The sequence below is a fragment of the Chamaea fasciata genome, unplaced genomic scaffold (assembly GCF_029207755.1).
Source record: "Chamaea fasciata isolate MVZ Bird 193981 ecotype frontalis unplaced genomic scaffold, bChaFas1.0.hap1 SCAF_7, whole genome shotgun sequence".
Classification (NCBI taxonomy): domain Eukaryota; kingdom Metazoa; phylum Chordata; class Aves; order Passeriformes; family Sylviidae; genus Chamaea; species Chamaea fasciata.
Genome location: NW_027094092.1, coordinates 40,347,746 through 40,636,103, shown reverse-complemented (window position 1 = coordinate 40,636,103; position 288,358 = coordinate 40,347,746). Strand labels below are relative to the sequence as shown.

General features: G+C 42.3%; 2 protein-coding genes across 8 annotated transcripts; both read right to left on the bottom strand.

Annotated features, from left to right (window-relative positions):
- Positions 1-69,829: 69,829 nt before the first annotated feature.
- Positions 69,830-196,674, bottom strand: ESRRB (estrogen related receptor beta). Of its 2 annotated transcripts, none has more exons than XM_066188548.1 (7): positions 196,481-196,674; positions 110,847-111,256; positions 101,779-101,895; positions 87,278-87,388; positions 86,484-86,645; positions 80,385-80,654; positions 69,830-74,255 (listed from the first exon to the last, which is right to left on the bottom strand). In XM_066188548.1, coding segments are annotated over exons 1-7 (1,317 nt in total). In that variant the 5' UTR covers positions 196,483-196,674; the 3' UTR covers positions 69,830-74,010. The 2 variants fall into 2 exon arrangements, with proteins under 2 accessions (XP_066044645.1, XP_066044643.1); XM_066188546.1 differs by lacking the exon at positions 196,481-196,674 and adding an exon at positions 152,955-153,012.
- A 45,313-nt stretch (positions 196,675-241,987) lies between these two features.
- Positions 241,988-281,951, bottom strand: GPATCH2L (G-patch domain containing 2 like). Of its 6 annotated transcripts, none has more exons than XM_066188538.1 (10): positions 281,894-281,951; positions 280,311-280,981; positions 274,057-274,121; positions 270,541-270,717; positions 270,097-270,176; positions 267,991-268,058; positions 267,127-267,166; positions 264,935-265,020; positions 255,412-255,503; positions 241,988-250,435 (listed from the first exon to the last, which is right to left on the bottom strand). In XM_066188538.1, exons 2-10 carry the CDS (start codon positions 280,967-280,969, stop codon positions 250,263-250,265), a joined length of 1,440 nt encoding a protein of 479 aa, XP_066044635.1. In that variant the 5' UTR covers positions 280,970-280,981; positions 281,894-281,951; the 3' UTR covers positions 241,988-250,262. The 6 variants fall into 6 exon arrangements, with proteins under 6 accessions (XP_066044635.1, XP_066044636.1, XP_066044637.1 ...); XM_066188539.1 differs by having other exon boundaries at positions 280,311-280,978; positions 281,894-281,920; XM_066188540.1 differs by lacking the exon at positions 281,894-281,951 and adding an exon at positions 281,091-281,329.
- Between the last annotated feature and the right edge of the window lie 6,407 nt (positions 281,952-288,358).

Here is a 288,358-nt window from a genome sequence, read left to right as displayed (position 1 = left end):
GGTCCTCCAACCAGGCAAACTCTGTACCATCCAACCCTATGGAAGCTAACTGCAAGCTAAAAGACTTTATGATTGTATTGTTATCTATATTTTATTCCACTATGAAAGGGATTAAAATATTACTTTAACACATCTGATCCTCTGAAATACTACCAGGCATTTGAACATCATTCTTTGTGCATGTAGAATATTTTTCTCACATGAATCTTGCTGATTTTCCCTCATTCTTGAATCTCTCTGCTGTTTGTCACATATCATTTAAAGAGCTAGCCCCATCTCTGACTGCAGCTATTCGTTATCAGCCCTTTTGCCTTTACCACTTCCATTTGTAATTTAAACACCCTAATTTAATAGGTTTGTCTCATTATTTTGATTAATCATATTAACTCATATTAATTAAGAGATGGATTTAGGTAATGACAGAGGTTAATGGAGTCAGTTTTCACTTTCCCCTGGTTTTTCAGGGAAGGGGGGACTTGGGTAGGAAGGGAAAATAGAAAGAGAGACTAGAAAGAGTGAAAAAAGAGAAACTGTTGGGGGGGGAAATCTCAGTTAGCAATCAGAAATTCCCTGCTAATTGAATGTCTGATTTTATTAATGATGAAATTTATAAAGGTCCTTAAGAAAAGAAAAGAATTTAGCCAGTTCAGCAGTTAAGTGTGAATATTAACTAACTCCAAGATAAAAGTTAAAATATCCATTTTCTTTTCTTTTCTCTAGTTCTTTAAATAAAAAGCTCTCTTTGACACTTCATCCCATTAGAGCTTTAACTTCCTTTGCCATCCGTTGCGAAATGTCTGGAGACTATGCAGAGAATGTAATGTCCTGTATGATGTAAGAAATGCTGACCCTGGAGGGGAGGAAGTTAATACACGGATCACCTTAGTGCTTATTTTCCTTGATGCTTGCTCTCTGATGAGGTTTTGGTAAGTGGAAGAAGGTTTCCAGCTCTGCCCTACACTCTGTCTCTACTCTGTCACACTTGTTTCCCTGAGGCTTGTGAAAACACAAACCACAAGCAGAGTGTCAGATCCTGACTGAACTTTTGTTGGTGCTGTGGGCTGTATTTCCATCTTCACAGAGGCATGGGGAATCCTTTGCTTATCCAAGACCTCCATGACAAGGTCTCATGGTTTTTATGCCCAGGCATGCCCCGACTGCTCCTAATTTTTCTCTTTCCTATTTGCACCAATACTGTATAGGCACAGAATTCCATTTGGGGAACAGAACTCTTTATAGCCCTACTGCCATTATGCAAATGACAGCATGAGGGCAAATCAATGGAAGGTCTTTCATCCTGTTCTCCATGACACTTCAACTGACCTGCTTCAGTAAATGTTTGAACAGAAAGTAATTTTGGAGCTGAAGTCAGTTAGTAGTGAAGTGTGGGGTAGCCATGCAATATGCCAGAGCAAGCAGTTAGCCTTTTTCCTTACCAGAAAAGACATTTCCATGACAAAAGTAACACTCCAATAGTAATATTTTTTGTGAGAATAGCAACAAGTTATACAAAATTTAGAGAGAAAATCTGTTATCCAAACCCTAAATTAAGAAACACAAGTAAGCACTTTGTACGATTTGTCAGCAATCTAACTCAAAATGAATTAGAAGAAAAAAGTTGTTTCATAAACCAGCTGTCACCAAGGATATTTTAATAAAGTTGATATCTTTTTATAGACTCCTCCAGCAAATCTTACTGTGGAAACGTGGTGACTTGTGACAGGTAGCCAGTAAAATTTGCAAGATAAGGTTCTAGTTTTAAGTGTAGTGCACTATCAGCCCAAAGATTATAGGGCAATGAATTACAAAGCAAAACACTGGGAACATGGTAACTGTTGACTGTAAAGTGTTTGGGGAAATACCCGTTCAGTGTGACCAATTGTAGTCATTGTGTTTATGCTAAATTAGTAGAATATACTGTCTGTGGAAGAACACACAGTACCTCTTTGAGTATCCAGATTGTGAATCTCTGGGACAGTCCCTTGCTGCCACCTACTTTAAAGTTTGCAACATAGACAATCTCATGTGAGTTTTTAATTTCATCCAGCTGAAGTGCTAATACCTAATCTGACTGCCACTCAAAAAAAAAAAATTCAAGAAGTTGATTATTTTCTCTCAGTAAAATTGCAGAAATCTAAAGTGGAATTTTTCCATGATTAGTGTTTCAGAGTGGATGAATGAGGCACGTTTTTGTTCAAAAGGCACTAGAGAAGTTGAAATATGATAGACTAAAGACTGACTGACCTTTTTTGTGGCTTTGATGAGAGCATCAAAAATCAATTTTGCTTTATGTATGATGTTCAAAACCAGGTAAAAAATATACTACATTTCAAGATTGTTGGCACCTCAGAAATGTTGACAGCCTGTTTCTATGAAGGTAGAAAACACTATAAATTTAACATTCAATTTGTTGTTATTTTGTTTAATCTTTATTTAATATAAGCATAATTCAACTAAGGAATGATTTCTGTGCAGAATGGCATGTGTCCTGAACAGTGGAGAACCATGAGTTTGAAAGATCCAGTTGGTATTCCCAGTTCAGTATCTTTTGGCTTGCACATAGAAATATAAGCCTGTAGGACTTGTATTTAAAAAGCACAAGGTTCAGAAGAGAGAGAATGCTGGGTATATAACATGAAGGGACTTCAGAAATAGATGACTGGAAGCATCTGAATGCAGCCTGACATTATGAAATGACCCAGCAAAATTTCACTAAATTGGGAATTAGAACAATATAACTGGCAGCATGTTTTTGTTCAGAGAGCTAAGGTCTTGTTCAAGCAGGGAAAGCCTCTCAGGCAGACTTTGTCTCTGTGGAGTCTTCCTTTGTGGTTACTGACCCATCACAGCTTCCTCTCTACCTGGGAGTATTTCTAAAACTTCAGTCTCTGAAATTCTGCTTTCCCTTGAAGAATTCTTATTTTATTAAAGCCCGCAAAGCTTTTATCTCTTCAGAAAAGCTTGAAACAGTAGACTATTAGAATATTAATGGCTTAGAAAATGTAAAAGCTTGACAGAAAATACATGTATATGCATGTATGTATGTATATATATATATATATATATATATATATATATATATATATATATATATATATAAAACATTCAACAGTACCTCGTAGTGTTTTAAGACATTTAGAAGATTATTTTTGAAACCAACTCACACTTGAAGTCTTTCATTTAGCAAAACATTCAATGATCCCACTGAACGTTCAGATGGACAGGACGTCAGGTACACCATTTTCGTTGTGGTATTGGGAGGACTGAAATACTCCTTTTTGAGACTCCTAATGGATACAGTTTGAATTAATAAGTGTCTAAAGGGCAAGTTTGAAAAAAACCCTTGACTTTAAAGGTTAGGATTTTTTTTTTTTCACACTCCGTCATTATAGTTTGAGGTAGAGATTTTTTTTTTTTTTTCTTAACAGTAGACATACAACCAGAGATTTGCATACTGAGAAAAAGTACTAAATAGGCAAAAGCAGATTGTCTTACTGGACTCTGACTACAAATAAAGATTAAAAAAAAAAAAAAAGAACACAGAAGAAATGTGTATATAGTATTTTTTTACCTAAATAAAACCCTGTAGTAGTTTAATCTTGATTTTTCTTGTGTTGAACTTACACCAGATGAAAGTCAGTAGAGTTGCTGCACAGTGTACAGTAGCACAAGGTTAGAACCAAGTACTGTATCATAAAGTATTACATATAAGTGTATACATGCTTCTTTGTGGGTGCACTGTATCTCTTTGTCTATGCATATTCAAGTGTATATATTTCACAGCTGCTGTCTGCATAATTCACTTCCAAACCCAGCGTGCGTTCATTTTCATAACTTTTTGTTCTATTACAATATTAATGGGACTATCAGTGGGAAAGGACAAGAGAAGCATTTTTAATGTTTATCTGACAGTTGCAAATTTCACTTGAGGTTGTTTACTGGGATCTGATTGTTGGGAAAGAGGAGTAGGAAAGGCAGCAAGATGAATGGTATCACAGGAAGAAGAGATGTATTTATGGGTCCTCTTAGCACCATCTAAGAGTAATAAAAAGTCCTTTTTTACCCCTCCTTTACCCAGTCTTCAGTTTAAAACACACACACACACACAAAAAAAGAGGGATTGTTTTAATTAACTTCTATTTAATCCAGGTGGCCTGTTCAAAGTGAAACACATTGCATTTAAATATGTGCAAAATAGGTGTATATGTATATTCTCATCCAGTATCTTTTCCCTAGTGGGAAAAATGCCTGCAAATAATAGAGAGTTTGTGGACTTGTGGATGAATCTGCAATGTGATGTCAAACTGTGTACCAAATTACTGTCAGAGCTTGTCTTTTTTGACCTTCAGTTCTTGGACTATCCTAAGTGAGACTTATTTTGTTATGGGAGGGCTAAACATTTTCCCAATTTTGCTTTGCAGTTTTACGAACCTGGGCGTTGCCCATCCAAATTTTCTGCTCTGCAAAAAACATTACCTCAGACATTAAAAAAAGGGGGAAAAAGCACCCCCAAAACAATAAAACCAACAAATAACCTTGGAATTCTGTTTGTATTTTAGTTTATATTTTTATGTTTATATTTTAGTTTCTATTTTATAGTTTATGTTTAAGTATGAGTTTTTAAGCTAGAAATTTAGAGCGCCTGAACTTTCATGAACACATCAACTTTTCCATGAACCAATGTTTAAGAGCAGATTCAAAAATTTATAGACTGTAGGTAGGACAAAGATGGTAGGGTGGTAGCCTAAGAGTATTATGTTCTGCTCTGGTCACCTCTGTCACAGACTACTGCAGAAACAGAAGAATTTCAGAGCTAGGAAGCAGGCTGAGTTGCTTGGAAAAACAGGCTGGTTTTTTTATCTGTAGTGGTAGTGTGAGAGAGGAGTTGAATTTTTCGTGGAAAATGAAATAAATTTTAACTAGTTATGTAGATCTGAACTGCTAAATTCTCCTTCCTAGGAATTACAGCTCATGTGCTTCTCTGTCTGTTCTTCTCATTAGGCTGTGTTTTTTTGGTGGACTCTGTTTCCTTTGATACACCTTGACTGCTCCACTAAGAAGCTTTTGTAAGGACTTATGTCACCACAATGGAACATTGTGGCAGATCTTTTTTTTTTCAAATAAAATATGTGAAGTTTCTACAGGAAGCAGAAATTTTCCCCAAAACTGTAATTATGTCAAAGGTAATTAAGTTGGAGGAAAGCTTCCAATAACTTTTGTTTGTCAGTGTATAAAATAATAATAGTCATAGTACATAGTTAATGAATTCTTACTGTGTTTTAGCAGTGGGGAAAAATAAATTTGGAAAGAGACAGATACAAAACCCTTGGGGGGGAAATTGAAGAGCTGTACAAAATGGGGTAGTGGATGGCTTCTACCATTTGCTGTCTTTTGGCGAAGCAGTTCTCAGGCAGAGTTAGATTGCTTTGTCCTGCACTGAAAGTGCTGTGGTAGAAATGGATGTATCACAAGTAGTACATGGGAAAGACAGCTTGGATGGGTAGTGAGGGAATTTGACCCATGAACCAGTTCAACCAAAACAGTTACCTCTCTAAGATGCTTTTGTGAGTCTGATCTGTGAGCATTTGGGCTGGATTGTTTTGGTAGGGACTTCTTTTCTGGCCTGCAGTCCTGCCTTTCCTGGATCCCTGTCTTTCCCATTCTGTGAGCTGGGGAGAGCCATGGAGGCAGGCAGTGTATAATCACGCACACAGTTCGGCTGCTTCGAAAACTCATGTGGGAAAAAGGGGGGAGGTGAGAAAATACTTCACTGCTGCTTGTGACAGGGATCCCAGAGAGACACAGAGACATCAGTGAAGTCTACACACCACTGCCCGTTAGCTTCACTCACTGTTCATCAACTACCAGCACTAATTTCTGTTCAGTGTTATGTTTGGGTTAATTACAGTTAGATTCTTTTCAGTAGTTAGGTTAATTACAGTTGTGTATTCCCTGTTGTCACTGCCCCCAAAAGAAGGTTTAATCCTGGTTTGGTTTTCCTGCCTGCAAAGTCCAAATTCAAACTGGGACTAAGGTGGTCTGGGGCAGTGCTTTGTTAAAAAGCCAATGGAGCATCAGCCATGTTGCAGGTGTCTTTACCAAAGGCTACCCCAGCACTTTAAAATCAATCTAGATTTAGTGTGCCCCTGTTTAGAGATCCTTCCATGCACTGTACACAACAGGCAGTACAGGCTTAGCTGTTCACTTACCCCTGGGATCCATGTGCAGATCTACCTACCGTGCCACTGGTCCCTGCCTACCCTGAGAGCCGAAGACTCCGTATTTGGGAGGTCTGCAAGAAAAGAGTCCTACCCTTTAGTTTAATAGTGAAATTGTTGTTGTAGTATGCAAATATATATTAACTGGGTGTCAGGGCCTAACCCACTGTCATTTCTCCCCAGTTTGCCACAAACTGGCCTTTGGATTCCAGTTCTTTGTAGTGAGATGGCCTCAGCAATCTACCACCATGAAGGTGGCATCAGCAGTGCCTTTATCTCTGGCATGCAAATTGTCTACCTCTTCAGTCTCAATCACTGAGTCTTTCTAACCTCATTCTTCTGGTTGGAAACTAGGTTTTTGGTCATAGACACAGCCCTCTGCCCAGGGGACAGTCTCATCTATTGGTCTAACCATTAAACTGAAAGCCTCTGTCTAAAGACACAAATCCCTCTTCAGTGCAGTCAAGTCACTTGACTTCACTGTCCCAGTTTTTCCTTTGGTGAAAGGAATTCAGCTCCTTCTTGCAGGGCAAGAGCTGAGGAGTACCGCTGACAGACTGGCAAGTGAGCCTACTGGAATGGAGTAGGCTCATTTCTTTCTCTTGGCTGTATCTGATTCTATATTTGGGTAAAAAATTCTATGGTAAAAAGTACAATCCAAGGGCAGACACCTCTCACAGCAAAGGTGGAAATATTTGGTAGCCTCTGGAAAAAGCTCTGCAGAAGTGCTTTCAAAATGTGCCTTTATGAAAGAAGATAATACACAGGGAAAATGGAGAACAGTTACATGCTGAATTCTGCTCTACTAGAATGAGGCAGAGCTCCACAATGCTGACAGAAGGTTTATTTAAAGCAGATGGACTTCTGTGCTTGGCTGCTGGAGGCTGTGGGCACCTGAGAGCACTAGGATATTCATGGAGGGACTAAGCAAATTTGTGGATGACAATTAAGTGGATGCCAAAGAGAACTTGGGGAGGTACTGCTGAATGTTACAGCTCGGACGGAAGAAAGGAGCTGCCAAAGGTGGACTTAGAAGAGATGGTACGTGGCTCTGCTTAGCTTGCTTTGTTTTGGAGTGTTGTGTATGACAGAAAACTGGTGTGGCAGGACTAAGTGTGAGGTGACCTGTGGACAGAATTACCAGAAGAGCTTGTGATCCCAGTGGCCTACACAGGCTTTATGTGAAAGTAAATACCTCTGCTGGCTCTGAGGTGGGTGTAGCACTCAGTGAGTTTTTTCCTCAGGGTGATATTGACTGGCATTATTTATGTGCTGTAATTTTCCTTAACATATCCCAGGTTGGCTGGTGGATGAAACTGGATGCACACCAACAGCATAAGCCCTTGAAAAAATATCTTCAGCAGTGTTATGTGTGCACCAGGGCTGGAGCTTGTTCTGTGGCTTGGGATGTTGGGGACTGAGTGTGTGCTTTCTGCCTCTCCTTATTCTTCAGAAGCCACATCAGCAATGAGCATTGAGTGCAGTAGGCTCTGCTGAGCATGCTGGCAGCAATGATTCTCAACTGAGTGACATGATCAGAGGTGGTACCTGTTCATGCTTATCCTAGAAGTTTGTTTCACAGGATCATCCCAAAATGTTGAGAACAACTATGTTGTTAATGTAGAAATACTATTACAGTGCCTTCAAAGCTATTTGTGATGCTGAAATTCATGTACCATCTGCTTATATGAAGCTCTGCTCTAAGACAACTTGATTCCATTTCCAGGTCATATCCTGAAATAGTAAAGGAGTTTGCTGTATTTATTCTCTCTTTCCAAGGGAATGTCTTGCAGCTGTACACAGCTCTTCTCAGAATAACCTTTCATAGGACATAATGGGGAAATTTGGGAGTTCTGTTTAATATATTTATGGTTACCTTTATTTATATTCATAAAATGCTTTGCAGGCATTTACAGTGCATTTTCAGATCCTGCTCCTAAAATAAGAAAGCATTATGTCTAACTTGAAGGAAGGAGAGTAAAGGTAAAAGAAGGCAAAGGCTTTTGCTCAGGTCTGCAGATAGAGTCACTAGGAATTGATGCTTTTCTTTGTAGCTCAATATCTGGCTACACTGCTGTTGGGCTGGGGAATCACTAAATAATAACTTTGATATGCTTGCTAGTAATAAAAGTACTCTCATCTGTACTTATTGGGAGAATGGCACTGGAGTGTACATGACGGGAAGGTTGTACAGACTAGTGAATAAGTCTCTAGGTTTCACTGGGTGCTGGGTATGTGAAGATGAGAAGAAGGAAGCACTCTGAAGTATCAAGTTGAATTTAGCAGTGGAATTTATTCTCAGTAGATGTTGTAGGCGACCAAGAATAAATGATATTAAGTATTCAAGTCCATTGATGGGTAATAAATAGAATGGTTTTAATGCAGCCTTTGGCTTTATTAACTCCCTAAAGGACTGGATACTAGAAGAGTAGGTGGACACTTTCCCAAGCCCCTTGCACCAGCTGTTGGTGAGGTGTGATGGACCTTTAGTCTGTCTGCTCTTATGAACTTCACAATGCACATTTTGCTATGACAGTCAATGTAAGTTGTTATCTTGAGAATGATGGATAGTTAGTAATAGTAACAGATATGACAAGGTCCTGCAGCAACTCTTCCACTTCAATATTCCTTGCTCTGTCCTTGCAGCACTCTGTGCGAAAGCCCAGTTCCCTGCACTCTAAGAAGTTGACAAGTATCAGGTAGCACAGGTCCTGTTATCAGTGCTAGTGGTAAGGACTTGCTCAGCCTGTGGTTATGGAAGTCATACTGATCTACTATGCTGGGCTCGTGAGATTGCAGGGTTTCAGAAGCAGTTCAAGTCTGAGGTCCTTTTGTGCTGATACACAAGCTGATGTTAAATGTCGTTGTTCTAGACTTTGACAAATATGTTAATTATATTCTGTGTTCTCTAAGTGCTGTTACTGCAATACTGTTCACTTTCTGTCCTGACTTTTGCTGCCTGTGTTGTGAAGTAGCCTGACATATATTTGGTTTACAGGTGTCAGTGTTTTCAAGCAAGGTAAAATGATTCCAATATATGAATTCCAAGGTCTTTTTGAAATGAACCAATACACATGCCTTGGAGTAGTACATAATAAGCCTTCTTTCAAATGCCAGTTGAGCAGCAAAGCTGCTGCCATCTCAGTGTTTTGTATACTTTTGAGATGTCAAATGGCCAGTATTAAGAAAAGCATGTATCCTGTATCAAAAGTGTGAGGCACAAATGAAACAACTGAGGACAAAGCTTCCTCAGACCCCTTCCTTATTTTCAAAAATCTTAAATAAGTTTAAATTTCAAATTTCATTCATGGGCTAGGCTTGTATCATTCAGATTTGTTTCTGTGACTTACATGGCTGAGAAAGGAAGAAATTTTGCAGCATAGTGAAGTTTTTTCAGAAATCACAGACCACTGTGTCTGCTCAGGAAGAATGTAAATGTGGCTGTGTTTCCTCGTGATTGTCCAGAAGATAGCCTCTTCAGCATTCCACCGGATGGCCACCTGTCTGCCTGTAATAAATGATGGCTATAAAGGGAAGTGATTGCAGCTATGATACAGCCAGAGGCATTTGTTTATATTCTTATAATATGTATCAGATTGAATAGAAATTATCACTTACAATTGACAAATGGAGAGTGGAGATAGTTGGTGGGTATGAGGAAGCTCAGTAAGAGCTGGGCCAGCTGCAAACTTTCTCCAGTGAAGGCTGTCACCAGAAGGCAGGTGTCAAGCCAGCTAGTGATGAATGGTGAAGCTGTAGGCTTGCTTGTGTTAATGATCCACATGTCTTTGTATAGGAGCTCACAGTCAGTACTTTTGTGCTACTCAGAACGTCTCCTGGTGGGTAAAGGCTGTCATTTTGGGCATGGAGTCTGTAATTCAGTAAATGGGGAACAAAGCAGAGGAATATTCTTGAGCATTTCTCCAGAAGACTAGTACTGACATGTAGTGTTTCCCCTCACAGTTTAAGCGTTGGCAAGACCAAATGGCTGAAACCAAGCAGAATACACCAGGCTGGATGCAGAAATGTTATTATATGTTACTATGACAATACTCTTGTGTGAACAGGGGAAAGGGATACTCCTCAGAACATTTTCAGATCAACAGACTGCATTACACGACTGCTTTCCTGAATGGCTGCTACTGTTTCTCCTTCTTGTCTCTGTGTAGATATAACACTTCTTTCTCCAGATCAAGAAACTCAGTATGTCCAAATGAGAAGTCTAAGAACTGATTAGTGGGCTGGAGAGAGAAAGTGCATCCAATCTGAAAACAGGCTGAATGTTTTAATCTCCCACTAGCATCTGATCTTTTTTGTCAAGTCTTGGGAGGGATACTTGAACTAAAGAAATTTCTTGGACCAGAGATGGAAATATGTCATGGCTTAACCCCAGCTGGCAATGAAACACCACCCATCTGCCCCCTCATTCCCCATTACAGGATGAAGGGAGAAGGGATGAGAATCAGAAGAGTAAAATAGTGAGAAAACTCATGGGTTGTTATAAGGACAGTTTAATAGGTAAAGAAAAAGGCGTGTACACAAGGAAAGTAAAACAAAGAATTCATTCACCACTTCCCATGATCAGGCAGGTGTTCAGTCATCTCCAGGAAAGCAGAGCTCCTTCATGTGTGATTACTTTGGAAGACAAATACCGTAACTCTGAACATCCCCCCTTCCTCCTTATCCCTCCCCCCTTATAGGCTGAACATAATGCATATGGTATGTGATATTCCTTTGATCAGCTGAGGTCAGCTGTCCTGGCTGTGTCTACTCCCAACTCCTTCTGCATGCCCAGACTCCTCACTGGTAGTGTGAGTAGAAACTATCTGAACCAAAACCAACAAAAGAAACAATTTCTCAAGACAAGTAATACCATCCGTGGTGCTTAAATATAAATGAAGAGTGGACAAATCTCTACAAAATATGCAGCTGGTAGAAGCACTGAACTCTATGCCCTCTATGATTTGCAGGAGAGCTTTTGGATTCTACATGTGAAGATATATTCCTGCAGATACCTGTAGTGATGTGCCATGTTCTTGTTTCCTGAATGAAGCTATTTGGAGGTGGGGTTGTTGAAAGAGATGAAGTAGCTGCGGAAGCAAAGTGCAGGTGAGAGTGCTGCAGTACAGGTGAGTTCCATTCTTTGTGCTTTTCTCCCATTTTTTTTATGAAGGAATAAAAACAGCATGACCGTCTATATTATATTGTGTAGAGAGAAACTCTATGGAACATGCAACAAGATGTAGAAGAAGTTAATATCTTCTCACCCTTCTGTTGGTCTCTGAAAATGATCCATATATAAGGCCAAGTATATTTGTGAGTCTGTGGGACACAGAGATGACTTGACTGAAAGCTTCTCAAGAGAGAGGCTCATCACATAGCTACTGTCAGGAGTAGGAATAGACTGGGTTATAAGGTGCCTTGTGCTCTTCGTTCTGTTTACTTAAGTACTGCCTTGTGGCTGGTAAGGGAGGCTACCCTCTAATTCTTGGAGTCTTGCCCTAAAGCTATCTTTTCAGTTTGGTAGAAAACATGTGTCCCAAATCTCTGAGAACTCATTACTCCTGCTGGATGATAAGTTCAGGGAGTGCTGCCAGTCAACCCTGTGCAAGGACTTTCAACCTGAAAAGAAATGTTCTCTCTCTTAATTTTATGTCCAGATACTGAAGACTGCTAGGGAAAGGATTATACATGAATTGGGTGATTGAAAACAACATTACAGAAAAGTGGAACATTTGAAAGAAACTCTAGTTTCTTCCTCATGCATTAGCTCTGCTGACGGCTGCTACTTTAGGTTTCCCCAACAACACAGGAAGCTATTGGATACAAATAAACTCTCCTTTCTTTTTTAATGCTGCTTACAGTTGGAAGATGAATGGTTATTTGTCTGGCTTCAAATGGAACAGCAAACTGTTCTGACTGCAGACCCATTGGCTTTGGCTTGCTTCCCTGTATTAAATTTTTTTTCACACTTCATGTTTGTGCAGTGAGAAGGCTTCTCTCCAGGGACCTGGCTTAGGGTTCACTGCTCTACACACTGCTGTCTGGTCTTGCTAGGACAGAATGTTCCTTGCATAAATTCATAAATCACAGAATACGTGGTGTGATCAATACATCCCTTCCATACTGAAACTTTGCTAATCAGCTTCTCCAAGAAAGTAGGAGCCCAAACTTGGTACATATACACTTTAAATCCTGTTATGTCAGTCAACATGCTGTTTTGGGGGATTTTGTCACAGATGTTGGCACTGTAAAGTCTCTAAAGCAGTAATTATGATGTGTTTCTGCTTATGAACCATTGTTCAACAGTCGGACATTATTTTTATCCCCATGTTTAGAATTATGTGTTTATTTTAAGTTTAATGTCATAGCTGTGGGCTTGTATTCTTAGTTCTGCCACCAACTCCTGTGCCCTTGAGAATTCACTATTAGTCTCTGTCCTGTACTTTTGATGGGACGCAATACTTCTGAAACCACTCCAAAGTCTTTAGGCAAGATGAACCACCCAAGAAATGTTTTGTGAATAAACTGCTTGGCTGAAAGGTAAAGCAGAAACTAAAAAATTCCTTTGCTGATTTCTTAATATTTTATTGTTTGGAAAAAAAAATCAACTATCCATCTTATAAAGCTTTCAACAGAATAATTTTGACACTGGTTTTAAACCTGAAAATCCTTACAATAGGAAAAAACCTGTTTATCGCCTTTACTATACTTTTTTTTTTGTGAGTATTACATTGATAAATTCTTGTCGTCTTTTTATTGGAAGAAGAAGCACAGAGAAGCACACAGTGGTGTTTTAAGAGTGAATCTAAGACAATCTGAATTTATCCACTCAGATCTGGTACTGAGAAGAGGTAGTAATAAAGTACTTACAACTTTGCTTAGATAAGTGCCACTTAGTTGTGACATCAGAAATAAGGTCTGTGGAGTTTTAGCGACTAAATTAGCTACTGGCAGCAATTAGGTGTTGTCTCCTAAATACATTTGTTGGCAGGTGTGGACACATACCTAGACTTGTGATATGTGATTGGGTGAAAGATATGTCTTTAAAAAACCCCAAAGCATTGAAAACCAAAATCACGTAGCAAAATCAACTCCTCCTCACCTTTGGAGGTTCACTTTCTGATGTCTGATGGAACATTATAGATCTAAAGGGCAAGTGCTGTTGCATTCATCTGACTGACACTTTAGTAATAACTTAATTTGCTGCAGCTTCAGCATAGCTGTGCTTACCCACTTTAGAATTTAACTGAGTATTATCTTTCATGTTCTTACTCCACTGTCTTCTTGTAGCTGAAGTTGAAAGTGTCTACTGCCATATTCTTTTGGGAACACTGACTTTCATTCAGAGATACATTTGAGCTACAGAAACATTTGAAATTAAATGTAAAGAGATAACAGGCAGGCAGTGACAGGATATCTTACCAGTTTAGTGCTAAATTAATTAAACACTGTGAACTCATTAGTAAAGTTATGGAAGATACAAGAGGCCATAATATATATTGATTACATAGCTGCCACCTGGATATTTTCATAGCTTCAAAGACTTTTCCCCTAACACAAATTGCTCTGGGTTGGGTGTGGGTTTTCTTTTTCCAGCCAGGACTTTTGTACATAGAATAATGGCCTTTACTCCAGTCTGGGAAGTCCTCTCTGTTTTATCAGCACAGATGTATGAAAAAAAACCAAAAACAGTGGAGAATGAGAGGAACTGAAAAGGATCAAATTAGTCTGTAGAGGATAATGTCAGTGGAGGTAAAAATGAGTGTGAGCTGATAAAAGCTCTTGTAGTGCTAATGAGAAGCAATGGGCTGAGCATGGCTGCTCAGTGTGCTTCCTAGAGAAGACTGTCTTAACTCTGCTTTTGGTAGGGCTACTTTGCATCTTTGTCCTCTCTATTCACATTGACAAAATCCATGGGAACTTTGGCACTATGAAGCAGCTGTAAATATTTCAACAAGAATTCATGTAGCTTGGTATCCTGTTTGATGATGGCAGTATTGCATACTTTGAGAAGAGCAGTAACATTAGGTAATCCAGCAGTTTAGGGGCTTCCTGAACCAAAAGTTTCCTATTAACTGCTGTGATGAACTACATTTAGCAAAGCAAGAGGGGGAACTGTGTAACTTAGATCTTTGATACCTGAAGTATACTCAGAAGTGAAACCAAAATATCTTTAGTCAACTATAGAGGTGGCAGCAGTGCCCTGGCTGTTTTGATGTACTCAAAAGACCAAAGTTCATCTTTAAAAGAGGTGGGAAGGAGTTAAATGAAACCCCGTGACCTGGAAGAAGGTAGGACTGGAAAACACAATGTGTATGGAGCATCGTTTCAGTCCAGAAGAGGTCTTGTTTGTTTGGTGTAGGATTTGAATCACAAGAGGAGCTAGTTCTCATTCCATAAATTTGTGACTAATTTGTTTTGTTCTGGAGAGAAAACAAATCCTTGTTAATATGGTTGCAAAGAGGCCTGCCACTGTGTAAAATAGAAGTTTAATTATACCAGGGTTCCTTCAACACTTAAGAGTTTTCTCAGAGCACTCACAGTTTGTGTATGAAACAGAACTGATTATAGCTGCCTTCATGTGAGACTAGAAAGTTAATGGTTAATGGCTCAAACAATCAACCATTTGCAAAAGCAGTGGTGATTTGCTGATGACGTGCAAGGTTGCAGCCCAGGTGCAGAGCAGTTCAACACCCACCACAGGATGCCACTACCTCAGGTTTGAGCCAGATAAGGGAAGAGGCCAATAAGACGCACATCCTGTGAGCTGGGATTTTAGCATGTGTGCTTTTTGTCATGGCAATATCCTTGTACAAGTGGCTCAGGTATGAAAACTCCCTGAAAAGTATTGACATTCACATGTAGACCTCCAGGAATTTGTCCCTTCTGATGAGCCATAGTTGGCTCAACTACTGATGTAAGAAGCAGCTGTAACATCTTAAAAGTTGTCATAAATCATCAAAGACTCTGAGAGTGCTGTGTGATCCCCTGCGTGTTACATCAGACAGTGTAAACCTCCCCACCCCAGGGGAGGTACCTGGACACTCACACCTGGAACCTGAGCATATATTAACCCATTGAACTTCGTGTTTTGTGGGCTTCCCCACCCCTGGATTAAAACTGTAACCATCTCTTCGACCAGTGGACATTGAAAATGCAACAATCAAGTCTCATCACTGAATCCAAGGGTGGTGACTATGTACCTTTCTACTCTTATTCTTTCTGTCTCTTTCTTTCCTTTCCACTATACAGTCTCTCAGGTGTTATTTTTATGTTTTTAGATTGTTGCTTTTCTAACCAAAATGGCTACAAGTACCTTGTTTTACCTTAATGTTCTAAAGTTTGCAAGTGAAAGTGTGTCACTGAACCTCCTGAGAATTTTGTTGTTTCTCTGTTCATTGCGCAGAGTAAGTCAAACAACTTTCCCCTAAACCAACCCAGCAGACAAGGGCATAACACTTCCTTCCTTGGAACTGGACCATGAGGATTGAAATAGGAGGAACATTCATGTGTGAGTAGCTGGGAAGAAGATATATGCTGGAGAAGGAACAATGATGCAATACAGGAGCCTGCATTCTTCTTGGTTGTGCATGTTATTGGCCCAAAAAGGAATAGGCTGTGAACAGTCCAACCAACTCAGTCTCAGCCATAGATTCCTGACAAGTAGATGCTATTTAGGACTGACATCTATTTTGAAGAAACATAAATCAGGGAGCTATTACTTGTGAGACAAAGTGATAAAAACATAATGTGTGGGATTTCCTCTTTCTAAGAAGTTTACTGCTTGTTCGTTCTCCCCACCTTTTAAGGAGTATCGGGGATTTGAGTAACTTGTTGGGTTTTGCATGTGTGTTATTTTCTTCTTATTATTTTTTCCTGACCTACTGGTTTCTCTCTTCTCTGTATCTGGGATTTCCAGGCTGGCATGTATGTGTATGTGTAGCATGAATGTGAAGTTATGCAGCTCTAGTACAAGTACATCCCCTTTCCCTTCTTCACCCCCATACATATGTGCCAATGCATTAAGAATCAGTCAAGAGGACTCCTACAAAAAAAATAATAGCACTGAGTTATCTCTGCTCCTATCACCCTAGGGCTCCTTGTACAGTATTTAAGCATTATTGTTAGCAGGATGGTGATCCAACTTCCCTTTGGGGTTCATGAAAACCCTAAGTGGATTAGGCTTTTATCTCACTCTTGAGGGTTTCTTACACACACACACACAGACACACAGACACACAGACATACAGTCTCAGCTGTGCACTTATTCTCAAATTTCAATCTAGATGATGACCTCTGCATTTTGTTCTGTTGCAGTAGGTGGGACACAAGGGGACTCTGTTCTTTCTCCTTTCTTTTCCCATACATCCTGTATGTAGTGAGTATTCTACCCATACAGAACTGATGACACTTCCCTCTCGAGTAAATCAGTGCTGCCCCTACCTGGGCTGCTGGATAGGAACAGGAGGTATAACATTTCTGGTCCTCCATTTGTAACAGTTTTGCCCCGTGTGATGGGCGTGTCCCATGGCAGTATATCTCTGCATACCCTTAGTGTATAATTTGCTCTGGAACTGAGTTTTAACAGCGATAATTACCTTCCCTGTAGTTTTCCAATACGGAACCACCACATGCTTTACATGGGTTAATGACTTAAGTACCCCATGTGACATCAGTCTCTCCTATTATGTTTGTTCCAGGGGAATGAAGGAAACTAAACACGATGATGGGAATTGACAACAACCTGTAGCCTCATGCAGACCACCCAGCTCTTTCCACTAAATGAAAGGGCACATTCACTCTGAACTGGATAGCTTTTGGGTCCTGACTCACAGCCACTGGCTCATGACACTAGGCAATCCTTCCTCTTCTCCTTGTCTCTTTCTTTTTCACTTTGGCCCTTCCATCTGCTCACCTGAACAAAATCCAAGAGAAGAGAGCTAACAACAAATAACATGGGGTGGGAATCTTTCCACTGCACCCCCTCCCCACCCCCCTTCCTGTCCATACAAGATTGATAATGAAACCGATACCTTTCACCAGCGTAATTTTCATATTTAATGAGCGTGACTCAGAAACTATTACATTAATTAGTCAAATCCCACAAACCGTTAATGGTGCACGCGGTAATTAATATTGTATTCAATTAAAAGCTGACCTGTTTCAGGTGCCTTCCCCTGGTTTGGGGCGCTCTTTGCAGACAGCGTATGTTCCAGTGCCTGAGGCCAAGCCTTTATTTTGTTCCAGTGGTGGGCAAGGGAGGTATTTCTTTTCCTGTTTAGATTTTATGGGCTTTTTTCCTCCATGAACATATGCTGGTCTCTCCCCCCAGCCCCCCGCCCCTCCATCTCCAAACGCTCTGCTCTCACTGTACAGACAACCTGCTTGCTGTGATTTATGGGTTAGCACAGCGCGGGGCTCACAGACTGGAAAATTTCCAGTTTACACAAGAATTCCCTGAAAAATGAGCTTGGTTAATTTATTTCTTTCATTAACGAGTTTGAACTGTGAGATAATCTTTCTGAAACCTGCTATCCTCGCCTTCACAAGTCCTGAGAAGCAAATAGGGTCCCCATTCTGCTTCCACAGGGCTCAGAATCACACCTTAACTAGCTGTGGACAAAAATGTGTGGTCAAAACTTGTTTTTTGAAGCTTATTTAAAGACGAGAGTTTGGGGGTTTTTTTTCTCACCTGAAGGTAAGGGGTGGAGGTCCTAAGTCCTAATGTTAATGGTGCAGTTCTGCTCATCTGAGTTAGCTCACTGCTATATCCTGCTGAGGCCTGTGGAGTTGCTGCTCACTGGTTCTGTGGGAGGAGGGTGCGGGCTTTAAGATAAGCCCCCTCCTGTTCAGGTGTGGTTCACTGGTTGCCTAATATCCACAGACTATATTCAGTAGTTTCCCGTGCTGTTCCCTTCTGTTCAGTATGAGGTGAGGAGTTGTGGATACGCCCAGTCCTGATGCTTCTGTCTGCTGATGTCATCTGAGGACCACTGGTTACAGTTGGGGTTGTTGCTTCAAATCAGTTTGGGCCATTCCATCAGAATCATCAACAACAGCATTGACTGATAGTGGTATACTGCTGCTGCTACTACTACTACTACTACTACTACTACTGCTGCTGCTGCTGCTGCTGCTGCTACTACTATTATTATTATTTCATTTATTTACTTATTTATTTATTTTTGTAGTGTGTGTCTGGCTTTGGGGTGGTTTTTTTTTTACCTTTTTCATTTTTCCTCTGTTTTCCTGGTCACAGTTATGGTATGTTTCCATAATACCTCTACTCAATGCTGAATGGCTTGGAGTGTGCTAGCTAATCCCTTTCCCTTCAGCATGTTCAGAGATCTTGCCTGAGCTCTCTATGATTTTCCTGTGTTCTGACATAAGAAGGATGTGGACCTGTTGGAGCAAGTCCAGAGGAGGGCCATGAAGTTGATAAGAGGACTGGTGCCTATGAAGACAGGCCAAGAAATGTAGGGCTGTTCAGCCTGGAGAAGAGTAGGTTATGTGAAGACCTCACAGCAACCTTCCAGTTTCTGAAGGGAGCCTACAGGGAAGCCAGAGAGGGACTCTTCATCAGGAACTGAAGTGATAGACCATGGGTACAGATTGAAAGAGGGAGGGTTAGATATAAGGAGGAAATTCTTTACTGTGAGGGCAGTGAGACACTGGAAGAGGCTGCCCTGAGGGGTTGTAGATGGCCCAGTCACAGCAGTGTTTGAGGCCAGGCTGGATAAGGACTTGAGCAGCCTGGTCCAGTGATGTCCCTGGCCATGGCAGGGAGTGTTTGGGACTAGATGTTCTTTAGGTTCCATTCAAACCCCTTAACATTCTGTGATTTTGTGACATGCAAGAGGGCAATATTCAATACTGCTTTAAACCTTCTCACTAAATTTGAATTACAAGGAGCCATTGTCACCCATGTGTCTCACATATGTTGTGTATGCAGATAAATATTAAAACCTCATTTGTAATAAAATCACCCTGCTTGCTGCTTAACAATTTGGTATCTGCTTTGGCCAAAGACTTTTCCCCCGAATCACTGCTCTCTAAACAAATCTCTTGGTTTTTGTTCCCTTTTAATTCCTTGAAGAAAAAATGTTGTTATTTTTACCAAGTTTCTGCAGAACAGAAGGGAAAAATATGCTCATCTTGAAAATATGCTATTATTCGAAAGACTTTGAATGAGAAACACATGAAATATCACTGATTTCTTTCTAAATAAGTTAGTTATCTTTTAAGAAAATTTTAAAAACCCCACTTTGAAAGAAAATAATACAGATGCTTTGTAAACATCTATTATTATCAGTGCTCCATGAATATGTGGGCTCTTTTATACTGACACTGAGCCTCTTGACTATGGGTTTCATTCCTGTGGAAGTCTTTTGTGATTCTTTTGTGAATATTTTTAGAAATCCAGGTGCTCTGCAGCATAGCCTGAGAACTTAGTGTGGAGGATGCAGGCATGCCAATATTTGATTTCAATGCCTTGTAGGGCAGGGAGAATGTTGCCTTTTGCTCCTTGACAGGAATTATTATTTACTTTATTAAATACCTCAAAAGTACCAGCTGACTAAAGTATCACAAATTCTTTTAAGCTGCATATGCTTCCTTTGGAGGGGCAGGTTAGATAGTGACCATTTTGTCCATATAGTTTTCAATGCTGTGTGTTGAAGAGAAAGACAGATCTTTGACTTTGAAGTTTAGCTTACATTTCTTCCTTACATTACTGTGCTAGACCTTATGGTTAGAGGAAAACAAGTGAATTTTCTGTTATTTTCAAGGGCTAGAGTTTTCCACTGAGCAACTGATGATATTGACTAAGAAAAGTGGGGGCAGGGCAAAGTTGAGCACATAGTGAAGCTGAGTTTCTGTCTTTCCTCTAGAGGCTGAAGTTAATGGGGTAGCATGTGAAATCCCCTCGGTGCAGAATGAGAGTCACTGAATGTCTGCCAGTTGTTTTCCTCCCATCATTAGGAAGTTTATTGTGCCTAAATGAAGGAAAGTCTAATTTATTTTTTTTTGGGGGGGTGGGGGGGGAGTGACATATAAATGTGCATACATCATAACAGGAAAATAAGAAATCTCTAAGTTTTGCAGACAGTGCTTTAGTCTCAGTCTAAGGGTAAGCTCTAAGATAGGCGGGCAAAAAAATTCTTTGATCATGTATTAAAGTGTGGAAAGTAACACAGCTAAACTGAGGAGAAACCGTGTGATGGGTATTGCTTGATAAACTCAGGATGAAAGAGCCTTTTGGGTTTCTTATCCTTCTGACTTCAAAGAAAATCAAAATGTGAGTAGGAACATATTTTTTCTGCCTCCGATTCCTAGGACAGTCCCACTCCTTTAGTGTAATTTGCAGATGAGAACAAATTCAAGTAAAACTAATTGACAATCTCTAAAAAGAATCAGAGAAAGAAAATGCAATTCAGCTCTTCTTCTTGAGAAGAAGACACTTCTAGATCAAGTTACATTAGAACAGTAGAAATCTGCTCTTTTTTCTCTTTTTCCTTGTAGAAGTACCTTCATTTGATTTCCAAAAATATTGCCACGAAGAACTGAGCATATTACTTGCTAAGTAACTAATATGGAGGATAGATGAAAGCAAATAACTTGGACGTACCTACATTTTATTGTTTAGATTTTTCATCAGTTAGTGAACCACAAGTGATGGGACTCAATATAGTTATAAAAATGGAATGTCATCCTAGAACATGGTTCCACACCGAAGCAGTTGTCTGCTTTACCTGCTTGCAAACATGATGCTGTGTTTTTAGCAGCTCTATCACAGATGCCTTGCAGAGGGTCTTTGTAGGGCCCATGCACAGTTCTCAGCCTTCTGCTGTTGTAATTTGGAAAGGCAACAGGGTTTTAAAAATTATTTATATCTGAGTTTTATCCTTCTTAAATCTCTTTGTCTTGACATTTCTTTTTACTTCATACTGATTTTCTCTTGTAAATGGCTGTTGCTTCCTATATCCATTGAGGTCTAGCTGGCCTGGGGCTGCCAATTTGCACCTTTCTCATTCAACAGGTTCTTTAAGGACCTCACAGGTTCCCTCTGTAGGGAAAAGGGCATTTTTCACTGCCACTATAATATGCTGAACCTGCTGTAGTTGAGCTTCTGGAGGAGTTTCATTGGCATAATCAGTTCTGCAAACCTGCTATAATACATCCAAAGTGACAGGCATGTAAATGTAGATATGACTGCCAAAGTCTGGTAATGCACAACTGTAAGGATGCTCTAAGAGCATGTTTCTGTTACTAGTTAGCTACTTTCTGTGGAGCAAATCTGCAGCTGAAGAACACAGTTGAAGAACAAGCTGGGTAAGTCCTTTACCTTATCTTTTCTGTTCCAGCTCCAGCTGTTTGTTCCCTGGATGCTGCTAATACAGCACAGCTCATTTAATCATTGGCTTCTTCATAATTTCTGTGGCTCACAGTCCTTTGTCTGATACCTACTAAATCTTCTAGCCTTGAGCCTGGAGATTTCTCATTCATGTGTTTCGTTTTGTTTTTCTTTTTCTTTTTTGTTTTGTTTTGGTTTGGTTTGGTTTTTGTTTTTGTTTGTTTGTTTTTTTTTTTCCTAGAGACAGAATGAGTAAGTCCTTGGCTGATGCCCAGTTTGTAGCTACTTGGAAATCTCCTGGTTTGGGAGTACTTGCTTTTTTTTACATATTTACATATCTTATTTCAAATGTAGTATAGGCAAGGGCACCATCTTGGCTTTTACCAAGAGTTCTGCAGGCCAAGTTGTGGCCTAATGGAAGATGCATGAATGTGCCCTACCTGTGAACATTTATGCACACCATCATGACAGGTTTCACTTGTTAGGACAGTTACCCTTTCTTTCTGTGCCAGCTGAGGCTCCTCTCCCTTCATCATCTCTATTGCTGTGCTTCTTTCATTATGTGCTTCTCTCTGACATTGCCTGTCCATTCCGCTTGGAATGGAAGTCACCAAGGTCTTGTCCCTGGATGGATCTGCACCAAAATTGTCAAGACAGTAGCTGTGTCTAGTAGTAGCTGTGGTTCAAAGCATGATTCTCCTAGTTCAAAGGAAAAGATGTCTGGGAACATGCTGTATATTGATTTTCTTTTTCTTGTTTACAAAGAAGGTACACAAAGGATAAACAATTTTTTTTTTTTTATTTTGTACTGGTATTACGGGATAAATCCCAGCCCAGGTGAAAGTTGTCTCTCACCTTCCTCCTGAAGTTATCTCTCTTTGCTTCCATGTTTACCTTCATCTGCTACTATAAACATGTCTACCCATATAGGTGGTTGCTGTTACATTTCATTTCTCCTGGCAATCTAAGCAAGAAGTAACTCAGATTCAAAATATTATCCTTTGTAGCCACTGATCTTGCATGGAACATCTAAGTGAGGCAAATGTAGTGACATGCAGGAATAGGCTTGGAGTTTGCAAGGAACCTCAAGTACAACATAAAATGATCTGAAGCTTTCTAAGAATGATTTTGAAAGCTTAAAGATGAGAATCTTCACATTACTCCTACTTGCTTAATGGTAGCTGGGTTAGAGGGCATAAGATTTGGCTTGCTGGACATGGATACCTTTGCTGAATCACAATGCTGAGAGCTGCTTGTGAGGATGGCAATACCCACGCATGAGGAAAGCAGTTGTGAACTCTGTGCATCTCTGTCTCTGTGTATATCTTGTGTGTGTGTCTCCATTTCCAGCACAAGAGAGAATCCAACAATATTTCACCCAAATGAGAAATGTTATTCTGCAGATTAAAGCCACGCAGTGCCTGGTTTTGTCTTTATTTATGCCTTTCTATTTCCTTCTCTGCTGACATGGGTGCAGATGCCGGGAAGCACTGAAGGACATAATTGGCGTTGTGAAAAATTATTGGGAAGCCAGGACGTTCCCTTGCAGTGATCCCCCCCTTCTCTTTCCCATCTGTCACCATCTAATGTGACAAAGTTTTTATCGGGCATTGAGGCAGAGGAGATTAAAAGTAAATACTGCAATCAGGAAGCAGCTGGGGGGAAAATGTAACACATTTCACACTAAGCTGAACAGCTCATCAACTTAGCCTTGTATATCTACAGCGGATGAGAGGGAGGGAGGGCTGCAGGGGGATGGTGTGGTTCAACATGCTTCTCCACATTGGGAGTCTGAAGAGGATCCTGTACAAACAGGACTTGTGCTTTCTGGCACTTGCTTGCTTTGGGAAGGAGGAAGCCTCAGGAGCCTTGTAGTTCTCCATTTGCTTTCGCTACAAACTCCTATATAACACTGTTTTCTCAGTCCTCAGTTCATATATTTTTGGACTCCTTTCCTGCTTTAGTGATGATCTGGGTGCAACCACATCCTATTCATCTAGGAGGGCTTTACCAGACGTCTGTCTCTGGCTGTTTTGGGCATCCAGATGCCATGCCAGTTCTGGGGAGCTGCAGGATGAAAAGTTTGTTTGCTACAGGCAGATACAATAATGTTTCAGGCTCATGAAACTGGACACCGAGATATTTAGTATGCACTGTGCTGGGCACTGTTATATTCTGTCCAAACTGATCTGCCTGCAAAGGCCACGAAACTGAAGACTTTGTATCATGTTGCTTTATTCTTATTTGTGCATATGAAACTTTAGGTTGTTGAGCACTACCAATCGTATTTTCTTCTTGCAAAGCTTTTGGAAGTATTTGTTTTCATTCCCAAAAATGTTGCCTACTTCGTCATTTTTTGCTGAGCTCATGTGGTGATATCTCATGATATCACACGAACTCAGTGCTATTGAACATGAATAGGCTGGAGCATGTGGAGGACTGTGAGAATCTTCTCCTTATCCCTAGGATAAGCAAAGCTTTGGAAAGTGATGCAGGCTCCCCTAGCATCGTGCCCCTGTGAATGTGTCACCTGCTATGGAAGGTTAGGATCTTCCTGCTTCAGGAGAATCTCAGTCTCCAGCATTTGTCTGGTCCTTGGCTTTATAGCTGAGTGCCAATAAAATCTAATCTCTGTCATTTTGGCTGTCATTTCCTGTAAGGCATTTTTTCTTCAGTTTTGCTGGGAAATCCCTGTTTCTTTAATTAATTTTATGTGATTTCCTTAATTTACAATTACTTTGTCGTTTTCATGTCACTTACTCGTCAGTGTTGATGAGATGTCCTGTCGCTGTTAACAAGTTTTCTAAGGATAAAAAAATCCTAAAATCTTTACAGCTACTTTCTGAATAGTTAGATTGAACGGTGTCTCCTAATGTGGAGGTCCTTTTGCTGTGCTTGGTAATCTTTCAGGATTCCTAAAACTATAGACAGCCTTGGCTCTGAGGTAAGTTATTGTGGCTCTTGTAGTCTGTTTATTTGTGGTTTTTTAGGGGTGGTCTTCAGTTTCCAAACACTCCTGGCGCAGCTATGGTGGGTGGGGAGCCACCTGGTTTGGCCTTATGTTGCCTTCTGGTGCCCAGCTCTGGTGTTGTCACTCAGGGGCCATCCAGCTAGAAAAACTTGGTCAGGTTGTAGAACATATGCCAGCAGTATGTATTTTATCTGTATAGTAACACTTTCATCATTGGCTAAGGAACAATTTTTTTCTCTGTAGTGTGAAAGTAATGAGGTAAGGATGTCAAGCTGGGAAGCTTGATATGATCTAGCAACATGTTCTTGCAGCCCAGAAAGCCAAACATCTCCTGGGCTGCATCAAAGGCAGCGTGCCCAGTACTCTTCTACTCTGCTCTCCTGGGACCCCAGTGGGAGTACTGCATCCAGGTCTGGGGTCCTCAGCACAAGAAAGATGCAGACCAGTGAGGGAGAGCCTAGTTGAGAAAGATGGAGCACCTCTCCAATGAAGATGGGTTGAGAGAGTTGGGGTTGTTCGGTCTCAAAAAGAGAAAGCTTTGGGGAGACCTTAGAGCAGCCTTCAAGTACCTAAAGGGGGCTACAGGAAAGCTCAAGAGGGGCTTTTTGCAAGGGGATGTACTGCTAGAACAAGGCAGAAGGGCTTTAAAGTGAAAGAGGGTAGGTTTAGATTGGATATTAGAAAGAAAATCTCTACTGTGAGGGTGGTGAGGCACTGAAACATGTTGTCCAGAGAAATTGTGGATAGCACATCCCTGGCAGTGTTCATAGTCAGGTTGGATGGGGCTCTGAGCAAGCTGGTCTAGGGGAAGGTGTCCCTGCCCTGGCAGGGGGTTGAAACTAGATGATCTTTAAAATGCCTTCTGACCCAAACCATTCCATGATTCTATGATTTACAGTAAGGCAAAGGGCCATTATTACACTTTCTGCAGTGTCCCTGCATTATGAAAAGTAGGTAACTTACTGAGATTTTTTTTCCCGTAGCTCATATGAGAACAATAACTACTTGCTAGTGTTTGGCAGCTAAATTCTCATAGTGCTATCTGTAACAAGCAAGTACCAGCCCTCATTATGGACTACTTGTATGCTCTTCTATTGATGCAATTATATGCTTTATCTTAGGTCAGTGGGCCTTGATCTGGTCTTCTTTGTCATTGTTTCTCCAAACATCTGAAGGGCACTGTCATCTTACAGACCAGAACTGGAAGCCTTGCTCTTATAGTCTTTCCTCTCATACTGGCATCAGAGCCAGAAGGAGAAAAAGGAGCCACTGTCATGCGGAACATAAGATACGGAGAAAATAAAATGAGGAGGGAGGAGCTTGGGAAAAATGCTGGATGCGCAGAGGAAGGTGTGTAGGAAAGATCAGACTGTACCATGAAACCCTCTAAGGATGGAAGGTTTCTGTACCTACAGCCTTCCTAAAACCTCATTTGATATCCAGAAGATTTTACATCTTTTGGTATTGTGTAAGGTATTGAGCAAGCTGCTAGAGCTGACCAAAATAGAGATGGGACACACATAACTTTGGGACTGACGGCAGCTGCATTGGCCTTAACCATGTTTTCCACCTGCCCCAGGAACGCATGTTACGTGTGACCTTTCAGGCTGATGGGACCTTCTGTCAATCCTCTAGAAGGATTTTTTTGCCCTGTCTTAACCTGTGCTGTATTTCTTTTTAGCTCTGGCATTAATAAAGAATATGGCAAATGGTCCACAATAATGGTAATAATGGTAATAAATGGCAATAAAGGAGGGCATTTTTTTTCCTCTTTTTATTTTTGACTGTACTTATTGCTACAATATGTCAGGATGCTAATTCTGATAGGCCAAGAAAAAAAAGACAGCGGTCAACACCTGGAAGTTTTATGTAATTCTTGCACTAGATTATTACCTTTTACATTCAAATATCTATGAGCTATTTCTTTTTGGGTTCCAAGAGAACAAATTTTGGTAAAAATCCCTGAGGAAGTGGGTCTCTCACCCACATTGGGTAATTTGGCATGACTTGGTCTTCAGTCAGATTAGAACCAGCATTTGTACTGCAGCCATTTCAGAAGTGATACGGTAGAGAAAAGATATGTACTCACCCTACACCATGGCAAAAGCCATGTCTGGTAAGAACTACTGTCGGCATCTCATTTTCACAGGCACCAAAGTTATTAAAGAATCTCTGCTTGTTGTTGTTTTTTTTTTTTCTTTTTTTAATGCACCTCACTTAATTCTCTGACAAAGTCATGGAGGCAGAGATGGTGTTGCTCCTTTAAAGCTTTTAGATTGGGTGGGGAAAATATTTGAATACCTATCATCTCATTCATTAATTCCTTGCTTCACTCTGTATCCCTTACATTTGGAAATGTAAAGGCTAGATCCCAGATCTGGGATACCCTTTTGATGGGGAACAACAGCAGTTGATCAACCCAGGCATGTACCTGGTGCATTTATTTTCCCACTCCAGGTTAAACAGAGGAGAAGGGAACTGGATGATTTGCTTCAAAACATTAGTGCAGAGCATCGTACTGTGGCTAAATATTTGCTCAAAATTCTTGCCAGGAAATTTGCCTGAGCATTCCTCCTGTTTAATTTTTTTGCAACCCTTAAGATGCACAAGCAACCTATATTGATGGCCACTGATGTTTCATTGCTGGTAGTTTTCTGTTTAATAGTGGCTTTTTTTTTAAGAGAAGGAACTGATGGTTTTTAGGAGCTACTGCCTGAGGGTGCAGTCATGTGAGCAGGCAGACTCAGTTCTGGGTTGTGTCCTCTCCAAGGAATGTTTCACTGCAGGAAGCCTTATTAGAAGTAATGCAGAAAGTAGTACTTTTCTAGGGTTAGGTGAATGCTCTCCTGCTGATGATTCTGCTTTTTGGATAAGACATAGAACTGAAGTTCAGAACTCTTTCATATTTTTATAAGTGTTCCCTGACTCTCTGCTGGGTGTATTGCTTGTGCTTTGTTTGGGCAATACCAAGTACTGTGATGAAGTGCAAGTAACTCAATGGGATTTATACGAGCTTATGAAGCGGAGAATAAACCCCATAGTTTGCACAGTAAATCAATTTGTAAAGTGCTTTGGGATCTTTCTGGATGAAAGGCCCTATATAAATGTAAGCCATGACCATTCATCATTATTGAATATGAAATAGAGATATACACTCTATCAAGCTAGAAGCAATAGGCTTGGGCTCATGATTGCTCACAGGACCCAATCAGTCATCAGATCATGACACAATGCAGCTAGAATAAAAAAAGAAAACCCACAGCAAATCATTTCAAGCAATGCAATTAATGGGCATCCAGTATAAACAGTGATCTCGGTCAGGAAGACTGGGCTTTTCCTGAGCAGTAGAGTTGATGTCAGAGTGTTAGCAGGGGAAGGAAAGATTCCTTGCCAGCAGTGCACCATATAAACCTACAGCCAGATAAGAAAACATTGTATTTATGCTTTTCAAGACTGTATTTCCATGAAACAGAAAATGGTTTTGTAAAGGAAGTGTTAGCTTTTATTCTACAATAAGCCACAGAGGTGTTCATTTTTTGCATCAAGTTGTAGTCCAGGCACCTAGTGTTGTCACCTAAACTTGGTTGTCAGATGTAGCATCCATGGCTCTTGCAATGCAACATACACATGCATAGCAGGGTATATAATCTGTTTCTGCTACTTGTCCTTGAAGAGACCAACTGCTGTCATGTGCTCTGTTTTGTGACAATTAAGTCAAAACGTAGATTGCTCCAGTCCTCTGCTTCAAGAGCCAAGCAAACTCAGGGCTTTCTTCACTTGTGCTGGAGTTCTTTCTGTCTGTATATTTGCCTTCTGAGGCAAGGCTGTACTTTGTATGAACTTCCCCTCCTCCTTTCTGTTGTGGTGATGTGTCTGTCTCAGACTGCTGTGATGCCATGGATATATTATACTCTCATTTGCTGTTTTTTTTGTTACGTAAGACAGATTAAGCTTTTATAAAATATAAAGGAAGGAGGTGAAAACTGAAATAAAAAAGTGAAATAAGAAATATGAAGGATCCCATTTCATAAAATATGTCTTACCACAGATCATTTATGAAGCCTGGGAAATTCCCATCAGCTCTTCCACTGCCATGACCACCAAGCTGCAGCCTCAGATTGTATATAGTCTATAGTCCCGTATATTGTCACCTGCAGCTATCTTCATCTCTAGTACAGGCTTACAGCCTGACATGTTCTGAAATCACTAGATGGAGCAGATACAGTGTTTTGGACTACCCTTCTGTGCCAGAGGTGCTGCTAACACAATTCAGTATCCCATCAGAAGTATGACTGTAGGGAAGACAGGTGGAAAAGGCCTTCTTGTCGTCACTGCTCCATATTGTGGTGTCTGCTTTGGAGAGCTAGACTGTTTTCTGTTGCTTTCTTGACAAGATAAGCCATCTTTCTTCCCCTTCTCTCTCTGCTTATTTAAATTCATGGTGAGAACTCCTGACCTTTCCTCCACCCCCCACTCCCCAGCCTTGTCTTTGAACTAGATACTGTGAACCAAAGACCTTTCTTTTGCCCACAGGGTAGAGATTATGGTGCAAGGATGTGTCCCTTTGGCTTCTTTTGACTCTGGTAACAAATATTTGGACCTTATTTCCTCTCCCCAGTGGAGCACAGATGATCAGGCTGTCCTGCTGCATCTGGTCCATGAGGCCTCAGAGAAGGCAAAAGTTGTGGCATCTGACACAAACATTTAAGGGTCAGATACTGCATTAGGAAAAAAGTAAAGTAGGAGGTGGGGGAATACAATTTGTAAATTATTCCTCAATATGCTTTAAATTGTCAGTTGCAAACAAATTCAGCTGCCCTCCCATCTGTTTTCTGTTCTGCACATGAGATGTATTTACTACCCTTGAATTACAAATCACAGGTTGATTTTATGGTGTTGCTAAGGCATAGCAAAAAGTGCATGCAATTTTTGCAAGGAGTGTGAGTTAGAATCCATGTGGTTAGAGAGCAGCTCTGCAGTAAAGGACCTGGGGGTTCAGGTACACAGGCTGAAGATCAATCAGCAGTGTGACTTTGAGGTAGTGAAAGCTGAGCCCATACTAGGTTGCATTAATGGGATTTTATCTAGCAACTCAAGGAGTGATTATTCCCCCCTATTCAGCAATCACAGGACTGTACCTGAAGTCCTGTCTTAATTTTTGGGCATCTTAGTATAGGTGAGATGTTGACAAAACAGAGCAAGTCCAGCCAACAATGACAAAAGTGGTTAGAAGACTGGAGCACATGAGACAACATGAGACACTGGAAGACCTGAGTTTATTCAGCTAGGAAGAAAAAAACCTAAAAAACGTCTAATTGTAGTCTTCAACTGCCTAATGGATAGTTAAAGAAAAGACAGAGAGAGTCCCAGAAAAAGAATGAGAGGCAATGAATATAACCTGCAACAGGGGAATTATGATAGCTCTAAGGAAAAAGTTCCTCATAATGGGAGTGGTTACAGAGAGGCTGTGTCTTCAGAAGAGACTCACAATTTGCCCTGAGCAGTCTGGTTTAAATCTGAAGCTGAGCCTGCTTTGACATCAGAAGACCTCTAGGGTTCCTTTCCAATCCTTATTCTGTGATTCTAAGTGTGATTTATAAGACAGTTACATTAAATTATGCAGTGAGCTAATCTGGAACACGGCGGAGAAGACTAAAACTAGTTCTTTGCTTTAGCCAGACAAAGAGCTGAATGATGTACATGAGTTTTGGTTCTTTAGCCTTCTCTTGAAATGAATCAGAAGAAAAGCCTGAAGAAAAGGCTCCCTGAAGTCAAGACATGCTTTATTTGGTATTATACAATGGGTTTTTCTTGATGAATGGTTGCATGTCTATGAGCTGCCCTCATACACCTAGCCAATGATGAGTTTCAATGGCATTAATTAGAACTAGAGGGGACAAGTGTGCCCCTGTGAGTTTATTTGTGTTTGAAAACTACCTTAAAGAACTGAGTAGCATAAATTAGGAGTCATAATCAGAGACTGAAATCCCTGCTGTGTAAAACACCCTGCTGACCAGAGAATGCCATGGAAGTCAGGCTTGCAGTCAGACATTGTTTAATGTCTTCTTGATTGTTTTTGTGCTGCTTTATTCTGTCAGAGGGAGTACAGAGTACCATAATCTTTCTTCAACTCTGCTAACTGAGAGAGCTTTTGAAAACAGAAATCCTGAAAGCGTTCCTGTAGTTAGTGCTAAGTTTCAGGTAGTAAGACAAATGCATTTCTACCCTCTCTTTGTGAGTCTGTTTCCAAATGTTTGCTTATTTTTATTCATTTTTTGCTTACCATTTTTAAAATAGTCTAGGTAGGACTTGGTCTTCTGCAAGCTGTGGCCAGAAGTACATCCTGTATCCTGGGATATTCAAAGGCATAGGGAAAACTTTCCTAGGGGACCTGTGCTGCAGTGAAAAACATTACCCATAGATACGATGGAAGTTCAATCCTTGGAAGTTTCCAAGACTCAGCTAGACAAAGGCACCACTGACAAGTTCTAGTGATGGTAGATGTCCCACTTCATGACTGGACTAAGATGTCCACTAAGCTTCCCTCCAAATGATTTGACGAGGTCACTGCAATCTTGATAATGCCTCCTCTTTCAAGACCCCTGTTCTCACAGGAAGAACAGACATGTTTATAGGATAACCAGGTGTCTCATATCAAACAATGCTGCAAGAACGGCTTGAGCTGAGACAGGTGGCCTGTGCTGCACCTTGGGGCTGGCCTGGGTTTGCTGGAGAAGGTTGTGTGAAGGTGCTTTAGGTGCTGTATCTCTTTTCTTCTGGGAAACTTCTGGCTTGCTGCATCTGCACATCAGCTTGCCTCCATGTCCTCACTCTGTGTATCAGAGGCATGGAGCCAGCAGCAGCCTTGGGAATTGCTAGAGGAGTCAGTGCGTGTTTCTCATAACCTTACAGAGCTCAGCCCTTTCTTGCACTTCACTCTGGAGTTTTTGGCCTCAAGCTAAGAACCACCCTACGAAGATCAAACTGTAGTAGGGAGCACTAACCCATTCTCTCCTGAAAATCAAGAAGAATATGAAGGATCCATGGTTCATCCAGCCTAACAGACAATTGATGACACTTGCAGCACTAGTGCCTAGCCTCTTCAGTCTAGCCCTCTGCGCTGAAGATTTAATGGGAAGACTAAGGCTTGCCTGTTGGAGACAACTAATTAAGCTGATAGATGACCTCTAAGTCTGCTTAGCGAAATCAATGTTGGTTCCACTACAACATCCTTGTTTGAGTGTGAGGGCAGCTCCTTACATTTTGGCTGGTGAAGGTAGAGAATTGGTTTAAAATGAGATTTTGGTTGAACTGGCAAACCCTTTTCATGTATACAAGTATTTGGGTATTGTTTTCAAGACGTCACTGCTAGGTTTATATGGATGAAAATGTTTCACAAGTTTTTGCCTGGATTGTCAAAAATTAATTGTTAGGATGAGCTTCACTGCAGAGGTGTTTTACCAAGGCTACAAATAGAAATGTTCTGCTCTTCTTGGCTTTGATAGACAAAACCATGGAGACTGGCTGACCTCATGTTGCTGGACCAACAGTGAATATGAAACCAGATACTGTGTCACAGACCAATTCCATTGTTTTGCTTTTGTACATTTCCATGTTGTTACATTACACAGCTGCCCCTTGGGTAGGATATGCCAACCCTTTCCAGGAGGAAGCATGATGGATCTGCAAGGACACACACTCACATGCAGTAGCTGTGCACTTGCTGGCTGAGTGCTTACCCAGGTTTCACACTAAGATCTCTGGAGGAACAGCCCAGAGTTCTCTGTGTTGCACTAACTTGAAAACATCTTTTTAGAAATTGGTTTCCACTGCACCATGCAGGAACTTCCCAGATCCTCCTGAGGCTGTGTGAACAAGTGCTCTCTGTGTGTCTGTGTACCAAGTGAGTCCAAGTGTGCTCCCCCTTCAGCCCGTCTCTGCCTATGACTGAGCTATGGGACAGCACACGTGCAAGTGCTCTTCTGCTTGTGACTGCATTGCTTATTGCAAGAATATTCAAAGGAAGGTGATGAAAATGTGATAGAGTGATTTAACTGAACAGTGCAGTGAGCACTGAAAGTTTGTCAGGCTTGAGGTCTTCCTCTTTTTAGAAAATGAATAAATTCAAGCATTGGTGAGCCACAGCAAAAAAAAAAACCAAACCCAAACTTGTGCAAATATTGACAGGATTATGTTTCAGGAAACACAGACCTTGAGACTTAGAGGCAGCAAAACAGTCAGCCCTCAAAATTGTGCTGTGCATGGAGACTATGGGGATGTAAAATGCTGACATGAACAGGGGCCTCTTTAACATTATGACCACAGGATTTGGCTCAGGTTGGTTGGGGTGATCCTGTTGTGCTATGGAACTATGTGTGTGCTGGCATGGCAGACTGATGAAGAGATCAGTTTGTGCTGAAATACATTATATGCTCACTAAATCAGTAACTGCAACTTCAAGTAATCAGTTCAAAATAGTCTGGAATAAATCACTCCTTGTATGTATACATTTCACCCTCACCCCTCTGCTGGAAACCGTCTTGTATCACATTTGAAGGGAAAAAGCATGACTTAGCATGCTTTCTACAGAATCCCAAGCTATTCTGTGGCACATCATAAAGTTGTTATCTATTGTTAAGAAGTTATTGATCAGAACTCAGGACTTGTTCCATTTATACCACAGCTTTCTCAACATTGAAACAGAGACAAGTTTTAGGCCCAATTTTTATCCCTTGGGCATGCCCTGATTGATCCTTAATACGGAGTCACAGGACACACCACACCCTAATGGACTGTGTGGCCTGTTCCAGGACTTCCTCTGACCCTGGGCTTTGGGAACTTCTCTGATATCTTCCTACCTTTTTTCAGAAACTCACCATGAGTGATGGTAAGGCCTGTTCTTGGTATGGTGTGAGGTTTGAGCCTCTTTACCTGTAGAAGAGGTACCTGACCTGTTAACTTCTGCTCTGTCCCTGTGAGATCATATCTGTTGCAGGTATGTCCAACTGAAAATTGTAATTATGATTATACATAGGAGAGCCAAATGTATTGCAGTATGGGTCTACATGGGCATCTCAGAACATCCTACGTTAAGCCAGTTTCCAGGGACCCTTTGCAGCTGTCAAACTTTTTAAAAATTTGTGTTTCCATTATCAAATTCATCTGACTTTTAAAATAACTGAATTTTCCTGTAATGTTGTCACAAGAGGGCAGAATCGGGGTTTGTACATGCAGTAACATTTAGCACAACTGAACGAATTGCTGTGTATCAGCTGAGCTGTGGTAACAGCTGTGTGCATTACTAGCCTGCAGCAGACATGGGGTAATTCCACTTAACGCTGTCTTCTCCTAGGTTAAGTCAAATGACCTTGCATTTATCACATGCCAGAAGCATGCACATGCTCAATTATGAAGCTAGGATTATATGCCACAACTTCTTAAGGCTCAGTAACTTAATCATCTATTTGAGCCCTAAAGGCTGTCTGTGTACCTTGAATGGGTATCTTCCCTATTTTTATAAAGCCAGATTGCACTGGCAGTCAGAGTAGCATCGTCTGCTCTTTGAAATGCTCTGAAGAATCTGCACCTCATTTCCTTACAGAAAGCTGGTTTTTCAATTCTGGGACTGTGTGAGTAGCCCTGTCCCAAGCAAAGTTACCTTCACCTAGTGGTAGTTTCCCAGCATGAGCTACTTCCATACCCATGGCTGAGTTATTTCTACTGTTGCAACAATCTCAATTTACTAACAACTGACTGAAATTGTTGACTTCAATCTCTTTGGCAACTACAATAACCACACAGATCACTTTGAATTAATTCATTGGGAAATACATAATTCAAAATAATTGCTGGGATTTCCCTTCTCATTGTTAATGGACTTTGAAACTGCCTTTCATTTATAAAGAAACCACTCACAACTTTGGAATTAATAAAGCACTCAGTGAGAAGTGCCTTTTGAACCAATCTGCAGCTATCTGACCAGTTTCTAAGACATTGAATGGATACACATTTGCCTGTACAGAGACAAGTCTTCAGATATGTTGGGGTTAATTCTAAAGTTAGTTCAAAAAAGTGCACAGCCCTCTAAGAAAATAAAGGTTTTTCAGCTTTTGACTCTCTTAAATAATCATTAGTGACAGCACAGAATTGCACGTCCTCTGCTTTCTAGGTGAGAACCATGAGGCTGTAGTCCAAAAAGGACCTAAAAACGTGTCCTTTATAATGGCTAAGTCTTTGCTAGCAGGTGGCACAACTATAGGAGGTGCTGCATGTAGTGTTTTCCTGTTGATCTGCTTGAAACTACAAATGAAAGGAAAAACAAATAAAAAAGAGACTAAGTTCACAAACAGACTTCACCCCTGAGCCATCCAGGTTCCTGAATGAACCACATCATAACTGATCAAATTAGCATATCTTCTAGTTTGTTAAGCAGAACCTGTAAGACTCTAATGTTAGTGCCTTCTACAGTGCTACACACATCTACATCTGCAATCACCCTTACTCAAGAAGCATCTCTAAGGAGATTACATTGCATGGTCCCACCGTGCAATGGAGAGGCGCCTCAAATAGAGGTGACTTCTTGGTGGGATTTGTAGTCTCCGGGAACAGTGCCATTGGACAGAAGAGGACTGTGTGAAGGATTTTACTCTCCTGTAGTAAATGAGGAGCTTGTCTTGAGAGCAAGTTGCTCTCATACAGGCCAAGTTTAGGTGACCTCAGTCTGCATCATGGATATTGTTCCTCCTGTTTTCCCTTTTTCCCAGCTGCTGCTGAACACTTTAGATAGCACTGGCTTGTTATCTGCTCCTCGCTGTGGATACAGAGGAACCTGTGCTCTGTGTGTGAGCATGCATGTGTGTGTCTGGCTGCCTGTCATTACAGCACTAATGGAAATACTGCACGGATCACAACTCTCAATTAGCTCCTCGGGAGATTGCTGTGACAGCCAGTTACTGAACAGCAAGGCCTGAAGGAATGAATTAATTTGTAGTACACGGCAGTTAGAGTCACAGTGTTAGCAATGGAATAAGACAGCAATAGACTCTGATTAGACTTCAGCTGCACGGTGTGAAAGACGGTTACCTGGGGGACTGTTACCTGTTACCTTTCCCTTTTGTCTATCATTCCTCCTGGCGTTAGAAAAGATCTTGGACCATGAATGAATGAGTTTAGAGCTCTTAGTTCGGTTCTTGGAATCACTTTCTCTCTGCCTGAGGCTGTTTGGCAGCAGGCAATGGGCTTTCATTCAACACAGACAAGGGCATGCTGCTCTCCTCCTGGCCTGGAGCCAGGCCACAGCCAATAAGTGAGTGGTATTCAGGGGAGGTAACCCGATCTTTCTGTCCTCTTCAAACAACAGCTCTCTTCCTTATTAGTTCAGATAATCGTGCATCACAGAGCGCGTCCTAAGGCTGCTGCACCAGGGGATGCTGGTGTCTTGCCTTTGCAATGATACATTTATACACAGACATAGTGGAGTAAAATGTGCTTGATAAGGCAGTCTTGGGGATCTTTATAGACATGTGAAGTTTCCAGGGCTTCTGCCCACAAACAACCACATGTTCCCTGTAGCCTGGTACCACACTGTTCTAAGATTTGCACTATCTTATTCTGTCATTCACAAAGATAAGTATTGGCTTTTATCAATTATGCAATCACTTCTTCTTTAAACTTGTTTTTAATGTATTCTATAGAGATGGCTTATTTCTGTGCAGAAAGGGTTCTCACCTTTCTGTGCAGAAAGGATTTGTCACAGTGGAACACCATCCTTTCTTTACACTTGATCAAGCACCCACTGAAGAGCCATGTGAAGCCAAGGTAGTTTTGCACGTGGTAATTGTTTTAGCTGGGTCAGATCTGACCCTCTGAACTGTGTGACGTGCATTGCTGGAAAGGAGTAAGGTGAAAATAAAGGAATGTTCACAGAGCAGTCCTTGTGGAAGGTAAGAAACATTAAAAGAAAGTTTCTTATGAAGCTGTGTTGCTCTGGTAGGCTAAGTTCTTCATGTTCTGGAAAGAAAGGTTTCTGAGTGGAGAGTGAAAGAGAAGTAATTAACTGACAGTGCAATTCTTAAAGGCGGTTGTCCTCTGTTTATCTGTAAAAGGACATGGAAGCAGCACCAGCCAAGTCTTTTTATGCCATCCTGGTTTTTAGGCACAAGAGGAATCTTCTGTTTTGACCTGATTCCCAAAAATCATTCAGTCTGTGGTCCCTGCACTGTCAACCAACAAATGGAGCAGTTAACATTGCCTTTGTTAATAAAAGGCAGGAAATCAAGCCCAAGCTCCTCTCAGCACTGGTGTCCTTGTAACTTGCAAGTCAGCAAAGTGGTTGTAAATGTGTTTGCAGCTTTGGCAGCGCTCCTCCCATGGGCAGTATTGCATGGGTGTGCTTTTATTTTCCTTCATTTTGAGTGCAAACAGAAGTCCAAACAGTCGATCTTTTCCTCTTTGCAGCCTGTGGCGCTTCTTTGATCTTTGTGTCTGCTGTTGGTATGAAGCGTGTCCCTTGCTGCGCATTCTGGCCAGTAAGTGGTGCTCCCCCCTTCCTTCCTGCAGCTCCATTCTTTGTGCAGAGCTGAGAGTGCTGTCATGCATTGCTGGTGCTTTCAGGTGTGTCTCGCCCAGACAGTACGTCATGCTTTGATGTGGTGTATTGATACAATAATGGTATTTCTTAATGGGAGTCCTAATGGTATGTTTTTAATGACACTTCTTGGCATTATCCCGTTGTCCATACATACTGCTGCAGAGGTCCTTGAATAGTTCCTCTGATGCAGATCACTCAGTGAGACGCATCTCAGCTGCGTTTATGTGTGTAATGTTGAATGAAGAGAACATTTATGTGGCTGGCATGGCTATAAGCAGACTAGAAATACTGGGAGAATGAGACCTTGTGATTTGGTGGTTTTTTGGATCCACGCATCCCAGTACTGTATTCTTGCCAGTTGAAGAACATGCTTCTTTTCAAGGCTATTTTATTTGGCTGGTATATGGGATGTGCCTTCTCCACTGGCCCTTTAAAGGTAGGATCTTTTCAGTAGCATTATTCCACAATGAATCTGGATTAACTCAGTTGTGATTTTTCCACCCTTGATCACTATTGTCCTGGGTTTTTTGCCTGGATATAAAATTCTAACAGGCTCACCTGGTGCCTGTGTTGAGTTTGTTCTTCTATGTAAAAAACATGACACCAGGACCAAGGCAGAAGTAGTTTTTCCTAAAGTGGTGGTGCAGTTTTTCAAAGTAGCAAATAGCTACCCAAATAGTTATGTTTCAGAGACAGGGAGTAAGACATATCTGAAGAACAGGGAAAAAGAAATGGACTAAAAGAGAGAAGCAAAGAAGATGGGAGTAAAGAAAGAGAGGAAAATTGATAAATAAAAAAAAAAAAAAAGAGAAGTGACTAAAGCAAGAGAAGAGAGAGGGAGATTCTCTCTTGATTAGAATTCATGAACTCCATTCTTACATTAAGTCTATATATGACACCTGGCCTTTAATGTGAAGCTGCCTACGAGCATTAAAAATTAAAAGCAGAAGGTAGGATCCATCCATCTCGGGCAGCGCTGCTCCCCTCCTATCTGAGCTCTGCACAAAGCTATTACACATTGATAAATTATTTTGGGTAATAGCTGAGATATTACATTGTTTCTGAGTGAAGGTAAAATCTCTCCATGACATGGGCATTTATCAGGAGCGCATTTCATCCTATTTATTATGGCCGAGACGAGATCACAGGCTGCGGGCAGAGCTGGCACGTCGTGCTGATCACCTCCCCCATCGCCTCCCTTCCCTCTGTCACTTAGATGATGGGATATTGATGGAGCTCATGACAAGTTAATTATTAACTAAAGATATGCCGTTCACCTTTGCCAGGGGAGGGGGCATAGGAGAGAGCAACGATAGTTCTTAAAAAAATAAATATATCCATTGTATCTTAGGATTCCTTTCTCCACCTTCCTCTCCCTTCTACCTGTGGTATTTTACAGCCCCCAAAATAAATCAGATACATTATATGAATATCAGTATGGTCTAGAAGGCAACAGAAATGGAAGAAGCTCTAAGAACCTTTAGTTTTCTTCAAAAAAAGTTTACACAAAACTTTTTATCCATTGACTTGGCACTTGAAATAACTAGGGAGAAATTCTTGTTGTCCACTGAGCAATGGTGATTTCTCTCACTCTTGAGATGGCCAGAAAGCAGAGGCATGGATTTTTGAGTCTGTCCAATAAATGGACATTCTTTCTTTATAAGGAAGAGATGTCTTGACACCATCTGAATATTTCAGCTGCTCCTGTCCACTGGGTGCTGGATGTTCCCCTGAAGGCTGGCTGGTTGTGCAGGAAGGCGATGGCTGCAAAGATAATGCCTGCTTGCATGTTCATCTGAGCTCCCAGGCTAAGCAGGATGAGTTTGCCAGCACATGAGGGAGAGTTGTTTAGTTGATTGGTTCTGATCCTGCCGTTTGTTGACTAGGTTGGAGCCAAGGCCGTGAAAGGCAGTCAGGTGCCAGAGGTAACTAGTACACCATTTTACACTCAGCTGCTTCTGGTTTGTCCATAGAGTATCTTAATATTATGTTCAGGTAGTTCTAGAAGAAAGGAGGCATGGCTGTAAACCACTATGACAGTGGTCATTTAGAAAATAATCACAAGGCAAAATAAAACATTTTATCAAAGGAATCATTCCCTCCATATGGTCACTTAGCAAGACCTGCCAAGTAAGTTTTCACCACTAAAGATCCTTCAGGAGAAAATGAATGTCTGTTTGTTTTTCAAAACCCAATGTGCTCTTGATGGTAGTCTAAACTACAGGCATGCTAAATTTCATCCAGGTTGGATTTGAACCATATAGCTCATTTAGGACCCATATAATTCCCTTCCTTAAAGAAAGCATAAGATCATTGCTTCTGCATTGGAAAAAAAGAAGAAGGTTATTTTTCTAGTTGTCTTCTTATGAGCTATGGTAGAGGATGCAAGATCACTTGCCTTTGTGTCTGCAACAAATTGGTCTCCCCAGAGTAAAACTGTACATGCTTTATTCATACTGTTCTACTTGAAGTATTCAAAAATTTGTGAAAGCTGCTGTGTGGTCTGTATTCTTTTGGTGTAAAACATATGTGCCTGTGAAGCAGAACTGATCAGGGTAAGGGAAAGCCTGTACCATTCTTTGAAGTCTACCAGTTCTGTGCACTTGGATTAGTGCCTTATACAGAAATTTCAGGAGCAGACATTTTGTTTTACTGATTTTTGACTCCTCCTATGAAATCTGAAGTTTTGGTTCTGGCCTAATCCTGAAAGTTCCTTTAAAGAAATAAATTATTTAAATAAGCATCATTTCCCATTCTACAGTGGTGATAACTCTCTCTTTGAAAATACAGATTTCTAATTATTTGCCTCAAAATGGGAAATTTTAAGTATATTTAAGCAGTTCGATTTGGATTCTCAAATGTAACTCTTCCTCAGTGAGACTATGCTAGATACACATGCATTGAAATTGTCATGTATAAAAACAAAACTTTCAGAGCCTTCATAATTTGCTCCCTAGAGTTTGGCTTTTTGAAATCTCTGAAAATCTAAGCTGCTTGCTATCAAAGGCATGAGAAAGAGAGATGGGATTGGGCTCCCATGTACAGATAAAAAGTAAGTGCTGTCTGAAACATGGTGGGTAGATTAGCTGTCTGGTTTCCAAGTAAGAAACTGCCCATCACTGCAGTAAGGCTAATCTCCCTGTCCTTGTCTGGTCATAGTGATCAGTTTGTCCTCTACTTAATATAATAAGATATATAATAAAAATGTATTAACAACTGTGAACCACCCTCATTCCCCTTCCAAAACCCCCTGGGATCCTCCAAGGTTAGAGGATGTGCAGTATACTCACCTCAAACTAAATTCACGGTCATTATCTTCACCTTTTATTGCACACCTTGTCCTTGTCTGTTGCCTCTCTTGCAGCTGCTTTTTACTCTGGGCCTTGGTCAGTAGTCCCTGCCTGTGCAATGTAGCTGTGTGACATCACTGGCAAAATACTAATGGTGTAATACCTGGTGGTCCCATTTATCTTCCAAAAATACCTTTCTGGTGAGCTTTGCGAGAACCACATCAGGCTGTGAACTTGTAAATATGTGTTCAGGGGGTCTGGGCTCATATGCTGTCTGTAACTCCTCCAAGGCAGAGGCTCCATCACTGTTACCCAGCAATGTGCTCACCTGCTGGTTTTGGTAATGACAAGGCTTATAGCATTTTCCCTAGTTTTTTAACTTTACCTAGACTTTCCTCCTTGACATCTCATAACTCAAGTTGTAATTTCTTATTCAAAGAATGCCTCTCAAACTAATATAGGTAATAGCAGAAGTTTAGTGTTCCCATGTTGTTCATTAACATACAGTTCTGTACTGGTGTGAATAAGGAGGTGATGGAGAAGGGAAATCAAAGCATTCAAAACCTATATGAGGAAGCCTTGTGTTGGGAGACAATGTATTGATACATTTTTGTTGAGGTCCAAAAGTACCTATCCATAATGTTAGTCTTTTCTGGCAAAAAGATGGTGATATGTGGTTATATTACCTTCTGGCTCTTGAAATAGAAGAGAAATCTGAATTAAGTTTATGCAAGCTTTGCTGGACTTAGCTCAGTTTTGAATATAACTCAGTGCGATTTAGCTGATCTCTACCTAGGAGAGTGTGTTTGGCCTGGCAGTATGGGAAATGTCACAGGACAGAGAGTAGCAGCAAATCAGACAGACCAACACTCATCAGAACAGGGTTCCTTCACAAGAGCTAGGACTGAATGTGCAGTTTAATCAGTGTTGTGTCCTGTTGTATGTGCTAGACTCTTCCCTGAGTATGAGCTGTCAGGCAGGCAGCCTCCTTGTTCCACAAGGCTTTGTGGCTGTGCTGCCCGAGATGGGAGGTCACGTCCTGCTGTGGTGTGCCGGATCTGGTATCCTTTGCTAACCTGGTTCCTTGTCTTTTGTTGTGACTGATGCAAAATCAGTTGAGAAGGTGCAAGGACTCCAGGCAGGTGGAAAGTTAAGGAACAGCTGGACTGTACAGTCACATTTACTGAGACTGTATATGTAGAAATTGTGTGGGGGCTCAGCTATGGGTCACCACACCAACATAGGTCTAGATCTATCCTTGGACCTGCCTTACATTTTTCAATTGTGCCATACTCCTGGCATTAATAGCAACTGAAGTGAAGATTGCACAAGTTATTTGTGTTTGGAAGTATTACTTTGTCATATTTTCATTGCAGTAAATATCCCCTTCTTGCTTTTATACTCTAGTTTAGACTAATGGAAATAACAACCCAACTCTTAGCTTTTATTTTCCTGTTCATTATTCCTCAATACCCTCAGCAATTTGCACTTCATGTTTCTTACTTGTAAGGGAAGATAGCAGAAACCTACCTGATCTGTCTTCTGTGGAGTCCTTTGTACTTTTTCTTCTCTATTCCCTGAAATGACTGGCAAAGTCTCTTCATCATTCAAATCTTTTCTTCTGATCCACTTCAGTATTTTGATGCTTTTAGCAAAATAACTGGTTCTGATGTTAGTAAGAAACTTGATATTTATTAGTATTTATTTGTCTTACAGTTTTATATTAAAAGCATATTTTAATTTTTTTTTCCTAAAGTCATCTACTCTTGCTTCTGGCAAGTCTGTCACTGTATGCCACCTTCTTTCTGCCACTTGTTTCAGTCTGGCATGTTGTGCCTCAGCTGAGTCTTCACATGGATTTAAGCGGTAAACTGAACAGTGAGACCTTCTGCCTGAGGGAGGTGTGGTGGCTTGGAGTGGTACCATAAAATAAATCATTCCTACTGATGATGTGCTCTAGGCCAGACCTGGTGCTGTCTTCCAAACATGGCAAGCACACGATGTACCACCGTGCTCATTCCGTACACCTGCAAGTGTTGGGCACCCCATGCCCCCCACCTTCTCCCTTCCGTAGCATAAATGGAGGATCATGTTCCGTATGCTCCCAGGTCAACCCTCAGAAACAGTTTAAGCAGCTTGGAGAAACACACAACAACTTAAAGAGTTAACCCTACAGTAATTGAGAGGGAGAGGGGGGAAATAGTGTAATGGAGGGGTGAAGAGTTTCCATAAACCCATTCCCTCAGCTCAGAGAACCTGCTAAGGGGCAGTGGTCAGAGAGAAACAGAAGGAGAGAGAGAGATATCAAGTGTAGTAATCAGAATGAAAAATGGAGCTCCGGTTACTTTAAACAAGAGCTAATTTATCACGGGAACGAGTGGATAAGTAGCTGAGTTTCAGGCGTTCAGTAAGTTCCCCGTTCTGCTCCAAAAATTATTCCACCCCTGTCTCCATGCTCCCATAAATCATCCCCTTCTTCACTTCTGCTCCGATTACCAATTACTCCTGCCTACGACACGCTTTCCCCTGCCCGACACAATCTGATGGGCCCCTGCCTTTTAATTTTACAAATGCTTTTTCCTTCTCGCTTCTCAGCTCCCTGTCTCTACTCCTCCCCTCCCCAGTTTCCCTCTGTATCTTTGTTTCCCCTTTCCCTTCTCATCTACCTTTTTTTTTTTTTTTTTAATTTGAAGAAAGGGAGTGCAGTAATGTTTTCTGGCACCTCCCCCCATGAGGTTGACTGAGCTGAAGGAGAGGAAAAAAATTAATTATTTTCGCAAACCTGAACTCTCTTTGGGTTTGTGAGTGTCTTCTCCCTAAACACATGATGAATTCTAGACCCAGTACAGCTGTATCAAAGGTGAAAGTCTTGTTCTTGAAAGGATATGTTGCTTTTTGTTGAGTCTTTGAAGGAAAATATAGGGTTTATTCCTTTTTTTCCCTTTTCTTTATTGTACAGAGAACTTTTTGCAGAACAGAGATATTTTGTGAGCTGCACAGCTGCAGGCAGAAGAATTTTAATTTATATTATATTGTGCAATTTTTCTGTGTATGCTTCACCACTGCTAATATTGACACTGGAGTACTTCTAGTTAGCTGTCATACAAATGCAGAAGGACTGATGTGTTCCAAAACCTTGATAATTTAGAAGAGACTCACACAATAAACTTTTGTTGGCTTCAATGACTCCATACATGAAGTCAACTTAAACCAAGGTTGTACCAATTAGCAAATATCTACTTTAGGAGCATGTGTTGAATTTATTGATATAGCTGCACCTTTCTAATATAAAATCCTTTGACGCTACTAATGAATGGTAATCTCGTGTATCATAAGTCTGCTGCATTATTGAGATGCTGCATACATATGTACTTGGATTGCATATATAAAAATTGTAGAAAAAGATTTCAAACATCAAAGAACTGGCATACAATAATGTATTGTTTTGCTTTTATACATTTTCTTTTCACAACATGAATTATTTCTGAATGTTTGCCCAGGCTACAGTTAGAGGGTTTGAAATCACTGTACATCATGTTTATGAGTTCAGCATAGATTCAACACTTCTGTTTGATTGTAGCAAAATAGTTTCTGGATGCTTCATTAATTGAGACTTAAATAGTCTGTGTTCCGGAGGGCTAACTTGCATGAATCTAGTAGATGCTGGCAGCTGCTAAGTTGGAAGAGACATCCCAACTCAAAGGAAATGTTTCTGCAGGTCATCAGTCTAGCCTAATGTGCACAGAGCTGTTATTTCCACCTGTAAGACATTCAATGAAATTGCCATAAGACTTACTGAATCTGAAAAGAGAAAATTCCCTTGCCCTGCTGAGAACAGGGTAGGCAAAGTGACAGCTCTGCCTGCTCTGCTGCAGTGAAAGCGGCTGTCCAGAGCTGATTTCTGTGCAGGATAATGGATGGAGGAGATGGATTACCAAGTGATAAATCACACAAAGGAATTGGCTGGTGCCAGAACCCATGAGCAAGAAAATAGCTGGCATGCTCTGCAGTGGGTATTACCATCTCCATCTAAGGAGCCACAGCCTTTATGCATAAACAGTAAGACAAAACAGGAGTTAATTATAGTGCAGCTTCTTGACATAAAGCTTGTACAGCAAAACAAGAATGGTGAAGGGAATACTTCGGTTCATGTTTATTGGACAGTTTATCTTTTTCTCTTCAGGGAAAGAGTTGAGGAAATCCTCTCTGTTCTCATTTCCCCCTTTTATTCTCATTTTGTCTTTATTCACATTCTTTAAAGCTGTAAATGTTATTTTCTGACCAAGGAGTATTGCAGGAATCTTTCAATAAAGAAATAGAGGAGCTAACTGAGCATGACTCAAGTCATTCCTATCCCACATGATACATATGTAGTCCCTCTGTCCTGTCAGGGAAAGAATGGTTGCTGGCATTCACTATGTAACTCAGTAATCAATAATATGATGCTCCACATCACCCTAAAGACCAGTGATACTCTGAGCTCAGTATACTCTGGGCTGGGAAATCCATGCCTAGAAAGAAATTACTTGGAGATGGAAATTTGCCTTCATCCTACAGCATCTTCCTGTGATCCAAAAGACAATATTAGGTTGCGTACTTTAAGTACACCCTAAAAATGTGCAGAGGTGCACTTTCCATGTGAAATCTTTTTCCTTTAAGAATTACAAGGTAATTCTTAATTCTTCTACTGACTGTGCACATGAAAACAGAGCCAAAAAGAGCACCATGCTTCTGACGTGCAGGGAAAGTTTCTGGCTCAAGGTCAAGACTTGTCAAGATGAAGTGTGTTCTGTTTACCTGTCTTTAATAACAATACTTTATTATCATTAAAAACATAATGGAGAAAGAAGTTGTTGATATTGTTATCTAAAAAGCTGTCTTTGCTGAAGAGAGAAGAATCACAGAATCACAGGCTGGTAAGGTTGGAAGAGACCACTGGGGGTCATATGGTCCAACCTCCCTGCTTCAAACAGGGTCATCCTAGGGCACATGGCACAGGATTGTATCCAGACATTTCTTTACTGTCTCTTGTGAGAGAGATTCCACAATTCTCTATGGACCACCTGTTCCAGTGCATAGTCACCCATACAGAAAAGAAATTCTTCGCGTTTTCAAGTTGAATTTCCTGGGCATCAGTTTCTGCCTGTTTCCTCTTGTCCTGTTCCTTGGTGCCACCAAGAAAAGCCTGGCTCCATCCTCTTGGCACCCTCCCTTCAGATACTTAGAGACACTGATGAGACCTCCTTTCAGTTTGTTCTTCTCAAGGCCTTAACAGGTCCAGCTACCTTAACCTTTCCTTGCAAGAGAGAAACTTCTCTCTCTTAACCATCTTTCTTGCCCTCCCCTGGACCTGCTCCATGTCTCTCTTGTACTGGGGACCCCAGAACGGGGCACAGCACTCCAGCTGTGGCTTCACAAGGGCTGAGTAGAGGGGCAGGATCACCTCCCTTGACCTGCTGGCAATGCTCTTCCTAATGCACCCCAGGATATTTTCAGTGGCGTCACAGTGGAAACTATACTAAAGTAAATTGAATTATACCTGACTTGGGAGTATCCTAGTGTGCATGGCTTGTGTAAGCATGAAGATGACAATGGTGATCCTCTTTTGATAGAATGGTAGCTGAAAGTTGTCGGCAAAGAATCAGAAGGGGAAGCTACACAAATGGCACCTGTGCAAGGTTATTCCAACATGTCAAATTTCCTGAAATGTGCAGCAAAAGTGGAGCTTAAGCAGCTCTCTAGGAGGCGCTAGAAGTCACCAAAGAGTTAATGAGAGTAGGTCTTTGAACTCATCTTTTCAGGATAATAGTCCTTCAAACTAATCGTTTCAGGACAGTAGTCCATGGACATGAAAACTTAAAAGTTTTGGATATAATATCTAAAGCCTTGGTGACTTGGTACTTTTTTTAGTAATTGTAGCCTGACACTGTTGTTTTTAATAATGTAAAACATTTGACCGAATCTTGACAAAGTCATCCATTACGCATGGAATTAGCCCACAGGTTGTTTCATGACTTGTAGAACAAGCGAGATTCACTCTACTCAGACATATGGGCACTGGGTTAACATCTGACACACCAGCAGGCCCGCACCAGCATGTGTCGCTGGCTATCTCTTTTAGACAAAGATCCTTGAAGCTTTACCTATGTATTTTGAGCGTAATTTTAAAAGGAAGCTTGATAGTAGATTAATCTTCCAGCTGGCTCCTCCCAAGGACCTGGCATGTACTGAACGCTGACATGACAGATCCACTACCTTGCTCTGCTCATTGTTGAAAACTCTGTGTGTGATTTAATGTCCAGAGTTTTCCCCAGAAATCCTTACTGTTTCACAGCAGTCTCATCCTAGAGAAAAAGAGAGTGACCTTAGTTTGCCTTGAATCAAGAATTCTTAAACTTATATTTATTAGATGCTCTGACAGGTACGCTGTTTTATGGCCCTATGAAATTTGCCATGGAAAGAACTTTTTAAAGGGTTCTTTTGTTGTTGTTATAAAGATTTGGCTGCTAGAAATCTCTGTTTCCTTCCTGCAGCTTGTGTTTTTCTGGGACAACGCTGTCACAATATCAAGGCAGTAAATATGCAGGCTTTGTGTCTGAGCAGAGACAGACAGTTGTGTTGCATAGTCTGAAACCTGGTAGAGCTACCTAACACTGCAAAAAGAGATAGCTGGGCTTGCTTGGGCTGCCTCCCACCTCATCTCACCTTCCTTTGGATCTGATAGGGAGCTTTCCCAGGGTCCCCATACACAAGAAGCAAGGGTACTGCATTCTTTCTATCAACTCTCAACCCTCCTTTTGTCTGACACCAGCTGTCCACTCCCCACTTCAAAATGTACTGACTCAGCTGGTTGGGAGCAAGAGCAAATCTGAGAGTTTCAATGGCAGAATACCATTGAATTTGAGGTTGAATATCATTGAATTTGAGGTGGAATAATTGTTTTGAAACCTGGATTTGATGTGGGGTCATATATGTGCTGAGGCTTTCTCTGCAGAGCAACTGTAGCGGAAGCAAGCCATTACACTTCTCCCGTCTTCTTGTTCTCAGTACTGTCACCTTCCAGTGAGAATACTTTGCTCAAAATCCTAGACAGAAGATTTGTCCCTCCCACCTCAGCTGGGTGAGTGTTTATGTATCAAGAAGGGGGCTGAGAACTTCCTATTTGTTCCACAGGTGACTGAATGTTTATGATACCATCACTGTGAGAATGGGCCCTTCCCATATCGAGAGATCTTCAGGCTAACACAACCTGCCGCATCCATTTTTTCTTGAAAACAAATCTCACTGAGGAAGGTTATCATGGAGGTCTTTAACCGATCCCCTCATATGTCCATCACAAGAAAGAAAAAAACAATTAAGCTTTACTGCCTGCTTGCCTAACCATCACTTAGAAAAGAAAGGAGCTGACAGGATTAGGGATACACTGGGATAGAGGTAAATGGCTCTATTTCAGAGTTCTTACATAGAAAAAGTACCCCTTTTAGTTCTTTTGGTTTTCATGACAGTAACACTATAAAGGGACAGGATTTAGCGCTTGATCTGCCTAAAGCATAGTTTGAATGGCTCATCTAATGCATTCCGTCTCTTCCTATACCAGCACTTATCTGCCATTTTCTAATTATCTGACATTGAAATTTCCAAATAATGCTGTATACTTATTAATTTTCTGCAATGAATTTAGTTAAAGAAGCCCATTTTATTGCCCCAGAGGAGGAAGCAGAGTTTATGTGTGCTATGTGGAGAGAAACAGAGTTTCTTCAAGCATACAGCAGGATTCCTCCTTGCAAAAACTTTAGCCAGAAGGACAGCAAGGTACGGAGAGAAGTGGATTTCGGAAGTAATACACCATGAAAATTTTTCACTTACCATTTTCTGGAAGTTGACTCTGGTATTTCTTATGATGACTGCAAGTGTAACACTGACCTGTCTATAGTCCTATAGCAGCAGATTTTAGCTCTGTTGTGAACAGTGTTAACACTCAAGTCTTCATTAACAGAGAGTACTGGGATACCACAGCTGCAGATAAAAGGGAAAATGGAAAACACATTTCTGAAATCTATCTTTGAGTGTGTTACCTTCTTGTTAGCAGTTCTGTAGAGTTAATCTCACTGACTTTGGAATCAAAAAGAAGCCTTTGTGATGTTTTACACTGCAGTTTGATCAAGTCAGGAGGAAAGGATGCAGGTTTCTCTTCCTCACTTACCAATTGAATCTGTGACTTCCCAGAACAGACGGGGAGGGAGGCAGGGGAACAGTTGCATTGTGCCCGTAGCTTTAGTCAGGGCCAGACACATTTATGCAGTAGAGCATTACTTACTGACAAGGCACAAGGAATCGGAATGCAGCATGATTTTGCGAGACTTGATCGAGTTTACTCATGACAAGTAATGATAGCTTTATGAAAACAAGCACATCATTTTTGAAGTCATTAGGCTTCAAGTACTCACACCTTCCCATATGGGTCTAACAACCATTTCATTTATAGAAGTAGAGGAGAGATAAATAGCTATGTGTATACATTGTAGCATGCACTGATGGCCAGAAATTTTCAACAGAAACCAGTCATGTGGTGCACCAGAGCCCAGCTATGGCTGTATGACCTTAGAGGTTCTACAGGGCTCATCCATTTCTTCTGGAAGAAAAGCCTCCAGGGTTTTTGGCCATAGGCTTTCAACTTAATGATTAGGAAAGATTTTGAGTGTGTGCAGCTTTCAGTGAAGTAGCTGGTGCTTCCAGGTGCTCAATGCTATTCTGATTTGGAGCTTAGCTAGATTTTGGCGTAGCCTGGCTCTTTTTATTTATGTGCTTATTAATGAGGATGTTCTGGGTGGAGGTTTTTTATTCATTTCTATGAACATGCCTGGATTTTTATAATAAGACGTGTCCTATAAATTAACAGATCAATGTTTCTTGTGGTCACTTCAAATATTTCCCATGGTTCACAGTACAGAAATGTGATGCTTTGTTAACCAACAGCCTGTCTATTTCAGTTTGCTTTCTCAAGTCTCTCCTGCTGTGGGAGGGCATTTCTCAGGGCACCTACAAAGCTGTGTTTTTATTGTTGTTAAATGCATTCATCCCTAAGTGCTAGAAATCTATCTCCTTTAATTCCAGACACTAGTATCTCTGGAGAAACTCTTTTTTATATTAAGTCAAAACAAGAAGACACTAGATTTAAAAAAATGGAGAAGTATGAAGAGTCTGGTTATGTAACTGAGCCCTCAAGAGTGTGTAAAAAAAATAATATTATGGTAGAGACCACTGCACATCACCATTGCTCACACCAAAAAGGGGACAGAATTACCTAATATTGTGCTATAAACCATATACCATTAGCTACCAATAGAGATTTTTCTCTAGCTTATACAGTAGTTTTGTACCCTTAAAGGAAAAGGACCTGCACAAGAGCAAAACAGAAGATGGGATAAAAAGCAAAGAGATAGCTAGCTTTGATAAGATAACTGGCTAGAGCTTGTTTATCATGAGTTCAGAAAATCTTTAGATAAGGTGGCATGAGGTGATTAGTGGAAGAATCATAAGGGTAACAGAGTGGGGGGACAGCAACAGGTGCTGCTGAAAGTCGAAATATGTTGAAAGGAACTTTTCTCAGAACTGATCTTCTCTTCACCATTGGCCTTGGACAAATGATCAACAGGGTGGTCCTGATGAAAAGGTCCAAAACCAAGAGGCATTTTCAGCCTAGAGATGCTTCCAGTAGAGAAATGGAATTATTGCACAATAGTCCAAAAGCCTGTTATGACCGTTCCTGAAGCAGGACATGCAATTCCAGTCACCACCGTCCCAGAGGAATTGGTACAAAGGGAACTGAGCACAGAAAGGTACTAGAATGACCAGTGATATGGGGAATGTGTTTTGCAGGATAATAAGTAAATTGCTAGTTCAGCCAGCTAAAATGAAGAAAGAGGCAATATGATTTCTATAAATACATCAAATTGAAAAACCCTCAAGAGAGAGAACAGCTATTTAAGCTTAAGGAAATGTTGGCACAAGAAAAAAAGGGTATAAACTGGCTGAGAATAAATTAGTCTGGAAATTAAACAAAGGTTTCTAGCCATCAGAAAGGGAAGAGAGATTCTTTAATTGACTTCCAAGGAAAAAGAAACTGAATAAATTTTAAGATGGAACTTGATCTTTAATGAAAGGTCTTCTGTAATGGAAAAGAGTAAACAACATGACCAAGGAGTCTCTTCCAATCTGTACTCCCACTCCCACTCCACTCCCCTTTCCTCACCCTATACTGTGCCACTTCTCTTCCTTGGTACCCTGAGCTCCACCTGCTCCTGCTCTGAAGGCACCATGGATCCCTTATCAGAATTCTGCACTGCAATAGGTTGTTTTTAATCCTCCCCATATCTCCCTATTTTTTTTCCTTGCCAAGCTTGCTGGGCTGTAATGTTTCCCTTCGTGTAATCCATCACAGACACAATGTCGCTTGTGCAAATTAAAATGCACCTTGGAATAATAAAAAAGGGTGGGTTTTTTTTTTTTTTCTTCCTTCCCAGCAGCAGTTCCTCAACACAAACCATTTGTCTCTGGAAAGAACTTCAAGTATGTTAACCCTGTGTATGCTCTATGGGGTACACAACATCTCCAGTTAAGAGCAACACTTAAAGGAGACCTTGCAGCTGTGGACCTTGCAGATAGCTGGAACTGCAACCCACTACTTTTCTGGTGAAAACATTGGTGATAGGGTCCAGTGTAACAAATGAAAGATACTCCATGTCAGGATAAAGGGATACAATCCTAAATCCAAAATTTAGGATTTGCCAAATCCACATAGAAAACCTTGTGGTGCTCCACCGAACTCAAACTAGACATTGGACATTGGGACCTCTAGAAGGAACCACCAGAAACTATTTAAGTGACAGAAGAGTCACCAGGCTATCCTAAACTGATGTATAGTTCCGAAGGCTATAATTGGCTCATGGATCAGGCACTGGTCACTTGTGATATAGAAATAAACTTGAACTGTTGCTGAATGAATTCTATCCTTGATGAGATGCTGCATGTAAAAGGTTATGTCAAGGACAGGATTTTATATTTCTTCCTTCTTTCATTTCGGGGAAGGGTGGAATTTCTCCTCAGAGGCATATAAATTCCATTAAGTTAAAGGTGCATTTTAAAAATCCATTTTATGTGGTAAGAAAGGTCCAGAGTTGGATTGAGAGGTAGGCGCTAGATGATTTCAGTGCTTGGCCATAGAGGTGGTGTGGCAATGCACAGCCATCTAGGCTGCAATGACATGGGAATAGTAGTGTAGACAGTAGACCAAGATGAACTACATTCCCTGTGGAAAAGCACTGGTACTTTGATCTTCACAAAATCATCATTGAGAGATAGGACATCTTTATTGTTTGTGGCATAGGCTTTTGGCTTATGGCATCAACTTTTGTGCAGCCTAGATTTTGCTCAGACACAGATGGATGATTTTTCTTACTTCTCCCAAAAACTATTTCACTCCAGACTTTGACTCCCATCACAGATGTTGTTTTATTTACTATCATAGTAAAAGGGCCAGTGGGTCACCTCATACTCCCACAGAATCAGTATTCTTTACTCTCCAGTTCCTATCTTTCTTGCTGTTTTCCAAATCAGAAGCTTACTAAGCTCTTCAGTGTGTGATCTTGTTGGGAACTTATGATGATGTTAGTACAGAAACACTTATATGGCTTTCCATGTCAGGCATTGGGCTAGAATCATCCACTTCAACATGGGGAGAAAGTATATCCCCCAAACAGGAGCTAGACTAAGCCATGCAGGATGCAGAAAAGGCAGCTGGTGTGTGAGAGGAAAAGAGGGCCAAGCTTGGCAGGCAAAAAACAACTCAAATCTTCAGATCTCCAAGAGAGGGGATATCTTCATTGTTCTTCATCCATACTTAGAATAACAAGACCAGTGGTGGTTAGACAAATGGGCATGTGTTCAACAGTTCAAAATGCACAAGCATACTGAACATCATTAGCTAGGCTTCCAGAGGAAGCTCTTCTCTCTTTGTGGGATGGTCTGATTTTGCCCTCACTAATTCGAGGTTTGGAGCGGGTTTTTTTTTCTGTTTTGTAGAGGCTGAGTAGGTAGCTGGAATTCACTCTGTAGAGTAGCAAATTCTATTTCTATATTGTGTTTTGTCTCAGTAGCAAGGCTGTTCTATTTTTAATTTTCTTTAGGGGTCCCAAACAAATGACATAAAATCCTGGGGGATTGTTGCTTTTGAATTTATTTTTCCTCCAGTTCTTCCTACTGTGAGTCTTGCTGTTTCCAAGCTTCATCATTATAATCTGAAAATAATTCCAAGTTCAGTCTCTTAAAATTTTTGTTGCAAAATAAATAATGCTGTTTTCTTACAGTGTGATTGTCTTCCTTAAGCTCCCTCTTATAATGCAAATTTCATAATTTAAAGGACCACCAATTTTCTGGTGAACTTTCTATCTCCAGTGGATACAGAGAAGATTTAAATTCCCCTAAAACCCAACTTCCAAAGGAAACAGGGGTTAAGAGGTCACACTGTATGTCCGTGACAGTCTTTATCTGTCTATTTCACTCATTCCTCACAATAAATTTTGAATTGAACCTCACACCCAGAAATAAATATACCTGAATGAGATGCAGGGAACTTAAAAATGCTAGATCCCATCAATTTCCCTGGACAGAGATGAGAGTTTCTCAGTACCAGCTCTGAGTGAAAGATGCCTAATCTCACCACTTGCTTGAGAGACAAAGGGGATGCATGAACATCTTAGTTGTGGGGAGAACTCTGCCTGGAGCTTACCTGTTTTGATATGCAGCATAGTAAATTCAGCACAAGACACAAATCTCTAGGAAGCCAGGATTCATTCATCCCCCTCCTCACAAAGCTACTTGTAGTGGGTTCAGTAGGTGCTTTCAGGATTCCCTAGACATGCTCAGTTGTGTTCTGCCTGCTATGTGAATTTGTATGTTTCTTTCTATTGCTTTCTTCTAAACTGAACTTGCCTTTTCCACTCACACTTTTCCCATTTTTCTTGTACTCTTAATCATAGGGTGTCTTTAGCAGTGCATTCTAAGTGTCTGTGTCCATGGTCACCCCTCACAGCAGGAAGGGAAGTAGCCAGCAGTCCTCAGATCCTAAAGAAAACAAGTCCAAGCTGGTGGGGAAGAGCCTTCCTTCTTGATGGGGCTTTACAGAGTTGTCTGCAGTGAGATGAGGGTGTCTATCTGGTCCATGGACTGTTAAATATGTGGGTTGCTGTGCTGGTTTGGGCTGGAGTAGAGCTAATTTTCTTCACAGAAAATGGGTATGAGGCTGTGTTTTGAATTTGTGTTGAATGCAGGATTGATAATATAGAGATGTTTTTGTTATTTCTGAGCAGGGCTTACATAGAGCTGAGGCCTTTTCTGCCTTTTGTACTGCCATACTGGTGAGGAAGTTGGGAGGAGACTCAGCCAGGACAGATGGCACCAACTGACCAAAGCGTTATTCCAGACCATGTGAGATCATGCTCAGTATTTGAAATAGAGGGAAGAAAGAGGAAAGGGGAATGTACAGAGTGATGGTGTTTGTCTTCCCTAGCCACTGTTACATGTGATGGGGCCCTGCTCTCTTGGAGATGTCTGCACACCTGCCTGCCATGGGAAGCAGTGAATTACTTCCTTGTTTGCTTTGCTTGCATGTGTGGCTTTTGCTTTTCCTATTAAACTGTTTTTATCTCAACCCATGAATTATCTCACTTCTACTCTTCTGATTTTCTCCCTGATCACACTTGGGGGTTGAGTGAGTGGCTGCTTGAAGTTTGGTTGCTGGCTGGGGTTAAATCACGACAGCTGCTAAAAGTTTTAGATCAGCTTGAGAGAGAGCATTTTTTAAAGAAGGAGATTACAAAGGGTATGGAGAGTAGGGGGTTGAGAAGGCCTGTATATGAATCCTTGCTGTGTTTGGCCTTGGAAGCTCCCTTCCCTTGCAGAGTCTCAGTTTCCCCAGATGCAGACTAAGAACAGTAACAGCTATCTGTGTCTCTTGCCATTGTGGAGTAAAATGAGATGTGCTTTCCAGTGGAAGAATCACCAAGTATTGTTCCTGTTCTGTTAAAGAGAATTGGGACTTTAGCAGGATATACTTTCACTGGAGTTTAGCAGGAATTACTTTCCAGTGGCACCTTATATTGAGAGGAATGATCTGTCAGAACAGTAGTGCTTGGAAGTCCTTCCTGGCTCAGGCACACAGGTTCACTGGGTGTCATGTTTTCTGTTAGATTCAGTGTGGGATCAGGGCCAATTTGGGTCATAGAAGGAGACAATAGGGAGCTGGTAAAGGCAAAACCTTTAAGGTAAAGGCAAAAAAGGTAAAGGCGTGATACCCCATCCCATTCTTAATTCTGTGCTGACCAGTAACCTTTTCCTCACTACCAAGCCTTGTAGTACAAAGGGCAGCTGCACTGAGCAGAACACTCGTTCATCAAACCTGGTCCACAGGAAGCCTGACAGAGGTGGTTGCTTTAGAAGCCTTGCCTTCACTAGTTACTGCCCTTTCCCTGGTGACCTCCCCCTGTCAGGATGAGGTAAGCCCCAGGAAGGGATTTTTATGCTCTTCTGCAGGAAGGCAAAGCTTCATGTGGAGTCTGGATCTGTGGGAGCACTGAATGGTATTGTACATTGTGATACTCATCTTCTGTAGTACTTTTCCCAATCTGTCTTATAGAGTGTCTTATAGTACACTTTGATAATTACTAGGGCACTGTGACAAAGTACATGATCCTCTAGAGCTCTGTGATCCACATCCTCTTACAGGTCTTCTGCACTGGCATCCAGTGCTGTCCTGACCCTGTCTATTGAATTCAATGCTCTGTGGAGCAGCTGAAGTTCTTAGCTAACTGAAGAGAAATTATTGCCTCTTTCTCCCCTGCCCTTTTCTGCAGGAACCTAGGGAAGATGAATTGTTCTGTTGATTCAGAGCAGAAGTAACTTGATCGTTGTGTGCTTCTCTGGAAAACGACCACACTGCCCTGTGCCCATGTCTTGGTGTTTCCTGGTTTCACTGCTCTGACAGCATGAAAGATGTTTGGTTTTGTTCCTAATGTTGTTATCATTTATCATCCTCTTGTAAAGCCAGAACCTGCTGCTCACCCATCCTCCCTCTATGTTAGGTTTTCTGCTCCCCCTCCACTCCTGTCCTGGTAGGGAAAGTGCTTATATGCCAGAAACAAACTGTTTGTCCACTGGGTACTAGAAAAGACACAGGATCCTTTTTGCTCCCTGAAATCACTGTTGTGATCAATGGTGATGATTTGACTGGGTTTCAGCTCTTGGGTTTTGGAGGAGCAGCTCCAATCACGGAGTGGAGAGCTGATGGTGACCTTATCTCATAAAGATGGTAGGTCCTGAATCCAGGACTTTCTTATATAGCTGGTGCCTGAGGAAGGACATAATCATTCAAATGCTAGAAGGGGATGGGTTGTGTAAAATCCCTATCCTTCAGCTGAGTAAGTATCTCAAAGCTTGGGCTATAGCATGCATGCGTCTGAGCTGTGGAATATGTGGGGCTAGCACGTAACTGAAAGAGCATCCTGCCATCTTCTGTCTTGTATGCATGTCCTCACATAATCCATAGTCAGCCCTCTAACTGCAGATCAATGGTGCATCAATTTCTGTGGATAAGCTGAAATAATTCAGAGGGAAGCAGAAATATGTGATAGGACTTGGAGATGACAAGGTGAAGGAAGGTGACTTATCATTCATCCCTTCCTTCTCTCTGGCAATATTTTCATATGGCAACAGCCTGAAACCTACAAAAATATAGTTTGGGGCTAGAGATATGCAGCACACTGCTATTGTTTAGGGTGTTAATATGGACTGTGCTGAAGGATTTGTTTCTCCTCCATTCCCTATCTCACTCCTGGTTCAGCAGTAATGATAAGTCTCATCTCTAGAAGCCTACAAAAATCGTACTCTCTTTCCAGAAATATTGTGTACACCCTGTATGGGATTCCTCACCCACCTTGGAGAGCCAGGCTGTGATGTAAGACTGCTCGCAGAAGGACCAGCTCTGTGAGGTTTTTAATGATGGAAGCTCCTGTTGTGAGAGGATGGGGTCTGGTGTCCTCCTAGTGGTTTAGAGGGGCATGCATCACAATTCTGCATCTGGAATGGTGGCACCTTCTCTGTTGCCAAGCTCTTTGTGGACCAGGGTGGCCCTATGCTTTCTATGTTTTCTAGGAAAGCAGAAGTTGCTTTTCACTGTCTGGTATCCCTGGACATTACTTCTTTTGTGAATTCTTTGTAATTCTGTATTGCTTGGCAGCCAGACGTGCACTTGTGGGAATTGTTGCATCAATTTGGCTTCCTAACACTAGCACTAGCTTTGCTCTTTCTAGACAGAGAAGGATTTTGATAGGTGTTGGACCTCATGCAGAAGCCCTTTTTGATATAAAATCTTCCCGTAAGCAGAATGATTTCATTCCATGGGCAGGCCATCATCTTTTCCCTATACATCTGCCAGAGGTGCCAGCATTAGATTCTTACTATCCTTATTTATAGAGCAATATAAAGTTCTGAGCATTTTACAGATACATAAAAGAGAAGATTCTCTCTCTTCAAGATGCTGACAGTATCTCATATATATTGGAGAGATGGGACAATAACTCATGTTCTGAGGAGGGCCAACATGGTGCAAGAAGAGAGCTCAGAGCAGAAGTCTGAGACAGGAGGATGTGAGAAGAGGGAAGATATTGGCAACAATTTGGTGCAGGAAGCAGGTGTGGGTGATGCGCTCAAAGCGATGATGACAGAAGCTGGGAGAAGGTGGCAAGGTAGAAGTCTTAGGACCTGACTAGTAAGAGAAGGGGAACTAGGGGGCAGTAAAACTGCTATTGATGAATGGATTAAAACCAGCCTAGCAAGCAGTGCTCCATTCCTTTTCTGCTCTCAGCCCTGAGAAGATTGAGAACTTCTGCAACCCTCCCCACTCTCCTTGTATTGCTCTGGTTGCTGAGAAAGAGAGGGAATGATGTTAATGACTATCATTAGCAGTACTTGCAGTTTGTCTACCAGAATGGAACAAGGGCTGAAGTTCACTTGTATTTGGTACAATGAGAGCTGTGGGGTTTTTTCCCTAGTGACTGTTGGGGTCTGTGTACAACATGTTTTACAATGTGTTTCAGTCCTCTTTCATGACATGCTAAACAAATCCTTCATTGTTTCTATGCAACTCTAGTTTCTCGTGTCAGCTTATGGGTCCCTAGGCTGGATGCAGGCCCCTGTTTTGGGTCCATGTAAGTTTAACAGCAGTGGAGTTGCACTTTTTTACCTCTCCTTTACAGAATCATGTTCCCCTGTGACTACAACCCTCAAGTCAGCAATGTCATCTGGTCGAGTCAGTGCATGTGGTCTGCACTGCCCTTCCTCCACAAGTAGGATAATGATTGTGGGAGAAGGCTGCAAGTTTTGCTTTTTTGTGTGTCTGTGGTAATGGGCAACAGCTGCTAGACTGAAAGACACCCTTGTCCTCCCCCCTCACCTCCCTCCCTGACTTTGTGCCCAGCTAGGGCTAAGTACTCCTGCTGCCTTTTATTAATCTTCTCCTGGGACAGCACTATCAGTGGCCCATCAGCGTTCAACATGCCCTCAGTCACTAGCGCTAACTCGATTAGGGCACTGAGGAGTGACTTACAGGGGAAGCTCTTCTCCACAGGCTGTATTTGCATACAGTGATTGATGCTGGTACCTCCTCTAAACACATCCACATTTTGCATTTTAAACAAAGCAATTGCTGCAGAGCTGCTCTCTGTCACTCTGTGGGATTCCCAGTACCAGCACAGGAAGTACCTACCCTTTCTTGAAATGGCCTCTCCTTCTCAGAGGACACTGCAGTGGGATGAGGAGGAGGTCACTGACCTCACCTTATGTTTGAGGGCATGACACTAAAACCTATTGTGTGTCTTGTCTTGTGAAGTGGCTTGTGGACAGTTCTGTGCTGTGTGATTAGTATCTCACAGCTGGTAGGCTTTCACCAAGATGGTCAAGCTCACGTGGGGTACATAGCCTGAAACCTCCTGAGTTTCTTTCCATCTTTCCTTGTCAGATTTCAGGCTCAAAGTAGGCTCCCACCATATTCACCACTGTCTCTGTCTTGGGAATACATGAGCTGACTGCACCACGGAGCACTGAATATATGTGTGTATTATCCACAAGCATTTTTCATATTATATGTATGGATTATAAGTATATATTATACATGTACATCCCTCCCCCCATATATATATATATATGTATGTAAAAAAAATCCGTATTGCAAATTGTCCAAAGAAGCAAAAGGTGCCATACTTTATTACAGCTTCTACTGTGGACTTTTTAGTGGGATGTGTCCAAGTGAAATTCTGATTTGGAGGAGGGTGTCCTAAGCCATGTCTCTGAAGAGGAAAGTGTACAAGGGATTAAATGAGTGTGTTTAACTTCTGTTTGAAGGAAGGACAAAAATAACAAAAATATATCTGTGGTGATACTGCTGGTGTCACAGATTGCTTTGCAAAGTGGCGGTTGTTTTATCTTCTTTATTATATCCTAAGTGTTTTCTTTCTTTCAAAACAAAAGGAAATTTGCCCAGAAAGTAAACCTCCTTGAACAGCAGCAAGGATTTATCTGTAGTTGAGACTGTGAGTCTCTTGGAGCAGGCACTCAGTCCTCCCCTTTGTCCCTGGGGTGCAGGGATCACTATGGAGGCTAAATAAACAAATATCACTAACATCCACTGTCTAGTGGTCCCGGGAAGACTGGCTCTAGAGGCTGCCAGTGCTCTTTGCCTTGCGGATTGCCTGCTGCACTGTGAGGGTTTAACACCTTCAACAAGGGTGGCACAGTGTTCCAGTGAGGCCCAGAAGAGTTTTGATGAGGTTTAGTAGGAAATATCTGTTTTCACTCGTTCCTGTCATTACTTTCTCATCTTTGTGCTTATCTTAAAGGACTTGCCATGTATTGCTAGTTGCCCATTTCATGTCTGAAAACTTTATGGTTGTGCAAAACCAGGCACTTCACTGTTGGGCTCATGCTGTCTGGCTCTGTAGATGTGGGATCTCCACAGTGAAGATGGGCCTTTTATCTCCTGCCACACCATATTAATTTTGCAAATGTGACAAGCTCAGCTTTGCAAAAATAACATATTGCCCATGTCTTGTTCTATTTAATATTGTTTTCAAATGGTCCAAGTGCTCAGCAACATGGGGTGGAGGAACAGCTCTGCAGATTTCTTTGTCACTTCAGTGGCAGCTGGCTTCCAAGAGTAATTACAGCTGTTCAGTGCCGTGGTACATCAAACCTCCTGAGGATTAGTGAGGCATCAGGTGTGTGGTGATTGAGAGGTAAGAACAGAGACGGTCCTGTTCCCAAGCCATAAAGATCATAATCTTGAGAAATCCTAATATCCACTTAGACTTCGGACTTCAGTGAAATGGAAGCATTGCAGTGACCTTGCAGACAGCATTCTAATTTTCCAGAAATCCAGAGAAATTTAGATCTTAGGAGTTTGAAAGTGAATTGCATTGCCATCATGTGGATGCATGGAAGCTAACGTCTAGTCAGAAAAATTATGGAGCCCTTGTTTATTAGTTAGAAATAAAAACAAGTCACGATAGTTATGGAAGTTGTTAAGTCAGAATGCTTATCAAAATGTAGAATAAAATTATAATAACAATTTAACTACAGTACCATCCGAGTAAACACTGAAGTTAGTTTGACCCAAGTAATATGGGTTTTTAGTATGAATTAGAGTCTAACATGTTCATTAATATCACTACTTAGTGACATTTGGAGCTTACAGAATTAGGTGTTAGAAACATTAAGGAATTAGAAAATTAATATGCAAAATAGCTGAAGTGCTATGGGATCAACATGATTCTTTTATGTCTTCTTCAGGGTGGTGTTTCCAGACACAAAACTGCATGAAGAGGTGTTAGGGAAAATCCTATCTGCTCTGCTTCAACAAATAAAGCTGTTAAAACTGGTAACTTCTTTCATTTCTACTTAAGTAAATGTGATTTTAAAAAGCAATTGCAGTACCAGAAGCAAACCAGCCAAATTAATGAGTGTTCATTAGGCTCTATGTAATATTAAATTAATCTAAGTCAACAATGGCTACTCAAGATAGGGTAGGTTTGAAAATACTCATGGTGCAAAATGAGATCTAAACAGAAGATATGAAACTGTAATAGTGCCTGTCTGTGCTCTTTTAGGGCATGTTAGCTGCAGGCTGGGTGCCTGTGTGCCTCCAGCCTAGGTTTTTGCAGGACATATACCTGAGCTCTTGAGTTTTCTGATTGGGATTTTCTACTACTCTGCCTCTAGCCTCTGATGTTTCCCCATGGGTAAGAAGCTGGCATATTGCCTGGCTGTCCCAAAAGAAACCCACGCTGGTTTTTGTCTTCTGCTTCAAGCTCCCCTGCTCCCAATTCCTCAAGTGGAGCATCCTCTGTATCTATCACGTGCACTGCTCCTGACTCGTCACCTCCTGGCTGTGCCCTCAACAACCTGGCCATAACTTGCCCAGCATCTTTCATAGGTAATTGCTACCTCCCATGACATGTTCAGAACAAGGTATTGTGCTGCAATATAAAAGCAACTCCTGAGTCAGGCACAGAACTGAGACACCTGCTGGATCATTCTATTCAGTGTATCTTACCAAGGAAACTGAAGAGGTGATCTGGCCTTTCATTTCATCCTAAGACTCCATCTGGATCAGGAATCATATAAGGGAAAACTATTTGCTAAAATGTTCTTACAGGTGGTTGCATGGCCTTAACATGGTAAAGCACAGTTTGAACTGGTTTAAGCAGTTGTCCTCTTAGAATACATAGTTCTTGTCTGTTAAGACTGGGACAAGTGAGAGACTGATGGTGGATCACTGGGACATCGCGTAGGATTTCTGATATTGCCACTTTTCTCTGTAGTACGCACAATAGCAATAGAGCTGTGACATGAATAAATACAAATATTTCCTAATACAGTTTTCCCCAGGACAGAATTAGGTGGAAAGAAGGAAGATGAAAAGATTTTTTTTTCTGCAGAACATAGGTAAATGCACAAAAAGTAAAGAGAAATAAGCAGGCGACTTCAGAAGAATCAACAGGACTTTTAAAGTAGTGAGAAGCAGTGGAAAGAGGGCAAGGACACTGGAGCAAAACTAAATGAATTCTCTGATAGTCCTTCCCTGTGATTCTAATTTTACTTGATAATTCAACCAATTTACCTGATTCAGGGTAAAGTTCATTGGTCTGTGACTTTCCAGATCATCCCAAATGCCTTTTTTAGAACAACTTACTGCATTTGCTACCCTTCATTGCTCCAGGATAACAGCTGACTTTAATGAGAGGATTCATGTCTTCAGCAGCTCAGCCACTTCCATTCAAAACTCCTACAGATCTCTTGGGTGTACATGATACACTATGCTGGTGATTTATCTGTTATTTAGCAGGTTGTTCCAACATCTTCTCTCCTGACACTTTGGACTCAAAAGGTGTCTCATCTTCATTACTTGGAAAGGGTAATTCTAGGAGAGTTGTCTCTCCAGTGGGTCTCTCTCTGGTGCAGTCCGGAACAGAGAAGCACCATCTTTTGATATCTGGGCAAGTACTTGTCTTTATGGCCTGCTTCTCTTTCTTTTGTGCTGCAGAGACACAACCATCTCTTCTCCACAAAGAAAAGCACCAGGAACCACATGAATGTGGGAGCAGGAGAAACCCTGTGTCCCACACAAATGTGTACAGGTTGAGCTGTATTTCAGCAGCTGCAATTTTTGCTGCTGGGAAGCAGTCTCAGAACTTCTAACACTCCTCACTCCATGTTTTTTGGATTCTTTGCTCCTGGCTATCAAAACACAGATTTGGGATAATAGGTTGACTTCTGCTTTTTAGATGAAGACATGATTAGATATTTGGAAGATTAGATATTAAGAAGAAATTCTTTACTGTGAGAGTGATGAAGCATTGGACCAAGTTGCCCAGAGAATCTCTGGCTGCCACATCCCTGGAATTGTTCATGACCAGGCTAGATGGGGCTTTAGGCAACCTGGTCTGGTAGAAGGTGTCCCTGCACATGGCAGAGGGGTTTGAACTAGATGACCTTCACAGTCCCCATCCAATTCAAACCATTCTATGATTCTATGATCCAACAGAAAATAATATTGTGCCCATGTCTCCCTATTCCCATAAAGAAGTGGAGGTTGGGGACTGTGAAGGAGAGAACAGAAGAGGGATTATTTATTTATTTAACCTGCTTAGCAGCAGTAGCTGTGAAGCATAAAGCTATCTGCAAAGGGTGATTGATTCCTCAGCAAAGTCTGAAGCACAGAGATGCTGTGGTATTGCTTAATGTTCCCTTTGTGTTATTATTATATTTTTTCTTGTTTCCTGTTTGTTTCAGAGGTTCTATGTGATCCTGTCTTGCTGGGTAGCTAGTTACCTGATGAGTGCTCATGGAAGAAATGATTATTTCATTTCTCCATCATGGCTGGGAGGTCACATGGATACTTTTGTGAAGGTCGTTCAGTCAGCTATGCTCACCTTGTGAAGCATTGTCCCAGTGCAGATTAGTTGCTCTCCCTTGGCATCTAACAGGTGAATGCAATTCATAGACAGAGCCCAGACAGTTTCTGTTGCAGTTTCTGTTCTTTGACTCTTTTGAGTCTGCCAGATGAACAATCTGTGCTGTGGAGGGTTCAGAGCCAGACTTAGTGAAAGGGGCATTTGCTGCGATGACCTGTGTGAGAATTAACGTAACCAGCAGAGTATGGGACCTGCTACCAAGGAAGTGACAGCATGTCCTGGTTTAGGGGACATTTGGGAGGAAACCTCCAAATGGGATTCCTCTGGAGAGAAAACCCTAACAGCCCCTCCCCCCAGCTGGTCCGGGAAAAGAACTTCCTAGGAGAAAAGTGGAAAAAACTATTTATTTGACAAACAAAATGCCCACAAGCATAAGGAATGAATAATATGAAACAATAAAACCTCTCACCGCTCCGAAGAGAGATGGCAAAACTGAGAGAAGTCCTTGCCAGCAGTAAGCTTGGCTTTCTCAGTCTCTTATCAGTCCCAGTCCCTTCGGCGCTGGAAAATGCCCAGGTCCAGGCCCGGTGGGCCATGGGCGCATGATCCCTGTGCTCCACTGGGTTTCTCAGTCCAGAGCAGATTTAAACAGTCCCAAGAAAAAACAAAAAAAAACAAAAAAAAAAAACAAAAAACAAAAAAAAACAAAACAAAAAAAACAAAACAAAAACAAAAAACAAAAAAAAAAAAACCACAAAAAAACCCAAAAAAACCCCCAACAAAACAGTCCAGGAAGCTTCTTTGCCTCAGCTAGCTAAACTAACGAAAAGCAAAAAAATGGAAGAACCTCTCTCTGGCTGCTGTCCGTGCATCCAACGAACACACACAGTCCCGAGGAAGAAGAAGAAAATGCAGAGGAGTGAAAACTGTTTTTCAAAACAAACTGCGCGCTTCTTCTTTCCCTGCTTCACTCTCAGAACCAGTCTTAAAGGTACAGAACACAACATACAACACACAGAAAACAGACGACTGGGGATACAAGCATCATAGTCACCCTAGGACACAGCATCAGTCCTTAGCATGATGTCACTGACAACATGAGGGTAAGTTATTTATTCCTTGTATTGGAACAGATAGCACACACAGCAGGAAGCTGTAGGTAGCCTTCTTGTGGAGATACATTTGCTTGTGAGAATGTCCAGAGGATTGACAGGGGAAGCTTAGCAACATGTTCTAGGACACACAGCAATCATGAGCTCCAGAATGAGTCATTGATGCACGCTTTTGTGAGTGTGTTCCACGTGAAAAGCAAAACCCAAAGACAATTGTCAAGTTCCAGTCCAAGCTAATTCAGCCAACACAGTGATTAGGTCTCCCAGAATTTGAGAGGTCCCAGGCATCTTTTATATTAGGTTTTCAGTAGTTTTTTCCTTATTTGCAAGCCCCATTCCCTTGGGAAGAAGAGGTGAGCCAGGGGCCTGCTGTGTGTGCAGTGAGCAGCCATGGAATGAAAAGGAGGACGATACCCAAAATGCTTGCAATAGGCAATGGATGGCAGAAGGAAGTGCTGAACTCTAATGGCTCAGTGTGCTGGGCAGAGGTGTTATCCAGCTGCAAGCTCTCTTACAGAGTTCAGAATACACTCAGGGTGTATTCCTCTCACACAGTTTTACTCTGCTTGAAGCACAGGCTGGTGGGCTCAGAGGTGATCTCCAAAATGGTGTCCCATTTGCTTATCTATCAATTAAAATTTTACGTAGTATTTTTATAGTTATGATAATAACATTATCGCTTTGGTAAACTATAAACATTTTATTTGCCCATCCAAGGAGGTTTTGTTTATCCCTTGCTCATGTTCAGATGCCGGTATCCAGTCCTAAGGTAGTCCAGGTATTTTCTTTTTCCTTTAAAAAGGCAGGGTGTTCTCTTGATTCAAGCAAATTGAGAAACAGAGCCTAAAGTATGTCCAGGCAGGTTTTGTTCTTTTTTACTGGTTGTTTCTCTCATGTTTACATTTCTAGGCACTTTTAGAAGGTGTCTATGATTTATTTATAAAAGATTTTTATTTTCTGTGATCATTTAGTGTGAATTTCATAGTGTTTCTGTAATTGCTATAACTCAGTTTGGACTAATAGCTATTTGCAAAGCAAATTCAGCATCATGGGAATGCAACTGTTCTAGTTAAAGCACTGGCAACACCACATGTGGCTGTGTGCTGTCCTGCTGCATGGCCTCACTGGCTTATGCTGGCAGGATTTTGAGGTTCTCTCGAGTTGTGGAGCTTGAGGTGAACGTGGTATTTCTCTGATTTGGCTTAGTTTGTCCAATTAATTATGGCTGCTGCAGCAGCTGCTGTGATCTAATCTGGCTGTGGACATAAGTTTGAGAATGACAGGAAAGGATAACCTGACCTAAAGGGCATCAACGGTGTAATTTTACAAATATCCTCCTGTAGCCCTTCCTTTGGTTTGGAGAATGTCGTTTAGGTGACATTGCATTTCTTGCAGCACTGGAAAGCCACGACATCTGAGCAAAACTTCAGCAATGGGGAACAATAAACATTGTTAGCTGGGGTGACTCTCCTTCCACGTGGAGGGTGTCCAGAACAGTGAGCTGGCTGCCAGCCACAGGGGCCTTGTTTTTAAGGAAGCCGGAACAGTCTATCCCACCGGGGTTCTGGAGAAGTTCAGTGTGATTGGCTGCCGCAGGGGTTGGGATATTCATTTGTGGCCTCCTCACCCACATGTTTCTGGCAGTGTGCCAGAAACAGGACAGGAGGAGAGAGCCAGGAGAAAAAGAGACTGTCTAGTAGTGTAAAAACCAAAAATATATCCAAGCTAGCCAGGGAAACATGCTGGATCAGAGCAGGAACCTTGTGAGGAGAAATCATAGAGCTGTGATGAAAAGAAGAAATGTGCAAAAGGAGCAATTTAGGGTTTTCTGCAGCTAGAAAAAGTGAGTCTGATCTAGAAGAGCTCAGGACAGCAGAAGAGCTGGGGATAGCACCCCTAAAATCTGGTGTCTGTGCCAATGCTGGAAGCATCACTCTCTTAGGACACTGCTGAATTTTTGTGGTGTAATGACAAAACCAATGGATGATGTAAATGATTACCCGAGTCTTGGTTACAAGGGTTCATTAGATCGAAAAATATCTGATGAAACCATACTTCCTAAGACTGACTCAGAGGATCCTTGATTTGTAGTAGCATTAACTACTGACAAAAATATAAGAGTTTGGTTGATGTGTTTGAGTTTAATAATGTAAATAGTAATAGAAAATTATTTGCAGCATTGACTGCTTTCAGTGTCGCGATGGAAAAGAATTTGCAATGCTGGAAATGCAATTATTGAAGGTGATTATAATTTTGGCTTCAGTTAAATAATTTTCATTCCAAGTATTACACTCTCCACTCCAATGAGATTATTTATAACTTATGTATTGCACTTGAATTAATTGGCATATGGTGCAAATTAACCCCTCTCAAAAACATGATTTATGTGCTTTGTTCTAACTGATCTATTAAATGCAACTTTGTTTTATGTTGATTCTTGCCAATTTAGGCAAAGTGATTTGAGTTTACACTGCCCTGGCTTCTCTTTATTTGATCACTGTCCTGCTTTTTATCATTTAACAACTGCAGTTACGTCAGGGATATATGATAAAGCTTATTGAAAATGTAATGGCCGTTTGTTAAAATCAGAGAAAAAAAGTATAATAATTTCATTCATAAGAATAATGAACTTGTTTCTGAGCCTTTTTATAGAATGGCCAATGTGCTGACTTTAAGCACTTAAAGAAGTAAGAGGTTGGTATTTACAAATTAAGAAAGCTGGGACTACTAACAGAAATCAACTTCATACTGTGCAATAGGAAGAAATACATTAAAAATTCCCTTTGTTCAATATGTCAAGGAATGCCTTAAAATATCCAGGATTAAAACATTAATTTGTATTATAATAAAAAGATTACATCAGAAAAGGTGCCTTATTAGTTTCCTCTGTTTTTCAGGTGCATGAAAAAGAGAAAAAAGATTGAGGAAAAGACTGCGTCCATACAAAGGAGGAATAATTCCAACCTGTTATTGTTATTATTACTAGGAAAACATGATTTAAATAGGCTAATCTTGTTTCTAAGTTACTTTGAAGGCAATTGTGAGCTCCAGTAGTGCTGTGAATGAAAACATAACTAAATAATGCAATGGGTGTGTACATTTGTGTGCTGCTAGCTACAGCAAGAGGGGTCTCTGTATGTCTGTGTATCTCAGACAGGGATTAGATTTTTGTACTTGTCTTTAAAGCATCAAGTGATGGAAGACAGCCATTTGGCTTTTTCATTGTCACATTTTCCTAACTTAATTGGTGCTGCGTGTACCCAGGGAAGGGGTAAGGCTGGCAGTCATACTTCCTCCCTGAAAAGAAATGACTGTGGGTGAAATCAAGAGACCTAGAAGACTGTGAATGGTAAGGAAAAATGAGCAGGATCTTTGATCCTTAAATTTAAGGGCCTTTGATCCTTGAATTGCTGGGAGACTTAATTATACCTCTTTGCCATGTTTTTACATTCTTCTCTGGTCATCTGCTGCTGGCCATGTTAGTAGAGATGAGTAGTGGGCTAAATGGCTCTGTGGTCTGAACCAGAACCTGAACACAGATATTTCTGCATGTGCTGTGTCTGCTGCCAAGAGATGGTTGAAGTTGGCATGTGACTCATTATATTTATGAAGGACTCAGTGAAGCACTGAAGTCTTTAGCAAATCTGTGATATATCATTGGTAGCTGTTTTCTTCTGATTTTCTTGCAAAAAATGCTTTGAGCCTCTAGCCAGTTCTGATCTTTCCTGTGACTTCACTTATAATTATTTGGATGCTGCTGCTCTCAGCACACTGCTAGGTTAGTCTTCCTGCTCCCCAGGTGCAGGTGTTTCACCTCTCCCATGGTGTCATTTCAAAAATGCGGGAATGGGAGAAAATGTCTTTCTAAAGAAAGCCAGGCACACAATGCAAGCTCTCCAGCTTTCCATTACCAGAAGTTGAACACTAAAGTTTTCTGTACCTCAACCAACGTTTGCTTTGATTTCCTGTGTAACACCTTGGCCTCAAAGAGAAAAATCATAGAATCATAGAATGGCCTCAGTTGGAAGGGACACTTCTCTTGCTGGTTTTCCTTTTGTGTATAGGTAGCCACAAAAAACTACTGCACTCATGTTTTAACATTTGAAATTTAAGAACATATCCCAGTAGTTAAGCATGCCCTTAACTTTGGTGAGAGAAATGTGTTTAGAGAACTCAACATTGATTAGTAAAGAAACCAGTTTCCCTCTCCAGCTAATCAGAGAAATTAGAGTATTTTCCTAGTGTTTCCTGTGAAGCTCATCTGTAAGAGGAAATAGCAGGGTTGTCCTCAGTTTCTCTCAAGGCTACATGGGCTTACTATGAAGACAATCCCTCTTTTTTTCTTTAATTCCAGTGTGTGTGTGAACACCAGTAAGCAAAGTCAGGAAAGCCTCAAACAAACCTAGACAAAGAAGGACGCCCAGGAAATGCCAGTAGGGCAGCCACAACTTTAAAGTAAGGGACCAAGGAAAGCTAACAGCCCTTAAAAGGTGTTTGAAGAGTGGGGCTCAAGCTCTCTATAGTTCACCAGCTATCCTTACCAATCTCTTGACACCATCAGCTCCAGCGCCACATGAACTTTTAAGAACCCCAAAAGCCAAAAATTGACATCCCTTTGCTATATTTAATCTGAAGTAGGGTCCATTTTAAACTCCTACTGAGGTGGCCAAATCCAAACCTTCTGTGAATGGATACAACATTCAGAGGACTTATGCACACAACGTAGGGTGGGCTGTGTGTGACTGTGAGGTCCGTATGTGAACTTGGAAGGGGACTGTGTTGGTTCTAAGACTGCATCCGTCACAGTCAGGGTGCTGCTGGCTGTGGGGCTGGGGGGTAGCTGCTTCCAATGTACAAAAATCTTGTCACACTTCATGTCCCACTACAGCTCTGTGCTCATTTTGTTTTTTCATTCAGGCTCATTTTTAGCCCGTGGCCTTTCCCACTGGCCACCACTAATTCAGCCATCATCGTCTCTTCAGAGGGCAGGCTGAGCGGCCTTTTGATTGACTGGTTTGATGCATCATCCCAGTGAGTGCCACTGCCCAAAAGAAGGACATTAGCAGTGTTGACTGAAGTGTGTTGGAGATGGAGGTGCTTAAACAGGGTGGGATGTTGTCTGGTACCTCTGACAGAATCAGAGGTAGAACAAAAACCTGGGCTCCTTGTTTCTTACATCTCTGCCTGAATTAGCAGACTGCACTTACTTCTGCTTTCTCAAGCAGCTATGAGCATTCCCTCTTGCACTGCCTGACCACCAGATCATTGCAAATGCCACAACTTTAGCACTTGCATCCACTTCATAAGCACTGGGTGGCTGTTGTAATGCTTGCAACACTCATGATGTCACTTCTGGGTTTAAGCCAGTGGTCTATTTTATGATTAGAGGGGTTTTTTTCCACTGGAACAACTTCAAGATTTTTTCATCACTAGCTCCTGTTTATTCCTTGCACCGCTTCAGTGTAGAATATGGAAAGAAAAGGAGTGAGGGGGAGAAATAGACTGGGCTGTGGCAGAGACTTGCAACAGTGCCTGTCGTAGAAATCCTCAGCGAAGCTCATCTCACAAAAACTCAGAAAATTGCTAAGAATTTTTTATATGGGAAAACATGAAATGAGTATTTCTAAGTGAGAGGGCTGGGGGTTTCCTGCTCTTCGCAGCCAGTACAGACAGATCATGCCTTCCCCCCCACCGGCCCTTTCAGTGGAGCCACGTGCATCCCGAGGGACAGAACAGAGCAGCTCCTAAACACAAGAAACATTACTCTGTCTACATTAGTTTTTACATTTCTTTGTTTTATTTCTTGTTTTGTTTGAAATGACCTGTACCACAGGAATACAATTTATTTAACAGGTTGTTATTTTTTTAGGAGCAGATAATAGTTAAGTAGATACTGTTTATTTCACTGACTGTCTATGACTCCCTGCATCATTCTCACAGCCTCTGTCTCTGGCTTCTCCATGTAACCCAGCCACAAGAACAACAGAGCAGCCTTTGGCTATATGATTGATTATAGTTTGTGGATACAAAGTGGAAGCTCTGTTTACTTAGCTCCAATTGGTAATAGAAGCTCAACATGTTACATTCTAGGGTCTTTCTCAATTACTTGCCCCTCTAATAGCTGCTTACATGTTTCTGGTGAAGCATGTTTTATTTCATATATTTATAATAGTTAAAAAAAAAAAGATGATATAGCTTACAAAGAGAAAAATAATGCCCCCTTAGCATGAGCAATACTGCAAGGTTCTGATTGTTGTGGGGACGTTTCTTGTAGCTTCACAGTTTTGCTGCGAGGTGTAATGCCCAAGTTTCCCCAGAAACCTAAATTCAGAGTGGTAATTTACCTTTTAATTGATCCCCATGAAATTTGTTTTGCGTTACAGGTCAGACACTGCTGTTCCCAGGGAAGAATGTGCCCAAAACAGAAGAGTTGGTCACTTGGGAAGAACTGCCTTTTGTAGTAGCTGACACGTACATGGTTTCTGTTATCCACACATGCAAATCAGGGGCTGGAGCTACTTTCACCATACTTGCTGGTGTGGGTTTATTCACTGCCACTGATACACTTACCTCTACTCCTTCTCTTTTCTTTAAGTCATTGAGCCCATCTGAGTCCCAAGGCTCAAGCTCCATCATCTTTTGCCCCATGAAGGACAGTTGTATGACACTGACTCTGTGAATCCTATATTACAAATGAGCAGCATAAAAAGCACTGACCCAAAACCCATTTCCTAGTTCATGTCTCACCTTCCACATCCCCAGACCTGTTTGTAAGAGACTGTGAGCATTCAAAGACCTAAGCAGTTGCTGAAACTTCATTTCCTACTTCAAAGTGCATTGGGTGGGGGGGACTACACTATGTTACACTCCTCTGCAATCCCAGTTTAGCTGAAAATGCTCCTCAGCTGTGTCAGTATGATAGTACTAGTGATGCACAGGAGATCAGAGTAACTGGGAAGCGATGATTGTGATTCCTGCACTTGTTTGAAGGGCTCAAGAGACCTGACCTGCTTCCCAATTTAGGATGGTACAAGCCTTTTAAGGGTTAAATCTAGACAGGTGTTTGTGTCCCAGGTCCTGGGGAAGAGTTTGCATTCCTTGGTTAGAGAGTTTAATATATCCTAAGTACTGTCTGGTTCACTTCCCATCCTATTTCAGAAGAAATGCAAACATTTCCCTGCATATTATCTTCAAGCAATGGAGAATTTTTGGATGGACTACAATGTTATGCAGCTTTAATGGAGAAAGAAGTTCCTGGGAAAAAAGGTATTTGGTATCTTCATGTTGCTGTGCCAAGGCAGGAGTTGCCCCTACCCCATAGCCCTAATCTAAATAGCCAGCAGTCTCTGTGAGCTAGAAGCTAACTCAGCAGCTCTCCACAATCATGTTTTGTAGATAGTTTCCTGTTATGGAGAGCAGGCCTGAGTTCAAATACAACAAACCTAGAAGAGCCTTTTGGGGTTGTTTTTGGGTAGTTTTGGGTTCTTTTGGCAGGGGGGATTGGGCGGGTGTATTGGTGTGTGAGTAAGTGACTTTTCCGGCAGGGCCCAACAGAGCAAGAATTGCTTCTTAGGATCTTTTCAACTCATTTTGGGACAGCTGCCTTTGCACAGCAGGCTGGGACACAATGTGCTGGGGCTGAGCTGGGTGGGACTTGGCACCATTGCAGCAGTGGTCATGTGAGTCAAACTTACAGGTGATAATGCAGCCCAGCACATCTGCGAGAGCAATTGTACCACAGCCAGGAGTTGCCAGAGTGCAGCACATGGCAAGCTGGCTCTGTAACAGCGCCATGCATTTCACTTTGGTCCCTCAGTCACAGATGGGTACAGGGATCATGAGTGCCACCAAAAGCCTCTCATTTTCTCCCCAGCTGCCTCTGGGAGGGAGTGGGAGAAGAAGAAAAAGTATCCGCTCAAAGCACAAGACCACTGTGTAATTGCTACTGCTGTGAGCACAGGAGTCCCAGTTCCCACGTGCCTTCTGACCCTTAGGTCTCTGGCACACTAATATGCCTGAAGCAAGACAATTCCTTTATCAAGTGAATACAAAATGAGTGACTGTGTAGCATAGGAAGAACTCAAAGGAGATGGAACAGAACTAACTTAAGGACAAGACGTGGGCCAGCTATGAGAGCTGAGAGGTCACCATGCCAGCCCCCCTGTGTCTGAGCCTGCCAGGCCAGGGTTCTGCAGTACCAACAGCCCTGCTGGGACACATTCTGCTCCGGCAGAAAACAAGCAACCAGTGTCTTTGATCACACACCTCAACCCTGTTTGGAAGACTTCCTCCTGAGGGCAAGATAGTCCTCTGACACACACCACCTTTCTCCTGGGGAAGCCAGGAAGGGGTGGAAGCTTAAGGAGAACAGAGGCAATAGAGTTAGTGGTGTCTCAAATGTAGATCAGAGGTTTTTTTCATCTCTAGTGCATGCTGCTGACCACAAAAAAAGACAATACACTCAGGTTTTGTCAGCAGGATGGCTTAAAACTAAGTGACCTAGAAAATAAAGTTTCAGAGAACACCAACAGTTTTGTCAGTCACCTACATTCCCCTCTGGCTACTGGGAATGCAGCAGTTATGGCTTAGGAAGCAGAACTAAACCAGGTCTTGGAGACAGCAGGAACCTGGTTACATAAGAGGAGTAAATAAACATTCCCCATGTTCTTCTCCCATCACCTCAAGGTCAGGTATTTGCTTTCTGATCAGCAAGAGAACCTCTTACCAGCTCCAGGTATAATCTATGCTAGCTCTTTTCCTGCTGTTGAGGATAATGGGATGAGGCAGGGAAAGACAGTAGTTGAAGTAGCGGGGGTTTCATGCCATCCTCTATTTTATTTCCCTAGGCTGTCACAAGAAAGCAATCTCTCAGGCTCTAGAGCTGCCTCCTCTGAAAAGCATTGCCCTTGATTCCTAACTAGAATTTGGCAATAAGCCTAAAGTCTCTGTGGAGCCAAAGAGCTCTAATAAAGTCTAGGAAAGATCTGGTTTGGGGTGTATTTATACTTGGGCAGTAACCATGCAGACAAAGACTTGTGTTCTCTGCCACAAGGAACAGGTGGGGAATGGCACTCAGCTGAGCTGAAGAGGCAGGTGTGATACACTATGGGGTGAAAAGTGTGGAAGAACTGTAGTTAGCACCACATAGGAGAGGATGCAGAGATTATCAAGTCAACTCAGCACTGAAGCATAACACCAGGCTCTTTTCCCTTGCCATTTGGGAAAGACTTGCATTTTCTTAGGGACATACATCCTACCTCTTCAGGGGCCTGCAGGGATTGTACATGGGAGGGACTAGCCAGGTGTAATGACACACTGTACAAGGTCGCAGAATATCTTACACAGTTAGGAGCATCTTTCCCAGTAAGAAGTGGGGCCTGTATGTACAAGTGTTAGAGGAGTCTGGGACACAGCCTTTTTGTTCAGGAAAGGTCCAGCAGCATTGTTCTCCAAAGGAGCATCTACTCTATGGTAAGAGGCAGAAAGGTGACAAAAAGAAGGACCGTGGCTGCTTTCCTTTCTAACTGACCCCTCATAACACCAGCAGATCAAGTTTATATTGACTATTCCTCCTCTCTTCCTGCTTCTGTCCCCACTTCCCCTCCAGAACTGGCAGAGGGAGCTTGGGAGCAGGCAGCCTGGACAGCGCTGAGAGCATCACTGATCAGAGGGGCTGAGCCCCGATGATGCCTCAACAAGTGCAAGAGCATAATCTGGTATTTCCCACAGAGAAAACAACAAAAAAAAGAGAAACAGGTGACTGATTAAAAGTTTCCCCCCTCCTGTACACAAGATTCTGCAGTCACGCCGACAGATAGACATTAAATAATTCTTCCATAATAAATGATTGGAGATAAAAGCCGGCGGTGACTGCTGCTGCTGTTTGGATTGCTCCGTTGTCTGCATCTTTGTTTCTAGTTTGTTCCCCGGCCACTGTCGGCTGGTGCTGGGGCTGTCAGACCTTTGCCTCTAGCATTTCTAGGAAGAGTTTATGCATGGGAACCTTGCCCTGCAGTTTGATGCTGTAGAAGTGCTGCACAGCTTTAGCAGCCGTCTGCCGCAGGAGAGGCAAGGTCAGGAGCAGCTTGCCTGCTCGCCGGGGCTCCTCATTGCGCTGACTCAGCTCGTAGTCCTGCAGGGCTTCGTGGAGAAGGTCCTGGAGTTTCTGCACTGCATCCATGTCCTCTATGTGCATGGAGTCTGGGTTGAGGGAGAAAAGACAGCGAACAGACAAGTCAGACATGAGAAAAGAAATCCTTTATGGTTCTGAAGCTAATGATGTTTTCTTTCCCTCTTATTAGTTCTTGTGGTTGTTTTTTGGGTTGTTTTTGTTCCCCCCTGCCATCCAGAGCAGGGGGTGAGGGGCGTTGTTTGGTTTGTTTCTTAAGCAGAAAAAACCAGCTTGCTGACAAGTGTGGTGCTCCTGCATGAAGTTTGGCAGCAGCCCAGCGTGTTGGCCCTAGCAGTGCAGGGACAGTAAGGTTACCAGGGGTAGGCGGGTGACACACGCTGCCCATTTTGCCAGCCACCCCAATGCAATGCAGGGGTCAGGCAGGGGCCTTTGTGATTTGCACTTTCACTTGCCCTCCATGCTCCTTATGGGGAGAGTCACCCTGCAAGGGGCAGCAGCTGCTGCGCTGCCGCTTGGGAGAAATCTCATTAAGAATAATTAACGCTGCTATAGCGCTTCATCTGTCTAAACTGCCTAATTGCTGTGCAGCTGCTAAGGGTGTCAGCAAGACAGAAAAGCCTCGGTAGGTCACAACCAGTGTGCCCAGGGGTGTTGCCACACCCACCTTTGTGCATATGCCCCTGTTTTCAGAGACTGCCCGCAGCTGCTTAAGGAGCTTCCTGCTGAAATAAAGGAAACCCATGCCTCTTGCAAGGCCTCTTCCCTTAGGCTGCCAGTTAGATTTCTATGAGGTGTTGGAGGGGCTAGCAGGGTTTGCAAGGCTCCTCGGTGTGTCTTTGAAATGAAGGTAGCTAGCTGGCAAGGACCCAGTCCAGGATTGAGATCAGGAACCGTATTGAACACAGACTGCTAAACTTGTGGGTAAGTCGTGGTTTCAGAGGGCAGCACTGAAGAGCAGAGAGGCAGGGCATCACCAAAGGTTTTCTCCTTTTTCATCTTGCTGATACGTGCTTCTTTCTTACAACCATGAGAGAGCTGGAGACACTGATGCCTCGTCTTCTTTGCTCAGAGACTTTTAATCAATACTGAACCTATTGATAAAGATTCCTGCCACGAGGCAAGAAATCCAGAAGCAATGGCAGAGAGACAGTATGGCAAGCACACATACACACATGTAGCTGCACCGCCTGCCATCACAGCCTGGGCTTTGCACTGTGGCAGTGCTCTGGCTCAGCCCACACACAAACACAAATGTGAGGACATGGGCTCCCCAGAGTGATAGCAGTGAAGGGGAGGAAAGCTGACTGCAGTGCCAAAATCTCTCTAGAAACATGTGTCATCTTTATGGAGAGCACAACACAAATTAGAGACTGTGAATTTTGTAAGATACATTTATGGTAAAAATGCTATTTATGATGAATGATTTATAAAGTATTACAACAGTTGGGAAAATATTTTGTCTAGCAAGAAAGCTGTTTAAGAAGCTGTTTAGAAGGAATGCACTAATTAATAAGGTGTTAAATGGAAGTATTCCCAAGAAGCCTACTGAAGAATGATTCTTGAAACATTTACACTTTTTATCCAAGAGACCAGGCAAAGAAGCTCAGGAGAGGGCTGCTAGGTCATCACAGTGACCTGAGCTAGAGACAGAGGTTGATTCTGAAAAGAAGGGAGGAGGAAGCATGTTGCCAAGTCAGTCTGGCGACTTCTCCCAGCCAGGTAGCACCTCTGAACAATTTTCATACACAATCCAAGAGAACTGAGTGGGATCTATTTCCTGCCAAGTTGCAGAGGTAATTCTGAAGACTGGAAGTATCAAAGGCTGGAATGTCCTCTGTCCTTTCTGTTTAATGTTCTTCTGGCTAGGGGCACAAAGGGGAGAAGTAATCACAGCCTGTCAGAGTTTGCAGATCCCAGCGGGTGCTAGAATTACCATGCAATGAGCCGTGCTTCAGGGCAAAGTGGGTGCTCTGCTTTTGGGTACTGATGCTGCTGTACACTAGACAGAATCTCAAAACTGCCCTTCTGCCAGCTGGCTTCTGTAAGGGGACAAGAATTAACAGCACTAAATAACTAAGTGTATACAGTGAGAGAAACTGGGGAAATAAAGATCAAAGCCTGCCCCACCCCCACCACACTGCTGAAAGAAGCTCAAAATTGGCAGCTGACTGCAAAAAATAAAACAACATTGCAGGATTAATTTCCTTGCAATCCATCAGTGAACTGGTGTCGATGGCATTGATAAACTGTTAATTACGAAATCAATAGCTATGAATTTTTACAACTATCAGAGCACTGAGGTGGGGGCAAGCTGCCTGACCATGTGTCTGAGGGTCAGCTAGCCTAGAAGCTGGTCTTCTTACCAGGAGCCTTTCTTCAGCACTGCTGGCATGGGGTATATACAGGGCAGGTGTGAGAATGGATGAGGTCCACTGCTTCCTCACCTAACTCTGTTCTTGCAGCTTCTGACAGGAACAGGAACCTCACAGGATCCATTAGTACAAAATTTGCTATGCATCCCTTTGTCAGACCCAGACATTGCTCACTCCATCTTAGTATTAAAATGCATTGCAGAAAAAAAAAAAAAAGGGAAATAAATTTCATCCACTCTGGGATATCCTAAAATGAACGTGTGCTATATGCTAACCTAGCAGGCTCTCCAATACATGGGTTGATAAATTTTTATTTTTAAGGAAAGAGGATTTGGGAATGCTAAAAAATGGACTGCTGATACTGAAGGGTAACAAATCATGTCTACAGCACCTCTATTCTGTCAAAAAATGGGTGATCGTATTGTTTGGGACTTTGCTGCTCTGGGAATTAAGAATTCATCCTTTGGCTCTCTAAAATATACTTACTAAAGACAGAGATCTCTTGAATTATCTTTGCCAATCCCAGCAGGTGTGTTGGTGGTGTTTCACACCAAGGACTCAGAGATCAGCCTACTATCAGCTTCTCTAGTAAAGAGTGAGTGAGCTCCCACTTCTATTTTCATTTGTTTGAATTCCTAGAGCCAAAGGGTCAGTATATACACGGCTGCATAAGTCCCTAGAACTTGGGTTGCATAAGCAATTACACCCAGAATTTATCTATATAGGAGGGAAGGCAGAAAGCAGGTTTAGGCAGCACAGGTGCTAATCCAGGTGTTCATGTTTAAGCCCTATCTCTGATCAAGGGAGCTGCAGCCTGGCCCAAACTGCTTTCCTCCCATTTTAGGAATCGGCTGTTTGCATGCAAGCACACACATGCAGGCTCTTTAAGGTTATCCCTGTCAGAAATATACTAAGAAAAATAACAGGAATTAAAAGAATGTGAAGGTTCAATGTTAATTTACAACAGAAAAATACACCTGCCCTATTCCAGCTTCCTTATCTGTGTGTCATGGGAAGCTTTAATTATGTGAAAAACAAAATCCCATGCTTTACTTTCATATGTTTCAATACAAATAACAAAGCAGGACTTTTGTGGAGTATGCTCCTACATAGCTACACTTCTAGCTGCACTAGGGGAGACCAGTGAAGTCAGAGTGACTTTTTCCATCCAGCTGAGAACAGGCTTTGGCCTGTGCCTCCTGACCCTTACCTTGGTATCTTTACTCCACAGCACTGGAAATTAAACCCCAAGGCATCTGATGAATGTTGGCTGTTCTGCTCTGTCTTTATTCAGTGTTACTCCACTCCTGTGGACTGTCTCATAAGGTTTACTCTGGGCATAGTCCTGAAAGCACAGTGAGCAACAACAGCAGAGAGTGCTTCTGTTGCACTGTGAAGAATTTGACAGTAGTGTCCACAGCAGGGGCCAGGTAAATGTCCCAGTGTGGCACTTCTGTCACAACTGCTACCTTAGCACTTCAGCCTCTCTGAGGAGCCCTTCTCCCTGTTTAATCCTGTGACCCTCCTGGTAGACAGGTTCTTTAACAAGTTGATTAGATCACCCATAGCCACCACTGCACAGAGAAAGGCGAGCCTTGGCCATCTGCCCATCCTGGTTCAGTGACAAAGTGAAGGCAGCAATTAAAACTAAAAAAGCAATATATGAGGAATTGTAAAATAGAACAAAGTTATGAAGCGCAGAGAAATGATAAGGGAAATGAAGGACATAGGAAGAAAAGCCATGGCTAGAAGGGCTAAGGACAGTAAAGAAGTTTTATAAATATTTAAGGAATAGAAGAAAAATGATCATTTGTAGGGGGGCTCTTTTCATCTGGAGATGATTAACCTATTAATAGCAGTGCAGAGTAGATAGAAGTCCTCTGCAAGTACTTCTGTCCTATTTAGAAAAGAGAAGCTTTATATACCTGTGTTATATGAAGATGATGAAGACTGCATGATCTGTTGTTTATGCAAGAAGATATTAGAACTATTAGGACAAACGTCACAAAAAATCAGCAGAGCTGGATAACTTGGCTTTAAGAGTTCTAAAATTGCCAGCTGAGGGTCATCTAGGGTTGATTAATGGTTAATAAGTCATGGTATTTTTAAGAAATTCAAGATGACTGGGAATGTTCTAATGATGCACATATTTTCCCAGGTCTTATATGACAATTTCTATGCTAGCCTGATGTGAATCAGGGCAAAAATAAAGGAAAAAACTGAGGTTACATTCAATTAAGTCTAATAAAATGGCATTTATAAGACATGTAAATGTGGCACTTAGGGACATGGTTTTGTGTTGGACTTGGCAGTGCTGGGTTAACAGTTGGAAGTGGTGATCTTAAAGGTTTTTTCCATCATAAATGATTCTGTGATTTTACTGCCAGTCAACATGATACTTGGGAAGAGAGGTCTTGTCAAACAAACTTCATTTCATTCTCTGATGAGATTACAAGTTTGGTTGATAAAGTTAACTGCATAGATATAATAGACTTAGGTTTTTATAAGGCACTTGGCTTAGGACCACAGGACATTCTCATTAAAAAATTAGCACTATGCAATATCAATAAAGTACACTTTCAATTGATTAGTAACTGGCTAGATGACAGATCTCACAGTAGCTACCAGTGGTGAATCATCCCTGAAGAAGGAGTTTTCTCAGGGAAAACCACAGGGATCAGTAAAAAAACCAGCTGCTACTCAACATTTTTATCAATGAGCTGCAAGGAATTTTTTTTTCCCTTTTAAATTACTACTGCTAAGGAGTGGATGGATGGCAAACAGGGACAGAATGGTGTAAAATGGTGAGGCAGCCTCACAGAATCCTGAACCACATCCTTACACTTAAAGTAAAATGTCCATAACCAAGGAGCACAACTGTGGAACAGGAAGTTTATCATCTCAAGCTGTCAGGTATGAAAACACCTGGAGTCATAGGACCTCACTCAACAAAGATCATTCTTTTGAGGCTGAACTCAGGCAAACAGACATGAAGATATGGGGCCTTTTTTTTTTTTAACTCAGAGAATGATTACTTATTAAGAGTCAGCTGTCAAGCAAGACGCAGATTCCCCCTCTTTTAATCCTTCCAGCTTTACACTGGGTGTTCTTCTATAAAGTGGCTTTAGCCAAACACAGATACTGGTGTTAGGGCTGGGCTGAAGGGTGAATTCTGTGACCTGCATGATGCTTATTTGGCAAAGAGGTGTGATGTGAGACAATGAGACTCAGGGGATGTAGAGGGAGCCCTTGTCCCACAGTAGCTTTAGCAGTTTCTCTTTCAGATGAGACTACTGAGCAAATCTGCGTCTGGCTGGCTTTAATACAGTGCAGCCTGCTGGACTGAGGGCTGCAGTCTACATCCACAGTCTCCCAGTTAAAGCGGGATTCAGCGTCTCTGGTACCTCAACATCTCCAGGACAGGGCCAGGCAGCCCCAACCCCACAGCTTTTTTGAATTGGGACGAGAGTTTCCCTGTTTGCTGTATCTGACCAACACTACTGAGGTGGACGCAAGTTTGGCTCACATCCTTTTTCTGAGCTCATGGCACTGGAGTCAGCTTGCTAGTGGAAAAGGCTTCCACAGACCCTTCTACTGGCTGGAACCAGCAACCAGTCCACCCCTGTCTGTTCCACTCCCTACTACAGGGTCAGAGCACAGCTGGGGCTCTAGCAGCAGTAAGCCTCATTTCTCCCTGCTTTCCAGCTTAGAGCAGAGCTTTGAGAATGTTGCAGGACACAGGCAGAGATTCTTAGGCAGCAGGCTCTACTCTCCTCCCAGGTCAAATAACAGCATGAGCCTTGACTGGCTGGGCCAGGGCTGTACCTGAGTTGGCAAGGGCCAGAGCTTTGAGCGTGACAAACTCCTCCTTTTCCACCTTGAGCTTCTTATAGCGGCGCACCAGTTGTAGGATGGCCAGGTAGAGCTCCAGCAGCCCTGTCAGACGAGAGTGCTCTTCATCCATTATGTAGTCCTCAGCATAGACCAGCTTGTCCTCGTATGGCAGGGAGCGGTATACAATGCCCAGGATGAGAATTTCCATCCAGGCACTCTGCAGAAGGCTCATCTGGTCTCCAAGGGAGAGGTTGGAGAACCCTAACAGGGCAAAAGACAAGCAGGGTCAAATGGGTGTGCAGCAAAGCCTCTAGGAGACTAGGGTCCTTAGTTTCCCTGAGATTCAAACCATGCACTCTTCCCTACTGACCTGCTGCTTTAAAAAACAAAAAACACAAACAACTCATTAAAGTGACCCCGTCTCTGTAGCAATCAGCGCACATGGACCTTCCCCTCCTCTTTGCTCCTATGCCCACCCATAGCATCAATCTCATGCTCTGATTGCATTTATGGGAGCCCAAGGTTGGTGACAACCTCTTTCCAATGACTACTGCTTCTAACATAGCAGCAACTCTTTTGTACCACATTGCCTTCCCTCTCTTCCTCTGTAAGTCTGTATTGCAGTCCATTTAGTCTGTCCCAGCTGAAAAATGAGCAGAGAAGAGCTCCAGATGGCAGAAAAGAGGGCTTCTGATGGGATAGGAGGGAATGACACAGGCCTGAATTACAAGTATACTACAGTCTCATATTTTGGCAAAGATAAGAAAATGTCCTGCCACAACAAAGCACCAAAATGTGTTCAAAAAGGAATACATTTGTGAACAGAATCCTCTTCTATTCCTCATCACACTCCGATCTTCATACCAACAGCTCTGCCTACAACCCTACCCAGAGATAAAAATACCTTTGTGGTGCCATACAAGTACCTAAATCATAGCCAAACCTGGTAGCAATGGAACCAGACCCCGCAGTGAACCAAATATTCTCGCCAAATACAGAAAGAGGAAAGATAGACCCTGACAGCCCCAGAGTCCACTTGAGAAAGTGCAGAAGACAAGAAACAGAGGCAATGTCCACCTCAAGGTGGAGAAAAAAGCGCACAGGAAGGAAAACTGTGTGTTATTCCCTCCATACCTGGTACTCTTAAAGGCCAGACCATGAAAGATCCTGGGAGATGGGGAACTCTAACAGTCATTACAAACAGAAATGTCAAGCACAGTGTGTTGGTCCTTTCTAGGCAGCTTTTGCCCACATGGACTGGCAGAAACTGCACTTTTTTGGCAGCCCCTTGCTTCTAAAGGTTCCTAGGGCTGTGAAAGAATGGGACACCCAGGCATGTCTCAGCTGGGAGGGTGATGCTCCACCAGCCTCCCCAGGCAGTCTTCTCTCTAGATGCATATGAAGCCTTGGGGATCACCAAGAGACCCGTGAACTCATGAGCCTCTTTGCAGAAGCCTCCAAGCCTGGCTGCATGCAAGGCTCAGCTGGACTTCTTTATCCCACACTCCACCCTGCTCACAGCTCTTGGCCCCACATCGGGCTTATGTAGACAGTCACCATGAGGATCATTTGATTTCTCTTGTTATCAAGTTGGCAATTAACAAAAGAGCTGATGATTGCTATATTGACTGACTGTGGGATCTCTTTTTCTATCTGCACTATCTCAGCTGGGGAAGGGAAGGCAGAAGGGTGGGTTAGTGGTATTTATTTATCTCTACGCCATGTTTTGTGTTTGTGTTGCCAGGGGAAGCAAAGGGTGATAATGGCCTGGCAGCCCTTGGACATCCAATTTCCCTTATCAGGCCACTGAATAGAAAAGAGGCCCCAGGCCACATTAATTAACAGATACCAATCAGCTGTCACGTGCTGTGTGTGCAAGGTCTGAGGGGAGCAGTGGGTGGGAGGGAAGAATCAATAAACCATTGGGGAGGAGTGCCAGAGGGAACAACTAAAGAGGAGTCCAGGCTACTGGGGAGAAGAGCTGCAAATCCAGCTCCATGACTGTGAGACTGATTCCTGTACAGCACAGCCTGTGCTCCGCACAGCCCTGATGAATCCTGCCTCTTGCTCAGGTTGGGAGGTGGGTACCTTGTCCTTTACCTCACCCTCCTGCCCTGCACTCACTATGCTGCTCTGGAATGCAGCCCTCCTAGCTCAGTCCAAGTTAAGGATGCTGCAGCTCCCATGCTTGGAATCCTGTCTCCAGAGCTCTGCCTGCTGCACAGGGAACTGATGAGATTAGCCCTGAGATCAGAGTAAAGGTGCACAGCCACTCTTTAGAACCTGAGATCTTTCCAAGCTCTGACCATGGAGATAAGTCCAGCATTTAGGCTGCTGCCTTAAGTCCATTTTCTGGACCAGTCACGTGGCCTTTCTGCATCTTCATTTCCCATCTGGATGACAAAAGGTGTTAGGCCATTGCCCCACTGCAGTATGCCAACATTTCTTAAAGACTGAGAAACAGTCACGTAGGAGAGTGAGAGGATCCAGGACAGGCATGGCTCATACTTTTCTGCTCCAGAATAAAGCAGAAAAGTTGATTTAACTCTAGCAGCAGCCTGTACACACAGCATCTCTGTTAACTGCCCTTTCCCAGAGGCTGTTGTGGCAGGTGAGAACACGAGATACCATATTTTACCCTTTGCCAAGAAGAACAGAAGAGTCAGCTGCAATTGCCCCACCCACCTGGGAAAGCCCCTGGCCAGAAGCACTCCCCGGTAGCCAGCAACTCCAGCTCAGGCAGGTGAGTGGGAAGAGGGAGCACTATGGTGTCAAGCCTGCACTTGAAATGTCTGACAGAATTGGGACCCTTTTCCTCCAGTGTTCACACGTGGAGTGCAAGGGCTAAAGGACTGTCCCTGAATCACTGCAGCAAAGAGGAAATCTTATAACTCTCTCACACTATAAGAGCTGAGATCAGGAAAACTAAATGTCAATTTTACCTGGCCAAAATCACAGGCTTGCTATTTATTATAGGATTATAACACTGGGGAACCGCTAGTTGTGAAATTTTCTGTCATCTTACGGCATTGCTAGAATACAACTGTTTTGCACTCTTGAGCTGTTCACGGCCCAACATCCAGAAGATGCCCTTAGTGGTCTGTTTCTTGCTGCTTTTCTCAAGTCTGACCCTGAAAGGTGCCTAATCCACCACTGCCCCAAAAGAGAAGCCCCTGGCTCTAGCGCAGAGCTGCATGCATGCTTTCCTCCTTCCCATGTGCACCTTGAGAAAAGCTGCTTTATTTGTAATAGCTGATGTGACATTCAGGTTGGGGTTTTAAATTTTTTTTTTTAAATTATTATTATTTCAGTGGTTTGGCAGTGGGAGCTTCAAGAATAAAAAAAAAAAAAGTCACATAATTTGTGGCAAGTGGAGTTCATAATCTGTTAATTTATTATCATTTCTGTCATCCTGGAGGGCCATTAGCAGAGGTAATAAAAGGAGATGTAATTATAGGATCTGAGGCCACTCCAGACACAGCTGCTGTCACTCCACTTGCCATATTTCATTCCGTGCTAGTACTAATGTCTTCCTGGTGAGAACAGCACAACAGCTACCCTGGGAGAACCTTCATTGTCACCCCTCAAAAGTGGTCTTGTCACCCTGCATCAAAGCAAGAAGAAAAGGTGGATGTTGTTCCAAGACAATTTCGATGGGGGGAGAGTGAGTACTGGGAAGGGGGCTTCATACAGAAGGGAACAACCCCACATTGGCTAAGGGTGGCTTTTGAGTGCATGGCTAATAAGGCTATTGAGCTAATAACATTTGCTAAACACAATTAAATCATGTTTTATTGTTATCATAGGAAAGTGTGTTTAAGTTTTACTGATTTTATTTGCTAATACTGTGGGGTAAAAGTTTGTGTTGACACCTTGTACCCTTCAGGGTTGGTAGGACTTTAATGTCTTATCTTTCTTTACTAATTCCAGCGTGAATACAAGGCAGGAATATGTGACTTTTTCTCCCTTCTCCATCCTTCTCTGACCAAGAGTTTATGCACACAGAAAGAAATGTCACGTTTTCCTCAAAATCCCTGGAAGGCAGAAATACAGGGCATAGATAATTTAGACACCTGGCAGGCTCCTGGCCCTGCCCTGCTCTGCCCCCTTGCTGCATAACTCAGTATGTTTCATACTTGTTGCAGAACTACAGAGTTTTTGTTCCATTATTATGAACTATCTTTTATTATCTTTTTTTCTCAATACTGCTCTCTTACGTAACAATTCTTGAGCTCCTGCCTATGCACAGTCCTGTTATAAAATACTTCTGCTGGTCTGAACTGTGCCAGGCTGATTACTGTGACTGTTACTGTGTTGTAGGGCCTTTGATAGGAGAGGAAAATACACACAGAAATTTGAAACTATGGCAGGTATGTCCTGATTTCAGAAAGGAGACGAAGAAACACAGTGCAGAAACAATCTCTACTATACACCTGGTCTGGGATAGTATTGCCAGGATGGAAAACTCTGTAGGAACTTGACTCATCCCACAGTCACAACGTAGGGAACTACAGCAGGGCACTCTGTGTGAACAGAAATAGCCAAGGTTAGAGGGGTGTACACCAGCACCTCACTGGACAGCCATAACAGCTAATTGTATTGCATTAAAACCATTCCTGTTAACACCCCAAGTATTGGGTTAGTAGAGCAATCCAGGCTGAGTTCTCTAATCACCACTGTAACCCCACTTGTGATGAATCAGCCCCAGATGGATTCCAGCACTAGTGATGGGTATAATCCCTGCAGATATGGCAGATCTCATGTAAGAAGGGCACCACCAAGATTAACCTCTTCTCAGAAATACTGTCCTGAATAAGTTTCTTCAGACTTCATAGTCCCATCTCATAACAATCCATATTCCATATAGCCCAGAAAACCATTAACTCTTGGGTCCCAGGAGAAACACTCTACAGAAAAAGAGAAGCAGCTACCAAAAAGCCAAAAGAGAAGCAACAGAAAGAAACAAAATACATGGGAAAATTAAACTGTCTGATCACTCATGTTAAGATGTTTCATTAAAAAAATGAAGAACTTAAAGCCAAGAAGCAAAGCAAAAAACACAGACCCATGCAGTGGAAGACATAGTGTGCAGTAAATCCTGTGATCCTGTATCAGAGCATCATATATTCTCCTGACAAAAGGAAGGGGGACTGAAGGCAGGAGACAGCTGAAGTGAGCTGTTCACAGTGAATGTCTGAAGCAGTCTTTGGAAAGCAGCCTTGTAAATCCCAAGGATATTCTCCTAAGTTCCCTGCCTTGGCTTCCCCACACAGGGATCCAACCTGTTTCTGGTGAGGTTGGAGAGAGATTAGAGAGAGGGGAGCATTTTCCCACTCCCAATCCAAATCTGGGAAGAACCCAGAACTAAAAAATGAGGGCCATATCTGCTCCTTCAGCCTCAGTCCACCCTACCTGCAGGTGCTGGGCACTTGTTATGTCACTCAATCACACAGACACACACTGCATATAGTCAGTGAGCATTCCAAGGCTGGTCACACTGCCAATAAATTGTCCTCATTATTTGTCACCAAAGAAGCCTTGAGATTCAGTGGCAATAGCACGTCGTCTATCACAATGGGATTTGTTCTGTGACAAATCCATTATGACAAGCTTTCCTGAGTCTGGACAAGAATGCCCACTGCTGAGAGGGTGTGTCTCTGCCTTGCTCTTAGCAATAAAATTCAGCCACTGTCATAATATGTATTCATCTATAAACACAACAGACCTAGGTCATGTTGATGTAGTGCAAAACCATGAAAGTCCACCATATCATCCCTAAGGCTGTTTCCCAAGTGCTTTCACTGGGCCACTCCATGCTAGATATGACAGAGAACTTTACTGTATCATATCAAAGCCTTCTGTGTAATCCCAGGGCACACACATGTACAGTGATCAATTTATGCACCTCCATCACAGGCTGCATTCGAGTTTGTAACCAATGAGAGCCCATCACTAGCAGTTTTTTGTTACAGTACTTTCCACCCATCGCTATAGGAAAAAGTCCTGGTTGAGGCCACAACCGATAAGCAGAGAGATAAATAATAGCTCCCTTTGCTCTTCATGCTTACACCCTCGTAATTCCCCCTTTACCTGGGATGTGCTTTGCCCAGCCAATGATCACCACCAGTTCCCTGTCTGCCAGGTCACAGAGGGTTGTCAGGGCTTTGATGTCACTCTCCGGCATGGTTGGATCAGGCATGGCATAAATCTTCTCTGGTTCAGCCACCAGCAAGTGGGAGACGATCTTAGTCACTGCACATTTCAAAGGAGAAGTTGTTGTATCTCTTGTGACATAAGGTGAACCCCTCCTGGGAAAAGACATGACTATAGAGCCCCTAGGACCTCAGCAATGGTTTTGGTCACAACAGAGAACCGCATTGCAGCTACACAGGCTGCAGTGATCTGCCTATGACAAACCAGCTCTGCACACGGATGACAAAAGCAGGAAGCCGCTATAATGTTGTCAGTCATTGTCTCAGGTAGGTCCAGCGAGGGGAGAAGGAGGTATAAGCAAAAAAATTGGTGGAATGTGGAAAAGTTTAAAGGACTATGGGTAGTATTGAAGGGAGAAATCAGCATGGGACTGGTTTTGTTAACATAGTTTGGGTAAAGGAAAAGATAAGATGATCACTAAATGGATTTACATAATCTCCTAGGAAAGGTCTGGTATTAAACCCTAGGTACAGTACAGTACCTGAATACAGTACCTGAGCTGTACCTAGGCCTGTCTAATTACCTCTACACTATGACCATAAGAAAAAATTCCAGTGCTGTTGACTGATACAGGAATCACAAATGACAACTGCTATACTGTACTTTTGGGAGAGCAGTGAAAAGAACTATAGTGGCAGCTCAGAGGACCACAACTCAAGACCAATACATACATGGCTTTTTAGCTGGGGGAGGGATCTGTAAGCTCAGGTAAGTGCTGCTCTCAGAATCCAGTCTCCTTTTGTATTTCTGACGGCCTCCACGGACTCGATCCAGACGAACACCTGCAGGTAAAACCACAAAAGTCTTCATAATTCCTTAGTGCCTTACAGAACCTTGACATGCAAATACTAAAATTTGCTAAGTAAGATGTTCCCAACGCTCCAGGGAGCTTCCCTCTCCCAAACACTTGAGATCTCAGCTCAAGAACCATCAATTGAACCCATCAATTTCAATACCAGCTAGACGGCCTCCAGCTCTAAGCATGCTGCTCTGAGCTTTACTTTTATTCAAAACATTAATGAAGACAGAAATGAACCCATTCAAAGTCTTGAATCACTATAAATCTGATGGGAAAATGAAAAGCTTCAGACCTCAATGCCCTCTACATGATCCTGCTTTTAAAAAGAAAGACTTTAAATGTCAATCAAACTTGCAGTTATAAAAACAAGCTAGTTAGATTGTTCTTAAAAATGAGAAGTTAAATGTTCTGTGACCTCTCATTGTTTGTATTTGAAAAAAAGTGACCTATAGCAACAGATGATGAACTATGAATTCAACAAAGATGTTTCAGCCTTGATTAAGTAAGGGAACTGTAATAAATGTAGAATCCAAATAAATACTACAGTAAAGCAATGACAAAGATGAAGTAGGGAGACACTGAAGAATCTCTGGCAGCTCTTTCAAAGCACAGTGAACCAAACCGGAAACTGCACTCTGAAAAAAATTTCCAGTGACTGGGAAGTACAGTGATTTGTCACCATGCTAAAAACCATAGTGTCATCAATAGATCAGGAACAGCAACTAAGTTGTCCTATTAGTACAAAATACGATGTTAAAAAGAAACTGAAAAAACCCCTACAGATATCTGTGCATTTGTCTGTTATTTCTGAGCAGCCATATGGGCTTTTATAATCAGCCTGTGAAACTAGGGTAACTCAGTCTTCCTGGAAGAAACAGCTTTGGGAAAAAAAAAATCATTCAAGGTAAATATAGGAGCATTTGATTAGAATAAAATTTTGAATTTACACTATACAAGTACTTCCTTAGAAACACACAGGAGTTTATCTAGTCTGATCATGGGAACCAGTTATGTGATACGCTTACTAATCACATTAAGTCATTAATATTTTGCAATCATACCACTACATAAACACAAACAACTAAAAGCAAACACTCCACATCAGTTTTGAAGTGACACTTTTTGAATAACCTTTACACCTGAAAAAATCTGCAGCTGGCTGGCAAATATTCTACCCTAGAAGGAGGCACGTCTGTCACACTGCATTTCAATGTGATGTTTGCTTACTCTGTCAGGGAAAAGAGAAAGCTTTTACTGTAATGCTCACACCAGCCACACCGCCCCACCTGAAACCACTACTTGCAACATCGAGATCCCTATACTCTTCATGGCTAGAGCACCAAAACAGTTTGACTACCAACTGCCTCCTAAGCAAGAAGAATACCAGGCCAACAGCACTCAGTCTGGCAGCAGTATCTCCCACTGAGCAGGAGAAGCAGGAATGAGCAGGCGTGGAACTGCAGACCAAGGGAACTGCTACTGCCAGTGGCTGCTATGAGAGGGCAGCAGATGTTGAAGATGGAGAGAAAGGTATGAAGCTGATATAGGTGAACTCAGGTCACACTGAGTAATTTCTTTCCCCTGCCCCATTTTCCATTTCTTACCCTGTATGGAGAATTCACTGATATCCCTAAGTACCACCTTTCTCTTCCATTACATTGTATTGTTTCTGAAAATTATGCCTATTGCTTCCTTTACTTTCATTTCCAGTGGCAGGTAGACTCTGGGCAAGACTCCTTCCTGGGAGCACAAACATGCTTCAGAGAGCAATTTCAGAAAGGAGAGACAGGGAATACCAAACCTGAGGATATCTAGGGAGATCCCAGAGGAACAGCAGTAATAAAATCCTGGATGAAGCAGGAAATTTTCATTTCCATCCATGATTTCTTTCCCTCTATAAATGTGCCCTGGTTTCTTAAGAAATAAGACTCTATTCCATGCTTTGCTGAATGAATGACACCTACTTATAAGCCAGAGAGAATGGAGGGACACAAATTTCTGGAACTGCCAGTAAACCAAACAACCAGACATGAAAATTAAAAGGGTCAGGAATACACTGTTGGAGGATTATAGAGGAATCCAGAACAGGCTGCCAAGACTTAAGGACTGAATCGCATCTTCCCAGGACCCTCCCAGATAAGGATCACAGGTGGGTGCATTCCCTCACACCAGTGGTCAGGGGGAGGGAAAGAGGAAGATGCCATTTTCCAGAAACCAACAGACAGCCCTCCAGGATGCTTTTGCTGTGCAGTTTACTAAGCAGTGGGGAGGGGGAAATAGGAGGAGTAGGGAGGAAGTGGGGGAAGGAGCCTGTTTCCTCCTCCCAAGGAGAATGCCATCCTCCAGTGCTTGGCAGAGGGATGGCTGCACAGGTTGCAGCAGTATTAGGGACCCTCAATCAGATTATAAGGACACAAGGGACTTAAGTGCATTAAAAAAAGATAAGAAAGACGCAGAGAGATTTACCCTCCATCCCTCCTTCCCCCACTGAGCAGATAGAGGTCTGTTTGCCCAAGGACTTCAGCTTGTTAATTTTGAACAACTGTTTGTCCTCCTCTTGTTCCCCTTCCTGTGCGACACTCCTTGAGGCAAACGTTTTCAATCAGCACTTGCAGAGCCACAATTCTACCCTGTCATCATCGCTCCAGCTGCAGAGCTGGTGAACAGGCTGAGCCCCACACAGCATATCCCAGCTCCAGCTGCTGAGTGCAGTGACCCACAGGTACTACAGTAAACAAAAGCATTTCATCCCTCTGAGTCCCTTACTGTGACACTCCAGACATAAGCATCATGGTAAAATCCTTTTTCTAAAGCTCTGACAGCCTAATGGGTCATATCTAGATGGAATGAAAGGGCATGGCCAAAAATCAGTACCTGCGGTATCCAGGTACTCAGGTTAATGCTTGCTGCTCTGCTTGATTTCCTCTGTAGCTGATTTTAAGACAGGCAGGCTGGTGACAGTGCAGCTCTGAGAGGGACACTAAAGGACAGACATTAAAATGGAGCGAGGAGGTGTGGTGGGTGAGCTCAGAGAAGCAGCATAAAGGAAAACAGTGAGCAGAAAAGAAATGGAGGGGGATGTAAACTGGGATATGAATGGAAGTAAGGGAGTGTAAGGAAAAGGGAGATGAAAGAGAGAGGGCTGGAGCAAAGCTGAGGGGCACATACGCTGTAATCACAAGGGCAGGTTTCACACCACATGTGCAGCCACCTGAGCATTAACTGCAAGGTGCAGCAGCCACGCATGAGATGCAGCTGTCCATACTGAAGAATGACACAGGATTTTGTACTGCAGCCTCACAACAAGACAGCAGCAAAGTAAAGCTCCTGCACAAGCCCTGTTATCACATGAATCACAACTGGTCAGTTCAAAGGAGAGAAGACACTCATCCTACAAAAATATCACCATTACAGACACTCCTGGACCCCCCTTTGTGTCAGCAAGGAGTTGAGATCAAGAGTATAGGGCAAAATTTGGAAAGCACCACCCCTTGGTAACCTATCTTGCTGGCAGTTCCTTCAAATAAGGCTATTTATTCTGGAAACATGCCCTCTCCTCCATTCCCCTGTATGGCGAGGAAATGCTGCTGTTCATTCAGTTTTGTTACCTTTTGAGAGACCCTGCATAAAAGTCCTCCTCATCTGACCTAGCTACGGAGCTGACCCTGGTGTACACCACAGGGACTGAGTTCCAGCTCCGTGGCAGCTTGTCCTCAGCTCCCCTGCATGCTCAAGCCCCTCTGACCTTGCAGGAAGGAGGGCAGGGCCAGGACTTGTGCAGGACTTCTCAGCTCAGCATCCTGCCTGGGGCAGGGATGTCAGTTTTCTAAGTGTCCTGTGGGTGCCACTCGTGTTCCAAGCACTCTTGCAGAGAGGTCTGTGCCAGCACCAAGCCTCTGCAGTGGGGGAGCTGATCTGCTGATCACTCAAGCTCCCTGCATTTCTCTGACATGCCCCTTGGAGAGACGTCTGCCCGACAACTTTGGGATCAGATGTCCCCTTACCGACTTGATAACATCAGGCCTTGGGGTTTTTTTCTTAATGGAAGTAAAATAATTCCATCTTTTTTTAAAAGCTGGACCCAGGCCGAGACTGTCGGAAGTAAAAATAGCCGAGTATGCAGAGGCGACAGCACACAGAGTCAGGTTTAGTTTCTCTTTTATTTTCTGGGGACTAAAAATACTCTTAAAAGCTCTGTGAAGCTAAGCCCTGGCCAGTGGGAAATGCAGTCAAGGCCCAATATCAGCTGTCGTGTCAAATTACCAGCCTCACCTCACTTTCCATCGAGTCCTATCACATGGCCATGGATTGATAGGAACAGAAAGATCTATCTTGCCAAAAGAGCTAACGGAGGAGCCAAGCTACAGGCTCTGCATGGTACAATATGTGTCTAGACCAAGAAGGACACAACCAAAGGGAACACAGGGCAAGTGCTGGCCAAGAAGCAAAAGGGCTGCTTTTGCTGAGCTTCTCTGATACACTAGCCAGGTTCTGTGTCTACTGCCCACCTAATCCTTGAGCTGCAGTTTCCACATTGCTTGCTCTCCCAGGGTCTGAGCTGGGGGGGTGGTGGTCTGTAGCTAGCAGAGCACCTGTCTCTGGGAGCTGCAGTCTGAAGTACATGGATTGGTACTGGTCAAGGAAACTGGAGCGCATCGGCTAAGAGCAGAGAAGAAAGGAAGGGAGAAGGGTTGTATCCAAAGTGTCTCCTACAAAATTTCCCTCTTCCTTTCTGCTCTGAACTTCAGGAAAGACAACAGCATGTGGTAATAGGATGAGTGAGCCAGGAGGAAGCCTATCAAGGAAACAGAAAAAAGAGATGACCATTAAAAGTCAGGCCTGCCAAGATGGAAAAAGAAATAGACTATAGGGGAAAGCATCTCCGCCTAACAGGAACGGAGAGGCTGCAAACTGACTAGGGTCTCTTCTGTTACTCAGATTCCAACTTGGGAATGAGAAAAGATCTCTTTATACCATTAGGCTCTAACGCTGTGGCAAAAAGAGTCCAGTCCCTAGAGAGTCTTCTGGTAGGTGACTGGTGCAATTACCCAACTCATGTGAAGTACGGGAAAACAACTTGAGGGTCACAAATCAGCACAGCTAGAAGAACCCAGTGACTAGGCTGGTGCAGGTGAACAAGCCTGGAAATTACACTGAAAGAGAGGGTGGAGAACTATCCTGGGGATGAGGGGAAGTGGAGATCCATCTCCTGTGTTACAAGAGCCTACAGAGAAATTAGATCAGTTCAAGTAGGATGCTGCAGCCTCTTCCACCTCTGATGCTTTCAGGGTTATGTTAGTCAGGTAGGAAAGTTTCTTCGCTGTTGGGCTGACTGAAGAGTCCCTGGACTCAGAGAGACAGGCTAGCCCTGTGATACCTGATTATACCTGGTCCCAGAGGCTCTCACATGCCTTGGAGCAGTGATACAAGGTGTCAGCTCCTCACATACAGAAACAAGCAGCATGTCCCAACCGGACAGTCAAAAGCATGCAGAGTCAGGTGAAACCCACACAGCTTGCAAATCATTCCTTCTCTTCTGCCAATGCCAGCTGCATGGCTGCCAGCTCTGCAAGGCTGTCTGCAGTGCTAGCCACTGCTGTCTCTCAAATGTGCATCTTCTTCCCATGCTGAGCCCCTCTCACTTTGCTCCCTCCACTTTGCTCCCTCTGGTAACTCAGAAATTAACAAGGCTTCAAGAGCAAATGGGAATAAAGAATACCTTAGTACCTTGTTCTTTGCAACAACTCTCTTTAGTAAGCCCCACACCCACATATTCACCCTGTGTCCATGGTACATGCAAACGTTCTCTTTTGATTGCTTCCCCTCCCAGACCTCCAAACAGTCTGAACCAGGTCAGCAGCTCTATTGGTTATGTCACCCATGGCCACCATGCCTGCATGGCAGCGGGCTGAGGGGCACTGTGGAAAAGGAACAGATGCAGGCACATGCCTGCTAGGAAAAGACCAAGGTCGCCTTTCACAACAGGACCTAAAAGATGACAAAGCCTTAGCCCCACTGACTTTCCAAGAGGTAGAACTCAGAAATAAAGCCCCAAAGTGGTGTTTGCTGCCTGGAGGAATCTGCAGCCCTAGATGTGATTTAACTCACCTTACTTTAGACTTTGATATCTCCCTTCTGTGCATCTGGGCTCCCTTGACGGGCAACAGAGAAAAAGGCGCCTCCACAATCAGTTCACTGGCCAGACACATACTTGAGGAGACATGACAGATACTTCTCTTCACTGACTACCAAGAGAAACCCTGTGGGGTAAAACCAGTGCTATCTCTAGTCCAGTTTTCTGTCTCAAGTGTATTTCAGTGAAGCAGCTTTTGGAACAGGTAGAGGAGCACAAGCATGGATCAAGAACAACAATTTTTGATAAGCGACACAATGGAGAGGCCCCCACCACTACATGGAAAGAGGTCTGCTTGTGATGGAGATCCATAGAGGCGAGGGAGTTAGACCCACCAACACAGCATACTCTGCTTTGGCCTTCCTCTTACAGCAACTCTGCCTTGGAGCATCTCCTCAAGTCCTCACCTCAGCAGTGGCTTTTCTAATACTAAGAACTATTGTCCATTTCTTATTGAATTCTTAAATTGGAACAGCTGTGCCAGGAAGTTCTGAATAAAGACCCTCTCAGGATACCCCGCAGGTCAAGGGCTGGCAGCCTTCAAAGGTGAGTCAGGGAAAGGGATTGAGAATCTCGGCAGAGCTGAGTCACTGGTGCACACAGGTTATCAGCGCCACATGCCTAAAGTTACTAGAGAGCACTGGGGGCACATATTCAGTCCCATCCCATTCTTGCTTACCTTGAAGAATCTTACCTGCTGTGTTTTCAAAACTGCCTAAAAGCTTCTAGGACAACAGCTGGGTTCTAAAAATCCCAGGATGCTTGTTGCAGTTTTTAGCTGCTTCCTCTTTACTGTATGTTTTGTAAGAGCCTTAAGCATAATTTTGGTGACACAATACACAAAGTATTTATTATAAACCTATGTAGAGGTGATGCCTCTCTGAACCCATATAGATGTATATTGATGGAACCTGGACTTCAATGTTTGAAAGAATGGAAATCTAGTTACGTGTGGTAAGACTCACAAAATTCAAAATGAATGAGAGGAACCAAATTAAGCAGATTCATAATCCATTAGATAAGGGAGAAGGTGTAAGGATGGTACTGGAGGTGCCATTCTTATGTCCACAAAACAGATACCAATGTGCAGTTTGTGAAGAGTCCATCTGCTGGAAGCCTTCTCTTTGGAGAATTACCATCAACCTGCCAAAGGCAGCACATGCTCTCTGTCACAACTCAGCTCCAGCCACACCGCAAATGCTCAATTTATGCCTTGGAAAATAGTTGGGTGTGGAAGATAGAGTCATCAAGATGCCACTCACTGCTCCTAGAGATCCTGTTTCAAAGGACAGGGGGTTGCCTGTCTGTTTTTGAACACAAGGATATTTTAGAGAAAGAAAAATCATTTTTTCATTCTCTTTTTTCATTTGGATACCTCCAATAGTGATATTTCTGGCAGCGGCTGGAGGCAGAATACTCTATAAATACAAAACCATTAAATTGCACACAGCAGCAACCTGATCGGGGCTACCTTTTAATTTCCTGACATGAGCTGGCCACTAACCCAATTACCCAGGGTCCCTGGAGGAGCCCTCATCCTTCTCAGGAAGCACAAAGCAAGAACCCAAGCATATTGCAGGGATGTCAGCTGAGCTTTCACTGAAATCAAATATCTTTTTGAGAACACATGGTCTGGAAGCAGGAATGGGGGCAGGAGGGAGAGGCTGCTGGAAGCACTTTGCTCCATTGAGAGATTCTTTCAATTGAAAACAGAAATTAAACACCCTCCATGTGGTTACGTTGCTGAAAAGGAGCTCTGCTGTTGCTTCAGTTATCTGGATTTTAGCAGAAGATGAAAGCAAAGTTTTAAGTGGAAGTGATTTGAAATCACCAATGCTTGGAATCCCTTGCTCAGATACTAGATGACTGCATCAAATTTACAACATCACACAGCCAAGTCTGTCCAGGATGACAGATTTGATTCCTTGTGAAAAAATTATGACATCAGCAGCCACTAAGGGAAACCGAAGAGTCAGGAATAAACACTAGGGCAATTCCACTGAGTATAGGGTTTTCTAATCAGCCAGGGTCTTGAAGAGGAAATGGATTTAAAAGATAGCTGCTTCTGAATTTTGGAGATTACAGTCTCACCATCTCAGAAGTGGGGATCACCTCCAGCATTCATAGAGATGAAGGCACTTAGGTAACACAAGGGTTACCAGGTTATTTTAAGTTTCTGGGGGGCAGGGAATTCCCAAAGACACTGGGAAGAGAAAGGAAAGGGGAACAATTAACAGGAAGATGAGCTGAATGAACTTTGTAGTTGTCTTCTGTAGACTTCTCTTTCCTGTTTCACTGCCTAGTGCTGCAGTGTCAGTATCCACACATTTTAGCAAATTTTACATCAGAAATAATATTAGACAGGTAGGATTCCAAGAGCTTGGGAGATTTGTAGCAAAGAATTTGGGTTCCCTGTTGAATTTTAATATATTCTCTAACATGTCTTATCTAAATGCGTTAGGAGCAAAGGAACAAAGCCTGGGAAAGGAATGGTTGTACCTGGGGTTACTACAGCATAACAGTTTTGGGAAGAAAGAGAGTCATGCAGATAAAATAAATCACATGTCTTTACTGGACAGTTGCCTAACTTCTCTCTTGCTCTTAGGAAGCCTCCCTTTTCTGCATCCAGATCAAGACTATATATTCTTCTACCTTCCTTCCTTTTATTTGTAGACTTCACCCTCACCACACAAGAGTGATTCTTGAGAGCCAGGAGGCTAGGCCTGAGGACAAATTACCTTCAAGGACATTTAGAGTGGGGTAAAACACCCTACACAGGACAGGTTTCCTATCCCAGGAATCTCCACTCCTGCTTTTGGCACATACAGTGCATGTACTCCTGCAAACTCCTTTTTTTTTACTTTCAGAAATAAGGTATACCTGGTCTATCACGGGACACATCCCCAGGGTCCTTTTAATCTTTGCCCTCTTTCTTGGAAGCCAACCAGTGATGCCTGCAAGAAACTGGGCAGAAGCCACCCATACATCCCAGAAAGTTGCACTTAGGACTCAGTCATGAGCAGGACTGAGCAGACAAGTCTCAGCACTGGCAGGGAGCAGAGGACAACTTCAGCAACATTCTATACAGTACTCATATTAAGAAAGAAAACAAGACTCAAAGGCTGGGGGAATAATCAATGGCATTTCAATGCCTGGATTTTTTTTACAGACATTTTCTTTGCTGTGTGGCTTTTTGCTGTGATGTGACACAATTGCATGTGCATGCGCTTCACAAAAAGCATTTTGTGACCCAGCTTTTCTTCCTTTTCAGAACTGTTTCTGCTCCATTTGGGTCTCTGCAGATGTGGCAGCACAGAACAAGGAACACAGCTTTAGAAACTATACAGCCCTTTGAAGAAAAAGTTCTGCAGGCCTTCAACAAGAGAAAGGACCAAATACCCAAACAGCCAGTCTGTTCTCTTTGGTGTGGTATGGTTTGATATGTCCGATACTGCTCCTCCTCCGCTTGCCTGTCTGTCATTTCCAGCCAAAGACGAGTTCTGTAATGAGAGGCCTTGATGTTTCATTGCAATTCACCTGTTATCCCCATCCCTCTTCTGATGATCACAGAACATTTCCCTTTCATGGGCAGTACTGCATTGATGTGACAAGGTTTCGGTAGCAGGAGACTGAAAGGGTGGTTTCTGTGAGAAGACACCAGAAACTGCCCCCATGTCCACTTCAGACAGCTCCAAAATGGACCCACCACTGCCTAAAGCTCAGAAATGCTGATGGTGCCTCTAGGATAACACATTCAAGAAAAGGTAAAAGAAACTGAGAGAAAGGCATGAGAAAATACAGAAAAAATAGCCCTACTGATACCGAGGTCAGAGAAGAGAAGGTGCCCCAGGTTCTGGAGGACCTGGGGTGCCCCAGGATCAGAGAGGCAGCAGAGGTGTGCAGGGCAAAGTTGTGAGGTCATGTTTAACCAGTCAACCAATGTCCAAAATGAAACCTCTGAGCCCACATACACAAGCCTCGTGTCATCTGAAATTACATCCACCTCTTGAATACAAACAAATTGCTGAAGAACAGAAAGGTTATGGGTGGCTAGAGCATAAATGGTAAGGGTATATTCTTCCTAAAACTGACAAGGTATACTGAGTTTTTAAAAGAGTTTTGAGCAGCCAACCTGATGAAATTTCTCTGTCTATCATCCCAGAAATCCAGGAAGATCTAGATCTACTCTGTAGAGCCCAGAGTTAAAGAACTACCCTTAGTCATTGTAGGCACAAGACAGACAGCGATGGGAGCAAAGAGAGGCAATGGGGTGGACAAACCCTGGGATTCCCAGCTCTGAATAATGCCTCTCCACTGCATGTTACAGGGCACTCTTTTCCTGCACTGGCCATCCCCTCATGCCAGACATATCATCTCCATTTGGGGTGAGCAGTATCACCAGTTGCTCAGGTTTCCCTGATTTTTGCAGACCAGGGGGGCATGCAATTCTACTGGACAAAGCTGTGAAGATGCCCATCTCCACTGCCTTCAGGCTGGTGGTTCAACAAGGCAAAGAGCAGCAGAGCACAGATTTTCTGGGGACAGTGTGTCCCTACATGAACACTGGGACTGGAGTCTGCTGAATGCTGGACTTCAAATTCAGCAGGTTCCTATACAAGCCTGCTAGGGCTAATTAATGATCCCTTGGGGCACACTCCAGATGGAAGTGGAAAGTGAGAGACAGGCAGCCAGACAGGCCAACACTTCAGACATCTGAGCCAGTTGGGCTCTGTGGGCAGAGCTTTCTGCTTGCCACTTTCCCCAGTGAGTCTTGCCTGCTCTGCAGCATCACGCCAGGAGAACCTGAGACAGCAAAGCTCTGGTGTCCATGCAGTTCCCTTGTTGCAATACATTGATCAGAGCTCTCTTAAAGAAAGTGGCCTGGATATCTGAGACACCTATTGATTGCTCCATTGGCTCTCTTCCTGCCCTGATCCTCATTCACTCGGCATTGCCTGAATAACCTGCATGTCGATGTTAAGGCCAGTCTCCCCGGATCTTAAAGGGCTACATTCGCAGCTTTTTGCCTAGCTGCAGGCCATGTAGGGAGATGTCTGGTGACCTTTATATGAAGTCCCCAAAGGGAGGATCCAAGTCTCTCCTGCAGCATCAAGGTGAGCATTTCAAGTGTAAAGCAGACCCTGAAGTCATGGTTATTTGTTTTTGTGTTTTTGTCATCTTTGAGTACTGATGCCTTCTGCTCGAAGAACAAGGTAACGCCACATGCCCAGCAGGCAGGAGGTAGCATGTACATCATGTATGGCAACAATAATCAGGAAAATGAGGAGAAATCATGAAGCCCTTAACTGGTTACTAATGGAGTATCATATTCTTTTGGACCAAAATTATAGTCTCTTTACACAGAAACATCCCCACTAAGTTACAAGCCCACTGGCTTGCCCAAGGACATCAAGGAGAAAACTGTGTAGAGAAGAACTGATTTCTAGATCTTGCTTTTAACCAAAGGACTGCTTTTCTCCAAACTTTTGATAATCAAGCAGGACAAAGAACATGACTTAGCAACCTTCTGGTGCGCATGAACCCAGGGATGATGAGAAAAGTACACCAAAGCAAAGTAGGAAGGGGAGCTGTTAAAAGGAAAAAATAATCATAGCCCAAATATCAAGAGACATCTTGTCCTAATGAGAGTTTAGAAACTGCAGAATAGGCCCTCTGGGAAAACCAAAACATTAGGGATTTTTAAAAACAGTTAAACTACTAGAATGGTACAGTTGGGAACACTCGTGCCTTGGCAGAGAAAGGGGATGGATGAGCTAATAGGATGACAGATCAGAGATGGAAAAGACCAATGAACCTTTTCTAATCTGAAATCCCTTGTCAATTCTGCGTTTTGAGCAATTCAAACAATTATGGATTTGTTCTTTCTAGAAACTCTAGGCTCTATGGAGACCAAACAGTGTAACACCATTTTTCTCCCTTCTTGGATTTGGCTTTTAAAGATGTGTATTGATTGAATTCTGTATACTAATACTTTATGCTTCCACCAAGCATCACACAAAGTTAACTAATTGGTCCTCAAAATTCTTTTGCAAAGCAAAGCAGTATGACCCTTATTTCTCAGCTTGGGATACTGAGCAAAAGAAAGGAAAAAAGATGCCTGCCCAAAAGAACACTTGTCCACTCTCTGTTAGGACGCAGGACCCCTATTTGCAGATTGCTAGGATAGTCTTCTCTGCTCTTCTTGGTATTATCATGTGCTCTTGTATCCCATTGCTATCAATAAATCTTTATGCTGTATTTTCCACAGCTCCAAATATTATGGGCAGGATCACAGATACACTAATATCAATAGCAAACCACCCTTCCCCAGTGACTTTAATGATGCCTGATCAATCCCTATATGAATAACTAAATACACTTCAGCACAAAAGCAGCCATAGAGTCAAATTTCAGTTTGCCATGAGTAGTATCCCACAGGGTTCGGGAGTTCAGTCACTGCATGGTGTGAGTGAATTTACACTGCTTTCCAGACTAACTCTGGTCTGGAAGGAGTTAACTATTTTCACAGAACTTGGAGGCTAAGACATAAAACCCTTCACAGGACCCTGCTCTGAACAGTGCTGAACTCCCAGAACTGGAAGCAGAGAAGCCCTTACCACACAGTCAGCACACCAGCACTGGCTCCTGTGACTGCTCCCTCAGCTGCCAGCTCCAAGAGGCTCAACTGCTCAGAAGCAGGACAGCACAGACACTGGCAGCCAGCAAGCCTGGACCTGTGCTCCTGCTCTGCAGAATGACTGGAGCCACTATAGGCATTTAAAGTTCTTTTATGGGATTGATATGAATAGGCTACAATGCATTAATAACCTGCACTCCTACTAAAGCCAGTGTCACCAGTGTATATTTGCTTTAGTGGGTAAGGGGATACATCCCCTCCCTGAACTACCACATGAAGAGAAGCAGGTTTCCAGTGGTCTCCAACTGCAAAGTAGGTGCCTCCCTCCCAGTAGGAGACCAAGATCCTCTAACACCTCTACACCTAGGTCAGGAAGGGCCAAACTACAGAAGCTGGCATCTCCTCCCCTTGGTAACTGGTATGCTCTAGAAGGAAGATATTTAACCACAGAAACGACACATCCATCAAAGAACAAAACGGGTTTAATGTCTAATCTGCATTCTTAACAACACTGGCTGTCATCAACCTGCCTCTCAAGAAATGAGAGAGGTCTAGTGAGAAGCAATACACACTCAACTGACACTGTACAATTTATTATCAGCTGCTGTGATGTTATGACCTGGAATAAAGTTGCATGCTGGCATCTTGGCTCCAGCATATAGGACTCGTGCATAACCCCAGCCAGCGCCTGTTTCTTGAGGTTAAGCTGAGAGGACCTTGCTCTGCTGGTTTACCGATGCAGAGGCTTATGTGCAGTGCTTCTCCTTCCTTCCCCTCCTCCCTTCACTGCCTTTCCCAGAGGGACCCAAGGGAAACAAAACTTTAAAGTCAATCCATAAGAATGTGTTTAATTGCCACTGAATTCCCTGTGGTTCCTCTTGAATGGACAAGGATTGAAAAGGGGGGCGTAGGAGGAAAAACAGCACAGGAGAGAAGCTGAACACTGCTCAAAGAGCACTGAACAGATCAATAGGCTGAGCAAAACACAGGCTGAGTATGCAGGGCAGGGGACCCACAGCTCCCAGACAAACCTATGCTACCAACCATCTTCAGAAAGTCTCCTGAGTGGTAATACAGGCAGACCTTCAATGCACACTGTGCCACAGCTCTGCATTAACTCCATCCTTCCCTTATGAAGAGCTGCCAACCCAGTCATGATCACGAAAGAGCCTCTTCTCCTCAACACTGAAAAATTACTAGGGTGTTGTGTCTTGCGTGACCCCTCTCTGGGAAGGCAGCAGCATCTCGGGTCGGACCAACAGACCCCGGCAGGCAGCCAACAGGGTGCAAGAAGAGAAACACCCTCCAGCCCAGGGCTCCTTTGGGAAAGGAAAGAGTCTGGTACTACCAGTTTCCAGTTATTTATCGAATTTGCAAGTACTAGAAATAATATCCAAGCATGAGAGCACTGACTAGAACCACTCTCCTCTCTGGGCTGCTCTCTTGGTCACTGCCCTTCCTGACTCTCTTACAAAGCCTGTAGAAAGATACATTCGGAAACACAAAGAGGGCAAGCATGTAGTTAGCCTAGGAGATTCTGCAAGGTCTGGAATCTCAGGCACTGTCAGGACAGAGAAAAATTCTCATTCTGACTCTCTCTTACCTTCTTTTAGCATCCCCACTTTGAGGCATTTCATGAAGCGACAGGCCTGACAGGACTTGCGCCTCCGTTTCGTGATCTCACACTCATTGGTGGCCGGGCAGCTGTATTCAATATTCCCTGTAATCAAACACAGAGATGGTCACCCAGGAATCATGTTCTCCCCATGGATCCAGGGACAGGCTGCAGTGCCCAGATACTCCCACTACGATCAGTCTGTAAATGTGCATGTTTGCTCATTCGCTTACACACTGAGACTTCACCTCGCTGACCTAGCCAAGGAGATGACTGCAGTGCTCGGCTTTCAGGCATGTGTCCTCCAGGCATGTTGTCATCCCTTGTGCTGCACCTCTGGTAACCTGGCCTGTTCCCTGAAGTCCAGGGATGAGTGTGGGAGCAGTTCAGACATTACTAGAATTTGCTTTGCTGCCAGTCTTGCTCCATGTCTGTGGGATGGATGTCATCTGCCCTTTCTTGTCCTGCCTGGGGAACCAGGGAGCTCAGAGACAGCATTTCCTCCTTTGCTTCCTCCTGCCAGCTGGCATACCACAGGTAGCAGGGAAGCAATAGGTCTCCACTGAGAAAGGTGAGTAAGACAACCTGTAAAATGAACAGGGGCTCTCTGTGCTAATCTTTACGTTTTTACTTTATTAAGTGCACCTGCTCTCATCCTCTGCACAGAGCATTATCTTTTCTTTACTCATCCCCTTTTATTTATGATCATCCCTCAATACTCCCTGTAAGACAGAAAGAGAAAGAAGCATCCCAGCTTTATTTCTACCCACATCACATTTTATTATAAGCCAAGAATATATCCAAAACATGGATGCAAGGGTCTGATAAGATGATACAGGTGGAATTATGCTGGATCACGGTGTAAGGCAACAATTATTTAGTACTAGAAGACAACAAACAGAAATGGCCATCTTCATCCTGCCATTCACTTTGAGCTGATGTTTCTGAGGAGGGCTATTCAATGTTTGCTGTGGACCGGGACTGGAAATCTAAACTTGGCACTGATGCATTGACAATGACAATACATTTAAGGCAGTCTAGTTACTGGTAAATCAGGCAGCACTGGAAAAGGTACCTAAGCTCTACAGTCAATGGAACAATGGAAAAGTTGGTTTAATGGTTTAGAGTAGGAAACTGAGATTTGAGAGTTCAATCAGAGCTGAGAGAACACACAGAATGGACTTTGTATAGCATCAGATTAGAAGTGGAGTTTACAGTTTAGTAATACTGTGACAGGACTCTATTTTTACTCCTACTTTTGTAATGGATTTTTGTGTTTTGTGCAAGACCATTCCCTCCTCTAAATAAAGATCAACAATCTGATACATATCAATCTCTGGGGGTGGGAACTAGACCTTGGGGTTTGTTAAACTATTGGAAAGCTCACTGGATTTCTGAGTGGAAAAACAGAGCACAGAATCAAAAGAAAGGATGCACCATTTGATTTATGTCATTATTCTTGTCCCATGCTGAGTGAAACCCCAGGAGCACCCCCAAAACCTAAAGATGGTCAGCCCACTAGCTATAAACGTTCTGCCTCTTGCTTCTTGTTTTGTCACAAAACTTGCAACTTTCTCCTAAGCTTCAGCCCAGCCACCCCATTCCTCTCACCACTGCTCATCTGCCCCCAAATGCAGTTTGTCAGCAAGAGCAGAGTGTGCTGCACAAGTTGCTTCCATTCAGGCTGTATTTCGTCATTGTGCAGCATCTGAATTTCAATAGCCAGCCATGTATCAACATTCTCAGAGAGCTGGAAATTGAGATTCATGCTAGATCTCAAGGTAATAAACAAGTTCCTGTTCTAGACGCAGAGCTCCAGCATATTACAGACCCATGGGCACAGTGGCCCTGATCTCATGGTCAGATACTTGCTGTGCCCCACAAAGTAAGGAACAAAACAGGAGTAAATCTGGGAAAAAATTCAGACACAGTCTCACTTTGGGAGGTTTTGCCTTTGTTTCAATGCCAACCTTTCTCTCTAAAGTCAGGATCAGAGCTCTGGAGAGATGCAAGATTTCATGTTTTGTGGTCCAAAAGCCAAAAATTTGCCCCCTAACACAGAGACACTACAGTAAGGGCAGGGAGCTTTCATAGCAGTGGGAGACAGTGACAGCTCTCATCTGGAAGCTCAAGGGCTCTCCACAGTGTGAAGCAGATCCTCAAGCTTCCCCATACCTCTCTTCCCTGGATCCTTTGACAAGCACAGTATTGGAAAGAGTCTACAAAACCTACATGACAACTGAATGGGAGAATGTCAGAGTATGTGAAGGTACTGGTTACCACACACACACTCTCTGTGCAGCTCAAATAAGCAGTTCCCAGAGACATGTCTGTACCGGGATCATGACTGCTAAAGGAGCCTCAGAGGAGGCTAAGCACTGGGAGTTTCGTATCAGCCATGCTGTGCACTTCAGAGACTGAGAGCCACACCTGGGGACAGTGCCTGCCATTACTGCAGGAAGAAGGGACATCACCAGGGAAGGCACAATCACCATTACCCAAATTATCCAAGCAGAACTCGACCAGAAAAAAATGTTGTTTCCAGAAGTTTACCAGAGTTCTCGGATTTTTTTTTCTTTTTCTCTACCTTTTTTTTTTTTTTTGTCTCAATTTCTTTTATGGGTCCTGGGGCTGGCTGCCAGCACAGTGAGTTGCTCACAGCTCCCTGTAATTTCTGTAAGTGCCCTGTGATAAAGTGATGAGATTAACTCATCAAAATTCCAACAGCCTCCCAGTGGCTGGCAGTCACACCACCAGCCCAGCTGCCAGCACAGGGGCCTCAGAGAGAGCTTCCCTTCACTGCAGCAGCTGGGGATGCTGCAAAGTCCTGCAGAAGAGTGTCAGCACACAAAGGTGCACACAGACATGAACATCTCTGTCTGCAACAGAATGTGAGTCAAGTCTCTGTGTATCATGAATAGTAGATTATGTGCCCCAGAAGGAAGGGGCAAAAAAAAGGAATAATTCAACAGACAAGGCTTTGCTTTGAGCTGTTGCTTGTTAGAGAGTTTTCCTTTCCTCAGAAAATATTTACATTTGATCTGAAAAAATGGTAGAACCTCACTGATGCCATGGCACAAGATTTACCAAAAAATGGCTTTAAAAATCAAATGGTAGGCAAACAGATCAGAGTTTGGACTTCTTCTTAGCCTTCATATATCACATTGGAGGGCAAATCACTTCCTCTCTACGTCCTAGTTTGCTCATCTGAAAAATGAAATGAACATCAAACCTACCTTTTGGAGAGGTTGCGAGTCTTTATTCATTAAGGTGTAACTGTACTTTAAAGCCTTTAGATGAGAGATGCTACAAAACAGCAGAGGACTATTGAAGTGATGGATTATGGTCTTTTATGCTGGAGAACTGCAAAACTACACTATTTTTCTGCAAAATTAGACCTCTGGCTATTAAACAATTTGGAACATAACTCCTAGTGTATAATAGAAGCACCTGAAAATTGCACACCAAAACTTGGTCATTCAAGAGACCATATATTCACCCTACCTGTTTGGAACAGGATGGACTGGGAAGATAAGAATGCCTCCCTGAGTTTGGGGGGCACAGTAAAGTCCCACCCATCTCCTGCTTAAATTAGGGACAGGGTCCTCAGGGGAACTGAGCTTGAAATCAGTACAGCACTGAGGACACAAGTTTCTCCTTGCTTACTTATTCTACCTTTCTAGAAAGCCTTTCTGCAAGGAAACACAGGAAAGACTAGACAAAAATAGCCAAGAAAGTTCTTAAATAATTTTCAGCTTCTGATTGCTAAAAAGCCCATCTTGCTTTTTCTTGTTTCTTCTTCATGGCTACTCACTTCAATTAGTCTTTCTAACTGAGGGATCATAGCTCAAGTCCTGGTGTGAGAAGAGGTACTTAGTGAAAATCTGAGGAAAATCTCTCTGTGATCTGCATGAGGTAAGAAGAGTTATTTTTTTAAGCCTCAGCTTTCAAAGAAAAGGATTCAAATAATGCTAGGAGAAAAACGGGATACATTTGGGTGTAACACCAGCACTGCTTCCTCAGGGTGGCACACCCGGCTCCTGTTCACAAAAGAGGACATGGACATTTCACAAAGTCTCGCTCAAATCAGCCTCCTGCTTGCACAAGCATGCAGGATAGGGGTTCTAGGGCTCCCCATTGGCAGCAACTTTGTCTACAGGGTTTCGGACACAGAAATACTTCACAGAACTTCCACAGAAAAGATTCTTCTGCACAGAGCTCGCTATACAGATATACTGAGGCAAACAGAAAACACTAGACTAATAGCGCTGAAGTTGCACTGAAGACTTTTTTTAAGTTCAACTGATAGATCTGTGAATAGTAAGCAGCAGTCAAGCACTAGATCATGAAACACTCCACCTTCCCTGGGTAAGATTTACAAGTTTTTGGAAAGCTGTGAACTCCCACCTGAAAAGTAGCAGGCACATTTCTGAGAAGGACAGAACGACAGGACAGTGCCCAGCTGATGTGGCTGCTACTGAAGGGACAAAAAACCTCCTTTGTGCATGTGGATTGTAATGCTCTTCTGCTCAGGAAAAACTCTGTCAACTGCTCCTCTTCCTGGGAGCCACTCTAAGCACCACCACAACAACAACCAGAAAGCCCTAGAAGAATTTATTACAAGCCTGTTATAAATCCCTACAAGTCTTCTGAGCTGCATTATCCACCTTTTAAGTCCCTTATCGGTGTAAAGGTATCCCAACACAACAGTTCTGTTGCTACACTCCCTGAGTTTGAAGCTTGCAAGACTCAAGCCGGAAATCCACAGATGCAGGCATTTTGCCTAACACACAACTTTCCTAACCAGAAATGTATCTCTTTCCTCTGAACCTCCAATGTTTCTCTGAGCTTTAAGCTTTTAATTTATAATAATGGATCATTTTAGAAATAGCCTTTGTTTGCAACATTTGAAGATGAAAAATAGATGCAAGGTAGTCACAGTCATGATTATATTGATTAATAAAGGACTCATATTGTTACACAGCACTGTTATTAGTTAATATTCAAAGTGAGCAAAACTACCTACTAGTTGTAACAATTAATGAAAAGAGAATGACAATATATTTGCCTGACACATAATGCTCTACCTACTGAGCAAACTATTAAGAGAAGGAATAGACTTTGCTTGAGAATTTCTATCCTGTAAAAAATCCAGTATTTGCCTTTGTCTAAATTTGGATGAAAGGATTAGTTAGGATTTCCATGGAACAAAAATTTAAAAAGCTTTTATTTATAAATATCCCAAACTATCTTTTATGTAACAGACCCATTCCTTTACATTCAGCTAATTTGAAATCTTTTGTTTCAAATCAGACCTCTATTGAGCACCAATAGCGGCACATTTAAACATGTCTGAAATTCAGATTCTCTCCTATCTGCACTAGATTGCACATTCCACAATATTTACAGTCAGGTGAGGTAAATGCAAACTGCCACTAGAATATAATCCCATGAAACAGTACAATGAGAGAGAAACAGGATTAAAATTTTGCCAGACAGCCTAGCTGACTGGAAATGCTTCAGGTCAGTTTAGAATTTCTGACTGCCTCAAAGCATGGGAAGTCCAGTCCTAGGGTTCAAAATATCATGTTCAGCAAGAAAGACCTGCAGCCCAGGGGTGTGTTCTCTCATCTCACCTCAGGTTTTCACTTTTCTGTCTCAAGCATTGCCAATGCTGCAACATGAAAATGACACACAGGTTTCCAGGCCTTGATCCTTGGGCTATGTAACACAACGTAAGAAAGGACAGAGGTGTGACACTCCCCCATAATCTGTGGGACAGGTTAAGGTGTGTTGGGTGATCCTGTCTTCCTGTCCTAGTTCAGGAAAACCAAACACTCCATTTCAGCTAGAATAGAATCAACTGTTTGGATTTTCCTGGATTTGTTTTTCTCCTATCATCAAAATTTTTCTTGGGGAAATCTGACTTGGTAAAAATTCCACTTTTCTTTGGAAAAATCCTACTGACAGAAAACTCCCACACAGCAATATTAGTGACCTCAGAGATAACCAGCCATGTCCATGCTGGCTCTCGGTCTATCTTCTCCCCATCATTTGAAAAGCAGCAGCCCTTGTGTTGTCCATGACAGCCTGGCCTCACCTGGCCAAGTGAGAAAGTGAGCTGCAAAAAAGCTGTCATGCTTAAAGAAGGTCTGCAGCTTGGAAGTCCATTCTTCCTGCTGCTGCTACAGCGGCAGAGGGAGTCAAAAGGCTATTGCAAGCTACTGCTGCCTCAAGATATGCAGGTTTTATGTGAGTAAATGCAGCTAAAAAAACCCTAATAGGCATGGGATAATTTGCGGGGGGAAGGGGGTGGTGGGGAAGGGGCTAGTTGGAAGGGGGACTTCATGAAGCTCTGCTTCATCATCAGGGGTATCTAGACAGGGCTGCAGTAGTTTAGTTACTCAGCACAGATTTAGACTCATTTGATGGCAGCACACACCTGTAAGGCCAGCAGAGTAAGTACAGTCATAGTATTCATTAGTTTTTCACCTGTCAACACTCAAGCACAGAGAAGTGAAGTGGCTTGTCCAAGACCACGGAAGCCTGATGATGAATTAACCTATTTCACCTCTTGAGCATCTGGGAAATCCTGGGGTCATTGCTCCATCTCGGTGTTCAAACCACTGAGTCAATGCTGCTCCCACTTACATGTCCCACACATCCCAAATCATGGCAAGATTTTGGTACAAGGATATTGGGAAAGCAGTTATATAACATACACATCTGCATGCTTTCTGCAAAGCCTACATTGATGTTAGGCAGCCTGGACGAAGATGTTTTCACTTGGACTGTTAGATGCTTAAAACAGATACTGAATATAATAGAGTTGCAGGATAAACACCTTTTGGAAATGCTCTTACCAGCCGCCTTCTCTTTTATGTGATCCTTAAATCCTTTTCCCCTGCACACTCAGGGCTATACTTGGATATCATGCCTACAGCAGCAGAGCCCTGGGAAGAGTGCGTTTTCTTGACTCAACCAAACTGTGCAGACTGATTGGTTGCCTGCTTCCCTGGGCTCAGCCTTCAGCTGCATAGCTGAAATTGCACACCCTCAGGCACAGCACACTTGACTCTCACACTCATAGGAATAAAAGCATTTTGGAACCTCAGTTGCCAGCCCAAGCTGATGACAGAGTGAAATTTCCACTTACTCCTTTCCCCCCGTCTGTTACATTTTAACAGGCAATCAATTAGGGAACCACAGGGAGAAAGAATATGGCTGTGCTAGGGAAAGAAGATGGAGGGAAGCACTCTCTCCTCTTTGGATTCAGACAGCTGGCACATCACCTGGCTGATACAGCTTCCATGTACTGCTACTATGTATCATTTTCTTTTCATTCTCTCTGAAAAATCTTCAAAAGTTCCCATGTCTTTTTCCCCTTCTCGAGGTCTCTTCTGCTCTGCCACAGAGGTCCTCCAGTATCATTCCCATGATGGGTTAATTATCTGGTCTCTTCCTGTATTAGAAGACCCCAGGACTTCGCTTCAGAGTGCTACCCTGTCCCTGCTTTAGCACCTGAATGTGCCTAAAAGAAAAACTAAGGAAGGCTCCAAGGGCTGGGAAGGGATGGAGTCAGTGCTGACAGAAATGTAAGTAAAAGTTCACATTCAACCACAGAGATTCAGCAATGACAAATCAAAGAAACCCTGCCAGGGAACAGGCCAAAGCCCTGGAGATTGCCATGGCATAATAAAGAAGGAAGTATGAGTGGGGCAGGGTTATTATTTCCACAGCTGGATTTCCACATTAAGGAAAAATATCTAAAATCTATGAAAACAAAATAGATATAGTGACTTTTGCGGAGACCTGGGATCAGCTGCACCCTGTACCGTTCATGAGTTGAACATCCCCAGCAACAGAGTGTAACCAGATCCATTCAATTAACAAAGTGAGTGGTCTCTCCACATGTGCATTTCTTTCATCTCACAGGAGGCAAGGAAGTCTTGATGTGGTGGACTAATCCCACCCAACAGTCAAGTACATGCACAGCTGCCTGCTCACTGTAGACCTGCCCTCAGTCAGCACACTGCACTTGGGCAAACCCAATACACTTCCCACTGGAAGATGAATGATCCTGTCCCTTTTCCAGTTAGTGGAGGAAATAACGGGAGTACCTGTACGTCCAGGCATGTTTGCTCACATGGGGCATGTGTATACAAGTATACGCAAGCATCCACGGATATTGGAGGTTGTTGGGATACACTCCTGCTTTTGATTATATTGTAGCTGCACATGTGCACATCTTCAGGCACACTTTTGGCAGTCAGGACACAGCCATACTCCTCATACATGAATTGTTCCTCAAGAAGCAACACACTGCAGTTCATCTACGCATGCATGCGTTGAGATTTTCAAAATTGCCTGAGGAATTGCTCATCCTTAGTGAGACTGACAAAAACTTCATCTTCAGTGCCTAGTTTTTTAATCTTCAAAAAATCTGCATCTTAATCAAAAAGGTTGGTGAAACTGGAAAGGAGAAAAAGACTGACTCTCACAAAAGTTCTCTGTCCAGATTTGTGCTGAGGTTTGTATGGAATTAATGGCTACACATCAGGACTAGCAGGACAAAGAATTTCTCTACTCTTGTAATGCTGCAGCTTTCACCTCAGGGTGCAGATATGTCTACATAAATTCCATCTCTTGGCAGAGGCACCTACTCTTCAAATGGGCCTTAAAACACCATTAGAAGGCAACACATTTCCTTTCCAGGCCTTACTTCACTAGCTGCCACATTCTCACAGTATCAGTGCCACTAGCAGAGGCAGGAAGACCCACTAGTCCAGATACCCAGATCTGGTAGCAAGTCAGGCAAGGAACTTGGTAAAGGTTCCTACCATCACATAGCCTAACTCCATGTCCATGTTGATTTGGAAGGACCAGAACTGAGCAGGAGGAGAGAGGAAGCATACAAAAGGATGCAGAGTTAGGTGCATTACATTAATTTTCCCTTTCCCCTTTTTATATGACACTGCAGTCTCAGCCATGTCTGGGGCCACGTCCCTTTGTTTCTATGGAGTGAATGCCTCAGTTTCCATTCCTTCCCACCATACCTTGAATAGTCCTCTTGAAGAAGGCTTTACATGCCTCACAGGAAGCCACGCCGTAGTGGTACCCCGAAGCAATGTCCCCACACACCAGGCACAGCCGCTTGGGGATTGCATTGAGCATGTACTCGCACTTGGTGGGGGAGTCCTCCATGATGGCGCTGGCGCAGTCGTCGTAGCGCTTACGGCAGGACCCGCCGCCAATCCCCGCGCCATTGAACATGGGTGGCGAGTCTAGGCCATTGGGGTGGCCACCCATGGCCATGCCGTAGCCACCGCTGGCATCGGAGGAGCCGCTCGGGCTGTGGTGGCTGATGGCATCAATGCCAGAAGATGGGCTGGAGGGCTCGGTCTTGATGAAGGACCCACAGCTGGAGGAGAGGTGCCGCTCCTCTGTGGCCATTCTGCCGAGCAGCCTGCAGGGAGAGAGCAAAGGCACTCAGCAACCACCTGGCCAAACCCAATTCCAGGTTTAGTCGAAAGAGCCCTCCTTCTGCCACCTCAGTCCAACTCCAGCTGGCTCAGGCAGTTCAACCCCAAGCAGATTCTTCTTGAGAAGAACTGGTACAATTGACTAAGACCAGCCCACCTGCTCCCCGCTAGAGTAAAGACAAAGCTCTTTGTATAGATCATAATTTCAAGGTGCTCACAGGCTGCAGTGCTGGGAAGGGGAGTGAGTGTTGATGAAGCACAATCTACCCAGAACAACATCTACCCCAAGACAGCAGAAAGAAACCAGCTTGACAGTGGCAGACCAGGTGAAAAAGACGTTTGGTCAATACAGAATGTGCTGCCTTGGCTTTATGCAAAAAGGTTCAGTAGCAGACCCTGCAGAAAGGACCTACTCAGACTGGATTTTCATTTTTTCATTTGTAATACAGAAGTCTTTGATTAATTTTCTAATTTCCAAGTTTGACTCCTTCTCCCACCGCACCTTACCCTTTACCCCAACCTGTTGCACTATCGTCACTAAAAGAGGAGCTTAGAAACGGAAGGAAAATCATCTGATGAAGAGTTTCTTCTGTCTCAATCTTAAATCTTAATCTTTCTTCTATTTACTAGTATTGAACTTTTGCATGGACACACAGTTTCCCACTTCCTAAAAAGAGGTTACACTCTTAAGTTTATGGAAAGAACTCTACTAGATTTTCAAGCTCTTCATATTATTTTAGTCACAGATGGTATTATTCCTTATAAAAATGTTCAGACTTTTCTTGGAAGACTGCTAAATCTTATGATATTTACAGCTATGAGTTTCAGGGATTACTTGTGCCGTGTATGAACAAACAAATCCCACTTTTATTTGCCCATAATGTGTTTGCAGCCTGCCAGACTCCCTGAACATCTCCTGACTCTCCTTCTCAGGACACACAGTTTTGCCATGTTCTCCTAATTCAGCTTTTCATTATCTATATGATTGCTCTTCATGCAGAAGTTTTTGCAGATCTCTTATCTGCTTCATCATCCATCTCAGAACTTCCTCTAGTCTGGCTATTTCTGTTCAGTCCAGCACAGAGTTCAATGAGCCAGCTCCTCAGCAGCACGAAACTGGCATTGCTCCATCACTTGTCCAGCTGAAGGTCTGGACAGAAGTCAAGACAAAGGCACGCCATTACCCAGTGATGTTACAATATTTTCAATGTTATTTCCGGTCTACATATTATGTAATTCCTTGCACTGTTTGCTATTTTTCTCCTCTTTAAACTAAAATCTAAATTGTTACCATTTCTTCAACAAATAGTATTGGGAAGTTACTGCAACACTCGATCTTATTCCTGAGTTGCTACAGTGAATTTAGAATCCATTATGATTTATGAAAAATCAAATTAATCCTTCTGGTGTGCAATGTTTGCAATAGTCAACAGTGTATTGCATCTGCCACTATGCTGTGCAGTCCAGACACCCAGCTTTATTAGGATCCTCTGGAGCTCTTCAGTCTTCCTTGGTAATTTGATTTCAGCTGCAGTCTCACTGTTCACCCACTTCCCAGATCATTAACACATGGATCAAACACCACAATACTGATCTTTGTGGGTGATGCATGTTAACCTTTATCATAGTGAAAATTGACTTTCTTTTCTGAGTAGGGTATGTCTAGCCCTTCTTTCTGTCTCTGACACCTTTTAATTGATAATAATATTAACCTGAGAGGTTCAATTTTTCCTTCAGCAAGACAATTTGTCAAAGGCTTTAAGAAAAACTAAACATGTATTTTCTTGATGACATGGCCAAAGAATTCTGACTGACTGACTGGAGATGCTTTTCTTCTCGGAAGCTCTGCTTGTTTAAAGTTACCACACCATGGTCATGTGAGTAATTTCTATTTCAGTTTCAGCCTATTTACCTGGTATTTGTGGCAACTCCTTCTGCCAAGGGGTCAAATCCGTCAGGGGACAGGACAAAACATTCTGTGAATCAGCAAGACTGGAGTGCACACTTTTGTATATCACATCTGTGCGTCTGTTGATAGGAATATAGATGCTTGATATGCAGCAAATTCACAGACCTGCATCCTTATGATCTCATTTGACCTAAGTATCTCCTAATTTTCCCTTCTCTGTTTCATCCTCAAAGTTTGACCTCATCTCCTATCTCTGGGATCGATCAGCCAAGTTTGTTTTTTGGCAAGACTGTTGACCTTGAGAATATGGGCAGGCATCTCACGTTCCTCAGCTGCTTTGCCTGGCGTTACTTGAGAGGAATCCAGGGTTTGGGCCCTCTCAGAGACAGTATGATGAGTTGATAAATGCTCATGCTTTGCCCAGAGGGCCATAATGAACTAGAGGTCATGGAGCAGTTACAGAAATTGCTGCAGGTGCATTCATCTCTATTCCCACAGGGCACCTAGATGTATTGCAGATCTTCTGGTGTAATGACAGCTGACTGTGTGAAGGAAGATGAAACTTTGCTAGCTGAGACTAGATCTTAGCATCTCAGAGCAAAGCTGAAACCTGCAGTGCAAGTTCTGGAACCTCTTCCTACCTGCGAAGTGCATATGTGGTAAAGAAATTAAGATCACTGAGCACAGCAAATGAGATTAAAGTTAAAATGGAAGGCAAAACAACCATAAAACACTGTTCTGTGCTATGGAATTATGGAGTTGAAATTTTCAAGGCAGACAGAGGAAAACACTATGAAACAGGAATGACAGAGAGATGAGATGTACTGGCAGATTCCACCAGTGGAGCCTAAATCCCAACTTCTGTTTCTTAAATAGTCCAACATTCACAGATAACTTCAACAGGGCTTACCAAGGTTTTTTCCTTCAGTGGAGAGGAAACAAAAAATAAAAACAAACAAACAAACAAACAAACAAACAAACAAACAAACAAACAAAAAAAGGGGAAAAAACCTGGCGATGCAGTTTCTTCTCCAAGGCATGCAAGCAGTGAGTGTTTGATGGTGAATCAGGAAACAAGCCCCCTACATCCTTACAGCTGAGGACCCTCCTACATAGCGAGGACTCGCTACATAGCAAATTCTGGTTCAATGTGAATGCATGCTTGAGAGCAAAAACCCTTAACACCAAGATAGATCAAAGATTACAGCTAAGGTGACTCCAGCCACTCCAGAGCATGTGCTTTTCTTTTCTGGCCTCTGACTTTCTGCAAGTCTCATAGAAATCCCGTGCTGATTTTTAAACAGTCAGAGTGTCCCCTGGCAATGAGATACAACATCTTGAACTTCAAGAAGAACCGCTAAATGTTTTTTGCAAAGAGTTCAAAGTGATGAACAGCCATTTTGCTTGGCTCTAGTTACCTTAATAGGAATGTAAAAGGAGAGAGACTTGATCCAACTCTCCTCCGTGCTGGCACAGGAAACTCCGTTACTATTTCTGTGCCCATGTAACAGGCTTAGAGGTTCTAAACATTTCGTTCTTTTCACCTTTCCTCATCATAGGTCATTCCTTCTAATCCCTTTAGCATCTTTGTGGTCCTTCTCTGGATTTGTTCCAACTTCCCTGGGTCTCTCTTGCAGCAAGGTGCCCTGAGCTGCACAGTGCAATGCTGCAGCACTACAGGGGAGAGTCACTCTGGAAAGCAGACAGCCAGGAAGACATATGGACCAACCGAGCAGTTGCTTTGCCAGACATCAGGTTGCACATCAGCTCACACAATTTGATAGCCTGTCTCATTGGGACCTCTCTGAACACAAGCTGCTTTTGCCACCGTGCTCTGCACAACAAGAAATTTGGATTCTCCTTGTTCCAAAGTAGATCCAGGATCATCTTTGAACTACATAGTGCTAATTATCACTTGTTTTACCAAAGCCTGTTCACAATGCTCATTTTTTCAGCCTAGCTCTTTGTTTTTTTACGCCGATTTTTTTTCAGTATCTTTTGGTTCTGTCAACTGTAAATTTGGGAGTGATCACTTTTACATTTCTTGCAGGTCACTAATGAGTATTTACAGTCAAAGCACTGTCCTTTTGGACACCATCTCTGCATAAGGATAAAGAATATCTCTAACCCTTCTGTTGACACTCTGTCATTTAATCCATGATTCATTTCACAGGATTTGTATCAAAACCAATTTGATCTAATTTCCCTAATAAGATTTTGCACAGCTTTGTGTCAGAAGCCCATGCATGGCCCAGAGTCAGTCTATTCACTGCATTCCTTTTGCCCACTAATTATCTAATTGCATCAAGAAAGGTTATTGTCTGCTGTACTCCTGTTTCATAAACCCACTGCTGTTTATCACTAACAGTGTTGTTAGCCTTTATATGCTTGTAATTGCCCTCAGACAAGCATGCTCTGACCTCAGTGATTCTGGATGTAAATACACAGGTTTAGACCAAGTCAGGACTGTGCTTTAGGCTTTTATCCATTAGTGTTCTCTCCTTAGGGCAGCAATGTTGGTTCATGTTACAAGTTGCCTCAATTCTTCTCCAGCCTTTCATTTCTTGCTATTTCTCTGCAATGGCTGGTATTTAGCCATTAAAGGCTTATGAGTTTAATGATCTTTTGAGAACAACAGCAATAAGGGAAGGAAGGATTGCTACATGGGAAGGAACAGAAAGGGACAGAAGACTAGAGTTATAAAACTAAGGCAGTAGTGCCCCCGATTTTCATTCTTTTAAACATCAAGGATTACAAGTTTGGGATTGATGCAGGTAAGGCTATTTTATTGCACATCCTTCGGGGTTATTTTTGCCTGAAATACTAATTCGTAGCTACATTCACCTCTTTACCCCACTTCTGCATTTGGAAATTACAATAATTCAATAGTCTTTATGTATAAGTGAGAAAAAAATGTCCACCACTCACACCTGCTTAGCAGGACAGCCAGAACACCCAGCTTTGTAACAGAAGGTAACTTCTCTCCCCAAGAGGAACTTTTTATCAGCTAAAGGTATACACAATTCAGTAATTTAATACCATCTGAGCACTGAAGTGCTCAAGCAAATCTAATTATTTGACCTTCTAAGTAGCACTCACTATTCCAAAACTGTATCAAAAAAAGTTTAGTGACAACACTGCTGAGCTTCCTTAGTGGCTGAAACCTCATCTTCAACAAGAAATGCAAGGATAGAGCAGTTTCCTGAAGAAAGTAAGGAATGGGTATACATTCTGCCATGCAGTCCAGTCCCTTCACCAGTATTTTCGGGTTTAGTCATAAAATCACCAAGTCAGCATGTTGGAGATTTCTAACAGCAGGACTGAAATTATCATTGAAATGGGTACTGAAATACAGCTGTAGAACTAATATCAGCTGATGTAGGAGGAAAAAAGAGAAGACACCCAGCCCCTCCTCAGGAAAAATCTTCCCTATTCTGGGCACAAGGAGAAACGTAAAGGTTGGAAATGGGCTTTTTTTGGGTGGCTCTCACATTGGATGTGGATTCCAGACAGAATGAAATCTTGAAAACCCTGCAGGTAAGATGCCTGTACAGCTTGTAACTTCTAGGAGCCATATGGCTGTACTTGTGGAACTGCACTTCAGTTCTGAAGTCCTCACAGTAGATTTAAGTTATACTGACAAAACCTGAGAAGTCTGCCAGTATAAAGCTGCTCACTTCAGGCACCAGCTTGTGACAAAGGAATACTTTGGATTGCACAGAAATTTTTAAACCAGTCATGGAAGATGAAAGTAGTTTTAATCTGCAGAAACACCAATGATAAGAGAGATGAAAACATTCATTCTCTTCTGTGGTATGGACCTATTTCTGTTTTCAGTACTTGTCAGTTCAGATGACAAACTTGCACTACATGTGTAAATGGGATGTGCACATCATGGGCAACATAGATGCTGTGTCTTTTGTGGGCCATATGAGAGAGCTTTGCAATCCACAGTGGACTGACAAACAAAGTAAGTCAGCTTCTCAAATACTGGCTCCAACTCCAACAAGCCAAATTTTGTCAGGTGTTTTTTTTAGATACAGAAGACAGAAATAAATAATGCTTTCCAAGTGTCAGGCTAGATGTGACAGCTGCAATAACAGCCAGTGTAATTTTAGGTCACTTATGCAAAGAGTTAATGTCACAGAGCTGAGCCACACCTGTTGGCCGACCTGCTTTTACTACGGACAGCTCACAAACACACTCCCATCCCTGCCTCACCAAGAACACCCACCAAAGTGCTAGGGAGGAAAGGGATCAGCACCCACACTGGCTTCTCACGCTCTTTTACTCCATACGGACTTCAAATGAGAGAGCCATCATTTAGAGACTTTATTTGTACTGACAGCTTTTCTCCATTCAACAGTCCAAGAATAATGGGATCTGCCAATGTGCCACTTTACTCCTGTAAAGTGGATAACTGTGGGTAACACAGTCATATCAGGAATCTTTTCTGGGATTATTCTACCATACAGGAACATTCTGTTCCCAGGACAAACTTAATTTCTCTCCGAGAACAGACAAGAGCTTGGGTAGTACCAGCATGATGGGAATAATCATAAACATAAACACACAAGTTTATGGCTTTAGAGATTTTTTGTTTCAATCACAGTATTTGCATTGCTATAATGGACAAGAGTCAGAACTCAGCTCGATTTAACTATTTTTTCTGGAGTGCAGATCTGATTTCTAAGAGTTTTGCCATGTTTCCTAGTGATGACTCCCTTTGGCTTGCATGGGTTATGCTCCTATTCTGTAGAGTGTGGCAAACCCCAGACAGCCAGTTTTCAAGGCATTTGTCCATAATATGCCCCCCTCCATGCTACATACTTGTCTTTGGATAAGCTAGTGCTCACATTCTGGCTCTTACACAAACAGTACTTGCTTGTCTAATGCCCAATAGATATTTTATCCCTTTGACCCATTGCATAACCAGAGCCCAGTTACATATCAGAAGATCTTCTCTAGCCCAAGTTAGCTCATGCTGAAAAAAGCTGTCACAGCAAACTGTCTGGAGGCTGCTTAATAAATAGAAAAGGCTCTCATGGGCAGAAGACATTATGGATTTTCTACTAGCCTTCATCCCTCTCCCTCATTACTGTAATTTCTCTTCACCCTTACGACAACGGTCTTGTTAGTAAATGGTAAGAAGTATTACACAGATGAAGTGACAATTAATCTGGAGGTGTGACACATATTATCAGTTTCACTCTCTTATTAACACACTGCCTTTTGAAGGTATCTTGCCCTCTGGTGTACTAAATGGCACTTCCTCCAGAGTGAATTGTTTTAGCACTTGAGCTAATGCCTCTAGCTCACTGTTGCTACCACAGCAAGACAAGGACAGGGTTGAGTTGCTGTTCACTATTTATCCAAGTTCTACCACCACCCTTTCTCCCCAGTGTTATCATTCTGTGTTTCACATTTCCACTTACCCCACTATTTCTACATTCACAGCAGTTCAACAGTTTTGCCTGCAGACAGCAAAGCTGCAATTCAATCCCTGTTGAAATGCTCAGCTAGACCTTCATTTCTTCTTGAATGTCTTTCTTTATACGCTACCTATCTAGAGCACTTATGATCTATATATCTCTAAGCACCTTCAGTGTCCTTTGGACACTTGTGAATGAGACCCATACACAGGAGGCTCAGTAGAGCACATTTCAAACACTTATACATCAGAATTTTGCTTCCACCTTCTCAGGTGAGCAAGGAAAGGAGAATTTCTGGCACTGCCATTCATATCACACTTTTGCATCACAGCCTGATCCAACATCTCATGTCTCAGAGACCTTTGACTCAGTATCCTCTCAGCATTTCCGAGAGAAAACTGCCACCAGTACAAATACTTCAGACTGCACCTCCTTACATTTCAAGATATTCATTGAAGACATCCCCCTTCAACCTTGCCTACAATTCGTGGGGAATAGTGGCATGAAAAAATAGAGACCCAGAGGTATTGCTTGATTTTTCTAAGTGTTTGAGGAAGGAGTTAGGATGGGAGATACACACCAAAGACATCACCCTAGAAACAAATGTGCAAAGAGACTTAGTAATTGACATTTCTTTAGGAATACTAACTTACTGAAAAAGAGGACTTTGGGTTTATAGAGACAAAATATGGGCTTGAATATTATTCAACTTGGATGCATTTACAAATTCTCTGGGTTTGAGCTGGTAATAACTTTTTGGGAAGGTTTCTGTTTCTTACATTTCAACAACACAATTGCAATGGGATTCTGCCTCCTTCTCCCACCCTGACCAAGACAATCCAGACAGATTAGGTGGGCTTTGCTTAGATTCCACCTGTAGCTCTCAGAGAAATCTATAACTACATGTTTCATCATTAGAACATTGCTCAAAACCTGACAGATCTTGAAAAACTAACTGAAATTAGTTCCACATAAATTACAGCATGGGAAGCAACAGGAGCAATTAGTACTTTTTAATTTGAATTTTTTTTTTAACCCTGACTCTCCAGAAAGGTTTTCTAAGATGATACAGTGGCAAAGCAAGGTGACTGTGAGCAACTGCAGACCTTTTCTGCTAATGAATACCACAGATGTAAGGAGAATAGGTCACATATGGAACAGTGGTTTCCTTCTGCACACTCTACATGGCTGTAACATACAGGATTATCTTCAGCTACCTATTTCAAATAACCTTAAGGTTCAGTTTTGCTGAGTCTCTAAACTCCCACCTTTGATAAGTATTTAGCAGATCGCTTAGCACACACTGCATATATTAAGTAGGCAGCTGTATCTGACCCAAATTCCAGCTTCTAACCACAATAACTTACTGTAAATCCATTTCATTCATCCATCTTGCTGACTGCCCCCATTTCCTTTGACTGACAAAGCAGCTTCCTGTCCACTCAAGTCTGACCCTACCTGAGGCCCCACAGTGTCCTGCATTCTTCCTTGCCTGAACCAAAGATGAGCTCAACAAACTGCTCATTAGACAGAAACTGTATAGCAGAATAAACACAATTTTCCTGGATACTCTACAAAACTTGCATGTTCCTTTCTCTAGATTTAAAAAAAAAAAAAAACCCAACCAAACAAAACTCCCCTAAAAATCTCACGTCAGCCAAAACAAATTCTGAAGCAAAATACTTTTAAAATACTTCAATTTTCCTCACAAATTGGCATCACTGTAGGAAAATGTAACTAAATGTGATTACAAAATCCCCACAAAAATAATCCTTTTGTCATCATGCATCAATTATTTTCTCATCCCAGTGAGTTTTCACTTTTCTCTGTTACTGTTTCTGGATATGAAAGAAAGGAACGCAAGCTTGCAAGCTTTTTAACCTCAGTTTCTCTTCCTCTTCCTTTCTTTAGTACCCCTGCTAATGGCTAAGCAGAAGCTAACACGCAGACATAGCAAAGCAAACAGACAGGCAGTCAGACACCAGGAAAGAAGCTATACAGCTGCTTCTACACTTTCATATAGTACCTTTCTGAAATAGCTTTAAATGTTACATAGCTTCATTCTGTATGGTATCTGTATATAGCAGGCATGCATGAAGTTATTGTGCAAATACAAAAAAACCCCTTCTGTCACACCTCTCCTTTCCTCATCACGTGCATGCACCTAGATACCATTCCAGGAGATTTGCTATAGGAGCCAAACTATGACTTCATACTTCCTGATCATCACTGTGAGTGGTCAGATCTTTATAGCAAACATGCTATAATGCAGTAAAGCGAAAACAATCAAAAAGCATTGCCTAACTGAGCCATATCATCTGCAGTCCACACCTTGAGGCACACTCCTGTGTCTATCACAACTTGCGAAGAAGACGACCTCACATGGTTTTACATATGTCCGCAATCTGCCCTATCTCATATTTAAGAACAGCTTGTTCTCCCTCCAGAGATCTGGAACCCTTTGCTGATGCAGCTAGGAGGGGGCCCGCCCTCTTCAAAGTAGGGACCCAAAAAGAAGCAAATTTCAGCAACTGACGGCCTGGTGTGACCCAACTGAAACCAGCCCACCCTGACGGCATGTCCTCCCCGCTGTGCTTGTTCCCTTTGCCCTTGGAATGCTATCACTTGTTATCACGCTGACTTCTCCAGATGGGGCATTTTGGCTATTGATCTGATAAATAAACAGCCTGCTCGCTCGATCAAAATGTTATTTTGCATTTCAATTACTGTTCGCTAATGCAACCTTCATCCCGCCAAGAGTGCTGCTGGCAATGACACTCGACCTGGCACAGGCGTTTGCAAGCAAATTCGGCAGCACCCGCTGCAAGCACCTAACGGGATTACCAACCTCCATTAGATGCACAGAGAGAGAAGACGATGGACAGACAGTAGTGGGCTGAAGGGGAACAGACACACGCAGAACAGAAGGTGTGAGCAACCTGGACAAGGGGTAGAGAGAGGCAACAAGACAGCTTTACCAGATATTTTGACAGTGAAAGATCTTGAAAGCTAAAGATTTTCCCTCCAGTGAACAACCCCAACAGCTCATAGCAGATAGACTGAGCTCTCTGTGTGCGAGCCATGCAGGAGTTCAGAGCAATGGGAAACAGAAATCAATGTCTGCTGACAAGCCAGCAGTGAGCACTGCAACCCATCAGGGCAAATAGGGTCAATTCTAAAGCAAGTTCTGAAGCCTAGCTCCACCGGGACTCAGCAGATCCTAGAGATAGACACGGCATTTTATACCTGAACTTGCAGGGAGGAAACCCTCTTATTCCTTGTTCCATTCCTCTGGGAAATATGACTGCCTCTGGAGAATCTGGTGGTGATACAGGAAGAAAGGGGGCATCCAGAGGTGTTACTAAAATCTCTGGTAGGTGTTGATCTCTATTAATTCAGCACTCTGTTTACATCAGGGAATCCTGTGCCAAATGCACAGACTGGTTTTGCTCATACCCTGCCTACAATAAGAAATAAAACACAAATACTAAGTCAGTGAGCAGCCACCAGCAGTGAGGTCAGGCACGACCACGTGGTTATGAGATAGCTCCTAGTCCCAAACCCCTCTAGTCACATGACATACTTCACCAGGTGGCTGGTTTTGCACTAGACTCCTGCAGGATGCAGAATGTACCTTATCCCTCATTCTTTTTCCTACCTAAACTCCTAAAGGAAACGTAACAAAGTGACACAAGCATTTACCATTGCAAGCAAATTGTGGTCAGCGCTTTCACCACCCCACACACATATTGCCTGTCTGGATTTTGCTCCCAGCTGAGAAGATAATGTAAGTCAAGTAAAGGCATTTTTCTCAATTTCCCGAAAGCCTTTGTCAAAGACCTTTTGCCAGGCCTGGACAAATTTCTCCTTTTTATAAACAGACAACATTCCGACTGAAACTGCCAGTCATCCAGGAGTTAAAAATAAACAAACTCCTATAACACCCTGAGATTATATAAACAAAATGCTAAGTATAACACACTGAATGAGATCAATGTGATGCATAAAGACAGGATCTATAACTCCACACACTAACACTTCATCTGCTCTGTGTTCCCAGCCTCCCAGTTCCCTCTGCCCTTGGCAAACTAAGTCAGTGTCCCAGACCCATCTCTCAATAACCAGTCCATACTGTAGACCTTACCCTCCCAGATCTGCCTCTCTGCCCAACCTTTCCCTGTGCCTACTCTCAGGAGCAGAGTTTTGGGAACCATTCCACATGTCAATCACCACTAGGTAATCGTGCCCCAACCACAGCCAAGCACCCACATACATGTTTTGACTCATGTTGTGACTAGTCACTGGCTCTGTGTTTACGACGTGGGGCAGTGAAGTACAGTGTACTCACCCCTTAAAAGGCAGCCAAAATGTCTCAAAGTCTAATTCCAGCCTCAACGCTGATATTCTTATAGACTTCACCAAGTCACTGCTGCTCCCCAGGACACTGCTTCCCCCAGCTGACACGGTCTTGAAGGACCTACCTCTCAGGAACACCCTGAGAGTCAAACAGCGACCGTGACTGAAAGAATGGAGCATGCAGATGAGTGTCGTAACCAGAACACTGGACAGACAAACTCTATGCTCACATGATGTCCACATTATCAGCAGAAATTGAACTTCTTTCCGCAGTACCACAGCTCTTCAGTTTGCCTGTGTAAGTAGTGTGAGTACCTTGTGTATTCCTGCATGCAAGCTAGTCAGAGGAAGAACACACTGGCTTTGCAAATCTGTTTCTATAATACACACCAATTCTGACCTCCTCCTACACCTCACTGTACCTTAATCCCAGGTCCCTGTGACCCAGTCTACACAATAACCTAATCTCTAATACTGCCTAATCCCATCTCCATCTCCCCACATGCTATTTCACACACCAGCTGCCTACTGATCATACCTCCATACAACCCATTTTTCCATTCTCCTTTGCAATTATACTTCAAGTTTTTCATCAAAAATTCATTTTTGTTTAAAAATGCTATTCTGCTTCATTACAGAACTAAGTCAATTTTGGCAATGTTTTTACTGTAGAATTTCCAAAATAACTGTAAAAAAATGAGATGCTTAACTTTGCTCCGTTCCTAGCACTTTGTTTAGCCTGTCATGTGTTGCCTTGTGTTGTTTGATGAACTAATCACATACTGTTTCAAGAACAAAATAAAACAAAATATTGGAGCGTTCTTCAAAATAAATTTTATTGGAATTTCTACTTTGCCTAAAATTTCAGGTTGCAGTCAGATTCATGAAAAAATAACACTGTCAAACAACAAATATTCTGTGAATCAAGATTCCAATTTCCATGCAGCTCCCTTCCCTGTGTTTTTCACACAGTCCTGCTTTTGCTTCACTTAGTACATCTCCTTTCTCTACTTACATGCATTCAGAAATATCTATGTTCTAATGTACACAGAAATGTTTTAACACTTCACGCTATCTTCTTTAGCCAGGCAACATAGAGAGATTGAGACTAGGAAATAAATTGCATCTAAATCATCTGAAAAGGTGGAATCCTACCTGAAGTTCTGGAAATTCAAGAGTACCACAGAATCTGTGCCATCAACTAATATAAAATGGTTATCCTGTATTACTCAGAGATTAACCATGTGTCAAGGAGCATCATGCAGCCAAAAATCAATCCCTCTGATTTGAAAGCTGAGTGCTGTTGGAGAAACACAGTTTCACTTTTCCATCTGGTGCCATTTAAACTTTACCCCATTCCTTCTGTATCACAATGAAATCAGTGCTGGCATGTGATCAGAAGCTCTGAAACCCTGGCTGCCGATCAGTTTACAAAAATTGACCTGGACATTCTATCCACTTTGATGAGAGCCTGAATGAAACTTCTTTCTCATTCACTCATGGTAAGGAGTGCTACTTCTTAGCATCTCTGTGACTCACAAAAAATGCTTTATTTTACAGCTCGCTGAGGAAAAAATGTTGGAATTGAGCATCTTACCTGACACTGAAACCTTACCCAGAATTTTCTAGCTACAGGGGAAATAAATCAGAAGTAGTTGTTACAGTGTCCTGGCTCTTCATTTAAGCCTTGATCCAACTCCTACTGAAATCGAATTGTGATTCCTATTGATCCAAACACAAACTGGACCTCAGGATCTGAAAAGTCATCTGAATGTCAAACATTGCAGCTATCCCATGACCTTTACTGGATTTCTGGAGACTTGTTTTCTAGTGTTTAACTACTCCTTCTCCAAACGTGCTTTCATTTCAAATGTTCCTGGGAAGGAAAGGAAGGCATACTTTTCCTAATAGAGGACTTTCTTAGAAATTCCTACTTACATTAACACTCTTCTCCTGCCAGTCACACTGCACAGCTTGATGGCCCTGTGCACACACTACAAATCACAGGGTACAGTGCATCCATTCACACATCTCCATCTCCAGGTGACATTCACTGGCCTGAGCATCTCTTGGAAGTTATGTGCTGCCAGCTCTAACAGACTTCTCCACTCTGTTCAGTTCACTCCAGAGAGGAAATTAAACAACAACAGGCTTCTTAAAAACATCTAATACGGATTCATTTATTACCTTGGATTCATCCTAAGCAGATAAATCAAAACTCCAAATGCCTCTGACAACTTTCCTGTTTGCAAAGAGGAGGCAAATTCTGTTCATGTTAAAGCAATCCTTTCACTTCTCACTTTCCCAACCTGAAAATAGCATTATTCTCAAAGCAGAATGAATTCAAGGAACCCAAGATGCAAATAAAAACAGCTACAAGTAGCTAAACTCCCATGATGTACCAACCATCCTCACAGAGAGATTGCCAGTCCAGAGGGTTAATAGCAATTACTCTGCAGGAAAATCACTGCCCTTCCTAGCTACACCTGAGCTGCCTGCTCTGACTTTCTGAGGTACTGGCTGCAGTGCTGTTCACCCCTTGGCATTCACAGCATATGGTACAAAACAGGCTGAATCAGCAAGGGAGTGACAGCGACTGGATTGCAGTGCTAGGAGAGGTTGTTCCTGACTGTGCACTAAGCTGGTGAAAACATGAACTACAATGTTAGTCTTCCTATTTTTTTGTGCATAATTTAGCTGAGGTGTTTAAGTTCTTGACAAATCTGCAAACACTTTAAAGTTCTTCTGTCCCTGCAGAACTGCTGGATAGGGTTTCAGGCCATGAGTTGTTGAGAGAGTGCCTTGTAATATGCTCCTTCCAAACAAAACAAAACAAAACAACAAACTGTCAAATTTGGTACAGCAAAAACCTCACTCAACTACAAGGTGAGATCCCTCCAAAGAGACTCAAGGCCTGAAACCCTCCTGGAGGTATACACATCCAGCCAGATAACAGACCAGATCATTTGTAGGAAGCACATCTCCTGCAAACCTATAGCCTTTGATCAGTTTGGAAGACTAAAAGAAAAATAGGAGTTGTTTTGTCCAGCTTCAACATCAAACAGGGGAAAACATGTTTAGCAAAAGCACTGGCTTACAAATCAGAGCCATTATTAAAGGCCTGTAGTCTTCCACCAATTCACATAAATTAATTTTGGTCACACCTAGTTAAAAAACAGCAAGAAGGCACATTTTAAAATGCCAGTTTGCATTACAATCCCCTGCTTCACATTGTGCCTGGAGAAGCCTGAGCTAAAGTAGCAGTAAAATAGGAAGAGGAGTTATGGATTCTGGTGTATCCCATCAGAGCAGTGTTTATTCTAATCAATCAACTGAAGAAAATAGTAGCTGAGAGTAATTATTAATAATCAAGTAAAATTGGATTATTTCTCTGCACTGCAGTGTCATCTGGATGAGAAGGCTGGTATAGAAATAAAGTTCATCAGAGCAAGCTACTGAAAGAAAATTGCTGACCTCAGCAGTTCATCAAAGAAGGTGGAAAAAGGAATCTCAACTATGCATATGGTAGACTATCTACAGAGCATGAAGACTAACTAAAATAATTACTTGAATTTGGCCCACTGGCTGAGCTCAGGCATCGAATCAATCCAGTTGGGTATCCAAATAAGAGCAGTAAGACCTACTGCCAAAGTCTTCCATTTCTGAGGTATCTGGTTTTGTGATTCCTCATTCCTGACAGCTCAGTCAGCTCCCTCTCCAAAAATGCACTTCTTGAGAGGAAGGGTCTCAAACTGTCTCTGAATATGTTGTGTCCTCTGTGCAGCTGTGGTGGAGGCTGATTTTATACTCAAGGAATGCAACTGAAACATGTATCATAAAGGACCTCTCTACTGAACATTTTGCAATATACTGAAGTCAGGAGATCTGGTGTTACTCTGCCTCAACCAGCCTTACACATGTCATTGCACAGAGAGGGTTACAAACAGAGATACTGAATTGTAACTACAAAACATGCACTTTTACTGCAAAACCAATGGCTCAGTCAACTTCACTCACACATAGGTGCAATTACATTAGTCACTGGTGTCCAGGAATGCCTTGCCTATGCAATCAAATGGACATCTTGTAAATACTTTGCAAACACAATTTAAGAGCCTCCACTGAAAATATAAGGCAGACATATCAGTGGCCAGACTGGGTGTAAACCAGTGAAGCACCCTTGCAATAAATGGCATTGTACCAGTTAAAAAATTTAAGGCAGCAACTCCTAGAACACTATACTCGTGGCAAGAAATAGTACCCAGCTGCAGAGGAAATACAATCAATACTGCTACTGAAGGAGGCAGAACTTGGAGTTTTCTGACATCTGTGTGTGCAAGACTCAGCCATAAAACTGAATTAACACAGCAAACATTTTGTGTTTAACAGCTTACTAATTACATTTTCAAATTAAATATTTACTCCAATCTCAAGTATTCCTATAGCATCCAACAGAATCTAAGACGAGTTACTCCTCCATTCATTTTAACATGGTCTTAAACATATTTTAACAATTTCTTAAATTAAAATAACTCATTATTTTAAAAAGGTCATGGAGAATCTGGAGAGTTTCTTCCTCTCCCTATCCCCCCTCCAAACGGTTGCTCCACAACCCCCACTACATATCATACAGGAATATGGGATCTGAAGAATGAAGGTTAGATATAAAACTGTAAGTGAATGTACATATCTACTCCACTAACAATCCCCAGGGCGGCTTTTACAGATCACCTGGAGCAAAACATTGCTTTCACTGTCCCACTGTAAAGATCAGCCGTGCTGGTCTTGTTATTTCTTTCTAACCTTTTTTTCCCCCCCTATGGGAGGGAGGGAGGGAGGGAGGGAGGGAGGGAGGGAGGGAGGGAGGGAGGGAGGGAGGGAGGGAGGGAGGGAGGGAGGGAGGGAGGGAGGGAAGGAAGGAAGGAAGGAAGGAAGGAAGGAAGGAAGGAAGGAAGGAAGGAAGGAAGGAAGGAAGGAAGGAAGGAAGGAAGGAAGGAAGGAAGGAAGGAAGGAAGGAAGGAAGGAAGGAAGGAAGGAAGGAAGGAAGGAAGGAAGGAAGGAAGGAAGGAAGGAAGGAAGGAAGGAAGGAAGGAAGGAAGGAAGGAAGGAAGGAAGGAAGGAAGGAAGGAAGGAAGGAAGGAAGGAAGGAAGGAAGGAAGGAAGGAAGGAAGGAAGGAAGGAAGGAAGGAAGGAAGGAAGGAAGGAAGGAAGGAAGGAAGGAAGGAAGGAAGGAAGGAAGGAAGGAAGGAAGGAAGGAAGGAAGGAAGGAAGGAAGGAAGGAAGGAAGGAAGGAAGGAAGGAAGGAAGGAAGGAAGGAAGGAAGGAAGGAAGGAAGGAAGGAAGGAAGGAAGGAAGGAAGGAAGGAAGGAAGGAAGGAAGGAAGGAAGGAAGGAAGGAAGGAAGGAAGGAAGGAAGGAAGGAAGGAAGGAAGGAAGGAAGGAAGGAAGGAAGGAAGGAAGGAAGGAAGGAAGGAAGAAGATACATGTGGCTTCATATTTTACTTCAAGCTGGATCAGTCCTGAAAAGTTTTGATAGTGTGGATCACCTCCCAGAGCAAAAGCATACTATTGCTTCTGCAATGTTAAGTGTCTGTTTTAAGCAGCAGCCCACAGAGAAGGATGAAGGAATGAGAAGAGGGAAAGACAGTTTTGGATAAAGAACTTGTCAAGTTCTACCTGTTTGCATGGGAAGAAGGGGTTAAGCCCGCTTTGAGGTTAACTTTGTTCTCCATGGTTTGTGCAAGGCCATCAATCAATCCATCTTCTCTCTTTCCTCCTTTTTTTTTTTTTTCCCTGGGACCCACACTGCAGGAGTATCATGCCCAGGATCTTGTTTAAATCCACGATTCCTCTCTGTCAAGCCAATTCTTACAATCCTTCCCCCAAAGCCCCCCTCAAGACACCCCCTCCTCCTCTCCCCGAAAAGGGGCCTTCTGAGCTCGTTTTGCTAATGTATTCTCAAACCAAATTAGGGGCTCTGACTCTCGGTGAAGTTCGTGAGTTAGTTGCTGCGATGCACTGAATTAAAGATACCATCTCGGACTCAAATCAGATTAGAGCCCACACACACACATGCAAAAGCCCACTTTCTAATCAATTTTATAAAGGGCCTTCAGCAGAGATACACTAATGGTATTGAGCTAAGATCTTTAAACTAAGTCTGCAAGAAGTCTGTGGAGATAAAACACATACTGTATTAAAGAGAAAGCTCTCCACTGTGCCCTTCCCAGCAAGAACCCTGAGCAGATTGGAAGAGCACCTCAAAATACAAAACAGCTTTCCCAAACCTGAGATGTTCCCTCACATCCTCCTCTCCTCTTCCTACTTCAGACCTTTAAATCCGTTCTTCCATTCACTTCCCGTCAAATGGCTGCAGAAGGTCCCTACACAGAGGGCAAAGGAGACAGGGGAGCTACAGAGCCACGATCCGTGTTAAGAAATAGACTTCATGAACGCTTTAGGTCTGAAAGAAGTGGGCAAGGTGAAAAATCAGCTGACCAGCTTCAAGGAGAGTTCCTGCTTCAACACAGGTGCCCTGCAGTTACACACAAGATGCTAGGCACTAACCTGCTGCTGAGCACATACAACAGAGATACCACAAAAGCCACATCCTGAGAAAGATGTGACCACGTGTACACTAAAGGACTCCTTGTAGAGAGCAACTGCTCTGCATGCCCAGCATCTTCACATCCTTCTGTCCTTTCTGTCTAGCAGTGGAAGTTCTCATCTATGGCAGACGATGAAAGGGAGACAAAAGGATTTATAAAAGAAGCTGCAATTAAATATTTGATAGATCAGCTATTGCTCAGTCACCACTAACCAGAGAATAAGGCGTTCTCTGAATATGCCAGGTTTTCTGTGTCAGATCATGAAATAATCTGCTTTGTTTTAATATCTTCAATAAAAATACCTCAAAACATTTCAAACAAATTAGAAAGCCAAATGTCAAGACCCCAACATTAGTCTTGCTTTCTAGGATTCCGTTTCTAACAAAACGACAAGAGGACGCTTGCTAAGGTAACAGAAATTCTGTATTTCCAAAAAAAATCACTGCAAAAATTGAAATTCACCAGCTTTCTCTAAGCAAGTACAGGGACCTCAGCAAGAGAACTGTGACAGACAGGGGTCTGACTGCTCTGCATAGGAGTCTAGCTGAGAAAATTTTCTCAGGGCTCAGAGGGGCTTCCCTGAGACAGCTTCAAGAACCACACCACTGTGGAATTCTACAATGATCATGTGCTGAGGATGACGCCAGTTTTCAAATGAAATTAACCTTTCCAGCCTAATGAAATGGGCCTATTGGCTGCAGTGGTAGCAAGGAGCCCCTTGACTCTGGCAGGCTCCTTAGGACAGGTTATCGAGGTTGCAGAGTGTTACTGCTCCACTTCTATTTGCAGGCTGCAGCTAATGGATGCCAGACCTGAAAGGAGTAGGCAATGCCAGCCCCAGTGTTGTACTCCAACATCATATTGATCCTTGGGAGCAGGGACTTGGGTCTCTGCCCATTGATCTGCTGTGTCACAGGCAGTGTTCTTCCAGGAACGCACCCTGGGCAGCAGAAGCACACAACTGGGAGAAAGACGAAAGTTGCTCAGATGGGAGAGCATGTAGACCACCCTAGGGCTGGTGTTACCTTGTGACTTAGAAAGAAGCAGTTCTGGGATGGAGCCTCAAGCTTTTGTGCTGTTTTTCTCCTCGAGCTGGGAAAAGACAGGTGTAACAGCCCTCCCAAGGGTGGGTGACAACTGCTGTACCCTAAAGGCTGATACTTTGGAGTCCCTTCCTTCCTTTCTTGCTGTTGAACTTTGACAAGGGGTAAGGGGAGAAAAGGGGTGGGATGCAAATCTGGTATTTTGGGGTACAGCCACAAACACACACTGCATGTGGAGGAAGGGAGGGAGAAATGGGTACCTTTGAGTCCTACATCAAGCCATCCTGCCAACACAGCCCACGGACATTTCAGTCTTGGAGTTCCAGAGAACTAAATCAGACCCACATTTACATATGACTTTAAGAGTGTCTATTGAGATTTACCCTGCAGTGCTTAGTCCACCATACTTCATTAATTTCATACCTGCCACAGGGGTGTCACCAAACTTAAGCACTCAAAATATGAGAATCTAAATTATACCCTTAAAATTATTAAAATGGCATTACACCAAGAAAATAATGCAAATTAAAAATAATTTTTGTCTCCTGTGTCTGTTTCATGCTCTCAAGCTGTGATACCAAACTTCCTTCTAATGCTGAGGGAAAAAATTTGCATTAAGAAACAAAACAATAATTATTTTCACACACCTTCCTCAATGTCCTTTACAAGTTGTTGCTGTAATTTTTTCCAAACACCCAGTGTATTTTTCAGTGTTCCAGTGTGATAAATATACATCAAGGATATATCCAGGACTTGGCTTCATGTCCTACATGAAACTCCAGTTCCATTTTGCACACTCACTCACTGGAAAATAAAGAAAGGAAAGAAGAGCTGCCAACCAGCTGGCCTTAGTAGCTTTGAGATGTTCTGTCCATGTGCACCTTACATGGGAAGGCTTTCTTGCTTTGCGTGTAGACCTCATGGAACAGCACAAACCTCCCACAGTACCTCAACATTCAAAGGCAGAGGAAACAGTGCCGGAGGCAGAACACACATAAGGAAATACATTTTGAAAAAAATTAATTATTGTTAACATCTTTAACAATGTAAGGCTATACACAATCTGTGTGACATCCAGTAAGATCTGCTTCACCTGGAGGTCAGTCTGGAGTCTACTATTACACAAGATGACAATCTTTGGATAGAAATCATTGATTATCTTTTTTGAATTTCTGGCTACAGGAAATACAAGTTGAGGAAACCTAGACTTCTGCACAAGAAGGGACAACAAGAATTCTGGTATTTGACATGTTCAGTGATGTCTCAGTTCTTGAAGAGCAATTTCCTTCCCTGTCATTACAGAAACAGTTTGTCACATTTTAGCTCCAGTGAGTATTTCAGGATAGCTAGAACTGAATCCAACACAGAGAAAAGGATCTCCTACAATCCCAAACAAGCATCATACTCTCATTGCTGCACTTCAGGGTCAATGATGTGCAGTCCCATTTTCCTGGGAAATTGAGGGTAGGCTGCTGAATAGCACCCTGTCACAAAAAGGTAACTGCTGCCGAGGCAGCAGTCTCCAGACAGGTGAAGATGCAATGTAAGTGTTTAAATCGCAGCCATTAGGCGGGGGAGGAAGGAACAAGGAAGTCACATTTCTGTTGTGGAGACCATAACGTTTTGCTTGGGTCTGAACTGAGCCTTATGGTTGCAGGGCACATCAAGAAAATAGATGGTGAATAGAGATTTGCTTAAGCCTCACAGCACAGAAACTTCCAGTGTCAGCTGTCCACCTCCTCTGGTGCTGGTAGCAAGGAAAGTTTCCTTATTAGAACTTCCTTTTAAAAGAGCCCTTGGCTATGGGGGTCCTAAATTTGACAAGTAAAGGATGATACTGCAGAACTGGCCAGGAGATAAACCTAAATAGTAGCTTTGCCATCCTTAGTGACCTGGGAAGTAATTAAACCATCAATTTTGGCTTCTTCAAGTTACAAAGCTTCCCAGAATAGCAGAGCCATATATCATTCACACTGGTAGAATTCAAACACTTTAACTCATCCAGTCTGGGGCAAAGCAACGCTGCAGATTAGGGGGAGGCCTGGCTGAGGTGAGAGGAGAAATGAACCTTGAGTGGGTCTAAGAGGAACGTGATGCAACCTTGGGAAGCCAGTTTCACTAGTGAGATAGAGACGAGAAGATGGGAACCATTGGGAGGGTGGGGGGGGGCAAAGGCGATGCTAAAGAGAAATTAACTCTGAAAATTCTAAAATCTGTCAGAAACAGGAAAATAAGTTCCAATAACTTTAAGTCAAAGGCAATCTGGATCAGATTGAAGAAGATATACCTCAAAAGGAGAAAGCCAACAGGTAAGCAGGAGAAGCAAGAAAAACATTTTGTCATTTATGACTTTGGCACAGAGTATGAATAGACAGGACACAGACAGTGTGATACAGATGCTGCCAAGATTAAAAGGTCTCTGAAATTAGTGCTTACGCACACACTGCAACACACAGAGATCTTACCAAGGAGGGTGTTTTTGCAGACCAATAAAATGGGCTTATCTCCAGTATCTGTGTGTGCAAATCAGGACTGGCATGTGCAATGTAACTTTATACATACACATATAGTAATACGCTTGGAAAGAGGCAGAGTATTGTTTGCTGAAAAATCTGTGTCAAGGCAGCATTGATGCATTTGCACAGTACATAAGCTTTCATCCTTACTACAGAAATTCAAGCTAAACTGCTCAGCACAAGGCACCCACTTCCAGGAACTTCTTTCCCACCGAAGCAAAACTGGAAAAAAACCTAATTTGTGGGATGATGACTGGGACAGGACAAGTCGAATTATTAAAGGCATTATTCTCATTATGAAAGCACTTCATATTGAACCAAAGTGTGAGGCAGCATACTATGTATTAAATATCTGTTTTGGTCCATAAGAACTTGCATTCCAGAGACAAAATAAAAGATAGAGAATGTTTTGATTCAAAATTTACAGATGGGGAGAGAAGCAGAGACTCAAAGTGTTGGCTCAGTTCACCTAGGGAAGTTATAGAAAATCTGGGAACTGGGCTTCAATCCTTATTCCAGCTTTAGAGCATCCAGCCTCCCTAAGAAACAAAAAGTGGGAAAGCTGCTTAATCACAGGAGTTAATTTGTGACCTTCCAAGAGCGATGCATGTACTTCATTTATTGGTAGGGACATAATACCTCAGGAAAAAAAAATCTCTTTTTAACAAAAACAACAAAAAAATTTGCAAAAGCGTTTTGATTTGCTCCAAAACTTCCATAACAAATATATTTGAAGAGTTTTCATGATTTCTTTTTCATTATTTCTTTTCCTTAATGATGTATGTTTGCTTTTGCTTCAATTATTTTAAGATAAAGATAATTTTCACTCAGAAATGACAACAGTGAGAAGACATAGTTTCGCTTCAGTATAGCCAGGAAAAAAAAATCAATATCAATTTTCTCAGGCTAAAATTTTAGCACTGCCTTAGGAAGTTGGAAAAAAAACCCAAAACGCTGTAGAGACAATGTCCACTCACTGAGAACACGAACCAGACAGCAGAAGGAAGTCCTGACCAGGAGAAATGTTCACTTGAGTGTCTGCAAGAAAAGAAGGAAGGAAGGAAACAGGGAAAAGTTCCTTCTGCCAGGCCAGAAAGCATTAACTCCACATTCAGTGAGCACTGCAGGATTTGGGGAGCATGTGCTGCCATCTTCAGGGATGCTCTCACCTTTCCGTGACCCAAAATCACAAATGAAGGAAAACAAAAAGGGGGGGAAATTTCCACAAAAAATAAGGAAGAGAAAAATGAGATATCAACTCTGCCCTTTTACCTCTGGGATTGCTGGTTGCCTGGTCTTGACTAGCTCACAGAGAAACACAGAAATTAAAATTGGCAAAGCCAAATAAATCCTGCCTAGACCACATGCATCCCCAGGCTGCACTAAAGCTAACTAATCATTGCTGTTTTGCCCTGTCTGATTTCTCTCTCGTCTTCTAATGCAGAGTGGGATTATTCACTGAGCCTCGATGGCAGATGCTCAGTCGAAGCTAACTAACCATCTCTCCTATAAAGCAATTTCAAAGAGGCAGAGTGAGAGACCCCGACCCCTTCCCACAAGGGCTGAATTAAAATGAGTTAATTGTGTGCCCACAGGCTTCTCTAAGTCCTGTTTTCCAAGAACAAACCACAGGTATTCCAAAAACGCACGTATCTGTTACTCTTCCTCAGACAAAACCTTGAGATTTGAGATGTTGTGGTGATATGTACTGCGTAACAACAATGTTACATTGAAGAGGACAAACCTGATTCTCATTGTTTCTGACCCAGTGGACATGTGCATATCTGAATCTTTTTAAAGTGCTTTCTGATATGTGCAATTCTCCCTTTTTTTTTTCCTGCTACAACCCATTCCACACTGTTGTAAATTCTTTGCCTCTTCTCTTACTCTTACCTTGTTACACATTCCTTACATTTTTCAAATTGCTTTACAGGCTTCCAGTCACAGGGCCCTCATGGATTAAATATAACACAACAAAAACCAATCCACTAATATTGCATTTTGAAGCTGAAGATCATGTTTTTCCCTGCTTACAATGCTAGGATAGGACTTTTTTTGCCGGTCAAAATACTGACTGAATGAGTACTGCATTCTCCAGATCTCTCTCGTCCGCTGGCCTCACTATCCCCACACCCTCAGCAAATATGACTGCTTCATCTTCTCAACTCACTAAATGTAAAATAAAAAACAACATTTTTATTCAAATTAATCACCAAGTATTTGCTCCTACTTAGGTCAGGATAATTGCTGAAGGTTACAGTATAAAACAGTACTATTGTATCTTATTAACATTAACAATCCATTTTTGTATAAAACTTTTGGCTTTGTACTTTCTTTTACCTAGGTTACAGTTATTACTTCACAAAATGGAAGAGTTCCTTTTCTATCGACTCAGGTCACCGTAAAAAAATACATTAGAAATTATGATTTACAGTGAATAAGAAGTAACATGCAGTATGTTTCACCCACAAGGCTACTCAAAATTGTATGCACATTAGGAGACCATTTCACTCATCCCATCTCTAAAGTCAAGCGCAGCAGCTCTTCTGCTGTGTACAGCCAGAGCTTCTGAAACAAAAAAGAGAATTGCTTGTCCCATTAAAACTATAATGGAAAATGAGAAAAAATGGAAACTTCTGAGCTGAAATTTAATCAGAACATTGGAATCCACCAAATAATCAATACTGCAGTGCCAAGATGGGCGCCAGGGATACAGGACAACCCTGATCCCAGGTTGAGGTGCCAGCTCCCAGAGCAAAGAATTTTTGGTCAGCAACACCAACTCTTGCCCTGCCTTCCACTTGCTTGCCTGGCTCCTGCTCAGCTTTGCTAACCTGCAAAAACACCTGCAGGATCACAATTTAGCGTAAGTGTGAATGAAAGAGGATGGAAAAGGGAAATGGTTTGCCCCTAACTGTAGAGACTCTTACTACAAAAGTTGACTGAACAAAAAATTGTCCTTTCACTGACAGCTTATTTTAGTAATTCCACAAAATTTAATAGACAGTCATGTCTCATGATGTCCTGGTCCTTTCTCTGATCCATTGCATGCACTCAGCCTTGTCTGCTTCGCTCGTCTCTCAAACACGCACCTGCCTTCCCCCACGCTGTCCCGCACCTCGACCAACCGCCTGGCGTTGTCCTGCAGACAGTGCCTGCCAGGCCTCCCTCTGCAAGACCTGCACCTACTGAAAACACTGGCAGAAAGCAACTCGCTCATGATGGGTGAGATGCGCAATGAAGGATCCACGGTTTGTCTTTCTGAAATCTGTACAAAACATAAATGCACTCAGTCTATAAAATTGGACGGATTGTTTTTATTTTCCCGAGTGCAGGCCTGCTGCTGGTCTGAGGGAAAGAACAGAGCTGTCAAATCCTTCATCTTTTGAGCTTATTGACTCCTGCCTCAGCGCCTTATCTGCCGATCCCCTTCCTTTCCCTATTCACACCACACTTCCCAGGGCAGTACCGTGTTTCACCACACCCCTACTACTGGGAGTGCACTACAGTCTGGGCCCTGGGAAGAGGCATCCCCCCACTGTCCTGGAGTGAACCTGCAGATCTGCTGCTCTGTGCCTCTGAACCCCTGTGACTGCTCCCACAAGGAGGTGCGGAGGCACAGGGGAGGTGTGTGTCACGCTGGATGCATGGATGCTGCTGCAAAGGAGGGTATGAAAGGCAAACTCTGTAGGAAATAGCAGTGGCTGCTGCAGGCCACCACAGGGGAGCATGAACAGAGCCAGCAGGAGACAGCTTATCCATGCTGTGCTTTGGTCTATGCAGTAATCCCAGCCTCTCACTTTCATAAGTGCTAAATTCACACAAAAATGTTTTTTTTAAAACCCACCACAGGCGATTAAGCTGTGATCTAGATTAATTAGCTGCCATATTTCATTTTTAAAATCAGAACTGGCCTGTGCTGACACCAGGGAAACATTATAATATTTTCACTCCTACCTAACTGCCTCTGATTTTTCACGCTGCCTAGAACTGAGCGGCTGCTCCCAGCCTCACCCATCCATGCCAGGCAAGTGCATGCACCTACTGTAGACACCCATCAAGGGGGCTGGGGTGAGGGTGGAGGACCAAGGATCTCCTAATGAAAGTGCTGACCCTGGTGTAACCTGTGTGCCCCAAGTAGCATTGCTTCAGTGTTGAAAACAAAAGATCGATGAATTGTATAATGTACTTTTACTGCTGTTAATTTTTCTGAGTGCTGCTGTTGTGTGTCTTCTGGAGGCTAACAGGACCCTTTGGCCACAAAGCAATATTTACTCTATCCTGGCAGCTGGGCTGCTGGAGGCAAAAGATGCATCCTTGCTCCTCAAGTGATAAGGAAATGTCAGAATGCACATCATGAAAAGGACATATCTGACAGAGGCTCAGCCCTACCTCCTACTCCTGTGAAGTTCTTCCACTTTGCTCCTTTAAATCCTTCCAGGAAGCAGAAGGTAGGCAACAATACTGTTTAAACAAGATCTTACAACTGACTTTTTTAAAGCTAATTTTTCAGGGGGTAGACTCCCTTATCCAGCACTATATTGCTCCCATCCATTAAAACTGTAGCTCCTCAGAACAAATGCTGTTCAACCAACCTCCACAAAGTACCTTTAATCCTGGTGTTGGCTCAAAAAGCCCAGTCCCAAATCTCCTACTGGAATTCTCTCACGGATTTAATACATTCACACTCCTGTTGTTCTTTGTACTACCTTTACAGAAGACATCCTTACAGCACCTTCCTTAAGCCAAGGAGATGCTCTGAGACTCTGTTCAGCAAGAAGTGTCTCCTGCAATAGAGACAGAGCTTCATGGAAAATATCCTTGTTTGCTTTAGCACAGCTGGAGACACACAAGAGGTGTGCAAAGGGTGCATGCATAAGGCACATAAGCAAGGTAGCAAATTAATTTACACCAAGAAGAAGACGACAGACACCATGTTACTCTCCATATGTTGACTGGCATATGAAGTATTTATATGAATAACAATGAAAAGTATTCCTCAAAACCAGGTAAAACACAGACCCTTCCTTTCCTTCCCCATCTCTGTGTACAATTGCTAGAGCAAGCACTGCACAACTGTAAAGGGCTGCCAGAACTGAGCTTTTTCTCTGGGCGATATCCTGTAGGATCTTTATCCCCATGAAAAACATCAGTTAAGATTTTCCTTCTTCCACGCCAAATCAGTGTTCCTCTAGTTTGCCCCATCCGATGTGCAGAGCTCCACTCCCATCCCACCTCCCAGTAATGTGTCATTCCTGCTTTCTCCACTGGAACAGAAGTGCAGCAGAGGCCTGCTACCAGCTGCTAATGTGTATCTTTCTTCTCTAGTTGCAGGGGTGCCAAACACATTGCAATAAATCTCCTCATCCCAAGGGAACAGTTCTCTTTCTTCAGAACCCATGACATTAGACACAGCAGCTCTTTCCAATGTCAGAAGCTCCATTTCAGTGCTCCTCTTCCCTCTGAAAGATCCTGCTGCTTTATGTCTTACCTCAGGGCAATTTGCTCCCATCACCACCCAGCTTTCAGATTCCCCACCACGAGGGCAGGCTGTGCTTTCAGCCAGTGACAGGGTCGTGACAGGGCCATCAGGCAGAAGGGACCTGTGTGCTTGTGTGGGCAAGCTTTTCATGTCTACTTCTTCCTCACCTCACAAGGATCATTACTTTCATCTTGCAGCAGAAAGACAAAAGAAGACAGTCTGCAAATGTGAAAGGAAAGTCCATTTCCAGTGCAACAGCCACATGGTGCATACTGAATTAGGAAGCTGGGAGAGAAACAAAGCAGTAGTTTTGCAAGGTTTGACCCCAATTTTTAAGCCAATTCTCATTCAATTTTAGCAACAGAAACCTGTGCATGTGCTAGAAGAATCTTTCTTCCTCCTCTGTGATCTCTCTTTCTCCTAAAGCTGTTGTATTCAGATTTCATATTTTTGCAGGAAGTAATGGCTGTGTGTTTTCAGAGGATCTTCAGTAAAATTAAATGCAAAGATGATGTGGGAAACAGGCGTCTTCTACTATACCTCAGACAAAAACCTTAGTCACAAGTCAAAATGCTGTCACAGTGACTGGACCTTCCTGTTGGCTTTTCAGCCACCATTTCTCTGTCCCAGTCTGACCTCGAGCTCCATGACACAGGTTCTACCTGTGTTTGTCCTTCCCCCAGCACACCATCTCCAATCAAACAGCTCCAACAGTGTTCAGTGCAAGTATACTGTTTACAATCCAAAATGCTCAAGATCCTTCTGAATCAACAACTCTCCTTCAGATCTCATGTAGAGCAACAGAATATTGTCTAACATTGAGTCTTGCATTTCCTTGCAGCATCAGAGTTCTCAGGATACCATGGAATCAGATGTTACTAAACTTAAGACTTCTACCCACAGGGAGGTTTTGCTTAAGGCACAATTTGTTGCATTTGCCGCCTTCTTCATCTTGATTTCATCTATTGCTATAAAAATGCAATTGCTACTCAGCTTGATGGCATTTTATATATATATATATATATACCTTAGAAGAAGCTTAAAACCAGAGCGGGGTCTCCTCTTCCCAGCTATCCTATTGTAGTCTTCTTTCTCCTTTGCACAGGAGATGGGTTTCATCCATATTCCATGGGTTTCATCCTCATAAATCTGGCAAAGGGCATTCTCCTCTGGAGATCTCTGGAATTCTCCACATGCTGGAATGCTTCTTTGGAGTCCTGCTTTACTCACCTCTAGTGTGTTTTTATCCGGATAATATTCTTTGCAACTTCAGCGAGTTCACACTTCACCTGCTCTCACACCTCATTTGGCATTTTGTCCTCTGTGCATTTTAGCAATGCATCAAACTGCTCCCCAATTACCACTATGCAGCCTTCTCCAACATACTCCAAATTATTCCCAAAGGGGTGAAAGAATCATTTCATGCATTAGAAGCATGAAACCTCAACTCTGAAAGAATCAGCCAGTGATCTGAGGCACTAACAGCACCTGGCAGAGTTTTATGGAAAGAAAATCACTAGTTTCTGCCACTCCCATACAAAGCTTTAGTTGATTCCTGCCCCCTCATTTCAATATGATTTTTATATGGCTTATGCATATTTCTTCTTCTACTGTGAATGGCCTAATTTTAATCTTCCACCAATTTTACACTGGTGTAACCAATCTGATTTTCTGCGTTCCTTGTCATTTACAGTAGCAAAAATGACAACAGATTCATATTCAAAGCACCTTGGAAGACAGTTTTAAAAAGAAAGTTCCCAAGCATGCTCAAAGGCTGTAGATGGCGGCTTCATCTTGTGGTTTCAGCTTATCTAGTTTCCCATATAAATTCTCAACACCAGCCTCTTTCTTCAACAGCAGTGACAGCATTTCATGGTTGTTAGCTGCTCTCAGAAGATGAAGTAACCTGTATAAATTACCTATTGCTGCGAGTGCAACAGAACCTGTTAGTCACTTCTAGAAGGCTGCAAGTACTGACTACATTATTACAGGCAGAAGGTTTTCTATCATGGTAGAAGTCATTTTAATATGGCATTCTCTCCAAAGATTTTTCTCTATGGCTCTTCAAGGTTTTTTTTCCCTGGTTCAGCAGTCCACATCATGAATAGCAGACTACATTTGTGTCCTAACTGTCACATAGGTGATGTACAAAACCTACAATGAGACCACTCAGATGGCATTCTTCCAGAAGAAACCAGAGACAACAAGGACTGAAAACAGCAGTCAAAGTAATGGGCAACCACCAAATGAATGGCCTGTTCCTGGTTAAATCTGCACTTAATTGTTGCTCATTGCTATTCATTTACCCTGCTAAGACAAGACCAGGTAGCTGATAAACAAGATGATAAACCAGCTACTGAGTGAAAAAAAGAGAGAGGATATTTAAAACAAACACGTCTACATATTCATCATATTGTGATGTGGATAAGCTATACTCCATAGATAAGAAGTTCCTGTATATCCTCATGAGACATAACAGGTGCTTTTGGTGAACCAATTGTAATTTTAAGACAACATACCTGTCATTCTTAGCTCAGGTTGCCAGAGATCAACAATTCAGGTCTCAGTGATCTCAATGACAGTTACACTCCCAAGGAACCAGGTAGGGAATACTTCTCTTCCACATACATCCAGCCTAAATGAATCTAAAATTTCTGTGTGTCACTTTATTAGGAAGTGACTAACAAACTAGAAAGAGATTTGAAACCCCATAAAATGATCTGGGCAAACTCAAGTAGGAGATAAAAACCCTCAAAGGACACATGAGGCCATGAACTGAAATATAGTAGGGTCTTTCTGAAAAGCCAACACTTTTTCACTGCTGTAGGTGACCAAGCACTTGCACAAGGTTGCTCAGAGAGGCTGTGGTGTCCCCTATCTTGGAGATATTCAAGAGCACTCTGAACCTGGTCGTGAGCAACCAGCCCTAGATGGTCCTGCTTGGGCAAGGGGTTGGACTAGATGACCTCCAAAGGTCCCTTCCAACCTCAGCAGTTCTGTGAGAAAGCAAGAGATAGCTCCACTTTGGAAAGAGTGTATCTGAACACAAATGATGCAGTCATGAAGATTAATGTATTTCTCAAAGACTGTGTGAAACTCAAATGCAAAACACTAAGGTTTCTCTTTCCCCATCAAGCTTCCTTACCATGAGATCTTCACAGACTGTGGAATTGCCCTTCAGGCACCCAAACTTACACCAGTAAGATGTTGAAGGGGGTGCACAGCAGGGATGACAGAGAGTCTCCCTGGAGACTCCATCAGGTCCATGAACACGGAAATGCTATCTTAATGCAGTAATGAAAGCCCTGCCAACATGCCCAGGAGAAACCCGCGTGCACTTTTAGAGGAGGACAAAGCAATTTGAACGTTTTCAAAGAGCTGGCCTGTGAAAACAAAGGTGTGCCGGCTGCTGTCCAGGCCGGCCCGCAGCCCCCCGCGCAGGCGGCGCACTGTCAGCGGAGCCCTGCAGATGGCTGCAGAGCTCTTCCAGCTCCCACCCGTGCTACCGCCATGGGCACTGGGAGGCAAGGACACTGGCCAGTCCCGCACTGAAGGAAGCAAAATTGTTCTCCTTTCAAAAGATGGACATCTCTCTATGCTGCCTTTATTTCTACCCAAATGTAACAGCCAGTCGCCTGCAGGCTGAATATCACTGCGTTTAACCTCACAAAGATCCTCTGTTTACAAGTTTTCCCACGACGACATCTGAAAGACAGAGATGCTGTGGCTCTTGAATGTGACAGTGAACTACCCATACACAAGAACAATTTGTCGCTCAAGATGCTTTTCTTAATAAGGGTCTGTAGTCCTAAGAAGGTCTTATAGAGCAGATACTTGAAAAGACGCATCCATTCCTGTCTTGCCCACAGCAGCCACATCCTTTTTTTCCCTTCCCCAGACTTCCACCTAACTGAGCTGAAGGGTTCGCAGCCTTCTTCTTATGCCTCATGTCAGGCTCAAGCGCTGTTCATAGAACAAGCCACCTTCATCCACAGTCTTTCACTTGAACTCTACCTTTAGCAATGAATCCTTAAAAAAAAAAATTAAATTTGAGATCTCTGTCACTTTGGATGCCCGCCCTACTCTGAAGACACATTTCCTACTTCCTTCTCCCCTCTCCAGTGTTACACAGCAGATCTGTGTAGGGACAGGGGGTTTTGCATCACAAAATTTTGTGTGCAAATCCTTCCTCTATCTCAAGGGATTCATGAGCTTTTCTGTGTCCACCTGGTATCAGTTACATGCTTTGAGCAAAGGGCAGCCTGATGGCTGTGCATGTCTCTCAACAATTATGGACAGCTCCCCACCACAGGCACACTGACACACAGTGGAATTCAGTGCCCAAGTCAGATCACTCTGCTTGAAAATTCCAGCTGCAGTATTATAGCAGGAACCACTTCTTTGTAGTTTATATTTACCTGGTCCCTTTCCAATCTACCCATCTGAATCAAGTAATTGTCTTCTAAGAGGGAGTCAAGAACATATAATAAAACACCAGCTGCCCATTCTCTTTTAACCCATCCAATATTAGACTTGTTAGTCATCAGGATAACAATCCTATTTGCAAATCATCTACCTTTATCAGATAACAGTGAGACCCTAGTACAATATCTATTAGTCCCACAATATCACAACCAAGATATATAACTGCTTCTGCACAAAAACCTTTCTTCTAATCCTTCTTAAACTCAACAAGACTGATTGGCTTTTATTATTCGTGAATTAATTTTTAACTCTTGGTCCAGCAGGGGAATTGAATCTATAACATTTTGCAGAGACCAAAGCAAAGAACCAGTATCCTGAGAAAGTAAACCAGCCAAAAGCAAGTATTTTTTTTTCTTTCAATGAACAATTAAGAGGACTGAATCTGTTTTTCCCTAAACACCCAAGGGAAAATTCTAAGGAAAATTAGCACATTAAAACATGTATAGATAGCACATCACTGTACTGTGAGAGCTTTTGTTTTTGTTTCATAATTATGTTATTTAAAAAAGGCCGTGGAATTAAATTTGTTAGTATTTTAAGAAACAAGCCCAAGTTAGACTAGGAAATCAAGAAGGGAAATTTCAACAGAGACAGTCCATATTATTAGAGAAGTAATGATCATGGGCAGTGATTAGGGCTCATAGTTGCTCTGTAATGACAGTCCCCTAACTTAATTGCTAGGAAAAAAGAAACTGCTCTGTAGGAAAATAAAAAACACTTTAAAAAAGAATAAAAAAGACTATTCTCAGATACACTGTAGGTGATGAAATTGAAACAAAACCCCAAAATATTTCATAATCAAATAACCTTTTAAGTTATTCCACAAAGGGAAGCACATTATAATTTGTGGCTTACTAAACTAAGATTGCATTAAACAAAAAAAAAAAAAAAAAAAAAAAAAAAAAAAAAAAAAAAAGAGAAAATTTCCAAAACTACAAAAATTAAAGGAACAGATAAAAGAAATTCCAAATTGCTGACTTTCATGGCTGTGGCACTCAAGCCCATCTTCATCTTGACAATGTTAGAGCTGGATCTGTGTTCTGCATACTGTTTTTCAAATTACTCTGCGATATTCCATTTTAAAAAAATCTTCACTCCTCTTTAAAAAATACCAGTTCATTGATTTATAAACAGAAAATCTAACTGCAGTTATTCAGTTGCATGTAATCTTATATAATCCATAATAATATATATTCCCAGAGAAACAACCCATTTTTTCAGCGCAGATGTTGAGTATGGTGGATTTGTACAGCATTTTACACTTGCAAAACATCTTCTACGTAATGCCATTAACAGATTTACAAGCTTGAATTAATAAAGAGTGGGAACAATCCTGTGATGAAGACAGACCTACCCTTATTTCCTTCTATACATTTATACACTAATACACACAGAAATACGTAACCGCATGCAGAAAGTCTTGTGTATGCATCCAAAAAAGATTGGATGGAGAAGCGAAACAGTTCACTATGCAACATCAAATGAACACTTGATTATATATAAAATTATATAGTTTATATCCATGTGTGTTCTGTTAAATTATAGCATGTGCACAATTATATAAAATTAAGTGTGTACACACACCCCTGACAGACATCCATCCATGCAGATCTCTCACAGATCTCTGTATGCAAGAAAACTCTTTTCTGTGCTACTCCGGGACATCCTAGTCCTTCACAGCATGCTCGGTGCCCCTACACAATTTGGAGATGCATCTGGCATCATCAATGTCAAATAATACCTATGAATTCAAGATACACTTAAACATCATTTTCATGAAGTCCTATTTGCTACAACCTATTAAGGCAAAGAGAACCCACAGAAGGTAAAGTCATCATCCTTCACAATGCCCAAGCACAAAAATGCAAGTTCGGATGTCGGGATTTCCTTGGCTTTGAAGGCGAGTTTCGACTGTACAAGACAGCTGTGGCCTCCTCCCTATTGCAGGCCCTGGTTAGGCTGCACATCATTGCTCAAAGTCGCTGTTTAGCACAGGTGTGTGGACAGCCCTCATCCAGCCAGATACCTTTGCTCTACTGATGAATCTGATAACAAAAATTGCCTATATAGAATGTCAGGAAATAGGCACCGATGCTTTTAGAATTTTTTCCGTGTCTCCCTGTACCATTACCCCCTTAACCTACAAAAATGACCAAAAAAAAAAAAAAAAGCCCTCATCAGCAGAAATACAAAAACAATGAAGAAACTGAATTAAACTCTTAAGGTTAAAAGTAGAAGCAACATCATATATGTCTGAAAAGGAACTGAAGCAGGACTGAATTTATGTGTTCTAAAGAATTAAATCACTCTCCCTCTACAGCACTTTCTGAACTGTAAAGACTAGATGGCAATCACATGCCATACGTGGTCCAGAAACAAAGAAAAATAAAACAACGGCAAGTCCTTAAAATAATTGTGCAAGCCATAAATTGTTTTTAAAGTTATAAGCAAAGCATGCAGAAAACGCACCCACTGAAAATGTGTACCCATTAATTCTGGTTATGTGCAGTAAAAATAAATTTTACACCAAACCCACGAAATCAGTAATATCCTATGTTCTTCACTCCTATATTGCCACATCTTTGAAAAACTCATCTAAATAAGTGTAATTTCTTAAATCATAAAACAAATATGTTTGAGAAAGAGAAACTTGTCAGTTTGACAGAAAAAAACCGAAAACAACATAGAAGACTTCAGAAAAATAAAATCTTTTGAAGAATAATTCTTTAATGTCCTTCAGCTCTTTAATTTTTTAATATGTAAAATGATGTAAATCTCAATGAGAAATTTGGTTTGTAATTCATTTTAAAAAAAGTACTTGTGGAAACTGACGGAAAATTGTATTTCTATTTTATTTTTACCCAAGTGCTTATACATTCTTAAAATTATCTTCATATGCAAAGTCATAATGGGAGAATTGAACATTTTTTTAAGCTGTTCTTTTGACCTTTGTCTTGAGTGAAAGGACAGGGAGACAATACACTCACCAGCATTGTTCACAGTGACGGCTCCATCACCGGAGATTGAGGGCCATTACTACAAAAGGGAACTTTAAAGTGACATGAGAAAAAGGGGGAAAAACCTAGAAATAACACTTCTTAATATGCCGTATGCATAAACAGCCTTTTAGACCAGCAGACATACAGCAAGAAAAAATCTTCTTGTAAAAAAATCTGCAGTAAAACACAGATAATCAATTCAAAACAAAAGGCGCTGTAGGAAATTTTCTCCTGTTACGCAGGATACTCTAAGCTGGAGGTCCCACTTCCATCAGCCACATTATACGCTATGCTAATTTAAGAAAAATATATGACTCTTACAATACACGGTAAATCAAATACAATATCCAGGAATGAAGAAGGAAAATTTGGCCAGAAAGAAGGGGTCCTCATCAAACGCTCTTATTCTACCAAGAAGAAACTAGAATGGATTCCCTCTCCCTTCCCAGCCTTCAACAGCACGCAATATTTGCAACATGTATTTACTGTCATGACAAAAAATGTATAAAAACAGCCACTCCTCTCTACGTTTAACTGATTTCCTTTCATGAATACAAAAATGCCAGAATAAACAGAACTCTGTCCAAAACAAAAACAATCCTATCACAAATTCTACTGCAATTTATGTCTTATCTTGAAAACAAAAAAAGAAAAAAGAGACTATTCCTATGAAAAAGTGAAGGAGTCGCTTTTGCACACATAAGTTTGTGACTATATGAACTGATTCTGTGTTGTTCACTAAATCCATATGGATCAGGAGTATCTTCTGTAGGACAAAAATGTCATCCTAAGGGTGACTAGACTCAGATTCGCCAGGATTCCACAAAACGAATAGGATTCGTTAGGTATTTATTCCTCCCCCATTCAGACAGGGAGTGCAAGAAAATTCCAGCTCAGCAGGGACAGAGAGCCATCGCAGGTTGTGTGATAACAGCTTGCCACCTGCTTTTCGCAAGTTGTCTCTGCGAAGTGCAAGGGGCACTGAGTAGTAACGTTGCCTGTGGTGATAGGAATGCACTGAACAGCTCAGTATGCAAAAGCACTTACTGGTACACACTGCTCTTCACAAAGGGCATTGCAGAATGCTTTCCAGGCTGTGTCAGAAGTGCTAGGAAAGGAAATATTAGTGCATGTGTCACAGGAGGAACATAAGCACTTGCTATCACAATAAAAGAAGGTATAAGCAAATACAGGTACACTGCTGCTCATAGCCAAAAAAAAAAAAAAAAAAAAGGCGGGGGGAGGGGGGCCAGGGAGAGGGAGAAGACTTAGAGCAGTCACATTAGAAGGAGCATTTCTCTACAAGAACAGCAAGGGTTAACAGTGACATATAAGCTCCGGTCCAGTCAAGATAGTGTCAAATGATGTGCAGTGAAAGTTTCTAGTCCTCAATCCCCCAGAGCTTGTTTGCTAATTACATTTGCAATTACAAACATGACAAATATATTATTATACAGTGTGTTCCACCTTGAGCAGACATGTTTCTCCTCACGGACAGTCATTGCCAGCAGCCAGACTCTCAAGCACTGGAAGACTCAAAGTGCACTGTGCTCCAGCTGCAAGCATCATTTTTTTGTGGGCATCTCTAGTGCTCTGAAGAGACAGGGCAAAGCTTTAGAGAGAGGCAGCATAACAATGATGGAAACAAATGCAAAGAATAAGTTATTACAATTTAAATCCTAAGAAGTAAAACTTGCCAAGTCAATAGCTGTTACTAAAAAGTAATACTAAATTGTGTTCTGTTCCCAATGACAGGCACAAAGCACTTTACACATGCAAGCTACATAGAAATGACTACATTCAAAACTCCAGTGCAGCTAATACCGCAAAGACAGAAAGAAACCAAGTGTTTCCTTTGTTTTTTGGCAAGGTCACCATAACCATGTACTGCTAACATCTTCTTTATTAAGTTCCTTCACTAAAAAACCTACCATTCTGGTCCATAGTTCATCATGGAAACTCTGATCTTTCCCCCTTTTCACCCCAGTTTCTACAGCAGCATTGCCTAAGAAGCTCACTGCTGGGTTCTGGACAGATGCTATATTTACTTGCTCACACTGCGCAGACTAAAAATTCTGTTGTGCTCCCTGGCTGTAATGTTACCGCCAGTAGCTCCACAGAATAAAGAACAGGTCTGACTGGGAAGAATTTCCTAGTCTCTGCAGTCTACACGGGAATTGCTGATGTGCAGCTCTATGACCCCCAACTCTTAAACCAAGGAGCACAAGTTAGAATAAGAAGATGGGGGAAGGATTTTTGCTTTTTTATTCAATATTTTTCACCACTTTTTTCTTCTTTCACTATTTCTTTCCTTAATTAAATCTCTCTTAGACATTTTACACTCTTTGGAGAAATTCTACTTTGCTCCTCACAGAACCCGTAAATTTCATCTACACTCAGGTATAAACCCTTTACCTTCTCCCTGTTTCTGTTCCCTAAGAGAATTTGTATCCTTCAAGCCATGGAAAATTTTGTAAAGAGAGCCACAGACACAATGCACAAAACTTCTTATTGAACTGAAATAATTGAAGAATACAGGTAATTTCAAACAACATGAAATTCAGAGCTGTAGTGACAGTGCAGAAACAGGGCTGGGAAATAACAGCAGAAAGGGCACAGAGAGTAGAGCAACGTTTTCTTGGAGAGGAAGAAAACGGGATATGAAACCTCTATCACAGCAACTTTCTCTGATGCAATCTCTCCAAAGTCTTTCCCCTCTCAGGCTAAATGCAATATTCATTGATTACTTCAAATCGATACAATGAAAAAATCCTATTTTTTAAATATATTGATCTTTCCATATTTCTCAATAATTGATAATGATTAGATCATGTTTACTTTTACAAGTGGAATTAGAAGAGGAGGGAAAAGTTAATACAAATACTCTAAAAGTACTGATTTCCTCATCAGCCCTGCACTCACTAAGCTTAGCGTACTAAGACCCCATTTTATGATGGCAAGCTTGTCAGAAACCCAGAAACTACACCAATTTCTTATAGAGGTTTTTCAATTTATTCTGTCAACGAAACAAACAACTCCATCCTATTCTCTCCAATTAACAACTCCTCCCAATCCCAGCCTCTGAGATATATTCAGAGCAGACAGTTGCATTCAGATTCTCTGACTCAGATTTCCTCCCATTCACAGAATATAGAGATTTCCAGTAACCTCTGAAATCAAGTCACATTACTTCAATCTATGCATTAAGGTCAGTGACAGTAACTTTGTTAATTCTCTGCCACAGGGTCTGGAATTTGCCCCTTCATTGCCTTAAAATTTCAACATTACACTATTCCATCTCTCTATCAAACATGTAGTTTATTCCTTTCAACTTTTTCCTTTTCTTCATAAAATAATTTTAATTTTTATTTCATCAGTGACTCACATGTTTTTCTTGTACCTCAGAGGAAACAGTGTAAGAGACATAGCATCTGGCAGGATGCTCTCATTTGTCAGTGATTTTTCTTTTACCTTCATAATGGCTCCTTGGTCACTTTCTGTCTGTCACGTAGAATATTAATAAGAAACAGAAATGGCAATTTTGTAGTTCTGTCAACGTTTCTAGTGGCAACTATAATGAGGCAGAAACCAAAATTCTCTGAGATTCAGAAGTTAATGCGGGAAAGTAAAAATGCTGTATTCTACTCTCTTCTGAAACAGCCTTAGGTTCGCATGAGGGAGATGCAACACCAATACTCCACAAGACCATACGTATGCATGTGTGTATACCTACACACAAATACTTACAGATGCACACATGTGTTTGTGTGTGACTAAAATGACACATTTTATACGTGTCATTTGTGGTGTCTGCAGCATTCCCCTTCTGCCGTACCGCAGACAGGCGCTGTCAGTACAGTTTAACTAATGTATTCTCACCATATGCCCTCACCTGAGAGACAAACTGCAGGTACAAATCACTGCCTTTGTTAATTTCCCAATTTGAAAATGCTTTAAAACAAATTCCAATTCATACAAAAGCTTCTTTCTTGGAGCTGCACCATCCACCCCAGGAACAATTCTCCCAGAGGTCAGTACCAAAATGTAGTAAGCGGTTGCAAAAGAGTAGATTTCTGTGTAAGAAAATAAAACATACATGGCCTTAGAATACATCCATAGAGGGTCAAAATTAGGAAGAAGCATTTTCTTACTCTCCCTAAAAGATTTTGCACCGAGAGAAACCACACACCTGCTAACCAGAACTTCCACAGGTTCCTGGTGCAATTGCTTAGATCAGCACACACACAGGCAAATGGAAAGGGAATTTTCACTGCTTGAGGAAGATAAATACAAAACCTGAAGAATGAATTAGAGGCAAGGAATTCCTTTGCTTAGGTTTTGTTCAGACTCCTTTTGGGTCTGACTGTTACAAAAATTAGGATCTCGTCAAACTCCAAGGTGAAAGGAGTCACCTCTCCTTTGCCTTGCTCATTTGCTCTCAGTTTCAATAATTATGAGGTGAAATACAGTTTCCAGGGAACTGTATGGATCATATATTGAGTGCCCACATCCACTTCTCTTCTAACATTTTAGTCTTCCTCATATTTTTCCTATAGCTTAACAAACAACTAAACAAGAAGAAGCAGTTTGCAATATTTTTAAATTCATTCCTAATTTAAGGTTTAATGTGACAAAAAATGCCATCCACAGAATTAAAAGTGGTATTGAAAAAAAACGGGGAAGGGGGGGAGAAAATTAACTTTAAATCATTTCAATAGCTGACAGTCAAAAGAATACATCAGTACAGTAAGAATAATATGCTCACACAGCTAGTTAGGGATGCAGGCACAAATACACCTGTATTTACTTTGTATGTTTACAGGGTAATTGTGTTACAGTGGGAGAAAAAGACGGTTAAACAGATATAGACGGGGCCAACTCATCCTCAGCTACGGGAATAATATAATGTGAAATCTGGCCTTAATAAAACCAGAATGTAAATCAAATCAGTACCTGACACACTGCACATATACCTTTATATATACTGTATTTTTAAAGCTGCTTATATCTTACTTCTCTCAGTAACTTTTTTCTGACTTTCCTGCACTGTTGCACTCTTTTAAATTAAAAAATAGTAAAAATTGAGGTTGAAATATTTTAAATTATATTTCTCTATTCGACCAAACCTCAAACAATGTTAAAGAGAAGGTCAGTTGGCATACAGAACTAAGCACCTCTTTAAACAAAGAGCTCTTCAACAGTTTCTCATCTCAAAAAGCAGCACTCTCTGTCTGCTGTAAAGCCATAGGGGCTCAGTGGCACTTCCCCCAGGGCCACCTTCATCTGTCTACTCAGCAGCCAAGGAGTTGTGCATATGGGTAAGGTGCACTTGACATTTTTAAGAGCTGACTGAAAGCCCATGAAAAAGTAAAAAGGGTGAACGGCAATACAACATGCAGATCACTTCTTACTATTTTCATGTTGTTTGAGTTCCTTTTTCTCAATTCCAGAAGTACAAAAAATAAAAGGAAAAAGTTAAGAGACAATACAGCAAGTGATGAAGATCTAGCTTTTCATTGTGGCATTTTGGTCTTCCCTTTTTTTATTAAGGTAAATGATTCTTCTGTTTTTGCCTCAATACTACGACTCCCAGCAGCACAGAGAATACATTTCCCTTAACAAACTGTTTGTTTATTTTTAATTCAAAGTGCAGCAGCCACAAGTGTAGCACCAGTGGGGAAAAGAAAATCACATGGGTTAGATTATTAATTTCTATTAACAATACAAAGTCTCATTTTAATGAAACTGCTGGAAGCTGGGGATTAAAGGAAAGAGAAATGAGTGTAAAGACAGAATGAATATCAGAAAACAAGGTACAGAAAGACAAATAAAAGCTGAAATGAGGAAAGAGGGGTATTTGTGGATGATCTGTTTGGTTTTAATTATTTTAATTATTTTAATTTTACTAAATACAATGTATTCTTAAGACCAAAGCAATGAAACAGGAAAAATTATTTAATTCCCACCTCTGATGACACAAAACCTGCATAGGTGACACACGGATTAACATGCAAACACACAAAAGAGGACTCTGCTCAGGGTGAGATTTATCAGAGAAATGCATTTAAAATTAATTGTTCCAGTTAGCTGGACGTAAACGCTGAAAAGGTTTTGCCTTGTCTCCTAACTTCCCCAACAGGATCAACCCAAACTTAACACGCTAAAGTGATTTTAAACACAGCATTACCAGGCACAGCCCACTTCGGAATACAAAGAGCAATAGCAGGTGCTAAGGTATCAGCCACCAGTCCCAGCTTGGGATGTCTGTTTGCCAGCCCTCCGACTCACTCCACTCTTTCCCCGGGCAGGCTATCCAAAACAGTAGTCTGTGGGAAACTGAATTTCCATAGCGCATTTCAGAAGAGACACAGATTTTTAAAATAAAAGACGGTGCTTTAATAGATCTGCTTCGTATGATTTTATATGCACATCTCTTTATAGGCACCTAGTAATTCATCTAATAAAAATCCTAGCACAGATGGAAAGTAAAACTGCGCAGAAAGGACTGTCAGTGCTCACTCTTAGCTGCCTGTTCCTAGGAGATGAAGCATTAGAGGGAGAAGTTACACGGCAAGAAAGAAACACACCAGCACGCCTACCCCCCCAAGTGCTGCTCCGCGGACTCCGCCGCACCTGCCGGCGCGGAGGTGCGCCCTGCGCTGCGCTGCCCTGCCCGCGGCCGGCCGCTCCGAGACACCCGGCACACGCCGTGCCCCGCGGGGGTGGGCGGCGGCGGCTCTGCGGCACGGAGGCAGCGGGACTGCGGGGTCGCTGCCCCATCCCGCCCGCACCGGGACGCAAGGCCGGTCCCAGCCCGCCCCCGGCCCGCCCGGCCCCGGCCCGGCACACTCACTGATTGTGGTAGCCGAGCGGGTCGGAGATGCACAGCTCGGAAATGTCCATCAGTCCAGTTTGAGCATTCCCGGTTGGAGGAGAAAAAAAAAAATAAAAAAAGAAGAAGAAAGAAAGAAAAAAAAAAACACAAGATAACAACTAAACTGCGGCGGGCTGGGAAGGTGGGGAGCGCCGGGAAGAGGAGCCGGCCCGAGCCCGGCGGCGGGGCAAGGGCGGCGGGGCGGGCGACGGGAGGCAGCGCCGCTCCGCTCCGCTCCCGCACCCGCGTGCGGACACACTGACGGCGGCAGAAGGCGGGCGGCGCGCAGGACACGGCCACGGGGGATTTCGCCGCCCCGAGCCCCGCTGTAGCTTTAACGCCGGGAGACGGATGGAGACGGCAGGGCGGCTATTGGCTCCCGCGCAGGGGCTGGGCTTGGACGGCGGCTGGGGGAGGCATGGCCGGGGGGGCCGCCGGACCCGGCACCGCAGCGCGGCCGGCGGCACCGCGCAGTCCCGGCCCGGCACCGCTGCGCCGGGACGGGCAGGGGAGTCCCGGGCCGGGGCCGGAGGAGTCGGGGCGCAGTGCGGGCCGGCAGCCGGGCCGGTAGCCCGGGTGACACGGGACAGCAGCGCCGGCTCGGTCCCGCCGCGGGAGCGGTGGCAGCGGCAGCGCACGCACCCCTTCCCTCACCCAGCGTTCTGTCTCTCGGGGACAGCGGCTGTAGAGTTCAGGGTTATGCAAAAACTTGAGGCAAAGGGTGCCCCGTGGCTATGTACACGGGCGTGCCGGCGGGCGGGCTGTGCGCCCACACAGCACCCCACATGCTCAGCACAAGGCACCAGCGTGCCGCTGGAACACGCGTGTCCCAGGCGCTCTTACATGCAAACACAGCTCCACAAACACACGCTTCGCGCACATGCAGACCCGCGTCTCAGCGCGGCACAGTCTAATCGCTACACTCGGAAGTCTCTTTTCCCATACCTATATCCATTGCCACAAACGTGTGCAGAGGAGCGCCCGAATCCCGTTTCAAAACAGTGTAATTCAGGTGTCACTTCAGTGCAGTTTATGAAACTACACTGGAATAAGTCGCGGTACGTGAGATCAGAATCAGGCATTCAGGGTAACAGCACACATTCCCAGGCACAAAAACCATATCTACAAACCCTGAGAAGTCTTCACAAACATCAAAACTGGCACATACAACTAATTTCACGAAGGACCTATTTTCAAAGCTCTGCATATGTACCGACTGCTGCTAGAATCTGTGTGCTTTTACAGTTCCCACACGCGTTTTCACACTCAAAATTGCACTGCATATTTACAGCAACACACCAACACCTATCTAAAGGTCCCTCTCCACAAAAGCACGCGTACCTCTTGGGCATATGCCTACCTGAATGCCTGACTCACACGGAGCTGCACTAAAGGTTCTGTTTTGCCCCTTGCTACCTACTCTCTACCTTTCAAACTGCACTCACAAACCTCACTTGCATCTCTTCTATGCTTCTAGTTCATGTTTAGATGTTTGCTGCTCAAATACATAAAAATATCCTTAAGAGGTAAACAAAAAACTTTCTAAAACAAAAATACATACAAATATACCTGGATAGATATATATTCATGCTCTTATGCCATGCAAACAAAAATTTTAAAGAAAGTAGAAGTTAAGAGAGTATTTCTAAATATAAAACCCAGAATCTAATTTGAGGCAAAGATGCACAACAACAGGAGAAGCAAAGGTCAGACTAGAGCATTTTGGATGAAGGGGGTAATACGGAATAAAAGAAAATGCAATATGGCTCAGCTATAAGCAATAAACACAGGATAAATCAGGCTACAACTTTTCATACAATCAGTATTTGTAGAAACTTGAGAATATTCAGAAAAGAGGAATGTCCAAATTCAAAGCCAGTGTAACTACCTCCTCTACCAGAGATCTTAACAAATGCATATAAACTAATGATGTGCCCTAACATGTCCCCCGGCCATGTGAGGACACGTTATGTGATTCTGATCACCTGTCTTTAAAGGTGTCAAGACAGAAGTCTTTTACAGTAAAAGGTACACATGAAGACAGCACAGAAAACAGGTTAGTTTTAAAAATTGAGACAGAGAGAAGACATAGCTGGTTTTAAGAGTTCAGCAGAATTGGATTACCAGAATGTTGCAGGTGGCACAATTCAGATTATACATTTTTCCTTGACCAGAATACAAATGAAACATATGTACATATACCTTTGTACACTTAAGTGATACATCATCACAGTAGAAACTCTAAGACACTTTAAATGTTGAAGAGACAAGAGAAAAGCTTTAGCAAGGCATTAGTAGGGCCCAAGGTTGTAAGGAATCTCACTAATCACATCAGAGAACACCTGATCAAGTAGAGGCAAGGACAAGCCAGCACCTTTGTGTTTCCAACAGAAAGCTGAGGCCAGAGAGGGACTGACTGGTGACTTAGTTGCCCCATAAAGAAGATTCCTGTTGCACAGTAGCAGGAGAGGCAGGAGGATGCACACAGGGTCAGAGTTTAGGCAGACTACAGTTCAAAAGCAGTCAGGGTGTTTGCAGTGAGCTGATTTTGACAGAAAACAATTTTCTTCAGAAAGGTGCACCCTGGCTGGATCTTGACTGTGCAGAGATTAACTCTGGTGTAGGCTCTCAGTGAATGGGAGACCAGAGTGGAAATGGCTTGGCAGGCAGGTCCTGCTCTCCCAATAGCTGATGTTTTAATTTTGCACTTTAACTTTTATCCAGGCTGAGGTGATGCAAGCAGGGAGCCATGAGATTGCCTGGCACAAGGTCCACAGGGCTGAAATAACTGATATAAACAGTACAATAGTGGGTTTGTACTCTGAAAATGGGCTGCTGCTGACAGAGGACTACCTGGGTGAGGTGGGCATTTGCAGAGTGGTGCAGAAATGTAGTATTAATCTCTTCTGACCCAGTGCAAATGGACAAATTGAGCTTCCCTGCCTTGAGAGTAACCTGTGCAGAGGTCTGACCCTTCCTTCTGAGAAGGATAGAAAGGAATAGTCTCTGCTGACTAGGCTTGATCTGCCAACCCAAATTCCCTAAGAGAGAATGAGAGTCCTGCAAGCTGATTTTGGAACTTCAGAAAGCTTCATCCTTTGCAAACCTCCACACATAGCTGAGCTCTTCTCACAGCTTTAGCCAATTTCTCTTCCCCCAAAGAATAAAGAAGGAAACACAAATAAAGAAGGATCCCAACATGGCTATCCTTCAGATATGTTTGGGTTTTAAAACAGTTCCAGGACAAAGTCAGAAAAGACTGTAAGATTAAGCTGGTAGATCTGGGAGCAAAAGAGCTCATTTAGGGTAAATCCAAGGCAGAACTCCACACACAACAGAGCAGCAGGCTTGGTTTGTGAACACAGCCTTTGTTTGCTGCCCTGATCGAATCCTCCCCCAGAATTGCTGCTCTCCCTGCAGGAGGGGCAGGGAACCATCCCAGCCAGCTCAAAGTCTGTGGCCTCGGAACAGAGCCTACCCAGAGGTACTCTGGTAAGTGCCACCCTTTGGGATGACTTTCATAAGGCATCCTCTGGCTTTTGAGGTCACTTGTTCTCCTCACATGTTATCCCAAGGCAGAGCAACAATGTTCCATCAATATTTGCCTTGGACAGATCACAATTAGAGCACTACAGGCTGATGGAGTGATAGGCGGTATCAGTTCTTTGTGACATGAGAAGAAGAAAAAAGAAAAGAGAGAAAAGAGAGAAAAGAGAGAAAAGAGAGAAAAGAGAGAAAAGAGAGAAAAGAGAGAAAAGAGAGAAAAGAGAGAAAAGAGAGAAAAGAGAGAAAAGAGAGAAAAGAATTGTGATATATATCTCAATTTTTTCTGGCTCTTCCAAGATTTAATGGATAGAGACTTCCCTTGAAGACTTTTCTCCAGCCTTTGATGACCAGTCTGGTTTTGATAAATTAATGTTTTACTTTTTTAAAAAAAAATTTATCATGGAATAACAATCAACTTTCCAGCAAGTTGACTGATTGATTGACAGAAATTTCATTTGGTCTAATATAGCAGTAACCTGGAAATCATGCCAAACAAACTTGATTTCACTTGTTGATATGGTGCCTGTTTTTTCTTTTTCTTTTTTCTTTTTCGACTAAGGAAAATGCAGAAGAGGAAGAGGCCTAGTTACTTTCAGGGTTTGCGATGGTTTTGTCCCTTTTATGAAGGCTCTATTATTGTATTTTCACAAGGAAGTGAGTGAAATGCTGTCTGTACAGAGCAAAAAAAGATAATAATTAGGAGATCTAAACTGGGCTGAGCAGTTTTGTGTATACACTTTTTTATCTTGTCTGCTGGGGAAAGAGGAGATTGATGACAAGAAATCTTTCCCAGCCTCTGTCTCATTAAAGTTACAGAGGGGTCATTGGGTTGAATTCAGAAGACAAGCCTTTCACACCTTTGAGGCCAATAGAACTGCCTGACTTCACACAAGTCACTGTGTTACATGCCCTGATCCCTCTGCTTTGCAGGGCTAGTAGCCCTAAAGAAAAACTTAGTACTCTGAACACAGGTCCCTGATGCCTGGTAGGCTCTAACAGACCAGCCTTCTTTATTTAGGGCTCTATTCTATTTTCTCTTAAACAAAACAGTTCTCCCCACCAAAAGCAATCTCTTCTACCAGACTCCAGTAGATTTTTTTTTCTGTAAAAAATCAAATTTGCCTTGCAAACAATATGCTTCCATCTAAACGTCTCATGATGAAGGTCAACATCTATTTAAACAGAAAATAGTTTTCATATTGTGATTTTTAAAGAATGAACACCCACCTGAACATCCTTAGATGTGCTTCGAACATTACCTAGTCTTTATAACGTGTTATAATTCGCAACTTACAGACTGCCAAATCCTACTACAAAGAGGTAGTGGGGCTTGCCCCCAATCAGTCTAAGCAGTTCTGTAGCACAAGAGTCTGAATATAAGTGTCTTAACCCTTACTGTCCTGCTTTAATTGAGAATTCTCTGTCCCAAAACTGTGACCTTAAATTCTATGCTTAGATACAACAGTGTTAGGAGCCCTGAGTTAAGACAAACATTGTCTCTACATTGCAAATGAAAAGTCAAGGGTTTATTTTAATAACCATTTATAACTTTTCTGTTTTGTGTGGTTGTCTTTGCAGCATTAATAGCAGGACTCAGTTCTACAGCAGAACATGTTCCTGCTGACATCTTAAATGAAAGTTCACTGCAGAGACACATATGCACAAAGACAAACTAGGCAAAGAAAATCTGACTTTTGTAAAATTGAAACAGAGCATCAGAGTAAGAGGCAGAGTATTTTACCAAATGGAAAAGAATAAAGACAATCAGAAAAGAGACATTTCTTTCCGGATTATGGAAGAATTTGTAATAAGAACCATAGAGGGAGGCAGCAAAGGAATTGATATAGCTGTGATCACACCTTCTGCTCTTCCTTGCATCATCAGTTAGCTGGGGTATTTGATAAGAACTTCTATCCTACTTGCCCAGAAATACTGCAGTGTATCATTTTTCATGTTTTGGCAACCTACTCCTTAGTCAGTCTCTGCCTAACTGTTGTTTAACTAAGTGGACAGAAACCTTCCTCAGAAAAGACAAGTAATTAGAGAGGTGGGTTGATCCTGTAGGCTTGGAAGACTTCAATGGAGAGCTGTGATCCAGCTCCAAATTTGGACCTGTTGGTGATCTTTTTTCCATGATATATTACACTAATCCTCAGCTGGGTTACTGTGGCCAGGCAGAACATGGCCAGGACCTTGACTGGAAAGTGATTTTTATTCACACTCACAGCTACACTCAATTTATTAGCACAGTAACTGCTATTTCCTATACTCTTTAAATTCTAGCAAATCAGAGTAGCTAACAGAGTTGTTTTAGAATGTGAGGTAGGCCATTATAAAGAAGAAAAGTGGTGAAAGGACTTTTCTTCCCAGGGTGTAAGAGATGAAGAAAGCAAGGATTAAAGACCTTCCTTGCCCTGCAGGAACCTCCATCTGGCCTCATCTGAGCACAGTTGATAGAAGACTATTGACTTTACCAGGTCAGTCAGGCCAAATACAGAGGAGCTCACCAACAGTGGATCTACACTAAAGTATTTTAACAGTGAGATGAACCTGCAAGTCCTGAGTGACATTAGCAAACTTGATATAATTTCTGTCTGGAAAAAGCAGAGATATCAGATGATTAGGACTGCTCTTCTGGTCACCATCCCCAGCCTCAGAATACCCCAGTTTCTAATAGTAATGGACTACAGGTTTTGGCTATAACCACACATGTCAGGCCAGCTTCATTCTGATATGCTGTATCAGCAGCACAACCACCTCAACTCTCCCCTGCTCTCAATCTCCAAACAGCTCAGTTAAGTACATGACCTTTTTTAAGATTTGTTCTGTACTAACTTGAGTGTTTGAAGAACAATGCAGATTTTTTACACAGCTCCCTCTTGAGTTTATTTATTACTTGAATAACACTTATTTCACTTGTTGGACAAGAGCAAATTGCTGTGGCAGATTATTTGATTAGACAGCTTTGCCAACAAACCCCATCCCAAGCTTCTTAACATACCATCATGAGATACATGTCTTCATCCCATTCAGACACCTTAAAGGAAAATGCATTAGGAAACCACTGTTCTGTCTACAAGTCATTAACATTCAAACACTAGGCGTACACACCATGAATGATCAAGTTTTTGCAGTACATTTTCAAAAAATAAAGTGATAAAATAACAAGAAAAATAATCCTTGCTTATACCACAAAGCATCACTTAGAAGTGTCAGGGCAACAGTGGACCATATAAACATGCCTGCTTTAGCCACACAATATATGAACATACAGTGTCAAGAGAGTAGCCAGTCACGAAGAGACAGATGCTTGTTACCAGAAAAAAAAGCTCTTCCATGCAAAGGAAAGAAGAAGTTTCACCAGCTCAGTTTTAATTTTGTTGTGCTGCTCTGTGTATTCCAAAAGACAGTGATCTCTTTCATGTGTGGAACTACATTCCCCTGGACGTCTTTGAAAAGTTCTTGTTGAATGAGTTACAAGTCTTAAAATTTCTCAGAGATCCCAGTACAGAGGCAGTTGTGGGCAGCATTAAAGTCTTCTCCTGACAAACCTAAACATGTGTCACTGGGTTTCAGCAAAAATACCTTCATCCTTCAGAGTCATGTGCTGCCAGCTTCCCCGTTCCTATGGCAGCAGTAGAAAGGATTACTTTTCAGTATCATTGTTAAGGTAAACTCAAATCTCAGTCCCATGTGGTTGGAGGGTGACTTTGGTGCTGCAGCCTCCTAGCAACAGGTCCCCTTTGTCTACACATTGCTTACAAAAAAAATCCAGTACTGGTCTTTTGCTAATCTCTTGAACACCTTTATTTCAGTGGTGATCAACTCCTACCAATGCCTCCCCTCTCTGTTCCTCTGTTGAACCCAGCAATCTCCTATTAAACATTTCCAGTCGGCTGAATTCAGTAGTACTCAACTCATCTTTTAGACCTTGCCCCTCAACATTTGGCAGTATTTCATAACTATTGCAGTCAGCAATGCAGTAAAGGGTAGGCTTTTGTGACATAACTTCCAGAAGCTGTTGCTACTGTGTTTGTCCTGGGAACCATACAGTCTGGGGACAGCACTTCTCCTTGTTAAACCCATTGCTTTTCCAGAGTACCAAGAAGTTAGACAGAAACAGAACAGGAAGAAGACAGTGGGAAAGACTGTCACTGCTTCAGGTGCAGAGGTCCACTTAACTACCAATGATGTAGCACCCAGCAGGCCCTGCCTTGCTAATGAGATAGAAGGTTACAGGCAGCAATACCACCTTGAGATGCTACTTTGTTTCTAGAGGGTCATTTCATAAGGATGCTCATTAAAGTGATTGGCCAAGGGGCATGATTAACACCACCAAAAAATATAAGTCATTAGCCATCAACCATTTGGTCTGAATCAACCCATTTGGCATTGTTACCATAGGCAGGGCAGCTGCATTCCCCCCCGACAGACTAGTGCCTCTTCCAAAGGCACTGTGGGGATGAGTCGTCAGCCTGCGACACGACACGAGGCTGTGCTAGTACACATCCCACAGGATACCTGCCAGCACTGTGAGGATGTTCAGAACATGCCTTGCATGTCCTTCTGCCAGGCAGGTAGGGTCTGCTGCTGGAGGTAGTGCTAATACTTCTTTATAGACAAACCTGGATGACACCTGTCAGAGGAGCAATAAATATCTCCAAGGGTTGCAACAGGATACAAACCAAGAACATTTAGATTTTACTATCCACTTGCTATTTAAGGAGCACTTATTTTTGATCTACTACAGTTCATACAGACAACATACAAAAGCAACAATATAAGGTCTAAATATTTGTCAAGCTGTCAAATGCCCGTTAATGAGATCCTGTAAATCAGCTGAACTGAAAAGTGAGAGCCTACACTCCTAACTTATGTTCTCAGACTTTTACCTACACATTGTGGGGCAAAGGATAAGCACTCAAATGTCTCAGTGATTAGCTCTCCCAACAGTAAAACACATCCCAAAAAATATAGTGCCTGAAGCGTGGTGTAAGAGTTATCAAATGTTTGTGGGATGTCCTTGAGCATCACATATGTCCAGTGCTCTCAAGCAAGGGTCAATGCTATCTGCAATACCCTCAGAGGTGTCCTGTAGAGATTTGTCAAAATAAGGTATGGGCAACCTGAGAGAAGCTGAGAACTGGCTTTGCTGGCACTGCTATGCTCTTCACCCAGCCAAAACTCTTGACATAACATAAATACCCCCCAAACCCATCTCTCTGAAAGAAGAAATTTTTCCTCTAAAACTAGGATGAGAAGCTGGGTCATCAGATGAGGGCAAAATTGGTTTAAAAGCCATTAAGAAGAAAGCAACCTAGGCATTCAGGAGCAATCACAGCTGTTTGGGCTGATCAGCAGAGACAGAGGGAATTATTTATTTATGGACTTCCTGCTCTCCCTGAGCGGATCTCTCCACTGGGGAAGCTTTAAGAGGAGTGGGAAGCAGAAGGCAGGTGCTGCTTGGAATCCTCCAGAGATTTTCCTGGTCTGGGCCTCAGGAGAGTTAAACACAGTTCATGCTCAAAGCATCCTGGAGCCATCAACTTATCTTTCTCAGAGCAGGAAAGGCAAGCAAGAGCATCACACAGATCTCTGCTGGGATGAAGCACATGGAGAGCCCCAGTCACCCAGACCGCCATGCAAGCTTTGCACAGCTTTCAGCAAGATCCCTTTAGAGCAATAGTGCTTGAGTACACAGCCATTTCTCTCTTCTTGTGGTACAGCTGCTTCCCTTTAAACACAGATCAAGTGTCTCTAGGGACCCAGCAAGCATTTAACAGACCTGCCTGATGGAAGGACCTCCAATGAGAAAACCAAGACCTGAAACTCCCAATAGACATCCTCAATTCAATCCACATCTGAGAAAGCAACCCTGGAGTTTCATGCAACCAGATTCTAACTGCACAGAAAGCATGTCAGTCTAGTCTGTATCCAAAGCTCACCTAAACATTTTAAACTTAAGGGGAAGGAAAGACTAGCAGGGTAAACATGAAGAAATATGCAAATTGAAAAAGGTCAATAGAAATACAGAATTATTGATATGGTATCAAGAATTTCTTTTCAGGATGCAGTACTGTCTTTCTCAATGCAATTTCTTACTGTTTCCCAAAACTGGAGGATAAGGAGGAGTTATTCCCTAAAATCACAGTTCATAGTCTTCTAGCCACTGTTGCCTAAAAGAACCCCCCTCAGTATTCAGAGATGACCCTTCATAACAAAATTTAAAAAGCTGTAGAGACAGACAGATCTCCCCATTCAGCCAGATCAGGTAACTATCTTCTTGTTCTGCCTTTGGTCAGAGGGCCAGAGAGCGGTACAAGGGTGTGGAAACTACCAACCACTACCAGAATCTTTCACTAGAAGATGTTGCAGAACTACTGTTACAAGAGGGTCACTGGTGGGGACTGAACAGACAATGAGAGAGGTACAGCCTGCACTGTACGAATTCATGTCTGCCTGCAATTCATTACTGATTAAATGCCAGAGATTGAGATGAAAAGGGGAGGAGCAGATGGCAAACTACTGCTTTAGACACATCTCATTCAATTATCCTAGTTTACTTCTGCTCGGCCTCTGCTAGTATATCTTGCATTACTCCACAGCAATAATGTTCTACCTCAACTCTGGTCTCAAATCAGTACATTGTTTTGTGCCATTAAAGCGACTGCAAAGGCAGTTGTGGTAGCAAAATAACTCATTATGCATAAAGTGTTTTGGGAAACCGTTGAAAAGGAAAGGACTGAAGAACAAGAGAGTATCATCTCCGTCAAGATCAGTGATCCAAGGCAACCTCACATCAAAAAGGCAGAAAATGTAACCATGAAGGTGTTTCAGCAAGTCCTGCCTCCTCCCCAGTCTGCTCCTCCCCACAGATAAAGGGATTTCTGCCACTTGTAAATACATAAAACCAGATTTATTCTTACAGTTTATATTCCTCCAAACTAAGGGCAATAAAAACGAGATCTGTTTTTTGAATTAAACAGGTCTTACTTGGTCTCTCAAAGGAAAATTCTTCTGCTGCTCATTCAGAGACAAGTTATGTTTTTAGAGTTGTGTAACCTTTGTTTCCCACTCTGGGAAGCACATCATTAAACACTGACAGCTACATAGCCCTGAGAGGGGAGTGCTCCAGAGATGGTTGCTTCCCCCAGGGAGCTAGAACCAGCAAGCCAGGGCTCCCCAGGGAGCTGTTCTGCTTTGACCATTGACTTGTGGCTTTACAGGGCCGAACCAAATAAACTGCTGGTTCTTAAGTGCTGGGGTTATTCATTTGTGTGCTTTAACATATGTTATTTGGGAAATTCAATTCATCCCTTAGTTTGCTAAATACAGCTTTAGGTTCTAAAATCCTTCAGAGTCTGTAGTGTCCTTTGCCCCTTCATACTCATATGCCTTTATTTCCCTTCCAACTTGCTAAAAGAAAAAAAAATCCATTTTGATTCTGTTCCTGGCCACTCGACCTTCCTTGCAGAGCACAGCACACCAACTTCCCCTGCTGCAATGGTCAGATTACAAAACCAAAATAAGAACATTTGCCTCCCTACTGGCTGGGCACAGGCAGCCCCTGATAGTATTAGTGATGCCCAGTGTCCACCTTCTCTCCTTGCAGGCTTTCTTTTCATGAGAATGTTACCACAGTATAATTCAAGGTACAATTTGAAATAGATTAACTTAAACTGGTGCAAGAGGCACTCATTACTATTGAAACTTAATCTGTTTACAGAACCAATGAGCAAAAATGAAGCATCCTCAAACTGGCAGGAGAGCATCCACAATTTGGATTTTCAGTAATTTAAATGGATTGTTCCAAAATCAATGCTATTTAAAGTGTACATCTTACTTGTGTAGAAAAGATCTCTAAACTGAGGAAACAACAGCACGGTGGAATAAATGACTGCCTGTGCAAGGGTGCAACACCCATTAATGACTACTACAAAGCAACAGGAAGAAGCAGCTGAGGAGGTAGGGTCACTTTCTTGCACACAGCCTGTTAGGAAATACTGCATTCAAATTGACTGCCTACAAGTATCCAAGAAAGAGCATCAGAAGTGACAGCCAGGCAACAAAAGTTCCAGAGACATCCCAGTCTATTCAGGATCCTCCCTTGCCTGGGAAAAAGGGGGAGAAAAGAATAAAAAAGCACATGTGGGTGCTCCTTCGGAATGTTTTCTGCTGCTCATGCAGCACATGCATTACACAGAGGTGCAGGGTTGCAGTCAGCAGAGGATGCAGATTAGTTCTTGTAAAGTGAGCAGTGGACAGAGCAGTAATGTACATCTTGAAGCTCTCCTGCCCTATATCCCTGCCATTCAGGGCAGCCCACAGAGCCCTGTTATGAGGAAAAACCCCTCAGAAGATGCAACAGCCTTTGTGAGAGGCCAGAATCCACTCCTGTCAAACAGCTCTCCGGACCAGGATGTGACTGCGGCTGGCAAAAAATGTTAGCTAATGAAGATTGAGGCAGGCAGGCAGAGACGATCCCTTCAGCCTGTTAATCCACTTAAGGAAGGAGAAGGGAAACCTGAGCTGAATTCTTCAGTTCCCTGCAAGGGACTACACTGTCCTGGCTTTAGCACTCTAGGCAGAGCAAACCCAGCCAGAGATGGGCCGGGGAAAACTCTTGAGTGCAAGACTAGAGCTTTTGGGAGACAGGAGCAAGAGCTGAGGCAGGAAACCACAGTCCCTAGGGAGAGAGCCAAGGCAGGATTTTGTGTCCACTGGGAATTAATGAGGTAAATGGAGCTTTGCTTGCTCTCTCATTGGGAGAAAGCAAGAAGGGCATGTAAGTGGGCTTTTACACAATATCTGGGCGGGGAGAACAAACCTTACACGCTTTTCACTGTGCTAAAATGGTTCCTAAGAATCAGATTCCTGGGTGAGCAAGTCAGAGTGAATATTTGCGCCCCGAATACCCTTCCTAACAGTGACAGCATGCCAGCATTGCCTCCTGTCCACCTTAACTGGCGGCTTGTAGGATGATGGGCGCCAATCCCAGGAAATGTCAGATTATCCTTAACCACCAGAGGGTGCTCCCCATCTCAAAGACAGAGTCAATGTCACAGATGCACCCAGACAGCCAGAGAAGCCCTGATTTCCAGCAATCGTGGAATCCGAGCAAGGGAAAAATTAGAAAATAAATAATAAATAACAATTAGTGATTCTGATCCTGTGTCTCACTTCTGTTTTCCCATCCCTCCTGGCCAGGCAAGCTAAGGTCTGCTGTCCCATTTGTCCTCTGCGTCCTGCTCAGTCAGGTGATTTTCCTCACACTGAAGATTAAATCACTTTTATTCATTCCTCCTGGATCGTGGATCCAGAGCAGGAAATAAACACTTTCTGCTTGGCAGGTCTGTAAGACTGAGACTCCAGCTTGCCTGCCCCTGAGCAAGGTTAGGATCATACCCTCTGGTGAGACGCAGTTTTTGCAAACAATGGCCTGACCTTACCTCTGCACTGCCACAATGGTCTGAGGGCCACTAGCCCTTATTTCATTTACCCCACTCTGTCCTAAGCTAGTTTTCCAGAGAGCAGAGTGCCTGTTGTGCAGGGATGCCTCAGGATGGTGTTTTAAAACACCAGTTTGGGGGCACTAACACTGCCTAACTCTGTCAATAAGACACCTGTAGGCAGACTGTTTACTTTGGTAATGCAGTGACCCACAGGCTCCCTTCCTTCTCTCGCTGAAGGGAAGCAGAGGTGTGTGACTGGGCTTGTACACTCATGAGCTGTGCACCTGGCAACACACCACCCTGTACCTCAGCTTCCTGCTTGTGTAGCTTAGTAGTAATACCCAAGAGTCGCATCATATGTGGAGAACAGAGCAGTCAGGATGAAATCATAATGGTTATATTCCACCCTGAGTTTCAGAAGAGAGCTTAAAGCATGCCAAGTAAGATCAGACACCTATGCAAAACAGACTAGCTCTGCTGAAGTTTCTGGCATAACATCTGTTTGTCCTAGCCTCAGCTTACTTTGGTAGTCCAGGTCTGGATATCCCATGGGGAAACCAGCTCTCATTGATGGTTCCCACCCAGCACATGTGCTGCCTCTTGCTGTCTGACCCCTACAAGAATAGATCATTATATTTTTTAGATTGTTCTTTCCTCTCCTTTTGCCACTAATGCCAGGCCCTTCCTAGGGGGATTTTTGTGAGAGTTCCTGCCCTTGGGTACCCTGGCATCACTTTTTCATGTGTTGTCTTTAAATCACACAGTACATTTATCCGATGAAACTGTTAAAACTGAACAATTAAGAAACTGCAAATGACACTCATTCAGTCTCTTACATATGTTAAAATATGTTTGATAGGTTTGGCTTACTTTATTTCCTGCATGGACCATTATCTGCAGCACATGTGGGAACCAGTGCTTTCCAAGTCACCAACCAGCCAACAGTACCATACAATACTAGTCATCCTTGAGAGAAGCATCACATTCTACAGCCTAAATAGCCCAAGGAATTCTTTGAGTATTTGAGATAGTTAGTAAGGGAGAAAAGGGGGAAAATACATGAGAAAAAGATTTTATGGCACATTTCTTAGACATCTTGGACATCTGCAATAGACAACTCTGATTCTTACAAACAAAATGTCACAGATGCATGACAAAGGTCTACTTCTTCTACTATTCATAACATTCTCTCTTCAAATTACAGCAAATACCAGACGTGGCATGGAAAGGTTAACCAGCATTAGGTTTGTACACTGATCATCCCAACACCATTAACCTTTTACTTCTCAACTTGATAGAGTTTAACACTTCTGCACTACTATTACAGTCACTACACACTTCATAGAATCAAAGAATGGTTTCAGTTAGAAAGGACCTTGAAGATCACTTAATTCCAACCCCCTGCCATGGGCAGGGAGACTTTCCATTCAACCAGGTTGCTTCATGCTCCATCCAATCTGGCCATGAACACTTCCAAGGATGAGGCAACCACTGCTTCTCTGAGCAACCTGTTCCAGTGCCTCACCACCCTCACAGTAAAGAATTTCTTCCTAAAATCTAATGTAAATCTACCCTCTTTCAGTTTAAAGCCATTCCCCTTGTCCTATTGCTACATACCTTGGTAAAACATCCCTCTTTTATTTATTCCTAAACAAGCACATAAGTAGTCACAAAAAGTGTGGTTATTTAAAATTATGTACTTTGAATGTTATATTTCTGCATACTTTCAATAAGACCTTAAGCTTTACCATTCTCCCTGCACACATTACAGCAAAGACTTCTAAAGAAATTTCCTAGCCTTAGTGACATTGTCCTCTTGTATATTGCTGCTGGGGGGTTTATTGTTTTCATTACCGTTAGTAGCCTGCAAGTAAGTTCTCAAATATCCCAAAATTCTTTTACTGTTGAGAACAAGAGCATCTGGGTGTCAGTTTTGCTCATTATAGCAAATTACAGGGTCAGATCTGCCTTCCTCACTCACACCAATCTGCACCTCAGTTGAGATTAGAACATCTATATGATGTGGAATACATAATATAGAAATAAGCAGGTTTTGACTACCTGCATTTAGTTGATCTGGAACTACATGAAATGGCAGTACTTAATCCAAATGGAGAGGCTGGGACAAAATGATCTCAAGTTCATAGAACTGCAAAAGTTGACAGGATTCATGAAACATAGACAAAAACTGTGTGTTAAATAGAGCAGACTACAAGTGAAGTCAAAGGTTAGGAAAAACCAAAATTGTGTATACTTGTGAAAAAATACTCTTAACCCTTATGTACATATATATTATTTTAGAGTCCATAATTACAGGATCATTTTTTTTTTTTCACAGTACCCTATCAGGCTGCACTCAAAAGGGATTTTTCCTATGTAATGAGCAGCTGCTTGAAATGCTGGTTTCTGCTCATTGTTCAGGGTGTGGCCCCAGGCCTTATTTACTACACATTATTCAAACCCGGCTCTAGAGATTTACTAATTTCCTTATGTGTTTTTCTATGGGCTTGTCATTACACTGTCCAAGAGCTTCACTATCCCAAGATCATCTATTTCCACATACCTCTATGAGAGCAGAGGATATTTTTATTCCCATTTTATGGATGAATGACCAAAGATGGTGTTAAAATGCATTTGCTAATTCTGTGTGCCTACTCCAAGACAGCAACAGCCTTACTGATCTGTGCTTGTGTAGCACCTTGGGTTTAGTGGACTCTCATTTAGTTAATTTGCAGCTTTAAGCACTCCCTGTTTCTGTAAAGTAAGCCCTTTGGGACCAAAAGGTCCCCTATAAAATAAGGAACACACAATTAAACAACCACTGGCATAGTAGCTGCTTGAAAAATCCCTGAAAACTACCATATAGAAATGGTCACGTACAGAAAAGAAGTCAACTGTCAGGTCAGAATTTCACTGCCTCAGCTGTAAAAGCTTCCCTTTCTTCCTGCACTCCCTTGTCTCACTCAGTACACACCTGACAAATGAGGCAGGGGTCCTACAGATGGTCTCTTTCACTGTGCAACTCTGATTTACCTCAGAGCAGGTCTATCACATGCAGTGAATGAGACAGGGGTCCTGCGAAGGAAACAACACACAGTGATGTAGCTAAAACACGAGTTGTGTAAGGCACACAGTCAGGTAGACAGAAGTGCTTGAAGAGGATAACTGGTCTTTCTCCATCATCCAGCTTTTGCATTAGTACCATTTGAAATGCCATTTTTAGAGTTTGTTGTTACTTCTACAACAAAGAAATTCTGTCAGAAAGCATCACAATGACACTTTTGTGGATTATCAGAAGGGACGAATCCATCACGTGGGCCACTGCTAGCAAGGTAATAGAGTAAACGGGCTGCAAAGGTAGCTCATCCTCCTTTGTGAAAACTGTCAGGAGGAGCATGAAACACTGAGTGAATTTCAGACCCTGGCAAAAGAGAAATAATGATACAGAGGCTTTTCCAACCATTCAATCCAAGTCATGCCTCTCTCCTCTCTAGCCCACCCCAGCTCACTTTCTTCTCTTCACCGTCTTCCCGTGCTAACCCTTTCCTTTGCCGTCATCTCACCCCTCCAAACACTATTCCCCCACACTCAACAGCCTTAGCCTCTTGTTCATCAACTGCTTATAATTATTTGCTTCCTCTCCCCTCCTTTTTGCCCAGCCCCCTTGCCCTGTCTTCCCATTCCTGTTTGGTGGCTCCACTTACTGACACCAGCTGATTCAGAGCTTAGCAAAGAGGAATCTTCTTGATTTGTTTTTAAATGGAAGGAAGGCATAATTCAGGACTTTAAAATATAAAAATTGATGGTTTGGATAAAAATTTCCACAAACAATGGAAAGTGACAGTGGTATGAACAACTGAAATGAAATCCCACTGGATGCACCAGTAAAAAAAAAAAAAATCAGACATAGCAAATGGCTTTAATCACATCCTCTTGGACAAAGCCTCTTACTATTTGAAGATACATTCCCCAGATCTTGCCTAATATCTAGATTTCCAAGACAGAAATATTAACCTGTCTAATAGAAACAAATTAGCACTTCAGTCCCTTTAACTTAATTCCTGGGCATTCAAGTTTATCATTTGGAAGGCCAGAGAGTTTATACGAACATCCAGAACAAGTCATGAGGTTGCAACTAGCCTGCTGGCTTGCAGTAGACTAACCAAATTTCCCCTCACTTCCAAGGAAACTCACTGTAGTTTAAAAGAATAAAAAAGGGGGGGGTGGGGGAAGGGGTGGGAGAAGGGAGAGTGTTAGCCCTTCATTGAGGCAAATCTCCCATCAGGATTCAATTTCTCACACACTTTCAAAATCTTGATCTGAAATTTTGGGAAACTTGAGAAGATATATTCTGATAAACCAAGTTCATAATATATTACATTCTCTGTGTAGAAGAGCAGAATATTTTAGCAGTCTTTGATGAGGCTGAGAATTGTTCCCATGGTCCTTACATTCAGTGCTGTGCCTTGAGTACAAACCAGACAGATTTAATTTAAATGGTTCCCTTGAAACTGGAAATCCACATCCTTGGTGCATGTAGACATGAGCGTACACAATGGCCAGAATTGTGACCAGAAATTTCATAAACTTAAAAATGTGGGATTTAATATTAATTAGATAACACAGATTTGCCTCCAGTGTTACAAACCGTGAGCTTCCAGGGAAGCCAGGGGCCATTCCATGAAGACAGGAAAACAGAGGACCCTTCTCTGCCATAGGAGTTGTGACGGGGGAAGGTGGGCCGACAGCTCAAAGGCGCAAGCAATGGCTCTGTACTGTGTGTTTGCACAACTGCTTGGGAGCATATCCCCTGGTGATGTTATTCACAGGCCTTGGCCGACAGTAAATAAGACGGTGGAGCTTGATTCATGAGGGATGACAGGAAATCTATAATGTGTGGGCTCTATAATCTGCTCGCTACTGCGTAGCAAAATGAAAGAACAACAGTCCAATTACCAAGTCCTTGCTGATCCCAAGCACATCCTCCAGATCTTGTTCTGCTCGGAGCAGTGGGAGTTTATTGGCAACAATGGAAATCAAGCTCTGGCACTTGCCATCTTCCACTTTGGAACGGCAACAGTATTTTGGAAGCATCAGACAGCCTAATAGTGGATAAAAATTCAGCCAAGACTGTGGCATGATCTTCAGAGAAAATTTCTGGAGAGCGACAGCTGCTGAGTTTAGTTCACCAAAGGACTGTTCTCGTGGACCCCAGCTGCTGCACTCTACAGGCACTGTCTGTCCCAAGGGGCTGGTTGACCCAGGGGACAGTGATCTGCCCAGCCTCTTGCTCTGTAGGGGACTGTGAACACTGTTCCCCTGTCATAACACAAAACAATAAAAATGCAGCTCCACGAAACTAAAAACAGGGCTATGATCCAGCAGGACACAGCAGCTGGGTTACAAACGATGACCAAAAAACACCTTAAGGAGGAGGAGACAGAAGATGGGAGGGGTAGGTGTATTCTGGGGCAAAACAGAAAAGGATTGGCTGAAGATAATATTCATACCAGGTGCAGAATTGGCCTGAAAGACAGCAGAGATGAAGGCCATGACAGAAGCAGCCACAGAGCAGACTGCCCTCATACTACCAGTGCTGAAGACATATGGAAAGATGGAAGAAGGTTTCTTTCAGACAGAACAGCCATGGTTGCAGTGAGAGGGAGGAGGGCTGACAGTTCCAGACAGAAGGAGAAGAAAATAATTTTGATTCCTACTGTGCAATATCAGAAAATCCACAGGGAAGTCCAGGGCTGGGAAGGAACAGGACCACTCAGGTGAGGGTCCTGGTAGCTTAGAAGAGCCAGTTCTCTCATTTTTCTCTAACCAAATATATGTTTCATTCCTTGGGTCTCTGGCCCTTAATACCTTTCAGATCTATCTTCTGCTCTCTAGGAGAAGGGGAAGGGGAACCTTTCCTACTCTGGCAACAGGTAAACAGCATGTCAGGGTGGGGAGAGCAGAATAATTTCCCCTCGATCCCTAGCAAAGGCCTTCTTTGCTGAGTACACACTCTGGGGACTGCCGTCCTTTCTCCGCTTCCCCCTACAACAATCTCTGCTGCCAACTCCCCTCCCTTGTTATCTGTCAGTAAACAGTAATTAAAGAAGTGGCCTGCTTGATAAAGCTCCCACCTGCCCTCACACGGTGCTGCCCTCTCGGACGTGTCTAATTAAAATCCTGATGAGAAGATGAAGAAATCCCAGCAGCTGGGAGTCTGCTGACTCTCTCTGTGCTCGGCCTCTTCATTACTGACGAGGAGGCAAAGAGATATACAGGACCCCAGGAAATGCTCTGACAGACCAATCGATAAAGCTTTTTGTGGGACGTGATGGTCCGCTCAGGACTGCTTTTTGAACTGTGTGGATAATGAGGATGCTGGAGCATGGCTCACTGCATGGGGCTGGACTCCCCTGCTAGTCCTGCTACACTGCCACTCCCAGGAATACACTCAGGGCCCCCACAGCTTGGCAGTCACTCCCATCATAAAGTGAATCCACACGGTTGTAATAGCTGGGGCACTTGCCTGCCCCCCACCAATCCAGGAATCATTGCTTGTAGGGCCAAAACCCTGTCATACCTCTAAGCACTCTACCAGTTCTATGCAAACACAGAGCATGCATCTGCGTACATACAACTGCAAAATCCTGAGGGCCAGCACAAACATTCCCTAAACGAAACCAACACCATACACAACATGCACACCGGTGTATTTAAATGTGTGCTTATACATGAGAACGCTGTGTTTTCACTGCTGTCCCAGGATTTTGTGCTAGGGTGAACATCTTGGCATGCACAAAATGAAACAGCAAAGATTTACACGATGTGCACAGCAATATCGTCATTGTGAATCACTATTAACTATATTTAGACACACTTCACTTCATGCAAATAAACCCACTACATGGTTTTATTCCTGTGGGTGTTTTTTTAATGTGACAGCAGCTTCACCTGGAAACAAGCCCATTCTCACTGTCCAATTCGCGTTTATCTCAAACACCAGAGATTTCCTTGTTCTTAGTTCCAAGATAAAAGGAATAGTAAAAAGATGGAAACAGATCTATACTTTCTAAAGTTTGAAAGCGCATGTTGGGCGCCTGCTTCCATGGCCCTTCTGAGACAGCAACAAGCCCACAGGAGGTATAGCACCTTGGGAATTAAGATGATGGGCAAGAGTGGAAGTGCATACATGGTTGCAAATATGAGTGCACAGTGTATGTGCATGAAGGACATGCACATTCCACATGTGAAATCAATAAAAGAGTGAGCTTTATTCTGTCTGAGTTCACACCTCTTGCTTCACAAACCACTACTGTTCATGTAATCAGCAGCAGTCCAGCAATAGCTGGTTCTCTTTTCCGAGTCCCATCTAAGTCCTTGTATGCATTTTATTCGACACTCAGTCACTTTCTTTCCTGCTCCCTCAATTGCAATTACTTTTACAGACCACATGTACTGGAAAAAAAAAACCAACCAAAAAACCCAAAAGAAAAAAAAAAAGAAAAAAAGAAAAAAAGAATTCCTAAAAGTCTCATGGAGTAAAAAATGTGTGTTTCTGTTACAATTGCTATTATCTCTCCCCAGTGTCCTCCTTGTCATGCCAGGTTCAAAGAAAAAGGACAAATCATTCCTGGACTGGTTTAACACTGAGTTAAACTTGCCAAAAACCCCAAACTACATCAATACAAATAGTCAGTAGCAAAATAAAATCAGCAACAGCAAGAAGTGAATAGGCAAATACAGAAGTAGTGGACTCAATGTTAAAAGCTCAGGAATGCAACTACAAAGGGGCTTTGGGGAGTCCACTGGAAAAGACGAACAAAGGGGCAGCAGATGAGAGGTCCCATGGTGACAGAAGCACTGTCACTGAGAAGTCCACAGCTTCTCTTGGCCCTCAGCCTCCCTTGGCAAGAGATGCTGTTGTGCAGATCAAGGCAGCAGCGCTGGATGCACAGAGCTCACCACGCAGTCCCTGCCTGTCCCACTACCTGCACTTGATGGAATGACACATTGCTGCAGCAGCTAATAAATAGAAGTAATTTGATTAGCTTTCCCTAACTAGCGATAAGATCCTGACAAACCCTTTTTAATGCGTTTCTGGAGCAGGATGAAATTGTTTCATTTGGCGAGCAGGGCCCCACGGGAGTTGCCTCCAAGCTCCTTTAGTGAGAGGTAAAAATATGCCAATCATTAATGAGGGGAGAATTACGGAGACTTTAATGCAATCAGAAAAGAGGAGCCCTGAGGCAGCTGGGGAATAAAACCTGCCCTTAAATCAAAAGCAGGCAGCCGGAGCATGGAAATAAAGGCATTCACAAGCATGTACATGCACACACACATACCTACCACACACACACACAGACCTTGCAGAGCTGCTGTAAATACGCTGGGAGTTTTGCCTGGGCAACAAACACCAATCTCAGCAAATGGTATCCATCTTCCCTCCAAAAGATTTTAAATATCACAGTAAACGATATCCATTTGGCAGACCCCTCCCTCTGCCAGGAGGGGACCGCTGCCCAATAGAATTGCAGGTTAAAACATTTTAAAAGCCAGAGCCTTTTGTGAAGGAGGCATATTAGCTGCTTGGGTGTCAAGCAGCAGCAGCAGCGAGGCAGCTTTGTGAAGTGGAAAGGTGCCTCTCTCAGGGCCAGACTTGCTGCATAAACACAACATGTATAAACTGCTCACTGTCCTGCACTCATGCCAGAGGCAACATCTACTGAAAGGCACCTCCTCCCATTCCCTCTCCACTCCCTCCTCAACCACTTCAGTGAATTCCATCCCTCATGCACAAATCATGTAACATTTATTTCTAAGCGAAACAGAAGTCTTAAAGCTGCTGGCATTTTGTTTGGCACTGTGGCAGGCCCCAGTGGGTTTGTATTTTGCAGGGGTGTGTGTGTTCTTTCAGAAACTCCTCCTATGAAAGAAAGCATTCCATCTTTCTGCAGCAATTCTCCAACCCTCGCTTGCATAATACAGATGACTGATCAGCGCAGACCATCCCAAAGAATGCTAACTCCCAGTTTAATGGCATAGAAAGCAGCACAGGAGTTTTCCCATATCTCTTTCAGATTCATCTTGTTTACTTGAAAATAATGAGCAAGAGTACTGGGATATCAAACACCAGACACCTTTTTTCTGCCAGATACACAAAACACGATGCTACAAAGGCTGGGCATACCTTTTCCCTAGTTTGGGTTAGCACTAACATACAGAGAAGCAACTGAATTGGTGCCGAAAACTCTAAGAGGAAAATCAGTTCTAATTTCTGGCTTTAATATACACTTGAGGGGATTTGAGACAACTGTTTCTTCCTCCCAAAACTCCTGCACTGTAGTGAGAGAGTGTGGCACCCCTGCCTTCTGCTACGTGGAATGACTGCCCTGCTTAGCGTGCACTGAAGCAATACACTCCTGTATTGAGAAGGCAAAGCTGCTGCTTCTCCTGCCTCTGAGATGTGTCAGACACTCTGTCACAAAAAGGCTGTGCTTCTGCACCATATTCTCACACACACTAGACAACTGTGGAACTAAAACACTGGGGCAAGTGACTACCAGCCGTTTAGCTGGTAAAGACAAAGAAGTTACGAAGTCACAGAGTAAACTATTAAGAAAAAGTAAAGAGGGAACTGTCCTGAGACATGGAGCTTGAAGCTTAGCAGGTAAGTTAAGGCACACAGCTGGCACATTCCCAAATATGTATGAAGCATGGAGCTGCATGTCCCACTGTTAAATGATCACAGAATACTTATCCCCAGTAAGAAGGCCTGCATATCCCTCAGCAGCAACTCCAGCAGGCTACTTGAACCCTATGATGATGGGCTCCCAAGGTAGTATTGCAAACCTCTCTGTAGCTGAAAGTTCGGAATGAAAAGCACCTCAGAAGAAAAGAAAACCTCGAGGGTTCTTCCAGATTCTGTGTATCTGAGACTGAGAGATCAAAGCAACTCTTGGGTATATCACTTAACCAGACTGCATGGCCGCAAAAGTCAGAGAAATCACTTTCCAGAAACACAAACAAGTGAGAAGACCCTATCACAGAAACCATCAAGACTGCAAAAAATAGACAGCGGGAAATTCAGCATGGCTATAGCACAATGCTGTCTAGCATATTTCTGCCCCTTTTGAGTCAGGGTAAATTTTGACCCAAAGTTCCAGTTGAATTCAGTGATTTCTTCCAGTCAAGAGCTTTAGGCTATTCAAGACAGTTACTATACCTCTTCTCTGGTTCCACTTCTAGTGGTGATCCAGGTTTGACTGTCACAGTCCAAGCTAGTTTGTGGTGGCACTCAAGCAAGCAGAGCAGCCTTGTGTCTCTCTCCCCTGGGCAGCAGGCAGAGGTCTGAGATGGTGTTACACACTGTGGCTCCACACACAGGCCTGCCTTGCTGCAAGCAGCTCTTTCTCATTCTGGTTTGTTATGATTAAAAATGCACATCACCCAGCGAGGCCTTGGAGTGGAACTCAGCTGGAAATTGGATCATTAATATTCCTTCTCATGCCCATTGCCACAATTTCTTACCTCTCCACAAGCAATTGCTAACAATGCAACAATTGAGGGTCTCAGACTAAAAGTGAAGTCAAGACTAAAAATGCCCACTGTCATTCCACTTCATCAACCTTTGTCCATACCCTGGCATCCCATCAAACTTAGGCCAGTGTGCTGCATGTCAGCTGTCTTTCAACCTTTTGAACTGCCTTTCGCCAGTCTACCTACCAAAAGCTCTTAAGATCCATATCATGTTACACCATCAGAAACAGGATTCAAGATTATCCTTATTTCCAAGCAGATGGAAACATAGGGAAAGGAAACAATAAATTCAAAGAATCTGTCCACTTATGGTTTTAACTCTTGGTCACCACACTTTCCACACAGTTAAAGTACTCTAAATGGGTTGGAGGGAGAAATGCAAAACAAAGGTAAGATACACCACATGATGGAGAACCCCGTAACTGTACAAACAGGGATATTTTCTTATCTAGCAGAGTTATCTACATGAGCTCACATTAATCCTAAGTGCTGTTACTGCTGCAGCTTATGAACTGGGCAAACTAGGAGACATGTGCAAATCCCCCACCACTGCTAAAATGATCCTTTGACAAAAAGGATCCAGAAGCATAGAAATGGCACAGGACACAGAGCAAGTGATTGAAATCCCCTGTAAGTCTCATTGTATGCACTCACTGGTCCATTTGAACGTCCCTTCCTGTATGGTGTTTACATCAGACAGCAAAAAGCACAGCACAATCAGGACTACAGCACTGATCAAGGAGAAATAAAAATGAATAGGCATATTTTCTCTTGGGAATTTAGCATCACCTCTGTGGACATTGGTACCAGGCAGAAGCAATTTGTTCTTACTTGTCAGCTTACACAGTTGAAATTCCTTTGGCTGTGTGCAGCACAGTGTCCAAGAGGTTGAATATCTACTTGAAATGTAGAGAAACCTGGTGGCCAGCAACTAGCATAAGGCAGCTGGGAAAACATCACCGCTCACAAGAATCTGGACAACAATCATAAATTCTGCTCCAAATATCTATTAATTCTCCATTGCCTTCCTCAACTACCTCAAAAACATCTCCTCCCAGTAAACGTTTTGTGTCTTAGGTGAATAAACTGTTTGGGACTTAAAGGATCTGTTACATATCACTGAAATGCCCCTCAGGCTGAGGACTTGCTTCGTGTCCCTCTCCATAACACAAATACAACACAAATACCTCCGGAATTAAGTGTTTGCTAATTATCACAAGGGCATGATTCAATTTTAAATGGCTCCTGTCACACACAAATTTGCATGTTTGGCACTTGCATTTTGATCTCACTGTTTCTTTGGGTTTATTTTCTGTCAGAAATAATAATTTTCAGTGAAAAAACTCTGAAGGTAAAACACATAGCTTCATTACCAGCCACTTCAGTGCGGAAACATGAATGGTGACCATCTCAGAGTGATCGGCTTCATGAATGTACACAGCAGCATCAGCTCAAAGGAATTCAGAAAAGGAGCTGTCCCATCAGTTAGATGGAATAAACAAAACCCTTCTGTGCCAATTCGAGATAAGCACAAAAAAAAAAAAAGAGAAGAACCAGAGGGTCTGCAATTATATGACTGGTCTTACCTACTTAAAATATATACACTTTTCAAAACCAAAAACCTAATAAGCTTACTGTGCCAGCCCACAGACACTTCAAGGAAGAGGAAGTAGTCTCCATCACTGCCTGTCCTCTTTGGAAGCTCAGTCAGTGGCTGGCATCTCAGCTTAGCACTCTGTTCACAAGGGCAGGGCCTTGATGGCTCCTGGAAGCCAACAGAACTCCAGCAAATGCAAATCTGCAGCTCACAGAAAGACAAGTCTTATACACCTTAAATGTATTTTAAAGAGACGGTAGATAAGAACAAAGCTCTGCTATAGGATTTGCCAGCTCTGGACTCCTTTGAAGCTGTACAACATGATCTCCACACAAGGACCAGTGACTTCTTGTGCATCACTGAAAGCCACAAACTGTGGGTACCTCAGTCTTTCAGCCTTGTATCAATGCTTGAGTGTCAGGTTTTCCTACCAGAACTGAGAGGCAACCCCTGATTTTTCCTAATCCTCCAAGCCCCAGACTCCCCAGCATTCCCGGGGCCAACTTACAGGTCTTTCTAGACATCCGTCTCTGTGACCATGACAAGGGCAGAGCAGAGGGTGCTCGTGGCAGTCTTGCTCAGGGAGCACTGGCTACCATGCCACTAATTAACTTAAATCCTCAATTTATTTAAGGGGGGGTGGGGGGAGGGGGGGGGAAGGGGGCAGGCAGAAAAATATTGAAATGTTTCTTCTTTCCTGCCAATTTTTCCCATCTTCTACCTCAGTTCTGGCTGGATTCCCCCTTCCCCCTGTCCTCAGCTAGCACTGCCAGGCTCAGTCCTCCTCACCCTAGCCCCCCCTCCCCAAGGACAAGCAAAGTTATTACAATAATGAATTAGCCGGGCTGCTTACTGCTGCCAGTGGCGAAGGCAATTATCCCACTCCACGTCCCCAGCCACCGCTCAGCTCCCTCATAAAGAGAGGCTTTTGGGGCCGCTTTGTGCTTTGATTGGAAATGAAGAGATTGCTAATTAGGGAACCCCTGCTGGGATCGGGCTGGCAGGAACAATGGTGAAACGGACGGAGCACACGTCCATTTGGAGAGGGGGGGGAGAAGAGAGAAATGTGAGCCCCTCTGTAATGTAGCGCATCCTCTAGTTACACCATAAACAACAGGGCAGACAATTTTATAGAGATTTTCACCTTTTAAAGTATGCTAATTTGTTTATAGAAAGCAATAATTTGGTGTGTGTTTGCATAGGTCAAAGCCCGTAGTTTTTGTGTACAGTATGCATTGACGCATGCGTGCATACATACACTCTAGAAGAAAACGCCTCTGGAAACAACTGTGGGTATCTACACAGCTGACCACATCTTTCTTGTTATTCACTGGGCAGCAGGCATCAATCCTGCATTAACAGGGAAAGATGCTTAGAAAAGCCTGTTGATGAGTATTAACATCGAATTTTAATGCCTGAATTCACAAATCACCAAAGTTGAAAATGACTTACCAAATTAGTCAGTTCACCTGAGGCTTGCCCAGGAACTGCTTCCACTGCTTTGCCCGAGAGCTTTAAATGACAAGTGGACCTCCAGGAGGAGAAAATTTCACCATTAACACAATGTTTTCTTATACTCATCCTGAAATTTCTTCTTAATTCAATCGCTCTAAAATTCCATGGAGGGTCACAGGAGCTAAATACACCTTTCTCATCTAACAAACTGTGCACCAAAAAATTAGAAAATACCTCCCCCACAGTGCAAAAGCACACTTCAACGACTTCACAGAACTGCACCAACAGCCCTTATACACATAGTATGCTGTGGTGTTGGAGTCTAGTGACTTTTAACTCCTGTCAAAGAAAAAAAACACCTCCCCCAACATTTAAACATGCAAATCTCACCATTTATAAAATACAGGCTGTCAACAAAAGCAAATGTCTCACCTTTTTGTGCAAACTAACTAATTGCATCAAGGTAGCATAAAAATACCATGTTAAAACTGAAAATGCAGTTTTCAACCATATATTTGACTCCCCACGCAAAAAATTTGCATAGTGTTGATTAGTGCAATGTAGACACTATACACTAAGTGATTTATATAAGCTAAAGCAAATTTCAAATTTGAAGATTGAATTTACATTTCAGAATTCCCTTGCAGATACTGAAGCATTTGAATCTACAAGTATAATATTCCTTGAAAATATTTTCAGTAAAGCACAAGTCATAACAGAAAACGATCACTAAAGGCAGAAACACAGCTGAACTGAAAATGACTTTCAAATTCACAGACTATTTGTCCCTGCTGTTTGCTCACCTCTAGTGTTTATATCCTTCAAACAGTTGTAGGTAGTTTTCACGTTCCCTTCTTAGTCATCACTTAGCCAAGCTTCACATATTTAGTTCTTTTGATCTTCCCGCATAAAAACAATCCCTCCAGCTCTGTTATCATTTTTGTTGTTGTTCTCTTACTACCTTCCAATTTTTCTCTGCATTTTTTGCTGCTAGTGCCCAGAGCTGAACATCTCACCAGAACATGCCCTCACTGCTTCCTGGTGTCCTGCCTGCACACAACGCAATCCAATCACATACAAAGGCCAACATTTGCAGCCTGCCCACTCTGCTCCCTTGGCCTGTCATGCTACATTGCCAGCACGGGTAAGACTTATCTGCCACTACCATTCCCCCAGACTCTTTCATTCAGTTTTCACCTGTGTCCCACTTACCTGATGGGAGTATTTCCTCTCGTGTAGGTATACAGTCAGAAAGTAAAACCCTGTGCTAAAACCATTCTTAGGGTTGTTTTAGGTTGCTGACAACCCTATGGTTACCAACAGCATGCATAAAACCTGACCACTTAAAAGCAAGGAAACATCTACCTTGTGACACCAGAAGCCAAATTGCAATGTGGTGCACAGTGGCAGAACTCATCTGCTTTCACTGCAGCTGTACCAGTTTACACCAGCTGAGAAGATATTTCGTAAGTTTTGGAATGCCCATATCACAATCACAGTCAGAGGAAGTACAAAGAAGGGTGTATTTCGCTGCAGCGGCTGTAGCTCTGATCTAAGAAGCCTCTTTACCTTGATTTTGCAATCCAAGCATTTACATTGTAGGGATACAGCTATACTGAATGTACAAGCAATTCAATATACCTACCAATTGGTTCAGGAATTCTTTGGTATAGCACTCATCATTGAACTCTTATTTAAGACAAGAGGAATAAAACTCATGGTGAAATTTTGGATGGACAGGCCACCTGTATTTGAGACTGATGAATAGGCCTCATCACTACATCCATTCACAGGGTCTGATTTTTTCTAGCTTAAATATCCTAGCAAAGGGGGATGAAAGGAAGTGGCCTTCTCATGGCTTTACAGCAGGCAGAGCAGGGGGACATATTGGAAGAAATAATCAAATGTTCTAAAATCCTGAAAGACAGGAGAAAGTCTATTCTCTTTTCAACTGATTCTATTGTGCCCTTCGTAACAAACTACTTGTTCTATCCTCATGTATAACTCACTTTCTTTCAGAGCCCAACTTCCTTGAAGTGACTGTGTCCTTAGTATTCATTCCTGTGTAAAGCCTAGAAAGTATGAACATTAAAGCATCCAAACCAGGATTTCTTCCCCAAATTTTTCCAGAAGCAACACAACCACATTCTGCCACATAGAGTATGGGCAAATCCCAAAGCCTTTTGGAGTGTACTGAATTTCTTTCTCTGGTGGATTTAAGTGGAAGATTTTGTATTTTAAATTACCAATGAATCACATCTCTTCCTGTCCTCTGCAGAAGTGTAGATTTTCCCTTAATTTGAATATGTGTTACATTCACAGGGCATAAAACTACATTGTTGCTGCCTATTTGTTTCCTTTAGGAGTTTAAGTTTAACAAATTCAATTGCAGAAAAATGAAGTCCCTCTGCATAAGCTCTTTAATCAGCTCTGTTGCAGAAAGCAGAGATCCTACTGTCCTTCTCAATTGAGTCACATTTGTCCTGCCTCCTCCCTTGTGTTAACACATGTCCGTGCAGCTCAGATTGAGGAGGTGGTCTGGGTTAAAAATTCCAAAAGGTTAGCTTAATTCAAACCCACCACATGCAGGATTACTGGAAGTCCAGCTGAACACAAATACCTGTATATAGCATATGACATGCAGCAGTTGTGAAACCATTCGCAGTGCCAAAGGGTTTCTTAAAAGCATTCATATATGGAGTATTTTTCTTTGAAAATGTTCCCATTTGTGTAGATAAATGATGACATAGTTGAGACAGAATGAGATTGAAAGACATAAGTTACTGAACTGAAAAGCATGATGCTGTCAAACTTATACCTGCTTGAAACAAAACCTATCCAATGACAGATCTGAGAAGCATAATAAATTTAATTCCAAGAATAGGCTAAGGGTTGACCTGATCTAATTGTAAGTGGGGGAAAATTTAATCATGGAAAGTTCTTTAATCTAGCTTTAAAAGAATATAAGACAAGTTTATTCTTGGTATCCAAAACTAGACAAATTTCACTTTGCTGTAAAGACATTTTTAAACAGCTAGAACCAGCCACTGGGACCACTTGTCATGAGGCATGCTGGTTATTCTAACACAATGTGTCTAAATCAAGATTGTATGTCTCTCTAGAAGATGTTGATGTTGAGAAACTGCCCAGACAAGTTCAGGATTTACTAGGTGGATTTTAGATTTTAATGCAGTTAGGCCTAAAACACGAGTAGTATAGGTCTGCCTGAAAATCTCTTGAGAGTGCTCATGGGTTCTTTAAGAGTTGTAGAAAACAAAACGAGTGTTCAAACACAGCATCTGATTTGCCAAAGCTGTTCACTGAGTGTTTGAGCTGTTTGTCCAGTACTTGTTTGTTCCCAGTAAGCTTCAATGGAGACAAGTCATACATGGCTTTCATAAGGCAATTTCTTATATATTTTAGTAATCCCGCTATGAAAAATTTCACATTTTTGCCAGAGGACATATGCTTTATCTAACTAAAAGTATAAAGCATATACAAAGAATGTGCAAAGGCAAATACTATGCAGTACACAGATCTTAAGCAGGAAAAGTGGTCAGTTAAATTTGTCTGTAGCTTGAATACAATAACCTTTGGGTTGGTTAGAGGTGAGGAAAATGAGATTTACTTTTCTTAAATCTCCTTTACTGTTTTGAAATTTAGTTCAAGCCTCATAGAGCAAGTTGCCAGTGAGAACAAATACTATAAATTCATCACATTATGGCTACAAAAGGGTGAAGAGAGCTGCCTGTCAATCATTCAAGCCCAATATGTTTGCCTTGCTATCAATGTTTGCCTACACTACTACAGTACTCATTTTCAGTGTGGGTGCACCGTAGTCAAGCTGAGAACTCTGCTCTAACACATGCTCATAAACAAGAGAGAAAAAACTGTTCTTCCAGTTTGTCCCGTATTCTGGCTAATTAAACATGGCTCTACTTTTAACAGATAAAACAAATCCATCATTTCATTCAGACTCTTTCATAGTATTGGGAGAAACACTGTTCTATTCTTCTCCATTACATGTTCATTTAGTACCTTTTTGCCTACTGAAGGCTTCTCAAGGCACACACTGTTGTTCTCCAGCTTCCTCTGATTTGTGTCGTTGCAGGCTCTGTTCAAAACCTGATCACCTGTTCCCTCTGCAACATCTCTCAAACATCAACCTTGCTTTCCTACTACAACTTACTGCCCTTTGGCTCTCAGCAAGGAAAACCTATATTGCCTTTTCTCTAAAGGGACCACACCAGCCTTTTTTTCTGGCTTCTATCTTTCCATAAGGATGACCCAGGACAAATTATGTTTATCTCATCAGGAAAGGCAAAGAACTTAGAAAAAATATATTTTACATTTATTGAATACTTTTTTGAGTTTTCTTTACTCGGAAATGAAACTAATAAATACTCTGGCTGAATTCATTGACGTGTCTTTCGAAATCACTTTCTGAAACAGCTCATTGTAGGAGCAAAAGTCCTTGATGATACTGTTAATTTTTAGGAAGCCCAAGTCATACTTAATCATCTGAAAAGCTACACTAGCATAGCTTGGGGAAAGAGAAGACAGCAACCATCAAAGTAATTTGTGGTCTCAGTTTCAAGTACCTGACTGAAGAAGCAGTCCCAGAATCCTGGCAGATTCAGACTTCCCTTATAAAGCTCCAGTGATGCACCCGTGAGGGCTGCAGCAAGGCTGGCCCAGACCACAGGTGGAGGACTTGCCAGGTGGTAGCCTCTTGAAAGGGTTGTCCAGGCTTGAGAGAGAATGTCCTCCTACACAAAAAGAACTACTACCTTTGGCTGGCCTTGAAGACAGGTTTAAAACAGAGAAAGGAGTCACTAAACTCAAAGAGTAAAACATTCTTCATAGAACCACAATAAAGGTTATGCATCAGTTCAAGGGACTGATGCAAGGTTGTAGCGGGGTCAAAAAACAACCCCATAGAGTCTACTGGGGACAAAGAGCATTTAGAGACAGGACTTAAATCCAAAAAGTATCAAAGAGAGTAAACAGTGAAGAAGGAACATGAGAGACAACTAGGGAGAAGAAAAAAATAAGGAAATAATTTCAGCTGTTTAACTATGGAATTTTCTCTTGTAGTAGAAGGAATTTACAACTGTAAATTGCACAATTGTCATCCCAGAAGTGAACAGGGTGGAAGAAAGCTATGCAAGCAAAGCAAATCAAAGAGAACACAAAGAATGGAATAACCCAAGAAGCTTTTCCACCTCTGCCTCTTGTAATCTCACAGCCTAGAATATTTGGTAAACTTAGAAGATTTGTAGCTACTCTCAGAAAGCACACATAGAAAATGGAGGACCAACACCTCTCCACCAAATCCGTGGTATATTGATGTTAAGAAACAGTTTTCCATGCTCAGAAGAAGTTATAGGCTTCCCCTTTAAGGGACATTTAAGTATGGGACTATTTTTTCTTCCCTAAGGAGAGAAGAAGGAAGTGAAGGAGGTCAGAGTCCTGTAGATCTCTGTGCGCTCCCTATGGTCTTGTTTAGGAGACTTAAAAGGATTCAGATTAACTGGGGTGGCTTTGTTGATTACACACAGTTGAGGAAAATGACCCCATGTGGTAAGTGTTTCCAGGACAGCTGCTCCATTGGTGAAACACTGCTGCATTCCAGAAATAAACTTCTACAGTCAAATTAGCAGCTCAAGTCCTCTCCACAGAAACGTGCCTTTACTAAAGTCGCAGCATTTCCCAGATGAATGGGAAACCAGCAGCATAAATTCCTGCTTAGCTCCGCTTTTAAATAGAAAATGATACAAAAAGATGTTTGTACAATATCAAATAATTCTTCATAAGCCACATAATTGCCCCACATTATTGATGGGCTCAAAAAAAAAAAAAAAAGGAAATTTGGAATATTTCTGGCTGGGTTGGAGAGCTTAACCTAGCATGGTTCCCCAACACTTCAAGCCTATCACAAGTTTTCCAGGTCTGAGGACTTATCAAGACTTCAGTGTAAAAGATTTTGTGTTGGTTCCCATGCACATCAGTACCTACCAGTGCGAAGTACTGAAAAATGCAAAGAATTACAATCTACATGTGAAGCAGGATAGGAAGCACTGCTGCCCCTTCCCTGACCTCTTCTAGCTCCCAAAAAATAATGCATATCTATCCCCTCATCACAGAGGTGAATTCTGGCCTGTGAAAGTAAATGTGCTCAAAAGCCGCAAGGCATTTAACATTTCACTGAAGACATACAACAGCAAAACTACACGAGACTACATGAGCTTCCAAGTTTACACAGGTTTACAATTACAAATTTACAGATGGCAGCATTGGTAAAAGCCCAAGAAATCCTGGGGAAAAAAAAAAATAAAAGCCAAAACATCAAGCCACAGTTTTCAGCAGATAAGAGGGCACATCTTCAGTACTCTGCGCTCACAGGATAGGTGTTGTACAAGAAGCATGCTCCACCCTATAACCACTGAGTGCAAGATGTTTGTGGTCCTTCCTCTTTCTCACGGTGTACTCTCATCTTAAAAGAAAAAAAATCTTCTTCTTGTCCAATTTCCTCCTCTGGAAGGAAAAAACCCTGGGAAACCTGGGAAGGCGTTCCCATATGCTGCACTGCAGAAAGAAGGTATAGAGGGCATATCACTCCCTCTCACTCACAGATGGGGAAGTCGAAGCCAGAAGCCATTGACAAAGTTACAAGGAACAAGTACCAGTAAGACAAAAGCCCTGCTGCTGGCTGTTCTAAAATAGTGACCATTTGCTTCAAGAAACCTTTACCAGCTGATGATACAGCAATGCAAAGCTCCTCTGCCTCAACATGCCACCAAACCAAAACCCATCAGGTGCCTAAACCTTCGGCACAGCTCAGCCTTGCAGAGCAAAGGATGTAATACGTTGAAACAAACTCCCAGCTGCTGCATAATGTGGTCTTAAACATAAATAGCTCAAAGGGTCCTTTAACCCACTGCCTCTTTCCATTTGGGCCTTACTTCTGCCCTGAAAATGTTACCTCAAGAATCATGCAGTTAGTGGAAAGGAACACAGTACCATAGAGAAAGAGTAATTTCAGGAAGAATCATTTCTGATTAGCTCAGTCTTGCTCCATGGCTGCAACATTCTCTTCACTGCTACTTTCAAATTGGCATAACTTTTCTATGCTAGGGACTTCAGCAGCTTTAGAAATGCTGCCTATAGCAGGAGAAAAACATTCAGGGTAAACAAGATTGGATATCCCAAGATATAGATTCTACATATCTGTAACAGAGTATGATGTGAACAGCTAAATGCAAAAAGTGACAACCCTGAACTCAGTTGCAACAAAAGTTATAAGCAGAGCTACACCAACTCAAGTTAAGATGTGACTTAGTCCCATATTCTACCTCTGATATCAAACATTAACATGTGCTCAGGGGAAGACTGTAAGAGGGTTTTTCCCCTGTTCTTAACTTTGTCAGACCTTTGCAGACCTCATATTCAGTATGTTGGCATCCTGTGGCTTAGACAGTTCCCTCTAGACCATAACATGTACTTGCCACTAATAAGTCCATATGCCAAATAAATGCCTTTATGGGGACATGTTTTTGAATCTATCCATAACTTTGTCAATGAATGACACAGAATACAACTAATTTTATGTGATACAATGTTTCATTTGTTTTATTTAAAACACTTCTTTTAAAACAGAATGATGACTACGTCATTGAAAAATGTAAGGAAATGACACATGTATGTAAAGATACTGAGAAGATGTAGCAGAGTTCTCTTCTTTGCTAACAAAGTGGAGGTCCTAATTTTGCAAAGTAAAGAATTAGACAAGTGTTACACAGGAAAATATAGGCCTATGCTCTTTTTGATATCTTTTTGTTAAGTCTGTATCAAGCAAAGCCACCTGTACTCCCAAGAAGCCATACTTTCAATGATACATTACCACAAATTCCTATCTCAGTTGCCCTCATCTTTCCTGTAGCCACAGACTTCATGACTGACTCTACCCCTAGTAGTCCCTTGTTTTGAATCAAACTGGAAGCTCTTTCAGACAGAAGTTGTCTCATGGCTAAATGCAGCAGCCCCGGCTTTAGGGAATGTGTCATGATACAAACTACAAGAGCAAAACAGAAGCAACATCCAAAGCTGCCAGTAGAACTCATCGCTATATTCTGAGAGCTAGTTAAGAAGTAGAACAGTCACAGCATGAGATTTATTAAGTAGTAGATAATAATTTTACATTACATAACATATGTTGCATACTATATTAAATTCATTATTGTGAGCCTCAAATGTTCAGCTACTGATCAAGTCCCAAAATAAACATAATTATATATTCTATTATGCATTGGTGGTTATTAATATATATATATATATATATATATATATATTTTTTTTTTTTTTTTTAGAATATGACTGGCATTGCTTTTTAGTTGTTTCCTGAAACCCTATGGTATAGACCTCTTTCTTCTTAAAAAAAAAAAAAAAAAACAAACCTGCAATTTTTCTCATCATCTTGTTTCACATGGTTGAGATGTAAAGTCAAACATCAAGTGCTGCAATAAAGTTGTTGGCAACATCAAAGAGGATGAAGTATAGAAATGATATGCAGGGTAATTAAATGGCTCTGTACTTTACTTGCATATCTCTCTATATAAGCTGGCCTGACTCAATAAAGAAGCATTTCACAATAGCATTTTGGCGCTCCTAGCTTTGTACAAGATTTTGCAACGTGCTCCAAATGGTCCCAAGATTTCTTGGTCTTCTGACCTTGCTATGGGAAGCTGCAGAGACTTGCCTGAGATTCCTCAAAACACAACACATCCAAAAAGAGAAACGGTAGAAAGCATGTTGAAGTATAAAGCAGAGACAAAAGGAGATAGGGAGCATCATGAGCAATATGCTCATTTATTTCTACAGGTGAGAGTCTAAAACTTGTTAATAGCAGGGGTCCAGCTAATGGTGTGAGCGAAGTCCAGTTCATCAGCTACTTGCAACTGATGCCTCAGCAGCAACAGTGTAAGGGCTTCCCCAGCCCACTGTGCTACAAGGACAACTGAGAGCCCAGACAGTCAGGGCCTCCACCTCAGGGTCTCCAGGCCTGTGGTTGTAGAAGCACCCAACAGGTGCTCAGAGATGACATTCTGCAGTGCTGTGCTCCTTGAACAGGTTTTGTGCACCCACAGGGGTGGTGTAGCAGAGTGACGAAAAGCACTGCTCCTCCAGCAGCCCCTGCAGCAGGTGGGTGTTTCTCCTTCTGCCACCCTGAGGCCAGGAAAAAATACCTGACTTCTCAGGGAAGGTTTGGTGCTTCAGTGCAAAGGAGGTGGGATGTTTCATCATCCACTTCCCATCACCCTACACAGGTGGGCTGGCTCCTGGCTAGGAGTTGGCATTGGGATCACAGGATAAAAAGCACTTCGACCACTCTGGTTCAACTTACAAGCAAGACCAACTGAGTGGTGACTGCTAATTAACCAGAAAAGTGAAGAGAAGGGATGGGAGAGATCCTGTGATGTGACAGTCTGAGGCTTTGTACAATCACAGAATAGTTTGAGTTGGAAGTGGCATTAAAGACCATCTAGTCCAACCAATGCTTCAGACCAAGACACTGCCAGCAAAGACTCAGTATGGCAATTCATAAACTACCATTTGCAGCCAATCTCCATTAGCACTATAAAATACAAACATGTTCTGAGCTCAGTCACATCTCCCTGGGAGCAGACAGACAAGTGGCAAACTCAACATGTCCAGCATGGTTTTTTTCTGGAATGAGTTAACAACAGTGCAGCCCTTCCTTTGCACTGTCCTAGGTAAACAGAGGTTGTTCCTGGTACAAAGTGTCTCAAAGTGGCAGGAACAGCATTATCACTTCAGTGCTGTTTCCTGAAGGATCAATAAGCCAAGACAATCAATTCTTCTGGCTAGTCCTTATTCCCCAGGAGAAGCTGTGACTCTCATCCCCCGCTATTTAACTCTTCACAAACATAGCAGCAGCCCCATTAATTCTGTCCTCCTTAAACACGCATTTCCCAAACCCATATGCCAGGAGAGATTACAGAGGTAGAACTGCTCTATCCAGGTCAACATGGTATTACCATGCGGTATGGCCCATCACTTCAGCACAGTTGTAACATGTCTATATATACTTGGAGCACGTGGAGGCATCCTCAGAACTGATTTCATTGTACAGGACAGAGGGCCCAAAGAAACTGTAGCTCTCTATCCCCAACTACTTGTCTATGCAGGGAGTATTAGGCAGTCCCAGGGCATCTCAAAGAAAGGGCTGCATAGGCAGTAGATGGAATCAACAGTCATTACAGAGAGTCAGAAGAGTAGAGTCTATTTAGAGACACACAAAAGTGAGGTTCAATCCTATGTAGCAAAAAGAGAGTAAGAAGGATGGGAAAAATCTCAGGAGGAATGGAAGAATAGTGTGATTATCTTCAATGTGAAAAAGGGAATAGAGATTATGGGGGACAAAACGGGACCATACTCAAAACTGCAGTAACACAAACTTTTGCTGGGATCATGCAATTCTCCATAGACAATCAAAAATTGCGAAGCAGGAACCCAGTTAAGAGACGGACAAAACACATTGCATCAGTGAAGAGGCTCATCTTGAACTGAACAGGAAACCTATTAGAGCTAGAATTGAAGAACAGCAGTGATAGAAACAGCTTGGTCTAAAGATTGGCATGAACATGCATAAAGCTGTACACTGCAGTTTCCACCCAAAAAGCAGTGGGACTTGAGATAGGCTCCTCGAATGTCTTTCTGAGCATTAGAGAGGATGCTGATGCAAGTAATCTCTTCCTTGCCAATGTTGCACTCAGAAAATCCTTGTCTCCCTCTCCCATGCAAAGATAGCATTCACCGACATTTATAACTTGACTGTTGCCGCACTCTCAGTGCTACAGCCTGTAGATCCAAAAAAGTATGACTGAGAAAATCCTATTCACATGAGCTCTTCACCAATCCACTTGAGTTCACATCATCATCAGGGAAAGGTTGAAACCCCCTGTACCAGGCCATGGGGACATGATGCAACAGGAAAGAATTTCTTATTTAAAGGGAAGAAGTAGAAAAATCTCCCAGTGACAACTGCAATTTTAAAACATCCAGGAAGCTTTGGGGGGGGGGGGGGGGGGGGGGGGAGGGGGGAAGAGGTCTGAGGATGAATAAAAAAGCAAACAAAAAGAAAGGCAAGCCTGGCAGCAGACATACTCTCTTCTCACCCAGGAAGTTACCCTCTAGGTCCTGTGAGCTTTAGGGGGTTGTCAATTAAATGCCTACTTTAGCATATGGCTACCAGTCATTTGTTGAGGCCTACTACAAAGAGGTGGTCACAGAAGACTGGGGTAAGAACTTGTGGAATATATTTCCTGCTGATTCAGCAAACACAATAATGAAGAAAAAGAGAATCCATTCTGAGAGCAGCGTGTAACTCTTGTGAGCAGGATCATTCGCATCTCACATGGTTGAGGGAAAGGAAAGGGCAGCAACTCCCTAATGAATAAAAATAGCCACTTATGCTTCCTTCTTGTATATGCTGGGCATATGCTCTCCAGTATCCAAACAGCAAGATTTAGTTGCAAGATTCATCCCTCCAAGAAAAGGAATTTCCCCTAAAGGTGCAGCACTTTTTCTAGAGATTTTCAAGAATTCTGAAACTTTAAAACTGTCGTTACTTTGAAGACACCATGTCAACTAAACCATGTGCTTTGAAGTTTTAGAGCTGCAGTATTTTCTTCCTTGAAATTCTTATACTACTGTATTTTTTAAAATACAAGATCACAGTAGCTTTCTTGGGAAAGCTGAAGAACACTTTTCAGTTTCCCAGTTCTTCATAAACTGTATATATGCCAGGCAAAACTTCACTGAAATGCAGCCACCTTCAGGGTAAACAGAAGCAAGTCATTCATAAGATTCAACATTGCACTGGAAAGGACAACAGGAGGAGAAAGAAGTATATTTTACCTGAAAGGTTAGCAGGGGAAATCTAAGTATAAACTGCTAATCTAAGTATAAACTGGCCACAGCAGAAAAGTGCAGGAGAGGAAAAGGTTGAGGCAAAAAGAAAGGAAACTGCAATGGGAAAAAAAAGGCAGGGAAAAAAATTGTTACACAGTTTTCAGCTCAGCCACAGAAAGCTTCTGTTTCAAAGAGATCTGCTGTAGATTCTAGTGATTAGAGGGAAAGAACAAAATTAATATGTATTTCAAATGCATTTAATAAAGTACACTCTAGCTGATGGTGCTCTCCTCAGCAGGTCCAGGCACAGAGCGCAGAGAGAAAGGGGCCTCAGGCATTCACATCAGGTCACAGTTTTAAATAATTTTAAAACTAGGGCAAGATGCCAAATCTTACCTCAAGGTGCTACATCCAGATAGACATGTCAGCAAAAATGCCAAGTTTGGTGCATTCAGGATGACCATTGATACACATGGCTCCAGATGAAACAGCGACTTACTTTTTTAGCCAGAATTTACCACTTTTGAGTGATAAACCTGGAGCTTCATCTCAGCAATGGTCACTAAGTCTAAACTCAGACCTAGCGTATAGGACAACGCCACTGAATGTTACACAAGAAGTTAGTCTTCTATTTGCTTGTTATGCCAAAATCAGAAAACCTTATTGGTGGCTAGTACAAAATGTATTAAAAAACCCACAACCAAACAAACCAAAACCCCTGCTGAACAACAACAAATAAAGTGAAGGGGCCAACTCTTGTTCCAGCACAAACCCTCTTGTTTTCAGCTATGCACCTATGGCAGTGATTTGCAGTTTTCAACATGGACGAATCAACCACTTGGGATTTATAGAAGATTGTTCTTTGTAGATCTTGGAGTTATTTTGATGGCAGTCACATATCATTTTACAAACAGGGAAACTGAGGAACATAAAGATATGACTTGGCCATGTGTCAGAAAACAACAGGTTTGTATCCCTATTCCTTTCCAGGACGTCTTTTCAGAAGAGAGGCAGGATCATGGCGCAATCTTGATTTTGTGCAGTTAACCTGCTGCAGACAGATTTTCTATGCTCCAGCTTGGAGCAAAAAAGCTTACTGCTGGCTAGTTCACAACACAGAGGCCTTAGCAACACAGAGGTCCTGGGCTTGCTGCAGACAGGCAGGCTGGCAGACCTGCTCTTTTCCAGCAACAGAAAGGTCTGCTCAAGCTGCCCACGCAGGTATGATGAACTCATCACAAAAGCAATCAGGCATTAATTTGGTCAATCATTCCTGTCACAGCAAATACAGTTCTTCAACTAGACTATTTGATGCAAGACTCCAGATAAACTGAAGGACAGAAAAAATGCCTCAAAAGGTACCAGTCTACAGAACACAAGTAGGACAATGTAGATATTGACCCATCCATACTACCTTTTTTTTTCTTTTTTAAAGAAAAGGTGACCCAAGAGTTAAGTAGAAACAAAAAATAAAAAGCATTGAAAAATTAAATTGTGTCTTCCAGGCATTAATAATAAAAAGGCAACCCACCCTCCAATCCTTCTCATTTAGAAGAGTATTTATTTGGAGTTTCTCTTAGGCGGCTGCATGCACTGCGTGCATCCTGCTTCACTGAAGAAGAGCCTTTTTGAAGCATCACTTGACTTTGTTTTAAATATCTTGCTACAGTTTCCATTTTAGCTCGTGAGATGATTATTTTCTCTCGAACTGAAGTTATACAGCAGTTGAAAATGCTGATGGCTTAACTGGTTTCCTTTTTTTTTTTTTTAATTTTTTTTTTCCCTCTCCACAGCAGCCCTGAGGGGTTTTAACTCTTTCTTGCAGCACTGAAATCCTGCTTTTGGAGTTCAATGTTTAACTCGCGCTGGGAGACTCATAAATATTCGGAGTCACTCTCTCCCTCTCTGTTTGATTAGGAAATGAGCCTTTAACTCAATGTAATCCCCAAGCCATTAACAAAAAAGCCCTCAACAGCTCCACTATTAGAATTTCACTCCTAGCCCACAGAGGATTGAATTAGATTAACATAACTACCCGCAATCTGAGTTTATTTTCTGTGCTAGATAGAAATGTGTCTTCAGGAAAGGAAGAGAAGAGAGCTGGAGAGCAAGCACAGCATAATGAAATGTAAAAATAGATGAGAAATAGATGGACAGATGTACAGGTAAAGCGATAAAAAAGGTAAGAGAGGGATAGCTACACAGTCTTTAATAACTGGCTGCTGGCTTTGGGGGGTTTATGCAGAAGGCCCTTCAAAACACAGAATTGTTTCAGGAAGAATATTTTTATCCTGCTTGTGTTTACTTCATATTCTCAGGGATTTACAGTGAGACACCTGAGCATGCTGTACTCCAGACACCTGTGCAGCAGATTTGGCACAGGTTTTATTTATAATTCCCAAGAGATGTCATACTCAGCAATGAAAGGAGAGGCGTGGAAAAGAGAATCTGCATGTCAATCATTACTTTGCAGTCAAAGAAACAAATAAAGTGGGATGAAACAAAAGATGTTTGTTGGGTTTTTTAAGGAATGAAAAAGAATCATGCAACAGCATATGTACAATAAGACAGTTTGGAGGTTGATAGGTGCTTAGTTCAAAAAATGTGACTCATTAATGAAGCAGAAACTAAATAACAAACACTTTCTACTACATAATGCAATGGTCTTCCCTTTAACCACAGGTAACTCCTTCCCACCAAATAAAAGCAGTCCTATAAATCATTATCATTATGCCACAGGACAGCAGGTGCTTGGTTATTTTTTTTTCCAAAGCAGTAATCAAAAGATATGGCAGGTAACAGGGCAAAATACTCATGTGTGGTTGAAAGAGAAAGATAAAGTCCAGCAATTCTGTAGACACAATTACAGACTAGTCCAAACAAATTCTTAAGATTGAATCTTTCATAGCTTTGTACTTGGAAGACTTTTTTGAGAATGCTCAGATTTCTGTGAAAATGTATGGTAAATGGGGAGGGGGGGGGGGGGGGTGTTGCAGTTATTTCCAAGCATAGTCATGCTAATATTGGTTTTGTGTAGGGAAGAAAATAATCTTTTTTTTTTCAGCAACGTCTTTTGGTTTTTAATTTTTAGTGAGACCTACAACCAGCTATATGATAGATTCTTTGTTAGTTACAGAGTCAGCAATTTTAGTCCTTCAATGCTTTTCAGAAAAATCTGCTCTTCTTTTATTATAAAATAACATTGCATTATCACAGAGAAGTAATAAATGTAATATCATGGCAAAACAAACAGAAAAGCACCTAAATAATTTAAATATGTTCATTTTTAAGTATGGCAAAAAGCTTGAATAATCAAAATGAAACTTCATATTATGACAACAACCACAGTTTTGTTTTATTTGTGAGAAAAAGGGTTCATAGCAGGTAATGTGTTGTAATGATCTTTTGGGGCATTATTTGGGCATATAAATTCACCTGGTTTATCCATATTCTCCTAAAAGCCTTCCTTATATCAGAATTGTAGCTGAATAATGGAGTATTCATATCGATGGTTAAAAACTTAGAAAGCATTAATATGTAGTCAACATTTTTTATTCCTAGTACTTAAGCTAAAAGCTCTAAGTATTATAAAATGTACAATGAAGAAATGCAAAATAAAGAACTAAAGAAGAAGCCCATTTGTCACCTTTCTACAGTCAATTCAAGAAATTTGTCTATCAAGTATTTCTCAGAACCTCATCTTTTAATTGTGAGGCAGCTCTGGTTTTATTATTCTGTTTTTATTAGACACATTTTCCTCCAAATTATTTTAATTTTAGCCTCATTTTATTTGTTGCTACCTTCAAAAATGGTAAATTGTGGGTGGAGAAAAAGTTTTCTAGACCATACATTTAGTGAAAAATGTATGCTAAAAAACTTGATATAGCAAAATTAAAATTGTAGTATTAAGGTTTTGGAGGGTAGACATAGCAAGGTTATTTTCCGATACTTAGAAATAAATATTTATCTCACGTTTTATAAAAAGATGTAACACAAACCTCTGAAGCAAAAATATGAAACAAGAAAAACCTCTTATATTTTGACAAAAGCATTATACTAAAAGCTATTAACAAAAAAAAACAGAGTCATTATTTTTCTCCCTCTCTTAATATTTCTACTAAAAGCTATTAATAAAACCCAATTTCTGACTAATTATTGTTCTCCCTCTCTTCGTATTTCTGTTAATAAAAATACTCCAAAAATATATCATTGTTCAAACGTTTTACATCTTGGCTGCTTTAAAGCAAATGTCTTGTTGGTGATGAGAGAGTAAGTTCCTTCTTTGATTATCACTGTGCCAACTTTGCAAAGACTTGCACCCCTCTTTTGCCATTGAAGATACTTCAGCTGCTTTGGGACTTTTAAAATTAAAGAAACATCAACTGCTCAATGATAAATGCCTTCAGTAAAAGCAAAATTTCATTGCATGTGTCTGATAAGAAAAGACGGGATATGCAGCTGGGGGGGTGTGGGGTTTGGGTTTTTCTAATAGAGGGAAGGTTGTCACTTGGTTCTTTTAAGACAGGACTGCTAAAGTTTCCAGGTTTGCCTTTACCAGCATGGGATAAATAGCACCTGTCCTTGGTAAGCCCTTAAGCAGAGTTACGTTATACATTGACCTTTTTGGAATGCCAGCAAACCTGACTGTTTCTATTCCCAAAACAAAACTGTTCCACACAAACTTTCATTTACTTATTTCCAGAGGAAAAAGCCACACTCAAATAGAGAAACCGCCTGATTTCTACAAAGTTCTGAACCAACTCCTCTCCTTGTGGGTCGCACTGACCTTCCTTTGACAGAGTGAAAATCAAAAAAATTATCACCTTTAACTATATCAAGATGCTGCCATAATTTTCAAACCAGATAAAAGGATTTGTGCCGAGCAATGCTTGGATTAAAAAACAAAACAAAACAAAACAAAAAAAAAAAAGAGAAACAAAACACAAGCCCATAAACGCAATAAAAGATAGAAGTTCGCTACTTACATGCTGCAGGCTGAGAGATGAGACTCGAGGCTGGAGTAGAATTTCCCTTGCCCTCAGGTGTTTCTAATTGCTGATTAAATATCTTTTGGTTCTGCCTGCACCAGCCGACAGTCCCCTCTGCGTCTCTGCCTCTCTTTGTGACTAGGACACAGTACTCCGAGTCCCAACCTATAAATAGATCCCAGCTCTGTGATTGATATAACAGGCAGCTGACAAAAAAAAAAAAAAAAAAAAAAAAAAAAAAAGGAAAGAAAAAAAAAAAAAAAAAAAAAGAAATAACCAGGTCTTAAGCAAGGCAGCAAAAGCTGGGCTTTTAACTCTGCACTGTGCCCAGGGAGGAGTCCCCCACAGTCACCCGTGGGCATCAGAAAGAGAAAGTGCAAGGCAATTACTTTCCCAGCAGCATTACAGCAACTTGAGGCATGTAAAGCAAATGAACAAAATTCACTGCACAAAGAAGAGGCAAAACACAACTAGGAGACTGCATCCAACTCTTTTGCAATTTAACAAAAATAAATGCCATTTTCAAAACAAGCTGGGAATTCTGACAGAACGAGAGAGGAGTTCAGAGTTGAGTTCTGGGGGTTGGTCCAGGCATGCTTGTATTTCTGCTGCAGAATAAACTAGTGGGTAGGTTGGCAATTTAACAGCTCGGTAGTCTACTTAGGGTCTCTGCCCACAAACACTATTTGATGAGGCTGTTCCTGCAAACAAAACTGAGGGCACTGATGGTACCTCCCTATTGATTCAGTTACTTAGCTCTCAAGGACCTGAACCCTCATTTCTGCTTAATGAAATCTCTGGCAGTCCATGGCTGCCAGGAGAAAGTGATGAGTTACAGATATTAGTAAAGCTCTCTTACAGAGGCTGAGCTGGGAGTCCATCATCTGGAGAGTGACTTGAGAGAAAACATCACAAATGCTTCTGGGCTGGTCCTCATTACCTGACACAGGGGTAATGGTCCTGGATTTTCCCATATTTAGTCCCTAAAGATTTTCCTGTTAACGCCACAATCAGGCAAGGTCCAGCGGGCAGCTGTTTCTCCAAGCCTTCTCCAGCTCCTAGATATTCATGATCTCCAGGAGAACCTTAGTGACAAGGGAGCTACATAGCAAATGGAATCTAATGCAAGGCAGCTAATGATGAAGACCAGTGGAAGAGGGGGGAAGAAGAGGGAGAATTGTAGGCAGAGACAAGCAAAACAGCTTTCATGACACTGCTGTCTTTGGCAACATCTCCTACAATCAACCCTAGCACCACGCTCACTTCTGCCAGAAAAAGTACTAGTGCAGACAGGGTACCAGACCCACCAGCCTTTTCAACATATTGCTTGGCTTGCTTGAGCTGGGATGGTAAAGAAATGCTAAACTCATATAAAGCAGGATAAAATCCTCAGGCACAAAGCCCATGCTGAACTCCATGGTTCTTTGGCTCAGTGGCTAGCAGTACTTGAACTGTTTAAGCTAGTTTAGGCATGTCTACACCGCACTGCAGCTGCTTCTCTTACTGGAGTAAAGAAAGTTAGTTCAACAAGAGCAGCTATCCCAAATCAAGGCTAGGAACCACCACATCAGAGCCAAGGTCTCATTCAATTTCAGCTATTGATTATACAGGAAGATACAGTAATTTCCTCTTTTTTGGCCAAATCCTACTGCATGTTTAATTCACCTCGTGTCAGTGTCCTTTGTGTCTAAGCTGGTAGGATTTATTCAAGGAGTTTTACGAAAAAAATGCTGTTTTCTCTTGAGAGGGGTCTGATGAAGCACTGGGCAGACTCATGACAGCTAGTCGTTTTCCTCAGTTGAGCTACTGTCCTATGTGGAGTGTGGCTTGTCACTTTACCACAGCTGCACAGCTCTCAGCTTTAAAAAAACAGAGATAACAATACTCAACACTGTGCTTTAAAGCACTTTGATATCTACAGATGAAGACCTACAAATGAAGAGGGGGGAAAATAGTATCTGACAGGCTGAGCTCCAGCATGGAAACACACCCTCAACTGCCTGGATTCTGGTCCTTCACCTAGTTGAATCAGATCTCAGATCAAAAAATACCTGATAAACAAAGAAAAATTTTATTTTTGCCCTCTCATTTGGGCTGGCTAGTACAAGATATTTTGGGCTTTAATACTAAGAACTGTAAAACCTTTTACCCTACCCATTGCCATCAGAAGGAATTTTAGACACTCAGTGCACAGAATAATCAGGCTGAGGCATGGCAGGTGAAGGCAGATCAAGGTCCCAAAACCTAAATCCAAAAGTCACTTTTGAAAAACTCAGCTTTAACTGTTAGACTGTTCTTTGCTGTTATCTACTGCTGACATCTAAAGTTCTTCAAATACTACTCTGTCAAGCTTTGTGTTGAATGGAAAAGCATCATTCCTGCCCCCTTACATTGTCATGGGATAAACTGATGCTCTAGTGGGAAAACTAATAATGTAGTCTAAATCACAAGGACTTTTGGGGCACATCTCCAGCAGGTAGCTGGGAAGTTCTATTCAGTTCTTAGGTCCATGCCCAGTGTTATCACTAGCATCCTGCACCTACACAGCAGAAGAAGCCCTGGGCGAACACTAATACCCCATTCTTCCACTTTCTGCTTGAAGGGTGAAGGGAGGAGCTCTTGACAGCATGCCACAGCTAACTAGTATGAATGAACTTTGAATGGAGCCAGCATTACTCCATCCTTCCTCTCTGCTTTTAGACAGCAGGATGTACAATTTTAATTGCACCCCAGTGGGGTACCCTGCAATCCAGAGAAGATCTGCTTTAGATAAAACTTCAAACACAAGTTCCCCACCCCCACTGCCAGCATCCTTGTGCACAAACACCACTTAATTCCAGACTCCAGACTCAGGGTGAGGCAGGGAAATAATCCAAGAGTGGAGGCCATAAGACTGAATGCCCACTCAAAACACTGGAAAAAAAAAAAAAAAAAAAAAAAAAAAAAGCCAGAAGATTTCAAAAGCACCTTCAGATAAATTAAAAACAAAAAAAAATTACCAAGATAAACATTAGTGACTTGTAGACTCCAAAAAAGCTCAACCCTTTCCTTGAGATACTCAAGTACAAGGTATCCTTGAGGTACCCGTAAGGTGCCCTTTACCCATTGTAAAGTGCAAGTGCAGTTTTGCAGTATTTTCTACTTGTTTCTGGGGAAGGTATTTTTTAAAATGCTTCTTGCTAGGGCCACTTTGATCATGCACCTATATTTCAATCTCAGATCCTCAATTCTATGGTGGAGGTAAAATTTCAGTGCTTCATTTCCTTCAGTCTTAGAGTTTGAGTCTTGCACATATAAATCCAGGCAGAATTTGCTCAGCTGCATACAAGCTACTATAGAGGAATGCAAAATATACTTTACTCTTAAAGACAAAAAAAATTAAAAATTCACAGATACCTTTTTTAGATAGGGCCAAAGCAAAAACAATTGAAGATTGAAAATACTGGTCCAATCAATGTAATCTTCCAATTGCCTCCACCCGTACATTAAACCATACAGATAATCTTTGTCCCTTCTCCTGTGTGCCTCAAGATGCTTTGGTGCAAATCCGATTTACATGTTGTAAGTTTAGAGCTCAGAGTCACTGCTGCTTTTATATCAGGAAATGCAGGTATGAATACAAGTATTAAAGATAAACTGAAAGTCAGCTTTGCAGTTTCCAAGGCTAGCCACTAACTATGAAGAATAATTATAACACAATAAAAAGTTTCTTCATCAGAGTCATACTACTTTGAAAGAGCCTCACAAACCCCAAAATTCTAAACAGCTGCATTTGTGCCCCACTGAATTTAGTGAGGTGTGAATTGCACAAATTTCAAACAGAGACTACTTACACTACTTACAAAAATATGTTCTAAAAATTATTCTTTTTTTTAACATAAAGGAAATAATGTAAAAAAACCGAAATCAACAAATCTGTTCCAAGACTGCGAAAATACAAGACAAGAAGTAAAAAAAAGAATGAAAAAGTTTGAGTAGCAACTTTCTTCTGGATGCTTGCCACATATAGTAGGACTCTTAGGTCTAATAGGAAGTTAAATATACTACGCATTTTGATACAAAATAATCTGAAAACCAGCAATTTCTCAAGAGGGAAATGCTGATATTATTGCAAGATTAGTGGTTTTTAACTCCTTATTTGATTTTAATGCCATAAATTTCATACTGCTTCAATACTCTTTTTCTGTGCAACCAATAGCTATAGCAGGGCACTTTTCTTGCACACATTGAACACAAAGTTCATATGTTTGCATCCAGTTTTTTCATGTACTTTCCAGAATGGTTCACGCCATGTTGCCAAGTCTCTGTCATCAGCAGGGTAAGTCACACTGCTCCGTTAACACTCTTGTAAACTTTGCTCCTTCTTTAGTTCCTATATATTTTGCTATTTTTCAGGAATGTAAAAATGACTAAGATTTCAACACAAGCCCCCTACCAGATTTAACCATTCCAGTTAAAGATATTAGCACCGAGTAGCTGCTGGCTAGGTGGAGATTAGGACTCTCACAGTTCTTTGGCAGAAGGGAATATGCAAACTTTCTGAATAGTTACAAGTAAAGTATTTCAGGCTAAGACTAAGGAACTTTCCTGGATTAGGCTGCACCCAAATCTATTCTTTCATTTTCAGACGTGTGGGCAGAGAAAAGTCTTCACCTGGCACAGCTATTTGTAGAATTAGATTTTGGAGAGGCACCATCTGTGGCTGCTTAAGCAGAGGTTATGCCATAGTCTTGAAGAGGAACAAGAGCAAGTGCAGAAGAATGTTCCTCTCCCTCATTTTTCTGAGTCCACCAGTAATAACAGTGCATTAATGAAAAATAGCTTGGCCTGAGCAACAAAACACATACCAGAGTGTGTTCAGAAACGATCCAGAGCAAGCATTCAGTTCTACACATACACACAGAAATAAAACCTTTTATTTTAATCCTTTAGTGAGGATTTAACTAAAGCCTGCAAGCACTAGGACAATCATATGCTGCATTACATTTAAATACATAGCCTTTGTCAGTCTATCACACACATTATGATAATACAGTCTCTTCTACCCTTACCTCACTTAGATCCATTCTAAACTTTCACTCCTACTACATAGCCTTTGCCTAAGAGGGCTTCTGTGTTTACATCCATGAGAAAAGTAAAAAAAAAAAAATTAAAACAAAATTAGAAAAAGAATTCTTGGATGTACTCCTGCCTAAATTATGCAAGCACGATTCCACTCACTGGAAACCACCACCATCCTCTTCCAGCAGCATGCTGCCATGCATCCCTCCAGCGCTGGGCTGTCAATTGCACCATTTGGGGCAAGCACCTTCTGCACTTTCCACTTGCTGCAGATGCTTTGCAGAAACTCATCACTGCTGTTGTACCACTTGCTCAGGACCTTGTTTAGCACCAGCAAGTCCTGTGCTGGCAGGGCATTAGCTGTGCACTCACAAATCTCAAAGCAGCCCGGCAGCCTACTATGGTTGGCTTCAGGCAAGAGATACTGTTTCATGTTCTCCGTGACCTTGGCATGGTGGGCAGGGAGAGGAAGCATGGAAACTGTCATAATAGAGCAATTTTGATATCAGGAGAAGGAGGACAAAGTGAGATTTAAGCCAGCTCTGGTGCCAGATCAAATAGAGATCAGGACTGCAAGAAACAGCTTCCCCTTGGGTTTTTGTTTTGTTCTTAGTTCAGATTCCATCAGACAACTTCTACAAAACCCAAACAACTACATTATAACCACAGACAGGCCTAACCATGATGTCTGGCTCCAGATCTAAACTCCTTACAGCCAGACTGTTAGCTCAGCTCTTGAAAAAAAGCATCATTATTTTCCAAATTTGTGTGTCAGAGAGGCTGTTAGTGCTCTCTCTCTTCTCTCCAGGGAAAGACCCCATACTCTTTCTGTGTCTTGTTTGATTTAAAGGTAATTTTTTTAAAATAAAAATTATGGGAAATAACTGATGAAATTCCTCAGAGGAAGAGGATATTCTGCCTGCAGACACCCAGATGAAGAATAAGCTTTTCCAGGAGAACCCCTCTGCATGGAAGCTGAGGGGTTTCACCTGCCCCCATTCCCACTGAGGACATGCCAGCAGGCTGGCACAACTCAGCAGAGCTCCCCAGAGAAAGTGAGGTGCAGTGCAAATTCTGCAGCTTCTAAAGGGAGGAAAGACTAATTCTGCAATGGGTCCTACATGAGTCCACTCCAAAGCAACACCATCTATCTCAGTCCCTCCTGACCTCCCAGCCACATTGATTGCGTCAGAAGGAGCCCTCCTCTCTGCCCTGGGAGTGGAACTCTCACCAGTCTAAGGAGAAGGTGCAGCTCTTACCCCTGTCCAGATACTATCAGCCAAGTGTCTTTCAGCTTATCCACACCAGGTGTCTGTGGCCAGGTGTTGGCTGTGGGGTGGCTGCAGGGCAGCCTCAGTGAGGAGAGGCCGGGGCTGTCCCATGCCTGACACAGCCTGTTCCAAATGGCTCCAACCTGCCCAGGACAGGGCACAGCTCAGCCCCCTGGCCAAGACAGTGGTGCCCAGGGGAAACCATGTTTAAGAAAGAGCAGAAGATACTGCACAGGCAGTGAAGAGTGGGAAACAGCCCCACAGGCACTCAGGTCAGAGCAGGAGGGGAGGAGGCACTCGAGGTGCTGATGCAGACAGTCCCCCCATGCCCCTGCTGAGGACATCGTGGAGCAGGTGGATATTTCCTGAAGGAATTGCAGCTCGTAGCTGGCCAAGGTCAGCCTTGTGTGTCACAACAGAGAGAAAAAAAATCTGCTTCCTTCAGTAGCTCTCACTCTGTACCCAAGACCTGGTCAAGCAAGTGCTCCTGGCCAGGTGATCTCTGGGCTTTTATGCCAGGCTGGATATGCTACAGGGACAGGTGGGAGAAGATAGGCAACAAAAAATAACCCTGAACAGTACCAGAAACTGTCTTGATATTATGGGAGAGACTACTCTCCACACAGATCACACCAAATCCCTACCTACAACTCCTGACTGGAGGAAATGAAACAATTGTGTTTGGAGGCACTTGAGGGCACACGCGATTTCCACAGACACAGCAAAGTGTATGCAGATGCCTTGCCTCAATTCCCTCGCTGGCAGTGAAGTTCTGCCACCATAATACATTCCCTCACTGTGGACACAAGACGGCTGGCTAAGCATTATCCCCACAGAAATCTCCCTAGCACATAAAGCTACAATAACTTTCCCTTGCAACTCTAGGAGAACAGGAATCTGCATTTCCAACTGAAGCCATCTAAAACCGCTTCTGAGCCCACTATATGGCTGCCAGGCCTTTGGCAGAGAGCTGTAAGCCCTTTTAAAATGTTTAACTGGTACAGATCCAGGTAGTATCCTTCTCTTCCTTGTCTCTCATTTTTTCTTTAGGCTAACCATAGCAAGTTCTCCTGAGCTTTGGCTCAGCTTCCTTTTAGCAGTGAGTGAGGTGGTTTCTTCCTCTTCACTGCAATTCTGTTGCAGTCTCTTTGCCCCCTCATTCCATCGCCTCAAATAATTTTTCATCTCAGTGTTGCCAGTCACCTCTGAAAGCTCTCCCAGCCTGGACACTTCCTGCTCTGGAGCCTGGGGCACCTCAAAACTCATAGCATTTCCTCTTTAAGAGAGTGGAGAGAAGGAAGGGGAAAATGGCAAGAGCCTTTTCTTTAAATGTAGTTACCCATATGTGCAAGAAAGAAGAGTTTCACAAAGGAGTTAGCATTCCTTTACTCTCCAGGCAGCCAGAAACTCAGCTACTCAGCATGGAGTTCATCCCCAATGAAGGAGCAAGACTACAGCACACTGACGGGACAAGCTGCAGGGGAAGTCTGTGTAGCTGCAGAGCTTTACTGCTTGTTTCAGTCACTCAGGGTTTGGTCTGAAGGTGCTTTGCGCTGAGAGAATGTGCAGGAAGGGCCAGCAGAGAGGTGGCAGTGCCAGGGGGTATTGGGATAAGGTGCCAGGTGCTCAGATAAGTGCACCACAGCTGTCCCCACGGTCCAAAAGAGCCACATGCTGCCAGACAACAGAATGCAAGGCTGAGAAAGAGCCAAAATGGCAACACTTTGTCAGCAGACAATCTTGATGTGCCACAGAGAGCATCCCTCTTGTAATGCCTCTGTGGCCTTCTTCCCCCTCCTCCTCCCCTTCTGTGCTCGTGGAAGTGCTATGGGCCACTTCTGGGCACAAAGCTGTTCTGCAGTTCATCACAGATTTTCAAAACTGCTGGAACCTGAGCTGGAGATGAGGTATAGCACAGTCTATAGCAAGCTATATTGCACTCCATACTCCACTCCTCCTCCCCATCCCCACCTAACCCCTGTAAAAAGATGTCACATTCACCAAGGTTTATCAGTGAGAAGGGAAAACAAAAAAATCCATCAAATTCTTAACTTCAAGTGGATTTACCCAAAGCCCCTTGGAAACAGCTGCTTGAGGAAGGTTTCTGTTGAGCCCGTGTTCCAGATGCAGACATTTGGTTGCTCAGTCTCTTGCTGTTGCTTTAGTCTGTGCTCTTGCCACACCTGGACCTGTCCTCACCTGGAATAACCAGTCCCTTCCATCACTCCTGCCTAGGGCCCTGCTGCTGTTGGGAGGTGAGGCCCAGCCCTCTTCTGTTCCCTCCCTTAAGGAATGTGTCACGGGCATGGCCTCACACACTCACACACCGCCTTGCTGTGACTGCCCACTGAGCACAGGGAGAAGATCTAAAGATCTAAGCTCATAGCAGCTTCTTTCCTGACACATCATGTACCACACAACTGTCCTGTGCTTACAAGCTTGGGGAAAAAAAACCCACTATGAAAGCACAACCTTCCTTCATCACCTCTGTGCAACAAAAAGCTCTGTGTCAGAAGTGTTGCATTCTGCCTCATGCATGTTTTCAAGGCTCGGCAGCAGTATCACTTTGCTGCCAGTAACAGGAACTCCAGGAGGAATTCCATTTTTATGCCACACAGCAAATAAAGGTACATTAGCAAAACAAAGCTATATAGGGCTATTTGAGCATGCTTCTAACAAGGTTTGGATTTCAGCAGAAAGACCCTCTCATTCATTTGGACTTTATATCCAGATGAGATCCAGGCTATATTAATTCAAATGCAAAGCACCATGAGAGTTTATCTAGGCTGAGTTATCACTGAGTTATTACACCTTAAGTAATACAGATAAGAACAGACCTTCTCTTTCCTGAATATATTATGTGCCTTGCCATGAGACCCTGGGATTCATTTGGCTGATGAAACCCCATGGAAACTTGAAGGACAGACTACCTTCTTCTCTTTGGAAGCCTGTTCTCCAAAGCTGTTGAGCTACATATGTGTCATTCTCCCAAAGAAATTTCATTTTGCCACTGTATCAGATGAGACAATTTACATTTTTAAATTTGTAAAAATGGGATGTTAGAAAACATACAGCCTGTGGAGATGTTTTCATGTTTCCTTCTTAAGTTTTCAAAGAAAACAGTTTATGTTTGGAAAAAAAATTTAATTTATTTTTCATTTTCTCACTGGTCAGTAGGCAGAATATGAGACTCTAAATTAGAGGCATGTGGGCTGCTCTTTGTAATCATGGGGCATTTCATTTATCTTGATGATATTAACAGATTCCTCAAGAAAATATTTTCCTAAATCTCTGTGGTTCTCTTATGAAATTTGACAAAACACTCAATTTTTTAAGAATTATATCCAAGTCTTCTGTGTTAGCTACTATTGTTCTGAGTGGCGGCAGTAACTTGGAGAAATTGTTACTCATTCTAGAAAAGCTTAATCAAAGGGCAAACAAGGAAGCAGTTCCTTGCCCTGGACTGCTCATTGATTCCCTCCTTCAAAGGTGATTTCTTCAGCCAGATTCTCCATAAATGCAAACTCTTATTCAGAGTGCGTGAGACTGTGCAGAGAAACTGCTTCTGCATTGCTACATTGTGGTTGCAAAATGTTACCTGTTACCCTTGCAAACATTGTTAAGTGAGTCATGGACAGCCTTCGTGGTCTACCTAATGGCAAGGTTACAAACAAAAGCCCTTCGGCCATTACCTTTATGTAGTGTTCAGAGCGGGCAAAGGTAAGGAAGTTCATGGCCAAAAATGCCATTAAGGTTGTGCCATAACAGAGGTGACTACATAGGTACTGTTCATCTCTGAGATTTAATGTTTCCAGATGCCTCATAAATGCTAATTTTGATAATTACAGACACGTTGTGTTGACTCTCCAGACAGACTTTTCAGTTATTGGTATTATTATTAGTAGTAGTATTAGCAGCAGCAGCAGCGGCAGCATCAGCATTCAGAACCTGCGGTCCTTTGATACTTAGCACCACGCATATGTAAGTGTGCAAATATGGTCTTTACTGCAAGTACTTTGTAATTTGAGGCCTGGTCTGTGTCATTTTTGTGCAAATGTAACTATCCAACTTCACAGGAATGATTTTACAAGAATATTTCACTGAAAAAAAGTTATGTAGCTATAACCACATTTATGTTAGTCTAGCTTACATCAGCAAAGAACCTATGCTGAACTAAGTATGTTGTACCAAAGTAATCATACCAGAACTGGATCAGGTTGACTATACCGGGATCCAAAATCACAGTGAAACCAGTACTCAAAGAATCTGATGGAAACTGGGGCACACATAAGTTGAGGGCAGAAGTTACAGTCAGTACAGACATCAGCAATTTTATATCTGCACTTCAACTTAACTTCCTTAAGAATCTTCTATCTGAAACAAAGATGCCTTGTTTGCAATAGCTTCTTCTGATGTGTTTGACTGGCTTTTAAACTCTAGTATACTGAGGCTGCACTGTTACTCACCTCTTACTAAATTCCAGGGAATCCACATGAATTAGCAGGATTATGAATGTCTAAAAAGAAGGAAGCTCGTGCCTTAGTATTCACTAGAGAATCTGCAAGACACTGACCAAACAATGGATCCCCTGATGCACTCGCAGTAAGATGTGAGCCTCAACTGAACTCTTCTTTAATTGGGGCATTTGGACAGTCCCTGTCCCATGTGGATTTCCTGGACTCTAATAAGCATGAGCTCATCCTGCAGTCCTTCCCTAAGGTATAATAATAAGGTCTCTACCTGTCACCTATTTCATGAAACTTGTCTGAACTTAACACCTTTCATACTCTGACTGGGTGCAAAATGCAATTGAAATTAAATAAAATAGAAATCAGATTAAAAAGCTACACAGACTTAACCAGTGCAATCACATACTCAGTATTCCCTTAGAAAAGCAAGCCTAACAATAAATTCAAATTAAACTGGCAGGGCATTTTTCTAAGGAACACAAATATCTGTATTAAATTCTCTTTAAAAACAAAACAAAACCAGACAGACAAGGAACACCCACAAGGAACCAAGGCAAAAAAGAGCTGGATGTGGAATCAGTAGCCCTCAACCGTGCAGTGCTCAGCTCTTCTTCCTGCCTCACTCTTCTTGTGCTGCCATATCCCTCCTTGCTGATGAGCATCATCCCACCTCAACCCTAATCTGCCTTACATGAAGCTTAGGAAGAGGGTAGGCGAGGGCCTCATGAGCACTCTTGGATTCTGTGGCAGATTTAGGGCTAACAGTTTCCTTGGCCCCCGAGACATGCATGGACTAACAACAATCTTTCAAGTGCTGATAAATTGTCACTGTTGTGCAGAAACTTCTGAAATTGAAAGCCAAATTATTCTTCCAGATTAGGGCCTCTTTTTACCAATTTCTCTGTTTCAAACTGCCCCTGTTCACTCTAGATCTCTTAGGGAACTTGAGGATTTGAAGGGGTGATTGTAGGCTGCAATCTGGATAGCTTCTGTGCTCTATTACTCCAAGGAGGATGGGTAGATCTTCTGCATGTACCAATAGCAGACAGTTTTCTTGGAAAAAAATGCAACAGACAGCTACATTCTCTAGAGGCAGATCACAGGATAAATAGATCTGGATTGTGTTGGTCCTATATGAGGTATCAATTCTATGTCTTTGTCTTATCACTCCATTCCTCCCACTTTGCAAGCCCAAAACACTTTCTCTGAATAATCACAACTGCACTGATTTCTTCCCTCTGCAAGGGAGCCAGGAGCCTGCACTGATATTTTTAGGTAACCCACTTGCTCTGTTTTCTTTCCCCTCTGTGAATAGATCCTTCACTTATTCTAACCCATAATCTCATATACATTTCTTGTCTCTTTCTTGTTCTTGCACTCTCTCAGAACTGCAAATGCAGCACCTACTGTTTACATACAGGGCTACACTATTGCTTCTGCTGGGGTTTTCTCGCATTCAGCCCTCTCCCAGGGCGGAACCAGACATACAGAGCTAGAGACTGCAAAAAGATCCTGATAAAAGTAGTAAGTGCCTGAATATTATATAGAAAGCCAAGCAAAAATTCCAATGAATATTTTTATGATTATTCATCAAAGCTGGTAAAGATCCCATTCCAAAGGAAGGGGGGTAAAAGACCCAGCCAGCAAAGGAAGGTAATCTACAACCAAAGAAGTTTCTCATCTAAATTCTCTCCTGTTTCATAGTGACAGTCGGCATAAAATATCACTGCTCTGACATGAGGAAGTCTTGGTGCCAACTTTGTGGAAGCATGAATAACAAAACCAGTAACAAGGCGGGAGAGGATCAGCCAGTCCTTTTATGGCTGTGTCCAACCCATCCTGCTGCTGTCTCAAAGGAGCTCCCCCTTTGATTCTAACCATATCCTGGTGTTTTCATTTTTCTCAACTTCTGCTTTGGGAATTTGAGGAATGTCTTTTTACACATACATCTTTCAGCCTGTGTGCTTTGTCCTACCCATCTCCTTTTTTTCCTCATGCTTTCCATTCTCAATCCCAGTCTTTCAGTTTCTCTTTCCTTTTTATTTTGGCCCACAAACAGCCCCCTTCCCCTGCATGTCAACAGCAGTGGGAAGTAACCTAATTAATAGTTTCTTGATAGGCTACCCCACACATGCACACACCCATCCCCCCAGTATCCCGCTGGCAATTCAACAGCCCTCTCTCAAGAAAGGAAAATATTTCCATACTAATTAACAACAACATTGGGTATTTCTGGGCGGAAGGATCTGGGATTCCCATCTGGGCCTAGATCTCTCGAGCTGATGGAGTAACTGTACCTCAGAGCACATTTCCTTTACCAAATCCTTGTGTTATTAACTGTTTACACTGTTCTCAGTATCAAACATCTTTGCAGCCTGGCTTCTATGTTAGCTGGTATCTCTGCAACCGAGTTCACGCCGAATTCCTTCAGCACTCAGATTGTGTCTCTCATTTAGCACATGGCACTTGTTCAGAAACCTACAGTGCTGCCCTTTTCTCTTCTCCATCAGGATTCACATGAGCCAAAGACCTTTGCATGCTGTGGTTCTCAAAAGACACAGATGCCACTGTATCCATTTAAAATGTCTTTGCTGCTTGACTTCCCCTGACATCTACTTCCCTGTCTCTGTTCCTGCCACAACCACCTAAAAAAAATTAAAAAAAAAAATCAAGCACTGTTTTTGAAGTATTCTACAGAGAAGGAGTAGTTCTCAGTCCTCACTGAGCTATAGCACAGATTTTTTCTCCAGATGCAGTAGGATAGTCCCACTCCTGTCTTCATTCAGGAGAGGGGAAAGATAGTAAATGCTTCATCATTAAGGACTGTGCTCAGAGAGGGTCTTCCAGAAAAGAGAGGAAGCATATGAGAATATTACTGTCCTGCCTTGGAATCACCAACAAGGGAGAGTTGAGTCTTCTGCCTCTAGAGGTGACCTGACACAACAGGACTACTTGCTTCTTCCGCATCACAGGGCTGAAAAAAAATGAAAATCAAATAAAGTGTGAGAAATACTAGTGCTTCTGAAAAAAATGCAAAAGACAGAGCTCTTCCCAGTAAGAAAAATAATACAAGTTCTTTACCATCTATCAGCTCCTTAAAGCTATGACAAATAAGCAAGAGTATTTCCTAGAAGTCCTGTAGAGACAACTTTGTGTTAGGGGACACAGTATTGAAGCAAGACTGCCATTCTCCATCACATACACTGGAGGACAACAGTTCAGGGACTGTTGAAGAAGCAGAAACACCAGCAACAGCTGCAAAAAGGTTCACAGTATGGAGGAAGATGCCCACAAGAACAGGTCCTTCTCCTGTACAGAGTGACCTGGAAAAATACTTCAGGAAAAAAACTTCCAGAAAAATACTTAAATAAAAGAAGTGTATAAGGAGCACATTTACAAAGCAGTGGGCCAGTGAACGGCATCTTCAAAACAGAGTAATAAGGAAGGAAGAGTAAAACAGAGAAAATGAACATAAGTGAAGTGGCCCAAGTTATTCTGTCACAGCAGTGCTGCCTGCTTAGCCTTCACAGCTTCACATCCTCCATGTATCCACTTCCCATGCCAGCCTTCTTCTGAAGAGTCTTTCATCCCTCAGCTGCTGTCCAAGCCTCAGTGCACTCTCACTGTCCCCAGTGCCTGCTTGGCCACCGTGTGGCCCAGTCTCCCCCATCTCCAGAAACAACCATCCTTGTACAGCAAAGACATGTATCCATCCACAAGGCTGAAAGAAGGAAGGATGGAACGAATAAAGGAAGAAAGGATCCCTCTTAAAGAAGGGGGAAGAAGGATGGAGACAAGCAAATAGGAGGGAGAGTGAGAGGGGCCATAAATTCCCTTCTAATTCCAAATAATTCCGATTACACGGATGAGTAGTTTTCAATCAGAAAGATAATCTCAAAGATAGATGGCAGGATAATTGCTCGTCGGTGCGACGTAAATATTGTGTCGTTTCTATTAATCTCAGCGAATCGGGTGTCAGGGTTGTCACTCATTCATCAAAACAAATTAAAAAAAAACATATTAAAAAAAAGAGAGAGATGCTGGAGGGAGGGGGATGTGTATCCAATAAGCAGCTGAAGGCGTGCGAGGTAATGAATGCTGCTTACAAGCTGTTTGCATTTTTTGGTTTATAAAAGCTAAAGGTAACTCAGGCAGTAGATCTTTATTAAACTCTTGGTAGACACTGCAAGGGGCACTGCTGCACACAGAACTGAGCAATAGGGCTGCAGAATGGGACTGTGGTTGTGAAACAAAGGAGGGAAGGAAGTGGACAATACAGCCAAGGTATGGGGCTGAATTGTCTGGGCATTAACAACAGGCAGGAGATACTGCAGAAACATGGTACCTGGAAGAAAGGACACAAATCACAGCACAAAACAAAGGCAGTACAGGAGTGGGCAGGGAATGGAGAGTGATGTGGAGAGGTCACCTAGCAGGGCACACAGTGCCTTGGTGCAATTTTGCCACACTAGCTGCAGGATGACAGCACATCACTGCCCCACTGCTGTATCAACCTGCCTGCCTAGTATTTCATCCCCAGGCATCGTGCACCTCCTCTCCCTGCCCTTGCAAGCCACCTGGCCTTAGGCATCTTTCTCACAGCCCTTTGGTCCCCTGACTCTACCGTATTGGCTTAGTTCATTACTGCTGACCCAGCAGGACTGACTCCCCCCTGTACCCCTCAGCACTCTCCCCCTCCCCTGAAAGACACTCACTTGCCTGGGACGGTGCCCTGGTCTGGGACCTACAGGTAAGAGCCTGGGTTATGCACTGGTCAGTCACCAGTGTTTCCTCACTGACCACACATAAAATTCCTTGGGAAGATCATTATTCCATTCTGACATCCATTTCCTGAGAGCTGACACCAGTTTCCCCAGGTCAGGAGCCCTAGACTTAGCTTCTGTATCAGGGATTTTCTGTAGTGGATGCTGGGCTGAGACTACCACTCACTTGACACAGCTGGTACATCTTTACTGGTAGAGATCAGGTACTAAAAAATAACCTCCAAGAAAAGGCTCCCCATACAACTTTCACCTTACCCAAGGATATAGTCATATCTTTCCAAGAGTGGAAAACTTCTGCTTGACAGTAGCCTCCAGCCATGCCATCCTGTGCTGCAATCCACTGCAGCTGGTGAACTAGTCAAGGCTAGATTAGCATTTGTACAAATAACTTCTCCAGAAAATTCAGCCATGGGCAGGAGCAGTTCATAACTGTGCAGGAAGGTTCTCTGAGCCAGGGCTGTTTGAACCTGCTGCTCACTGCTGTGATGCAACAGGGAGGCCTTTCAGTGCATCATGGTCATCTGTAGTCACTGAAGTGGTACTCTTCGAACAAGTCACCTCACTTTGCTCTTGAACAAAACTGTTTCCTTTTCCTTGCTTGTAGTCTGGAGCAGCCAAAACACTACCTGAAGCTTGTGCTCTTGACTGGTGTATCCTAAGCACCTTGAGATGAAAGAGATGCAAAGCTATTAAGTTTTTAGACCAGACTTAGTTTGTCAACAAGTCAGACAAGTTTTGCCCTCCTGAGCTCCAGGAAGAAGCTGACAGGTTTTGGCTGTAAGTTAGCTTAGTGCTTTGCAAACAGCCCCCTAACACAAGGACCTGAACCAGTGCCCAGGGGCTGTCTTCACTAAACGGATTTGAAAAATGCTAATATTTCATCCTTGGATACATCAGTGTTTCTGTTCATTTACTGCTGTTTGCTAAGTGAACTTATTTATTTTAAAAGCCATTTTATTGGTAGCTCCTGTTGAAATTTGGAAACAAATTCTCCATGAACATCCTCCTGCCAGGCTACAACAGAACTGGTCCCAATGTAGGACAAGATTCATTAGGATTGAGTGCTGTTCTCACTGCACAGTCCTCTGGGACAGAGGGAGCAGGGATACATGTCCCAGCAACACATTTAACCTGTCAATCCAGCCAGCAACGCAATATCCGCTGGGGATTTCAGTTGCTTCTGTGATCCTGCCTTATCTCCCTACATCCCCCGGCATGCCCACCGCTTGGTGAAATGTCACTTCTCTCTCCCCTTCTTCCAAGATGGAAGTGAACTTGTGTGCCTGGCAGGGGTCTGACAGACATGAGCTGAAAGGCTGTCAAGGACCTACTGAAAAGCAGGCAAGCCACACTGTGTCGGATTTCGGGGTGTAACACTGCAGCCTTCTGTCTGCTCTTGGGCTAACTCTAAATGGAACCTTTGATAGGCAGCCAGGCAGCTGTCATCACAGGGTCAGCCTCAGAAGCAGGAGGGTATGAGCACCTGGGAAGCACATGCCAGTAAGCAGAGAATAGCAGCAGTATTGTAAGGCTCAGTACTGCAGGGAACCAGGAACACCAGAATGAAGGGAGAGTCAAGCATTGGATAATGAAATAGACCAAGGGCATCCTTCCATAAGTCCTGAAGGAACCTCAGTTCCACAATGACTTCTCAGCGGTGAAGTGTCCCACAAAAGCAGCCCCCTACTAACTCCTCGGTGCTCGTTTCTCTCTCTTAGAAATTAGCCTAAAGGAGATTCTTCAAGGGGAAAGACTGCAAAGGTAATTCTCTTCGATAACCACCCAGTGTTATTTTTCACGTCCCGTGGGTGAGGACTATATCAGCCTCTGACTTCTCTTTGACTGGTGTCAGAGCATCTAAACATGACTGAATGCTCAAGAAGAATTCGCCATTTCTCTGTATGTCACACTTTTCCCAGTGAGTCCTTGAATGGCTCTCTACAACAAATGGCTGAGGTCACCCATGAAGGATGTGAGGGAAGAATAAATCCACACTGTAGGGAAGCCTCTCAATTCCCTGACTCCATGGTCTGATCCCTATGCCCATTGAAATTTGAGTTAGAATTATGAGCTTAAAGAATTAAAAGCATATAAACTATACACAACAATATATAATAAATTCACTTACAGTACTAATTTAGTCAGTGCTCTCACTCCTGAACAAGAGTTGGTCCTTTGTTTAGCAGAGTTCTTTAAAAGTACCTCAGCAAGAGGTAACCAGCTGACAATCTGTACCTTCAGGTAACGCTTTTTTTCAGAGACATTCTAGGAAAACCAACTTCTTGGAGCGAAAGTTGTGTCACAGATGAGAAAGTGGATTAAACTGAAAATGTTAGCATAGAATGAACAGCTACTCTTCAGAATGTGTACAGCTCAAAAACTGTCACACCAGGGTCTGTGCTAGGGCTACTGAGGTATATTGTGAGTGACCTGGAAACTGAGAAGAACAGGTGGTAGAAAAATGCAGATGACAGCGTCATTTAAATTAATCAAGATCAAAGTGGACCAAGAAGAACCTCAGAGGGACAAAGCTGGATAGAAAAGCAGAAAACTGCTGGTGAAATTCAGCATCAGCCAAAGCCAGGCAATGCTGACAGTCCTCAGAGAGCACTTCAATACACCTGGAAGTTCCAAATGAATACAGGAAACATAGACAGTTAAATGGAAATGACCTTTTACTCCACAGTGGTGGCAAGAGGAAAAAAAAAAAAAAAAAAAAAAAAAAAAAAAAAAAAAAAAAAAGAGCAGAGAAAAAACCCCACCACTTATTCAGATACACCAGGAAGGAAATACTACGTGATAATAGACAGGAATTTTTGTCTCTGTGTTCTGTGCACTACAGTAGCACTGTCTCCGGTAGTATGCCAGGGGAATCTCTCAGGAGACATGTTGCTGTTCCCCATCTTTTTCCTTCCTTACAAACTACCATAAAGAGCAAAAGGAAACCATGCCCTCAGAGAGACCCATGATAGCCGGGTAACACTGAGTATCTTCTGGAAGAGAGCAGAAACAGGAATTCAAAGCTGAGAGAGAAAAGTTTCCAGAGAATATAGAACATACGAAACCACATTAACTTCTGGGTCTTACACCACCAAGTAGCACTGAGTTAAGTAGCACAGCTTAAGCAGGATCAAAAAATGTCAGATATATTTTTGAATTAAAGTGTGATCTATACAGGTTCTTCAGTCCTCCTCACTGACAGCAGCCAAAACTTGCTGCAGGGAGATCATAGTACTTTAGAACAATCTGCCTCCTCACATGAAATTATCATCAATCAGAGATTCAGTTAAAACTCATAAGCTGGTAAAACTCTGAGCATCAGTGAATAACAGTACACCCAAGCCCATATCAGTGACTGGATGCCACCTGAGGGAATATTCCACAACCTCTATAGATAAACTGTGTGGCAGCTCTTTGGCTTAAGTGGTGATTTGTCTTTAGGCCTTGTGTACTGACAACAGCTGTTTCTACATCTAAGTTCTTACAAAAAGAGATGAGAACATAAAAAGCTGTCCTCTGAGTTTGCCAATGTGCCACCAGCGCAATCCACCTTCTTGGAGAAAAGCCAAAGAATATCCAAAATTGGAGGCTGAAGTCAACCTCAGACCATCAGACAGAAAAAAACACCTTTCCACCAAACTGGACTCTTCTGAAGCATCAGCCAAGCTGGGAAACAGGACTCAGGAGCAGGGAGATAATTGATACAAATTGGCATGATAACTTCTATACTTGTATGTGCCACCCCCCACACCCCACCTAGCTTTATGTCAAGTGATGGATGGCTCTTTTCTGTGTAATTCTCCTGCACCTTCTTATATCTAGACCGCCTTCCTTTGTCTCTCTAGATGAGGAGAAAGGCGTGGTAAGTCTGCTGTGCTACCCAGAGGCAGAAAAACTGTACTGGCCACTAGAACCAGTTGCAGAGGTCAGGCTGGAAAGCACTGCAGGGTAGAAAGAGCCATCAAAGGCAAAATGGATAAGCTTCCCTTGTTATATTTCCTATTCTGCTTCACCCTTCCATGACCTTTACAGACTGGCAACCCACCACTGCTGAAATCCCCCTCTTGCAGACAGCATTTCCCACATACTGTAAGAGCCCAGGATCAGCCAGTTCCAGTGTCAAAACTGAGGAACAATACTTTGTTCAAAGCTTTTTGTAAAAGTGATTCTTGAGTCTGTCAGAATCAATGCTAGTCTTCAAAATAGTTTTAATATATATTCCATTTAATCTCACTTCCTCCTGCTCCACAGCAGAACCTCTCAAGACTGGTAAGGTACATGGTACAAATAACCCCAAGGAAAACTCATTTGCTTCCACTCAGCCTCCGTCAGCCTCTCCTGAGCACTACAAAGGCTATGTAGAGATTTTATCACTGCTGTGAGCATCTCTGGGAGCGTCCATGACCCTGCTCACGGGAAAGCCCACACACAGAGATGCAGAGCACTCAAGGCACCCAGCCACGAGAGAGAGCCATGCAGAATTGCTCTTCAAGAGATGGATTTTCAGAGTCCTCTCACATCACCTACTTTACTGACCAGAGCTGCCACCTACATCTGCTGGGAAATGTAGGAGCATGTTTACCACATGTCCCAGCTGAACAGGAAAGTCAGGGGCATAAGGGAGAACATCCTGCAGCAATGGCTCAAAGCAGCCTAAGCTGACAATGAGGCACATTTCCCAACAACATAAAGGGTAAAAGTTAACATCCAGGATCTATACAGTGCTCTTCTCTCTCTCAAATGATAAATGGACAAAACACAGAAAACTATACTCTAATGTCACACCAAAAGCCTGAGGGTTCCAGGCCTGAGTCTGGCTCACCTACATTAATAGCTCCCTGGTATATATCTCATTACTTCTCTGCTCCTCTGTTTCTCCACCAAAGGTTACCCTGGGTACAATGTCGACTAGGAGGCCATGCTTGCACAGCTCCCTGGAGGTGCTGGGAGGGGAGCACTGGAGAAGGCCAAAGGAAGTTGGTTAAAGTGCATTTGACCATTGATCTCACTCATTTTCTTCCTTGTCATTCAGCTCCTGCATTGTAGCAAAATCCTTCTGCTCCTACCCGTCTCCCATTCAGATCCCTTCTGACTCTGTGATTTGGTACTTTGCCCTGTGGATACCTTAAAGGTGGATCTCTTTACAAAGGACATGGGTCCTGTGGTAAAAAGCACGAACACTGACTCAGTTGGGTGCACACAGTGCTCCTGACCACTCTCCCACTGGCTCATTCATCAGCACTCAGACACAGTCTACAGGCCATAATCAGACCTCTGGGAAGCCTCTGGGAGGCTTTCTATTGTCTTCCTCAAATAACGAGGCAACCTCTCTCTCCATGGACCACAGCCTCCGATTTCCTCCAATGGACAGCTACTTACTAGCTTCCAGACACCAAATAAATACTCTGACATGGCTGCATCTTCTTCTGGCAGCATGAATTTTAAAGTTTCTCATCTCCACTCACCATCTTCAATGTGGTTTTCTTTTACTTCCACATGTCCTGGCAGCAGGGACCTTTCTTTCTTACTTTTGCTTCTAATGTCAAAACCCTTAACATCTCCACACCACAGGCATTGGTTACAGTGCTCCAAACTTAGTATCCTCTGCACACTTAATTAATGGCCGCTTTACCACCTCTTCTGTATATCTAATCAAAAGGATTAATCATACCAGCTTGAATGGTGATTCCTGTCCCACCTCACTGGCCATTCAGGCTTATTAAACAACCAGCCTTGCAATGGCAAAGACCAGATCTTTCTATCTCAAACTTACATAATTCTTTTACAACCATCATCATATTTTGATCAGTTTTAAGTCCCCACTCCTCCTCCTATCTGGAGAACAACCACATATTGCTAATGGGGTTTCATATAGTTGAATCAAATGCTTCACCCGTGATCAGATTCCTGTAAAATATTAGTCAATGAAAACATGAGTGAACAAGGAACACCTGAAAGCCAGGAGCATTTTCCCAATGTAGTTTGTTCTCCATGATATCTTTGCAGATGCCATTACCTGACCCCAAGGTATTCCACATTAGTCCTATTTCTTTTACACTTCAGTTTCCAAGGAGATACCTCCACTGCAAGAACTCAAATCCTTCCACCACTCCTATCAGTGATCTCTATCCCCTATCTATCCTCCTTTGAGCATCTTTCTCTTGTGGATGTTCTCTTACTGTGGGTGAAAATAAAAAGGTTTTCAAAATATGTTAATTACAAAAGGCAGAGCAGAAAACACTGGACACCAAACAGCAGCTTGATGTCATTGCAAAGCCTCTCTCAATGATTTTTGAATGGTCTTGGGAATCTTCCAGTTGACTGGAAGTTGGTTAACATCGTAGCAATTTTTAAGTAGGGTAAAGAAGATGACACTGGAAACTACAGGTCTGTCAGTCTCACTGCAGTGACTGGTAAAATTATGAAGATTATTGTGGAAGGTGTTGAAAAACATCTGAAATGCAATGCAGTCATTGGTCACACACAGTATGGCTTCATGAGAGGAAAGTCCTGCTTGTCAAATCTGATTTCTTGTTATGAAGAGGCAACCTACCTAGTTGATCAAAGGAAGCCTCTCCATGTAATCTTTTTGGATTTCGGGAAAGTTTTAGATATTGTCTCTCACAGTATCCTTCTGGACAAAATGTCCAGCACACAGCTGGATAAACAAGAGATGAGATGGGTAAACAACTGGTTCATGGGTGAACTATAAAGAGTTATAGCAAACAGGATGACATCAGACTGGTGACTGGTCACTAGTGGGGTTTCACAGGACTCCATCCTTGGTCCAGTTCTTTGACATCTTCAGGATACTGAAGGTACAGGACTGGGAGAAGCTGTTGGCTCCCTCGAAGGCGGAGAGGCTCTGCAAAGAGACCTTCAAAATTATGGAGATGGGCAATCATCAGCCCTACAAAGTTTAAGAAAGACAAATGCCAGGTTCTGCACCTGGGATGGTGTTGGAATGTTAGAAATTTAGGTTTAAGATTTTAGGATATAGTAATATGTGTGAGTTAAGATGGAAGATTTTGGGTGTTGTCTAAGTCTTCTTTACCTTCTTTTTTCTTCTTCATGGGTTTACAGGTTTTCTGTAATTGGGTGAAAAAAAGTCCTCATTGCAGGCCTTAGGTAGTCATAATTGGGTCAAAAGTATAAATAATACAGGTGTCATCTCGTTATTGGGGAATTATCACTTAAATAACCCTAGAAAGAGTTAGAAGCACTCCATTTTGCCTCATTTTTCTATTCTACATATATCCATATGTAAATAGATAAGATATAATGAACAACCAAGTCCAAAGTCAAATCTACAATTCCCATGTCTTTCATCCTAACCTCAGCAAAGATAAAAACACCAAAACTGCAACATGATGGGGCCACCCTAGATGTAAGTACAGATTGGAGAATGAGATGTCGAAAAAGCAGTGCTGCAGAATGGGACCTGGGAGTCCTGATCAATGACAAGTTGAACATGAGCCAGCAGTGCCCTGGCAGCCAGGAGGGACAACCCTGTCCTGGGGGGCATCGGGCACAGCAAGGCCAGCCGGGCAAGGGAGGGGATTGTCCTGCTCTGCTCTGCACTGGGGCAGCCTCACCTCGAGTGCTGGGGGCAGTTTTGGGTGCCACAATATAAGAAGGGTATAAAGCTATTAGAGAGTGTCCAAAGGAGGGAAATGAAGATGCTGAAGGATCTGGAGGAGAAACCATATGAGAAGCAGCTGAGGTCACTTGGTCTGTTCAGCCTGGAGAAGAGGACACTGACTGGAGAACTCATTGCAGTTACAGCTCCCACATGAGTGGAAGGGGAGGGGCAGACACTGATCTCTTCTCTCTGGTGACCAGTGGCAGGACGCAAAGGAGTGGCCTGAAATTGTGTCAGGTGAGGTTTAGGTTGGATATCGGGAAGAGGTTCTTCACACAGAGGGTGGTTGGGCGCTGGAAAAGGCTCCCCAGGAAAGTGGTCACAGCACCAAACCTGACATGTTCAAGAAGGGTTTGGATAATGCTGTCATGTACATGATATGATTCTTGCAACTGTCCTGTGCAGGACTAGGAATTGGACTTTGATAATCCCTGTGGGTCCCTTCCAATATCCCCCCTCAAGATATTCTATGATTTTATGAAAAGCTAGGGTAGGGAGAACAAATATACATGCTGAAGAATTTAAGAATTTGAATAAAGGTATCTGAAAAATGTAGCTGAAGATACTTGCATTTTGACATGTGGGCATGCCTGTGGATGTAAGGGTTACATTTTGCCCCAGAAAGCCTCTCACTGCAAATACATCCATTTAGAAGCACATGGAAATCTCTATTTCCTTCTGAGAAAACGCTAGTAACAGGACAGCTTCTCAGCAGAGCTACTTCTCTCACCTGAGGCCACTGCAGGTGAGCTGACAAAAACAAAGCAACATCTGACATTGGGCTGAAACCTGCCCTCTTGCCCTGAGGCCAGCAGGAGGTCAAAGGGGTGCCCCCAAGAACCACCTCTTCTCCTCTCTCAACCTTCTTCCTGGCCTGCCAACAGAGGAATTCTCTCTCTAGATTTCTTGCAAGAAGGAAGTGAACACAGCAAGCTTCTCAATATACAGTGGAACTTTGCAGCTTTGATTACAACTGCTGCATTTAAGCTGTGGAACACCAACACAATGATGACAGGTACACCTTGAGAGAAATTACACCAATGCTCCAACTGTCTTACTAGAGATTGCAAAAAATCCATGCATTTATTTTTATCTGAACATTTCTCAAGGAAGAGAGTAGGAAAAAATATGTCTTTCCAATGTGCATAACATTTTCTGGGGTTGGGGTAGAGGCCCATTTTCCTCCTCAAGGAAGGGGAGAGATACAGAACGGAGATGAAGGCAGATGCCCAAGCATGAAAGCAGACCTTCCTCAGTGAGAGGCATAGTGTCACCACATGGAGTTTCAGGGAAAGGTCTTTAAGACCCCTATACTGAATCCCTTGGAGATCTTAACTTCTATGAAATAAATGTATTTGCCCAAAGCCTGTGATTAGGTTTACTCAAGTAGCAAACCCCTAGCTTCATTGGTTGGGGCCTAAAGTCTAATTCATTAGAAGACCCACCACATGCTCCAGCCTGCAATTTAGCCCTTTTTTCCTGGCTTCTCATGTCCCTTGGTAACAAACCTGAGGCAGCTCTCTTACCTCTTCCATGCACACTACCAGAAACTCTGTGCTGGCTGGGAGCTGAATAAGGAAAAAGCAGCTGAAAGTAGCTGACTTTACGGACTATGGGTTTCTCTCTGACCTATAACTTCCTTCTGATCCATTTTCAAGAGGTCCAAAATCCAATAAATCAGGGTCAATCACCCTCACCTGTGTCCTTGGGAAAATCATGCAGTTAGTCCCCTTAGAATGTATTTTGAGCACACAAAGGAGAAGAAGGTGATTAGGAACCGTCAGTGTGGATATTCCAAGAATAAATCATACCTGACCAATCTGATTCTCTTCTATGATAAAATGATAGCATTTGTGGACAAGGGGAGAGGCATGGAAGGCATTTACCTTGACTTTAGCAAAACATTCAGCACTGTTTCCCAGAATGCCTCAAGACTGATAGTAAACCATTATGAGTGGACTATCAGATGAGTTAAAACCAGGTTGGATGATGAAGCTCAGAGGGCCATATTTATACCCTACCTGTAGGCCAGTAACAAGATACGTGCAGGGGACCTGTCCTGTTTAACATCTGTATCCATGACCTAGAGGATGCAACAAAGCACGCTCTTATCAAGCTTGCACTTGACACCAAACTGGGGAGACCAGTTGATATGCTTAAGGCAGGGTTGCCATCCAAAATGCCCTAGAGAGGCTGCAGGGCTAACATGAACCTTACAAAATTCAGCAAGGACAAATGCAAAGCCCTAGACCTTGGAAGAAATAATTCACTGTGACAGTACGTGCTAGGGTCTGCCTGCCTGGGTAGCAGCTCTGCTGAAGGGGACCTGGAGGCCTAATGGATCTTCAGCTGAACATGAGCCATCAGTGTGCCCTGGCAGCAAAAACGGCCAAAAGTGCCCTGCATGGTATCACGGCACCTTAGCCACACTGGTCCATGGGATGTAGTTACTCCACTACACCTGGCACTTGCCAAACTCCATCTAGAATATGTTGTCTAGATTAGATGCCCCCTTATAAGAGAAAAATTGATAAACTAGTCCCAGTAAATGGAGGGTGAGTGAGGGGATCAGCAGTTCAGAGCATTTTCCCAGTGATGAGAGACTGAGGGACCCAGGTTTGTTGAGCCTAGAGAAGGTTTTAGAGGGACCTAACAGCAGGTTTTCAATAAACATCTTATTGAGAACACAGAGACAGGCCCTTTACTGGCAGTACACAACAGATACAAATGGAAACAAGAGATGTTCAAACTGGACAGAAGAAAAAGCTTTTCCAGCACGAGGTCAACCAAGCATTGAAATGAACTGCACAGACAGGCTGTAAAACCTTAATTTTGCAGGCTTTCATGATCTGACTCAATAAAGACCTGAGCAACTGTCTGGATCCAGTGTTGATCCTTCCTTAAGTGAGGGACTGCATCAGAAACCTCCTGAAATCCCTTCTAACCTGAATTATTTTGTAATTCAATGATTCTACAAACAGATCAGAAAAGACATTAATTTATTGCAGAGGTGTTTCTGGAGTAGGAGCAGGTGAGGAAGCGACATGACCTGCCTGCTACTTCCCACCAGCTCTGCAATTACTGCCTCTGGACAACAGCTCTTCTCATGGCACCCATGAATAGATGGGCCAGGATCAGAGAGGAAAACAGCTGCTCTAAGATGATGACCCGACCCTGGCCACCCCCAAACCCATCAAACTACAGCCATTTTTTTCTAGTACCAGTGAGGGAATAGCTCATGCCTTATCAGAGGTACCACTGACCACTCTGCCAGCAACAGCTGTGTTCTGAATGCAGCATGCTGTACAAGTATCAACTTCTCCAGTATATCTCTCCATAAGAATATAAATCCTTTAGAAGAAAACCCCTAAAAGGCTGTTTATACCAAGAAATATGCAAAGCTATTTCCATAAGAGCGAAGTAAACTGGGCCTTGGGCAGAGCTGCATCATCAAAAGAAGTTTGAGCAGTTTATTTCTTATCTTCACATCTTTAAAACAATGTTATTTCCCAGCAACACACACATAGGCCTGTCTCCTTATAAAACTAGATATTGTGGTAGAAACAATATCCTTGTCTAGGCCTAGATAGCTGGAGAGATGGCAGAAATCTGTAGCTACACTCTCTCTAACACCCAAAGAACACAAGATGGCTTATGCCGTATATCTTACTATGAAGGAGATCCTTTGTTTTTTATATTCAAGACATGAGGAAATATCTTTCAGAAGTAAAACCTTTCGATTGGAACAACTCAAAGAACTCCAAAAAACTCATCACTGATGTCATTTAACACCTTTTTAAAAACAAAAACCCCACCCAACATGAAACATGACTGAAGTAATGATAGGGAAAATCCTGCAGTTTGAAAAGGACAGAGGGGATGTCGGCAGACAATTCTGGATCAGTTAAACTTGATCTCAACCTGAACTAACAATGAAACAGTTAATCCAGAATTATGCTGGGAAAAATAAAATCAGAGGCTAAAAATATAGTGAAAAGTAGGTCTTGCTAGGCTGCTAGCCTCTCTCTCCAGTTCTTTCTTTTTTTATTGGTTGGGTTTTTTTCCCACTTTTTTTTTTTAAACATGAATGCAGGCCTGGTACACAAAGACAGCTGTGCTAATGCAGCATACCTGGACATCTACAGCAAGGCTACAGACATGGCCACTTTAGGTGTCATTTCACATGCATTGTGCAGGTCCTAACATATTCCTGTCCCAGAAACCACCCGTTCAGTGCATGCACCAAGCCCAGCCCCAACTGCACATAGGAAGGCAGTAGTGGCAGTCTGATGACAGTGGCATGGTGGTTGCAGGGAGAAAGCACTGGATGTGCTGCTTTCACTTGGTCTTCCCAGTGCACTTCGCTCTGCGCATCCTGGAGCCACAACAAGCTCTGGGCTGGGCTGCAGGAGGCAGGAACACAGACTTCAGTCAAAGGACTGACATGCAAGAATGGCAGCGCAATCTATGTTCCCATGGAAGGAAAGGGATAGAGCTGGAGGTTTCTGGTTATGGGCAGGCTGCAGCCCCTGTCTCTGCAGAAACAAGTGTCATGACAGATTTGGAGCAATGTGACACAGAACAGGCACCTGGGCAGGATACAAAAATGTGACTTGGTCTGGGACAAGGAAGACAGTGGGCTGAGTTTTGAGTTTTCAGGAACCTCATGAGGAGAGGAACATGTAGAACAAGATTCTTTGGCTCAAACTTCCTTCTGTGACATCTCAAGTTATGAATGTGTGCTACAGGGTGTTACATAGGGTATGTAAACCATGGATTAAAAACAGGCATCCCAACTGAGATTCAAGAGCAATTGTCAACACTAAGATGACATTATACACAAACACAAGCAGAAGTCTGCACTGACCCATTGCAATTCCAGCTCATTACTGGTATTGGTACAACCCACAGATGGATGGGATGAGTTAAAACATGGATAAGAGGCTGCTCTCAATGACAAGACTCACATGATTCTCTACAACCCAGCAAAGCACAGCCCAATGGAAAATATAAAGTTGGAGGGACAGATGCTGCAGGGGACTATCACAGAGATAAATTTGGGGGTCCCAAAGACAGCATGAGCTCTCATATAACCCTAGGATCTACAAAATGGGAAAGATTAAAAGCACTATGGAAACAACTTGTTTACATCAATGAGGCAGTTGCTAGAGCCCTTGTCCCTCATAGGTGCAAACTTTTTGTCCCCTTGACTAGTCAAGACTGAGAGAATGTTCTCACCATGGTAAAGCACCTGAGAGCACAGTGCCAGTCTTGGAGAAAGAACTGTAAAGAGATACAGGGCCAAAATCTGAAGTTGATGGATTCAGTTCAGAATAAAATACTGCCATACTGCCTCCTAATGGCAGGGGGAATTATACACCAGCCAATGGAGAAGAGAACTCACTTTTCTGTGGCTGACACCTGTTTACATGAGATAAGTTACAACACAGAATTGTCTTCAAACACTGCTTACCAATCCTTGCAGATGTCCTGGAAGAAATTCTGTTGCAGGACTCCATTTTCACCTGGTGAGACTACACCATCTTGGACTGCTGAAAGACAAACTGTGTGCATCTGAGAACATATTAAAAGTTAGCTATCTACAGAGGACCTGCAACAGGACTTTAGAGATATGAAACAGATCACACAAGGTTAGTAGAGATATGACTGGATCACAACTGCATCTGAGGTTTCCGCTACTTCAGCTCCCCAAAAGACTGCTCAACACCAGCTTTCAGTAATCAAAGGACATGCAGATACTGTCCCAGAAAATTAAATAAAAGCTGTTTCATAAAACAAATTTCATTTTTACTTGAAGCCACCACAAATTGCAGTGCAAGTCCTCTTTGATAGGTCGGCAAAGAGACAAAGCAACTCCGAGTGCTCTAGTATCACTCCATAAAAGCGCTGAAAGTCTTAGCCCGCAGTAACTGATCACTAGCTCTCTATTGCAATAGTTCCCATCCTATTTCCCCATACTCCCTTCTGTCAGGAGGTATTGTCTATTCAATCCTTGTTGAGATGTTTTTTTGAGCACTATGATCAGCAGTGAACCAAAATTGTCCAACCCTTGTGGACCTTTTTTTTTCCTTCCTACAATCAGAATGAGATTTCATCTTGATGTTCAGAGCTTGGAGACCCAGAGGTCAGAGGCCACCACACGATCCACTGAGCCACCCAATTCCTAGATCACAATGTTAACAAATCACCATTTATCTTTGTTACTGCAGCAAGTGTCCAAGGCAAAACGGTGCCAAAGATCATATCTGTTGGGATAACCTATTGATTTGTGTCATATTCTGCCCAATCCCTATTTTATTCTTGCTCAGGCAGAGGTCAAGACAGGTTAAAAATAACTCCTTCAGTCTGAAGTAGAACTGAGGAATTTAAAGCCAGGCTGTTCTTCCCAAGGGTGGGGGTTCAAAAATCTCCAAGAGAAGCAACAGAATCAGAAATCTACAGCAGTTGTGAGCAAGACCTCGTAGTCAGGGAACTCAAGCCATGGCAAAAAGTTTTGCAGCTTAACGATGAGATTTTTTTTTTTTTCTGTGAGAGGGAATAAATCAGTCATCTTAGTTCATTCAAGCAACTAAGCATTACAAAAGTTTACGTGATGTACATACACAGTAAATGCTTTGAAATACCAGTGGAGATTAATGCAGATGCTTTTACAGCATTCACATCTCCTAGCCAAAGTACACTGACCAACATCAGCATAATTCACTGTCCTTATTTGACAGTGAGTTTAAAATTTGACCTTTATTACAGGGGTAAAAAAAAAAAAAAATCAGAGTTGAAGCAGTTACTGCTGTTCCTAGCACTAATGTTCACGTGCCATTTTTGTCAGATAACTCTCTAGGTAGATGCAAATTTTTATTTAGATTATTTTATTCCATTTCAAAACCTTGGAGTTAAATTGCCAACACTTTAGGGATATTTTCCCTTCCATTAACATTTTGCCCTCCAGAAAATAAAATTTTAAACTAATACACATTTACCCTTCTTTTTCATTAAAGAAACATTATGTATATGCAAAGCAAAAATAATTTCTTTATCGAATGTACATGATCTCCTGAAAATTTTGCCCAGTGATGCAAAACAGGATCTTTCCTTTACTCTGGCTTCATACTCCCACTCTCATGTATAGATTAGATGATTAAGAAAGGAACAGAGTATGTTGCTGCATCTTCTAAAAACAGAATTTCTGACACTTGTACTAAAGCTCAGCAGACTTTAAGGGGCCTAACAGGTGGACAAGTCATCTTCTCTCCACAAATTTACATCTGTGTGTCATTCACTTAATGGCCACTCACCTACAAGCCTCCTAAGTCCTCTGTAGAAGAAAGGAAATTAAACCAATCTATGCCACCAGTTGATAAAAATATGGGCTCTGAATTACAGAGAATAAAACCTCTCACCAACTACCAGCACCTCACCTGTAAAAGAGGAGGGGTTATCAACTGTGCAACAGACACGTCAGAAAATTCAGTCACTGTCCCAATCAAATGTCAAAAAAATATTGCTTCCCTTTCTATATCATCCTTGGACCTGAAGAGACAGTATATTTTAGGAGTATACATTAGTCATAGCACTCAGGATAAGAAAAAATTAAGGATTTCATTGCCCTTGCAGAAAAGTAACATGGAAACTGTGTGGCACCTCCATGGGAAGTGAACAAAACAGAAACTCCAGTTCTGCCAGGACAGCTCCCCAGATGGGATGAGAAAAATCTCTGTATAAAGTAGTTCAGTGAAATAGAGCAGTAAAACCACCCTAATGTTGTAGCAAAAAAAACCAAAGGGAAAATCAGGAGGGGCTGAACTTTTCCTTGGCTTACAGACCAGCACAGGGGAGGCAGGCTGGCTCACTGCACACAGCATCCTGCAGTTTTGGCAGAGGAGAAGGGCATGTGAGAGCAAGAAGGGGACACTGAGGCAAAACTTCACAGCACAGACACTATTGAGAAACATGAACATGTTCATCTCTGCCCTGTCACAAAATTGACCTGCCCCATGGTTAGGCTGGCTCAGAGATGACTAACCTTGCTGACTGTCACAGACAGGTTTCTGTCTTAACAACCAATACGTGGAATAGCCAAAGGGCAGTTTTAGTCTCAGCAATACTACTACTTGTATGATACATGCTCCAAAGCTCTTCCCTTACTATATTCTTTCACTGGCTATTTCTGGAACAGCAGGGCAGAGCCCCACTCTGGGCTGCAGGAGCTGGCCACAGGAGTCATCCAGCTGGGGTTGCTCATTTACAGGTTAAAGAGGAGACCACCAGCCCAGGCAGGAGGTAAAGAAGACAGGGGCAGGAAGCAGCAGAGACCTGGCAAGGCCCTCTTCTCTCTGCTTGCTCTCCAGTGGCTTTGCAGGCGATTACTCCAGAGCATCCAGCCATACCAAAATCAATAAACAATTTATACGCAGCCCAGGGAATTTTTCCACACTTAATAAAAGTCTCCAGTCACAGTTATGGCTTCATTTCATCTTAACATCTTCTTTAACTGTCCCTTTTTTTCAAGATCAATTAGAGGCATGTGCAAAGACAAAAACAAAAAACACAACCACACACACAGACCAACCAAAAAAAACAGGGAAAAAACCTAAAAAGCAAGGTCAAACTGAGCAGACCAGCTTCTCCTCACCATTCTCCTGAGGCAAACATGGAAATTCAGGAACTGACAGATAACACATTGGGACACCTTGTTTACACATGCTCCTTGCAGCCTCTGGTTCTGGGCACAGATCAGCAAGACAGCAGCCGTATTTAGAAGAGTTGGAGTATTGGTAAGACTCAGTTGAGCCTCCAGAAGACACTTGTGTTCCCTGCAATTTCAATGGAAATTCAGCACCTCTGAAAAATTCCAAATACAAAGGGTGAAACTCTACCTATCCTCAAAAGGGACACAGATCAGACATCTTTAAGCAGCTCTTCATCTTGTGCTACGATGATCCAGTCTCAACTGTCCCAGTAATGCCTTGGCTTTTGATGAGACATCCAGAACCCTGTCACTGAATCATCTTCTTTACTCCAGTGATTTCCAAGAGGAAAGGGGTAAGGAAGGAGGGTAACTTCCATTAAGAGCAATTGAGGGAAAATAGCTTTTGATCTCTCCTTCAGTTTCTGAATTGAGGTGCTAATATTGCTTTGATGTTGTGTATTCACTTTAAAAGTATTAGAAAAGTTGTCTGTGTTTTCTTGGTAACTTGTTTGAAAAAACTATCTCTGCACCTGGGATATCTGCTCTTGAACAAGACATAAAACAATGGAGGGCCTGGACCATTTGCCAGATTTTCAGTTCTTATAAAGCTTCTTGAGTTCAAATGCTTCCCCAGCTAGAACCCAAAGTCTCTGCCCCAGCTAAGCTGAGCCCCTCAGCCACCACAGCTCCATGCCCCTGATGCCAGCACTGTCTTTAGGTCCTTAACCAGAAAGGTACAGCAGAAACTGGCTGAAATCATTGCAACTCCTCAATTCTTCTCACTGCTGCAGGAATCAGCAAGGGAAGATTCACTTTGCCTTCATGCCGTCAGACACAGGAAGGAATTACCTGAGAGCAACCCTGGTAACAACTGGGGTAACTGATCTCTTCAGAGAAGACACTGCTGAACAGCTGCCGCTCAATAGCAGGGGCCCAGAAAATACTACTCCCACAGGTAATAGTTTAGCCTCTTACATTGCTCTTAGAAAGAGGAACTTTTACATTGAAAGCAGTTTGGAAATGCAAATAATGGAGGCCACAGAAAACAGATCAACACTTATCACCATGCCACTGTCACCACCAAAGCACCTCTCCAACTCAGGCCTCAAATCTGAGGTGGTTCTATACTGAGCCTGGGTCTCCTCTTGTGCCTCCTTCACCAGAAGGAAAGAGCACAAGGGAGGAAGCCTGGGGACAGGCGAACACCATTCTACAGCTGGCTCCCACTGCTTTGGTAGGGCATACACAGAACGAAATGCATGCACACAGCCAGCAGGGCATTCTGGCTTTCAAAATTAAAAAAACCCAGAGCAGGTGGATGATAGGTTAAGATAAAAGGAACAAAAAATTGCTCAGCTTTCAACCCAAACCATATTTCTCTGTTATCATCTCCAAAATGTGAGCTCTGTTCTCCAGCTACATCTCTTTTCAAAACACATCTACCTTTTATCTTGGTTCTTCCTGCCTGCACATACCTTCATACATGCATCTTCCCTGATGACTCTTCAGTGTGCTTTAGCTAGCATCCTGAGATGCTCTGGCTCAGGTCCTAAAGGTTAAGGACAATTAATTCAGCAATCAACAGTTTAGCAGTATCTCTTTTTTGCCATTTCATTTCACACTGATGTCATAACAGATCATGTATCATCCTTCTCTTCCCCACCTTTACTACTTGTGGCCTACACCCACATCCTTCTCTGCTTGGACAGTACGTTCTCTGAACAGTAAATGCTCCTATTCAAAGGCTGTAAAGCCTTAGGGGCAGATGGACTTCAATACCGGCCAAAATCTTCCAGGGAGCATAGGAGTGCAGAAGGAGAGGGAAGACTGAGTTTTACACTGATCCCACAGGCTACAGCAGTAGCACAGGGCACCTTGGTCCTCAGATTCTTTGAAGTACTACTTTTCCAGAAGACCACCTGGTCAGTTTTCTTCATACAACTTTTACTGGAGGAGTTCAGAGCTCTTCATCCACCACTCACTTGATTCTGTGCAGATTTTTCAGCACACTCACACTAAAATAACCTGAGTTTGCATCAGATGGAGTGGAGCATTTCAAAGAAGGTTATGCAAACCTGCACCTGTTATATCCTCATAATTCGAAGCCTCTCAGGGAACATTGAGATCACCAATATATTAAAGCACACATCAGAAACTAATAGGGTGTTAAATATTTCCAATTGAGAAGAGCTTACATGTCTGAGAGGAGACATTTCCAGTAAAAAACTGTGTGCTGCCACATCACAAGCCTTCAGCAAGACAAATAATTTTCTTACACGCAATAATTTACAGATTGTTCAAGGTTAAAGAAAATCTATCTTCGTTACTTAAATGCAAAATCTCTCAGTGATACCCTGTGATAGAGAATTGGTCATCACCTTGTGCCGTGGTGCTACTGCCTGTGTCAATGGGTACACAGCAAAGAAGCTCTAGAAACTGGAGCCTTCAACAGAATGCAGTCACAAGCTAATGGTTTGCTTGGGAGTGTTTGGAGGAAGAGGAGGGGTCTAGACAGAATAGACATGGAAACAAAATAAAGAATACCCTAAGTTAGTCACTGCATGGAGCCACTAAAAACTTGAAACAAAAGAACTCAGAGTATCACCAGGACAAAGGTGACTGGAGGGATGAGGTCTCATAAACCACCCACTGGTAGGGGTCTGAAGAGAACTTCTCCTCCACAAACACATTACTACACATTTATTGCACAACAAGTTTATATCTACCTGGAAAGCGCCAGTTAGAAGCAAGGCAATGTCCCAGGCTGTGGCAAAGCAAGCTTTCCACTAATAATCTGTAATGCCACCAAGATAAACAGAAGGAGCACAGCATTTTCAGAACTACTCAAGATTCTCACCTGCCCATGAAACCCAGTTTTGTACACACAAGTAAGTTGATGGGGTTTTTGGTTTTCCCTAATGTCCAAACACTTGACTATATCCAACCAATATCAGGAGGTGACCATGAGCAATAACAGTTTCTTAACCACTTTCAGGGACCTGATCCTATGGGGATGCAAAAAAAAAAAAAAAAAAAAAAAAAAAAAAAAAAGGTTCCTTCAGGAAAAAAGCCACTAACCACAGGCTATATAAGAATCAGCTTCTACAGCTGTACAACAATAAGACCTGTCATGGCTGAAGTACTCTTTTGCGGCACCTGAAAATAAGACCATCCTGCCCTTTAAATCAACCTGCTCTAGGCTTTCCTAGATGAAAAAATATAGTGACATGTTATGCTCCTTCCTTAAACTCAGACCCTCCAATCCCCAGGAGCAGACAGTAACTGCACTTCTGCATCTGAGAATTACTCAGCACAGCTCATCAATGCCTCAGAATGGCAATTGCATTGCCTGGATTGCCTCACTACAAGCACAAGAGGGCTGGAGAGTCAGACTATCTCTACAGCTGCGGGGGAATGTAACCATACATCTGTGTCCACCCAGGCACACAACGGTCAAACAGCATTGAAGCACTGACACTGCTACCCTGGACCTGGAAGACAGGAGGAAACAGAGACCTTTCTGGATTTGAGTGCACACCCTAATCAATTAGACATATTTCAGGCATTTGTGGTTTGTTTGTGGGGTAGTTTTTTGGGTTTGGTTGGTTGGTTGGTTGGTCGGTTTGTTGTTGCATTTTTTTCATCCTTCATAAATGGCAGTTCTTTCCCTTCTGGCTTCACAGAGTCATTCCAGACCCCAGAATGCTTCAACACTCTCATCTGACAAATTTTCATCTACCTAACCTACTAAAAGGGAACAAGAATAACAAAATATTTGTGTTCAACAGGACAGATGGATTTGTAAAGTTATGTAGTGCAGGTCAAGCTGAGAGGTGTTTGTTGATATGACAGAGAACTTGAGAGTGGGCTCAAGTGACAAAAATGTGAGAAAGAGTGACACCTGCATTGCCCAGTGTGTCCCTCATTCAGTCTCAAACAAGTTTTCACTCCAGTGAAATCCTCACTTGGACATTCTGTCCTTCCTTGGTGAATTGAACGCTTAGCAAGCATCCCTGTTAGTAAACCCTAAGCCTGCCTTTCACAAGTGGCAGACTGCTGTAGAAGGCCACTTTACCAGGCAATAACACCTGCTGGAAAGAAAATTCCTGTAAGCAGATTCCTTGTGACTGAAGCAGCAACCTTGACCAGTCACTTCAGAGCCCCGTTACATCCATAATGATACTGTCTCCACCTTTCCCTTCCCCCCAGCATGAAAGATGAGTGGTTTTGTGGAACGAGTCCCCGAGCTGTGATGGGAATCCGTCTCGCTTGGCTGCAAAAAATATATATATCCTGGTATGGCTGTGATGAATCCTTTCATTATTCATCTGCAATTGCCCTGCTACTGCTGCTGTTCTGTTCTCACTCTCTCTCTTTCTTTTATAAATAAAAATGGAAGCAGATTAATGACAAATATTGACAGAGGTTGCTTTTAAAGAGCCACACCTGAATGTGGGCTATGGGGGAAAAGCAGAGGCAGAGCAGCATTAGAGGGGTGGGAAGACTGGGAAAGACTAAGTAAGAGATAGGAAAAGACAAAGATGCTCACACCAATTGGGCTAGGTGAGTGGAGCAGGGTATCCTTCTGGTGATGTGGACCTGTATTTGCTCCAACAAATGAGCTCTGGATTAACAGACCTGTGTATCCAAAATATCTGAAGTAGCTCTGGATTAACAGAGCTATGCATCCAAAACATCTGAAGTAACTAGAAGCAGTCAGTTACGCTGTCAAAGACACTCTGGAGCAAAGTTTGCAGAGACTAGAGCAAAATACTCACAGGACAAAACCGCAAAACACAGAGGGGCAGTTACACACAGATCACATGGTGATCAATAAACATTACCTGATAATGCTGTTTGTCCCACTCCACTCCAGGTGACCAGTGAACATCAAGGTTCTAGTTGGCACAACTGCCAAAGCTACCTGTATTTTAGGAATGCGTTAGATGGCCCAAACAAATCTGTAACTAGCCAGGCCACAGGTTGACACAGTGAGTGAATGCACCCAGTGGAGGCGAACCTGGCCTCACATTACCCTTCCCTGTCTATTCCCACTGTGAGAAGAAACATGATAAGCGTTATAATCAAGTAGCACTGCAACAAGATGAACTGTTCGTTCCTATTTAACATTTCATTCCCCTATTGAAGAAAGCAGGAGAAGAGTGGCAGAGATGGTATCTACCTCCTAGAGAAAGAAAAATCAACCCACTTGGGGCTTACTTCTCATCTTAAAATAACCTGTTGTAGCTGTTCTGAGCAGATAGGCTGCAGGAGACAGAGCTCAAAATCCTGGCCTCTTACAACCAAACTATACCTGTTCCTTGTAGATCCTGGCACTTTTTTTCTCACCATACAAGCAGATGAAAGACCTGACCTACAAAATGGCTAACTCAGACTGCTTGTTGTGCCACACACTGCTGCAGCATCACAGACAAGGGCAGAGAACTGCAGCCATTGCACTTGCCTTAGTATTTATCCCAGATGTTGCATCTTAAACCACCTAGGTGCTGTGTAAAACCCATAGACTGGAATAAGTCTGCTCTCCCAGTAAGAGGGATCTCTCATCCTACACACCTGCTGATGCCCTTCAAATCTGCTGGCGATTCAGAGATTACAGTATTGTTTTTTCTCCATTCTTCTCTCTCCTTTTGGCCTCTTCCTTATCCTCGACAGACAGCTTGAGTTCTGTTGTCACTTCTACATATATTTCTACCCCCATGGGGATCTCCAGTGATTGCAGTCTCCTCCTCTTAGGTCCCATGCTTCTCCTCTTAGGTCCCATGCTTCCTAACTCAAACACCATTTATCTACCTGAAGATACCATGTTTGCCATAACCACCTTCTACCAAACCATTTCCAAAGCTATCTCCCCTTCCTGCCATCGGTTACATTTCCTACGCAGCTCCTTACTCCCATCAAAGTGTTTGGCATCACATATGAGAGCAGAGATGTGCACAGACTCATTGCTGCTTACTTTTTGCCAGCCTCCCACTTAACTAAACCCATTTTCATCCTTCCCTCAGAATTGCTCCTGCTCTTTTGATGCCAAGCCACTCTCCCACCCTCCTGTCCTCCTCAGAGAACACTGCTCCTTGGACTCCTTTCAACGGCAGCTAATTCAAGACATTACAGCACAGAAGCCTGTGCCAACATCCAATGCATAAACAAAGATGAGATACATGAGAGGAGAGAACACACTGTCAGCATTTAATAACAAACACTAATTGCAAACAGGGGGATGGACTTCTCCATTCCTGTTCTCTCAGCAGCCTGAAGCGACCTGAGCCAAGGGACGTGCCCATTCACAAACAAGGATCCATTAATCGCTAAATGACTCAGTAGCCGACTGACTGCCACCAGCCTGCCTGGTGTCTCACTGATCCACTGAATGGAGTGGATCTTGGAGTTTTATTTGAACCTCATTAGTGTAGGGGCACAGGCCCTACACTAAGGCCTCTACTGACACAATTTCAAAAGCCTTTCAGGTCTGCTACACATCTGCCCTATAATCCTTGCAAAATTTTAACTTCTCTTTGTGCCTCCTGTTTTCCTGAGAAAATTGCCTTATATCAGATCCCAAAAACCTGCAGAGCAGGCTATTTGTGGGCCTCAACATTTCAGTACTTTTACTGAAAGCTGTTGCAAAAGATAAATAGCAATAACATTCTCATTTACCAGAAAAGCTGGTTCTCATCACAAGCAACATGATGTAGAGAGACCAAGTATTTTCTATAATTTTGCCCCATCATTCATTGTTCATAGATAAACAAATCAGACCCCAAATGAGAAGACACCCATGTAAACGACACTGGGTTCTCTAGAGCACACCAGCCCTTTTCAGCCGCAATCCCTACGCAGGAAGCATATGTAGTTGTGTCACAGAAAATGTCCCTTCTCTCCTCAGATAAAGATAGTGTCAAAACCCTTAAGGAGCACCGGGAAGAAGAGGCAGATGCAGTTCTTGGCCATGTGACTTTAGCACCCCTTCAAAGCCCCTCTTGCAGCCTTGCACTGTGTGGATTTCTTGTGAGCTGCTGAATCCCTGGAGACCATGGGGTGGTGGGCACAGATGTGTAAACAATTGAGCCAAAGTTAAAACCTTGGTGCTCGCCAGTTGCATGAGTCTCCCTCATCCAAACCATTATTCCCAGGACTTTCTCCCAGCCCACCCCAGTCCCAGTCCTGCCATCATGTCTTGGACTGCCTCTGGCACTCCTTGTGCACATCAAGCCAAATCAACTGACTAAACCAGCAGAAATCAAGTCATTTTTTGCAGTTAAAGTGGTTGATGTGACTCAGAGGAGTCAATGGAGGGAAAGGTAAGTAGCAGGAGCTTACAGCCAAGCATGAAGAAACAATACTGTGGAGATGGAAGGACAAGACTTTTCCTTCCATCAGTCATAAACTGTTTACCTCACTTAATGGCCTTGCATCCTGTATTTCTGACAAAAAAAATCCCTAAAATTTCAGTCAACTGCAACTATTTAGAGTGCTTTAGGATATGCTTCAATGAAAAAGTAGTGCAGAAATAGAAAGTCAACACCCTTCCAAATTTCCACATGCTATAGGGTTTCAGCTCCCATAGACACTCAAGGTGATCTATCTACAACTGAACTCACTGTATCCTGATGTATCCAGCAGCACATGAGTCATACACGCTGCTCTAGTCCTCATGGTACTTCTCCACTGCTTTTAAGCTACACAGCCCATCAGAATTCTAAGTCTGTCTCCTCAGTATCCTCCCCTCCTCAGGCTCTGGGGCCAATAGCTGCAGCATTACTTGTATATTTACTTAGGGCAGACTTATGAGTTTCCGCTGTTGTCTTGCCTTGAAAACTTTATTACCTTTGGTGTTGCTTTCCAAACGAACACCCTGCATTAACCCACATGATGTTTTAGCCTTCACAACACTGAGCAGATCTGAACACTGTGGAAAGACAGAAGATCTGGAGTTTACTGACCTTCATACCCCATTACAAAGTCCACCTTTCTCTCAAACTTATGTTTAATGAGATGACATGAAGGGCTTAAGTAATGGGGTATAGTATTCATATGGATATAAACTACCCAAGCAAAGGCCTACTCCTGCCTGTCTCTTCTTCCTCCTTTATCTTGCCCCTTGTGTCTCACAGCTTTGCCCCTTTGCCCTTGTTCTGACTCCTTCCTGATCCTCCCACCAGGTGACAATTTGAATTTTAAAGCCATTTACATTCCAAAATGTGCATAATCAGATTTTTATCCTGTACTTTTCTGATGTGACTTTTTTATTATGACATCAAGTACTGACCCATAATAAGGATGTAAATGCCCACTTTAATGTCTATTAGCAGTATCTGCAGATGCATATAAAATTATAGTATCATCACATAACTACATATTAACCTCTTGAGCTCCATGACGAACTCTCCAGGGAACACTGTATTCCAATTTTCAATTACCAGCAGTAGTTCAGTGACAAGCAGTAGAAGTTGTACTCATCCATATCCTAAACACTCAAGGTACTTGCAGAATGACAGAGAAGACATATTCTAAATAGACCAGTTCTGATGCTTCCAGTTGCCAGTTATTTGTGACAAGCATTCGGGTTCTTCCCAGGAACAAATACACAATTACATTTAAGTATACATACACCTGGGATGTAACTTACCTGAAATAAACTTGTGGTTTTCAGCAAAGTTGTTTCTGAGTCATATGGCAGTGCACCATCATCACTTTATCCACAGTGATTAGCAGAGAGAAGATGAGGTGTACAGCAACATACCATGTGTCATCTTTTATGCTTCTGTTGAGTAAACAATGCACTTTGCTCAGAAAATGCATACTTAGCACAGGTGTGAGGTGTAATGTGTGAGCAAGGAATGAAGTGGACTGCAGTACTCCACTGCAAGGGTAAAAAAATCACAATTGCAGCTGTCTGTCCAGTCCCAAAATGGTGTTAATGGAAATTCAAATATTCTGATTTTTATTTTTCAGGTTAATGGAATCTGTTTAGATTAGAAAATGGGAATTCAGCTGCAAACAGAGTCTGACAACCCACATCTAACAAATGAACACACAAAGACTTGTAGAGGGAGGTTGTTTGTGTTTGTCTTTTTGGTTTTTTTAAAGATGCGCTAATATCTCTAGAAGAGGTAAATCAAGAGTCCATGGAGAGAAGAGAACAAGACTTAGGATAATAAAGACAATAGTACCTTTTTCTCTTTGTACCCTTCTAATTTTTACCAATACAGCTCAATCAGATGATTGATTCTGGTTCCAAGGGCATTCTTCCCAAAATATACACTACGACTTCTGGTATTTTAAAACGTTGCTGAATTGGGCATTAGAAGGCAGCCTATCATTTGTTAAACAACAGTAGAGTTTATTTCACTAGACAATCATTACTTTGTAGTTTAGACAAAAGAATGAAGAGGACAATACTTGAAATATCACTGCAAGACATGAGTCAAAATTCATGTCATCCTAGGACATTCAGGTAAAAGTATATAAAGGGTTCCATAGCAAGTTTTCACCTACCTACTGTTCTTTCTTATTTCACAGCAGATTCTCTATGATACTACACATTTGGGGCTGCTCTTTCAATTCCTTTGAAGTCCACGAATCATAGTATTTCCGGAGACAAAGCATATTTGGGGAAATTAAAATACCTTTATAAGGAAATTCCAATACAAAGTGAATACATACCAAGAAGTCCTAGCTCAAAAATAAATAATATATATACACACAGATTTACATATATCAGGTTACAGATAAAAATACTCAAAAGGGAAGAAATCCCTTTTCTGCCATCCTAAGTTGTCCCTTGGTCCATACACTTTACAACAATGCTGTATGGAATGATTACACGGTTTATTTTTGAGACTCTAACTTTATACAGAGCATAGAAGGCATGCCTCCAGAGAGGTGAAGGGCAAGAACCGAAGGAGATGAGTACAAATGAGTCAGGCCCAATGATAGAAAGGACAAAGCAGGCTGTCTGGGTTCTCATGATGAAAGCAACTGACCATCAGCCCTGGAGAGATGCCTGCCTGCTGCCATCTCTCTCTTAGTTGAGAAGCCATAGAAAGACTTCAGCAATAAGGACAGTGCTCCTTACCTCCTCAGTAATTGTGACTGGATGTGCAGAAGCTGTGAGCACTTATAGCTGCTAAGGAAGTTTGTAGGAAATGTGACTTGGACCTACAAAAGGGTACAAAGTCAGCCCCTGGAAATAGTCAGTGTCTGTGTATCACATCTTAGGCCCCTCAAATTCAGAGATAACTCCTGGGTTTTGCTTCAATCTCAAACTCCTCACTTAGGAGCAATAAATGTGACAATAACATCCAAACGCTCAGCACACAAATTCATTAACATTCTAAGCTGTCATAGCAGGAGGTACCCTGAAGATACTAACAAGGAAATTACTTCTTTCCTCTTCAGAGTGGAGTATGGATGCTGTGCAGTAAATAAAGCTTGAAGTCAGCATAAGTAAGGGGGAGAAGAAGAATCCAAGCTAGCAGCTGTACATTCAGATCCCAACTGTCCTACACTAAGGCAGGAACCTTGTGTGAAAGGGGGCAGATGGACAGGCTGAGACACGCAATCCTCAAACCCAACAACAAATCATGCAAGTGCCTGACTGCATTACACTGTACATGCAGACAGGCACTGATTACAGCAACATGGGCGCTCAAATTGCAGCTTTGTCATCAGAGCACAAATTTTCTGGTTTATTTGTAACTTGAGGGGTGGGTGGGTGCTAAACAAGATTCTTATTTAAATGTCTAAATACATATGTAAGCAGATGAAGCCCATGGTTTAGAGTCATGCAGCCTATCAGTGTAGAGAGGAGGGTGAAATGTCACCTTCCCCGTTTAGCCCCTGCATTGTTTGAGTGCAGGACAACAGCCACACCTCATGGCCACCTCTCCCCACCCAGGAATCAAACCCTGCATGTCTTAATCCCTCCTTCCTGTCTCCACAGTATCAGGAAGGACCAGAAAGGAATAAAAGATTCATGAAAGCTCCCCTTGCTGTTCACTGGATGGCCAAGAAAACACAGGACTTCTTTCACTCACCATACATTCAGCTGTAGGAGTGTCTGGCTCAAAATGGGAACATGTGTTTCCCTATGGAGGAGGGCTAGGCGAGCCCAAGCACTTGCAAATTATTTTGTGAAGCAGTGTGAAGAACAGCCCTAAGACAACACCGGTGAACCTCTCAGGAAGCTGGTGATAAAATTACTAGGGAAACATCAATGTCAGTGCTGGCATTAGTTTATCAGAGCCACTGGTCTGCCATCACTGCACCTGCAGGCAGTCTGTGAGCTGTGACACTTCTCACAGGAAGATTTCTCCAATCTTTAGGTACAATTCTCCAATCTCCAGGTACAATTTTTAAAGTGTGTTTTGAAAACTCTGTCTACATCTGCCCTCTTGCAGCAACTCCTGAGATCTGCTCAACTCTCATATTTATACACCTCCCTGTCACTCCCCCACTAAAAATGAATAAAATTAAGGTAGTTTACTACTTTGAAACTCTATATTTCATTAAAAAACCAAGTATCTGTTCTTACTGCAAAATTGTTCTATGACAGTAGAGAACAAAATTTGTACCCCAGACTTGAAATACCCTTTTATTTATATGTGAGAAATTCTCCATTAATACATAGCAAGTCGACTTGTATTCATCTGTAGTTTCAGTTTATTTTTATGAGCTGGAAAAACATGAAGCAAGGTTTCATGGTTTGAAAAATATCAAAATTGATAAATAGCATCATAGTCAGCCCTGTTAACGAACTTACTACCAGTTATTCAGACTGAACTGAGAAAATTCTCAGCCTTCGGATGTAAAATTAAGGACATGTAAAAAAGCACCATTCAGCTTTTCCTTTTTAAATAGAAATTAATCCAATTATCAGATGAAATGCTTCATTACTCAAAATTTAAAAATTACAAAATTGCAAGTAAGTTTAAGACTGAAACAGCTAATTTTTAGACATCTGAAATTTTTGACATTACCAATAGTATGCCAAATCTGAGCCCTTCCCATAAGACAATCTATTGCTCCTTGTTCTAACTCCTTATATCTAACAAAAATCAGCATATTTCACTGGGAACACTTCCCAGTTCTCACAGGTGCAGCTTGTAGATGAGAGAGGAAAATAATCACTTTTAAAAATTGGACAACCTTCTACTCCTAATACGGTGTTAAAAACTTGGAAGCCATTTCCAAAGGATCTTGATCTTTTAATTTAAAAACATTCAGTCCACTTAGGATCTAATTTTTTTACAGTTTATTCATTAGAACAGTTGAGGTAAAGGGATTCCTGTGTTGTTCCTACCACAAATATGCATAGCTGTTAATACTGGGACACAAGCATAGGCAAAAGAAAATTCAAACTCCTCTGTTCATTTGATCTTTGAAGTCACTGTTATCACGGAAAAAAAGAACAATGCCAATCTATCTTAAAAGGATGTTAGTGGTGGCAAAATGAATTGATATCCATTAAACTATCAATTGAAACTGACCTGCTCATTTAAACGACATCCCATTTGGGAGTGGGCAGATCTGAAGCAGTGGCTTAGAAATGAAAGGCTATTTAAGAAATCCTAGAATTGTTTCAAATTCTAAACAGGGTGCATCTCAGTTGTCTAGAAACAATGTCCTGACAAACTGGGAAACAAAATCATTACAAAAAAACTCCTAAGAATGGACATGATAAATTACCTCAAATCCTTCACTCAGGTTTGCAATTCAAAGCAAGAAAAGCATAGTAACTCCCTACAGACCTTCAGATCACAGTTTATACTTTATACCTACGGAAACGGTCAAGGAAGCATGCAGATTAATGGAGAGCCCAATACTGTAAATCTAGTCAGATGTCAGCAAAACCTCTCTTCCCCCACTCTCAACTCAGTTCGCTTTGTATCAGATAAAACACTTCTTTCATATATTGATTTATTTCCAGTTTCTATAATCAGAACAGAGATTCTGCAAGCGCCTCATTCAGAGAATACACATCTTATTTAAAACAGAGGAATACAAGCAGGAATCTTTCTTATTTACATGTTAACCTTAAAATAGAGTCCCAAGAACCCAGAGTCCAAGCCCTATCAAACAGCTAAATCTTATGACCTCATAAAATATTTGGGACATGCACGAGGCAGCTCTTCACAGACTTAGAGTAGATCTATTTGTGAGCTATCTCTAGGAGAGCCCTCTTTGACAGCAGGAGGAAGCTAAACTGCAACTGATGGAAGCTTTGGTTCACTGTATGGTGTTGTCAAAACCTGAGGGAAAATTCAAGGACTTCTCAGCAGTGCCCAAGGGCTCTGGTTAGGCCGGACCAGTCTCAGATCATGGCCCTCTTAGAAATGCCTTCAGCAATGAAATCTCACATGCACCAACCTAGGCAACCTAGGCTTTGGCTCCAAGTCCACCTTTATGCCCATCTGCAAGACAAAAGATGGCTTATTACTTAGTATTTCCGATGCCATAAAGGGTTTTCTATCACATAGGCATGACACCTCTAATCCTCTTCTGATAAAACTAAACAGATTGAGCTCTTAAGTATTGCAAATGATAAATATGATTGGTACAAAATTGCACTACAATATTGCTAAAGGAAACGCAATAAATTTTTGAATTAAAAAAAAAAATCTTACTTTCTAGGACCTTGTACATTGAAAAGCAGTGGTAAGAACTCCAGATTCAAACTCAACTGTCTAAATATCACCTCCTACGGTAGTGTTACAGCAGCGTTTGGGCAGCAAAGACTAGCAGCATATTTGGATATATGAGTATATGAAGCCTGAATAGCAACATTAGAACACTCTACAAGGAGTACCATAAGTGACTCTCACAGTTACTCTGTAACTCTGAAGAACACTTCAAGTGTAGACATTAGAACTGAATGCATATGGATGTGGAATACAGGGGATTTTCATGCAGGAGTACAATTAAAGGTTAAATGACAAGTTTTACAGTATGAAGCTTATGAAAAATGATGTATATGGGTTAGTGGATTACATAAGACTTGTTGACTGGGCACACAAATACATGTCAAAAAAGCCTCATTGTAAAGAAAGAACAAGACTTTTCAACCTTGCTGGAAAAAAAGCATTTTAAGAAACAATGTCAGGATGTTGATATTAGGAAAAAATATTCCAAGAGATGCTATTTACTTATAAAGAGGGTAATTACTAAGAAAACTGATTACAAACAAAGATATGCTAATCCTTACTTGATGTTTTCATCATCAGGATGTGTCCTTGTAAAAATATATTTAAATCCAGTTGCAGGATAAATACTATAACCAAAAGTTCAAAAATGTTTTCTCCAGCCTTGAAGAAGTTTGTGCATCTTTTGTACATCACTGAGCTGAGAGAACACTAAAAAAAAGTGTCACTATATTACTGCTTCATCATCATACAGTACCCCCCAGGTATCCAAACCAGGTCACTGTGAGAGACAGACTACCAAGACAAGCAGACCTTTGGTCTGACACAGTACAGCCTTTTTCATGCTGTTCATCCCATTTCCTTCAGAGGTTACAAGGACAAGAGGGAAGCATTGCAAACCCCTGCTCATCCTCATAATACTGACATCTCTGCTTTAGGACACTGAATACTCTAGCTCATAACACACAGGGTTCAGCAATACTTTTCCTGATTATTGCCTGCAAGTGTATATATTTTGCATCTTTCTCTGATATAACAGGCTGTACCAGTCCATTATCCAGTTTTACTAATTATTTAAGCAGGTACAAGAATTCTCTTTCCACAGCATGCCAGTGAGCACATCTTTTCAACTCACTGGACTCACAGTGACAGCCACGTTTGCAGTTGGGAAGGCATTCAAGCCACATTAAACTTGAGAAGGATGTTGAAAGTTCCTTCTGTCTCCACAATGTAAATCTGTATTACATGTCATGTGACTGAGGCCCTGCCACATGTGGGACTCCAGGCACTGGTGCCAGTTTAGTCTCCCTGTACTTGCCTGTGGCACTATTCACTTTCTTAAAAAAGAGATGCTTTGGTATAACTAAGATATTATGTCCTCTGTGCTGAATTCAAGCCTTGTACTCAGTAAAGTTAATGGCCTAAGACAATCTTGTTTTACCTCCTGTATAGCAAGTGTTCCCTTATGCTTTATGCCTTGAGAAGCATTACTGTAAAGTATTTTTTCCTTCATTGGATGGTACAAAAGGATATCGCAATCACAAAACACACACTGGAACAGAATAGTGTCTTTCTGTGAAAGACGTAGAAATGAAGTATCACAATGAATACTGAAGTTCATCTTCCTTTGATAGTCTCCTAACAGACTATTAAAATACATTTTCTGAACAAATGTAGCATCCCTCACTTTTGCTTTACTGAAAAGTTCTCTGGTTACAAACTGTTCTTCAAGACAACAAAGCAAAGTTCTTATCCACTTGACATAATTTCTTTTCAGTATCTAGGCACACATACTGTTTTTTGTAGCATCTTCCTTCTTCAGTACAGAAGGGGTCACAGTAAGAGGCACTCCATCATGCTTCTTGTTGCCCTTCCCACAATTTCCCTTCTCATCCTCTGCCCACTAAGCAGGTATCTGTAACATCCACAAAATAACAGCAAGAGCATCTATGGTTTGAAGGACAGCACTAACCTACTCAATGTCATTATTCAAGAATGATGCTGACAAGACACACCTCTGCATACCACAGTCACAAAGCTAATCTATCATTCAGTAGCACTAGTCCCAGCCTCTAGCAAGTTTCTCTCTAGCTCCTGTTTTGCTGCTTTCTTCACTCGTTACTGTACCTTAAAATCATAAATCCATCAGGACAGAAACTACATTCTTTTAACTCAGGCTTCTGCAATACCTACCAAACTGCACATTAAGCCTGACTAGACCTCACTGGAACTACTGGAAATGTGCAAATAACAACTAGAAAACAGGCTTCCCTCAGGTCTTGATTTCTTTTTCACTGAATGTCCATCTTCTCCCAATACACAGAAATTTGTCATTTTGAGATTGGTCACTGCCGTCTATGAAAAACTGTTGCAATCGCATGAGGTCCCAGAGACAATATATGTATATATACATCACCTTTCTAAAAAGACAAGGAGGAGAGCTGGTGGAGTGACAGGCTAGTTAGCCCTATCTCAGTCCCCTGTAGCTTTATGAAGCAAGTTTTGAAAGCCATTTCTAGGCATCCAAAGGAGAGACATGACTAGGAACAGACAGATTAAATGATGGAAAATCAAGCCTATGCACCTGTTTTCTATGACAGAACAAGAGGCTCTGAGGATGCACAGAGGGCAGAGAATGATGTCTCCACCAACTTCAGTAAGCATCTCGATGCAGTCTCTCATAGCAGCCTTACAGCCAGATGGGGGAGGTTTGGACATGAAGGTATGGATGGCATCCAGTAAGAAAGATTAGAGAAGCTGGGCAGGTTAAGCAATCAGTGGTTTGAAATCTGCATGATGGCCATTTATGAAAAGCATGCCTTAGAAGTCAATACTGGGATTGATAGTGTTCAGAGATGGTTAGTGACCCAGTGGAAAAAGACAGAACATACTCTCAACAAGATCAGAAATAATAGCATGTTGAAGAAGGGAGCCACTGATATGCTGGAGGGTGGGGGTACCACCAAGAGGGGCTTGGACAGATTGGAGGAATGAAAGACAGAAACATCATGAAGTTAATAATGAAAATAGAACAGTTCAATTGGAAAGAACCTAAAATTAATAACTAGTGCAACTGACTGACCATTTCAGGACTGAACTGAACAGGGCATTGTCCAAAGGTCTCTTAAACCCCAAGAGGCTTGGGGCATCAACCATCTCTCTAGGAAGCCTGCTCTAGTGTTTGAACACCCTCTCCGTAGAGAAGTGGTTCCAAATGTCAAGCCTGAATCTCCCTTGGCACAGCTCTGAACCATTCCCACATACCCTGTGACTAGATACCAGGGACAAGAGACCAGCACCTCTCTCTCTACTTCCCCAGTAAACCATAGAGAGCAGTCTCCTTTTCTCCAAACTAGACAAAACCAAATTCCTTCACCACTTCCAACAGGATCTGCCTTCCAGCTCTTTCATCAACTTGCCATTTATTATTTGCTCTGTTTTAAAATTACATCATGATCTAGTCAAGGGAGGGGATTGTCCCACTTGGATCTGCTCTGGTGCAATCTCACCTCGAGTCCCATGTGCAGTTTATGGTGCCACAATATAAGAAGGATATAAAGCTATTAGAGAGCAACCAAAGGAAGACTAAGAAGATTGTGCTGCTCCTGAATATATTTAAGAATTCCTTTCTAAAGCACATCCAGCCTTCCTAGATTCCTTTGCCCTTCGAGACTGACTCTCAAGGGATTTTGTCAATCTCCTGAACAGGACAAAGTCTGCCCACTTGAAGTCCACGGTAGCAGTTCTGCTGGTGCCCTTCCTTATTTCACCCAGTATTGAAAACTCTAACATTTCATGGTCACTATGCCCAAGACCGCTGCCAACCACCACATCACCCACTACACCTTTTTTGTTGGACTCCATGATCCCTGTGGGTCCCTTCCAACTCAGTATATTCTATGATTCTTTGAGTTAAAGGACTTTAAATGCCTTTCAGTAGCACCCAGTATGATCTCCTCTATAATTTTTCCAGGTGCTGGGGCTAGACTAGCAGGTCTGTGTTTCTCGGGTCTTGCTTCATGCCCTTCTGGTAAACTAGAATAATACTGAGTAGCTTGTAGTCAGCATGGACCTTTCCCAAACTCCCAAAACCTTTGGTAGAGATTGACAGAGGTCAGGCTACAACAACCACTAGCTCCTTCAGTACTCTGGGATGAATCCCACCAGGCCTCATAGACTTAGAAACATTTAACTGGTCCCTTACAATCTCCATGTACACAAACAGAAAGTCACTATTCCCACAGTAATGGTCCTCCAAATCAGAAGATAGGGCAGCCCAAGGTCTGTCAGTATTCTGAGACCAAGACAAAAAAAAAAGGACTGAATGCCCCCACTTTTTTTTTCACTCCAATTTGTCAGGTGATCATCTACTACAAGTGTCATTCCAATGTTTTCCTTAGACCTCCTCTTGCTGTTTATGTATTTCAAAAAGCCTTGCTTGTCAGACACAACACTGGCCAGTTTCAACTCTAATCAAATTTTATTCTTTCATATCTTCTCCCTGCGCATGTGAACTACAGCTCTGTAATTTTTCTGTGAAGCTTAACCTTGCTTCCAGAGATCATACAATCTCCTTCTCTTTTGAGATTCAAGAGGAGTTCCCTGTTCAGTTAACCTGGTCTTCTGCATGGCTTGACTTTCAACACAGAGAGATCACATGTTCTTGTGCTTTTAAAAGGTGATTCCTAAAAACTGACCAGCACTCAAGGAACAGCATACTAGTAACTAGCTCACTGAGCCACCTAAAGTTAGCTCTATTGAAATTCAGGGTAGCAATTTTGCTGACTGTTTTCCTCATTACATCGAAAATTTTAAAATTACCCATTTCATGATCCTGTGGCAAAGGCAGCCACCTACCATCATATCTCTCAAACATCCTTATTAATAAATAACAGGTTTAGGAGGAGATCCTTCCTAGTTGGCTCACTGAGTACTTGTGATTACAAATTATCTTCAACATACTTCAGGAATTTCCCAGACTTGCTTGTCACACCAGTATGGTATTCCCAGGTCCTGTCAGCAAAGTTGAAGTCTCCCATAAGGGCAAGGAGAAAGACAACTGGAGAGAAGACAAAACTGAAAAAAGACTGGGGAGTCCTGGTGGACAAAAAGTGGAATATGAGTGAGCTATGTATCTTTGAAGCAATAATCACATACTGGACCACCTTCGCAGAAGCACAGCTACCAAATCAAGGCATGTTATTACTCCTTTCTACCCAAGTAATCCACATGGGAAGCAGTATCCTTCACACTGAGCACTGTGTGAACAGAGTGAGTTCTAAGAAATCTGCCTTAGATGAAAAAAAGAGGCAAAAAAAATTGAGTTATTTTATTAATCTAAGAATGCCGTAGATATTAAAATCTGTATGAAGTTACCAAAGTCTGAAGATATATTTTGATAAATACCCTGGAGTAACAAGATACATGATCCATTTCACTTGCCTACCACTCAGGAGAATCAAATTTGGTTGAGAATCTGACTGACGTGTGAATGGATTCTAATCTAGAAATAGGAAAGACAGGGCAGCCACAATAACTGGAGTGTCCTGGAGCTTCCAGAAAGTTGCCATGGCAGGAAGTATGGCTTGCCATACTTGCACAAGACCTGCCACAGCGGCTCTTCACTACTGCCACGGGTACAATCAGCCTTTAAAGGCAAGAAACACCTTCTAGGAGCTTACAACCTAAGTAAGGGCTTAACCAGATAACACTGCTACTGACCTCAATAGGAAAATCTGATGAATTCTCTTTCCCTGTCCCCTGAGAAAAATCACACGAAGCATTGCAATCCACCCCTCCACCACCACAATGAGATGAAGGCTCTTGATTCCCTAACACCTTTCTTGAAAAAATTTTTAAAGCATCCTGACATCACAGAAGAGGAAAAACCACTTTTGACAATACTCATAATGTAGGAAGATATATCACAATTGATTTTAAAAAGGGAATAAATACAATGGCTAAAATATAAAATTTTAGCTGAATAGTAACCTGAGTCAGTCTGTTGAATAGACTCAAACTAAGAGAGGTTGTGGAGGATACTCCATGAGATCAAAACCACTCAATTTCGCAAATGCTCTTTTAGGGAACCACTCCCTATCAATGGAGCAGCATGCAGTTTAGATTACAAGGCTTCAAATCCGAAATTTTATCTTCAAGTTGTCAGAAGAACGTGACCATCTTTCTAATTCACTGTATTCATGAGTACTAGATAGTCAAGACACTACTCTTCAGATTTACCTTCTCATCAGATGTTTTAGATTACAGGCCCTCCAGATCTGAAACTTCCTGTGTTACACCTTAGACACCATTGTTCAAAATAGCTACAAATAAGACAAAGCCATGACAACTCTAAAACAGGAACACTTCTTCCTTCACAAACTGTTACAGCTTGTCCTGTAATTTAAATGGACTTCTGTATTCCTTCATTAAGGTAAAAAGGGTTTCCCTGTTCTAATTACTTCTAAAATGTACCACCCAAATAAAAAAAAAAGGAAAAAGAAAAAAAAGTTTTTAGAAGGATTTATAGTGACAGATCTGACAGTTTGCTTGTGCTGCAAAATATAAATCCAATTTGGATGTCTCCCCAAGAATAAGTAGGTATTAGGGGATCAGACACAGTGTGTATGCAGTATAACTAACTATATGTGTCAATCATGATTTAGCAAGTCATTCAGTTTCTGTTTCATGTATATTATGACCATTTCCCATTTTAATATAGTTAATATAAATCACTACTTCCTATTCCCCCAATCAAATCTGTCCCTCAGTCATTTGATTCGTAAGAGAGCAGAAAACTGCAAAATCACTAAAATGACACAAATTTTGCTATTTGCTTACGAGTGCTAAATGCACCACCACAATCAAAATAGATTTTACAAGTTTAAATGATCCCGCCTGAAAGTTCCAACAAGGAAAGCCAAAAGTTCTATTCATACAAACAGATCCTATTTTTAAAGGACTTAAGAAGCTGTGAGGCCACCTGTTCCTTGGCACATGCTATACAGGTACATATTCTGAAAATGTAGTCCAAGGTAAGCTCCAGAGTTATTAAAGAGAGGGAAGAAATCCCTGTCCATATATTCTGCAACACAGAAGGTAGAAGGTAGTAGAAGTTCTATGAAGAGAATCTCTTTAGTGTATCCCGCAGTGTAATGTCCAATCATCAGCAGGTGGAGACACCTCCAGTACGTATAGCAGACAATACTTTTGAAGGGAGAGAAGGCATGATACAGAAGGAGTCTAATCTATACCCATAATGCTCTGAACTCAGGTGACACTTTAAATGGCTTTTTTGTTCAATGGCATGTTAACTTCAACAAGCATCCTTTAGAAACGCTAACATATTTTTTAGTTTATACACTGAGACATGGATGTTTTATATAATCTTCTACCATACTGCAACAATATTCAAGGGTCCGGGTTTCCATCCAGGACACCAGCTTGCACATTTACGTCCAGGTAGTTCTCCCAAATCCTTATCCAGCAGGAGGCTTAGAATTGAACATGCAACACACAATAAAGATTGAAGACATTCAGAACAATGGAGAAGGAAAAGGTCTAATGGACAATGTGGCCAGTGAGCTAATGGCAATTTCTACGTAGACAAGCACCATATTTGCTTTGCCAGTTGCAACATGATTTGAGTCCATTAGCACTTGGCCACAAAACATTCTGCTAATACAAGATTCAGGTTCCACGTTTCAATGTGTTAGTATTCCTTCCTCATTCCCCAGCCAAGAAATCCTTCTGGCCTGGAAGCAGGCAGAGGGAGACTCCTGCCTCCCTGAATGGCAGAGGAACTTTCACCCTGAAAATGCCAAATACACAAACAAGCAACATGTCCAGGGGGTGAATAATGATCTGAAAACCCAAAAGCATCTGTACATGACCCATTACATATGAACTGGAATCAGGGAAAGAGATGAATTCATAATAAATACAGTGATAGCAGGAAAATTTCTAAAAGTCACTGCAGTCCCAACACTGATTACCTTTTCTTAAACATAGATTCACAAACATGACTTAGGTGTGTGAGGCACACAAACCAGGATGGATGATGGCACGCATTACGCACCAATACTGAAGATACCACTACTGCCAAACAAGATGTCTGGTGCAGACAAACACCAGACTCAAACACTTCCAAAATCGAGCAAGCTTTTACAGTTGCAATGCTTCCTTTCAGCTGTATCCAGGGCTCTTCTCTGGTGGCATTTTAAAAAGGTTACTGGAGACAGCAATGGTAGATTTCTCAGCTGCTGGTGTTTTCCCGGTCCACTCGGAGTTCTGGGATCTCAAGGATGGTGATGCTGGTAGCTCTGATTCTGCTGCATCCATGTGAACAGATAAAGTTGCTGGAATATAAAATTGCAGGAAAGGGGTAACAGAGGAAGACAGTAAGAAAGGGCAATAAAAAAAGTTAGAACAACTGACTTCATGGCAAACCCCTCGTATACATAATTTCATTTATGAAGATATTATTTATTGAATTTCTAAAAGTTTTCCATCCAAATTCCTTTGAAGTAGAGGTTCTTGACAGCATTACCAATTTTGCTCTAACAATTCCATATTCAAAACTCTAAGTTCCTAGTCCAGTAACTAGTTCCCTTAGTCAGAGCTCCTGTTGAAAATCAAAAGGTTTAGCTGTCCCATATTTAAAGTGAATCAATTGACAATCACCCATCTTAAAATAACTTGGACTCCTTGCAAAGACTCAATTAACTCTCTACTTGAGATTTTCAAAGTCTCCGAAGGCATGGCAACTTTCAGGTTGTTAAGCTCCTCTAAGGAGGAAAACATACCTCTCCTCACCCAGAAATGGCAGTACCATGAACCTCCACATTAATCCAACATGGTAAATCAGCATATTATGACAAGAAACTCCTTGTCAAACTAGGTGGAAATCCATTCTCATTTTCTCAATGCAACCACAGCTTCAAAATGGGACAGGCCATAATAGCCAGAGAGATTTGAAGATCCATAGTTCAACCCAACAGTTGCCCAAATTTCCAGGATTGTCAAAAACCTAGAGATATGAGAGTTTACTCCAATTCTCAGCATCCTGAATGACTCAATACTCACAAGCAGAACAGGGCCGGTTAAAGAAGAGTAAGTGCCATAGGAGTCTTTGGGGCAAACAGGAATTTTTTAACAAGTAACTACTTCAAAACAAAACACATTTCTTCATTCCAGTCTCACAACAGATAATAGTTGTTTTTGTGTTTTAATTACAGGTTGCATCTGCTGCTCTGTAGTGGATGAAGGAGATAAAGAGGCCACAGCAAGCTTCAACTAGAGGATAGATTGCTTTGAAGTTTAAATAAAAAGTTGGTTCAACGCTTGAGGTTCCACATTAAGTAGATCTGGAACCCCAACAATGCTGTTTCTAGACAGCCAAAAACAGGAGTCATTCCCATACAGCTACAACACAGCTGATAAAAGTACCTTGCAATTTTACATCCAGCCCATCATCTTCCTCCATCTGAAAGTCATACAAAACGTGAAAAAACCCCAAACAACTAAGTCAGTCCTAAACTCACAATCACCACCAAAACTACACTATGTGCCCCTACTAACAGCCTCCCCATTTAGGGTCTACATCCTTCCTCATAAAAAAAAAAAAAAAAGAAAAGGACCGAAACTGGCTTCTTGTTTCTGGGTATGACAAAGAGTGAATAGTTAACAAGAAACAGAAGAGGGAAAATTCACCAAATTACTCTTACTCATCAGACTGTTCTCCAATAAGCAGTTTCACAGGCTGCTGTCACCTTTTTTACAAGCTAAGTGTGAATACATGCCAAGGCAGACAAAAATCTATTTATGCCGTTTTTTACACCAGACTCACTGAAATAGCTGATTAAGATGCCAGTTACCATGTGCACTACTACCTACATTATGAACCACATAAACATTAAAAACATCAGTGTAAAGATCGGTAGTTGTTCACCACTTATTGCACAACCATCTGTACTTGTGTCCTATCCTGACAAAATGAAGACAGACGTGACAGTCTTCATCAGATTCCTTTCAAACCAGAGAATAACTTCCATGAGAATAAAATTTTATGCAGTATTTCTCAGACAAGCTCTACTGTGCCTCTGGGGGTATTATTCCAAATCTACTGCACTGCAATGGGAAGTTACTAAACACAAGGACACCATCCTTGCCTTCAAAGTCTCAGATCACTGAAGGGTCAAAAGATCTTTACCACCACAGATCTTCTTCCTCCCTATGCACTGGCTGTTGGTCACTGAGTTGGATGAATCTCTGCTCTAATCCAGTACAGTCAGCCTTAACTCCCTCCAGATTTCCTTATTCTGCTGCCAAACTACACCAGCTAGCTTTTTGTTCTTATCTGGTGAAGGCCTCATGCTTTAGGGCTCACACTCTTCGATTGTGTAGTGTGGAAAACATAATTTTTCAGTCTCTCTGAATTCCGTAAGCTTGCCCAACTTAATTTTGATAAAACTCACTTCCTGAAGTGCAAATTAATTCTGAATTTTCTGCCCACTTTTTGTTGTTCTCAACAGCTCAGTTATGGTATTTACACCAGTTAGCCTCAAAGAGCAGCATTAATACCAGAACTTTAATACTATACCAATACAATAGAGACCCAAGGCACTTCTACAGTAATGCAGTTTTTTGATGTTCATGCAAGGGTCTCTGGGAAAAGATACTTCACCAGAACTCATAAATATTACAATTCATGAAAGTATGTGAGAAGACATGGAATAAAACTAGTTGTTTGGTTCTCAAAAAAACATTATCTCTAGCTGCCTTTTCTCATTCCTGCACTGAGGAGGGAAATAGCACCCACATCTCGTCTGCCTTTTATTAGCATCTTCTGATTTCAGCCAAATTCAACTCAAAACTTTCTGTGGATGGTGGGGGGGTGAGGCGACAGGGGAAGATTTGTAGCTGCATGTTTAAGAAAGAAGCTAAATTCATCACAGTGACAGGGGATAGTGTTGGCAGAGATTTGAGCTATTTATTCTTTTAGGAAAATCCTATAAAGAATGACACGAGGAAGCCTCTATCTGCAGTCTTGTTCATCACACTGGTGAGGAGTCCGATAACAGATGTATGCAGTAGCGTGATTTAGTGCCGGGAGCTGGCCCCTGATGTGTATTAATACAGCGGCAAAGCGGAACGAGCCCCTCTTCATCACTCATCTCTATAAAAGAGGTGGAATCCGAGATGGCCCGATGTTCGGCAGAGCAAGCCCATTTGTTCTGCTGACTGATGAAGCCAGCTCAGGCTGTGTCCTTCACCTCCACGGGGCACTCAGGTTGCAAAAAAGGAGATCACTGAAGCAGGACCTGGTCAACAAGTGAGACGAGAGCAGTTGGACTGAGAGAAGGAGCTATTTAAAGGTGAAGAAATCCAGCACTCTGTGCCTGCATGATAGGCATGGGCCTGCATTCTGATTTACCTGTGCTTCACCTTTTGCAGAAGTAAAACACCACAAACATAAAAAAGCCTCAGAAGTGAAAAAAAATGAGGCTGCCATGACTCCTCAGGCACACGGGAGAAAAATCTTTATCTCATCAATATCCAACAAATGTAAGAGTGTCCAATTAATTCTACATAACTGCAGAATAATATTACATATCTTTTTAGGCATTAGTAATTCCGTAGCCAAATCTCCTTTGACAGAAATAACATCAGATTCCAGGAGTTTCCAAATTACGTGTCCAGGTTGTGCTTCAGCTGTAATTGGGAGTCTGTAGCAGAACGTCATTTAGGACACAGCTTCAGTTACCAAATCATAAAAGTTTCTCTCCACAAGTCAGTACTACAGCAAACCCTGCCCACAGCTGTTCACTTAGCTGGGGTATTTCTGAACAGGATCTGAGAAAGAGATCTTTACCATTTCTGACCATTAAAGACTTTGCAGACCTTGTTTCTTGATGATCAGCATAAGCACGTTGCCTGTACTCTATTAACCATGCTCCTTACTTATTTTGTAATACATAATAACCCTCTCTCCCTCATCCATAATAATAAAGCTTTCCAAAACCCTGTGCTACTTTCCACAGCTGAGTTCCACTCCAGATGCACTCTCAACTCTACAAAAAGTGTTCACTATACAATTTGCGTAATCAGGTAAGTACACCTTAAATAGTATTTTGAAACATGTAGGCACGGAAACAGAAGCTCTCCTTATAGAAAGTGACCAGCAATACAGTACAGAATACATTCTGAATAATAAATAAATGGACAGGTAACAAGGGACAGTGAGACAATAGCACTTCTACCAAGAAAATCTAGTATTTCAGTGCTAAGATTCTGTGATTTCAGATACTATCCTTTTTACTACAGAAGTTTGAATATCCCAAAATGGAATACTCAAATGCCAGTAAAGAATAACCTAAATAAATAATCAATAATAGATAAGACCCTTGCTGAACAACAGATTATTAATGTTATTTTCTCTTCTTTTTTAGTACAGAACCTTTCCAACAGTTTGCAATCCAGATCAGTGGCCTGGAGAGAAAGCTCAGCTTTCTCCCTACTTCATTATTCTGTTTATCCACCAGCCCAAGGAAGAAATACAAACTTCCTCCTACTAATCATCAGTTTATTTGGTCTTCCCCATTGTTTCCACATCTCCATTTTTTCCATCATCTTACCCACTACTTTGTTACTGGATTACAAGAAGAGTTATTTAATAAACTAGTTGGAAGAACGTGTGCAGGGGATAATTGCAAGAGAGGCTAAGGTGAAATGACAGAAAGAAGCATCCTAAAACCCGCCACGTTCACCAGATCAAAGCTTTTTCATATTCTGATGACTAATCAATGACTTCTCAGAAATTTACCACATGAAAAGAGACTAGGATTTTAATGACTACATCCCTGTAACAAGAGAAAACTATTTTCATCCAGAAGAATAAGACAACCCCCAGGGAATAAGTGGTTTCACCCAGCGATGATACAGAAATTGCCAAATTTTTGCTCCTGTGAAAATGTCTACAAATACCCTGATAAAGGGCATCAGACCCACCAGCTAATGCCAGCCCGACACTGATGGAACACACTGTGCATACTGATCAACTGCCTTTTACCATGAACTTCATAATTTAGGACAGTGGAAATAACACCTTATGAAGAAGCAAATTACTGTTCATAGTAAGGTGAGGCACTGCAAATTATATTAACTTAACATTGCTACATTCCCAAAAATTTGTTTAGTAGGAGGCTTTTGATGCTATGCAAAACCACATGATATGCTCTTTCACATTTCATTAGTTTCAAACCAAAGTAACACTACTTTTGCCTATGGCACTTTTCTCAAAAAGGACATGACTATAAAAATGCTGGCAGGTTACCTGATGTTGGGCTAGACATGGAGGCTGCAGCTGGCTTTCGTTTCCTCTTGATGTCCCTTGAACATGGTGGTCCCAGGTGGACATTTGCTTGCCTATGGAGAAAATAAAACAAATTAAACTTGATTCCAATATCACATTTCTGTAAGACTGACCAGTCACCTCAACCTCCTACCTTCCCATCAGCTTCTTAACTAGTAAGTAGCACAACCCAAAAGTTTCTCAGGGAGTTTTGCTCACAATCTTTGTCAGTATAAATGGTGTTTCCATTTCCTTTAAGAGTTCACACATAAACTGTTCAGAAGAATAATTATTTCTCAGCCTTTAAAGGATCTGGTTTTGTATTAACTCCAAACCAACTCATTGCATACATAAAGATGTGATCAAGCAGTGATATGACATGTCCTACCATTACTTCTATGCAAGAATAACAAATGTCTGCAAGATTGCTCTTCATATAAACTGTGTGATATTTGCTCCTTAGTCAGAAATTATTTTGCAATCTATTTGGTACTGTCATCATCTTAGAATGTACCTATAATGCCAAATGTCCATGCATATTGTTTTCACTACAGTAGTAAGTTCGTAAAGTTAGGAATGCAGAACCGTCCCATGAGTTTTTAAAATCATTATTTCCTTATCAAAGTGCTGTGCAAACAGCTGAATCTGACTCATGGCAGCCTTGTTGCACCTCTAAATGGACTTAAAGGCATAATCTATTCTGTTAATATCAAGTGTTAAGTCTGAAGGCTACTGATGGCTGTTCCGGTTTAATCATTTGCCAATTAAGAAGTGGCCATTTGCCAACTAAGAAAAAAATCTGTGTTGTTGGAGCTGACTTAAGCTGAGAACTCCTCCAAGTCATATACCTGTAAGAAACAGAGAAGTTTCATTCAGAAATAAAAGTCTTTGCAGCAGACCAGAGAACTCCCTCAAATACCATCCATAATGAACATAAATGCATAATTTAACAATGACATTGGGGTCAAATCCCTTTTTGGTCCAATATAACAGACTTCCTTTGGCAAGTTTCTTGGTCACTCTTATCATCAGATCCGATGTGCAAAATGCAGAACTACAGTGCAAATAAAATCATTTAAAGACTGTGAGGAGCTTACATGGTGTAAAATCTGGAACCATAATTTTGATGATTAAGTGCTGAAAAGCTTCAGTATCTTCAAAGCTTGTTATTTTGATTTTTTTTAAATCCTTAAAGTTCAACAAACACTTTTATCACATACTAAAGCCTTTGAAATATAACAAAAGGAAAACTTCCTACATTTTAATTTCCATGACAAAAATCTACTAAAAAACCAAACCCACGTATTTACAGTATGTATTATTTTAGATACTGTATTTATGCAAAACCAAACTGTGCTGTTGTATCTATACAGAACAGTGTAGGGACCACAAAGAAATTCCTATACTAGTCCAGCCTATAAAGTGAATGCTGCTGGGTCTATCTACTCACCTGAAAAAGAAGTGCAACCACAAAATAAAGGAAATACCTACTGTTCCATCTTAACTAAAATTCAAAAGTTCTACGAGAAGTCTCTAAGATCTGTCCTCTAAACCTGCCACTGAAGAACAGTTTCAAAAATTCTTAAATTGTGCTACATTTCACAGAGAGTCAGTTTTTCAAATCTGGGAGCACATATTAATACAACCAGACAAAGAAATCTCCTGAAGGGATTGAGTGTACTCTCAGTAAACTCACCAAGACCAAGGGCTGGGTTCTTCACTTTGGCCACAAGAACCCCATTCATGGCTGCAGGCTGGGGGAAGGGTGGTTGGAAAGCAGCCCAGGGGAAAAGGGCCTGGGGGTGCTGATCAACAGGAGCTGAACATGAGCCAGTGTGAGCCCAGGTGGCCAAGGCCAGTGGCATCATGGCCTGGACCAAGAATATTGTGGCCAGCTGAACCAGGGAAGGGATCATTCCCCTGTACTCGGGGAGGCTGCACCTCGAGTCCTATGTTCTGTTTTGGGCCCTTCACTACAAGAACACTGAGGTGCTGGAGAATGTCCAGAGAAGGGCAATGGAACTAGTGAAGGGTCTGGGGCAGAAGCGCTATGAGGAGCAGCTGAGGAAGCTGGGGTTGTTTAGCCTGGGGGAAAGGAAGCTGAGGGAAGACCTTACTGCTCTCTACAACTACCTGAAGGGAGGGTGTAGCCAGGTGGGGGTCAGTTTCTTCTCAACTTGCAATCAACTGGCCAAAGAATGAGAAGATATAGTCTCATGCTGCACTAGGGGAAGTTCAGGTTGGCTATCAGGAGAACTTTCTTTAAGGAAAGGGTTGTCAAACATTGGAATGAACTGCCCAGGGAGGTGGTTAGAGAAATCATCCCTGGAGGTGAAAAGCTTTCAAAAATACTGGCATACCTACAGAATGCACATTCAAATCTCATGTTTGCACACTGAAGTGACTCACCTCTAAGTAACTCGGTGGATGCTAAAAACTGGTTTTGTACATGACTATAATAGTAGCTATACAGTGTTTTAACATAGCTGCAACCACGTATTCTGAAACATCTAAACACACATAGCCTGAAGAAAACATTCAGGTTTTTATTTTGCATCAGTGACACAGTATTATATTACTAACTGCAAGACTACATAATTGTATATAATAATCCAATTAATTTTAAAGAATATACCAGTAACAACAAAAATAATTTTAAAATGTTCCCTTTTTAATTTTATGAACTTACACCAACATTAGCCAGCTAACCCTTGGTGGAGAATCACTATGGACGAGGAAAGAAGTATGCACTATCATTTCCAAGAGACTTTATGCACTTTTTCCCAGCTCACAAATGTTACAGTTAGATTCTGCATAAAAGCTCCTGGCTCTCAGCTACATACTCAAACATCTACCCTTAGGTGATGATTACACAAGGGGTAAAAAAAAAAGAAAAATGAGAACAGAAGAATCTCAAAATCCCTTCTTGTAGCGAAAGCGAAGGCAAAAATCATACGTCAGTTGAAAACTACAAGCAAGAACGCTGTATCTAGTAGCCCTGCCTCTAGGATACAAAGGCTCAGAGGTCATAAATTCTCTCAGTAACATGTTTTTCATTCAGGTTTATCCCTTATTGATCACCCACACTTCAGTTAGTAAATCAGGAACCTATTGATTACTCAATGGCTCTGACTGACCCAGTGGTAAAAGTGTCACTTCAAGTGGCTGATGCACTTTACAGGCACCATAAATCTGCATGCAGGGAATCTCCAGGTGGTAAGTACCTTGGGAGAGAGAAGAGCAGAAGACTGCATTCAGGGATGATAGGCCTCATTAAGGCATGAACAGAAAGGATGTCTGAGGTATAACTTATGAGATTTTTGCTAGATATCACACTTCTCAATGTAAATTAGAATTCTAATCACTAGCTTCCATGAAGGTCTATATCAATGAGATTAACAAAATTAGTGAATCCCAGTTTAACAGTACACTCCTACAAACACCACCACCACTAGGAAAATCAAGTCACGGATATGCCCAGCACCCAACATATCAGTGGACAGGCTGAATTGTAAGACATGAAAATGTCACAAGTTGCATTGATGAATTAGATCTCCTTCCAAAGCTGTATTTTAACAACTCTTCTGAACAGTTAAAAATTACTCTTAAGTAGACCAGAACAGGAAAGGCTGACAGAAAATGCATATTTGTGCATTGTCACAGCCCTCTCTGTGAAGAAGGCTGAGACCAGAACTCTGTGAGATTAAAGATCTGGGCCTAAACTTACAAACTAGAATAGGACTTACACTGTCCTTATTAGCCTTCAATCTCTTCTGCTAGGCCTCCATGCTTTCTTCAATGTTGCATAAACAGAAATGAGAAAATAATTCCCTGGTTTCTTTTGGACCATGACAGGTTTGTCATAAGAAAAAAAACAAAGTCACAATACTTAGTCACAGGTGGATCTGCCAGGTGACCAGAGATTAACATGAAAATGTAGCTCACAATCTAGAAATGACTGAAATTCTAACCCTGGAAGAGAAAAAGCACAACACACTTAGAGAAACATATCAGGATCAAAAATGTGGCTGTTTTGTTGGCTGCAATATATTCAACTCACACAGCAGTCACTGCCAGGAGTTAGTGAATGAAAAATTACACATGTATAGGAAAAACGGCTTTCAACAATATGAAAAGTCTATAGTGTCTTTTTGACAGCGATAATATTTTTTGTAATCACAAACTAAAGGAATTGTTCAGGAAATACTTTTTGTCTTTTGTTTTTGTTTTTAAACATAGTACTTATGGTACCCAGTTTTGCATGCAGGTCATGGTGGAGAAAAAACAGGCTTTGTTATACAGAAAGATGAAATTCATGGTAGTCTCTAATGTGTCAGAAGTAATGCTTCCTTTCATTTATTTTCCACATATTTATTCTATGACTTTATTTACATGTTTTTTAATGACCAGTACTTGCATACACAGGACTCCCATCTCACTTCTACAGTTTGAGATGACTGTGCACTGGAGCTTGCCCCTCATCTACCTCAGTATGTCAACAGAGAATTAGGATTGGCAATAAAATCTGTGGGAGACAATGCAGAGCACAAGGAGACACCAGCCCACAAAAAAATCTTACTGAACAGCATCAGGACCCTGAAAATTTCGCTATCTGTGAAGTCTGAATTGTAGCAAGATGTCCACTCTTTTAAAAGTCAGGGTAAAAATCTCAGTCTCACAACAAAGGTCTCTGAAAAGGCCATACAGAGCTAAATTGGACAACCTGTGGCCTTCTTGGAGGCAAGAGGCACATCGCACACTTGTGGGTGTATGCCTCTCTCTGTCACCTCACATCATCCAGCTTGTCTGCTTACACTGTTTATTCTAAACCCTATCCTCAGAAGAAGCAAAGCACATGGATTATACAGTGAAAGTGAGAGGCAGTCACTAGTCTACTACTATAAAACCAAGGGATGTTATTATCCTCATGTTAAAGTGAATGTTAATAGAGACTGCCTTTTAACAAAGAAACTGCTACTAAAACTCCACACAACCCAGCTGTTGCTGTTGTGATGCTCTATTCAGAGCAAACACAAACCAAATGAAAGGCTCTTTCTCTAAGCCCTGAGGTGTTACCTGAGGCTGTTGATGGTGGCTTCACAAAATTAACAGTAAAAGCAGAATTTTTCCTCCTCTTTGACTACAGAGCCAGCTGGGCACCAGTCTAATCTGCACATAACATGTGTAAATCAATACAATTTGCTCATCCTATCTGCATGCAATGCTCCCACACACACAAGTGGTTCTTGCTATTACATCCCAGTGTAGATATTCCCGATGCACAGCAGTCTCCTATGCCCTGCAGAGCCTCTTGGGAAGGCTTCTAGAGCACACTTTCAGATTCCAAAATCTCTAATAGGTCAGCTCACTTCTTCAATCATCTAAATCTCATAGATCTTCAACAGCAGCAGTCCATTCCCCAAGTAAGCATTATAATGATGTGGCAATTCCATTCCTAAAAGTCTGCGTGTGGCAAACGCAAGGGAATGCATTTTCTTCTTGTTTTCCATGTAAGCACTCTAAGCAGAGAAGATGTGATCCCATATATTATATTCCCTATTTTCACACTGAATCACACTGTATCTGTGCCAGAAAGACTCCTACTGTTTGCCAGATCTGCTGAGTACACGGATTTGAAATAGCAAGTAAAAAAAAAATTTGAAGCCAAGGGGAATTTATTTTTCACTCCAGAGAATTAGGATTCATCAAAATGGGAATATTAGGCCTCAGTCGACTGCATGTGACACTAGGTTGATAGCTGCTGTTCACTGCATGCCTGTCAGAAGAATTCAGTTATATTCCCAACTGGAATAAAGCCAGGCTTTAGCAAAGGAACACAAGAAAATCCTCCAGCTAAATGGAAAAAGAGTAAAGAAAAACAGGGAGAAAGGTTGCCTAGAATGAACTGGATACTGTCCTGCTCAAGCAGGAAAGTATGAAATTGTGGACATCTGTTCACGCCTTTGGCTGCCTCAGAAAAGGCCTGACATTGAAGGCAATCCCTGTATTTCCATATGCTTGGGTAAGAGGCAGAAATATCAAGATCTCTGTAGCACAGATACAGAAGTGACAGAACAATATTTATTTTCATACGAGTATTTCTAGAGCTGGAACTAGAATTCGAGACATTCAAGTCTGTTCAATTTAACAGCACCATCAAATCCAGAGTATGGGACAACTGGCAGTAAATGAGGAGATCACTCACCCCTCTATATTTTTATCCCATGTTCCAGGCAAGATGACAGACTTGCTTCAAAATCAGGTGAAACACTAGATTTACAGTTAGTATTAACAGAGTACATGCAAAGCAATGTTCTTTATCTGTATTGTTCAGAAGTCTAACACAATTCTTCAGGTCTCCACCTTCAACATCTACCTGCCATCCAAGGTCCACTTTTCTTATGACCTCCAGTGGGAGCATTTAATTGCTTTTTTTTCACTCATAATCCTATTTTCAAGGCTAGGCAAATAATAAACGGCATTAGGGACAATTTATCTTCTACCTTCCTCTCTTATTCTGCCTGCTATTCAAATTAAAGGGAACATTGGTTCTAGGCTCTTCTGAAACTTACGATGGCTCAAGGGAATAGCATTCCATCAACCAACAACCTAAAACATCTTCTCAGCTACAGAATATTGAATAACCAACATCTAACAAGATATTCAACTTCAGCCTGTACAAAATCCTCTTAAGTAGAAGGAGCTCGACAACAAAATTCTGTTCAGACCACACCTCCCAGAGAGGCAAACAGGCAGAGGGGAAAGAGGGAAGGATCCCTTGAGTAGCCCATGTAAGTCCCTACTTGCTTGCTTTTAGCAGTCTGCATCATGAAGTCGAAACCTTAACAGACAAGACATGATTAGCAAACGTTTTGTGCTCTTAAAGGAGAGTAATTATAGGCATGTGAAAAAAGAAGAGATCCCTGAGGTACTCTTCCTTGCACGCCTCCCGAGAGGCAGCAGGGCCATTAAAAATTCCATGATGAAGAGGAAAAACAGTCTGGGAACAGCCAGGAGGCAATACAGCAAATTAATACACCAGCCATCCCTTGAGAGGACTGCAAGAAAGCAGAAAACTCTCCTTGCTTCACAAAATAAAATTATACCACTAATGATAACAGTCACCACACACACCAAACTGTTTCTAATGATGGGTGTGAAATTCCCAGTGCTGTGCATACACTTTGAATGAAAGCTCTTCTCATCACAGACATAAATCAAGAAAGGTAGTGTACAATTTATACTGCCTTTCAAATAAGACTTCCCAAGGAACCTTCCACATAGGCTTGTCCGTGTCAAGGAGGAGGTTCTTCCTCAATCCTCAGTTGCGCTCAGTATTCTGGCCTTCAGCTCTGTTTAAACAAAAGTACTGGGTTGCCAGTCTTCCAGATAAACTGCCCCAAAAACCACCAGTGAGACAAAGAAAACAGTTTCATAGCAGAGAAAAGACTCCACTTGGTAAATATACTCCACTGGACACAGTCCACAATAGCAGAAACAAAGCAGAGAAAAGGAGATTTTGCATGGCACAGTAGGCATCAGGTTGAAGAAACTGGATGGCCACAACATCAAGACCATTTCTTTTCGAATATGTTTTATATTATTTTAGAGGATTTGCTTCCCACACACACATACCCCAGTCTGGCAAGTTTTGGAGCAGAATTTCTCCAGCATGAGGTGCACGCTGATAGAAGCTTCCTAAGGCATAAACTACTGAAATTGACTCCATACAAGGCAAAAGCAGATGTAAACCAGGGCAATAGCTTATCCCAGCTTTCAGAGATCAGATGAACCTCCTCTAAAAAAACGGACCACTAACGAGTATGCTTGGCATGTAAAGCTAAAGAAGAACTACTATCAAGAAATTTTTTCTCTGAAGGAACAATTTCTGTGCCTTTAGTGACATCTTTACATAAAGCAAGTTCCTTGCACCAAAGAGTTCAACCCTTTTCATATTTATTTCTCCTATAAAAGTTCTTGAGCACATTTCACACTAAAATAGGAACTATTTTCTCAAATTCCAGGCATTTAAAAACACAGTTGCATCTGGGATGGTACAATCTGTCAATTCAGTAACAATTCATCAGTGATTATGTTTGTCAGACACCAGCCACCTGTTCATTAGAGGAGGGAACCAAACAGATATATATTAACTGGTTAACTAGACTATACACCCAGAAAAAGCTAGCAAACACAATCTCTCCAGGTTTAGAAATCTCTTGCAAAGAGTTTGGCTATGGAAAGGGCCTTAATTGACCATCATAAAGATAGAGATTTTGCCCAGTTTGAATTTGCAAGCAAGATTTGTCCAGCTCACCTTTGTGGAAGAGAAACTTCCATAAATCACCAAGTAAAACACTGGAGGCAAAAGAAAGGTTATCCTAGCTGAAAACGAAGAGACCATGCCATCTTCTTGCTTCACAGGCAGAAAACATCCCCAGAGTGGGGCAAAAGCACAGAAAGGAATCAATTTGCTGATGCACAATCTTCTGAATTCTTTTTATTCTCATCCAGTTGAACATTTAAGGGCTGATTTCTTCCTCCCTCCCCTTTTCCAGCTTTAACATGCTGGCTACAGCAGCATGAGGTCATGGTGCAACATCACGAAATTCCCTGCAGAAGCCAGTGGGAAGAGATGCTTTGCTGGGTGGGTGCCAAGTTTCTGTTCAGACACATACAACCTCAGTACATTTTTCATGCTCTATTTGCTAATTAACAAGGGAAAGAAAGCCATGAAGCTGAAAGTCCAGACATTTCTTTCAGATTGGGTCCCTGGTACAAACACATAAGCAGAATTGTGTCTAAAGCAAGGCTTTGTCTACTTGCATGGGGAAAGAGCTCAAGGGCACCTTACCTTTGGATAGTCACCTGCAGCACAAAAACAGGAGTCACCTCTAAGGCCAACACTTGAATTTAATTTAGGATTAGTCAGCAGAAGGTGCCTGCATAGTATGTTAACCCGAACTGTGCAGCCTCAAATATACCTAACATCTGGCCAAACCAGATCTAAATCTCAGCTACTGCTGTAGAGAGATATCAAGCCATTAGAGGTCACCTCAGGTGAGTTCTTAATCTGCTCAGAGGGCCTATTTTAGACATCTAGGATACCAAAATGCTTCAGCATGTCACCCACACCAGTTTGTCAGCATTTTCTCTCTCATCTTGTTCCAATTTTAATAGTGGGCAATGATACTATGTCCGTTTGTACCTGTAAAACAGACTTGCAGCAACTCTTTGTACATTTCAGAACACATTGCAGTTATTTCTAAAGGAACAGTATGTTCTGCCTGTCATACATTGTTTCATATACTATAAGCACTTAGTTCATTGAAACTCTCAAATAAACTGCATTGCTACATTTTGTGCTAAGTTTGGACATGGGCTGCCCAGGGAAAAGTGTGTTAAGTTACAGGACCATGAGTACTGCTCAGATCACACAGCACTACTGAAGACATTCAAGAGAGGGAAGTGAGACAACCCCAAGAAAGGAGAGCAAGAGAGTTACCTGGCAGTGCAGTGTGCTGGTGAGCATCTTCGGTGGGAAGCATCAGCAAGCACATCCAGAGAGTACAGAGGAGATAACGGATTGAACTGGAAAGTCAAGAGATTTTATTTAAGCAAAGCATTAAAAGAAGTAGTGCCCAGATGAAGCTCCTCAGATCTGTTCTGTTCACACAGTATAAGGAGACCTTTCTAGCACCTCAAGGGGTAAAGACTAGATGAGAACAGGCTCACACTTCAGATGAAAGGCTAGCACAAAGGGTGAAACAGCAAACCTCATATCCACCTTCTCACAACAGACAGCCTCAGCACACTCCTCTTCCAATGTGCATTATTAAAAATGCTGGTTGACTAAGAGCATAAGTCCTCTATTGCTGCATGCCATGAGAAAAAAGTCTGCTTCTCCTTCAGAAAGCACCTTGTCTACCTTCACATTGCAGAGAAAAAAGTCACTGTTTTGAGTTGTGCAAGCACAGAACTTTCCACAGAGCAGTTCCTGTATTCCCAAGGGTTGTGTATATGACTGAAACAGATCTCTAGAAGACTCAGATCCACCAGGTTAAGTTCAAAATGAGCACCCAATTCATGGCAAGTGAGTTGCTCCTTCCTCTCCCCTCCAACCTCACAAGCTGTCTTTGCAAACTGCTTAAAACAAGTTTTTGAAACAATGCATGGTCAGGCTAGCGTAAGATACTCTGTGAGACATACACTAGACAAATCTTGAGGGCATCAAAGCTGCACAAGACAGCTTGCTGTAGAAGATACAATGGTCAGGATTTTTAGTAGTCAGGACAGAAATGGAATAATCTGGGCAATCAATGCATGGAACAAACTTTGCTCAATATGTACACAGAAGCTTTAGACTGGTAGTTTCTCTGGGGTAGCTGCTCTATACTCCCATTCGGCATTTCCTCTTTATTTATAATTCACACCTCAAGCAGGAAATTAATTTCCATCTGCTTTGCTACACCAATCTCCAGAATACTCTTCTTGTATTACTAGGATTACTGAATCATTTTTAAATAAGGACAAAGGAACAATCCACACCTGTAGCAGGACTCATCATATAAGCTATCTGCAACTTCAGAAGTCTGTACTAGGCCTTTACCCTCCACCTTTCTAAGAAAGAAGATGCACCACAAAGCTGCTGCTATCAGGGAGCTCCTCCTTAAGTGGGACTGCTTGATTACTGTCAGTGAAGTAACACTGCAACTGCACAGTAGGGAGAATCACCAGGAACCCTCTGTTACTGGAATGGCTGATTCAAGTTCATTTAAGAAAAACAAAAATTATTTACTTTTGGTCATTTTAAAGCTTATGGAGTTACTCTTATCTTTAGCAATATAAAAGCAATCTGCAAAATGTTCTCACCAATGGAAAATACACAATTGCACAAAGGCTTGAAAATTATTTCTTGACACTTACACATTTTTAGTCACCTGAAAAGTAAAACAATTTCAGTCCTACTGCTCATCAACCATAAAACAACTCGCCTAGGAACAGAAAGGAGTGTGCATGGCCAGGAGCACTGTTACAACATGACTGCTGAAATGGAAGAGTGGTTTTTTTGCTCTTTGCTATTAAGAACCTGAGCTTTTGTATCGCAAAGTAAAAAAAAAAACAACCTAGCACTGAAGCTACAAAAGACTTATTGGAGAATATAAAAGTGCACACACAAGAGTTTCAGTTACAAGAACACCTATTTCTCTTGCTTATCACCTCTTACATTTTGCTGTTACGGCTGCTATTTAACTACATAATTTAAGCTCATAATTTTTTCCCTTCTCTGTGGATGAGACTATCAGGTCTCATCAGCCTGAGCCAAACAGGGCAAAACAAAGCATTTAAAAAGAGAAAAATGTTCCAATTCTTATGGAATTTTGAGAGGCCAAAGCTCCTCCTGTCAAGAGGCATTTTCCCTCCCACTCACTGTCAGTAAGGACGGCCTACACTAACGTGCAACAGGGAGATAAATAAAAGGAGTTCCTGAGCTATTCAGTTTAAATAGACAATACAAGTCCTGAGAAATGGGTTGTGTTCAAAGCCCAGAAGACATCAGTTAACAAAATGAGAAGGGACAGGACTGCCTTACCTCATGTGCAAAGGCCACAGAGTGTGGGAAATCAGAACCCAGCACTATGTTATTTCTAGAGAGAAGGAAACCAAGAAAATAAAGGAAAAGCAGAGGCACCTTACCTGGTTGCGATCTCTCTTCCCCATGGATGGTAACCAAAAACTGGACGGAGGCAGAGTCGAAAGGACAGGTGGGAGCAATACCAAGGAACAAACATGGGGGAGGAAGAAAAAGCAGGGTTGGGGATAAGAAGAGAAGGGGAAGGGAAGAACAAAGATGGAGGGAGAAGGAAAAAGATTAAACATCGTCAGGAGTCATATTAAAAACAACAAATTTCAGATCCAAGGAAGAAAATTAGGCATCAACAGCTAGTGAAGGCCGGACACACTGCACTACAGTCAAGATGCGCCATCCTTATCTACCCATTCCCCAGAATAGTATTAAGGTGATGCAAAGGATAAACACCATGACTATTTCCAGTGCTGACTACAATTTAAATACACTAACTGGGGAAGGAGACATAACACCAAAGAAAGAAAAAGTAATTTCACAGCTGCCTTGTCAGCATCATTTCTGCAGTCTGGGTATGCACCCATAGTACAGCTCCACAAAGAAGCATTTTAAAAAATGAACATATGGAACCCAGTCTTCTCTTAATGTCCAGAAGATCTGCAGTTACTGCAATTGCACATTATAAAGGAGGATGAAAAAAAATCTGACGGCAAAAAACATCCACACACTGGGGCAGCCCTATATAAACATATATATATATATATATATATATATATATCTTTAAAAAAAGGGGAAGTCAGCGATTACAAGTAAGAAAACAGAGAACCCATCAGTATAATACTGTTTCCCATTCCACAGGGTATACTTAAGTGTCCACCCCAGCTCTTCACGTCCTTCACCCCCAGAAGGGAAGAGGATCCTATAGTTCTTCTTCCCCTCCCAAAGTTCGATACAACAGCTGTTAAGGGCCTTACTCTTTTTGACGTGGATCACTAACAATGTGACCTAGCCTCTCGGTGCTCAGAGTGCTCACGGAGGTCTCCTGAAACACAAAGACAGGCAAAAGGTTGCAAACTCTCACACACTGAGCAGGGACTAGCTTGCTGCCGCCAGTAAGAACAAATCTTACTCCCCTGGGTCACATTCTTTCCTTACCAGCCCACTTTCAGCTAAAGATGTTCACTCCTTCCTTTTAGAACTTCACCTGAGATGATTTAACTTATTAGAATGGCAGAAAATCATTGAATTTTATTTATGAGGCTCGTTTTTTATTTTTAGTGATGATATTTGCTTGCAGAGGGGCACACCATGAACTGGACTAGAACAAAGGATGCAGCACAAGGATGCATGAGAGCACGGGAGATGCCTGGGAAGTGCTTCTTCCATTTTACTGGGGTCAGTTGGGCTAGAAACAGGCTGAGATAGGACTGAACTGTTCCATTAACAGTGGGGATTGACCAACCACCAATTAATAAATTAAGGAGTGATGCTTTTGCCCTTACTGAAAGCTGCAATGCAGCAGCAGGACATCTAGCAACTAAAAAGGTAGGTCCAAGGAGAAAGGACTTGCTCTGAGAACATGTTGCTTCCTGCAAGACACTGCCCTGTGTATGAAGTCGATGCTGCCATACAAGTACATACACAGCCTGAAGCACCAGCTGTTCACATCTGCATAGCAACTGCCTCCAAAAAGAAGTATAGTTTTCAGCAAGGAGCTGAAGATGAGGGCAAAAGTCTTTCATAGGTGAGGTTTGTTTGTGCCAGGTACATAGGCAAAACATACTCAAAGTTTAGGGGCAGTTGTAGCAGCAGGGGCCAAAGATGGGCTATTTCTTACAGCAGGAAAATTATTAACTTAAAGTGCCATAATGTTTAAATTTACAGTTTATTACTGTGTAAATTACAAGCCATACTTTTGGTAATTAGCAGCTCGCTGGCGGGGAGCTCTGAATGAAACTCATTATTTATGATTACAATTTCGAGAGAGATGGGGAAGGGGGAGCAGTGACCTCCGCAGCAAATGACAAAGATCCCTTTAAGGTGATGAAGATAAATTAAACAAGTAAATATTATCCTTCTCATTTGGATCATTAGAGGTGTGCCGCCAGGCCCAGTCACTTGCAGGTGGCCTCAGGAACCCTATGTAAAGTCAGTTTCTTGCCAGCTGAGGATTCATATTTTGAATGCCGGTTACAATTAAGAAAGGTGAATGGAAGAAAGAAGGGGCAGACAAGGATCTTTCAAGTATGACTGAACAGAAGGCAGCTGCCACACTCCTCTAGACTCCAGGCCCCCCTAACACACCTTGTTAGCAGACTATGGCCAGCCAGGTCAGAACTTATGCCAATGTTTTCAAAAGCCCAGAGTACATCCCAATAAAAAGAAAAGCCAAACACAGCCAACACCTTCCCTCTCAGAATCACCGTTTACAACAAACAGTAGCGCTCAGCACTCCAGACCCAACCAGGTGTACCCCTCTCTTTTAGACAGACATCTGCAAAGTACTGTTCTATTAGAAAAAGGACTGATACATCGTTTGTTGTTTGCCCTACATATAATAAAACTAGTCAATAGCTTTGGACAGCTTTGTCTGCATTTACCGTTTTAGTCTTCTGTCTTCCCACTAAAAATGCAACTGCTAAAACCACCTTCCTTTGCTGCCATTCATATCAGTCTTCTTCCCTATATAAAATTCGGCATTCCTTCACCTTTGAGGCACCTCTCTACCCTTGTAGTCTCAGATGAGCATGCACAAGTCTCATGCCATCATCATTTTCCCCTACATTCTGTCTAAATCTTCTTGATATTTATGCTCCCTGTCATTCTGCTTCAGGCCTCCTTTCATACTGCTTTCAGCGCTGATCAGCTGTCTTTGCCACTCCAAATGTGCCTTAAAATCCACTTAAGTCACTCAATCATCTTCTGACAGTGAAAGCAGTTAAACAAATCAAGTAATACATGAAACAAAAAATATACAGGACCACTTTCTGCAGAAAACAATTTACATGGTATCTTCAAATAGCACTTCAGGACTGATCAGAATTTGAAATACAAAATTACCATCTTTCAAAAGGGCATACCTTGCCAACCAGCCTCCTCCGACCTTTACGGAGGCAACGGGCAGCAGCTCCTGGAAGGCGATTCAGGCGAGCATGAAATCCTGAAAACCAAATGCAGAAAAACTGAGCACAGAAGGTCCTTCCTGACAAAGCCACCAGGAAAACTCCTTAGTTCAGTAATCAAATCAGATCCTCTGTCTCTCGTTTTTCACTCTCAAAGATGTGACAATTTATTCACAAATCAAATAAAATCCTTACTTTAAAGAAAAAGGGAGACTGCCAGTGGGCAGCTGGTATGACTGTTTCAGTAAACTTAGCAATAGTGCAGCTTTTTTTTAACCGGATCTAAAAAAAACCAAACCCAAAACAGATTACCAATACCAGTTTAAACATAACACCTATGAACAGAATCTACTCTTACCATCATATCAAAAGTTCTCAAACACAATTCCTTACAGACCTCACCTCTCTGAGCTGGCCGTGAGGGCAAAAGGAAGGTGGAAACAGAGAGCTTATCCAGGCCTGAGTCAATCCTCTCCACTTCAGATCGGTGATCAGCTCCCCACTTGGGAAGAAGGTTGGGGACAGTGAATCCTGGAACACATTCTCCTTCATAAAACCAATCACTTTGCTCATCATCTCCTAAAGAAATAGGATGGAATTAGCCACAAATAACATCAATGTACCCTGTGACAGTCCCTCAAAATACTACAGGTAGGCATATCTGAATGTGAAACAGCTGAAGTCTCATTAGGAATTCGTTCTTCAAGAGCCTTATATTTGTATTCTGTTTCAGTGATCCTCAGTAACTATGGGGCTCACTAAATGCTTTAAACTATCCAACTCATCAGTCTCCAGAATTTCCCTATAGAACAAAGCCTCTTTATAGACCTGCCTAGGGCAGGTTTAGCACTCTGTTGCTACTGCATCTCATCAACCTCAGTTCAGTGTTGTGTGATGTCTTATGCAGAACTCTTTCTCTGAAGTAATTACTGCGACACCGGTAGAGGCCAATCATTTGGCACATGTTATAGGTTGTCACAGGAGAGACTTCACAAGAGGGGAAGACCAGGCTCACAGAGTAAGCAAAAAAAACATACTGATGAGAAAGACCCCAAGTCTCCTAAGACAAAAACATGTAACTGTCAGAAATGGTCACTCTGACTGTAAGTATTCACCATGATGTGAGTGCTCTCAATCAAAATTTCTTAGAATCTCTCAGAACTACAAACCCTCTGCAAAACTAAAGCAGCAACAACAGAAGTCATGACCAAAGTCTCCACGGAGCTGGGTCACTGTAGTTAATGTAACTGCAGTCGAAAACTGAACTGCATCAGACACTGCTCATAGTAAATCTGTCTGGCCAGAAATTCCCTGAGAGCAGTAGCACACATGGGCAGTGTGTGAAAAAAAAGCAGAAGGAGAGCAAACAACTTGACACACGTAGCATTTCAGCAGCCCAATTCACAAACAGTCCCATGTAATTGCAAGGTGCTTCATCTTCCCTTAAAAAACTAACATGCCTACCTCAGGGAAAATTCTCATTTGGCTACCATTAAGTCTCAGCTCAAGCATCCCCACTTACTCTCCTGTTCTCACTGAGTTACATTACTCCTGAGCAAAGTCCATTATGCCTACTCACACATCTTGCTGGGAAGAAAAAAAGAAAAAAAGAAAGTAAAAAACTCAACCTAGTAATAATGCTGCAATCTTGCACATAACAGAAGCAGAAACAGCAAAACCAACTCCAATTAGCAGCAGGCAGGACAGACAGAACACTTTATCCCAAAACTCTGACATTGTTTTTTTCTGTCATGTATCCAGTTGATTTACCAATTATATCTTAAAATACAAAAATCCCACCTCTACTTCATAGTAAATGCAAACTAAGTAACGTTGGATAGTTCTTCTATAGATCATAATTCGTGCAAAACTACTCCTAGAAATTTGGGTTGTGAGCATAGTGCCCTGTCATACCTCAAATCACTACTTACACAAGACAAACTTTAGCCATCAGCATCATATGCTAACATTCAGTAATCTTCACTGTGAGAGATCCCAGTGCATGTAACAAATATAAAACAACCCCCCCCCACCTTACAATCAAATTATGAACTAGGATCATTCTCTGCCCACAGAAGTGTGCTGGTATGTGCAATTGCAAAGACGATTTATTTAATTAGCAACAGCACAAATATTACATGATGCAACCTCAAAAAAAAGAGGGAAAAAATCTGCATTTAAGAATGCTGCCAGTTTAAATTTCCCATTATTGAGCCTGGAATTGTGCTGGGAAACTATTCATAAGGTGATGATCTGTGCCAAAAAACCTCTAAATTTTCCACTCTCTCCATCTCACTGACATGGAAAGCTGTTTTGTTTTTTTTATTTACTTAATGATTAAGAATTGTCAAGAGAAAAAAAAAAAAAGGGAAAGGAGATATTTTTTTATTTAGTCTGAAAGTGCAACAATATTTTTAACCCTTTTAACATAACTGTAAGCTAAAACTTCTTGACCAGAAAGCTATCACAGAATAAACTGTTTGAACAGAGAGAGACCTGATGACAAGGATGTCAAACCTCCTCTTTACCTAGACAGGGAAGGCTGTAATTGGACTTCATTAATTTATCTAAGTCATATTTCCACACGTTCCTGTATACTGAGCATCCTACTTCTAGTAGCAGCCAAAATGTAGTGTCTAAAACAGGGTATAAAATCAGGGCGAGTATATAGGGCAAGCATATAGACAAGTGTTTATATATACACACTACCCAGTCTCCATCAATCTTGTCTCAGGTGATGAAGTAAAACACTTCAGTCACCACTCTGCTTCATCATCTGATATACAAGTGCTTACTAATTTCAGCTCCCCCTAAACAATCATCAGTAAAAAGACAGGGCAAAAGATTCTACTTTTCTGTTGCCTTTGAAGAACCAGAGTCTGGAAACAGTTACTTTTCAGCAAAAATCAAAGCTGATATTTGAAATCCCTGCTCTTAAGGAAAGTCTTATACTCCCCTAAGATGACAGATTGGTCCTACAGCCGAAAATACCATCAGAAAACACATAAGCATGTTTGCTATCACTGTGTTGCTTTACACAGGTACCTGGGCCATTAACAAGCTAGTGGAAGCAGCATATCCTATTGAGCTACTGGTGCTACTTCCTTTAGCACTCGTATATTCCCAGAAGAGATCTCATCCAAATCTTAGCTTGTGAAATGTGACAGAATCAGAGTGCACAGAATTGCAGGTCTCTAGGGTCACATTCCACATGCTCCAAATGTAATAGTCCTCAATGCCTATGTGCCTACTACAACCTATTTCACACTTACTTCTGCCATATCCCCCATCCGCTGAACACTGTGCTGTGGTTGATAAATAAAATCAAATTGCACTTCATACTCAAAACTCCTAAGATACCATTTCTACAACAGACACTGAAAATACCATGTTCAATTAATGCATACAAGAGCAATGGAGGAACACATATTTAAAGAAATAAAACCTATCATGTATTAACATCATCTTCCTAGCACAGTCTATTAGGTGACTTGTCAGTATTAAGTTATTTTTTTCCCATCTTCTCTTCCTGCCCACAGAGAAAACAACTAACAGATTCAGGCACTAATGGCATGTAGACAACACTTAAAACACCTTGAGAAACAAATCATAAGCTGTGCTCTGTCATTAAGAAGAGCTCTCAAACTCCTCTTGCATGTCTGTGCCTTTCCACAATAGCTTCTTATATTGCAAATATTATGGATCTGATACACAAATTATTTCATCAGGAAAAGCGTAGTGTTATGAAAATCATACATTTGTAGCCCTCATTTCATTTCTTAACTTCTAGCCGCTGCCTGCCACTGGTTTTTCCTCACACATTTCCTTCCTCTTCAAACATAGATCTTCCTTTGCATTTGTAAAGAAAGTAAGGAACTCCTTAGCAGCACATGAGGAAAATCACAGGACCCTTGTTACCTTGGCGGCCTTCATCATTGGTAAACAGGCCAGTATCACTGCTGCTGCAAACACTGCTGGTTTCACTGGAACAAAAACAGAGAAAAAAACCACATGGTTACAACTGCAATAGGCACAATACAAAAACCACTCTGCTACATTTTACTAGTTTCTCCAAGACCAAAATGCTTAACATGTCTCACAAAAATTGAATTTCAGATACATGACTAGCTCTAGAACAGAAGGTAACTGCTTTCCGTTAAAACTTATCAATGCTGCATCACTTGAGAAAGAGTAGAATCCTCTATCTTGTTTAGTTTTAAGTTATCAAGAAGTAATTAACAAAATGGCATTTGTCTCAGGGACTAGAATTAACAACCTAACTATGGCATTTTCTGGAATACTCTGTCCTTGGGTCACTTAACTTCTACTGAAAACCCTCTTAAGTTTTCTACTACAGATTCCTTTTCCTCAACATGTTACACTGTCACACAAACAGCCTCCCCCCGCCTCCCCCCCCCCTTTTATATGGAGTAAAGAGCAGCTAGGATATTTAAAACTCTCCAGCTACATACCTTAGCACAGCATGACTTGCTGCTACTGAATGCAACTTTGTCAAAGCATGCTTTGCATTTGCTGAAGTAGTTAGAGGAGATTTAATTCTTGAACAAAAGAATAAAGCTAGAAATTAATGTGTAGAAAGCCATTAATTAACTGCAAAGCTAGATTAATAATTGTAGCAGAAGTCAGTCCCAAGCACTGGAAGGCATTAATGCTGACTTGAAATCATTCCTTGGATACTTCAGGCAGTATTTCCTCCAATTTAGCTGAGAGATACTAGGACAAGCAGAAACTACTTACTGCCTACTCCCTGAGCACTAAGACCTTAGATCCGAACACCAGGTGTAAGTCAGCACTAGAGTCAGTCTCCAGTCAGGGAATGCTGTTTGAACGTATCTCTGGATTCCTTTTTCCAGGGAAACTGAATCATCATAGAGACCAGTATCAACTGGAAACCTCTTGATTTACAAGGCTAAATGATGAGGGACCACAAAACACGTCACTCCAAAGAACTGCAGACACAGAATAAAACTCTATTTTGTGAGCATATTGTTGTGCTTAGAAAAGGTACTCTGAAGTACAGCCAAGTGAACTCACCGTGCTGGATATCTAAAACTCTGCATCTTCATCATTGTATAAAGGCCACTTATACTTAAGGATGAACAATCTGTACAGTGTTCTCACCTTTCAGCATGTAAGCTAATATCAAATTCCAAATTAATCCATTACAAAGCCTGGCCATGCATTCATCCTCCCACATATACACCACAGCAATTAAGGCCAAGGACTGAGAACCATGAATTAATTGTTTCATCCCAAGCTCTCCTACCAACTCACTGTATGACCCGGGGTCAATCTCTTAGCGTGCCTGCTTTCCCTTTTGATAGCTTGGATAAACAATCCTCACAAGCTGCAGATGCGAGGAGGACCGAGTGACTGCTCTGTAAGGGTATTATCATCCTGAGAGGAAAGGTGCCTGAGAAAGGAAAAACCATTGACAAGAATACAGGTCATATTAACAGTACTTTAAGCACCTTGTTGCACTGAGAGCTCTTTAGTTCCTTACAGACAAGCATCACTGCCAGTGCTTTACAGGAACAAACTTCCGGGGATTTCACCCTCTTCACTACCCTTTTTACACTGCAGGGCTGAACACAAACTAGACTCCTACACAGGCCTTTCTGCAGGTCCAGTAAGCACTGATTAATGACCTCCACTTGCAAAGGAGGCTACTTACCTTAACCATGAAATAATGAATGCTATTGATCCGACAAGCTACTGCTATAGAGTGTTATTGATCACCCAATCTTTGGTTAAAATGGTCCTCATTTAGCAATTTCACTGTCGCAAACACCTGGAGCAAAGCATGCTTATAATTAAATAGTTTGGGGGAGTTAAACTGAGAGGTGATGGACAGAGATCTCAGGTTTCCCCCATTTATTCTTTTGCCTGAGCTATTGTTTGTGTCAGGAGGGATATTGATTTTCTATAAAAATAAGAAAACAAGAGGCACCGAGGGGCTACAGAAGGTCAGGCTGGGCTGGAGAAGGAGGGGAAGCGGAACACTCTGTCTTTGTCACTTGCCTTCCAAGAGAGAGGATTTTTTTTCTTTTTTTATGGAGAGACTGGCCTCCAATCCATCAGCTAAGCCAGACTCATGAATGCAACTGCAGACTGTCATCAAAGCAGCTCCCTTCCAAAGGGTAAAGCAACTTAACTGCACATTCAGGATGAGCGATGGTCACATTCTCAGGCCAGAACATTGTACTGGTTTTGGCTGGCACAGAGTTAATTTTTTTCATAGTAGCACTTTGGTTCCATGCTTTAGATTTGTGTGACCAGGGTTGATAACACAGGGATGTTTCAGGTTTTGCTGAACAGCGTTTCCACAGTGCCAAGGCTCTCACACTGCCCAGCCAGTGAGCAGGCTGGGGGTGCACAGGCTTGACAACTGACCCTGACTGACCACAGTGATATCCTACATCATATAATGTCATGCTTAGCAATAAAAGCTGGGAAAAAGAAGAATGAAGCCAGGGACATTTGGAGTTGTGGTGTTTGTATTCCCAAATAATGTCACAAATTATGGAGTTCTGCATTCCTGGAGACGGCTGAACACCTGCCTGCTGATAGGAAGTAGTGAATTCCTTGTTTTGCTTTGCTTGCACAAACAGCTTTTGCTTTACCTACTACACCAACTTTACGTAAAGCTGAGAGTTTTCTCACTTTTACTCTTCCATTTTCCTCCCTCATCCCTGCAGGGGGGTGAGCAGGCGGCTTTATGGAGCTGAGCTGCCTATCCAGGTTAAACTACAACAAATACATCAGCACTAAGCCAGTGAAATCTCACAGCATTGGTGGGTCAGTAGAATCCCAGGTTTGAAAAAGTCGCAGTAAGAGTTCCAGTACTTGAAAACAGATGAGAACAACTGCATATTTTTCACAAGAAAACACACTACCCAAAGTGACTTTTAGACAGCTCTTGTACTATGGCTTGTTCTGCCCTCAAACCAAACCCAGACCATTCTGGAAGTGTTTAGACAAACAAGAGAAAGAACTTCAGCACTCAATATATAATTTGCCTTTGTTTTATTCCTGCAGGGAATCTCAAAACATTTAGGGACAGAAAGGCATGTCACTTTTAACAGTCTTAGGAGCTGATTGTTACCTTTGTACAAATATACAAACGACTGCCTAAACTAAAACCACTAGTTTCCTTTGTTGTTTTCACAATCATTTATAGATCAGGCATTGAGTCGTGTCATTACCCAATTAAGAACCATCATCATTTCCTCATCGTGTCCCTGCACATCCATCCTTCTCTCAATCTATGTTCACCTTTTGCCACGTTTGGCAGACAATTTCAAAGATTTCATTACATGCACATTTGAATCACAACACTGCAGCTCATCTTCCTCCAGGAACAGACTGGACACAGTCCCACAAGCAAACTAGAAAAAAAAAATACCATTTCCTCATTAAGAACCCATATCCAAGACTCTCTCTATGAATGGGAGTTTATCAACTGAATAAACAGGTCTTTGACCTGACTTAGGGTAAGAAGCCTTCTAGAAAGCAGAGAAAATACTGGGTATTTTGGCATTTACAGATTCATTCCTGTGTAACAAACCAAAGCAATTGTCAGTGTAGGGGAGGAAAAAGAAGGTTAAAAAAAAATGAATCCATTCCGAATACACAACTTAGTTTGCCTGAAAACCCACTTAGTTTTGTCACATCCCCTACACTTAGAGGAGTGAACAGTAGCAGAACCAGTTCAGTATAGAAGTTTTGTAAATCACCAGATCACCACAGATTGCTTCCCAGTCCCATTAGCAACGTCACCTTTCGTCCCATCAGCTTGTGATGACAACCACACCATTTGCTCTCCCAGGCATCCAATTTTCTTCCCCCTTGCTCAGGATATGCCCTTGTCATACATCTGTGAAAAGTACTTCTCTTACTGTACCAGAAAAAAAACCAGCTAGAGCACAGTGGGAGTGAGGCAAACACAGCCAGTTTCACTGTGCTGCTAGCAGCAAAGTGCTATATTTAGAGCAGCGGAGACCAAAGCACGCTCCTTCACTGCTGTGAGGGAAACTCTGCAGTGACGAGGGCTGCATGTATTCCTCCTTCCAACTGTGGCCCTCCCTAGTGAGTCACAGCACAGATCACACATGTGGTGTTGGAGAGGTCAAATATTCCAAGCACTAGCTTTCCAGAGAGAATCCCAAGGATTTGGCAGCAGATGGTAAGTGTCATTTGATGCATACACTCGCACAATAATTAGTCTGAGAGCAAGGGATGACCGAGACAGAACAAAGCCATCTCCCAGCATGGTCCTCAAGTAACAGTCTGGACATAGCTCTTTATTTACTCTTTCCAAGGCTGGCACAAATAAAGGCTGGATGAAAGCCTGCTGGTTTAAGCTTAAGTTTGACATGATGGAACAGACTCTGACTGGTGTTAAAAAAAACAACTCAAGGAACACTGTCCATCACTGCCACATCTAGTAAGGGTATCTCTCAGTCCATCACCACTGACATGCACTATTCAGGAGCTACTTAGCACACTTCTTTTCCTGCACTACTAGCAAACAGCTCTGAGAAGATAAAACTATTTTAACAACTAGTAACAGAAAGTTTTCATCCACATGTTTCTTGTAAAGCCCTACTTTGCACCCACATTTTAGCAACAATAGCCACTCTTAAAAGAAAAAAGTGACCACACTGTAAGAGTTACATGCTACAAATCACAACTGACCCAGTAAAAACACAATAGTGGTTTCCTGGACCACAGTGAGGACTTACTATAACCTAAGCCTTTCACAGGGTCCCAGAAACCACCACCGAGAAGTTTGCAATTCCAGGTATTTTCCACAAAGCTGTAATAATGAAGTGCCACCTGTGAATTCCACAAAACTGCAGGAGTTAAACTGTCACAACACGTAACTGAACCTCAACATATGAACTACCGTACCAAGAGTCAGACTTGTCAAATCTACTCTCCTCTGATAGTGACTATTACAGTGCTTGAGAAAAGAACATGACAACATGACAAATGCAGACTTCTCTGTATCTTCCTCTAGCTTTTAGAAGTCAGCAGTTTAAAAACTTCCTGAGCGGGATCTTCCATCTCCGGGCTGTAATGTTTAATAGCTCCTGATATATCTAGGCTCCACATCTCCCTTTTTGAATATATCTAAATTTTGACCTCTAAAATGTCCTACAGTAGAGTTCAAGATGCCACGTTTCTTGAAAAAGAATGCTTTTTGTTTGTTTGTTTTAAATGTCTCCTCACTGTCTGCCATTCTTACACAATGGTAATTAGAAAATCAGCAATCCCATTTGGGTTTTGTATGCCATTCATTAAGAAACTTCCTCCATTTGATTCTTAGTAGTTGCCTCTTTTCTAACCTGAAAAACCTGTTTACACGGAAGCAGTTTTATGATCCCAAACGTTCGACAGAGAATAAAAACCACACTTGGGGAAAAAATTCTCAAGGGCAACGCAAATTTAGACCGTGACATTTACAAGTCTCATTTTAATCCCTTGTATGTGATTCTGCCACAAATTCATAGAAGTTCTCCAAAACTGGACACCAAGACATCAGACTCCACTGTTTTCACAGGCTCATCCTGTAACATAAGTTCCCCTCAACTTCTTCATCGTCTCACCACATTCTCCCCATAGCTAGGCTTTGACAATCAGACCAAGAGCAGAAATGCAGAACTACAAGCAAGGTTAGACTGAGGTTCACACAGTACCTGCACAGAGGACTAGCAGTAATGATGGGAGATCTGTTATCTACTACTACTTACAGGAAATGCTGAAAATAAGAAACTGAGATCAGTTTGTATCAGTCACGCAACACAAGTGCCATCTGTGGGTTTACTCCCCAAACCATAGGCCACAAGCAGGCCACGTTGTAGCTGCAAGGCCACAGACATTTCAGAGGACTCCTTGTGTAACAGGAGACAGAAACCTACCAGCATGCCAACTGTTCAAGGAAACATTCTGGGTTATCATACAGTACTGACTGTAAGGAAAGACTTGGAAAAACACTACAGTTTAGAAGCAGCTGAGATATTTCTCATCTTCAAAAAGAGAGCAGCACTGAATAATTTTAAGAACTGCAAAAACAAGGCACAGCATTTACAAGCAGCTGCAAGCAAGGCGGCCATCTGACTAGCACAGGGAAGAAACGGAGATCTCACCATTCCGACATGTTTTCATCTGAGCCTTGTTTCTGATCATCAGCTTCACACTCCATCCGCTCCTTCCTTCCCCCGTTGCTGAGGAAGGGCCTGTTCTCTCCTGACTCGCAAAGGCCATGACTGGATGATGTCCAAGGGGCATTCTCTTTCCAGCGTGAAAGACGCTGTTTCTTGGCTGACTTGAACCTGCAGCCCCTCTCACAGTTCCACTCCGACACCCTGAGCTTTTGCTGGAGACTGGCAGCCACCTCTGATGTCACACGTTTGACCTTCCGTCGGCGCCTGAGAGGTCGGCAGGGTGCATTCTCTGTAAAGGAGTCTGACTCATGCCACAGGTGTTGCTTGCTCCTCAAGGTGGCACTAAGAGCTGGATGTCGCTTTACCACTGCCATGTCATCAGAGTCACTGAAATTAGCTGTCAGCACCTCACGGCAATCCTTGACAGCTTCGTCCAAGCTCGACTCTGAGGCCTCGCTGTAGCAGCAGGCATGCTCTGCCTGATGCGTGAAGTCTGAGCGCCGTTTACGACCCCGTCTCTTGCGAAGCTGCCGCCGCTGCTGCCGTGGGCTTAGGGCCATCTCCTCCCATAGCTCATCCAGTTTGTTTTGCTCTGAAGTCTGCTCTAAAGCTGAGGCCAAGTCATGCACCAGTTCATCCATTGGCAAAGCCTACTAAAAATGACAACAAACAATTAGCACAAGGCATAAATGCTGCTACGAACACATCACTGGACTGTAATATGCCAGAGCCTTTGTAACATTAATGGAATTAGACACTTACTTTGAAGTTACTTGGGAGGACCCAATGCAGAACAACTGCCACTTCCTGGGCTAGCACTCACTACTTCTTTCTGCAAGGGTTAAATCCCTCTTCTAGCCATGGTGGCACAGATCTCTCTCTACTGCAGCAGTTGGGCTGAGTGCTCCCTGTCTGAAAAGGCCTTAAGGTTCATCTTCTGTGCTGAAGCAGCATGCTCAATTACACATCCCAAAGGGTATGGAAGCCTGCAACTAGTTTTTGCTACCCAGCGTCAGTAAAGCCACAGAGAAAGGTCAGCCTGCTTGACAAACAGATTGAGTCTTCCAAAAAGTAGACAAGCCGCAAAACTGGGAGTAAAACAGATGGTAAAACAGGTAATTTGCAAGCCAGCATCACTTCAGCAGCAAAGCAAGGCGCGCGGGACCCTGGACTCCTTAGAACAGGATGTAGAGACCTGTAGAGACCAAGCCTCAACTCCTACTGCCGAAAAACACCACCCCTACACCTCAGGGCTGTCAGTGTGCCAATCCCAAGGTCCTGGCCAAATCCCTCACCTCACAACACCCCTACCCGCGCCTCGCAGGTGTGGGATTTCTCTCGCCACCGGGCTCAGATATACACGCACCCCCAGCCCGGTGAACTACCCACAGCCGCAGGCCGCCTCCCTTATTCCTCAGCGACCCGGCCACACAGACTGCCTCCTCCGGGGAGACGCCGCTGCTTCTGCCCGACACCCCCCAGCTTCACCGGGACAAGCCGGGAAAACTCCCCTAGCCGCCCCGGACGCGCAGCCTCCTGTCAGGCCTCCCCACGACCCCGCTCACCGGCCAGCGCCCCGCTCCGCCAGCCCCTCGTCGGCGCCGCTTCCGGCCTCCCCGGGCCACTTCCTCCGCCCGCCCCGCCTGCGGGCGGGGCCGCCGAGCCCTGACGGCGCGGCCGGGCCAGCGCCGGCCCGCCCCCGAGCGCGGCTGCTGCGCTCCGTGCTTCCCTCGGTGTGTTCGTGCTGTGCTGCTGCCGCCGGTGGGGCCGTTACAGATTCCTTACCTGCCAGCGGGGCAGCCCTTGCCATATACGTAACCTTTGGCTGCTCGGTTATCGTATTTTATTTTTAATGGACAACAAATAAACTTGGTACCCAAGCTCCTCTACTTCGTTGCTGCCACGGTAGTTGTGTGCATCCTAAATTAAACTTCACAGTGCTGCTCCCCTCTCCTTAAGGCTTGCATTTCTTTTCCCATCATGCCGATTTCCGCATCACCAGCAGCCACCAGAATAAAGCTAGGTGTGAACCTGCCACCATCCAGTTTGCCTAACATTCCGGTTTATTTCTCAGCTTTCATGATGTGTCTTCAGAGGGTTTTGAGTGGGGTTTGGGGGTTTTTTTGTTGTTGTTGTTGTTTTGTTTGTTTGTTTGTTTTATTTTGCTTTGTTTTCGGGTGTTTGGGGGTTTTTTTGCTGGGATTTTTTCTTTGTTTTTTTTTTTTGGGGGGGGGGTGGTGGTGTTTGGGGGTTTTGTTCTTTTTTGTTTGGTTTTGGGTGGGCGTTGGGAGTGGCTTTTTTGTCTGGATTTGGTTTTGTTTTTTGTTTTGGGGTGTTTTTTCAGAAGGATGTTTGGGGTTTTCTTAACCGATGTAGCTGCACTCACATTCAAGCCAATACTGGTTCAGTTTTTGTGTAATGTTTCTCAATGCAGCATATTGAAAGTTTTGCCAGAGTCCATACCTATATTATGTTTGAGGTATTCTCTTCATTAATTTTGTAAATTAAATCAAAAGAAAGTAATCAGATTTATTTCAATGTGATTTATTCTATATAAATATATACTGCTGCCTAATGCTCACAGATCTCTTATCCTTTGTATTCTTACTTTTTTTCCCCCCATTTCTGTTTATTCCATCACATTGCCAAGAACAGAAGTAACTCTGAAAGGCTGATATTTGCCAAGACCACTGCTGCCTCCCTGCTCCCACCACAAAAGACCAGCACTGTGTTTGCTCTTCCTCAGTCCTCTGGCACCCTCCCTAGTTTGTCAAGATACTTCAAAAAATAACTGAATCCTTGAGTTTGCCATTGATTCCTACACCCCAATAGGACAAGCTTCATTTAGCTTTGCTGAGCTTTCTTCATGCTGTTTATATAACCAGTCCTTTATTCCAGTCTAAGCTGTCATGTTAACATTTTAATTTCCTTTTAGTTCTCCATTACTTCCTGGGAAAAGAAATATTAAAAAAAGAAAAGCAGTCATTAGGTAGATTTTTTTTTATTCCCTTTCCAATAGCTGACTTGATTAAAGTTACTTTATGTGCACCAACTTGCCTGTAAAATTCTGTCCTTTTGGTTTTTAACCCTTTCTGGGGCAGTAACTCACCTTACTTGCTAGCAGCATTTTGTTTTCCCTGCCAGTTTCCTATTTCCAATACAGGGGTTTTCTTTTTACTCTCAGATCTGAGAGAAAATCCCTCCTAAAATCTAATCCTGTTTCACCGCTGCAATCCTTTTTCATGCTTCAGGATACAAAACAGCTACAAAAATGTCTGGGTTAGAGAGAAACTCCCCTGATGGGAAGGTTATTCTGTAAACATCACTTCAGAGCTTCTTACCCCTTCATTTCAAGCTCTCAATACTGGCTGCCATTCCAGGCAGGATAACAAACCAGACAAACAACTGTGTACAAGAAATCCTGTATTCAGATGTCCTGGGGAGATGGCAGCAGATGCCCACACTAATTTCTCTTATTTTCCCTTCATTTCCCAACTAGTTCTCTCCTGTTTCTGTAGGTCGACAAAATGTTTTGCAACTGGTATAAATTTTACTTCACCTGTCCATTATTTTTTTCCACATTCAACACTCAACCCCAGATTTCTGCAGATGTTGTCAGCATTTGGCCTGAGTGAAAACAACATACTGGTATGCAGGGTCCATTTTCTGTGAGAGAGAGAGTGGCCAAAGGCAAGACACAGGATAAAAGTGCTCTTGCAACTGCAAGAGTCCCAAGAACTAAAACAGTGCCAACAAATGAGCACTGATGTGTATGGGGAAAAATCAGAAAATTTGGAATAAGAGTTCAAGAAATATAATGAGGCAGTTGGCATAATCTGGTTTTGAGCAGTTTACGGTATTTCTGTCCAGTCTTACAAGGTTCACCCTGACATGGGTCAGCAAAAGTAAATTTTGAATCCTTGCCTGCATTCAACTTCATCCCACATCCCTGGCAAATTATTTACTCTCTGTGCACTTTGTAGGTTGCCTGAACGGGAACTGGCCCAACTTCTCAGCACTAGTTTTGCTCATTAAATGCTCCAGGAATACAAAATGTTCAGCACTCTTATCCCACATAGATTGTTATCCATCACTGGGCTTTGTGAAAACAGGGTTTTTTCCTGCCCAGAGGCTGCAGTCACCTGTGTTGAACACAGGTGACTGGGCCTGGAGGCAGGAGAGGGTCTCTTAGTGGTGAGGGACATTTCTGAGGCAAGCAGGAGAGGAAGCTTGGCTGGATGCTCTCCGCTTGTCGTGGCAGTGCCTTGGCCCAGCTCCCTCCCCGGAGGGCAGCAGGAGCCATACAGCCCAGGAGGATGGGGAGAGCAGCAGGGTCATTGCTCTACCCCAGCAAATGCTCTGCCTAGTCCCATGGCACTTTTCAGCAAAACCTTCCAGGGGTTAAAAGGAAAAAGAGAGACAGAAAGGGGACAAGAGACAAAGGGAGGAATAAAGTCAAAAAATGTGCCGTGAAGCTTCTTGCAGCAAAATGCGGAGAAAGTCATTTCCAACTTCTTTCATCTCAGAGATGAAGCCACTAAATAAAAGGGCAGCGCAGAACACAAGGGCTTTTAATCTGTCTCATCTCCTTCATAATAACTGCAAATTTTCCCTGGGCTCCTGGGAGTGAGCCTCTTTCCTCTGTCTTTGCCTTATCTCCCCCCTCCATATTTCACAGCCGGCTCGGCTCCCCTCACTCGGCTGCCCCCGGCCTAGTCTCCGAAAGGCCTGTGGGAGCCGCCAGCTCCCAGGGCCTCATTGTTCCCGGCTTGGGAGGAAGCTCAGGGAGGGAATTGAAGGCAAGTCAAAGGGAAACGGCATCATCGCTGCTTCATTAATGGGAACCTTTCAGCAGAAAACATATCAGAGCGAGGTCTTTTCAGAGGCAGTAATTAGCAATTTGGAGCCTTCCCCCCTCAGGAGATGCAGCTGCGATCTAACAAGTGGGAGCAGTGCTCGCCTCCTTTTACGCTTCATATTTATTGTTTTTCATTTTCTCCATCTTCCTTCCATTGTCCAGCCTCCTCCTCATGGCCAGATAAGGGCCTTTTATTAATCACTCTCTTTTAATTCTTCATTAATGATAATAACTTTCTCTGGTGTGCGAAGAGGAGTTAATCTTTCCTGGGTATTGAGAAAGGACAGGGCTGAAAGGAAGGGAGGGAGGGAGTGAGGGAGGAAGAAGTGCACAGTGGACAAGGCAGTACTGCCATTCTTCCTTCCTGCCCCACCACCTGAAAGGAGTTTCTGAAGACTTTGGCTGTCAAGTTGCAAGTTGCCCACGGGAAAATCTTGGGCTGTCAGTTTGGTCCAGCTGTGTGGGTGTGGTGGGATGTACCCTCTCTCAGAGATCCAGTCTTTACCAGAAATAGGTGTACATTGGCCAGAGGGAGAGACCTTCTCTGTGCATCTTTGCCAAACACTCACCAGCATCTTGGTGTGACTAACCGGCTGTGTCTACCTGTCTTGGAAGGACACTCCCTCAGATGCCTTCAAAGCCCAGTTTCCGAAGTCCAAGTTGAAACAGCACCTGAAAGTGACAGAAATGGCATCTGGGAAGCTGTGCACATGTCAAGACCCTTCTAGGAACTTCCCCCTGGGAGCTGGTATAGTGTGCCTTGGATTGCTCCCATCTGGAGGTCGCAGTCCACCAACATGGACATTTGTGGGAGGTGACCAATGCCAGGCTGGCTCAGCATGGACAGCCCAGTGAAGAAAGCTGGGTGAAAATGGCAAGGAGGGGGAGGAGTGTGTCATGGAGGCTTTGGCTATGTGTGTAAGGCAACAGTCACTGAATACCAGCCCCAAGAACATGGATAGGGAGGCTCCAAACACACTTACAAAGCTCAGCTTCTTTTCCTGGTGTTTTGCACCACTGGGTTCATACAAACCCCTGCTAGTAAAGGCCATGCAAACTGATCTAGTGATAGATTTAGTGGTGGACCTTTCTGAGTAACTGGGCATGTCACTATCAATTAAGAATATTTTAGTACTACCAAATATGATGAAAAAGGGGAAGAATTTCACTGTCATCAGGATAGGTGGCTCCACAACATCACTGAGGATTATCTGTTTGGCAACAGTGAGAAATACCGAGGGAAGGGAACAAATGACACGTAGAGAACTCAGGAACTTCAGTGCAAAAGCTCAAGCAAATCCATTGATTGTAGAGACAGCTTTGTGTCCTTCCCTTACAGAGTGGGTCATATGCCAGCTTCACATTCCCATATCATTCCATGGATGTTGCCAAAGAAGCCAGTAACAGTTCAAATCAGTGATTCCCAAGGGCCTGGAAAAAATGAGTCACCACATGCTCCTGTGTCACGGGTCACCCCAATACCACCAATATCACTGCGTGCTGATCTGAGGCATTAGTTTGGCAGCACTGGGAAAGGGTGGAAAAACCAAGCTGCTGAGGGAGTGTGGGGGAGAGACAGTAGGAAAAAAAAAAAAAAGAAATTTGGTGTTTTCTCTTCTTTGGTGTCATTTCCAGGGCAAATATCCAGTCTGCATTCTTTTACAGACCACGGCAGTAAATACTTTTTCTCTACAGTCAAAGCTCTTGCTTTTGGCCCAACACTAGGACTCTTGCCAGAAGCTGTGGAACAGACAGGGTCAGTTTATTTCTGGTTACTGTTCTATAAGCATCAGGTGGTGTTTCCCTAATATGCTCTTGTTCCCAAGTGTCTTTGACAGTGCAGTGAAACTCAGGCCTATATTTATGTAATCTGCTGCCAGCATCTTTGGTATCCATTTAATGTGGACTTTTAGGATTCCTCATAGTCCTGATGATTAGGGGTGACCTGTATTTCAACATCTTTTGACAGGCCTGTGCTTAATTTCCAGTGTCTCTAATGCACTCCATAGAGATGTCTAAAAGGACTTTCTAGCTATCAACATGAAGTGATAGAGAAAGTGGGGCTGGCTTGTCTGCAAAAGCTGTATTTTAATCTTGCAGTGAGTCAGCCTAGTCCCACTAAATGTGGTCTGGATTTTAGGTTTTATTATTTTCCCACAGCACGTCTACATTAGGCCAAAAGACTTTACTTGTGCCCAGCAAAAGAAAGAGGTTTTCACACTGTACAGCAACAAATTGATTTTAAAACATGTATCTTTTCTTCAGACTCACTGAATCAGATCTTCTCTGGTCAAACACTGCTCCCCTGCACTGGAAGGCCAGCAGGGCCTACTAAATCCTCCTCCATGCCTTTTCTGCCCCAGTAGATGCTCTGGACCTTCTGGGACTGGTGCCTGCCTTCATACATGTGGCAGTGGATGGACAAAGTCTGCATGGTGGAGATAGAGTGAACTGAAGTGAGGGGAGCCAGAAGGTTTGTGGGACCTGATGTGTATGAACCCCACTTCAAATATTGTTTGCTGAGCGCTGAATAGCGATGCAGATCTTACGTCAGAGAGGATTCTTGGGGACTCCACCACTGCTACCAGCTGGCTGAGCAATTACCATGTGCAGGATACAGTGTTGGGACTTGTGACAAGGTGCCACTCCTGCTGATTTGGCCTAGTCAAACTCCTGATTGCTATGAAGAGTCCACTAAATATAGATGTGAGGTGATGTAAAACAAACATGATTATGGCTGTGACAGGTGAGAGACAAGGTGTCACAGATGCAGAGTTCCTCTGGAAAGAAATTAATAAAGTGAAATCAGCTTTACTTGGATTCTTCCATGGAAAGGATAGCAAGAAGGATGTTAATACTGTAACTTGAAAGCAAGAACTAAATAAAAAGAGAAACAGAGGGCAAGCAAGGCAGGAACTAAAGAACCACTAAATAAATTGCAGGATTCCCCTCAATCTTGCAACAGGAAGTCTGGTCATGAAACTACTCATCTCTTATCTAGCATGTTGTATTTTATAATTTTGCTTTATTTGGCAGTTGATCAAGGACTTCTGCAGGACTGGAATGATCTGGATTCTTCCCAGAGTTCCTGTCTACCTGCCATTGCTGGTGTAAAAACAGCAGCCTCAGAGACACCCAGAGGGGCACTTAGCAGTCTACCAGCCAGCCACAG

Excerpts from the sequence above, each read along its gene's own strand:
- ESRRB (XM_066188546.1), bottom strand. The coding sequence starts at position 153,004 with ATGGACATTTCCGAGCTGTGCATCTCCGACCCGCTCGGCTACCACAAT. Across the intron at positions 86,646-87,277 it reads TCCCCCAGCTAAAAAGCCAT|TGACTAAGATCGTCTCCCAC; the intron begins GTATGTATTGGT and ends TGAAATGTGCAG. Across the intron at positions 80,655-86,483 it reads CTGGGCAAAGCACATCCCAG|GGTTCTCCAACCTCTCCCTT; the intron begins GTAAAGGGGGAA and ends TTGCCCTGTTAG.
- GPATCH2L (XM_066188538.1), bottom strand. The coding sequence starts at position 280,969 with ATGGATGAACTGGTGCATGACTTGGCCTCAGCTTTAGAGCAGACTTCA. Across the intron at positions 270,718-274,056 it reads CAATGATGAAGGCCGCCAAG|GAGATGATGAGCAAAGTGAT; the intron begins GTAACAAGGGTC and ends CTATTTCTTTAG. Across the intron at positions 270,177-270,540 it reads CTCACGGCCAGCTCAGAGAG|GATTTCATGCTCGCCTGAAT; the intron begins GTGAGGTCTGTA and ends TTTGGTTTTCAG.